This window comes from Pan troglodytes, chromosome 16, assembly GCF_028858775.2.
Source record: "Pan troglodytes isolate AG18354 chromosome 16, NHGRI_mPanTro3-v2.0_pri, whole genome shotgun sequence".
In the NCBI taxonomy this organism is placed as follows: Eukaryota; Metazoa; Chordata; class Mammalia; order Primates; family Hominidae; genus Pan; species Pan troglodytes.
In genome coordinates this window covers 20,931,124-21,219,481 of record NC_072414.2, presented here as the reverse complement: position 1 = coordinate 21,219,481, position 288,358 = coordinate 20,931,124, and positions in this window count along the sequence as shown.

Sequence of the window (288,358 nt, the reverse complement as noted above, 5' to 3'; positions counted from 1 at the left end):
CATTCCATTCCATTCCATTCCATTCCATTCGCGTTGATTCCATTCCATTCCATTCCATTCTATTCCATTCCATTCCATTCCATTCCATTCAGGTTCATTCCATTCCATTCCATTCCATTCCATTCCATTCCATTCGGGTTGATTCCATTCCATTCCATTCCATTCTATTCCATTCCATTCCATTCCATTCCATTCGGGTTGATTCCATTCCATTCCATTCCATTCTATTCCACTCCATTCGGTTTGATTCCATTCCATTCCATTCCATTCCATTCCATTCAATTCTTTCCATTCGGGTTGATTCCATTCCATTCCATTCCATTCCATTCCACTCCAGTCCATTCGGGTTGATTATATGCCATTCCATTCCATTCCATGCCGTTCCATTCCATTCCATTCGGGTTGACTCCATTCCGTTCCATTTCATTGCATTTCATTCCATTCCATTCCATTCCATTCGTGTTGATTCCATTCCATTCCATTCTATTCCATTCCATTCCATTCCATTCGGGTTGATTCCATTCTGTTATATTCCATTCCATTCCATTCCAATCGTGTTGATTCCATTCCATTGCATTCCACTGCTTTCCATTCCATTCCATTCCATTCGGGTTGATTCCATTTCATTATATTCCATTTCATTCCATTCCATTCCATTCCAATCCATTCCATTCCATTCCATTCCATTCCATTCGGATTGAATCCATTCCATTCCATTCCATGCCATTCCATTTCATTCCATTCGTGTTGATTCCATTCCATTCCATGCCATTCCAGTACATTCCATTCGGGTTGAATCCATTTCATTTCATTCCATTCCATTACATTCCATTCCATTCTGGTTGATTCCATTTCGTTCCATTTCATTCCATTCCATTACATTCCATTCAATTACATTCCATTCCATTCAGGTTGATTCCATTCCTTTCCATTCCATTCCATTCCCTTCCATTCCATTCCATTTGGGTTGATTCTAGTCCGTTCCATTCCATTCCATTGCATTCCATTCCATTCCATTCCATTCCGGTTGATTCCATTCCATTCCATTCCATTCCATTCCATTCCATTCCATTCGGGTTGACTCCATTCCATTCGCGTTGATTCCATTCCATTCCATTCCATTCAATTCCATTCCATTCTGGTTGATTCCATTTCGTTCCATTTCATTCCATTCAGTTCCATTCCATTCAATTGCATTCCATTCCATTCGGGTTGATTCCATTCCATTCTATTCCATTCCATTCCATTCGGGTTGATTCCATTTCGTTCCATTTCATTCCATTCCATTCCATTCCATTCAATTGCATTCCATCCCATTCGGGTTGATTCCATTCCATTCCCTTCCATTCCATTCCCTTATATTCCATTCCATTCGGGTTGATTCCAGTCCGTTCCATTCCATTCCATTCTATTCGGGTTCATTCCATTCCATTCCATTCCATTCCATTCCATTCCATTCCATTCCATTCCATTCGGGTTGAATCCATTCCATTCCATTCCATTCCATTCCATTCCATTCCATTCCATTCGGGTTGATTCCATTCCATTCCATTCCATTCCATTCCATTCCACTCCATTCGGGTTGATTCCATTCCATTCCATTCCACTCCACTAGATTCGTGTTGAATCTATTCCATTCCATTCCATTCCATTCCATTCCATTCTGGTTGATTCCAATGCATTCCATTCCATTCCATTCCATTCCATTCCATTCCATTCCATTCCATTCCATTCGGGCTGATTCCACTCCATTCCATTCCATTCCATTCCATTCCATTCCATTCCATTGGGGTTGTTTCCATTCCATTGCATTCCGTTCCATTCCATTCCATTCCATTCCATTCGGGTTGATTCCATTCCATTCCATTCCACTCCACTCCATTCGGGTTGATTCCGTTGCATTCCATTCCATTCCATGCCGTTCCATTCCATTCCTTTCGGGTTGATTCCATTCCGTTCCATTTCTTTGCATTTCATTCCATTCCATTCCATTCCATTCCACTCCATTCCATTCCATTCCATTTCATTCGGGTTGATTTCATTCCATTCCATTCCATTCCATTTCATTCGGGTTGATTTCATTCCATTCCATTCCATTCCATTCCATTCGTGTTGATTCCATTCCATTCCATTCTATTCCATTCAATTACATTCCGTTCGGGTTGATTCCATTCTATTATATTCCGTTCCATTCCATTCCATTCCAATCGTGTTGATTCCATTCCATTCCATTCCATTGCTTTCCATTCCATTCCATTCCATTCGGGTTGATTCCATTTCATTATATTCCATTTCATTCCATTCCATTCCATTCCAATCCACTCCATTCTATTCCATTCCATTCCATTCCATTCCATTCCATTCCATTCCATTCGGATTGACTCCATTCCATTCCATTCCATTCCATGCCATTCCATTTCATTCCTTTCGTGTTGATTCCATTCCATTCCATTCCATTCCATGCCATTCCAGTCCATTCCATTCGGGTTGAATCCATTTCATTTCATTCCATTCCATTACATTCCATTCCATTCTGGTTGATTCCATTTCGTTCCATTTCATTCCATTCCATTCCATTCCATTCAATTACATGCAATTCCATTCAGGTTGATTCCATTCCATTCCATTCCATTCCCTTCCATTCCATTCCATTTGGGTTGATTCCAGTCCGTTCCATTCCATTCCATTCCATTCCATTCCATTCCATTCCGGTTGATTCCATTCCATTCCATTCCATTCCATTCCATTGCATTCGGGTTGATTCCATTCGATTCGGGTTGATTCCATTCCATTCCATTCCATTCAATTCCATTCCAATCTGGTTGATTCCATTTCGTTCAATTTCATTCCATTCAATTCCATTCCATTCAATTACATTCCATTCCTTTCGGGTTGATTCCATTCCATTCTATTCCATTCCATTCCATTCGGGTTGATTCCATTTCGTTCCATTTCATTCCATTCCATTCCATTCCATTCAATTACATTGCATCCCATTCGGGTTGATTCCATTCAACTCCCTTACATTCCATTCCCTTATATTCCATTCCATTCGGATTGATTCCAGTCCGTTCCATTCCATTCCATTCCATTCCATTCAGGTTCATTCCATTCCATTTCATTCCATTCCATTCGGGTTCATTCCATTCCATTCTATTCCATTCCATTCCATTCCATTCCATTCGGGTTGATTCCATTCCATTCCATTCCATTCCATTCCATTCCATTCCATTCCATTCCATTCAATTCCACTCCATTCGGGTTGATTCCATTCCATTCCATTCCATTCCATTCCATTCCATTCGGGTTGATTCCATTCCATTCCATTCCATTCCATTCCATTCCATTCCACTCCACTCCATTCGGGTTGATTATATGCCATTCCATTCCATTCCATGCCGTTCCATTCCATTCCATTCGGGTTGACTCCATTCCGTTCCATTTCATTGCATTTCATTCCATGCCATTCCATTCCATTCGAGTAGATTCCATTCCACTCAATTCTGTTCCATTCCATTCCCTTCCATTCCATTCCTTTCGGGTTGATTCCATTCCATTCCATTCCATTCCATTCCATTCCATTTCATTCGGGTTGATTTCATTCCATTCCATTCCATTCCATTCCATTCGTGTTGATTCCATTCCATTCCATTCTATTCCATTCCATTCCATTCCATTCGGGTTGATTCCATTCTATTATATTCCATTCCATTCCATTCCATTCCAATCGTGTTGATTCCATTCCATTCCATTCCATTGCTTTCCATTCCATTCCATTCCATTCGGGTTGATTCCATTTCATTATATTCCATTTCATTCCATTCCATTCCATTCCAATCCATTCCATTCTATTCCATTCCATTCCATTCCATTCCATTCCATTCGGGTTGACTCCATTCCATTCCATTCCATTCCATGCCATTCCATTTCATTCCATTCGTGTTGATTCCATTCCATTCAATTCCATTCCATGCCATTCCCGTCCATTCCATTCGGGTTGAATCCATTTCATTTCATTCCATTACATTACATTACATTCCTTTCTGGTTGATTCCATTTCGTTCCATTTCATTCCATTCCATTCCATTCCATTCAAGTACATTCCAATCCATTCAGGTTGATTCCATTCCAATCCATTCCATTCCATTCCATTCCATTCCCTTCAATTCCATTCCCTTATATTCCATTCCATTCGGGTTGATTCCAGTCCGTTCCATTCCATTCCATTCCATTCCATTCCTTTCCATTCCATTCAGGTTCACTCCATTCCATTCCATTCCATTCCATTCCATTCCATTCCATTCCATTCCATTCCATTCCATTCCATTCCATTCCATTCCATTCCATTCGGGTTGATTCCATTCCATTCCATTCCATTCTATTCCATTCCATTCCATTCCATTCCATTCGAGTTGATTCCATTCCATTCCATTCCATTCCATTCCATTCCACTCCATTCGGTTTGATTCCATTCCATTCCATTCCATTCCATTCCATTCCATTCCATTCAATTCTTTCCATTCGGGTTGATTCCATTCCATTCCATTCCATTCCATTCCATTCCATTCGGATTGACTCCATTCCATTCCATTCCATGCCATTCCATTTCATTCCATTCGTGTTGATTCCATTCCATTCCATGCCATTCCAGTCCATTCCATTCGGGTTGAATCCATTTCATTTCATTCCATTCCATTCCATTCCATTCCATTCTGGTTGATTCCATTTCGTTCCATTTCATTCCATTCCATTACATTCCATTCAATTACATTCCATTCCATTCAGGTTGATTCCATTCCTTTCCATTCCATTCCATTCCCTTCCATTCCATTCCATTTGGGTTGATTCTAGTCCGTTCCATTCCATTCCATTCCATTCCATTCCATTCCGGTTGATTCCATTCCATTCCATTCCATTCCATTCCATTCCATTCGGGTTGACTCCATTCCATTCGCGTTGATTCCATTCCATTCCATTCCATTCAATTCCATTCCATTCTGGTTGATTCCATTTCGTTCCATTTCATTCCATTCAGTTCCATTCCATTCAATTGCATTCCATTCCATTCGGGTTGATTCCATTCCATTCTATTCCATTCCATTCCATTCGGGTTGATTCCATTTCGTTCCATTTCATTCCATTCCATTCCATTCCATTCAATTGCATTCCATCCCATTCGGGTTGATTCCATTCCATTCCCTTCCATTCCATTCACTTATATTCCATTCCATTCGGGTTGATTCCAGTCCGTTCCATTCCATTCCATTCCATTCAGGTTCATTCCATTCCATTCCATTCCATTCCATTCCATTCGGGTTGAATCCTTTCCATTCCATTCCATTCCATTCCATTCCATTCCATTCGGGTTGATTCCATTCCATTCCATTCCATTCCATTCCATTCCACTCCATTCGGGTTGATTCCATTCCATTCCATTCCACTCCACTAGATTCGTGTTGAATCTATTCCATTGCATTCCATTCCATTCCATTCCATTCTGGTTGATTCCAATGCATTCCATTCCATTCCATTCGGGTTGATTCCACTCCATTCCATTCCATTCCATTCCATTCGGGTTGTTTCCATTCCATTGCATTCCGTTCCGTTCCATTACATTCCATTCCATTCGGGTTGATTCCGTTCCATTCTATTCCACTCCACTCCATTCGGGTTGATTCCGTTGCATTCCATTCCATTCCATGCCGTTCCATTCCATTCCTTTCGGGTTGATTCCATTCCGTTCCATTTCATTTCATTTCATTCCATTCCATTCCATTCCATTCCACTCCATTCCATTCCATTCCATTTCATTCGGGTTGATTTCATTCCATTCCATTCCATTCCATTTCATTCGGGTTGATTTCATTCCATTCCATTCCATTCCATTCCATTCGTGTTGATTCCATTCCATTCCATTCTATTCCATTCAATTACATTCCGTTCGGGTTGATTCCATTCTATTATATTCCGTTCCATTCCATTCCATTCCAATCATGTTGATTCCATTCCATTCCATTCCATTGCTTTCCATTCCATTCCATTCCATTCGGGTTGATTCCATTTCATTATATTCCATTTCATTCCATTCCATTCCATTCCATTCCAATCCACTCCATTCTATTCCATTCCATTCCATTCCATTCCATTCCATTCGGATTGACTCCATTCCATTCCATTCCATTCCATGCCATTCCATTTCATTCCTTTCGTGTTGATTCCATTCCATTCCATTCCATTCCATGCCATTCCAGTCCATTCCATTCGGGTTGAATCCATTTCATTTCATTCCATTCCATTACATTCCATTCCATTCTGGTTGATTCCATTTCGTTCCATTTCATTCCATTCCATTCCATTCCATTCAATTACATGCAATTCCATTCAGGTTGATTCCATTCCATTCCATTCCATTACATTCCCTTCCATTCCATTCCATTTGGGTTGATTCCAGTCCGTTCCATTCCATTCCATTCCATTCCATTCCATTCCATTCCGGTTGATTCCATTCCATTCCATTCCATTCCATTCCATTCCATTCAGGTTGATTCCATTCGATTCGGGTTGATTCCATTCCATTCCATTCCATTCAATTCCATTCCAATCTGGTTGATTCCATTTCGTTCAATTTCATTCCATTCAATTCCATTCCATTCAATTACATTCCATTCCTTTCGGGTTGATTCCATTCCATTCTATTCCATCCCATTCCATTCGGGTTGATTCCATTTCGTTCCATTTCATTCCATTCCATTCCATTCCATTCAATTACATTGCATTCCATTCGGGTTGATTCCATTCCATTCCCTTACATTCCATTCCCTTATATTCCATTCCATTCGGGTTGATTCCAGTCCGTTCCATTCCATTCCATTCCATTCCATTCAGGTTCATTCCATTCCATTCCACTCCATTCCATTCGCGTTGATTCCATTCCATTCCATTCCATTCTATTCCATTCCATTCCATTCCATTCCATTCAGGTTCATTCCATTCCATTCCATTCCATTCCATTCCATTCCATTCCATTCCATTCCATTCGGGTTGATTCCATTCCATTCCATTCCATTCTATTCCATTCCATTCCATTCCATTCCATTCGGGTTGATTCCATTCCATTCCATTCCATTCCATTCCACTCCATTCGGTTTGAGTCCATTCCATTCCATTCCATTCCATTCAATTCTTTCCATTCGGGTTGATTCCATTCCATTCCATTCCATTCCATTCCACTCCAGTCCATTCGGGTTGATTATATGCCATTCCATTCCATTCCATGCCGTTCCATTCCATTCCATTCGGGTTGACTCCATTCCGTTCCATTTCATTGCATTTCATTCCATTCCATTCCATTCCATTCGTGTTGATTCCATTCTATTATATTCCATTCCACTCCATTCCAATCGTGTTGATTCCATTCCATTGCATTCCACTGCTTTCCATTCCATTCGGGTTGATTCCATTTCATTATATTCCATTTCATTCCATTCCATTCCATTCCAATCCATTCCATTCCATTCCATTCCATTCCATTCCATTCCATTCCATTCGGATTGACTCCATTCCGTTCCATTCCATGCCATTCCATTTCATTCCATTCGTGTTGATTCCATTCCATTCCATGCCATTCCAGTACATTCCATTCGGGTTGAATCCATTTCATTTCATTCCATTCCATTACATTACATTCCATTCTGGTTGATTCCATTTCGTTCCATTTCATTCCATTCCATTACATTCCATTCAATTACATTCCATTCCATTCAGGTTGATTCCATTCCTTTCCATTCCATTCCATTCCCTTCCATTCCATTCCATTTGGGTTGATTCTAGTCCGTTCCATTCCATTCCATTCCATTCCATTCCATTCCATTCCATTCCGGTTGATTCCATTCCATTCCATTCCATTCCATTCCATTCCATTCCATTCCATTCGGGTTGACTCCATTCCATTCGCGTTGATTCCATTCCATTCCATTCCATTCAATTCCATTCCATTCTGGTTGATTCCATTTCGTTCCATTTCATTCCATTCAGTTCCATTCCATTCAATTGCATTCCATTCCATTCGGGTTGATTCCATTCCATTCTATTCCATTCCATTCCATTCGGGTTGATTCCATTTCGTTCCATTTCATTCCATTCCATTCCATTCCATTCAATTGCATTCCATCCCATTCGGGTTGATTCCATTCCATCGCCTTCCATTCCATTCCCTTATATTCCATTCCATTCGGGTTGATTCCAGTCCGTTCCATTCCATTCCATTCCATTCGGGTTCATTCCATTCCATTCCATTCCATTCCATTCCATTCCATTCCATTCGGGTTGAATCCATTCCATTCCATTCCATTCCATTCCATTCCATTCCATTCCATTCGGGTTGATTCCATTCCATTCCATTCCATTCAATTCCATTCCACTCCATTCGGGTTGATTCCATTCCATTCCATTCCACTACACTAGATTCGTGTTGAATCTATTCCATTCCATTCCATTCCATTCCATTCCATTCTGGTTGATTCCAATGCATTCCATTCCATTCCATTCCATTCCATTCCATTCGGGCTGATTCCACTCCATTCCATTCCATTCCATTCCATTCCATTCCATTCCATTCGGGTTGTTTCCATTCCATTACATTCCGTTCCGTTCCATTCCATTCCATTCCATTCGGGTTGATTCCATTCCATTCCATTCCACTCCACTCCATTCGGGTTGATTCCGTTGCATTCCATTCCATTCCATGCCGTTCCATTCCATTCCTTTCGGGTTGATTCCATTCCGTTCCATTTCATTGCATTTCATTCCATTCCATTCCATTCCCTTCCACTCCATTCCATTCCATTCCATTTCATTCGGGTTGATTTCATTCCATTCCATTCCATTCCATTTCATTCGGGTTGATTTCATTCCATTCCATTCCATTCCATTCCATTCGTGTTGATTCCATTCCATTCCATTCTATTCCATTCAATTACATTCCGTTCGGGTTGATTCCATTCTATTATATTCCGTTCCATTCCATTCCATTCCAATCGTGTTGATTCCATTCCATTCCATTCCATTGCTTTCCATTCCATTCCATTCCATTCGGGTTGATTCCATTTCATTACATTCCATTTCATTCCATTCCATTCCATTCCAATCCACTCCATTCTATTCCATTCCATTCCATTCCATTCCATTCCATTCCATTCCATTCGGATTGACTCCGTTCCATTCCATTCCATTCCATGCCATTCCATTTCATTCCTTTCGTGTTGATTCCATTCCATTCCATTCCATTCCATGTCATTCCAGTCCATTCCATTCGTGTTGAATCCATTTCATTTCATTCCATTCCATTACATTCCATTCCATTCTGGTTGGTTCCATTTCGTTCCATTTCATTCCATTCCATTCCATTCCATTCAATTACATGCAATTCCATTCAGGTTGATTCCATTCCATTCCATTCCATTATATTCCCTTCCATTCCATTCCATTTGGGTTGATTCCAGTCCGTTCCATTCCATTCCATTCCATTCCATTCCATTCCATTCCATTCCATTCCGGTTGATTCCATTCCAGTCCATTCCATTCCATTCCATTGCATTCGGGTTGATTCCATTCGATTCGGGTTGATTCCATTCCATTCCATTCCATTCCATTCCATTCCAATCTGGTTGATTCCATTTCGTTCAATTTCATTCCATTCAATTCCAATCCATTCAATTACATTCCATTCCTTTCGGGTTGATTCCATTCCATTCTATTCCATTCCATTCCATTCGGGTTGATTCCATTTCGTTCCATTTCATTCCATTCCATTCCATTCCATTCAATTACATTGCATCCCATTCGGGTTGATTCCATTCAATTCCCTTACATTCCATTCCCTTATATTCCATTCCATTCGGATTGATTCCACTCCGTTCCATTCCATTCCATTCCATTCCATTCAGGTTCATTCCATTCCATTTCATTCCATTCCATTCGGGTTCATTCCATTCCATTCCATTCCATTCCATTCCATTCCATTCCATTCGGGTTGATTCCATTCCATTCCATTCCATTCCATTCCATTCCATTCAATTCCACTCCATTCGGGTTGATTCCATTCCATTCCATTCCATTCCATTCCATTCCATTCCATTCCATTCGGGTTGATTCCATTCCATTCCATTCCATTCCATTCCACTCCACTCCATTCGGGTTGATTATATGCCATTCCATTCCATTCCATGCCGTTCCATTCCATTCCATTCGGGTTGACTCCATTCCGTTCCATTTCATTGCATTTCATTCCATGCCATTCCATTCCATTCGAGTAGATTCCATTCCACTCAATTCTGTTCCATTCCATTCCCTTCCATTCCATTCCTTTCGGGTTGATTCCATTCCATTCCATTCCATTCCATTCCATTCCATTCCATTTCATTCGGGTTGATTTCATTCCATTCCATTCCATTCCATTCCATTCGTGTTGATTCCATTCCATTCCATTCTATTCCATTCCATTCCATTCCATTCCATTCCAATCGTGTTGATTCCATTCCATTCCATTCCGATGCTTTCCATTCCATTCCATTCCATTCGGGTTGATTCCATTTCATTATATTCCATTTCATTCCATTCCATTCCATTCCAATCCATTCCATTCTATTCCATTCCATTCCATTCCATTCCATTCCATTCGGGTTGACTCCATTCCATTCCATTCCATTCCATGCCATTCCATTTCATTCCATTCGTGTTGATTCCATTCCATTCAATTCCATTCCATGCCATTCCCGTCCATTCCATTCGGGTTGAATCCATTTCATTTCATTCCATTACATTACATTACATTCCTTTCTGGTTGATTCCATTTCGTTCCATTTCATTCCATTCCATTCCATTCCATTCAAGTACATTCCAATCCATTCAGGTTGATTCCATTCCAATCCATTCCATTCCATTCCATTCCATTCCCTTCCATTCCGTTCCATTTGGGTTGATTCCAGTCCGTTCTATTCCATTCCATTCCATTCCATTCCATTCCGGGTGATTCCATTCCATTCCATCCCATTCCATTCGATTCGGGTTGATTCCATTCCATTCGGGTTGATTCCATTCCATTCCATTCCATTCAATTCCATTCCATTCTGGTTGATTCCATTTCGTTCCATTTCATTCCATTCAATTACATTCCATTCAATAACATTCCATTCCTTTAGGGTTGATTCCATTCCATTGTATTCCATTCCATTCCATTCGGGTTGATTCCATTTCGTTCCATTTCATTCCATTCCATTCCATTCCATTCAATTACATTCCATCCCATTCGTGTTGATTCCATTCCATTCCCTTCCATTCCATTCCCTTAAATTCCATTCCATTCGGGTTGATTCCAGTCCGTTCCATTCCATTCCATTCCATTCCATTCCATTCCATTCCATTCAGGTTGATTCCATTCCATTCCATTCCATTCTATTCCATTCCGTTCCATTCCATTCCATTCGGGTTGATTCCATTCCATTCCATTCCATTCCATTCCATTCCATTCCACTCCATTCGGTTTGATTCCATTCCATTCCATTCCATTCCATTCCATTCCATTCCATTCAATTCTTTCCATTCGGGTTGATTCCATTCCATTCCATTCCATTCCATTCCACTCCAGTCCATTCGGGTTGATTATATGCCATTCCATTCCATTCCATGCCGTTCCATTCCATTCCATTCGGGTTGACTCCATTCCGTTCCATTTCATTGCATTTCATTCCATTCCATTCCATTCCATTCGTGTTGATTCCATTCCATTCCATTCTATTCCATTCCATTCCATTCCATTCGGGTTGATTCCATTCTATTATATTCCATTCCATTCCATTCCATTCCAATCGTGTTGATTCCATTCCATTCCATTCCATTGCTTTCCATTCCATTCCATTCCATTCGGGTTGATTCCATTTCATTATATTCCATTTCATTCCATTCCATTCAATTCCAATCCATTCCATTCTATTCCATTCCATTCCATTCCATTCCATTCCATTCCATTCCATTCCATTCGGATTGACTCCATTCCATTCCATTCCATGCCATTCCATTTCATTCCATTCGTGTTGATTCCATTCCATTCCATGCCATTCCAGTCCATTCGATTTGGGTTGAATCCATTTCATTTCATTCCATTCCATTACATTCCATTCCATTCTGGTTGATTCCATATCGTTCCATTTCATTCCATTCCATTGCATTCCATTCAATTACATTCCATTCCATTCAGGTTGATTCCATTCCTTTCCATTCCATTCCATTCCCTTCCATTCCATTCCATTTGGGTTGATTGTTATCCGTTCCATTCCATTCCATTCCATTCCATTCCATTCCATTCCATTCCATTCCGGTTGACTCCATTCCATTCGGGTTGATTCCATTCCATTCCATTCCATTCAATTCCATTCCATTCTGGTTGATTCCATTTCGTTCCATTTCATTCCATTCAATTCCATTCCATTCAATTGCATTCCATTCCATTCGGGTTGATTCCATTCCATTCCATTCCATTCCATTCCATTCGGGTTGATTCCATTTCATTCCATTCCATTCCATTCCATTCCATTCCATTCAATTACATTCTATCCCATTCGGGTTGATTCCATTCCATTCCCTTCCATTCCATTCCCTTATATTCCATTCCATTCGGGTTGATTCCAGTCCGTTCCATTCCATTCCATTCCATTCGGGTTGATTCCATTCCATTCCATTCCATTCCATTCCATTCCATTCCATTCCATTCCAATGCATTCCATTCGGGTTGAATCCATGCCATTCCATTCCATTCCATTCCATTCCATTCCATTCCATTCCATTCGGGTTGATTCCATTCCATTCCATTCCATTCCATTCCATTCGGGTTGATTCCATTCCATTCCATTCCACTCCATTAGATTCGTGTTGAATCTATTCCATTCCATTCCATTCCATGCCATTCCATTCTGGTTGATTCCAATGCATTCCATTCCATTCCATTCCATTCCATTCCATTCCATTCCATTCCATTCCGTTCCATTCCATTCGGGTTGATTCCATTCCATTCCATTCCATTCCATTCCATTCCATTCCATTCGGGTTGATTCCATTCCATTGCATTCCGTTCCGTTCCATTCCATTCCATTCCATTCGCGTTGATTCCATTCCATTCCATTCCACTCCACTCCATTCGGGTTGATTCCGTTGCATTCCATTCCATTCCATGCCGTTCCATTCCATTCCATTCGGGTTGATTCCATTCCGTTCCATTTCATTGCATTTCATTCCATTCCATTCCATTCCATTCCAGTTGATTCCATTCCATTCAATTCTATTCCATTCCATTCCCTTCCATTCCATTCCTTTTGGGTTGATTCCATTCCATTCCATTCCATTCCACTCCATTCCATTCCATTCCATTTCATTCGGGTTGATTTCATTCCATTCCATTCCATTCCATTTCATTCGGGTTGATTCCATTCCATTCCATTCCATTCCATTCCATTCCATTCCATTCCATTCGTGTTGATTCCATTCCCTTCCATTCTATTCCATTCAATTACATTCCATTCGGGTTGATTCCATTCTATTATATTCCGTTCCATTCCATTCCATTCCAATCGTGTTGATTCCATTCCATTCCATTCCATTGCTTTCCATTCCATTCCATTCCAATCGGGTTGATTCCATTTCATTATATTCCATTCTATTCCATTCCATTCCATTCCAATCCACTCCATTCTATTCCATTCCATTCCATTCCATTCCATTCCATTCCATTCCTTTCGGATTGACTCCATTCCATTCCATTCCATTCCATGCCATTCCATTTCATTCCTTTCGTGTTGATTCCATTCCATTCCATTCCATTCCATGCCATTCCAGTCCATTCCATTCGGGTTGAATCCATTTCATTTCATTCCATTCCATTCCATTCCATTCCATTCTGGTTGATTCCATTTCGTTCCATTTCATTCCATTCCATTCCATTCCATTCAATTAAATTCAATTCCATTCAGGTTGATTCCATTCCATTCCATTCCATTACATTCCCTTGCATTCGATTCCATTTGGGATGATTCCAGTCCGTTCCATTCCATTCCATTCCATTCCATTCCATTCCATTCCGGTTGATTCCATTCCATTCCATTCCATTCCATTCCATTCCATTCCATTCGGGTTGATTCCATTCGATTCGGGTTGATTCCATTCCATTCCATTCCATTCAATTCCATTCCAATCTGGTTGATTCCATTTCGTTCAATTTCATTCCATTCAATTCCATTCCATTCAATTACATTCCATTCCTTTCAGGTTGATTCCATTCCATTCTATTCCATTCCATTCCATTCTGGTTGATTCCATTTCGTTCCATTTCATTCCATTCCATTCCATTCCATTCAATTACATTGCATCCCATTCGGGTTGATTCCATTCCATTCCCTTACATTCCATTCCCTTATATTCCATTCCATTCGGGTTGATTCCAGTCCGTTCCATTCCATTACATTCCATTCCATTCAGCTTCATTCCATTCCATTCCATTCCATTCCATTCCATTTCATTCCATTCCATTCGTGTGGATTCCATTCCATTCCATTCCATTCCATTCCATTCCATTATATTCGTGTTGATTCCATTCCATTCCATTCCTTTCCATTCGGGTTGATTCCATTCCGTTCCATCACATTCCATTCCATTCGTGTTGATTCCATTCCATTCCATTCCCTTCCTTTACATTCCAGTTGATTCCATTATATTCCATTCCATTCCATTCCATTCGGGTTGATTGCATTTCTTTCCATTCCATTCAAATCCATTCCATTAGATTCGTCGTGATTCCATTCCATTCAATTCCATTCCATTCCATTCCATTCCATTCCATTCCATTCGTGTTGATTCCATTCCATTCCTTTCCATTCCATTGCATTCCATTCCATTCCATTCGGGTTGATTCCATTCCATTCCATTCCATTCCATTCGCTTCCATTCCATTCGGGTTGATTCCTTTCCTTTCCATTCCATTCCATTCGTTTTCATTCCATTCCATTCCATTCCATTCCAATCCGGTTGATTCCATTCCATTCCATTCCATTCCATTCCATTCCATTCGGGTTGACTCCATTCCATTCGCGTTGATTCCATTCCATTCCATTCCATTCAATTCCATTCCATTCTGGTTGATTCCATTTCGTTCCATTTCATTCCATTCAGTTCCATTCCATTCAATTGCATTCCATTCCATTCGGGTTGATTCCATTCCATTCTATTCCATTCCATTCCATTCGGGTTGATTCCATTTCGTTCCATTTCATTCCATTCCATTCCATTCCATTCAATTGCATTCCATCCCATTCGGGTTGATTCCATTCCATTCCCTTCCATTCCATTCCCTTATATTCCATTCCATTCGGGTTGATTCCAGTCCGTTCCATTCCATTCCATTCCATTCGGGTTCATTCCATTCCATTCCATTCCATTCCATTCGGGTTGAATCCTTTCCATTCCATTCCATTCCATTCCATTCCATTCCATTCCATTCGGGTTGAATCCATTCCATTCCATTCCATTCCATTCCATTCCACTCCATTCGGGTTGATTCCATTCCATTCCATTCCATTCGGGTTGATTCCATTCGATTCGGGTTGATTCCATTCCATTCCATTCAATTCAATTCCATTCCAATCTGGTTGATTCCATTTCGTTCAATTTCATTCCATTCAATTCCATTCCATTCAATTACATTCCATTCCTTTCGGGTTGATTCCATTCCATTCTATTCCATTCCATTCCATTCGGGTTGATTCCATTTCGTTCCATTTCATTCCATTCCATTCCATTCCATTCAATTACATTGCATCCCTTTCGGGTTGATTCCATTCCATTCCCTTACATTCCACTCCCTTATATTCCATTCCATTCGGGTTCATTCCAGTCCGTTCCATTCCATTCCATTCCATTCCATTCAGGTTCATTCCATTCCATTCCATTCCATTCCATTCGCGTTGATTCCATTCCATTCCATTCCATTCTATTCCATTCCATTCCATTCCATTCCATTCAGGTTCATTCCATTCCATTCCATTCCATTCCATTCCATTCCATTCCATTCCATTCCATTCGGGTTGATTCCATTCCATTCCATTCCATTCTATTCCATTCCATTCCATTCCATTCCATTCGGGTTGATTCCATTCCATTCCATTCCATTCCATTCCACTCCATTCGGTTTGATTCCATTCCATTCCATTCCATTCCATTCCATTCAATTCTTTCCATTCGGGTTGATTCCATTCCATTCCATTCCATTCCATTCCACTCCAGTCCATTCGGGTTGATTATATGCCATTCCATTCCATTCCAAGCCGTTCCATTCCATTCCATTCGGGTTGACTCCATTCCGTTCCATTTCATTGCATTTCATTCCATTCCATTCCATTCCATTCGTGTTGATTCCATTCCATTCCATTCTATTCCATTCCATTCCATTCCATTCGGGTTGATTCCATTCTATTATATTCCATTCCATTCCATTCCAATCGTGTTGATTCCATTCCATTGCATTCCACTGCTTTCCATTCCATTCCATTCCATTCGGGTTGATTCCATTTCATTATATTCCATTTCATTCCATTCCATTCCATTCCAATCCATTCCATTCCATTCCATTCCATTCCATTCCATTCCATTCCATTCGGATTGACTCCATTCCATTCCATTCCATGCCATTCCATTTCATTCCATTCGTGTTGATTCCATTCCATTCCATGCCATTCCAGTACATTCCATTCGGGTTGAATCCATTTCATTTCATTCCATTCCATTACATTCCATTCCATTCTGGTTGATTCCATTTCGTTCCATTTCATTCCATTCCATTACATTCCATTCAATTACATTCCATTCCATTCAGGTTGATTCCATTCCTTTCCATTCCATTCCATTCCCTTCCATTCCATTCCATTTGGGTTGATTCTAGTCCGTTCCATTCCATTCCATTCCATTCCATTCCATTCCATTCCATTCCGGTTGATTCCATTCCATTCCATTCCATTCCATTCCATTCCATTCCATTCGGGTTGACTCCATTCCATTCGCGTTGATTCCATTCCATTCCATTCCATTCAATTCCATTCCATTCTGGTTGATTCCATTTCGTTCCATTTCATTCCATTAAGTTCCATTCCATTCAATTGCATTCCATTCCATTCGGGTTGATTCCATTCCGTTCTATTCCATTCCATTCCATTCGGGTTGATTCCATTTCGTTCCATTTCATTCCATTCCATTCCATTCCATTCAATTGCATTCCATCCCATTCGGGTTGATTCCATTCCATTCCCTTCCATTCCATTCCCTTATATTCCATTCCATTCGGGTTGATTCCAGTCCGTTCCATTCCATTCCATTCCATTCGGGTTCATTCCATTCCATTCCATTCCATTCCATTCCATTCCATTCCATTCCATTCGGGTTGAATCCATTCCATTCCATTCCATTCCATTCCATTCCATTCCATTCCATTCGGGTTGATTCCATTCCATTCCATTCCATTCCATTCCATTCCATTCCACTCCATTCGGGTTGATTCCATTCCATTCCATTCCACTCCACTAGATTCGTGTTGAATCTATTCCATTCCATTCCATTCCATTCCATACCATTCTGGTTGATTCCAATGCATTCCATTCCATTCCATTCCATTCCATTCCATTCCATTCGGGCTGATTCCACTCCATTCCATTCCATTCCATTCCAATCCATTCCATTCGGGTTGTTTCCATTCCATTGCATTCCGTTCCGTTCCATTCCATTCCATTCCATTCGGGTTGATTCCGTTGCATTCCATTCCATTCCATGCCGTTCCTTTCCATTCCTTTCGGGTTGATTCCATTCCGTTCCATTTCATTGCATTTCATTCCATTCCATTCCATTCCATTCCACTCCATTCCATTCCATTCCATTTCATTCGGGTTGATTTCATTCCATTCCATTCCATTCCATTTCATTCGGGTTGATTTCATTCCATTCCATTCCATTCCATTCCATTCCATTCGTGTTGATTCCATTCCATTCCATTCTATTCCATTCAATTACACTCCGTTCGGGTTGATTCCATTCTATTATATTCCGTTCCATTCCATTCCATTCCAATCGTGTTGATTCCATTCCATTCCATTCCATTGCTTTCCATTCCATTCCATTCCATTCGGGTTGATTCCATTTCATTATATTCCATTTCATTCCATTCCATTCCATTCCAATCCACTCCATTCTATTCCATTCCATTCCATTCCATTCCATTCCATTCCATTCCATTCCATTCGGATTGATTCCATTCCATTCCATTCCATTCCATTCCATTCCATTCAATTCCACTCCATTCGGGTTGATTCCATTCCATTCCATTCCATTCCATTCCATTCCATTCCATTCGGCTTGATTCCATTCCATTCCATTCCATTCCATTCCATTCCATTCCACTCCACTCCATTCGGGTTGATTATATGCCATTCCATTCCATTCCATGCCGTTCCATTCCATTCCATTCGGGTTGACTCCATTCCGTTCCATTTCATTGCATTTCATTCCATGCCATTCCATTCCATTCGAGTAGATTCCATTCCACTCAATTCTGTTCCATTCCATTCCCTTCCATTCCATTCCTTTCGGGTTGATTCCATTCCATTCCATTCCATTCCATTCCATTCCATTTCATTCGGGTTGATTTCATTCCATTCCATTCCATTCCATTCCATTCGTGTTGATTCCATTCCATTCCATTCTATTCCATTCCATTCCATTCCATTCCATTCGGGTTGATTCCATTCTATTATATTCCATTCCATTCCATTCCATTCCAATCGTGTTGATTCCATTCCATTCCATTCCATTGCTTTCCATTCCATTCCATTCCATTCGGGTTGATTCCATTTCATTATATTCCATTTCATTCCATTCCATTCCATTCCAATCCATTCCATTCTATTCCATTCCATTCCATTCAATTCCATTCCATTCGGGTTGACTCCATTCCATTCCATTCCATTCCATGCCATTCCATTTCATTCCATTCGTGTTGATTCCATTCCATTCAATTCCATTCCATGCCATTCCCGTCCATTCCATTCGGGTTGAATCCATTTCATTTCATTCCATTACATTACATTACATTCCTTTCTGGTTGATTCCATTTCGTTCCATTTCATTCCATTCCATTCCATTCCATTCAAGTACATTCCAATCCATTCAGGTTGATTCCATTCCAATCCATTCCATTCCATTCCATTCCATTCCCTTCCATTCCGTTCCATTTGGGTTGATTCCAGTCCGTTCTATTCCATTCCATTCCATTCCATTCCGGGTGATTCCATTCCATTCCATCCCATTCCATTCGATTCGGGTTGATTCCATTCCATTCGGGTTGATTCCATTCCATTCCATTCCATTCAATTCCATTCCATTCTGGTTGATTCCATTTCGTTCCATTTCATTCCATTCAATTACATTCCATTCAATAACATTCCATTCCTTTAGGGTTGATTCCATTCCATTGTATTCCATTCCATTCCATTCGGGTTGATTCCATTTCGTTCCATTTCATTCCATTCCATTCCATTCCATTCAATTACATTCCATCCCATTCGTGTTGATTCCATTCCATTCCCTTCCATTCCATTCCCTTAAATTCCATTCCATTCGGGTTGATTCCAGTCCGTTCCATTCCATTCCATTCCATTCCATTCCATTCCATTCAGGTTCATTCCATTCCATTCCATTCCATTCCATTCCATTCCATTCCATTCCATTCGGGTTGATTCCATTCCATTCCATTCCATTCTATTCCATTCCGTTCCATTCCATTCCATTCGGGTTGATTCCATTCCATTCCATTCCATTCCATTCCATTCCATTCCACTCCATTCGGTTTGATTCCATTCCATTCCATTCCATTCCATTCCATTCCATTCCATTCAATTCTTTCCATTCGGGTTGATTCCATTCCATTCCATTCCATTCCATTCCACTCCAGTCCATTCGGGTTGATTATATGCCATTCCATTCCATTCCATGCCGTTCCATTCCATTCCATTCGGGTTGACTCCATTCCGTTCCATTTCATAGCATTTCATTCCATTCCATTGCATTCCATTCGTGTTGATTCCATTCCATTCCATTCTATTCCATTCCATTCCATTCCATTCGGGTTGATTCCATTCTATTATATTCCATTCCATTCCATTCCATTCCAATCGTGTTGATTCCATTCCATTCCTTTCCATTGCTTTCCATTCCATTCCATTCCATTCGGGTTGATTCCATTTCATTATATTCCATTTCATTCCATTCCATTCAATTCCAATCCATTCCATTCTATTCCATTCCATTCCATTCTATTCCATTCCATTCGATTCCATTCCATTCCATTCCATTCCATTCCATTCCATTCGGATTGACTCCATTCCATTCCATTCCATGCCATTCCATTTCATTCCATTCGTGTTGATTCCATTCCATTCCATGCCATTCCAGTCCATTTCATTTGGGTTGAATCCATTTCATTTCATTCCATTCCATTACATTCCATTCCATTCTGGTTGATTCCATTTCGTTCCATTTCATTCCATTCCATTGCATTCCATTCAATTACATTCCATTCCATTCAGGTTGATTCCATTCCTTTGCATTCCATTCCGTTCCCTTCCATTCCATTCCAGTTGTGTTGATTGTTATCCATACCATTCCATTCCATTCCATTCCATTCCATTCCATTCCATTCCGGTTGACTCCATTCCATTCGGGTTGATTCCATTCCATTCCATTCCATTCAATTCCATTCCATTCTGGTTGATTCCATTTCGTTCCATTTCATTCCATTCAATTCCATTCCATTCAATTGCATTCCATTCCATTCGGGTTGATTCCATTCCATTCCATTCCATTCCATTCCATTCGGGTTGATTCCATTTCATTCCATTCCATTCCATTCCATTCCATTCCATTCAATTACATTCCATCCCATTCGGGTTGATTCCATTCCATTCCCTTCCATTCCATTCCCTTATATTCCATTCCATTCGGGTTGATTCCAGTCCGTTCCATTCCATTCCATTCCATTCGGGTTCATTCCATTCCATTCCATTCCATTCCATTCCATTCCATTCCATTGCATTCCATTCGGGTTGAATCCATTCCATTCCATTCCATTCCATTCCATTCCATTCCATTCGGGTTGATTCCATTCCATTCCATTCCATTCCATTCCATTCGGGTTGATTCCATTCCATACCATTCCACTCCATTAGATTCGTGTTGAATCTATTCCATTCCATTCCATTCCATGCCATTCCATTCTGGTTGATTCCAATGCATTCCATTCCATTCCATTCCATTCCATTCCATTCCATTCCGTTCCATTCCATTCGGATTGACTCCATTCCATTCCATTCCATGCCATTCCATTTCATTCCATTCGTGTTGATTCCATTCCATTCCATGCCATTCCAGTCCATTCCATGTGGGTTGAATCCATTTCATTTCATTCCATTCCATTACATTCCATTCCATTCTGGTTGATTCCATTTCGTTCCATTTCATTCCATTCCATTGCATTCCATTCAATTACATTCCATTCCATTCAGGTTGATTCCATTCCTTTCCATTCCATTCCATTCCCTTCCATTCCATTCCATTTGGGTTGATTGTTATCCGTTCCATTCCATTCCATTCCATTCCATTCCATTCCATTCCATTCCATTCCATTCCATTCCGGTTGACTCCATTCCATTCGGGTTGATTCCATTCCATTCCATTCCATTCAATTCCATTCCATTCTGGTTGATTCCATTTCGTTCCATTTCATTCCATTCAATTCCATTCCATTCAATTGCATTCCATTCCATTCCATTCCATTCCATTCCATTCGGGTTGATTCCATTTCATTCCATTCCATTCCATTCCATTCCATTCCATTCAATTACATTCTATCCCATTCGGGATTGATTCCATTCCATTCCCTTCCATTCCATTCCCTTATATTCCATTCCATTCGGGTTGATTCCAGTCCGTTCCATTCCATTCCATTCCATTCGGGTTGATTCCATTCCATTCCATTCCATTTCTTTCCATTCCATTCCATTCCATTGCATTCCATTCGGGTTGAATCCATTCCATTCCATTCCATTCCATTCCATTCCATTCCATTCCATTCCATTCCATTCCATTCCATTCGGGTTGATTCCATTCCATTCCATTCCATTCCATTCCATTCGGGTTGATTCCATTCCATTCCATTCCACTCCATTAGATTCGTGTTGAATCTATTCCATTCCATTCCATTCCATGCCATTCCATTCTGGTTGATTCCAATGCATTCCATTCCATTCCATTCCATTCCATTCCATTCCATTCCGTTCCATTCCATTCGGGTTGATTCCATTCCATTCCATTCCATTCCATTCCATTCCATTCCATTCCATTCCATTCGGGTTGATTCCATTCCATTGCATTCCGTTCCGTTCCATTCCATTCCATTCCGTTCGCGTTGATTCCATTCCATTCCATTCCACTCCACTCCATTCGGGTTGATTCCGTTGCATTCCATTCCATTCCATGCCGTTCCATTCCATTCCATTCGGGTTGATTCCATTCCGTTCCATTTCATTGCATTTCATTCCATTCCATTCCATTCCATTCCAGTTGATTCCATTCCATTCAATTCTATTCCATTCCATTCCCTTCCATTCCATTCCTTTTGGGTTGATTCCATTCCATTCCATTCCATTCCACTCCATTCCATTCCATTCCATTTCATTCGGGTTGATTTCATTCCATTCCATTCCATTCCATTTCATTCGGGTTGATTCCATTCCATTCCATTCCATTCCATTCCATTCCATTCCATTCGTGTTGATTCCATTCCCTTCCATTCTATTCCATTCAATTACATTCCATTCGGGTTGATTCCATTCTATTATATTCCGTTCCATTCCATTCCATTCCAATCGTGTTGATTCCATTCCATTCCATTCCATTGCTTTCCATTCCATTCCATTCCAATCGGGTTGATTCCATTTCATTATATTCCATTTCATTCCATTCCATTCCATTCCAATCCACTCCATTCTATTCCATTCCATTCCATTCCATTCCATTCCATTCCATTCCTTTCGGATTGACTCCATTCCATTCCATTCCATTCCATGCCATTCCATTTCATTCCTTTCGTGTTGATTCCATTCCATTCCATTCCATTCCATGCCATTCCAGTCCATTCCATTCGGGTTGAATCCATTTCATTTCATTCCATTCCATTCCATTCCATTCCATTCCATTCTGGTTGATTCCATTTCGTTCCATTTCATTCCATTCCATTCCATTCAATTAAATTCAATTCCATTCAGGTTGATTCCATTCCATTCCATTCCATTACATTCCCTTGCATTCGATTCCATTTGGGGTGATTCCAGTCCGTTCCATTCCATTCCATTCCATTCCATTCCATTCCATTCCGGTTGATTCCATTCCATTCCATTCCATTCCATTCCATTCCATTCCATTCGGGTTGATTCCATTCGATTCGGGTTGATTCCATGCCATTCCATTCCATTCAATTCCATTCCAATCTGGTTGATTCCATTTCGTTCAATTTCATTCCATTCAATTCCATTCCATTCAATTACATTCCATTCCTTTCAGGTTGATTCCATTCCATTCTATTCCATTCCATTCCATTCTGGTTGATTCCATTTCGTTCCATTTCATTCCATTCCATTCCATTCCATTCAATTACATTGCATCCCATTCGGGTTGATTCCATTCCATTCCCTTACATTCCATTCCCTTATATTCCATTCCATTCGGGTTGATTCCAGTCCGTTCCATTCCATTACATTCCATTCCATTCAGCTTCATTCCATTCCATTCCATTCCATTCCATTCCATTCCATTCCATTCCATTCCATTCGGGTTGATTCCATTCCATTCCATTCTATTCCATTCCATTCCATTCGGGTTGATTCCATTCCATTCCATTCCATTCCATTCCATTCAATTCCACTCCATTCGGGTTGATTCCATTCCATTCCATTCCATTCCATTCCATTCCATTCCATTCCATCCTGGTTGATTCCATTCCATTCCATTCCATTCCATTCCATTCCATTCCACTCCACACCATTCGGGTTGATTATATGCCATTCCATTCCATTCCATGCCGTTCCATTCCATTCCATTCTGGTTGACTCCATTCCGTTCCATTTCATTGCATTTCATTCCATGCCATTCCATTCCATTCGAGTAGATTCCATTCCACTCAATTCTATTCCATTCCATTCCCTTCCATTCCATTCCTTTCGGGTTGATTCCATTCCATTCCATTCCATTCCATTTCATTCGGGTTGATTTCATTCCATTCCATTCCATTACATTCCATTCGTTTTGATTCCATTCCATTCCATTCTATTCCATTCCATTCCATTCCATTCGGGTTGATTCCTTTCTGTTATATTCCATTCCATTCCATTCCATTCCAATCGTGTTGATTCCATTCCAGTCCATTCCATTGCTTTCCATTCCATTCCATTCCATTCGGGTTGATTCCATTTCATTATATTCCATTTCATTCCATTCCATTCCATTCCAATCCATTCCATTCTATTCCATTCCATTGCATTCCATTCGGGTTGACTCCATTCCATTCCATTCCATTCGATGCCATTCCATTTCATTCCATTCGTGTTGATTCCATTCCTTTCAATTCCATTCCATGCCATTCCCGTCCATTCCATTCGGGTTGAATACATTTCATTTCATTCCATTACATTACATTCCATTCCTTTCTGGTTGATTCCATTTCGTTCCATTTCATTCCATTCCATTCCATTCCATTCAATTACATTCCAATCCATTCAGGTTGATTCCATTCCAATCCATTCCATTCCATTCCATTCCATTCTCTTCCATTCCATTCCATTTGGGTTGATTCCAGTCCGTTCCATTCCATTCCATTCCATTCCATTCCATTCTGGTTGATTCCATTCCATTCCATCCCATTCCATTCGATTCGGGTTCATTCCATTCCATTCGGGTTGATTCCATTCCATTCCATTCCATTCAATTCCATTCCATTCTGGTTGATTCCATTTCGTTCAATTTCATTCCATTCAATTCCATTCCATTCAATTACATTCCAATCCATTCGGGTTGATTCCATTCCATTCTATTCCATTCCATTCCATTCGGGTTGATTCCATTTCGTTCCATTTCATTCCATTCCATTCCATTCCATTCAATTACATTCCATCCCATTCTGGTTGATTCCATTCCATTCCCTTCCATTCCATTCCCTTATATTCCATTCCATTCGGGTTGATTCCAGTCCGTTCCATTCCATTCCATTCCATTTCATTCCATTCCGGTTGATTCCATTCCATTCCATTCCATTCCATTCCATTCCATTCCATTCCATTCGGGTTGTTTCCATTCCATTCGGGTTGATTCCATTCCATTCCTTTCCATTCCATTCCATTCAATTCCATTCCATTCTTTTTGATTCCATTTCGTTACATTTCATTATATTCCATTCCATTACATTCGGGTTGATTCCATTTCGTTCCATTTCATTCCATTCCATTCCATTCCATTCAATTACATTCCATCCTTTTCGGGTTGATTCCAGTCCGTTCCACTCCATTCCATTCCATTCCATGCCATTCGGGTTCATTCCATTCCGTTCCATTCCATTCCATTCCATTCCATTACATTCCATTACATTCCATGCCATTCGGGTTCATTCCATTCCGTTCCATTCCATTCCATTCCATTCCATTCCATTCCATTCCATTCCATTCGGGTTGATTCCATTCCATTCCATTCCATTCCTTTCCATTCCATTCCATTCCATTCGGGTTGATTCCATTCCATTCCATTCCATTCCATTCCATTCCTCTCCATTCGGGTTGATTCCATTCCATTCCATTCCATTCCATTCCATTAGATTCGTGTTGAATCTATTCCATTCCATTCCATTCCATTCCATTCCATTCCATTCCATTCGGGTTGATTCCATTCTATTCCATTCCATTCCATTCCGGTTGATTCCATCCCATTCCATTCCGTTCCATTCCATTCCATTCCATTCGTGCTGATTCCATTCCATTCCATTCCATTCCATTTCTTTCCATTAGACACGTGTTGATTCCATTCCATTCCATTCCATTCAATTCGTGCTTATTCCATTCCATTCCGTTCGATTCCATTCCATTCCATTCCATTCCATTCCATTCCCTCAGGGTTGATTCCATTGCATTCCATTCCATTCCATTCCATTCCATTCGGGTTGATTAGATTCTATTCCATTCCATTCCATTCCGGTTGATTCCATTCCATTCCATTCCGTACCATTCCATTCCATTCGTGTTGATTCCATTCCATTCCATTCCATTCCATTTCTTTCCATTAGACACGTGTTGATTCCATTCCATTCAATTCCATTCAATGCCATTCCATTCCATTCCATTCCATTCCATTCCATTCCATTCCTTTCCGTTCAGGTTGATTCCATTCCGTTCCATCCCATTCCATTCCATTCGGGTTGATTCCATTCCATTCCATTCCATTTCATTCCAGTTGATTCCATTCCATTCCATTGCTTTCCATTCGGGTTGATTCCATTCTATTCCATTCCATTCCATTCCATTGCATTCCATTAGTTTCGTGTTGAATCTATTCCATTCAATTCAATTCCATTCCCTTCCATTTCATTCGGGTTGATTCCATTCCATTCGGGTTGATTCCATTCCATTCCATTCCATTCCATTCCATTCCATTCATTTCCATTGGATTCGGGTTGATTCCATTCCATTCCTTTCCACACCACTCCATTCGGGTTGATTCCATTCCATTCCATTCCATTCCATGCCGTTCCATTCCATTCCACTCGGGTTGATTCCATTCCATTCCATTCCATTCCGTTCTATTGCATTCCATTCCATTCAGGTTGATTCCATTCCATTCCATTCCATTCCGTTTGATTCCATTCCATTCCATTCCATTCCATTGCATTCCGTTCCAATCGAGTTGACTCCAGTCCATTCCATTAAATTGCATTCCATTCCATTCCATTAGATTCGTGTTGATTCCGTTCCATTCCAATCCATTCCATTCCATGCCATTCCAGTCCACTCCATTCCGGTTGATTCCATTCCATTCCATTCCATTCAATTCGTGCTGATTCCATTCCATTCCATTCGATTCCATTCCATTCCATTCCATTCCATTCATTTAGGGTTGATACCATTGCATTCCATTCCATTCCATTCCATTCCATTCCTTTCGGGTTGATTACATTCCTTTCCAATCCATTTAATTCCATTCCATTCGAGTTGATTCCATTCCATTCCATTCCATTCCACTGCATTCCATTCCATTCCATTCGGGTTGATTCCATTCTATTCCATTCCCTTTCATTCCGGTTGATTCCATCCCATGCCATTCCTTTCCATTCCATTCCATTCCATTCCATTTCATTCCATTCGTGTTGATTCCATTCCATTCCATTCCATTCCATTTCTTTCCATTAGACACGTGTTGATTCCATTCCATTCAATTCCATTCCATTCCATTCCGTTCCTTTCCGTTCAGGTTGATTCCATTCCGTTCCATCCCATTCCATTCCATTCGGGATGATTCCATTCCATTCCATTCCATTCCATTCCATATCATTCGGGTTGATTTCATTCCATTCCACTCCATTCCATTCCATTCCATTGCATTCCATTCCATTCCATTTCTTTCGTGTTGATTCCATTCCATTCCATTCCATTCCCTTCCATTCCATTCCATTCGGGTTGATTCCATTCTATTCCATTCCATTCCATTCCATTCCATTCCATTCCATTCCATTCCATTCCATTCGTGTTGATTCCATTCCATTCCATTGCTTTCCATTCCATTCCATTCCATTCGGGTTGATTCCATTCCATTATATTCCATTTCATTCCATTCCATTCCATTCCATTCCAATCCATTCCATTCTATTCCATTCCATTCCATTCCATTCCATTCGTGCTGATTCCATTCCATTCCATTCCATTCGATTCCATTCCATTCGATTCCATTCCATTCCCTTAGGGTTGATTCCATTGCATTCCATTCCATTCCATTCCATTCCTTTCCATTCCATTCCTTTCGGTATGATTACATTCCTTTCCATTCCATTTAATTCCATTCCATTCGAGTTGATTCCATTACATTCCATTCCATTCCACTCCATTCCATTTCTTTCCATTCGGGTTGATTCCATTCCATTACATTCCGTTCCATTCCATTCCATTCCATTCCATTCCATTCGTGTTGATTCCATTCCATTCGTGTTGATTTCATTCCATTCCATTCCATTCCATTTCTTTCCATTAGACACGTGTTGATTCCATTCCATTCCATTCCATTCCATTCCATTCCATTCCATTCCATTCCATGCCATTCCTTTCCGTTCAGGTTGATGCCATTCCGTTCCATCCCATTCCATTCCATTCGGGTTGATTCCATTCCATTCCATTCCCTTCCATTCCATTCCATTCCATTCCATTTCATTCCAGTTGATTCCATTCCATTCCATTCCATTCCATTCCATTCCATTCCATTCGAGTTGATTCCATTCTATTTCATTCCATTCCATTCCATTCCATTCCATTCCATTCCATTCCACTCCATTAGATTCGTGTTGAATCTATTCCATTGCATTCCATTCCATTCCATTCCATTCCATTCCGTTCCATTCGGGTTGATTCCATTCCTTTCAATTCTATTCCATTCCATTTCATTCCGTTCCATTCGGGTTGATTCCATACCATTCCATTCCATGCCATACCATTCCATTCCATTCCATTCCATTCTGGTTGATTCCGTTGCATTCCATTCCATTCCATTCCATTCCATTCCATTCCATTCGGGTTGATTCCATTCCATTCCATTCCGTTCCGTTCCATTCCATTCCATTCCATTCGGGTTGATTCCATTCTATTCCATTCCACTCCACTCCATTCGGGTTGATTACATTCCATTCCATTCCATTCCATGCCGTTCCATTCCATTCCATTCGGGTTGACTCCATTCCGTTCCATTTCATTGCATTTCATTCCACTCCATTCCATTCCATTTGAGTTGATTCCATTCCATTCAATTCTATTCCATTCCATTCCCTTCCATTCCATTCCTTTCGGGTTGATTCCATTCCATTCCATTCCATTCCATTCCATTTCATTCGGGTTGATTTCATTCCATTCCATTCCATTCCACTTCATTCCATTCCATTCCATTCCATTCCATTCGGGATGATTCCATTCCATTCCATTCCATTCCATTCTATTTCATTCCAGTTGATTCCATTCCATTCCATTCGGGTTGATTCCATTCTATTCCATTCCATTCCATTCCATTAGATTCGTGTTGAATCTATTCCATTGCATTCCATTCCATTCCATTCCATTCCATTCCATTCGCGTTGATTCCATTCCATTCCATTCCATGCCATTCCATTCCATTCCATTCCATTCCATTCTGGTTGATTCCATTGCATTCGATTCCATTCCATTCCATTCCATTCCATTCCATTCGGGTTGATTCCATTCCATTCCATTCCATTCCATTCCATTCCATTCCAGTCGGGTTGACTCCATTCCATTCCATTCCGTTCCGTTCCATTCCGTTCCATTCCATTCGGGTTGATTCCATTCCATTCCATTCCACTCCACTCCATTCGGGTTGATTCCATTCCATTCCATTCCATTCCATTCCATGCCGTTCCATTCCATTCCATTCGGGTTGAATCCATTCCGTTCCGTTTCATTGCATTTCATTCCATTCCATTCCATTCCATTCGAGTTGATTCCATTCCATTCAATTCTACTCCATTCCATTCCCTTCCATTCCATTCCTTTCGGGTTGATTCCATTCCATTCCATTCCATTCCATTCCATTCCTTTCGGGTTGATTCCATTCCATTCCATTCCATTCCATTCCCTTCCATTCCATTCCATTCGGGTTGATTCCATTCTATTCCATTCCATTCCATTCCATTCCATTCCATTCCATTCGTGTTGATTCCATTCCATTCCATTGCTTTCCATTCCATTCCATTCCATTCGGGTTGATTCCATTCCATTATATTCCATTTCATTCCATTCCATTCCATTCCAATCCATTCCATTCTATTCCATTCCATTCCATTCCATTCGGGTTGATTCCATTCCATTCCATTCCATTCCGTTCCGTTCCATTCCATTCCATTCCACTTCATTCCATTCCATTGCATTCCATTCGGGATGATTCCATTCCATTCCATTCCATTCCATTCCATTCTATTTCATTCTAGTTGATTCCATTCCATTCCATTCGGGTTGATTCCATTCTATTCCATTCCATTCCATTCCATTAGATTCGTGTTGAATCTATTCCATTGCATTCCATTCCATTCCATTCCATTCCATTCCATTCCGTTCCATTCGCGTTGATTCCATTCCATTCCATTCCATGCCATGCCATTCCATTCCATTCCATTCCATTCTGGTTGATTCCATTCCATTCCATTCCATTCCATTCCATTCCATTCGTGTTGATTCCATTCCATTCCATTCTATTCCATTCCATTCCATTCCATTCGGGTTGATTCCATTCTATTCCATTCCATTCCATTCCATTCCATTCCAATCGTGTTGATTCCATTCCATTCCATTCCATTGCTTTCCGTTCCATTCCATTCCATTCGGGTTGATTCCATTCCATTATATTCCATTCCATTCCATTCCATTCCATTCCAATCCATTCCATTCTATGCCAATTCTTTCCATTCCATTCCATTCCATTCCATTCGGATTGACTCCATTGAATTTCATGCCGTTCCATTTCATTCCATTCGTGTTGATTCCATTCCATTCCATTCCATTCCATGCCATTCCACTCCATTCCATTAGGGTTGAATCCATTTCATTCCATTCCATTCCATTCCAATCGGGTTGATTCCATTTCGTTCCATTTCATTCCATTCAATTACATTCCCTTCCATTTAGGTTGATTCCATTCCATTCCATTCCATTCCATTCCATTCCTTTCGGGTTGATTCCATTCCATTCGAGTTGATTCCATTGCATTCCATTCCATTCCATGCCATTCCATTCCATTCAATTCCATTCCATTCTGGTTGATTCCATTTCGTTCCATTTCATTCCATTCCATTCCATTCCATTCCATTCGGGTTGATTCCATTCCATTTTATTCCATTCTATTTCATTCGGGTTGATTCCATTTCGTTCCATTCCATTCCATTCCATTCAATTACATTCCATCCCATTCGGGTTGATTCCATTTCATTCCCTTCCATTCCATTCCCTTCCATTCCATTCCATTCGGGTTGATTATAGTCCGTTCCACTCCATTCCATTCCATTCGGTTTCATTCCATTCCATTCCATTCCATTCCATTCCATTCCATTCCATTCCATTCGGGTTGATTCCATTCCATTCCATTCCATTCCATTGCATTCGTGTTGATTCCATTCCATTCCATTCCATTCCATTCCGTTCGGGTTGATTCCATTCCTATCCATTCCATTCTGTTTGATTCCATTCCATTCCATTCCATTCCATTCCATGCCATTTGGGTTGATTCCATTCCATTCCATTCCATTCCATTAGATTCGTGTTGAATCTATTCTATTCCATTCCATTCCATTCCATTCCATTCGGTTCCATTCGGGTTGATTCCATTCCATTCCATTCCATGCCATTCCATTCCATTCCATTCCATTCCATTCCATTCCATTCGGGTTGATTCCATTCCATTCCATTCCATTCCATTCCATTCCATTCCATTCGGGTTGATTCCATTCCATTCCATTCCGTTCTGCTCCATTCCATTCCATTCCATTCGGGTTGATTCCATTCCATTCCATTCCACTCCACTCCATTCGGGTTGATTACATTCCATTCCATTCCATTCCATGCCATTACATTCCATTCCATTCGGGTTGATTCCATTCCGTTCCATTTCATTGCATTTCATTCCATTCCATTCCATTCCATTCCATTCGAGTTGATTCCATTGCATTCATTTCTATTCCATTCCATTAGCTTCCATTCCATTCCTTTCGGGTTGATTCCATTCCATTCCATTCCATTCCCTTCCGTTCCATTCCATTCCATTGCATTTCATTCGGGTTGACTTCATTCCATTCCATTCCATTCCATTCCATTCCATTCCATTCCATTCCATTTCATTCGTGTTGATTCCATTCCATTCCATTCTATTACATTCCATTCCATTCCATTCGGGTTGATTCCATTCTTTTCAATTCCATTCCATTGCATTCCACTCCAATCGTGTTGATTCCATTCCATTCCATTCCATTGCTTTCCATTCCATTCCATTCGGGCTGATTTCATTCCATTATATTCCATTTCATTCCATTCCATTCCATTCCAATCCATTCCATTCTATTCCATTCCATTCCATTCCATTCCATTCCAGTCCATTCGGATTGACTCCATTCCATTCCATTCCATTCCATGCCATTCCATTTCATTCCATTCGTGTTGATTCCATTCCATTCCATTCCATTCCATGCCATTCCACTCCATTCCATTCGGGTTGAATCCATTTCATTCCATTCCATTCCATTCCATTCCAATCGGGTTGATTCCATTTCGTTCCATTTCATTCCATTCCATTCCCTTCCATTCCATTCCATTCGGGTTGATTCCAGTCCGTTCCATTCCATTCAATTCCATTCCATTCCATTCCATTCGTGTTGATTCCATTCCATTCCATTCCATTCCATTCGGGTTGATTCCATTCCATTCGGGTTGATTCCATTCCATTCTATTCCATTCAATTCCATTCCATTCGGGTTGATTCCATTTCGTTCCATTTCATTCCATTCCATTCCATTCCATGCAATTACATTCCATTCCTTTCGGGTTGATTCCATTCCGTTGTATTCCATTCCATTCCATTCGGGTTGATTCCATTTCGTTCCATTTCATTCCATTCCATTCCATTCCATTCAATTACATTCCATTCCATTCGGGTTGATTCCATTCCAATCCCTTCCATTCCATTCCCTTCCATTCCATTCCATTCGTGTTGATTCCCGTCCGTTCCATTCCATTCCATTCCATTCCATTCCATTCGGGTTCATTCCATTCCATTCCATTTCTTTCCATTCCATTCCATTCGGGTTGATTCCATTCCATTCCATTCCTTTGCGTTCCATTCCATTCAATTCCATTCGGATTGATTCCATTCCATTCCATTCCATTTCATTCCACTCCACTCCATTCGGGTTAATTACATTCCATTCCATTCCATTCCATGTCATTCCATTCAATTCCATTCGTGTTGATTAAATTCTGTTCCATTTCATTGCATTTCATTCCATTCCATTCCATTCCATTCGAGTTGATTCCATTCCATTCCATTCTATTCCATGCCCTTCCCCTCCATTCCATTCCATTCGTGTTGATTCCATTCCATTTCATTCCATTCCATTCCATTTCATTCCATTTCATTCGGGTTGATTCCAATCCATTCAATTTTATTCCATTCCATTCCATTCCTTTCGTGTTGATTCCATTTCATTCCATTCCATTCCATGCCATTCCATTCCATTCCATTCGGGTTGTTTCCATTCCATTCCATTCCATTGCATTCCATTCCATTCCATTCGGGTTGATTCCATTCCGTTCAATTCCATTCCATTCTCTTCCATTCCATTCCATTCGGGTTGATTCCATCCCATTCCAATCCATTCCATTCCATTCAATTCCATTCGGATTGATTCCGTTCCATTGCATTCCATTTCATTCTATTCGGGTTGATTCCATTCAATTCCATTCCATACCATTCCATTCCATTCCATTCCATTCCTGATGATTCACTTCCATTCCACTCCATTCATGTTGGTTGCATTCCATTGCATTCCATTCCTTTCCCTTCCATTCCATTGCATTCCATTCCATTCCATTCCATTCGGGTTGATTCAATTCCATTCCATTCCATTCCGTTCCATCACTTTCCATTCCATTCGGGTTGATTCCATTCCATTCCATTCCATTCCATTACTTTCCATTCCATTCCGGTTGATTCCATTCCATTCCATTCCATTCATGTGGATTCCATTCCATTCCATTCCATTTCATTCCATTCCATTCGTGTGGATTCCATTCCATTCCATTCCATTCCATTCCATTATATTCGTGTTGATTCCATTCCATTCCATTCCTTTCCATTCGGGTTGATTCCATTCCGTTCCATCACATTCCATTCCATTCGTGTTGATTCCATTCCATTCCATTCCATTCCCTTCCTTTACATTCCAGTTGATTCCATTATATTCCATTCCATTCCATTCCATTCGGGTTGATTGCATTTCTTTCCATTCCATTCAAATCCATTCCATTAGATTCGTCGTGATTCCATTCCATTCAATTCCATTCCATTCCATTCCATTCCATTCCATTCGTGTTGATTCCATTCCATTCCTTTCCATTCCATTGCATTCCATTCCATTCCATTCGGGTTGATTCCATTCCATTCCATTCCATTCCATTCCATTCGCTTCCATTCCATTCGGGTTGATTCCTTTCCTTTCCATTCCATTCCATTCGTTTTCATTCCATTCCATTCCATTCCATTCCAATCTGGTTGATTCCATTCCATTCCATTCCATTCCATTCCATTCCATTCGGGTTGACTCCATTCCATTCGCGTTGATTCCATTCCATTCCATTCCATTCAATTCCATTCCATTCTGGTTGATTCCATTTCGTTCCATTTCATTCCATTCAGTTCCATTCCATTCAATTGCATTCCATTCCATTCGGGTTGATTCCATTCCATTCTATTCCATTCCATTCCATTCGGGTTGATTCCATTTCGTTCCATTTCATTCCATTCCATTCCATTCCATTCAATTGCATTCCATCCCATTCGGGTTGATTCCATTCCATTCCCTTCCATTCCATTCCCTTATATTCCATTCCATTCGGGTTGATTCCAGTCCGTTCCATTCCATTCCATTCCATTCGGGTTCATTCCATTCCATTCCATTCCATTCCATTCCATTCGGGTTGAATCCTTTCCATTCCATTCCATTCCATTCCATTCCATTCCATTCCATTCGGGTTGAATCCATTCCATTCCATTTCATTCCATTCCATTCCACTCCATTCGGGTTGATTCCATTCCATTCCATTCCATTCGGGTTGATTCCATTCGATTCGGGTTGATTCCATTCCATTCCATTCAATTCAATTCCATTCCAATCTGGTTGATTCCATTTCGTTCAATTTCATTCCATTCAATTCCATTCCATTCAATTACATTCCATTCCTTTCGGGTTGATTCCATTCCATTCTATTCCATTCCATTCCATTCGGGTTGATTCCATTTCGTTCCATTTCATTCCATTCCATTCCATTCCATTCAATTACATTGCATCCCATTCGGGTTGATTCCATTCCATTCCCTTACATTCCACTCCCTTATATTCCATTCCATTCGGGTTGATTCCAGTCCGTTCCATTCCATTCCATTCCATTCCATTCAGGTTCATTCCATTCCATTCCATTCCATTCCATTCGCGTTGATTCCATTCCATTCCATTCCATTCTATTCCATTCCATTCCATTCCATTCCATTCAGGTTCATTCCATTCCATTCCATTCCATTCCATTCCATTCCATTCCATTCCATTCGGGTTGATTCCATTCCATTCCATTCCATTCTATTCCATTCCATTCCATTCCATTCCATTCGGGTTGATTCCATTCCATTCCGTTCCATTCCATTCCATTCCATTCGTGCTGATTCCATTCCATTCCATTCCATTCCATTTCTTTCCATTAGACACGTGTTGATTCCATTCCATTCCATTCCATTCAATTCGTGCTTATTCCATTCCATTCCGTTCGATTCCATTCCATTCCATTCCATTCCATTCCATTCCCTCAGGGTTGATTCCATTGCATTCCATTCCATTCCATTCCATTCCATTCGGGTTGATTAGATTCTATTCCATTCCATTCCATTCCGGTTGATTCCATTCCATTCCATTCCGTACCATTCCATTCCATTCGTGTTGATTCCATTCCATTCCATTCCATTCCATTTCTTTCCATTAGACACGTGTTGATTCCATTCCATTCAATTCCATTCAATGCCATTCCATTCCATTCCATTCCATTCCATTCCATTCCATTCCTTTCCGTTCAGGTTGATTCCATTCCGTTCCATCCCATTCCATTCCATTCGGGTTGATTCCATTCCATTCCATTCCATTTCATTCCAGTTGATTCCATTCCATTCCATTGCTTTCCATTCGGGTTGATTCCATTCTATTCCATTCCATTCCATTCCATTGCATTCCATTAGTTTCGTGTTGAATCTATTCCATTCAATTCAATTCCATTCCCTTCCATTTCATTCGGGTTGATTCCATTCCATTCGGGTTGATTCCATTCCATTCCATTCCATTCCATTCCATTCCATTCATTTCCATTGGATTCGGGTTGATTCCATTCCATTCCTTTCCACACCACTCCATTCGGGTTGATTCCATTCCATTCCATTCCATTCCATGCCGTTCCATTCCATTCCACTCGGGTTGATTCCATTCCATTCCATTCCATTCCGTTCTATTGCATTCCATTCCATTCAGGTTGATTCCATTCCATTCCATTCCATTCCGTTTGATTCCATTCCATTCCATTCCATTCCATTGCATTCCGTTCCAATCGAGTTGACTCCAGTCCATTCCATTAAATTGCATTCCATTCCATTCCATTAGATTCGTGTTGATTCCGTTCCATTCCAATCCATTCCATTCCATGCCATTCCAGTCCACTCCATTCCGGTTGATTCCATTCCATTCCATTCCATTCAATTCGTGCTGATTCCATTCCATTCCATTCGATTCCATTCCATTCCATTCCATTCCATTCATTTAGGGTTGATACCATTGCATTCCATTCCATTCCATTCCATTCCATTCCTTTCGGGTTGATTACATTCCTTTCCAATCCATTTAATTCCATTCCATTCGAGTTGATTCCATTCCATTCCATTCCATTCCACTGCATTCCATTCCATTCCATTCGGGTTGATTCCATTCTATTCCATTCCCTTTCATTCCGGTTGATTCCATCCCATGCCATTCCTTTCCATTCCATTCCATTCCATTCCATTTCATTCCATTCGTGTTGATTCCATTCCATTCCATTCCATTCCATTTCTTTCCATTAGACACGTGTTGATTCCATTCCATTCAATTCCATTCCATTCCATTCCGTTCCTTTCCGTTCAGGTTGATTCCATTCCGTTCCATCCCATTCCATTCCATTCGGGATGATTCCATTCCATTCCATTCCATTCCATTCCATATCATTCGGGTTGATTTCATTCCATTCCACTCCATTCCATTCCATTCCATTGCATTCCATTCCATTCCATTTCTTTCGTGTTGATTCCATTCCATTCCATTCCATTCCCTTCCATTCCATTCCATTCGGGTTGATTCCATTCTATTCCATTCCATTCCATTCCATTCCATTCCATTCCATTCCATTCCATTCCATTCGTGTTGATTCCATTCCATTCCATTGCTTTCCATTCCATTCCATTCCATTCGGGTTGATTCCATTCCATTATATTCCATTTCATTCCATTCCATTCCATTCCATTCCAATCCATTCCATTCTATTCCATTCCATTCCATTCCATTCCATTCGTGCTGATTCCATTCCATTCCATTCCATTCGATTCCATTCCATTCGATTCCATTCCATTCCCTTAGGGTTGATTCCATTGCATTCCATTCCATTCCATTCCATTCCTTTCCATTCCATTCCTTTCGGTATGATTACATTCCTTTCCATTCCATTTAATTCCATTCCATTCGAGTTGATTCCATTACATTCCATTCCATTCCACTCCATTCCATTTCTTTCCATTCGGGTTGATTCCATTCCATTACATTCCGTTCCATTCCATTCCATTCCATTCCATTCCATTCGTGTTGATTCCATTCCATTCGTGTTGATTTCATTCCATTCCATTCCATTCCATTTCTTTCCATTAGACACGTGTTGATTCCATTCCATTCCATTCCATTCCATTCCATTCCATTCCATTCCATTCCATGCCATTCCTTTCCGTTCAGGTTGATGCCATTCCGTTCCATCCCATTCCATTCCATTCGGGTTGATTCCATTCCATTCCATTCCCTTCCATTCCATTCCATTCCATTCCATTTCATTCCAGTTGATTCCATTCCATTCCATTCCATTCCATTCCATTCCATTCCATTCGAGTTGATTCCATTCTATTTCATTCCATTCCATTCCATTCCATTCCATTCCATTCCATTCCACTCCATTAGATTCGTGTTGAATCTATTCCATTGCATTCCATTCCATTCCATTCCATTCCATTCCGTTCCATTCGGGTTGATTCCATTCCTTTCAATTCTATTCCATTCCATTTCATTCCGTTCCATTCGGGTTGATTCCATACCATTCCATTCCATGCCATACCATTCCATTCCATTCCATTCCATTCTGGTTGATTCCGTTGCATTCCATTCCATTCCATTCCATTCCATTCCATTCCATTCGGGTTGATTCCATTCCATTCCATTCCGTTCCGTTCCATTCCATTCCATTCCATTCGGGTTGATTCCATTCTATTCCATTCCACTCCACTCCATTCGGGTTGATTACATTCCATTCCATTCCATTCCATGCCGTTCCATTCCATTCCATTCGGGTTGACTCCATTCCGTTCCATTTCATTGCATTTCATTCCACTCCATTCCATTCCATTTGAGTTGATTCCATTCCATTCAATTCTATTCCATTCCATTCCCTTCCATTCCATTCCTTTCGGGTTGATTCCATTCCATTCCATTCCATTCCATTCCATTTCATTCGGGTTGATTTCATTCCATTCCATTCCATTCCACTTCATTCCATTCCATTCCATTCCATTCCATTCGGGATGATTCCATTCCATTCCATTCCATTCCATTCTATTTCATTCCAGTTGATTCCATTCCATTCCATTCGGGTTGATTCCATTCTATTCCATTCCATTCCATTCCATTAGATTCGTGTTGAATCTATTCCATTGCATTCCATTCCATTCCATTCCATTCCATTCCATTCGCGTTGATTCCATTCCATTCCATTCCATGCCATTCCATTCCATTCCATTCCATTCCATTCTGGTTGATTCCATTGCATTCGATTCCATTCCATTCCATTCCATTCCATTCCATTCGGGTTGATTCCATTCCATTCCATTCCATTCCATTCCATTCCATTCCAGTCGGGTTGACTCCATTCCATTCCATTCCGTTCCGTTCCATTCCGTTCCATTCCATTCGGGTTGATTCCATTCCATTCCATTCCACTCCACTCCATTCGGGTTGATTCCATTCCATTCCATTCCATTCCATTCCATGCCGTTCCATTCCATTCCATTCGGGTTGAATCCATTCCGTTCCGTTTCATTGCATTTCATTCCATTCCATTCCATTCCATTCGAGTTGATTCCATTCCATTCAATTCTACTCCATTCCATTCCCTTCCATTCCATTCCTTTCGGGTTGATTCCATTCCATTCCATTCCATTCCATTCCATTCCTTTCGGGTTGATTCCATTCCATTCCATTCCATTCCATTCCCTTCCATTCCATTCCATTCGGGTTGATTCCATTCTATTCCATTCCATTCCATTCCATTCCATTCCATTCCATTCGTGTTGATTCCATTCCATTCCATTGCTTTCCATTCCATTCCATTCCATTCGGGTTGATTCCATTCCATTATATTCCATTTCATTCCATTCCATTCCATTCCAATCCATTCCATTCTATTCCATTCCATTCCATTCCATTCGGGTTGATTCCATTCCATTCCATTCCATTCCGTTCCGTTCCATTCCATTCCATTCCACTTCATTCCATTCCATTGCATTCCATTCGGGATGATTCCATTCCATTCCATTCCATTCCATTCCATTCTATTTCATTCTAGTTGATTCCATTCCATTCCATTCGGGTTGATTCCATTCTATTCCATTCCATTCCATTCCATTAGATTCGTGTTGAATCTATTCCATTGCATTCCATTCCATTCCATTCCATTCCATTCCATTCCGTTCCATTCGCGTTGATTCCATTCCATTCCATTCCATGCCATGCCATTCCATTCCATTCCATTCCATTCTGGTTGATTCCATTCCATTCCATTCCATTCCATTCCATTCCATTCGTGTTGATTCCATTCCATTCCATTCTATTCCATTCCATTCCATTCCATTCGGGTTGATTCCATTCTATTCCATTCCATTCCATTCCATTCCATTCCAATCGTGTTGATTCCATTCCATTCCATTCCATTGCTTTCCGTTCCATTCCATTCCATTCGGGTTGATTCCATTCCATTATATTCCATTCCATTCCATTCCATTCCATTCCAATCCATTCCATTCTATGCCAATTCTTTCCATTCCATTCCATTCCATTCCATTCGGATTGACTCCATTGAATTTCATGCCGTTCCATTTCATTCCATTCGTGTTGATTCCATTCCATTCCATTCCATTCCATGCCATTCCACTCCATTCCATTAGGGTTGAATCCATTTCATTCCATTCCATTCCATTCCAATCGGGTTGATTCCATTTCGTTCCATTTCATTCCATTCAATTACATTCCCTTCCATTTAGGTTGATTCCATTCCATTCCATTCCATTCCATTCCATTCCTTTCGGGTTGATTCCATTCCATTCGAGTTGATTCCATTGCATTCCATTCCATTCCATGCCATTCCATTCCATTCAATTCCATTCCATTCTGGTTGATTCCATTTCGTTCCATTTCATTCCATTCCATTCCATTCCATTCCATTCGGGTTGATTCCATTCCATTTTATTCCATTCTATTTCATTCGGGTTGATTCCATTTCGTTCCATTCCATTCCATTCCATTCAATTACATTCCATCCCATTCGGGTTGATTCCATTTCATTCCCTTCCATTCCATTCCCTTCCATTCCATTCCATTCGGGTTGATTATAGTCCGTTCCACTCCATTCCATTCCATTCGGTTTCATTCCATTCCATTCCATTCCATTCCATTCCATTCCATTCCATTCCATTCGGGTTGATTCCATTCCATTCCATTCCATTCCATTGCATTCGTGTTGATTCCATTCCATTCCATTCCATTCCATTCCGTTCGGGTTGATTCCATTCCTATCCATTCCATTCTGTTTGATTCCATTCCATTCCATTCCATTCCATTCCATGCCATTTGGGTTGATTCCATTCCATTCCATTCCATTCCATTAGATTCGTGTTGAATCTATTCTATTCCATTCCATTCCATTCCATTCCATTCGGTTCCATTCGGGTTGATTCCATTCCATTCCATTCCATGCCATTCCATTCCATTCCATTCCATTCCATTCCATTCCATTCGGGTTGATTCCATTCCATTCCATTCCATTCCATTCCATTCCATTCCATTCGGGTTGATTCCATTCCATTCCATTCCGTTCTGCTCCATTCCATTCCATTCCATTCGGGTTGATTCCATTCCATTCCATTCCACTCCACTCCATTCGGGTTGATTACATTCCATTCCATTCCATTCCATGCCATTACATTCCATTCCATTCGGGTTGATTCCATTCCGTTCCATTTCATTGCATTTCATTCCATTCCATTCCATTCCATTCCATTCGAGTTGATTCCATTGCATTCATTTCTATTCCATTCCATTAGCTTCCATTCCATTCCTTTCGGGTTGATTCCATTCCATTCCATTCCATTCCCTTCCGTTCCATTCCATTCCATTGCATTTCATTCGGGTTGACTTCATTCCATTCCATTCCATTCCATTCCATTCCATTCCATTCCATTCCATTTCATTCGTGTTGATTCCATTCCATTCCATTCTATTACATTCCATTCCATTCCATTCGGGTTGATTCCATTCTTTTCAATTCCATTCCATTGCATTCCACTCCAATCGTGTTGATTCCATTCCATTCCATTCCATTGCTTTCCATTCCATTCCATTCGGGCTGATTTCATTCCATTATATTCCATTTCATTCCATTCCATTCCATTCCAATCCATTCCATTCTATTCCATTCCATTCCATTCCATTCCATTCCAGTCCATTCGGATTGACTCCATTCCATTCCATTCCATTCCATGCCATTCCATTTCATTCCATTCGTGTTGATTCCATTCCATTCCATTCCATTCCATGCCATTCCACTCCATTCCATTCGGGTTGAATCCATTTCATTCCATTCCATTCCATTCCATTCCAATCGGGTTGATTCCATTTCGTTCCATTTCATTCCATTCCATTCCCTTCCATTCCATTCCATTCGGGTTGATTCCAGTCCGTTCCATTCCATTCAATTCCATTCCATTCCATTCCATTCGTGTTGATTCCATTCCATTCCATTCCATTCCATTCGGGTTGATTCCATTCCATTCGGGTTGATTCCATTCCATTCTATTCCATTCAATTCCATTCCATTCGGGTTGATTCCATTTCGTTCCATTTCATTCCATTCCATTCCATTCCATGCAATTACATTCCATTCCTTTCGGGTTGATTCCATTCCGTTGTATTCCATTCCATTCCATTCGGGTTGATTCCATTTCGTTCCATTTCATTCCATTCCATTCCATTCCATTCAATTACATTCCATTCCATTCGGGTTGATTCCATTCCAATCCCTTCCATTCCATTCCCTTCCATTCCATTCCATTCGTGTTGATTCCCGTCCGTTCCATTCCATTCCATTCCATTCCATTCCATTCGGGTTCATTCCATTCCATTCCATTTCTTTCCATTCCATTCCATTCGGGTTGATTCCATTCCATTCCATTCCTTTGCGTTCCATTCCATTCAATTCCATTCGGATTGATTCCATTCCATTCCATTCCATTTCATTCCACTCCACTCCATTCGGGTTAATTACATTCCATTCCATTCCATTCCATGTCATTCCATTCAATTCCATTCGTGTTGATTAAATTCTGTTCCATTTCATTGCATTTCATTCCATTCCATTCCATTCCATTCGAGTTGATTCCATTCCATTCCATTCTATTCCATGCCCTTCCCCTCCATTCCATTCCATTCGTGTTGATTCCATTCCATTTCATTCCATTCCATTCCATTTCATTCCATTTCATTCGGGTTGATTCCAATCCATTCAATTTTATTCCATTCCATTCCATTCCTTTCGTGTTGATTCCATTTCATTCCATTCCATTCCATGCCATTCCATTCCATTCCATTCGGGTTGTTTCCATTCCATTCCATTCCATTGCATTCCATTCCATTCCATTCGGGTTGATTCCATTCCGTTCAATTCCATTCCATTCTCTTCCATTCCATTCCATTCGGGTTGATTCCATCCCATTCCAATCCATTCCATTCCATTCAATTCCATTCGGATTGATTCCGTTCCATTGCATTCCATTTCATTCTATTCGGGTTGATTCCATTCAATTCCATTCCATACCATTCCATTCCATTCCATTCCATTCCTGATGATTCACTTCCATTCCACTCCATTCATGTTGGTTGCATTCCATTGCATTCCATTCCTTTCCCTTCCATTCCATTGCATTCCATTCCATTCCATTCCATTCGGGTTGATTCAATTCCATTCCATTCCATTCCGTTCCATCACTTTCCATTCCATTCGGGTTGATTCCATTCCATTCCATTCCATTCCATTACTTTCCATTCCATTCCGGTTGATTCCATTCCATTCCATTCCATTCATGTGGATTCCATTCCATTCCATTCCATTTCATTCCATTCCATTCGTGTGGATTCCATTCCATTCCATTCCATTCCATTCCATTATATTCGTGTTGATTCCATTCCATTCCATTCCTTTCCATTCGGGTTGATTCCATTCCGTTCCATCACATTCCATTCCATTCGTGTTGATTCCATTCCATTCCATTCCATTCCCTTCCTTTACATTCCAGTTGATTCCATTATATTCCATTCCATTCCATTCCATTCGGGTTGATTGCATTTCTTTCCATTCCATTCAAATCCATTCCATTAGATTCGTCGTGATTCCATTCCATTCAATTCCATTCCATTCCATTCCATTCCATTCCATTCGTGTTGATTCCATTCCATTCCTTTCCATTCCATTGCATTCCATTCCATTCCATTCGGGTTGATTCCATTCCATTCCATTCCATTCCATTCCATTCGCTTCCATTCCATTCGGGTTGATTCCTTTCCTTTCCATTCCATTCCATTCGTTTTCATTCCATTCCATTCCATTCCATTCCAATCTGGTTGATTCCATTCCATTCCATTCCATTCCATTCCATTCCATTCGGGTTGACTCCATTCCATTCGCGTTGATTCCATTCCATTCCATTCCATTCAATTCCATTCCATTCTGGTTGATTCCATTTCGTTCCATTTCATTCCATTCAGTTCCATTCCATTCAATTGCATTCCATTCCATTCGGGTTGATTCCATTCCATTCTATTCCATTCCATTCCATTCGGGTTGATTCCATTTCGTTCCATTTCATTCCATTCCATTCCATTCCATTCAATTGCATTCCATCCCATTCGGGTTGATTCCATTCCATTCCCTTCCATTCCATTCCCTTATATTCCATTCCATTCGGGTTGATTCCAGTCCGTTCCATTCCATTCCATTCCATTCGGGTTCATTCCATTCCATTCCATTCCATTCCATTCCATTCGGGTTGAATCCTTTCCATTCCATTCCATTCCATTCCATTCCATTCCATTCCATTCGGGTTGAATCCATTCCATTCCATTTCATTCCATTCCATTCCACTCCATTCGGGTTGATTCCATTCCATTCCATTCCATTCGGGTTGATTCCATTCGATTCGGGTTGATTCCATTCCATTCCATTCAATTCAATTCCATTCCAATCTGGTTGATTCCATTTCGTTCAATTTCATTCCATTCAATTCCATTCCATTCAATTACATTCCATTCCTTTCGGGTTGATTCCATTCCATTCTATTCCATTCCATTCCATTCGGGTTGATTCCATTTCGTTCCATTTCATTCCATTCCATTCCATTCCATTCAATTACATTGCATCCCATTCGGGTTGATTCCATTCCATTCCCTTACATTCCACTCCCTTATATTCCATTCCATTCGGGTTGATTCCAGTCCGTTCCATTCCATTCCATTCCATTCCATTCAGGTTCATTCCATTCCATTCCATTCCATTCCATTCGCGTTGATTCCATTCCATTCCATTCCATTCTATTCCATTCCATTCCATTCCATTCCATTCAGGTTCATTCCATTCCATTCCATTCCATTCCATTCCATTCCATTCCATTCCATTCGGGTTGATTCCATTCCATTCCATTCCATTCTATTCCATTCCATTCCATTCCATTCCATTCGGGTTGATTCCATTCCATTCCATTCCATTCCATTCCACTCCATTCGGTTTGATTCCATTCCATTCCATTCCATTCCATTCCATTCCATTCAATTCTTTCCATTCGGGTTGATTCCATTCCATTCCATTCCATTCCATTCCACTCCAGTCCATTCGGGTTGATTATATGCCATTCCATTCCATTCCATGCCGTTCCATTCCATTCCATTCGGGTTGACTCCATTCCGTTCCATTTCATTGCATTTCATTCCATTCCATTCCATTCCATTCGTGTTGATTCCATTCCATTCCATTCTATTCCATTCCATTCCATTCCATTCGGGTTGATTCCATTCTATTATATTCCATTCCATTCCATTCCAATCGTGTTGATTCCATTCCATTGCATTCCACTGCTTTCCATTCCATTCCATTCCATTCGGGTTGATTCCATTTCATTATATTCCATTTCATTCCATTCCATTCCATTCCAATCCATTCCATTGCATTCCATTCCATTCCATTCCATTCCATTCGGATTGACTCCATTCCATTCCATTCCATGCCATTCCATTTCATTCCATTCGTGTTGATTCCATTCCATTCCATGCCATTCCAGTACATTCCATTCGGGTTGAATCCATTTCATTTCATTCCATTCCATTACATTCCATTCCATTCTGGTTGATTCCATTTCGTTCCATTTCATTCCATTCCATTACATTCCATTCAATTACATTCCATTCCATTCAGGTTGATTCCATTCCTTTCCATTCCATTCCATTCCCTTCCATTCCATTCCATTTGGGTTGATTCTAGTCCGTTCCATTCCATTCCATTCCATTCCATTCCATTCCATTCCATTCCGGTTGATTCCATTCCATTCCATTCCATTCCATTCCATTCCATTCCATTCGGGTTGACTCCATTCCATTCGCGTTGATTCCATTCCATTCCATTCCATTCAATTCCATTCCATTCTGGTTGATTCCATTTCGTTCCATTTCATTCCATTAAGTTCCATTCCATTCAATTGCATTCCATTCCATTCGGGTTGATTCCATTCCGTTCTATTCCATTCCATTCCATTCGGGTTGATTCCATTTCGTTCCATTTCATTCCATTCCATTCCATTCCATTCAATTGCATTCCATCCCATTCGGGTTGATTCCATTCCATTCCCTTCCATTCCATTCCCTTATATTCCATTCCATTCGGGTTGATTCCAGTCCGTTCCATTCCATTCCATTCCATTCGGGTTCATTCCATTCCATTCCATTCCATTCCATTCCATTCCATTCCATTCCATTCCATTCCATTCGGGTTGAATCCATTCCATTCCATTCCATTCCATTCCATTCCATTCCATTCCATTCGGGTTGATTCCATTCCATTCCATTCCATTCCATTCCATTCCATTCCATTCCATTCCACTCCATTCGGGTTGATTCCATTCCATTCCATTCCACTCCACTAGATTCGTGTTGAATCTATTCCATTCCATTCCATTCCATTCCATTCCATTCTGGTTGATTCCAATGCATTCCATTCCATTCCATTCCATTCCATTCCATTCCATTCCATTCGGGCTGATTCCACTCCATTCCATTCCATTCCATTCCATTCCATTCCATTCGGGTTGTTTCCATTCCATTGCATTCCGTTCCGTTCCATTCCATTCCATTCCATTCGGGTTGATTCCGTTGCATTCCATTCCATTCCATGCCGTTCCATTCCATTCCTTTCGGGTTGATTCCATTCCGTTCCATTTCATTGCATTTCATTCCATTCCATTCCATTCCATTCCACTCCATTCCATTCCATTCCATTTCATTCGGGTTGATTTCATTCCATTCCATTCCATTCCATTTCATTCGGGTTGATTTCATTCCATTCCATTCCATTCCATTCCATTCCATTCGTGTTGATTCCATTGCATTCCATTCTATTCCATTCAATTACATTCCGTTCGGGTTGATTCCATTCTATTATATTCCGTTCCATTCCATTCCATTCCAATCGTGTTGATTCCATTCCATTCCATTCCATTGCTTTCCATTCCATTCCATTCCATTCGGGTTGATTCCATTTCATTATATTCCATTTCATTCCATTCCATTCCATTCCAATCCACTCCATTCTATTCCATTCCATTCCATTCCATTCCATTCCATTCCATTCCATTCCATTCGGATTGATTCCATTCCATTCCATTCCATTCCATTCCATTGCATTCAATGCCACTCCATTCGGGTTGATTCCATTCCATTCCATTCCATTCCATTCCATTCCATTCCATTCCATTCGGCTTGATTCCATTCCATTCCATTCCATTCCATTCCATTCCATTCCACTCCACTCCATTCGGGTTGATTATATGCCATTCCATTCCATTCCATGCCGTTCCATTCCATTCCATTCGGGTTGACTCCATTCCGTTCCATTTCATTGCATTTCATTCCATGCCATTCCATTCCATTCGAGTAGATTCCATTCCACTCAATTCTGTTCCATTCCATTCCCTTCCATTCCATTCCTTTCGGGTTGATTCCATTCCATTCCATTCCATTCCATTCCATTCCATTTCATTCGGGTTGATTTCATTCCATTCCATTCCATTCCATTCCATTCGTGTTGATTCCATTCCATTCCATTCTATTCCATTCCATTCCATTCCATTCCATTCGGGTTGATTCCATTCTATTATATTCCATTCCATTCCATTCCATTCCAATCGTGTTGATTCCATTCCATTCCATTCCATTGCTTTCCATTCCATTCCATTCCATTCGGGTTGATTCCATTTCATTATATTCCATTTCATTCCATTCCATTCCATTCCAATCCATTCCATTCTATTCCATTCCATTCCATTCAATTCCATTCCATTCGGGTTGACTCCATTGCATTCCATTCCATTCCATGCCATTCCATTTCATTCCATTCGTGTTGATTCCATTCCATTCAATTCCATTCCATGCCATTCCCGTCCATTCCATTCGGGTTGAATCCATTTCATTTCATTCCATTACATTACATTACATTCCTTTCTGGTTGATTCCATTTCGTTCCATTTCATTCCATTCCATTCCATTCCATTCAAGTACATTCCAATCCATTCAGGTTGATTCCATTCCAATCCATTCCATTCCATTCCATTCCATTCCCTTCCATTCCGTTCCATTTGGGTTGATTCCAGTCCGTTCTATTCCATTCCATTCCATTCCATTCCGGGTGATTCCATTCCATTCCATCCCATTCCATTCGATTCGGGTTGATTCCATTCCATTCGGGTTGATTCCATTCCATTCCATTCCATTCAATTCCATTCCATTCTGGTTGATTCCATTTCGTTCCATTTCATTCCATTCAATTACATTCCATTCAATAACATTCCATTCCTTTAGGGTTGATTCCATTCCATTGTATTCCATTCCATTCCATTCGGGTTGATTCCATTTCGTTCCATTTCATTCCATTCCATTCCATTCCATTCAATTACATTCCATCCCATTCGTGTTGATTCCATTCCATTCCCTTCCATTCCATTCCCTTAAATTCCATTCCATTCGGGTTGATTCCAGTCCGTTCCATTCCATTCCATTCCATTCCATTCCATTCCATTCAGGTTCATTCCTTTCCATTCCATTCCATTCCATTCCATTCCATTCCATTCCATTCGGGTTGATTCCATTCCATTCCATTCCATTCTATTCCATTCAGTTCCATTCCATTCCATTCGGGTTGATTCCATTCCATTCCATTCCATTCCATTCCATTCCATTCCATTCCACTCCATTCGGTTTGATTCCATTCCATTCCATTCCATTCCATTCCATTCCATTCAATTCTTTCCATTCGGGTTGATTCCATTCCATTCCATTCCATTCCATTCCACTCCAGTCCATTCGGGTTGATTATATGCCATTCCATTCCATTCCATGCCGTTCCATTCCATTCCATTCGGGTTGACTCCATTCCGTTCCATTTCATTGCATTTCATTCCATTCCATTCCATTCCATTCGTGTTGATTCCATTCCATTCCATTCTATTCCATTCCATTCCATTCCATTCGGGTTGATTCCATTCTATTATATTCCATTCCATTCCATTCCATTCCAATCGTGTTGATTCCATTCCATTCCATTCCATTGCTTTCCATTCCATTCCATTCCATTCGGGTTGATTCCATTTCATTATATTCCATTTCATTCCATTCCATTCAATTCCAATCCATTCCATTCTATTCCATTCCATTCCATTCTATTCCATTCCATTCGATTCCATTCCATTCCATTCCATTCCATTCCATTCCATTCGGATTGACTCCATTCCATTCCATTCCATGCCATTCCATTTCATTCCATTCGTGTTGATTCCATTCCATTCCATGCCATTCCAGTCCATTTCATTTGGGTTGAATCCATTTCATTTCATTCCATTCCATTACATTCCATTCCATTCTGGTTGATTCCATTTCGTTCCATTTCATTCCATTCCATTGCATTCCATTCAATTACATTCCATTCCATTCAGGTTGATTCCATTCCTTTGCATTCCATTCCGTTCCCTTCCATTCCATTCCAGTTGGGTTGATTGTTATCCATTCCATTCCATTCCATTCCATTCCATTCCATTCCATTCCGGTTGACTCCATTCCATTCGGGTTGATTCCATTCCATTCCATTCCATTCAATTCCATTCCATTCTGGTTGATTCCATTTCGTTCCATTTCATTCCATTCAATTCCATTCCATTCAATTGCATTCCATTCCATTCGGGTTGATTCCATTCCATTCCATTCCATTCCATTCCATTCGGGTTGATTCCATTTCATTCCATTCCATTCCATTCCATTCCATTCCATTCCATTCAATTACATTCCATCCCATTCGGGTTGATTCCATTCCATTCCCTTCCATTCCATTCCCTTATATTCCATTCCATTCGGGTTGATTCCAGTCCGTTCCATTCCATTCCATTCCATTCGGGTTCATTCCATTCCATTCCATTCCATTCCATTCCATTCCATTCCATTCCATTGCATTCCATTCGGGTTGAATCCATTCCATTCCATACCATTCCATTCCATTCCATTCCATTCGGGTTGATTCCATTCCATTCCATTCCATTCCATTCCATTCGGGTTGATTCCATTCCATACCATTCCACTCCATTAGATTCGTGTTGAATCTATTCCATTCCATTCCATTCCATTCCATTCCATTCCATTCCGTTCCATTCCATTCGGGTTGATTCCATTCCATTGCATTCCATTCCATTCCATTCCATTCCATTCGGGTTGATTCCATTCCATTGCATTCCGTTCCGTTCCATTCCATTCCATTCCATTCGGGTTGATTCCATTCCATTCCATTCCACTCCACTCCATTCGGGTTGATTCCGTTGCATTCCATTCCATTCCATGCCGTTCCATTCCATTCCATTCGGGTTGATTCCATTCCGTTCCATTTCATTGCATTTCATTCCATTCCATTCCATTCCATTCCAGTTGATTCCATTCCATTCAATTCTATTCCATTCCATTCCCTTCCATTCCATTCCTTTTGGGTTGATTCCATTCCATTCCATTCCATTCCACTCCATTCCATTCCATTCCATTTCATTCGGGTTGATTTCATTCCATTCCATTCCATTCCATTTCATTCGGGTTGTTTCCATTCCATTCCATTCCATTCCATTCCATTCCATTCCATTCCATTCGTGTTGATTCCATTCCCTTCCATTCTATTCCATTCAATTACATTCCATTCGGGTTGATTCCATTCTATTATATTCCGTTCCATTCCATTCCATTCCAATCGTGTTGATTCCATTCCATTCCATTCCATTGCTTTCCATTCCATTCCATTCCATTCGGGTTGATTCCATTTCATTATATTCCATTTCATTCCATTCCATTCCATTCCAATGCACTCCATTCTATTCCATTCCATTCCATTCCATTCCATTCCATTCCTTTCGGATTGACTCCATTCCATTCCATTCCATTCCATGCCATTCCATTTCATTCCTTTCGTGTTGATTCCATTCCATTCCATTCCATTCCATGCCATTCCAGTCCATTCCATTCGGGTTGAATCCATTTCATTTCATTCCATTCCATTCCATTCCATTCCATTCTGGTTGATTCCATTTCGTTCCATTTCATTCCATTCCATTCCATTCCATTCAATTAAATTCAATTCCATTCAGGTTGATTCCATTCCATTCCATTCCATTACATTCCCTTGCATTCGATTCCATTTGGGGTGATTCCAGTCCGTTCCATTCCATTCCATTCCATTCCATTCCATTCCATTCCATTCCGGTTGATTCCATTCCATTCCATTCCATTCCATTCCATTCCATTCCATTAGGGTTGATTCCATTCGATTCGGGTTGATTCCATTCCATTCCATTCCATTCAATTCCATTCCAATCTGGTTGATTCCATTTCGTTCAATTTCATTCCATTCAATTCCATTCCATTCAATTACATTCCATTCCTTTCAGGTTGATTCCATTCCATTCTATTCCATTCCATTCCATTCGGGTTGATTCCATTTCGTTCCATTCCGTTCCATTCCATTCCATTCCATTCAATTACATTGCATCCCATTCGGGTTGATTCCATTCCATTCCCTTACATTCCATTCCCTTATATTCCATTCCATTCGGGTTGATTCCAGTCCGTTCCATTCCATTACATTCCATTCCATTCAGCTTCATTCCATTCCATTCCATTCCATTCCATTCCATTCCATTCCATTCCATTCCATTCCATTCCATTCCATTCGGGTTGATTCCATTCCATTCCATTCTATTCCATTCCATTCCATTCGGGTTGATTCCATTCCATTCCATTCCATTCCATTCAATTCCACTCCATTCGGGTTGATTCCATTCCATTCCATTCCATTCCATTCCATTCCATTCCATTCCATCCGGGTTGATTCCATTCCATTCCATTCCATTCCATTCCATTCCATTCCACTCCACACCATTCGGGTTGATTATATGCCATTCCATTCCATTCCATGCCGTTCCATTCCATTCCATTCTGGTTGACTCCATTCCGTTCCATTTCATTGCATTTCATTCCATGCCATTCCATTCCATTCGAGTAGATTCCATTCCACTCAATTCTATTCCATTCCATTCCCTTCCATTCCATTCCTTTCGGGTTGATTCCATTCCATTCCATTCCATTCCATTTCATTCGGGTTGATATCATTCCATTCCATTCAATTACATTCCATTCGTTTTGATTCCATTCCATTCCATTCTATTCCATTCCATTCCATTCCATTCGGGTTGATTCCTTTCTGTTATATTCCATTCCATTCCATTCCATTCCAATCGTGTTGATTCCATTCCAGTCCATTCCATTGCTTTCCATTCCATTCCATTCCATTCGGGTTGATTCCATTTCATTATATTCCATTTCATTCCATTCCATTCCATTCCAATCCATTCCATTCTATTCCATTCCATTGCATTCCATTCGGGTTGACTCCATTCCATTCCATTCCATTCCATGCCATTCCATTTCATTCCATTCGTGTTGATTCCATTCTTTTCAATTCCATTCCATGCCATTCCCGTCCATTCCATTCGGGTTGAATACATTTCATTTCATTCCATTACATTACATTCCATTCCTTTCTGGTTGATTCCATTTCGTTCCATTTCATTCCATTCCATTCCATTCCATTCAATTACATTCCAATCCATTCAGGTTGATTCCATTCCAATCCATTCCATTCCATTCCATTCCATTCTCTTCCATTCCATTCCATTTGGGTTGATTCCGGTCCGTTCCATTCCATTCCATTCCATTCCATTCCATTCTGGTTGATTCCATTCCATTCCATCCCATTCCATTCGATTCGGGTTCATTCCATTCCATTCGGGTTGATTCCATTCCATTCCATTCCATTCAATTCCATTCCATTCTGGTTGATTCCATTTCGTTCAATTTCATTCCATTCAATTCCATTCCATTCAATTACATTCCAATCCATTCGGGTTGATTCCATTCCATTCTATTCCATTCCATTCCATTCGGGTTGATTCCATTTCGTTCCATTTCATTCCATTCCATTCCATTCCATTCAATTACATTCCATCCCATTCTGGTTGATTCCATTCCATTCCCTTCCATTCCATTCCCTTATATTCCATTCCATTCGGGTTGATTCCAGTCCGTTCGATTCCATTCCATTCCATTTCATTCCATTCCGGTTGATTCCATTCCATTCCATTCCATTCCATTCCATTCCATTCCATTCCATTCCATTCGGGTTGTTTCCTTTCCATTCGGGTTGATTCCATTCCATTCCTTTCCATTCCATTCCATTCCAATCCATTCCATTCTATTCCATTCCATTGCATTCCATTCGGGTTGACACCATTCCATTCCATTCCATTCGATGCCATTCCATTTCATTCCATTCGTGTTGATTCCATTCCTTTCAATTCCTTTCCAGGCCATTCCCGTCCATTCCATTCGGGTTGAATACATTTCATTTCATTCCATTACATTACATTCCATTCCTTTCTGGTTGATTCCATTTCGTTCCATTTCATTCCATTCCATTCCATTCCATTCAATTACATTCCAATCCATTCAGGTTGATTCCATTCCAATCCATTCCATTCCATTCCATTCCATTCTCTTCCATTCCATTCCATTTGGGTTGATTCCAGTCCGTTCCATTCCATTCCATTCCATTCCATTCCATTCTGGTTGATTCCATTCCATTCCATCCCATTCCATTCGATTCGGGTTCATTCCATTCCATTCGGGTTGATTCCATTCCATTCCATTCCATTCAATTCCATTCCATTCTGGTTGATTCCATTTCGTTCAATTTCATTCCATTCAATTCCATTCCATTCAATTACATTGCAATCCATTCGGGTTGATTCCATTCCATTCTATTCCATTCCATTCCATTCGGGTTGATTCCATTTCGTTCCATTTCATTCCATTCCATTCCATTCCATTCAATTACATTCCATCCCATTCTGGTTGATTCCATTCCATTCCCTTCCATTCCATTCCCTTATATTCCATTCCATTCGGGTTGATTCCAGTCCGTTCCATTCCATTCCATTCCATTCCGGTTGATTCCATTCCATTCCATTCCATTCCATTCCATTCCATTCCATTCGGGTTGTTTCCATTCCATTCGGGTTGATTCCATTCCATTCCTTTCCATTCCATTCCATTCAATTCCATTCCATTCTTTTTGATTCCATTTCGTTACATTTCATTATATTCCATTCCATTACATTCGGGTTGATTCCATTTCGTTCCATTTCATTCCATTCCATTCCATTCCATTCAATTACATTCCATCCTTTTCGGGTTGATTCCAGTCCGTTCCACTCCATTCCATTCCATTCCATGCCATTCGGGTTCATTCCATTCCGTTCCATTCCATTCCATTCCATTCCATTACATTCCATTACATTCCATGCCATTCGGGTTCATTCCATTCCGTTCCATTCCATTCCATTCCATTCCATTCCATTCCATTCGGGTTGATTCCATTCCATTCCATTCCATTCCTTTCCATTCCATTCCATTCCATTCGGGTTGATTCCATTCCATTCCATTCCATTCCATTCCATTCCTCTCCATTCGGGTTGATTCCATTCCATTCCATTCCATTCCATTCCATTAGATTCGTGTTGAATCTATTCCATTCCATTCCATTCCATTCCATTCCATTCCATTCCATTCGGGTTGATTCCATTCTATTCCATTCCATTCCATTCCGGTTGATTCCATCCCATTCCATTCCGTTCCATTCCATTCCATTCCATTCGTGCTGATTCCATTCCATTCCATTCCATTCCATTTCTTTCCATTAGACACGTGTTGATTCCATTCCATTCCATTCCATTCAATTCGTGCTTATTCCATTCCATTCCGTTCGATTCCATTCAATTCCATTCCATTCCATTCCATTCCCTCAGGGTTGATTCCATTGCATTCCATTCCATTCCATTCCATTCCATTCGGGTTGATTAGATTCTATTCCATTCCATTCCATTCCGGTTGATTCCATTCCATTCCATTCCGTACCATTCCATTCCATTCCATTCCATTCGTGTTGATTCCATTCCATTCCATTCCATTCCATTTCTTTCCATTAGACACGTGTTGATTCCATTCCATTCAATTCCATTCAATGCCATTCCATTCCATTCCATTCCATTCCATTCCATTCCATTCCATTCCATTCCTTTCCGTTCAGGTTGATTCCATTCCGTTCCATCCCATTCCATTCCATTCGGGTTGATTCCATTCCATTCCATTCCATTTCATTCCAGTTGATTCCATTCCATTCCATTGCTTTCCATTCGGGTTGATTCCATTCTATTCCATTCCATTCCATTCCATTGCATTCCATTAGTTTCGTGTTGAATCTATTCCATTCAATTCAATTCCATTCCCTTCCATTTCATTCGGGTTGATTCCATTCCATTCGGGTTGATTCCATTCCATTCCATTCCATTCCATTCCATTCCATTCATTTCCATTGGATTCGGGTTGATTCCATTCCATTCCTTTCCACACCACTCCATTCGGGTTGATTCCATTCCATTCCATTCCATTCCATGCCGTTCCATTCCATTCCACTCGGGTTGATTCCATTCCATTCCATTCCATTCCGTTCTATTGCATTCCATTCCATTCAGGTTGATTCCATTCCATTCCATTCCATTCCGTTTGATTCCATTCCATTCCATTCCATTCCATTGCATTCCGTTCCAATCGAGTTGACTCCAGTCCATTCCATTAAATTGCATTCCATTCCATTCCATTAGATTCGTGTTGATTCCGTTCCATTCCAATCCATTCCATTCCATGCCATTCCAGTCCACTCCATTCCGGTTGATTCCATTCCATTCCATTCCATTCAATTCGTGCTGATTCCATTCCATTCCATTCGATTCCATTCCATTCCATTCCATTCCATTCATTTAGGGTTGATACCATTGCATTCCATTCCATTCCATTCCATTCCATTCCTTTCGGGTTGATTACATTCCTTTCCAATCCATTTAATTCCATTCCATTCGAGTTGATTCCATTCCATTCCATTCCATTCCACTGCATTCCATTCCATTCCATTCGGGTTGATTCCATTCTATTCCATTCCCTTTCATTCCGGTTGATTCCATCCCATTCCATTCCTTTCCATTCCATTCCATTCCATTCCATTTCATTCCATTCGTGTTGATTCCATTCCATTCCATTCCATTCCATTTCTTTCCATTAGACACGTGTTGATTCCATTCCATTCAATTCCATTCCATTCCATTCCGTTCCTTTCCGTTCAGGTTGATTCCATTCCGTTCCATCCCATTCCATTCCATTCGGGATGATTCCATTCCATTCCATTCCATTCCATTCCATATCATTCGGGTTGATTTCATTCCATTCCACTCCATTCCATTCCATTCCATTGCATTCCATTCCATTCCATTTCTTTCGTGTTGATTCCATTCCATTCCATTCCATTCCCTTCCATTCCATTCCATTCGGGTTGATTCCATTCTATTCCATTCCATTCCATTCCATTCCATTCCATTCCATTCCATTCCATTCGTGTTGATTCCATTCCATTCCATTGCTTTCCATTCCATTCCATTCCATTCGGGTTGATTCCATTCCATTATATTCCATTTCATTCCATTCCATTCCATTCCAATCCATTCCATTCTATTCCATTCCATTCCATTCCATTCCATTCGTGCTGATTCCATTCCATTCCATTCCATTCGATTACATTCCATTCGATTCCATTCCATTCCCTTAGGGTTGATTCCATTGCATTCCATTCCATTCCATTCCTTTCCATTCCATTCCTTTCGGTATGATTACATTCCTTTCCATTCCATTTAATTCCATTCCATTCGAGTTGATTCCATTACATTCCATTCCATTCCACTCCATTCCATTTCTTTCCATTCGGGTTGATTCCATTCCATTACATTCCGTTCCATTCCATTCCATTCCATTCCATTCCATTCGTGTTGATTCCATTCCATTCGTGTTGATTTCATTCCATTCCATTCCATTCCATTTCTTTCCATTAGACACGTGTTGATTCCATTCCATTCCATTCCATTCCATTCCATGCCATTCCTTTCCGTTCAGGTTGATGCCATTCCGTTCCATCCCATTCCATTCCATTCGGGTTGATTCCATTCCATTCCATTCCCTTCCATTCCATTCCATTCCATTCCATTTCATTCCAGTTGATTCCATTCCATTCCATTCCATTCCATTCCATTCCATTCCATTCCATTCGAGTTGATTCCATTCTATTTCATTCCATTCCATTCCATTCCATTCCATTCCATTCCATTCCATTCCATTAGATTCGTGTTGAATCTATTCCATTGCATTCCATTCCATTCCATTCCATTCCATTCCGTTCCATTCGGGTTGATTCCATTCCTTTCAATTCTATTCCATTCCATTTCATTCCGTTCCATTCGGGTTGATTCCATACCATTCCATTCCATGCCATACCATTCCATTCCATTCCATTCCATTCTGGTTGATTCCGTTGCATTCCATTCCATTCCATTCCATTCCATTCCATTCCATTCGGGTTGATTCCATTCCATTCCATTCCGTTCCGTTCCATTCCATTCCATTCCATTCGGGTTGATTCCATTCTATTCCATTCCACTCCACTCCATTCGGGTTGATTACATTCCATTCCATTCCATTCCATGCCGTTCCATTCCATTCCATTCGGGTTGACTCCATTCCGTTCCATTTCATTGCATTTCATTCCACTCCATTCCATTCCATTTGAGTTGATTCCATTCCATTCAATTCTATTCCATTCCATTCCCTTCCATTCCATTCCTTTCGGGTTGATTCCATTCCATTCCATTCCATTCCATTCCATTTCATTCGGGTTGATTTCATTCCATTCCATTCCATTCCACTTCATTCCATTCCATTCCATTCCATTCCATTCGGGATGATTCCATTCCATTCCATTCCATTCCATTCTATTTCATTCCAGTTGATTCCATTCCATTCCATTCGGGTTGATTCCATTCTATTCCATTCCATTCCATTCCATTAGATTCGTGTTGAATCTATTCCATTGCATTCCATTCCATTCCATTCCATTCCATTCCATTCCATTCGCGTTGATTCCATTCCATTCCATTCCATGCCATGCCATTCCATTCCATTCCATTCCATTCTGGTTGATTCCATTGCATTCCATTCCATTCCATTCCATTCCATTCCATTCCATTCCATTCGGGTTGATTCCATTCCATTCCATTCCATTCCATTCCATTCCATTCCAGTCGGGTTGACTCCATTCCATTCCATTCCGTTCCGTTCCATTCCGTTCCATTCCATTCGGGTTGATTCCATTCCATTCCATTCCACTCCACTCCATTCGGGTTGATTCCATTCCATTCCATTCCATTCCATGCCGTTCCATTCCATTCCATTCGGGTTGATTCCATTCCGTTCCGTTTCATTGCATTTCATTCCATTCCATTCCATTCCATTCGAGTTGATTCCATTCCATTCAATTCTACTCCATTCCATTCCCTTCCATTCCATTCCTTTCGGGTTGATTCCATTCCATTCCATTCCATTCCATTCCATTCCTTTCGGGTTGGTTCCATTCCATTCCATTCCATTCCATTCCCTTCCATTCCATTCCATTCGGGTTGATTCCATTCTATTCCATTCCATTCCATTCCATTCCATTCCATTCCATTCGTGTTGATTCCATTCCATTCCATTGCTTTCCATTCCATTCCATTCCATTCGGGTTGATTCCATTCCATTATATTCCATTTCATTCCATTCCATTCCATTCCAATCCATTCCATTCTATTCCATTCCATTCCATTCCATTCGGGTTGATTCCATTCCATTCCATTCCATTCCGTTCCGTTCCATTCCATTCCATTCCACTTCATTCCATTCCATTGCATTCCATTCGGGATGATTCCATTCCATTCCATTCCATTCCATTCCATTCTATTTCATTCTAGTTGATTCCATTCCATTCCATTCGGGTTGATTCCATTCTATTCCATTCCATTCCATTCCATTAGATTCGTGTTGAATCTATTCCATTGCATTCCATTCCATTCCATTCCATTCCATTCCATTCCATTCCGTTCCATTCGCGTTGATTCCATTCCATTCCATTCCATGCCATGCCATTCCATTCCATTCCATTCCATTCTGGTTGATTCCATTCCATTCCATTCCATTCCATTCCATTCCATTCCATTCCATTCCATTCGTGTTGATTCCATTCCATTCCATTCTATTCCATTCCATTCCATTCCATTCGGGTTGATTCCATTCTATTCCATTCCATTCCATTCCATTCCATTCCAATCGTGTTGATTCCATTCCATTCCATTCCATTGCTTTCCGTTCCATTCCATTCCATTCGGGTTGATTCCATTCCATTATATTCCATTCCATTCCATTCCATTCCATTCCATTCCAATCCATTCCATTCTATGCCATTCCATTCCATTCCATTCCATTCCATTCCATTCGGATCGACTCCATTGAATTTCATGCCGTTCCATTTCATTCCATTCGTGTTGATTCCATTCCATTCCATTCCATTCCATGCCATTCCACTCCATTCCATTAGGGTTGAATCCATTTCATTCCATTCCATTCCATTCCATTCGGGTTGATTCCATTTCGTTCCATTTCATTCCATTCAATTACATTCCCTTCCATTTAGGTTGATTCCATTCCATTCCATTCCATTCCATTCCATTCCTTTCGGGTTGATTCCATTCCATTCGAGTTGATTCCATTGCATTCCATTCCATTCCATGCCATTCCATTCCATTCAATTCCATTCCATTCTGGTTGATTCCATTTCGTTCCATTTCATTCCATTCCATTCCATTCCATTCCATTCGGGTTGATTCCATTCCATTTTATTCCATTCTATTTCATTCGGGTTGATTCCATTTCGTTCCATTCCATTCCATTCCATTCAATTACATTCCATCCCATTCGGGTTGATTCCATTTCATTCCCTTCCATTCCATTCCCTTCCATTCCATTCCATTCGGGTTGATTATAGTCCGTTCCACTCCATTCCATTCCATTCGGTTTCATTCCATTCCATTCCATTCCATTCCATTCCATTCCATTCCATTCGGGTTGATTCCATTCCATTCCATTCCATTCCATTGCATTCGTGTTGATTCCATTCCATTCCATTCCATTCCATTCCGTTCGGGTTGATTCCATTCCTATCCATTCCATTCTGTTTGATTCCATTCCATTCCATTCCATTCCATTCCATTCCATTCCATGCCATTTGGGTTGATTCCATTCCATTACATTCCATTCCATTAGATTCGTGTTGAATCTATTCTATTCCATTCCATTCCATTCCATTCCATTCTGTTCCATTCGGGTTGATTCCATTCCATTCCATTCCATGCCATTCCATTCCATTCCATTCCATTCCATTCCATTCCATTCGGGTTGATTCCATTCCATTCCATTCCATTCCATTCCATTCCATTCGGGTTGATTCCATTCCATTCCATTCCGTTCTGCTCCATTCCATTCCATTCCATTCGGGTTGATTCCATTCCATTACATTCCACTCCACTCCATTCGGGTTGATTACATTCCATTCCATTCCATTCCATGCCATTACATTCCATTCCATTCGGGTTGATTCCATTCCGTTCCATTTCATTGCATTTCATTCCATTCCATTCCATTCCATTCCATTCCATTCGAGTTGATTCCATTGCATTCAATTCTATTCCATTCCATTAGCTTCCATTCCATTCCTTTCGGGTTGATTCCATTCCATTCCATTCCATTCCCTTCCGTTCCATTCCATTCCATTGCATTTCATTCGGGTTGACTTCATTCCATTCCATTCCATTCCATTCCATTCCATTCCATTCCATTCCATTTCATTCGTGTTGATTCCATTCCATTCCATTCTATTACATTCCATTCCATTCCATTCGGGTTGATTCCATTCTTTTCAATTCCATTCCATTGCATTCCACTCCAATCGTGTTGATTCCATTCCATTCCATTCCATTGCTTTCCATTCCATTCCATTCGGGCTGATTTCATTCCATTATATTCCATTTCATTCCATTCCATTCCATTCCAATCCATTCCATTCTATTCCATTCCATTCCAATCCATTCCATTCCAGTCCATTCGGATTGACTCCATTCCATTCCATTCCATTCCATGCCATTCCATTTCATTCCATTCGTGTTGATTCCATTCCATTCCATTCCATTCCATGCCATTCCACTCCATTCCATTCGGGTTGAATCCATTTCATTCCATTCCATTCCATTCCATTCCAATCGGGTTGATTCCATTTCGTTCCATTTCATTCCATTCCATTCCCTTCCATTCCATTCCATTCGGGTTGATTCCAGTCCGTTCCATTCCATTCAATTCCATTCCATTCCATTCCATTCGTGTTGATTCCATTCCATTCCATTCCATTCCATTCGGGTTGATTCCATTCCATTCGGGTTGATTCCATTCCATTCTATTCCATTCAATTCCATTCCATTCGGGTTGATTCCATTTCGTTCCATTTCATTCCATTCCATTCCATTCCATGCAATTACATTCCATTCCTTTCGGGTTGATTCCATTCCGTTGTATTCCATTCCATTCCATTCGGGTTGATTCCATTTCGTTCCATTTCATTCCATTCCATTCCATTCCATTCAATTACATTCCATTCCATTCGGGTTGATTCCATTCCAATCCCTTCCATTCCATTCCCTTCCATTCCATTCCATTCGTGTTGATTCCCGTCCGTTCCATTCCATTCCATTCCATTCCATTCCATTCGGGTTCATTCCATTCCATTCCATTTCTTTCCATTCCATTCCATTCGGGTTGATTCCATTCCATTCCATTCCTTTGCGTTCCATTCCATTCAATTCCATTCGGATTGATTCCATTCCATTCCATTCCATTTCATTCCACTCCACTCCATTCGGGTTAATTACATTCCATTCCATTCCATTCCATGTCATTCCATTCAATTCCATTCGTGTTGATTAAATTCTGTTCCATTTCATTGCATTTCATTCCATTCCATTCCATTCCATTCGAGTTGATTCCATTCCATTCCATTCTATTCCATGCCCTTCCCCTCCATTCCATTCCATTCGTGTTGATTCCATTCCATTTCATTCCATTCCATTCCATTTCATTCCATTTCATTCGGGTTGATTCCAATCCATTCAATTTTATTCCATTCCATTCCATTCCTTTCGTGTTGATTCCATTTCATTCCATTCCATTCCATGCCATTCCATTCCATTCCATTCGGGTTGTTTCCATTCCATTCCATTCCATTGCATTCCATTCCATTCCATTCGGGTTGATTCCATTCCGTTCAATTCCATTCCATTCTCTTCCATTCCATTCCATTCGGGTTGATTCCATCCCATTCCAATCCATTCCATTCCATTCAATTCCATTCGGATTGATTCCGTTCCATTGCATTCCATTTCATTCTATTCGGGTTGATTCCATTCAATTCCATTCCATACCATTCCATTCCATTCCATTCCATTCCTGATGATTCACTTCCATTCCACTCCATTCATGTTGGTTGCATTCCATTGCATTCCATTCCTTTCCCTTCCATTCCATTGCATTCCATTCCATTCCATTCCATTCGGGTTGATTCAATTCCATTCCATTCCATTCCGTTCCATCACTTTCCATTCCATTCGGGTTGATTCCATTCCATTCCATTCCATTCCATTACTTTCCATTCCATTCCGGTTGATTCCATTCCATTCCATTCCATTCATGTGGATTCCATTCCATTCCATTCCATTTCATTCCATTCCATTCGTGTGGATTCCATTCCATTCCATTCCATTCCATTCCATTATATTCGTGTTGATTCCATTCCATTCCATTCCTTTCCATTCGGGTTGATTCCATTCCGTTCCATCACATTCCATTCCATTCGTGTTGATTCCATTCCATTCCATTCCATTCCCTTCCTTTACATTCCAGTTGATTCCATTATATTCCATTCCATTCCATTCCATTCGGGTTGATTGCATTTCTTTCCATTCCATTCAAATCCATTCCATTAGATTCGTCGTGATTCCATTCCATTCAATTCCATTCCATTCCATTCCATTCCATTCCATTCGTGTTGATTCCATTCCATTCCTTTCCATTCCATTGCATTCCATTCCATTCCATTCGGGTTGATTCCATTCCATTCCATTCCATTCCATTCCATTCGCTTCCATTCCATTCGGGTTGATTCCTTTCCTTTCCATTCCATTCCATTCGTTTTCATTCCATTCCATTCCATTCCATTCCAATCCGGTTGATTCCATTCCATTCCATTCCATTCCATTCCATTCCATTCCATTCGGGTTGACTCCATTCCATTCGCGTTGATTCCATTCCATTCCATTCCATTCAATTCCATTCCATTCTGGTTGATTCCATTTCGTTCCATTTCATTCCATTCAGTTCCATTCCATTCAATTGCATTCCATTCCATTCGGGTTGATTCCATTCCATTCTATTCCATTCCATTCCACTCGGGTTGATTCCATTTCGTTCCATTTCATTCCATTCCATTCCATTCCATTCAATTGCATTCCATCCCATTCGGGTTGATTCCATTCCATTCCCTTCCATTCCATTCCCTTATATTCCATTCCATTCGGGTTGATTCCAGTCCGTTCCATTCCATTCCATACCATTCGGGTTCATTCCATTCCATTCCATTCCATTCCATTCGGGTTGAATCCTTTCCATTCCATTCCATTCCATTCCATTCCATTCGGGTTGAATCCATTCCATTCCATTCCATTCCATTCCATTCCACTCCATTCGGGTTGATTCCATTCCATTCCATTCCATTCGGGTTGATTCCATTCGATTCGGGTTGATTCCATTCCATTCCATTCAATTCAATTCCATTCCAATCTGGTTGATTCCATTTCGTTCAATTTCATTCCATTCAATTCCATTCCATTCAATTACATTCCATTCCTTTCGGGTTGATTCCATTCCATTCTATTCCATTCCATTCCATTCGGGTTGATTCCATTTCGTTCCATTTCATTCCATTCCATTCCATTCCATTCAATTACATTGCATCCCATTCGGGTTGATTCCATTCCATTCCCTTACATTCCACTCCCTTATATTCCATTCCATTCGGGTTGATTCCAGTCCGTTCCATTCCATTCCATTCCATTCCATTCAGGTTCATTCCATTCCATTCCATTCCATTCCATTCGCGTTGATTCCATTCCATTCCATTCCATTCTATTCCATTCCATTCCATTCCATTCCATTCAGGTTCATTCCATTCCATTCCATTCCATTCCATTCCATTCCATTCCATTCCATTCGGGTTGATTCCATTCCATTCCATTCCATTCTATTCCATTCCATTCCATTCCATTCCATTCGGGTTGATTCCATTCCATTCCATTCCATTCCATTCCACTCCATTCGGTTTGATTCCATTCCATTCCATTCCATTCCATTCCATTCCATTCAATTCTTTCCATTCGGGTTGATTCCATTCCATTCCATTCCATTCCATTCCACTCCAGTCCATTCGGGTTGATTATATGCCATTCCATTCCATTCCATGCCGTTCCATTCCATTCCATTCGGGTTGACTCCATTCCGTTCCATTTCATTGCATTTCATTCCATTCCATTCCATTCCATTCGTGTTGATTCCATTCCATTCCATTCTATTCCATTCCATTCCATTCCATTCGGGTTGATTCCATTCTATTATATTCCATTCCATTCCATTCCAATCGTGTTGATTCCATTCCATTGCATTCCACTGCTTTCCATTCCATTCCATTCCATTCGGGTTGATTCCATTTCATTATATTCCATTTCATTCCATTCCATTCCATTCCAATCCATTCCATTGCATTCCATTCCATTCCATTCCATTCCATTCGGATTGACTCCATTCCATTCCATTCCATTCCATGCCATTCCATTTCATTCCATTCGTGTTGATTCCATTCCATTCCATGCCATTCCAGTACATTCCATTCGGGTTGAATCCATTTCATTTCATTCCATTCCATTACATTCCATTCCATTCTGGTTGATTCCATTTCGTTCCATTTCATTCCATTCCATTACATTCCATTCAATTACATTCCATTCCATTCAGGTTGATTCCATTCCTTTGCATTCCATTCCGTTCCCTTCCATTCCATTCCAGTTGTGTTGATTGTTATCCATTCCATTCCATTCCATTCCATTCCATTCCATTCCATTCCATTCCGGTTGACTCCATTCCATTCGGGTTGATTCCATTCCATTCCATTCCATTCAATTCCATTCCATTCTGGTTGATTCCATTTCGTTCCATTTCATTCCATTCAATTCCATTCCATTCAACTGCATTCCATTCCATTCGGGTTGATTCCATTCCATTCCATTCCATTCCATTCCATTCGGGTTGATTCCATTTCATTCCATTCCATTCCATTCCATTCAATTACATTCCATCCCATTCGGGTTGATTCCATTCCATTCCCTTCCATTCCATTCCCTTATATTCCATTCCATTCGGGTTGATTCCAGTCCGTTCCATTCCATTCCATTCCATTCGGGTTCATTCCATTCCATTCCATTCCATTCCATTCCATTCCATTCCATTGCATTCCATTCGGGTTGAATCCATTCCATTCCATTCCATTCCATTCCATTCCATTCCATTCGGGTTGATTCCATTCCATTCCATTCCATTCCATTCCATTCGGGTTGATTCCATTCCATACCATTCCACTCCATTAGATTCGTGTTGAATCTATTCCATTCCATTCCATTCCATGCCATTCCATTCTGGTTGATTCCAATGCATTCCATTCCATTCCATTCCATTCCATTCCATTCCATTCCATTCCGTTCCATTCCATTCGGGTTGATTCCATTCCATTGCATTCCATTCCATTCCATTCCATTCCATTCGGGTTGATTCCATTCCATTGCATTCCGTTCCGTTCCATTCCATTCCATTCCATTCGGGTTGATTCCATTCCATTCCATTCCACTCCACTCCATTCGGGTTGATTCCGTTGCATTCCATTCCATTCCATGCCGTTCCATTCCATTCCATTCGGGTTGATTCCATTCCGTTCCATTTCATTGCATTTCATTCCATTCCATTCCATTCCACTCCAGTTGATTCCATTCCATTCAATTCTATTCCATTCCATTCCCTTCCATTCCATTCCTTTTGGGTTGATTCCATTCCATTCCATTCCATTCCACTCCATTCCATTCCATTCCATTTCATTCGGGTTGATTTCATTCCATTCCATTCCATTCCATTTCATTCGGGTTGTTTCCATTCCATTCCATTCCATTCCATTCCATTCCATTCCATTCGTGTTGATTCCATTCCCTTCCATTCTATTCCATTCAATTACATTCCATTCGGGTTGATTCCATTCTATTATATTCCGTTCCATTCCATTCCATTCCAATCGTGTTGATTCCATTCCATTCCATTCCATTGCTTTCCATTCCATTCCATTCCATTCGGGTTGATTCCATTTCATTATATTCCATTTCATTCCATTCCATTCCATTCCAATCCACTCCATTCTATTCCATTCCATTCCATTCCATTCCATTCCATTCCTTTCGGATTGACTCCATTCCATTCCATTCCATTCCATGCCATTCCATTTCATTCCTTTCGTGTTGATTCCATTCCATTCCATTCCATTCCATGCCATTCCAGTCCATTCCATTCGGGTTGAATCCATTTCATTTCATTCCATTCCATTCCATTCCATTCCATTCTGGTTGATTCCATTTCGTTCCATTTCATTCCATTCCATTCCATTCCATTCAATTAAATTCAATTCCATTCAGGTTGATTCCATTCCATTCCATTACATTACATTCCCTTGCATTCGATTCCATTTGGGGTGATTCCAGTCCGTTCCATTCCATTCCATTCCATTCCATTCCATTCCATTCCATTCCATTCCGGTTGATTCCATTCCATTCCATTCCATTCCATTCCATTCCATTCGGGTTGATTCCATTCGATTCGGGTTGATTCCATTCCATTCCATTCCATTCAATTCCATTCCAATCTGGTTGATTCCATTTCGTTCAATTTCATTCCATTCAATTCCATTCCATTCAATTACATTCCATTCCTTTCAGGTTGATTCCATTCCATTCTATTCCATTCCATTCCATTCGGGTTGATTCCATTTCGTTCCATTCCGTTCCATTCCATTCCATTCCATTCAATTACATTGCATCCCATTCGGGTTGATTCCATTCCATTCCCTTACATTCCATTCCCTTATATTCCATTCCATTCGGGTTGATTCCAGTCCGTTCCATTCCATTACATTCCATTCCATTCAGCTTCATTCCATTCCATTCCATTCCATTCCATTCCATTCCATTCCATTCCATTCCATTCCATTCGGGTTGATTCCATTCCATTCCATTCTATTCCATTCCATTCCATTCGGGTTGATTCCATTCCATTCCATTCCATTCCATTCAATTCCACTCCATTCGGGTTGATTCCATTCTATTCCATTCCATTCCATTCCATTCCATTCCATTCCATCCGGGTTGATTCCATTCCATTCCATTCCATTCCATTCCATTCCATTCCACTCCACACCATTCGGGTTGATTATATGCCATTCCATTCCATTCCATGCCGTTCCATTCCATTCCATTCTGGTTGACTCCATTCCGTTCCATTTCATTGCATTTCATTCCATGCCATTCCATTCCATTCGAGTAGATTCCATTCCACTCAATTCTATTCCATTCCATTCCCTTCCATTCCATTCCTTTCGGGTTGATTCCATTCCATTCCATTCCATTCCATTTCATTCGGGTTGATATCATTCCATTCCATTCCATTACATTCCATTCGTTTTGATTCCATTCCATTCCATTCTATTCCATTCCATTCCATTCCATTCGGGTTGATTCCTTTCTGTTATATTCCATTCCATTCCATTCCATTCCAATCGTGTTGATTCCATTCCAGTCCATTCCATTGCTTTCCATTCCATTCCATTCCATTCGGGTTGATTCCATTTCATTATATTCCATTTCATTCCATTCCATTCCATTCCAATCCATTCCATTCTATTCCATTCCATTGCATTCCATTCGGGTTGACTCCATTCCATTCCATTCCATTCCATGCCATTCCATTTCATTCCATTCGTGTTGATTCCATTCTTTTCAATTCCATTCCATGCCATTCCCGTCCATTCCATTCGGGTTGAATACATTTCATTTCATTCCATTACATTACATTCCATTCCTTTCTGGTTGATTCCATTTCGTTCCATTTCATTCCATTCCATTCCATTCCATTCAATTACATTCCAATCCATTCAGGTTGATTCCATTCCAATCCATTCCATTCCATTCCATTCCATTCTCTTCCATTCCATTCCATTTGGGTTGATTCCGGTCCGTTCCATTCCATTCCATTCCATTCCATTCCATTCTGGTTGATTCCATTCCATTCCATCCCATTCCATTCGATTCGGGTTCATTCCATTCCATTCGGGTTGATTCCATTCCATTCCATTCCATTCAATTCCATTCCATTCTGGTTGATTCCATTTCGTTCAATTTCATTCCATTCAATTCCATTCCATTCAATTACATTCCAATCCATTCGGGTTGATTCCATTCCATTCTATTCCATTCCATTCCATTCGGGTTGATTCCATTTCGTTCCATTTCATTCCATTCCATTCCATTCCATTCAATTACATTCCATCCCATTCTGGTTGATTCCATTCCATTCCCTTCCATTCCATTCCCTTATATTCCATTCCATTCGGGTTGATTCCAGTCCGTTCCATTCCATTCCATTCCATTTCATTCCATTCCGGTTGATTCCATTCCATTCCATTCCATTCCATTCCATTCCATTCGGGTTGTTTCCATTCCATTCGGGTTGATTCCATTCCATTCCTTTCCATTCCATTCCATTCAATTCCATTCCATTCTTTTTGATTCCATATCGTTACATTTCATTATATTCCATTCCATTACATTCGGGTTGATTCCATTTCGTTCCATTTCATTCCATTCCATTCCATTCCATTCAATTACATTCCATCCTTTTCGGGTTGATTCCAGTCCGTTCCACTCCATTCCATTCCATTCCATGCCATTCTGGTTCATTCCATTCCGTTCCATTCCATTCCATTCCATTCCATTACATTCCATGCCATTCGGGTTCATTCCATTCCGTTCCATTCCATTCCATTCCATTCCATTCCATTCCATTCCATTCGGGTTGATTCCATTCCATTCCATGCCATTCCATTCCATTCCATTCCATTCTATTCGGGTTGATTCCATTCCATTCCATTCCATTCCATTCCATTCCTCTCCATTCGGGTTGATTCCATTCCATTCCATTCCATTCCATTCCATTAGATTCGTGTTGAATCTATTCCATTCCATTCCATTCCATTCCATTCCATTCGGGTTGATTCCATTCTATTCCATTCCATTCCATTCCGGTTGATTCCATCCCATTCCATTCCGTTCCATTCCATTCCATTCCATTCGTGCTGATTCCATTCCATTCCATTCCATTCCATTTCTTTCCATTAGACACGTGTTGATTCCATTCCATTCCATTCCATTCAATTCGTGCTTATTCCATTCCATTCCGTTCGATTCCATTCCATTCCATTCCATTCCATTCCATTCCATTCCATTCCCTTAGGGTTGATTCCATTGCATTCCATTCCATTCCATTCCATTCCATTCCATTCCCTTCCATTCCATTCCTTTCGGGTTGATTACATTCCTTTCCATTCCATTTAATTCCATTCCATTCGAGTTGATTCCATTCCATTCCATTCCATTCCACTCCATTCCATTCCATTCCATTCGGGTTGATTAGATTCTATTCCATTCCATTCCATTCCGGTTGATTCCATTCCATTCCATTCCGTACCATTCCATTCCATTCCATTCCATTCGTGTTGATTCCATTCCATTCCATTCCATTCCATTTCTTTCCATTAGACACGTGTTGATTCCATTCCATTCAATTCCATTCAATGCCATTCCATTCCATTCCATTCCATTCCATTCCTTTCCGTTCAGGTTGATTCCATTCCGTTCCATCCCATTCCATTCCATTCGGGTTGATTCCATTCCATTCCATTCCATTCCATTCCATTTCATTCCAGTTGATTCCATTCCATTCCATTGCTTTCCATTCGGGTTGATTCCATTCTATTCCTTTCCATTCCATTCCATTGCATTCCATTAGTTTCGTGTTGAATCTATTCCATTCAATTCAATTCCATTCCATTCCATTTCATTCGGGTTGATTCCATTCCATTCGGGTTGATTCCATTCCATTCCATTCCATTCCATTCCATTCCATTCATTTCCATTGCATTCGGGTTGATTCCATTCCATTCCTTTCCACACCACTCCATTCGGGTTGATTCCATTCCATTCCATTCCATTCCATGCCGTTCCATTCCATTCCACTCGGGTTGATTCCATTCCATTCCATTCCATTCCGTTCCATTGCATTCCATTCCATTCAGGTTGATTCCATTCCATTCCATTCCATTCCGTTTGATTCCATTCCATTCCATTCCATTCCATTGCATTCCGTTACAATCGAGTTGACTCCAGTCCATTCCATTAAATTGCATTCCATTCCATTCCATTAGATTCGTGTTGATTCCGTTCCATTCCAATCCATTCCATTCCATGCCATTCCAGTCCACTCCATTCCGGTTGATTCCATTCCATTCCATTCCATTCAATTCGTGCTGATTCCATTCCATTCCATTCGATTCCATTCCATTCCATTCCATTCCATTCATTTAGGGTTGATACCATTGCATTCCATTCCATTCCATTCCATTCCATTCCTTTCGGGTTGATTAGATTCCTTTCCAAACCATTTAATTCCATTCCATTCGAGTTGATTCCATTCCATTCCATTCCATTCCACTGCATTCCATTCCATTCCATTCGGGTTGATTCCATTCTATTCCATTCCATTTCATTCCGGTTGATTCCATCCCATTCCATTCCGTTCCATTCCATTCCATTCCATTCCATTTCATTCCATTCGTGTTGATTCCATTCCATTCCATTCCATTCCATTTCTTTCCATTAGACACGTGTTGATTCCATTCCATTCAATTCCATTCCATTCCATTCCATTCCTTTCCGTTCAGGATGATTCCATTCCGTTCCATCCCATTCCATTCCATTCGGGATGATTCCATTCCATTCCATTCCATTCCATTCCATATCATTCGGGTTGATTTCATTCCATTCCACTCCATTCCATTCCATTCCATTGCATTCCATTCCATTCCATTTCTTTCGTGTTGATTCCATTCCATTCCATTCCATTCCATTCGGGATGATTCCATTCCATTCCATTCCATTCCATTCGGGATGATTCCATTCCATTCCATTCCATTCCATTCTATTTCATTCCAGTTGATTCCATTCCATTCCATTCGGGTTGATTCCATTCTATTCCATTCCATTCCATTCCATTAGATTCGTGTTGAATCTATTCCATTGCATTCCATTCCATTCCATTCCATTCGCGTTGATTCCATTCCATTCCATTCCATGCCATGCCATTCCATTCCATTCCATTCCATTCTGGTTGATTCCATTGCATTCCATTCCATTCCATTCCATTCCATTCCATTCCATTCGGGTTGATTCCATTCCATTCCATTCCATTCCATTCCATTCCATTCCATTCCAGTCGGGTTGACTCCATTCCATTCCATTCCGTTCCGTTCCATTCCATTCCATTCCATTCCATTCGGGTTGATTCCATTCCATTCCATTCCACTCCACTCCATTCGGGTTGATTCCATTCCATTCCATTCCATTCCATGCCGTTCCATTCCATTCCATTCGGGTTGATTCCATTCCGTTCCGTTTCATTGCATTTCATTCCATTCCATTCCATTCCATTCGAGTTGATTCCATTCCATTCAATTCTACTCCATTCCATTCCCTTCCATTCCATTCCTTTCGGGTTGATTCCATTCCATTCCATTCCATTCCATTCCATTCCTTTCGGGTTGATTCCATTCCATTCCATTCCATTCCATTCCCTTCCATTCCATTCCATTCGGGTTGATTCCATTCTATTCCATTCCATTCCATTCCATTCCATTCCATTCGTGTTGATTCCATTCCATTCCATTGCTTTCCATTCCATTCCATTCCATTCGGGTTGATTCCATTCCATTATATTCCATTTCATTCCATTCCATTCCATTCCAATCCATTCCATTCTATTCCATTCCATTCCATTCCATTCGGGTTGATTCCATTCCATTCCATTCCATTCCGTTCCATTCCATTCCATTCCATTCCACTTCATTCCATTCCATTCCATTCCATTCGGGATGATTCCATTCCATTCCATTCCATTCCATTCCATTCTATTTCATTCTAGTTGATTCCATTCCATTCCATTCGGGTTGATTCCATTCTATTCCATTCCATTCCATTCCATTAGATTCGTGTTGAATCTATTCCATTGCATTCCATTCCATTCCATTCCATTCCATTCCGTTCCATTCGCGTTGATTCCATTCCATTCCATTCCATGCCATGCCATTCCATTCCATTCCATTCCATTCTGGTTGATTCCATTCCATTCCATTCCATTCCATTCCATTCCATTCGTGTTGATTCCATTCCATTCCATTCTATTCCATTCCATTCCATTCCATTCGGGTTGATTCCATTCTATTCCATTCCATTCCATTCCATTCCATTCCAATCGTGTTGATTCCATTCCATTCCATTCCATTGCTTTCCGTTCCATTCCATTCCATTCGGGTTGATTCCATTCCATTATATTCCATTCCATTCCATTCCATTCCATTCCAATCCATTCCATTCTATGCCATTCCATTCCATTCCATTCCATTCCATTCCATTCCATTCGGATTGACTCCATTCCATTTCATGCCGTTCCATTTCATTCCATTCGTGTTGATTCCATTCCATTCCATTCCATTCCATGCCATTCCACTCCATTCCATTAGGGTTGAATCCATTTCATTCCATTCCATTCCATTCCATTCGGGTTGATTCCATTTCGTTCCATTTCATTCCATTCAATTACATTCCCTTCCATTTAGGTTGATTCCATTCCATTCCATTCCATTCCATTCCATTCGGGTTGATTCCATTCCATTCGGGTTGATTCCATTGCATTCCATTCCATTCCATGCCATTCCATTCCATTCAATTCCATTCCATTCTGGTTGATTCCATTTCGTTCCATTTCATTCCATTCCATTCCATTCCATTCCATTCGGGTTGATTCCATTCCATTTTATTCCATTCTATTTCATTCGGGTTGATTCCATTTCGTTCCATTCCATTCCATTCCATTCAATTACATTCCATCCCATTCGGGTTGATTCCATTTCATTCCCTTCCATTCCATTCCCTTCCATTCCATTCCATTCGGGTTGATTCCAGTCCGTTCCACTCCATTCCATTCCATTCGGTTCCATTCCATTCCATTCCATTCCATTCCATTCCATTCCATTCGGGTTGATTCCATTCCATTCCATTCCATTCCATTGCATTCGTGTTGATTCCATTCCATTCCATTCCATTCCATTCCGTTCGGGTTGATTCCATTCCTATCCATTCCATTCTGTTTGATTCCATTCCATTCCATTCCATTCCATTCCATTCCATGCCATTCGGGTTGATTCCATTCCATTCCATTCCATTAGATTCGTGTTGAATCTATTCTATTCCATTCCATTCCATTCCATTCCATTCGGTTCCATTCGGGTTGATTCCATTCCATTCCATTCCATGCCATTCCATTCCATTCCATTCCATTCCATTCCATTCGGGTTGATTCCATTCCATTCCATTCCATTCCATTCCATTCCATTCCATTCGGGTTGATTCCATTCCATTCCATTCCGTTCTGCTCCATTCCATTCCATTCCATTCGGGTTGATTCCATTCCATTCCATTCCACTCCACTCCATTCGGGTTGATTACATTCCATTCCATTCCATTCCATGCCATTACATTCCATTCCATTCGGGTTGATTCCATTCCGTTCCATTTCATTGCATTTCATTCCATTCCATTCCATTCCATTCCATTCGAGTTGATTCCATTGCATTCAATTCTATTCCATTCCATTACCTTCCATTCCATTCCTTTCGGGTTGATTCCATTCCCTTCCATTCCATTCCCTTCCGTTCCGTTCCATTCCATTGCATTTCATTCGGGTTGATTTCATTCCATTCCATTCCATTCCATTCAATTCCATTCCATTCCATTCCATTTCATTCGTGTTGATTCCATTCCATTCCATTCTATTACATTCCATTCCATTCCATTCGGGTTGATTCCATTCTTTTCAATTCCATTCCATTGCATTCCACTCCAATCGTGTTGATTCCATTCCATTCCATTCCATTGCTTTCCATTCCATTCCATTCGGGCTGATTTCATTCCATTATATTCCATTTCATTCCATTCCATTCCATTCCAATCCATTCCATTCTATGCCATTCCATTCCATTCCATTCCATTCCAGTCCATTCGGATTGACTCCATTCCATTCCATTCCATTCCATGCCATTCCATTTCATTCCATTCGTGTTGATTCCATTCCATTCCATTCCATTCCATGCCATTCCACTCCATTCCATTCGGGTTGAATCCATTTCATTCCATTCCATTCCATTCCATTCCAATCGGGTTGATTCCATTTCGTTCCATTTCATTCCATTCCATTCCCTTCCATTCCATTCCATTCGGGTTGATTCCAGTCCGTTCCATTCCATTCAATTCCATTCCATTCCATTCCATTCGTGTTGATTCCATTCCATTCCATTCCATTCCATTCGGGTTGATTCCATTCCATTCGGGTTGATTCCATTCCATTCTATTCCATTCAATTCCATTCCATTCTGGTTGATTCCATTTCGTTCCATTTCATTCCATTCCATTCCATTCCATGCAATTACATTCCATTCCTTTCGGGTTGATTCCATTCCGTTGTATTCCATTCCATTCCATTCGGGTTGATTCCATTTCGTTCCATTTCATTCCATTCCATTCCATTCCATTCAATTACATTCCATTCCATTCGGGTTGATTCCATTCCAATCCCTTCCATTCCATTCCCTTCCATTCCATTCCATTCGTGTTGATTCCCGTCCGTTCCATTCCATTCCATTCCATTCCATTCCATTCGGGTTCATTCCATTCCATTCCATTTCTTTCCATTCCATTCCATTCGGGTTGATTCCATTCCATTCCATTCCTTTGCGTTCCATTCCATTCAATTCCATTCGCATTGATTCCATTCCATTCCATTCCATTTCATTCCACTCCACTCCATTCGGGTTAATTACATTCCATTCCATTCCATTCCATGTCATTCCATTCCATTCCATTCGTGTTGATTAAATTCCGTTCCATTTCATTGCATTTCATTACATTCCATTCCATTCCATTCGAGTTGATTCCATTCCATTCCATTCTATTCCATGCCCTTCCCCTCCATTCCATTCCATTCGTGTTGATTCCATTCCATTTCATTCCATTCCATTCCATTTCATTCCATTCCATTCGTGTTGATTTCATTCCATTCCATTCCATTCCATTTCTTTCCATTAGACACGTGTTGATTCCATTCCATTCCATTCCATTCCATTCCATTCCATTCCATTCCATGCCATTCCTTTCCGTTCAGGTTGATGCCATTCCGTTCCATCCCATTCCATTCCATTCGGGTTGATTCCATTCCATTCCATTCCATTCCATTCCATTCCATTCCATTCCATTCCATTTCATTCCAACTGATTCCATTCCATTCCATTCCATTCCATTCCATTCCATTCCATTCGGGTTGATTCCATTCTATTTCATTCCATTCCATTCCATTCCATTCCATTCCATTCCATTCCATTCCATTCCATTAGATTCGTGTTGAATCTATTCCATTGCATTCCATTCCATTCCATTCCATTCCATTCCGTTCCATTCGGGTTGATTCCATTCCTTTCAATTCTATTCCATTCCATTTCATTCCGTTCCATTCGGGTTGATTCCATACCATTCCATTCCATGCCATACCATTCCATTCCATTCCATTCCATTCTGGTTGATTCCGTTGCATTCCATTCCATTCCATTCCATTCCATTCCATTCCATTCCATTCCATTCGGGTTGATTCCATTCCATTCCATTCCGTTCCGTTCCATTCCATTCCATTCCATTCTGGTTGATTCCATTCTATTCCATTCCACTCCACTCCATTCGGGTTGATTACATTCCATTCCATTCCATTCCAGGCCGTTCCATTCCATTCCATTCGGGTTGACTCCATTCCGTTCCATTTCATTGCATTTCATTCCATTCCATTCCATTCCATTTGAGTTGATTCCATTCCATTCAATTCTATTCCATTCCATTCCCTTCCATTCCATTCCTTTCGGGTTGATTCCATTCCATTCCATTCCATTCCATTTCATTCGGGTTGATTTCATTCCATTCCATTCCATTCCACTTCATTCCATTCCATTCCATTCCATTCCATTCGGGATGATTCCATTCCATTCCATTCCATTCCATTCTATTTCATTCCAGTTGATTCCATTCCATTCCATTCGGGTTGATTCCATTCTATTCCATTCCATTCCATTCCATTAGATTCGTGTTGAATCTATTCCATTGCATTCCATTCCATTCCATTCCATTCGCGTTGATTCCATTCCATTCCATTCCATGCCATGCCATTCCATTCCATTCCATTCCATTCTGGTTGATTCCATTGCATTCCATTCCATTCCATTCCATTCCATTCCATTCCATTCCATTCGGGTTGATTCCATTTCATTCCATTCCATTCCATTCCATTCCATTCCAGTCGGGTTGACTCCATTCCATTCCATTCCGTTCCGTTCCATTCCGTTCCATTCCATTCGGGTTGATTCCATTCCATTCCATTCCACTCCACTCCATTCGGGTTGATTCCATTCCATTCCATTCCATTCCATGCCGTTCCATTCCATTCCATTCGGGTTGATTCCATTCCGTTCCGTTTCATTGCATTTCATTCCATTCCATTCCATTCCATTCGAGTTGATTCCATTCCATTCAATTCTACTCCATTCCATTCCCTTCCATTCCATTCCTTTCGGGTTGATTCCATTCCATTCCATTCCATTCCATTCCATTCCTTTCGGGTTGATTCCATTCCATTCCATTCCATTCCATTCCCTTCCATTCAATTCCATTCGGGTTGATTCCATTCTATTCCATTCCATTCCATTCCATTCCATTCCATTCCATTCCATTCCATTCGTGTTGATTCCATTCCATTCCATTGCTTTCCATTCCATTCCATTCCATTTGGGTTGATTCCATTCCATTATATTCCATTTCATTCCATTCCATTCCATTCCAATCCATTCCATTCTATTCCATTCCATTCCATTCCATTCGGGTTGATTCCATTCCATTCCATTCCATTCCGTTCCATTCCATTCCATTCCATTCCACTTCATTCCATTCCATTCCATTCCATTCGGGATGATTCCATTCCATTCCATTCCATTCCATTCCATTCTATTTCATTCTAGTTGATTCCATTCCATTCCATTCGGGTTGATTCCATTCTATTCCATTCCATTCCATTCCATTAGATTCGTGTTGAATCTATTCCATTGCATTCCATTCCATTCCATTCCATTCCATTCCATTCCGTTCCATTCGCGTTGATTCCATTCCATTCCATTCCATGCCATGCCATTCCATTCCATTCCATTCCATTCTGGTTGTTTCCATTCCATTCCATTCCATTCCATTCCATTCCATTCCATTCCATTCGTGATGATTCCATTCCATTCCATTCTATTCCATTCCATTCCATTCCATTCGGGTTGATTCCATTCTATTCCATTCCATTCCATTCCATTCCATTCCAATCGTGTTGATTCCATTCCATTCCATTCCATTGCTTTCCGTTCCATTCCATTCCATTCGGGTTGATTCCATTCCATTATATTCCATTCCATTCCATTCCATTCCATTCCAATCCATTCCATTCTATGCCATTCCATTCCATTCCATTCCATTCCATTCCATTCGGATTGACTCCATTCCATTTCATGCCGTTCCATTTCATTCCATTCGTGTTGATTACATTCCATTCCATTCCATTCCATGCCATTCCACTCCATTCCATTAGGGTTGAATCCATTTCATTCCATTCCATTCCATTCCATTCGGGTTGATTCCATTTCGTTCCATTTCATTCCATTCAATTACATTCCCTTCCATTTAGGTTGATTCCATTCCATTCCATTCCATTCCATTCCATTCCATTCCATTCGGGTTGATTCCATTCCATTCGGGTTGATTCCATTGCATTCCATTCCATTCCATGCCATTCCATTCCATTCAATTCCATTCCATTCTGGTTGATTCCATTTCGTTCCATTTCATTCCATTCCATTCCATTCCATTCCATTCGGGTTGATTCCATTCCATTTTATTCCATTCTATTTCATTCGGGTTGATTCCATTTCGTTCCATTCCATTCCATTCCATTCAATTACATTCCATCCCATTCGGGTTGATTCCATTTCATTCCCTTCCATTCCATTCCCTTCCATTCCATTCCATTCGGGTTGATTCCAGTCCGTTCCACTCCATTCCATTCCATTCGGTTTCATTCCATTCCATTCCATTCCATTCCATTCCATTCCATTCCACTCGGGTTGATTCCATTCCATTCCATTCCATTCCATTGCATTCGTGTTGATTCCATTCGATTCCATTCCATTCCATTCCATTCCGTTCGGGTTGATTCCATTCCTATCCATTCCATTCTGTTTGATTCCATTCCATTCCATTCCATTCCATTCCATTCCATGCCATTCGGGTTGATTCCATTCCATTCCATTCCATTCCATTAGATTCGTGTTGAATCTATTCTATTCCATTCCATTCCATTCCATTCGGTTCCATTCGGGTTGATTCCATTCCATTCCATTCCATGCCATTCCATTCCATTCCATTCCATTCCATTCCATTCCATTCCATTCGGGTTGATTCCATTCCATTCCATTCCATTCCATTCCATTCCATTCCATTCCATTCGGGTTGATTCCATTCCATTCCATTCCGTTCTGCTCCATTCCATTCCATTCCATTCGGGTTGATTCCATTCCATTCCATTCCACTCCACTCCATTCGGGTTGATTACATTCCATTCCATTCCATTCCATGCCATTACATTCCATTCCATTCGGGTTGATTCCATTCCGTTCCATTTCATTGCATTTCATTCCATTCCATTCCATTCCATTCCATTCGAGTTGATTCCATTGCATTCAATTCTATTCCATTCCATTACCTTCCATTCCATTCCTTTCGGGTTGATTCCATTCCATTCCATTCCATTCCCTTCCGTTCCGTTCCATTCCATTGCATTTCATTCGGGTTGATTTCATTCCATTCCATTCCATTTCATTCCATTTCATTCGTGTTGATTCCATTCAATTCCATTCTATTACATTCCATTCCATTCCATTCGGGTTGATTCCATTCTTTTCAATTCCATTCCATTGCATTCCACTCCAATCGTGTTGATTCCATTCCATTCCATTCCATTGCTTTCCATTCCATTCCATTCGGGCTGATTTCATTCCATTATATTCCATTTCATTCCATTCCATTCCATTCCAATCCATTCCATTCTATTCCATTCCATTCCATTCCATTCCATTCCAGTCCATTCGGATTGACTCCATTCCATTCCATTCCATTCCATGCCATTCCATTTCATTCCATTCGTGTTGATTCCATTCCATTCCATTCCATTCCATGCCATTCCACTCCATTCCATTCGGGTTGAATCCATTTCATTCCATTCCATTCCATTCCATTCCAATCGGGTTGATTCCATTTCGTTCCATTTCATTCCATTCCATTCCCTTCCATTCCATTCCATTCGGGTTGTTTCCAGTCCGTTCCATTCCATTCAATTCCTTTCCATTCCATTCCATTCGTGTTGATTCCATTCCATTCCATTCCATTCCATTCGGGTTGATTCCATTCCATTCGGGTTGATTCCATTCCATTCTATTCCATTCAATTCCATTCCATTCTGGTTGATTCCATTTCGTTCCATTTCATTCCATTCCATTCCATTCCATGCAATTACATTCCATTCCTTTCGGGTTGATTCCATTCCGTTGTATTCCATTCCATTCCATTCGGGTTGATTCCATTTCGTTCCATTTCATTCCATTCCATTCCATTCCATTCAATTACATTCCATTCCATTCGGGTTGATTCCATTCCAATCCCTTCCATTCCATTCCCTTCCATTCCATTCCATTCGTGTTGATTCCCGTCCGTTCCATTCCATTCCATTCCATTCCATTCCATTCCATTCGGGTTCATTCCATTCCATTCCATTTCTTTCCATTCCATTCCATTCGGGTTGATTCCATTCCATTCCATTCCTTTGCGTTCCATTCCATTCAATTCCATTCGCATTGATTCCATTCCATTCCATTCCATTTCATTCCACTCCACTCCATTCGGGTTAATTACATTCCATTCCATTCCATTCCATGTCATTCCATTCCATTCCATTCGTGTTGATTAAATTCCGTTCCATTTCATTGCATTTCATTCCATTCCATTCCATTCCATTCGAGTTGATTCCATTCCATTCCATTCTATTCCATGCCCTTCCCCTCCATTCCATTCCATTCGTGTTGATTCCATTCCATTTCATTCCATTCCATTCCATTTCATTCCATTTCATTCGGGTTGATTCCATTCCATTCAATTTTATTCCATTCCATTCCATTCCTTTCGTGTTGATTCCATTTCATTCCATTCCATTCCATGCCATTCCATTCCATTCCATTCGGGTTGTTTCCATTCCATTCCATTCCATTCCATTCCATTCCATTCCATTCCATTCGGGTTGATTCCATTCCGTTCAATTCCATTCCATTCTCTTCCATTCCATTCCATTCGGGTTGATTCCATCCCATTCCAATCCATTCCATTCCATTCAATTCCATTCGGATTGATTCCGTTCCATTGCATTCCATTTCATTCTATTCGGGTTGATTCCATTCAATTCCATTCCATACCATTCCATTCCATTCCATTCCATTCCTGATGATTCAGTTCCATTCCACTCCATTCATGTTGGTTGCATTCCATTGCATTCAATTCCATTCCCTTCCAGTCCATTGCATTCCATTCCATTCCATTCCATTCGGGTTGATTCAATTCCATTCCATTCCATTCCGTTCCATCACTTTCCATTCCATTCTGGTTGATTCCATTCCATTCCATTCCATTCCATTACTTTCCATTCCATTCCGGTTGATTCCATTTCATTCCATTCCATTCATGTGGATTCCATTCCATTCCATTCCATTTCATTCCATTCCATTCGTGTGGATTCCATTCCATTCCATTACATTCCATTCCATTATATTCGTGTTGATTCCATTCCATTCCATTCCTTTCCATTCGGGTTGATTCCATTCCGTTCCATCACATTCCATTCCATTCGTGTTGTTTCCATTCCATTCCATTCCATTCCCTTCCATTACATTCCAGTTGATTCCATTATATTCCATTCCATTCCATTCCATTCGGGTTGATTGCATTTCTTTCCATTCCATTCAAATCCATTCCATTAGATTCGTGGTGATTCCATTCCATTCAATTCCATTCCATTCCATTCCATTCGTGTTGATTCCATTCCATTCCTTTCCATTCCATTGCATTCCATTCCATTCCATTCGGGTTGATTCAATTCCATTCCATTCCATTCCATTCCATTACATTCCATTCGGGTTGATTCCTTTCCTTTCCATTCCATTCCATTCGTTTTGATTCCATTCCATTCCATTCCATTCCGTTCCATTCCATTCCATTCCATTCGGGTTGACTACATTCCATTCCATTCCATTCCGGTTGATTCCATTCCATTCCATTGCATTCCGTTCCAATAGAGTTCACTCCAGTCCATTCCATTAAATTCCATTCCATTCCATTCCATTAGAGTCGTGTTGATTCCGTTCCATTCCAATCCATTCCATTCCATTCCCTTCCACTCCACTCCATTCCGGTTGATTCCATTTCATTCCATTACATTCAATTTGTGCAGATTCCATTCCATTCCATTCGTTTCCATTCCATTCCATTCCATTCCATTCCATTCCATTCGGGTTGATTCCATACCATTCCATTCCATTCCATTCCATTCCATTCCATTCCATTCCATGTCATTCCCTTCCATTCCATTCCTTTCGGGTTGATTACATTCTTTTCCATTCCATTTAATTCCATTCCATTAGAGTTGATTTCATTCCAATCCATTCCATTCCACTCCATTCCATTCCATTCCATTCGGGTTGATTCCATTCTAATCCATTCTATTCCATTCCGGTTGATTCCATTCCATTCCATTTCATTCCACCCCATTCCATTCCATTCCATTCTTGTTGATTCCATTCCATTCCATTTCTTTCCATTAGACTCGTGTTGTTTCCATTCCATTCCATTCCATTCCTTTCCATTCGGGTTGATTCCTTTGCGTTCGTTCCCATTCCATTCCATTCGGGTTGATTCCATTCCATTCCATTCCATTCCATTGCATTCAGGTTGATTCCATTGAATTCCATTCCATTCCATTCCATACTACTCCATTCGGGAGGATTCTATTCCGTTCCATTCCATTCCATTCCATTCCAATAAATTCCATTCCATTCCATTCCATACCATTCCATTCCATTCCATTCGGATTGACTCCATTCCATTCCATTCCATTCCATGCCATTGCATTCCATTCCATTCCATGTCATTCCCTTCCATTCCATTCCTTTCGGGTTGATTACATTCCTTTCCATTCCATTTAATTCCATTCCATTAGAGTTGATTCCATTCCAATCCATTCCATTCCACTCCATTCCATTCCATTCCATTCGGGTTGATTCCATTCCATTCCATTCCACTCCACTCCATTCGGGTTGATTCCATTCCATTCCATGCCGTTCCATTCCATTCCATTCGGGTTGATTCCATTCCGTTCCGTTTCATTGCATTTCATTCCATTCCATTCCATTCCATTCGAGTTGATTCCATTCCATTCAATTCTACTCCATTCCATTCCCTTCCATTCCATTCCTTTCGGGTTGATTCCATTCCATTCCATTCCATTCCATTCCTTTCGGGTTGATTCCATTCCATTCCATTCCATTCCATTCCATTCCCTTCCATTCCATTCCATTCGGGTTGATTCCATTCTATTCCATTCCATTCCATTCCATTCCATTCCATTCGTGTTGATTCCATTCCATTCCACTGCTTTCCATTCCATTCCATTCCATTCGGGTTGATTCCATTCCATTATATTCCATTTCATTCCATTCCATTCCATTCGAATCCATTCCATTCTATTCCATTCCATACCATTCCATTCGGGTTGATTCCATTCCATTCCATTCCATTCCGTTCCATTCCATTCCATTCCATTCCACTTCATTCCATTCCATTCCATTCCATTCGGGCTGATTCCATTCCATTCCATTCCATTCCATTCTATTTCATTCTAGTTGATTCCATTCCCTTCCATTCGGGTTGATTCCATTCTATTCCATTCCATTCCATTCCATTAGATTCGTGTTGAATCTATTCCTTTGCATTCCATTCCATTCCATTCCATTCCATTCCATTCCGTTCCATTCGCGTTGATTCCATTCCATTCCATTCCATGCCATGCCATTCCATTCCATTCCATTCCATTCTGGTTGATTCCATTCCATTCCATTCCATTCCATTCCATTCCATTCCATTCGTGTTGATTCCATTCCATTCCATTCTATTCCATTCCATTCCATTCCATTCGGGTTGATTCCATTCTATTCCATTCCATTCCATTCCATTCCATTCCAATCGTGTTGATTCCATTCCATTCCATTCCATTGCTTTCCGTTCCATTCCATTCCATTCGGGTTGATTCCATTCCATTATATTCCATTTCATTCCATTCCATTCCATTCCAATCCATTCCATTCTATGCCATTCCATTCCATTCCATTCCATTCCATTCCATTCGGATTGACTCCATTCCATTTCATGCCGTTCCATTTCATTCCATTCGTGTTGATTCCATTCCATTCCATTCCATTCCATGCCATTCCACTCCATTCCATTAGGGTTGAATCCATTCCATTCCATTCCATTCCATTCCATTCGGGTTGATTCCATTTCGTTCCATTTCATTCCATTCAATTACATTCCCTTCCATTTAGGTTGATTCCATTCCATTCCATTCCATTCCATTCCATTCCATTCGGGTTGATTCCATTCCATTCGGGTTGATTCCATTGCATTCCATTCCATTCCATGCCATTCCATTCCATTCAATTCCATTCCATTCTGGTGGATTCCATTTCGTTCCATTTCATTCCATTCCATTCCATTCCATTCCATTCGAGTTGATTCCATTCCATTTTATTCCATTCTATTTCATTCGGGTTGATTCCATTTCGTTCCATTCCATTCCATTCCATTCAATTACATTCCATCCCATTCGGGTTGATTCCATTTCATTCCCTTCCATACCATTCCCTTCCATTCCATTCCATTCGGGTTGATTCCAGTCCGTTCCACTCCATTCCATTCCATTCGGTTTCATTCCATTCCATTCCATTCCATTCCATTCCATTCCATTCGGGTTGATTCCATTCCATTCCATTCCATTCCATTGCATTCGTGTTGATTCCATTCCATTCCATTCCATTCCATTCCGTTCGGGTTGATTCCATTCCTATCCATTCCATTCTGTTTGATTCCATTCCATTCCATTCCATTCCATTCCATTCCATGCCATTCGGGTTCATTCCATTCCATTCCATTCCATTCCATTCCATTAGATTCGTGTTGAATCTATTCTATTCCATTCCATTCCATTCCATTCCATTCGGTTCCATTCGGGTTGATTCCATTCCATTCCATTCCATGCCATTCCATTCCATTCCGTTCCATTCCATTCCATTCCATTCCATTCGGGTTGATTCCATTCCATTCCATTCCATTCCATTCCATTCCATTCCATTCCATTCCATTCCATTCGGGTTGATTCCATTCCATTCCATTCCGTTCTGCTCCATTCCATTCCATTCCATTCGGGTTGATTCCATTCCATTCCATTCCACTCCACTCCATTCGGGTTGATTACATTCCATTCCATTCCATTCCATGCCATTACATTCCATTCCATTCGGGTTGATTCCATTCCGTTCCATTTCATTGCATTTCATTCCATTCCATTCCATTCCATTCCATTCGAGTTGATTCCATTGCATTCAATTCTATTCCATTCCATTCCCTTCCATTCCATTCCTTTCGGGTTGATTCCATTCCATTCCATTCCGTTCCATTCCATTCCATTGCATTTCATTCGGGTTGATTTCATTCCATTCCATTCCATGCCATTCCATTCCATTCCATTCCATTCCATTTCATTCGTGTTGATTCCATTCCATTCCATTCTATTCCATTCCATTCCATTCCATTCGGGTTGATTCCATTCTTTTCAATTCCATTCCATTGCATTCCACTCCAATCGTGTTGATTCCATTCCATTCCATTCCATTGCTTTCCATTCCATTCCATTCGGGCTGATTTCATTCCATTATATTCCATTTCATTCCATTCCATTCCATTCCAATCCATTCCATTCTATTCCATTCCATTCCATTCCATTCCATTCCATTCCATTCGGATTGACTCCATTCCATTCCATTCCATTCCATGCCATTCCATTTCATTCCATTCGTGTTGATTCCATTCCATTCCATTCCATTCCATGCCATTCCACTCCATTCCATTCGGGTTGAATCCATTTCATTCCATTCCATTCCATTCCATTCCAATCGGGTTGATTCCATTTCGTTCCATTTCATTCCATTCCATTCCCTTCCATTCCATTCCATTCGGGTTGATTCCAGCCCGTTCCATTCCATTCAATTCCATTCCATTCCATTCCATTCGTGTTGATTCCATTCCATTCCATTCCACTCCATTCCGGTTGATTCCATTCCATTCGGGTTGATTCCATTCCATTCTATTCCATTCAATTCCATTCCATTCTGGTTGACTCGATTTCGTTCCATTTCATTCCATTCCATTCCATTCCATGCAATTACATTCCATTCCTTTCGGGTTGATTCCATTCCGTTGTATTCCATTCCATTCCATTCGGGTTGATTCCATTTCGTTCCATTTCATTCCATTCCATTCCATTCCATTCAATTACATTCCATTCCATTCGGGTTGATTCCATTCCAATCCCTTCCATTCCATTCCCTTCCATTCCATTCCATTCGTGTTGATTCCCGTCCGTTCCATTCCATTCCATTCCATTCCATTCCATTCGGGTTCATTCCATTCCATTCCATTTCTTTCCATTCCATTCCATTCGGGTTGATTCCATTCCATTCCATTCCTTTGCGTTCCATTCCATTCAATTCCATTCGGATTGATTCCATTCCATTCCATTCCATTTCATTCCACTCCACTCCATTCGGGTTAATTACATTCCATTCCATTCCATTCCATGTCATTCCATTCCATTCCATTCGTGTTGATTAAATTCCGTTCCATTTCATTGCATTTCATTCCATTCCATTCCATTCCATTCGAGTTGATTCCATTCCATTCCATTCTATTCCATGCCCTTCCCCTCCATTCCATTCCATTCGTGTTGATTCCATTCCATTTCATTCCATTCCATTCCATTTCATTCCATTTCATTCGGGTTGATTCCATTCCATTCAATTTTATTCCATTCCATTCCATTCCTTTCGTGTTGATTCCATTTCATTCCATTCCATTCCATGCCATTCCATTCCATTCCATTCGGGTTGTTTCCATTCCATTCCATTCCATTCCATTCCATTCCATTCCATTCCATTCCATTCGGGTTGATTCCATTCCGTTCAATTCCATTCCATTCTCTTCCATTCCATTCCATTCGGGTTGATTCCATCCCATTCCAATCCATTCCATTCCATTCAATTCCATTCGGATTGATTCCGTTCCATTGCATTCCATTTCATTCTATTCGGGTTGATTCCATTCAATTCCATTCCATACCATTCCATTCCATTCCATTCCATTCCTGATGATTCAATTCCATTCCACTCCATTCATGTTGGTTGCATTCCATTGCATTCCATTCCATTCCCTTCCATTCCATTGCATTCCATTCCATTCCATTCCATTCGGGTTGATTCAATTCCATTCCATTCCATTCCGTTCCATCACTTTCCATTCCATTCTGGTTGATTCCATTCCATTCCATTCCATTCCATTACTTTCCATTCCATTCCGGTTGATTCCATTCCATTCCATTCCATTCATGAGGATTCCATTCCATTCCATTCCATTTCATTCCATTCCATTCGTGTGGATTCCATTCCATTCCATTCCATTCCATTCCATTCCATTATATTCGTGTTGATTCCATTCCACTCCTTTCCATTGGGGTTGATTCCATTCCGTTCCATCACATTCCATTCCATTCGTGTTGATTCCATTCCATTCCATTCCATTCCCCTCCATTACATTCCAGTTGATTCCATTATATTCCATTCCATTCCATTCCATTCGGATTGATTGCATTTCTTTCCATTCCATTCAAATCCATTCCATTAGATTCGTGGTGATTCCATTCCATTCAATTCCATTCCATTCCATTCCATTCGTGTTGATTCCATTCCATTCCTTTCCATTCCATTGCATTCCATTCCATTCCATTCGGGTTGATTCAATTCCATTCCATTCCATTCCATTCCATTACATTCCATTCGGGTTGATTCCTTTCCTTTCCATTCCATTCCATTCGTTTTGATTCCATTCCATTCCATTCCATTCCGTTCCATTCCATTCCATTCCATTCGGGTTGACTACATTCCATTCCATTCCATTCCGGTTGATTCCATTCCATTCCATTGCATTCCGTTCCAATAGAGTTCACTCCAGTCCATTCCATTAAATTCCATTCCATTCCATTCCATTAGATTCGTGTTGATTCCGTTCCATTCCAATCCATTCCATTCCATTCCCTTCCACTCCACTCCATTCCGGTTGATTCCATTTCATTCCATTCCATTCAATTTGTGCGGATTCCATTCCATTCCATTCGATTCCATTCCATTCCATTCCATTCCATTCCATTCCATTCGGGTTGATTCCATACCATACCATTCCATTCCATTCCATTCCATTCCATTCCATGTCATTCCCTTCCATTCCATTCCTTTCGGGTTGATTACATTCTTTTCCATTCCATTTAATTCCATTCCATTAGAGTTGATTCCATTCCAATCCATTCCATTCCACTCCATTCCATTCCATTCCATTCGGGTTGATTCCGTTCTAATCCATTCCATTCCATTCCGGTTGATTCCATTCCATTCCATTTCATTCCACTCCATTCCATTCCATTCCATTCTTGTTGATTCCATTCCATTCCATTTCTTTCCATTAGACTCGTGTTGTTTCCATTCCATTCCATTCCATTCCATTCCTTTCCATTCGGGTTGATTCCATTGCGTTCGATCCCATTCCATTCCATTCGGGTTGATTCCATTCCATTCCATTCCATTCCATTGCATTCAGGTTGATTCCATTGAATTCCATTCCATTCCATTCCATACTACTCCATTCGGGAGGATTCTATTCCGTTCCATTCCATTCCATTCCATTCCAATACATTCCATTCCATTCCATTCCATACCATTCCATTCCATTCCATTCCATTCGGATTGACTCCATTCCATTCCATTCCATTCCATGCCATTGCATTCCATTCCATTCCATGTCATTCCCTTCCATTCCATATCTTTCGGGTTGATTACATTCCTTTCCATTCCATTTAATTCCATTCCATTAGAGTTGATTCCATTCCAATCCATTCCATTCCACTCCATTCCATTCCATTCCATTCGGGTTGATTCCATTCCATTCCATTCCACTCCACTCCATTCGGGTTGATTCCATTCCATTCCATTCCATTCCATGCCGTTCCATTCCATTCCATTCGGGTTGATTCCATTCCGTTCCGTTTCATTGCATTTCATTCCATTCCATTCCATTCCATTCCATTCGAGTTGATTCCATTCCATTCAATTCTACTCCATTCCATTCCCTTCCATTCCATTACTTTCGGGTTGATTCCATTCCATTCCATTCCATTCCATTCCATTCCATTCCTTTCGCGTTGATTCCATTCCATTCCATTCCATTCCATTCCATTCCCTTCCATTCCATTCCATTCGGGTTGATTCCATTCTATTCCATTCCATTCCATTCCATTCCATTCCATTCCATTCGTGTTGATTCCATTCCATTCCATTGCTTTCCATTCCATTCCATTCCATTCGGGTTGATTCCATTCCATTATATTCCATTTCATTCCATTCCATTCCATTACAATCCATTCCATTCTATTCCATTCCATTCCATTCCATTCGGGTTGATTCCATTCCATTCCATTCCATTCCGTTCCATTCCATTCCATTCCATTCCACTTCATTCCATTCCATTCCATTCCATTCCATTCCATTCGGGTTGATTCCATTCCATTCCATTCCATTCCATTCCATTCCATTCTATTTCATTCTAGTTGATTCCATTCCATTCCATTCGGGTTGATTCCATTCTATTCCATTCCATTCCATTCCATTAGATTCGTGTTGAATCTATTCCATTGCATTCCATTCCATTCCATTCCATTCCATTCCATTCCGTTCCATTCGCGTTGATTCCATTCCATTCCATTCCATGCCATGCCATTCCATTCCATTCCATTCCATTCTGGTTGATTCCATTGCATTCCATTGCATTCCATTCCATTCCATTCCATTCCATTCCATTCCATTCGTGTTGATTCCATTCCATTCCATTCTATTCCATTCCATTCCATTCCATTCGGGTTGATTCCATTCTATTCCTTTCCATTGCATTCCATTCCATTCCATTCCAATCGTGTTGATTCCATTCCATTCCATTCCATTGCTTTCCGTTCCATTCCATTCCATTCGGGTTGATTCCATTCCATTATATTCCATTTCATTCCATTCCATTCCATTCCAATCCATTCCATTCTATGCCATTCCATTCCATTCCATTCCATTCCATTCGGATTGACTCCATTCCATTCCATGCCGTTCCATTTCATTCCATTCGTGTTGATTCCATTCCATTCCATTCCATTCCATGCCATTCCACTCCATTCCATTAGGGTTGAATCCATTTCATTCCATTCCATTCCATTCCATTCCATTCGGGTTGATTCCATTTCGTTCCATTTCATTCCATTCCATTCCATTCCATTCAATTACATTCCCTTCCATTTAGGTTGATTCCATTCCATTCCATTCCCTTCCATTCCATTCCATTCGCGTTGATTTCCGTCCGTTCCATTCCATTCCTTTCCATTCCATTCCATTCCGGTTGATTCCATTCCATTCCATTCTATTCCATTCCATACCATTCCATTCCATTCCATTCCATTCGGGTTGATTCCATTCCATTCGGGTTGATTCCATTCCATTCCATTCCATTCCATGCCATTCCATTCCATTCAATTCCATTCCATTCTGGTTGATTCCATTTCGTTCCATTTCATTCCATTCCATTCCATTCCATTCCATTCGGGTTGATTCCATTCCATTTTATTCCATTCTATTTCATTCGGGTTGATTCCATTTCGTTCCATTCCATTGCATTCCATTCAATTACATTCCATCCCATTCGGGTTGATTCCATTTCATTCCCTTCCATTCCATTCCCTTCCTTTCCATTCCATTCGGGTTGATTCCAGTCCGTTCCACTCCATTCCATTCCAGTCGATTTCATTCCATTCCATTCCATACCATTGCATTCCATTCCATTCCATTTGGGTTGATTCCATTCCATTCCATTCCATTCCATTGCATTCGTGTTGATTCCGTTCCATTCCATTCCATTCCATTCCATTCCGTTCGGGTTGATTCCATTCCTATCCATTCCATTCTGTTTGATTCCATTCCATTCCATTCCATTCCATTCCATTACACGCCATTCGGGTTGATTCCATTCCATTCCTTTCCATTCCATTAGATTCGTGTTGAATCTATTCTATTCCATTCCATTCCATTCCATTCCATTCGGTTCCATTAGGGTTGATTCCATTCCATTCCATTCCATGCCATTCCATTCCATTCCATTCCATTCCATTCCATTCCATTCCATTCCATTCGGGTTGATTCCATTCCATTCCATTCCATTCCATTCCATTCCATTCCATTCGGGTTGATTCCATTCCATTCCATTCCGTTCTGCTCCATTCCATTCCATTCCATTCGGGTTGATTCCATTCCATTCCATTCCACTCCACTCCATTCGGGTTGATTCCATTCCATTCCATTCCATTCCATGCCATTACATTCCATTCCATTCGGGTTGAATCCATTCCATTCCATTTCATTGCATTTCATTCCATTCCATTCCATTCCATTCCATTCGAGTTGATTCCATTCCATTCAATGCTATTGCATTCCACTCCCTTCCATTCCATTCCTTTCGGCTTGATACCATTCCATTCCATTCCATTCCATTCCGTTCCATTCCATTCCATTGCATTTCATTCGGGTTGATTTCATTCCATTCCATTCCATTCCATTCCATTCCATTCCATTCCATTCCATTCCATTTCATTCGTGTTGATTCCATTCCATTCCATTCCATTCCATTCCATTCCATTCCATTCCATTCGGGTTGATTCCATTCTATTTCATTCCATTGCATTCCATTCCATTCCATTCCATTCCATTAGATTCGTGTTGAATCTATTCCATTGCATTCCATTCCATTCCATTCCATTCCATTCCATTCCGTTCCATTCGGGTTGATTCCATTCCTTTCAATTCTATTCCATTCCATTTCATTCCGTTCCATTCGGGTTGATTCCATACCATTCCATTCCATGCCATACCATTCCATTCCATTCCATTTGGGTTGATTCCATTCTATTCCATTCCACTCCACTCCATTCGGGTTGATTACATTCCATTCCATTCCATTCCATGCCGTTCCATTCCATTCCATTCGGGTTGACTCCATTGCGTTCCATTTCATTGCATTTCATTCCATTCCATTCCATTCCATTTGAGTTGATTCCATTCCATTCAATTCTATTCCATTCCATTCCCTTCCATTCCATTCCTTTCGGGTTGATTCCATTCCATTCCATTCCATTCCATTCTATTTCATTCGGGTTGATTTCATTCCATTCCATTCCGTTCCACTTCATTCCATTCCATTCCATTCCATTCCATTCCATTCGGGATGATTCCATTCCATTCCATTCTATTTCATTCCAGTTGATTCCATTCCATTCCATTCGGGTTGATTCCATTCTATTCCATTCCATTCCATTCCATTAGATTCGTGTTGAATCTATTCCATTGCATTCCATTCCATTCCATTCCATTCCGTTCCATTCCATTCGCGTTGATTCCATTCCATTCCATTCCATGCCATGCCATTCCATTCCATTCTGGTTGATTCCATTGCATTCCATTCCATTCCATTCCATTCCATTCCATTCCATTCCATTCCATTCCATTCGGGTTGATTCCATTCCATTCCATTCCATTCCATTCCAGTCGGGTTGACTCCATTCCATTCCATTCCGTTCCGTTCCATTCCGTTCCATTCCATTCGGGTTGATTCCATTCCATTCCATTCCACTCCACTCCATTCGGGTTGATTCCATGCCGTTCCATTCCATTCCATGCCGTTCCATTCCATTCCATACGGGTTGATTCCATTCAGTTCCGTTTCATTGCATTTCATTCCATTCCATTCCATTCCATTCGAGTTGATTCCATTCCATTCAATTCTACTCCATTCCATTCCCTTCCATTCCATTCCTTTCGGGTTGATTCCATTCCATTCCATTCCATTCCATTCCATTCCTTTCGGGTTGATTCCATTCCATTCCATTCCATTCCATTCCCTTCCATTCCATTCCATTCGGGTTGATTCCATTCTATTCCATTCCATTCCATTCCATTCCATTCCATTCCATTCCATTCGTGTTGATTCCATTCCATTCCATTGCTTTCCATTCCATTCCATTCCATTCGGGTTGATTCCATTCCATTATATTCCATTTCATTCCATTCCATTCCATTCCAATCCATTCCATTCTATTCCATTCCATTCCATTCCATTCGGGTTGATTCCATCCCATTCCATTCCATTCCGTTCCATTCCATTCCATTCCATTCCACTTCATTCCATTCCATTCCATTCCATTCCATTCGGGATGATTCCATTCCATTCCATTCCATTCCATTCCATTCCATTCCATTCTAGTTGATTCCATTCCATTCCATTCGGGTTGATTCCATTCTATTCCACTCCATTCCATTCCATTAGATTCGTGTTGAATCTATTCCATTGCATTCCATTCCATTCCATTCCATTCCATTCCGTTCCATTCGCGTTGATTCCATTCCATTCCATTCCATGCCATGCCATTCCATTCCATTCCATTCCATTCTGGTTGACTCCATTGCATTCCATTCCATTCCATTCCATTCCATTCCATTCCATTCCATTCGTGTTGATTCCATTCCATTCCATTCTATTCCATTCCATTCCATTCCATTCGGGTTGATTCCATTCTATTCCATTCCATTGCATTCCATTCCATTCCAATCGTGTTGATTCCATTCCATTCCATTCCATTGCTTTCCATTCCATTCCATTCGGGTTGATTCCATTCCATTATATTCCATTTCATTCCATTCCATTCCATTCCAATCCATTCCATTCTATGCCATTCCATTGCATTCCATTCCATTCCATTCCATTCAATTCAGATTGACTCCATTCTATTCCATGCCGTTCCATTTCATTCCATTCGTGTTGATTCCATTCCATTCCATTCCATTCCATGCCATTACATTCCATTCCATTCGGGTTGAATCCATTCCATTCCATTTCATTGCATTTCATTCCATTCCATTCCATTCCATTCCATTCGAGTTGATTCCATTCCATTCAATGCTATTGCATTCCACTCCCTTCCATTCCATTCCTTTCGGCTTGATACCATTCCATTCCATTCCATTCCATTCCGTTCCATTCCATTCCATTGCATTTCATTCGGGTTGATTTCATTCCATTCCATTCCATTCCATTCCATTCCATTCCATTCCATTCCATTTCATTCGTGTTGATTCCATTCCATTCCATTCCATTCCATTCCATTCCATTCCATTCCATTCCATTCGGGTTGATTCCATTCTATTTCATTCCATTCCATTCCATTCCATTCCATTCCATTCCATTAGATTCGTGTTGAATCTATTCCATTGCATTCCATTCCATTCCATTCCATTCCATTCCATTCCGTTCCATTCGGGTTGATTCCATTCCTTTCAATTCTATTCCATTCCATTTCATTCCGTTCCATTCGGGTTGATTCCATACCATTCCATTCCATGCCATACCATTCCATTCCATTCCATTTGCGTTGATTCCATTCTATTCCATTCCACTCCACTCCATTCGGGTTGATTACATTCCATTCCATTCCATTCCATGCCGTTCCATTCCATTCCATTCGGGTTGACTCCATTGCGTTCCATTTCATTGCATTTCATTCCATTCCATTCCATTCCATTTGAGTTGATTCCATTCCATTCAATTCTATTCCATTCCATTCCCTTCCATTCCATTCCTTTCGGGTTGATTCCATTCCATTCCATTCCATTCCATTCTATTTCATTCGGGTTGATTTCATTCCATTCCATTCCGTTCCACTTCATTCCATTCCATTCCATTCCATTCCATTCGGGATGATTCCATTCCATTCCATTCTATTTCATTCCAGTTGATTCCATTCCATTCCATTCGGGTTGATTCCATTCTATTCCATTCCATTCCATTCCATTAGATTCGTGTTGAATCTATTCCATTGCATTCCATTCCATTCCATTCCATTCCGTTCCATTCCATTCGCGTTGATTCCATTCCATTCCATTCCATGCCATGCCATTCCATTCCATTCTGGTTGATTCCATTGCATTCCATTCCATTCCATTCCATTCCATTCCATTCCATTCCATTCCATTCGGGTTGATTCCATTCCATTCCATTCCATTCCATTCCAGTCGGGTTGACTCCATTCCATTCCATTCCGTTCCGTTCCATTCCGTTCCATTCCATTCGGGTTGATTCCATTCCATTCCATTCCACTCCACTCCATTCGGGTTGATTCCATGCCGTTCCATTCCATTCCATGCCGTTCCATTCCATTCCATACGGGTTGATTCCATTCAGTTCCGTTTCATTGCATTTCATTCCATTCCATTCCATTCCATTCGAGTTGATTCCATTCCATTCAATTCTACTCCATTCCATTCCCTTCCATTCCATTCCTTTCGGGTTGATTCCATTCCATTCCATTCCATTCCATTCCATTCCTTTCGGGTTGATTCCATTCCATTCCATTCCATTCCATTCCCTTCCATTCCATTCCATTCGGGTTGATTCCATTCTATTCCATTCCATTCCATTCCATTCCATTCCATTCCATTCCATTCGTGTTGATTCCATTCCATTCCATTGCTTTCCATTCCATTCCATTCCATTCCATTCTAGTTGATTCCATTCCATTCCATTCGGGTTGATTCCATTCTATTCCACTCCATTCCATTCCATTAGATTCGTGTTGAATCTATTCCATTGCATTCCATTCCATTCCATTCCATTCCATTCCGTTCCATTCGCGTTGATTCCATTCCATTCCATTCCATGCCATGCCATTCCATTCCATTCCATTCCATTCTGGTTGACTCCATTGCATTCCATTCCATTCCATTCCATTCCATTCCATTCCATTCCATTCCATTCGTGTTGATTCCATTCCATTCCATTCTATTCCATTCCATTCCATTCCATTCGGGTTGATTCCATTCTATTCCATTCCATTCCATTCCATTCCATTCCAATCGTGTTGATTCCATTCCATTCCATTCCATTGCTTTCCATTCCATTCCATTCGGGTTGATTCCATTCCATTATATTCCATTTCATTCCATTCCATTCCATTCCAATCCATTCCATTCTATGCCATTCCATTGCATTCCATTCCATTCCATTCCATTCAATTCAGATTGACTCCATTCTATTCCATGCCGTTCCATTTCATTCCATTCGTGTTGATTCCATTCCATTCCATTCCATTCCATGCCATTCCACTCCATTCCATTAGGGTTGAATCCATTTCATTCCATTCCATTCCATTCCATTCCATTCCGGTTGATTCCATTTCGTTCCATTTCATTCCATTCCATTCCATTCCATTCAAGTACATTCCCTTCCATTTAGGTTGATTCCATTCCATTCCATTCCATTCCATTCCCTTCCATTCCATTCCACTCGGGTTGATTCCCGTCCGTTCCATTCCATTCCTTTCCATTCCATTCCATTCCGGTTGATTCCATTCCATTCCATTCCATTCCATTCCATTCCATTCCATTCCATTCGGGTTGATTCCATTCCATTCGGGTTGATTCCATTCCATTCCATTCCATGCCATTCCATTCCATTCAATTCCATTCCATTCTGGTTGATTCCATTTCGTTCCATTTCATTCCATTCCATTCCATTCCATTCCATTCGGGTTGATTCCATTCCATTTTATTCCATTCTATTTCATTCGGATTGATTCCATTTCGTTCCATTCCATTCCATTCCATTCCATTCCATTCCATTCAATTACATTCCAACCCATTCGGGTTTATTCCATTTCATTCCCTTCCATTCCATTCCCTTCCATTCCATTCCATTCGGGTTGATTCCAGTCCGTTCCACTCCATTCCATTCCATTCCATTCCATTCCATTCCATTTCATTCGGGTTGATTTCATTCCATTCCAGTCCATTCCATTCCATTGCATTACATTCCATTCCATTTCGTTCGTGTTGATTCCATTCCATTCCATTCTATTCCCTTCCATTCCATTCCATTCGGGTTGATTCCATTCTATTCCATTCCATTCCATCCCATTCCATTCCATTCCATTCCAATCGTGTTGATTCCATTCCATTCCATTCCATTGCTTTCCATTCCATTCCATTCCATTCGGGTTGATTCCATTCCATTATATTCCATTTCGTTCCATTCCATTCCATTCCAATCCATTCCATTCTATTCCATTCCATTCCATTCCATTCGGGTTGATTCCATTCCATTCCATTCCATTCCGTTCCATTCCATTCCATTCCATTCCGGTTGATTCCATTCCATTCCATTCCAATCCATTGCATTCCGATCCAATCGAGTTGACTCCAGTTCATTCCATTAAATTCCATTCCATTCCATTCCATCATATTAGATTCGTGTTGATTCCATTCCATTACAATCCATTCCATTCCATGCCATTAAAGTCCACTCCATTCCGGTTGATTCCATTCCATTCCATTCCATTTAATTCTTGCTGATTCCATTCCGTTCCATTCGATTCCATTCCATTCCATTGCATTCCATTCCCTTAGGATTGATACCATTGCATTCCATTCCCTTAGGGTTGATTCCATTGCATTCCATTCCATTCCATTCCATTTCATTCCATTCCATTCCTTTCGGGTTGATTACATTCCTTTCCATTCCATTTAATTCCATTCCATTCGAGTTGATTCCATTCCATTCCATTCCATTCCACTCCATTCCATTCCATTCCATTCGGGTTGATTCCATTCCATTATATTCCGTTCCATTCCATTCAATTCCATTCCATTCCATTCCATTCGTGTTGATCGCATTCCATTCCATTCCATTTCTTTCCATTAGACACGTGTTGATTCCATTCCATTCAATTCCTTTCCATTCCATTCCATTCCATTCCATTCCATTCCATTCCATTTGAGTTGATTCCATTCCATTCCATTCCATTCCATTTCATTACATTCCTTTCCGTTCAGGTTGATTCCATTCCGTTCCATTCCATTCCATTCCATTCGGGTTGATTCCATTCCATTCCATTCCATTCCATTCCATTCCATTTCATTCCAGTTGATTCCATTCCATTCCATTCCATTCCATTCGGGTTGATTCCATTCTATTCCTTTCCATTCCATTCCATTCCATTTCATTGCATTCCATTATATTCATGTTGAATCTATTCCATTCCATTCCATTCCATTCCATTCCATTCCATTCGGGTTGATTCCATTCCATTCGGGTTGATTCCATTCCATTCCATTCCATTCCATTGCATTCCATTCCATTCAATTCCACTGCATTGTGGTTGATTCCATTTCATTCCATTTCATTCCTTTCCATTCAATTACATTCCATTCCATTCGGGTTGATTCCATTCCATTCTATTCCATTCCATTCCATTCGGGTTGATTCCATTTCGTTCCATTCCATTCCATTCCAATCCATTCCATTCCATTCAATTACATTCCATCCCATTCGGGTTGATTCCATTCCATTCCCTTCCATTCCTTTCCCTTCCATTCCATTCAATTCGGGTTGATTCCAGTACGTTCCATTCCATTCCATTCCATTCCATTCCATTCCATTCCATTCCATTCCATTCGGGTTCATTCCATTCCATTCCATTCCATTCCATTCCATTCGGGTTGATTCCATTCCATTCCATTCCATTCCATTCCATTCCATTCCATTCGGGGTGATTCCATTCCATTCCATTCCATTCCATACCATTCCATTCCATTCCATTCCGTTCGGGTTGATTCCATTCCTATCCATTCCATTCTGGTTGATTCCATTCCATTCCATTCCATTCCACTCCATTCCATTCCATTCCACTCCATTCGGGTTGATTCCATTCCATTCCATTCCATTAGATTCGTGTTGAATCTATTCCATTCCATTCCATTCCATTCCATTCCATTCGGTTCCATTCGGGTTGATTCCATTCCATTCCATTCCATGCCATGCCATTCCATTCCATTCCATTCCATTCCATTCCATTCGAGTTGATTCCATTCCATTCCATTCCATTCCATTCCTTTCCATTCCATTCCATTCGGGTTGATTCCATTCCATTCCATTCCACACCACTACATTCGGGTTGATTCCATTCCATTCCATTCCATTCCATGCCGTTCCATTCCATTCCATTCGGGTTGATTCCATTCCATTCCAATCCATTCCGTTCCATTCCATTCCATTCCATACAGGTTGAATCCATTCCATTCCATTCCATTCCGGTTGATTCCATTCCATTCCATTCCATTCCATTGCATTCCGTTCCAATCGAGTTGACTCCAGTCCATTCCATTAAATTGCATTCCATTCCATTCCATTATATTAGATTCGTGTTGATTGCGTTCCATTCCAATCCATTCCATTCCATGCCATTCCAGTCCACTGCATTCCGGTTGATTCCATTCCATTCCATTCCATTCAATTCGTGCTGATTCCATTCCATTCCATTCGATTCCATTCCATTCCATTCCCTTAGGGTTGATTCCATTGCATTCCATTCCATTCCATTCCATTCCATTCCTTTCGGGTTGATTACATTCCTTTCCTTTCCATTTAATTCCATTCCATTCGAGTTGATTCCATTCCATTCAATTCCATTCCACTCCATTCCATTCCATTCCATTCGGGTTGATTCCATTCTATTCCTTTCCATTGCATTCCGGTTGATTCCATCCCATACCATTCCGTTCCATTCCATTCCATTCCATTCCATTCCATTTGTTTTGATTCCATTCCATTCCATTCCATTCCATTTCTTTCCATTAGACACGTGTTGATTCCATTCCATTCTATTCCATTCCATTCCATTCCATTCCTTTCCGTTCAGGTTGATTCCATTCCGTTCCATCCCATTCCATTCCATTCGGGATGATTCCATTCCATTCCATTCCATTCCATTCTATTTCATTCCAGTTGATTCCATTCCATTCCATTCGGGTTGATTCCATTCTATTCCATTCCATTCAATTCCATTAGATTCGTGTTGAATCTTTTCCATTGCATTCCATTCCATTCCATTCCATTCCATTCCATTCCGATCCATTCGGGTTGATTCCATTCCTTTCCATTCCATGCCATTCCATTCCATTCCATTCCATTCCATTCCATTCTGGTTGATTCCATTGCATTCTATTCCATTCCATTCCATTCCATTCCATTCGGGTTGATTCCATTCCATTCCATTCCATTCCATTCCATTCCATTCGGGTTGACTCCATTCCATTCCATTCCGTTCCGTTCCATTCCATTCCATTCCATTCGGGTTGATTCCATTCCATTCCATTCCATTCCATGCCGTTCCATTCCATTCCATTCGGGTTGATTCGATTCCGATCCATATCATTGCATTTCATTCCATTCCATTCCATTCCATTCGAGTTGATTCCATTCCATTGAATTCTACTCCATTCCATTCCCTTCCATTCCATTCCTTTGTGGTTGATTCCATTCCATTCCATTCCATTCCATTGCATTCCATTCCATTCGTTTCGGGTTGATTCCATTCCATTCCATTCCATTCCATTCCATTCCATTCCATTCGGGTTGATTTCATTCCATTCCACTCCATTCCATTCCATTCCATTGCATTCCATTCCATTCCATTTCTTTCGTGTTGATTCCATTCCATTCCATTCCATTCCCTTCCATTCCATTCCATTCGTGTTGATTCCATTCTATTCCATTCCATTCCATTCCATTCCATTCCATTCCATTCCATTCGTGTTGATTCCATTCCACTCCATTGCTTTCCATTCCATTCCATTCCATTCGGGTTGATTCCATTCCATTATATTCCATTTCATTCCATTCCATTCCATTCCAATCCATTCCATTCTATTCCATTCCATTCCATTCCATTCGGGTTGATTCCATTCCATTCCATTCCATTCCGTTCCATTCCATTCCATTCCATTCCGGGTGATTCCATTCCATTCCATTCCATTCCATTGCATTCCGTTCCAATCGAGTTGACTCCAGTCCATTCCATTAAATTCCATTCCATTCCATTCCATCATATTAGATTCGTGGTGATTGCGTTCCATTCCAATCCATTCCATTCCATGCCATTCCAGTCCTCTCCATTCCGGTTGATTCCATTCCATTCCATTCCATTCCATTCGTGCTGATTCCATTCCATTCCATTCGATTCCATTCCATTCGATTCCATTCCATTCCCTTAGGGTTGATTCCATTGCATTCCATTCCATTCCATTCCTTTCCGTTCAGGTTGATGCCATTCCGTTCCATCCCATTCCATTCCATTCAGGTTGATTCCATTCCATTCCATTCCATTCCATTCCATTCCATTTCATTCCAGTTGATTCCATTCCATTCCATTCCATTCCATTCCATTCCATTCCATTCGGGTTGATTCCATTCTATTTCATTCCATTCCATTCCATTCCATTCCATTAGATTCGTGTTGAATCTATTCCATTCCATTCCATTCCATTCCATTCCATTCCATTACATTCCATTCCGTTCCATTCGGGTTGATTCCATTCCTTTCAATTCTATTCCATTCCATTTCATTCCGTTCCATTCGGGTTGATTCCATACCATTCCATTCCATGCCATACCATTCCATTCCATTCCATTCCATTCTGGTTGATTCCGTTGCATTCCATTCCATTCCATTCCATTCCATTCGGGTTGATTCCATTCCATTCCATTCCGTTCCGTTCCATTCCATTCCATTCCATTCGGGTTGATTCCATTCTATTCCATTCCACTCCACTCCATTCGGGTTGATTACATTCCACTCCATTCCATTCCATGCCGTTCCATTCCATTCCATTCGGGTTGACTCCATTCCGTTCCATTTCATTGCATTTCATTCCATTCCATTCCATTCCACTTGAATTGATTCCATTCCATTCAATTCTATTCCATTCCATTCCCTTCCATTCCATTCCTTTCGGGTTGATTCCATTCCATTCCATTCCATTCCATTCTATTTCATTCGGGTTGATTTCATTCCATTCCATTCCGTTCCACTTCATTCCATTCCATTCCATTCCATTCCATTCGGGATGATTCCATTCCATTCCATTCCATTCCATTCTATTTCATTCCAGTTGATTCCATTCCATTCCATTCGGGTTGATTCCATTCTATTCCATTCCATTCCATTCCATTAGATTCGTGTTGAATCTATTCCATTGCATTCCATTCCATTCCATTCCATTCCGTTCCATTCCATTCGCGTTGATTCCATTCCATTCCATTCCATGCCATGCCATTCCATTCCATTCCATTCCATTCTGGTTGATTCCATTGCATTCCCTTCCATTCCATTCCATTCCATTCCATTCCATTCCATTCCATTCGGGTTGATTCCATTCCATTCCATTCCATTCCAGTCGGGTTGACTCCATTCCATTCCATTCCGTTCCGTTCCATTCCGTTCCATTCCATTCGGGTTGATTCCATTCCATTCCATTCCACTCCACTCCATTCGGGTTGATTCCATTCCATTCCATTCAATTCAATTCCATTCCAATCTGGTTGATTCCATTTCGTTCAATTTCATTCCATTCAATTCCATTCCATTCAATTACATTCCATTCCTTTCGGGTTGATTCCATTCCATTCTATTCCATTCCATTCCATTCGGGTTGATTCCATTTCGTTCCATTTCATTCCATTCCATTCCATTCCATTCAATTACATTGCATCCCATTCGGGTTGATTCCATTCCATTCCCTTACATTCCACTCCCTTATATTCCATTCCATTCGGGTTGATTCCAGTCCGTTCCATTCCATTCCATTCCATTCCATTCAGGTTCATTCCATTCCATTCCATTCCATTCGCGTTGATTCCATTCCATTCCATTCCATTCTATTCCATTCCATTCCATTCCATTCCATTCAGGTCCATTCCATTCCATTCCATTCCATTCCATTCCATTCCATTCCATTCGGGTTGATTCCATTCCATTCCATTCCATTCTATTCCATTCCATTCCATTCCATTCCATTCGGGTTGATTCCATTCCATTCCATTCCATTCCATTCCACTCCATTCGGTTTGATTCCATTCCATTCCATTCCATTCCATTCCATTCAATTCTTTCCATTCGGGTTGATTCCATTCCATTCCATTCCATTCCATTCCACTCCAGTCCATTCGGGTTGATTATATGCCATTCCATTCCATTCCATGCCGTTCCATTCCATTCCATTCGGGTTGACTCCATTCCGTTCCATTTCATTGCATTTCATTCCATTCCATTCCATTCCATTCGGGTTGATTCCATTCTATTATATTCCATTCCATTCCATTCCAATCGTGTTGATTCCATTCCATTGCATTCCACTGCTTTCCATTCCATTCCATTCCATTCGGGTTGATTCCATTTCATTATATTCCATTTCATTCCATTCCATTCCATTCCAATCCATTCCATTCCATTCCATTCCATTCCATTCCATTCCATTCCATTCGGATTGACTCCATTCCATTCCATTCCATGCCATTCCATTTCATTCCATTCGTGTTGATTCCATTCCATTCCATGCCATTCCAGTACATTCCATTCGGGTTGAATCCATTTCATTTCATTCCATTCCATTACATTCCATTCCATTCTGGTTGATTCCATTTCGTTCCATTTCATTCCATTCCATTACATTCCATTCAATTACATTCCATTCCATTCAGGTTGATTCCATTCCTTTCCATTCCATTCCATTCCCTTCCATTCCATTCCATTTGGGTTGATTCTAGTCCGTTCCATTCCATTCCATTCCATTCCATTCCATTCCATTCCATTCCGGTTGATTCCATTCCATTCCATTCCATTCCATTCCATTCCATTCCATTCCATTCCATTCGGGTTGACTCCATTCCATTCGCGTTGATTCCATTCCATTCCATTCCATTCAATTCCATTCCATTCTGGTTGATTCCATTTCGTTCCATTTCATTCCATTAAGTTCCATTCCATTCAATTGCATTCCATTCCATTCGGGTTGTTTCCATTCCGTTCTATTCCATTCCATTCCATTCGGGTTGATTCCATTTCGTTCCATTTCATTCCATTCCATTCCATTCCATTCAATTGCATTCCATCCCATTCGGGTTGATTCCATTCCATTCCCTTCCATTCCATTCCCTTATATTCCATTCCATTCGGGTTGATTCCAGTCCGTTCCATTCCATTCCATTCCATTCGGGTTCATTCCATTCCATTCCATTCCATTCCATTCCATTCCATTCCATTCCATTCCATTCGGGTTGAATCCATGCCATTCCATTCCATTCCATTCCATTCCATTCCATTCCATTCCATTCGGGTTGATTCCATTCCATTCCATTCCATTCCATTCCATTCCATTCCACTCCATTCGGGTTGATTCCATTCCATTCCATTCCACTCCACTAGATTCGTGTTGAATCTATTCCATTCCATTCCATTCCATTCCATTCCATTCTGGTTGATTCCAATGCATTCCATTCCATTCCATTCCATTCCTTTCCATTCCATTCCATTCGGGCTGATTCCACTCCATTCCATTCCATTCCATTCCATTCCATTCCATTCGGGTTGTTTCCATTCCATTGCATTCCGTTCCGTTCCATTCCATTCCATTCCATTCGGGTTGATTCCATTCCATTCCATTCCACTCCACTCCATTCGGGTTGATTCCGTTGCATTCCATTCCATTCCATGCCGTTCCATTCCATTCCTTTCGGGTTGATTCCATTCCGTTCCATTTCATTGCATTTCATTCCATTCCATTCCATTCCATTCCACTCCATTCCATTCCATTCCATTTCATTCGGGTTGATTTCATTCCATTCCATTCCATTCCATTTCATTCGGGTTGATTCCATTCCATTCCATTCCATTCCATTCCATTCCATTCGTGTTGATTCCATTCCATTCCATTCTATTCCATTCAATTACATTCCGTTCGGGTTGATTCCATTCTATTATATTCCGTTCCATTCCATTCCATTCCAATCGTGTTGATTCCATTCCATTCCATTCCATTGCTTTCCATTCCATTCCATTCCATTCGGGTTGATTCCATTTCATTATATTCCATTTCATTCCATTCCATTCCATTCCAATCCACTCCATTCTATTCCATTCCATTCCATTCCATTCCATTCCATTCCATTCCATTCCATTCGGATTGATTCCATTCCATTCCATTCCATTCCATTCCATTCCATTCCATTCAATTCCACTCCATTCGGGTTGATTCCATTCCATTCCATTCCATTCCATTCCATTCGGGTTGATTCCATTCCATTCCATTCCATTCCATTCCATTCCATTCCACTCCACTCCATTCGGGTTGATTATATGCCATTCCATTCCATTCCATGCCGTTCCATTCCATTCCATTCGTGTTGACTCCATTCCGTTCCATTTCATTGCATTTCATTCCATGCCATTCCATTCCATTCGAGTAGATTCCATTCCACTCAATTCTGTTCCATTCCATTCCCTTCCATTCCATTCCTTTCGGGTTGATTCCATTCCATTCCATTCCATTCCATTCCATTTCATTCGGGTTGATTTCATTCCATTCCATTCCATTCCATTCCATTCGTGTTGATTCCATTCCATTCCATTCTATTCCATTCCATTCCATTCCATTCGGGTTGATTCCATTCTATTATATTCCATTCCATTCCATTCCATTCCAATCGTGTTGATTCCATTCCATTCCATTCCATTGCTTTCCATTCCATTCCATTCCATTCGGGTTGATTCCATTTCATTATATTCCATTTCATTCCATTCCATTCCATTCCAATCCATTCCATTCTATTCCATTCCATTCCATTCAATTCCATTCCATTCGGGTTGACTCCATTCCATTCCATTCCATTCCATGCCATTCCATTTCATTCCATTCGTGTTGATTCCATTCCATTCAATTCCATTCCATGCCATTCCCGTCCATTCCATTCGGGTTGAATCCATTTCATTTCATTCCATTACATTACATTACATTCCTTTCTGGTTGATTCCATTTCGTTCCATTTCATTCCATTCCATTCCATTCCATTCAAGTACATTCCAATCCATTCAGGTTGATTCCATTCCAATCCATTCCATTCCATTCCATTCCATTCCCTTCCATTCCGTTCCATTTGGGTTGATTCCGGTCCGTTCTATTCCATTCCATTCCATTCCATTCCATTCCGGGTGATTCCATTCCATTCCATCCCATTCCATTCGATTCGGGTTGATTCCATTCCATTCGGGTTGATTCCATTCCATTCCATTCCATTCAATTCCATTCCATTCTGGTTGATTCCATTTCGTTCCATTTCATTCCATTCATTTACATTCCATTCAATAACATTCCATTCCTTTAGGGTTGATTCCATTCCATTGTATTCCATTCCATTCCATTCGGGTTGATTCCATTTCGTTCCATTTCATTCCATTCCATTCCATTCCATTCAATCACATTCCATCCCATTCGTGTTGATTCCATTCGATTCCCTTCCATTCCATTCCCTTAAATTCCATTCCATTCGGGTTGATTCCAGTCCGTTCCATTCCATTCCATTCCATTCCATTCCATTCCATTCAGGTTCATTCCATTCCATTCCATTCCATTCCATTCCATTTCATTCGGGTTGATTCCATTCCATTCCATTCCATTCTATTCCATTCCGTTCCATTCCATTCCATTCGGGTTGATTCCATTCCATTCCATTCCATTCCATTCCATTCCATTCCATTCCACTCCATTCGGTTTGATTCCATTCCATTCCATTCCATTCCATTCCATTCCATTCAATTCTTTCCATTCGGGTTGATTCCATTCCATTCCATTCCATTCCATTCCACTCCAGTCCATTCGGGTTGATTATATGCCATTCCATTCCATTCCATGCCGTTCCATTCCATTCCATTCGGGTTGACTCCATTCCGTTCCATTTCATTGCATTTCATTCCATTCCATTCCATTCCATTCGTGTTGATTCCATTCCATTCCATTCTATTCCATTCCATTCCATTCCATTCGGGTTGATTCCATTCTATTATATTCCATTCCATTCCATTCCATTCCAATCGTGTTGATTCCATTCCATTCCATTCCATTGCTTTCCATTCCATTCCATTCCATTCGGGTTGATTCCATTTCATTATATTCCATTTCATTCCATTCCATTCAATTCCAATCCATTCCATTCTATTCCATTCCATTCCATTCTATTCCATTCCATTCCATTCCATTCCATTCCATTCCATTCCATTCGGATTGACTCCATTCCATTCCATTCCATACCATTCCATTTCATTCCATTCGTGTTGATTCCATTCCATTCCATGCCATTCCAGTCCATTTCATTTGGGTTGAATCCATTTCATTTCATTCCATTCCATTACATTCCATTCCATTCTGGTTGATTCCATTTCGTTCCATTTCATTCCATTCCATTGCATTCCATTCAATTACATTCCATTCCATTCAGGTTGATTCCATTCCTTTCCATTCCATTCCATTCCCTTCCATTCCATTCCATTTGGGTTGATTGTTATCCATTCCATTCCATTCCATTCCATTCCATTCCATTCCATTCCATTCCGGTTGACTCCATTCCATTCGGGTTGATTCCATTCCATTCCATTCCATTCAATTCCATTCCATTCTGGTTGATTCCATTTCGTTCCATTTCATTCCATTCAATTCCATTCCATTCAATTGCATTCCATTCCATTCGGGTTGATTCCATTCCATTCCATTCCATTCCATTCCATTCGGGTTGATTCCATTTCATTCCATTCCATTCCATTCCATTCCATTCAATTACATTCCATCCCATTCGGGTTGATTCCATTCCATTCCCTTCCATTCCATTCCCTTATATTCCATTCCATTCGGGTTGATTCCAGTCCGTTCCATTCCATTCCATTCCATTCGGGTTCATTCCATTCCATTCCATTCCATTCCATTCCATTCCATTGCATTCGGGTTGAATCCATTCCATTCCATTCCATTCCATTCCATTCCATTCCATTCCATTCCATTCGGGTTGATTCCATTCCATTCCATTCCATTCCATTCCATTCGGGTTGATTCCATTCCATACCATTCCACTCCATTAGATTCGTGTTGAATCTATTCCATTCCATTCCATTCCATGCCATTCCATTCTGGTTGATTCCAATGCATTCCATTCCATTCCATTCCATTCCATTCCATTCCATTCCATTCCATTCCGTTCCATTCCATTCGGGTTGATTCCATTCCATTGCATTCCATTCCATTCCATTCCATTCCATTCCATTCCATTCCATTCGGGTTGATTCCATTCCATTGCATTCCGTTCCGTTCCATTCCATTCCATTCCATTCGGGTTGATTCCATTCCATTCCATTCCACTCCACTCCATTCGGGTTGATTCCGTTGCATTCCATTTCATTCCATGCCGTTCCATTCCATTCCATTCGGGTTGATTCCATTCCGTTCCATTTCATTGCATTTCATTCCATTCCATTCCATTCCATTCCAGTTGATTCCATTCCATTCAATTCTATTCCATTCCATTCCCTTCCATTCCATTCCTTTTGGGTTGATTCCATTCCATTCCATTCCATACCACTCCATTCCATTCCATTCCATTTCATTCGGGTTGATTTCATTCCATTCCATTCCATTCCATTTCATTCGGGTTGATTCCATTCCATTCCATTCCATTCCATTCCATTCCATTCCATTCGTGTTGATTCCATTCCCTTCCATTCTATTCCATTCAATTACATTCCATTCGGGTTGATTCCATTCTATTATATTCCGTTCCATTCCATTCCATTCCAATCGTGTTGATTCCATTCCATTCCATTCCATTGCTTTCCATTCCATTCCATTCCATTCGGGTTGATTCCATTTCATTATATTCCATTTCATTCCATTCCATTCCATTCCAATCCACTCCATTCTATTCCATTCCATTCCATTCCATTCCATTCCATTCCTTTCGGATTGACTCCATTCCATTCCATTCCATTCCATGCCATTCCATTTCATTCCTTTCGTGTTGATTCCATTCCATTCCATTCCATTCCATGCCATTCCAGTCCATTCCATTCGGGTTGAATCCATTTCATTTCATTCCATTCCATTCCATTCCATTCCATTCCATTCTGGTTGATTCCATTTCGTTCCATTTCATTCCATTCCATTCCATTCCATTCAATTAAATTCAATTCCATTCAGGTTGATTCCATTCCATTCCATTCCATTACATTCCCTTGCATTCGATTCCATTTGGGGTGATTCCAGTCCGTTCCATTCCATTCCATTCCATTCCATTCCGGATGATTCCATTCCATTCCATTCCATTCCATTCCATTCCATTCGGGTTGATTCCATTCGATTCGGGTTGATTCCATTCCATTCCATTCCATTCAATTCCATTCCAATCTGGTTGATTCCATTTCGTTCAATTTCATTCCATTCAATTCCATTCCATTCAATTACATTCCATTCCTTTCAGGTTGATTCCATTCCATTCTATTCCATTCCATTCCATTCGGGTTGATTCCATTTCGTTCCATTCCGTTCCATTCCATTCCATTCCATTCAATTACATTGCATCCCATTCGGGTTGATTCCATTCCATTCCCTTACATTCCATTCCCTTATATTCCATTCCATTCGGGTTGATTCCAGTCCGTTCCATTCCATTACATTCCATTCCATTCAGCTTCATTCCATTAAATTCCATTCCATTCCATTCCATTCCATTCCATTCCATTCGGGTTGATTCCATTCCATTCCATTCTATTCCATTCCATTCCATTCGGGTTGATTCCATTCCATTCCATTCCATTCCATTCCATTCCATTCAATTCCACTCCATTCGGGTTGATTCCATTCCATTCCATTCCATTCCATTCCATTCCATTCCATCCGGGTTGATTCCATTCCATTCCATTCCATTCCATTCCATTCCATTCCACTCCACACCATTCGGGTTGATTATATGCCATTCCATTCCATTCCATGCCGTTCCATTCCATTCCATTCTGGTTGACTCCATTCCGTTCCATTTCATTGCATTTCATTCCATGCCATTCCATTCCATTCGAGTAGATTCCATTCCACTCAATTCTATTCCATTCCATTCCCTTCCATTCCATTCCTTTCGGGTTGATTCCATTCCATTCCATTCCATTCCATTTCATTCGGGTTGATATCATTCCATTCCATTCCATTACATTCCATTCGTTTTGATTCCATTCCATTCCATTCTATTTCATTCCATTCCATTCCATTCGGGTTGATTCCTTTCTGTTATATTCCATTCCATTCCATTCCATTCCAATCGTGTTGATTCCATTCCAGTCCATTCCATTGCTTTCCATTCCATTCCATTCCATTCGGGTTGATTCCATTTCATTATATTCCATTTCATTCCATTCCATTCCATTCCAATCCATTCCATTCTATTCCATTCCATTGCATTCCATTCGGGTTGACTCCATTCCATTCCATTCCATTCCATGCCATTCCATTTCATTCCATTCGTGTTGATTCCATTCTTTTCAATTCCATTCCATGCCATTCCCGTCCATTCCATTCGGGTTGAATACATTTCATTTCATTCCATTACATTACATTACATTCCTTTCTGGTTGATTCCATTTCGTTCCATTTCATTCCATTCCATTCCATTCCATTCAATTACATTCCAATCCATTCAGGTTGATTCCATTCCAATCCATTCCATTCCATTCCATTCCATTCTCTTCCATTCCATTCCATTTGGGTTGATTCCGGTCCGTTCCATTCCATTCCATTCCATTCCATTCCATTCTGGTTGATTCCATTCCATTCCATCCCATTCCATTCGATTCGGGTTCATTCCATTCCATTCGGGTTGATTCCATTCCATTCCATTCCATTCAATTCCATTCCATTCTGGTTGATTCCATTTCGTTCAATTTCATTCCATTCAATTCCATTCCATTCAATTACATTCCAATCCATTCGGGTTGATTCCATTCCATTCTATTCCATTCCATTCCATTCGGGTTGATTCCATTTCGTTCCATTTCATTCCATTCCATTCCATTCCATTCAATTACATTCCATCCCATTCTGGTTGATTCCATTCCATTCCCTTCCATTCCATTCCCTTATATTCCATTCCATTCGGGTTGATTCCAGTACGTTCCATTCCATTCCATTCCATTTCATTCCATTCCGGTTGATTCCATTCCATTCCATTCCATTCCATTCCATTCCATTCGGGTTGTTTCCATTCCATTCGGGTTGATTCCATTCCATTCCTTTCCATTACATTCCATTCAATTCCATTCCATTCTTTTTGATTCCATATCGTTACATTTCATTATATTCCATTCCATTACATTCGGGTTGATTCCATTTCGTTCCATTTCATTCCATTCCATTCCATTCCATTCAATTACATTCCATCCTTTTCGGGTTGATTCCAGTCCGTTCCACTCCATTCCATTCCATTCCATGCCATTCTGGTTCATTCCATTCCGTTCCATTCCATTCCATTCCATTCCATTCCATTCCATTCCATTCCATTCCATTACATTCCATGCCATTCGGGTTCATTCCATTCCGTTCCATGCCATTCCATTCCATTCCATTCCATTCCATTCGGGTTGATTCCATTCCATTCCATTCCATTCCATTCCATTCCATTCCACTCTATTCGGGTTGATTCCATTCCATTCCATTCCATTCCATTCCATTCCTCTCCATTCGGGTTGATTCCATTCCATTCCATTCCATTCCATTCCATTAGATTCGTGTTGAATCTATTCCATTCCATTCCATTCCATTCCATTCCATTCCATTCGGGTTGATTCCATTCTATTCCATTCCATTCCATTCCGGTTGATTCCATCCCATTCCATTCCGTTCCATTCCATTCCATTCCATTCGTGCTGATTCCATTCCATTCCATTCCATTCCATTTCTTTCCATTAGACACGTGTTGATTCCATTCCATTCCATTCCATTCAATTCTTGCTTATTCCATTCCATTCCGTTCGATTCCATTCCATTCCATTCCATTCCATTCCATTCCCTTAGGGTTGATTCCATTGCATTCCATTCCATTCCATTCCATTCCATTCCATTCCCTTCCATTCCATTCCTTTCGGGTTGATTACATTCCTTTCCATTCCATTTAATTCCATTCCATTCGAGTTGATTCCATTCCATTCCATTCCATTCCACTCCATTCCATTCCATTCCATTCGGGTTGATTAGATTCTATTCCATTCCATTCCATTCCGGTTGATTCCATTCCATTCCATTCCGTACCATTCCATTCCATTCCATTCCATTCGTGTTGATTCCATTCCATTCCATTCCATTCCATTTCTTTCCATTAGACACGTGTTGATTCCATTCCATTCAATTCCATTCAATGCCATTCCATTCCATTCCATTCCATTCCATTCCATTCCTTTCCGTTCAGGTTGATTCCATTCCGTTCCATCCCATTCCATTCCATTCGGGTTGATTCCATTCCATTCCATTCCATTCCATTCCATTTCATTCCAGTTGACTCCATTCCATTCCATTGCTTTCCATTCGGGTTGATTCCATTCTATTCCTTTCCATTCCATTCCATTGCATTCCATTAGTTTCGTGTTGAATCTATTCCATTCAATTCAATTCCATTCCATTCCATTTCATTCGGGTTGATTCCATTCCATTCGGGTTGATTCCATTCCATTCCATTCCATTCCATTCCATTCCATTCCATTCATTTCCATTGCATTCGGGTTGATTCCATTCCATTCCTTTCCACACCACTCCATTCGGGTTGATTCCATTCCATTCCATTCCATTCCATGCCGTTCCATTCCATTCCACTCGGGTTGATTCCATTCCATTCCATTCCATTCCGTTCCATTGCATTCCATTCCATTCAGGTTGATTCCATTCCATTCCATTCCATTCCGTTTGATTCCATTCCATTCCATTCCATTCCATTCCATTGCATTCCGTTCCAATCGAGTTGACTCCAGTCCATTCCATTAAATTGCATTCCATTCCATTCCATTAGATTCGTGTTGATTCCGTTCCATTCCAATCCATTCCATTCCATGCCATTCCAGTCCACTCCATTCCGGTTGATTCCATTCCATTCCATTCCATTCAATTCGTGCTGATTCCATTCCATTCCATTCGATTCCATTCCATTCCATTCCATTCCATTCATTTAGGGTTGATACCATTGCATTCCATTCCATTCCATTCCATTCCATTCCTTTCGGGTTGATTACATTCCTTTCCAATCCATTTAATTCCATTCCATTCGAGTTGATTCCATTCCATTCCATTCCATTCCACTGCATTCCATTCCATTCCATTCGGGTTGATTCCATACTATTCCATTCCATTTCATTCCGGTTGATTCCATCCCATTCCATTCCGTTCCATTCCATTCCATTCCATTCCATTTCATTCCATTCGTGTTGATTCCATTCCATTCCATTCCATTCCATTTCTTTCCATTAGACACGTGTTGATTCCATTCCATTCAATTCCATTCCATTCCATTCCATTCCTTTCCGTTCAGGATGATTCCATTCCGTTCCATCCCATTCCATTCCATTCGGGATGATTCCATTCCATTCCATTCCATTCCATTCCATTCCATTCCATTCCATATCATTCGGGTTGATTTCATTCCATTCCACTCCATTCCATTCCATTCCATTGCATTCCATTCCATTCCATTTCTTTCGTGTTGATTCCATTCCATTCCATTCCATTCCCTTCCATTCCATTCCATTAGGGTTGATTCCATTCTATTCCATTCCATTCCATTCCATTCCATTCCATTCCATTCGTGTTGATTCCATTCCATTCCATTGCTTTCCATTCCATTCCATTCCATTCGGGTTGATTCCATTCCATTATATTCCATTTCATTCCATTCCATTCCATTCCAATCCATTCCATTCTATTCCATTCCATTCCATTCCATTCGGGTTGATTCCATTCCATTCCATTCCATTCCGTTCCATTCCATTCCATTCCATTCCGGGTGATTCCATTCCATTCCATTCCATTCCATTGCATTCCGTTCCAATCGAGTTGACTCCAGTCCATTCCATTAAATTCCATTCCATTCCATTCCATCATGTTAGATTCGTGGTGATTCCGTTCCATTCCAATCCATTCCATTCCATGCCATTCCAGTCCTCTCCATTCCGGTTGATTCCATTCCATTCCATTCCATTCCATTCGTGCTGATTCCATTCCATTCCATTCCATTCCATTCCATTCCATTCGATTCCATTCCATTCCCTTAGGGTTGATTCCATTGCATTCCATTCCATTCCATTGCATTCCCTTCCATTCCATTCCTTTCGGTGTGATTACATTCCTTTCCATTCCATTTAATTCCATTCCATTCGAGTTGATTCCATTACATTCCATTCCATTCCACTCCATTCCATTTCTTTCCATTCGGGTTGATTCCATTCCATTACATTCCGTTCCATTCTATTCCATTCCATTCCATTCCATTCCATTCCATTCGTGTTGATTCCATTCCATTCGTGTTGATTTCATTCCATTCCATTCCATTCCATTTCTTTCCATTAGACACGTGTTGATTCCATTCCATTCCATTCCATTCCATTCCATTCCATTCCATTCCTTTCCGTTCAGGTTGATGCCATTCCGTTCCATCCCATTCCATTCCATTCGGGTTGATTCCATTCCATTCCATTCCATTCCATTCCATTCCATTCCATTCCATTCCATGTCATTCCAGTTGATTCCATTCCATTCCATTCCATTCCATTCCATTCCATTCCATTCCATTCCATTCCATTCGGGTTGATTCCATTCTATTTCATTCCATTCCATTTCATTCCATTCCATTCCATTCCATTCCATTCCATTCCATTCCATTCCATTAGATTCGTGTTGAATCTATTCCATTGCATTCCATTCCATTCCATTCCATTCCATTCCGTTCCATTCGGGTTGATTCCATTCCTTTCAATTCTATTCCATTCCATTTCATTCCGCTCCATTCGGGTTGATTCCATACCATTCCATTCCATGCCATACCATTCCATTCCATTCCATTCCATTCTGGTTGATTCCGTTGCATTCCATTCCATTCCATTCCATTCCATTCCATTCCATTCCATTCGGGTTGATTCCATTCCATTCCATTCCGTTCCGTTCCATTCCATTCCATTCCATTCTGGTTGATTCCATTCTATTCCATTCCACTCCACTCCATTCGGGTTGATTACATTCCATTCCATTCCATTCCAGGCCGTTCCATTCCATTCCATTCGGGTTGACTCCATTCCGTTCCATTTCATTGCATTTCATTCCATTCCATTCCATTCCATTTGAGTTGATTCCATTCCATTCAATTCTATTCCATTCCATTCCCTTCCATTCCATTCCTTTCGGGTTGATTCCATTCCATTCCATTCCATTCCATTTCATTCAGGTTGATTTCATTCCATTCCATTCCATTCCACTTCATTCCATGCCATTCCATTCCATTCCATTCGGGATGATTCCATTCCATTCCATTCCATTCCATTCTATTTCATTCCAGTTGATTCCATTCCATTCCATTCGGGTTGATTCCATTCTATTCCATTCCATTCCATTCCATTAGATTCGTGTTGAATCTATTCCATTGCATTCCATTCCATTCCATTCCATTCGCGTTGATTCCATTCCATTCCATTCCATGCCATGCCATTCCATTCCATTCCATTCCATTCTGGTTGATTCCGTTGCATTCCATTCCATTCCATTCCATTCCATTCCATTCCATTCCATTCCTTTCGGGTTGATTCCATTCCATTCCATTCCATTCCATTCCATTCCATTCCAGTCGGGTTGACTCCATTCCATTCCATTCCGTTCCGTTCCATTCCGTTCCATTCCATTCCACTTCATTCCATTCCATTCCATTCCATTCGGGATGATTCCATTCCATTCCATTCCATTCCATTCCATTCTATTTCATTCTAGTTGATTCCATTCCATTCCATTCGGGTTGATTACATTCTATTCCATTCCATTCCATTCCATTAGATTCGTGTTGAATCTATTCCATTGCATTCCATTCCATTCCATTCCATTCCATTCCATTCCGTTCCATTCGCGTTGATTCCATTCCATTCCATTCCATGCCATGCCATTCCATTCCATTCCATTCCATTCTGGTTGATTCCATTCCATTCCATTCCATTCCATTCCATTCCATTCCATTCCATTCCATTCGTGTTGATTCCATTCCATTCCATTCTATTCCATTCCATTCCATTCCATTCGGGTTGATTCCATTCTATTCCATTCCATTCCATTCCATTCCATTCCAATCGTGTTGATTCCATTCCATTCCATTCCATTGCTTTCCGTTCCATTCCATTCCATTCGGGTTGATTCCATTCCATTATATTCCATTCCATTCCATTCCATTCCTTTCCAATCCATTCCATTCTATGCCATTCCATTCCATTCCATTCCATTCGGATTGACTCCATTCCATTTCATGCCGTTCCATTTCATTCCATTCGTGTTGATTCCATTCCATTCCATTCCATTCCATGCCATTCCACTCCATTCCATTAGGGTTGAATCCATTTCATTCCATTCCATTCCATTCCATTCGGGTTGATTCCATTTCGTTCCATTTCATTCCATTCAATTACATTCCCTTCCATTTAGGTTGATTCCATTCCATTCCATTCCATTCCATTCCATTCCATTCGGGTTGATTCCATTCCATTCGGGTTGATTCCATTGCATTCCATTCCATTCCATGCCATTCCATTCCATTCAATTCCATTCCATTCTGGTTGATTCCATTTCGTTCCATTTCATTCCATTCCATTCCATTCCATTCCATTCGGGTTGATTCCATTCCATTTTATTCCATTCTATTTCATTCGGGTTGATTCCATTTCGTTCCATTCCATTCCATTCCATTCAATTACATTCCATCCCATTCGGGTTGATTCCATTTCATTCCCTTCCATTCCATTCCCTTCCATTCCATTCCATTCGGGTTGATTCCAGTCCGTTCCACTCCATTCCATTCCATTCGGTTTCATTCCATTCCATTCCATTCCATTCCATTCCATTCCATTCCATTCGGGTTGATTCCATTCCATTCCATTCCATTCCATTGCATTCGTGTTGATTCCATTCCATTCCATTCCATTCCATTCCGTTCGGGTTGATTCCATTCCTATCCATTCCATTCTGTTTGATTCCATTCCATTCCATTCCATTCCATTCCATTCCATGCCATTCGGGTTGATTCCATTCCATTCCATTCCATTCCATTAGATTCGTGTTGAATCTATTCTATTCCATTCCATTCCATTCCATTCCATTCCATTCGGTTCCATTCGGGTTGATTCCATTCCATTCCATTCCATGCCATTCCATTCCATTCCATTCCATTCCATTCCATTCCATTCCATTCGGGGTGATTCCATTCCATTCCATTCCATTCCATTCCAATCTGGTTGATTCCATTTCGTTCAATTTCATTCCATTCAATTCCATTCCATTCAATTACATTCCATTCCTTTCAGGTTGATTCCATTCCATTCTATTCCATTCCATTCCATTCGGGTTGATTCCATTTCGTTCCATTCCGTTCCATTCCATTCCATTCCATTCAATTACATTGCATCCCATTCGGGTTGATTCCATTCCATTCCCTTACATTCCATTCCCTTATATTCCATTCCATTCGGGTTGATTCCAGTCCGTTCCATTCCATTACATTCCATTCCATTCAGCTTCATTCCATTAAATTCCATTCCATTCCATTCCATTCCATTCCATTCCATTCGGGTTGATTCCATTCCATTCCATTCTATTCCATTCCATTCCATTCGGGTTGATTCCATTCCATTCCATTCCATTCCATTCCATTCCATTCAATTCCACTCCATTCGGGTTGATTCCATTCCATTCCATTCCATTCCATTCCATTCCATTCCATCCGGGTTGATTCCATTCCATTCCATTCCATTCCATTCCATTCCATTCCACTCCACACCATTCGGGTTGATTATATGCCATTCCATTCCATTCCATGCCGTTCCATTCCATTCCATTCTGGTTGACTCCATTCCGTTCCATTTCATTGCATTTCATTCCATGCCATTCCATTCCATTCGAGTAGATTCCATTCCACTCAATTCTATTCCATTCCATTCCCTTCCATTCCATTCCTTTCGGGTTGATTCCATTCCATTCCATTCCATTCCATTTCATTCGGGTTGATATCATTCCATTCCATTCCATTACATTCCATTCGTTTTGATTCCATTCCATTCCATTCTATTTCATTCCATTCCATTCCATTCGGGTTGATTCCTTTCTGTTATATTCCATTCCATTCCATTCCATTCCAATCGTGTTGATTCCATTCCAGTCCATTCCATTGCTTTCCATTCCATTCCATTCCATTCGGGTTGATTCCATTTCATTATATTCCATTTCATTCCATTCCATTCCATTCCAATCCATTCCATTCTATTCCATTCCATTGCATTCCATTCGGGTTGACTCCATTCCATTCCATTCCATTCCATGCCATTCCATTTCATTCCATTCGTGTTGATTCCATTCTTTTCAATTCCATTCCATGCCATTCCCGTCCATTCCATTCGGGTTGAATACATTTCATTTCATTCCATTACATTACATTACATTCCTTTCTGGTTGATTCCATTTCGTTCCATTTCATTCCATTCCATTCCATTCCATTCAATTACATTCCAATCCATTCAGGTTGATTCCATTCCAATCCATTCCATTCCATTCCATTCCATTCTCTTCCATTCCATTCCATTTGGGTTGATTCCGGTCCGTTCCATTCCATTCCATTCCATTCCATTCCATTCTGGTTGATTCCATTCCATTCCATCCCATTCCATTCGATTCGGGTTCATTCCATTCCATTCGGGTTGATTCCATTCCATTCCATTCCATTCAATTCCATTCCATTCTGGTTGATTCCATTTCGTTCAATTTCATTCCATTCAATTCCATTCCATTCAATTACATTCCAATCCATTCGGGTTGATTCCATTCCATTCTATTCCATTCCATTCCATTCGGGTTGATTCCATTTCGTTCCATTTCATTCCATTCCATTCCATTCCATTCAATTACATTCCATCCCATTCTGGTTGATTCCATTCCATTCCCTTCCATTCCATTCCCTTATATTCCATTCCATTCGGGTTGATTCCAGTACGTTCCATTCCATTCCATTCCATTTCATTCCATTCCGGTTGATTCCATTCCATTCCATTCCATTCCATTCCATTCCATTCGGGTTGTTTCCATTCCATTCGGGTTGATTCCATTCCATTCCTTTCCATTACATTCCATTCAATTCCATTCCATTCTTTTTGATTCCATATCGTTACATTTCATTATATTCCATTCCATTACATTCGGGTTGATTCCATTTCGTTCCATTTCATTCCATTCCATTCCATTCCATTCAATTACATTCCATCCTTTTCGGGTTGATTCCAGTCCGTTCCACTCCATTCCATTCCATTCCATGCCATTCTGGTTCATTCCATTCCGTTCCATTCCATTCCATTCCATTCCATTCCATTCCATTCCATTCCATTACATTCCATGCCATTCGGGTTCATTCCATTCCGTTCCATGCCATTCCATTCCATTCCATTCCATTCCATTCGGGTTGATTCCATTCCATTCCATTCCATTCCATTCCATTCCATTCCACTCTATTCGGGTTGATTCCATTCCATTCCATTCCATTCCATTCCATTCCTCTCCATTCGGGTTGATTCCATTCCATTCCATTCCATTCCATTCCATTAGATTCGTGTTGAATCTATTCCATTCCATTCCATTCCATTCCATTCCATTCCATTCGGGTTGATTCCATTCTATTCCATTCCATTCCATTCCGGTTGATTCCATCCCATTCCATTCCGTTCCATTCCATTCCATTCCATTCGTGCTGATTCCATTCCATTCCATTCCATTCCATTTCTTTCCATTAGACACGTGTTGATTCCATTCCATTCCATTCCATTCAATTCTTGCTTATTCCATTCCATTCCGTTCGATTCCATTCCATTCCATTCCATTCCATTCCATTCCCTTAGGGTTGATTCCATTGCATTCCATTCCATTCCATTCCATTCCATTCCATTCCCTTCCATTCCATTCCTTTCGGGTTGATTACATTCCTTTCCATTCCATTTAATTCCATTCCATTCGAGTTGATTCCATTCCATTCCATTCCATTCCACTCCATTCCATTCCATTCCATTCGGGTTGATTAGATTCTATTCCATTCCATTCCATTCCGGTTGATTCCATTCCATTCCATTCCGTACCATTCCATTCCATTCCATTCCATTCGTGTTGATTCCATTCCATTCCATTCCATTCCATTTCTTTCCATTAGACACGTGTTGATTCCATTCCATTCAATTCCATTCAATGCCATTCCATTCCATTCCATTCCATTCCATTCCATTCCTTTCCGTTCAGGTTGATTCCATTCCGTTCCATCCCATTCCATTCCATTCGGGTTGATTCCATTCCATTCCATTCCATTCCATTCCATTTCATTCCAGTTGACTCCATTCCATTCCATTGCTTTCCATTCGGGTTGATTCCATTCTATTCCTTTCCATTCCATTCCATTGCATTCCATTAGTTTCGTGTTGAATCTATTCCATTCAATTCAATTCCATTCCATTCCATTTCATTCGGGTTGATTCCATTCCATTCGGGTTGATTCCATTCCATTCCATTCCATTCCATTCCATTCCATTCCATTCATTTCCATTGCATTCGGGTTGATTCCATTCCATTCCTTTCCACACCACTCCATTCGGGTTGATTCCATTCCATTCCATTCCATTCCATGCCGTTCCATTCCATTCCACTCGGGTTGATTCCATTCCATTCCATTCCATTCCGTTCCATTGCATTCCATTCCATTCAGGTTGATTCCATTCCATTCCATTCCATTCCGTTTGATTCCATTCCATTCCATTCCATTCCATTGCATTCCGTTCCAATCGAGTTGACTCCAGTCCATTCCATTAAATTGCATTCCATTCCATTCCATTAGATTCGTGTTGATTCCGTTCCATTCCAATCCATTCCATTCCATGCCATTCCAGTCCACTCCATTCCGGTTGATTCCATTCCATTCCATTCCATTCAATTCGTGCTGATTCCATTCCATTCCATTCGATTCCATTCCATTCCATTCCATTCCATTCATTTAGGGTTGATACCATTGCATTCCATTCCATTCCATTCCATTCCATTCCTTTCGGGTTGATTACATTCCTTTCCAATCCATTTAATTCCATTCCATTCGAGTTGATTCCATTCCATTCCATTCCATTCCACTGCATTCCATTCCATTCCATTCGGGTTGATTCCATACTATTCCATTCCATTTCATTCCGGTTGATTCCATCCCATTCCATTCCGTTCCATTCCATTCCATTCCATTCCATTTCATTCCATTCGTGTTGATTCCATTCCATTCCATTCCATTCCATTTCTTTCCATTAGACACGTGTTGATTCCATTCCATTCAATTCCATTCCATTCCATTCCATTCCTTTCCGTTCAGGATGATTCCATTCCGTTCCATCCCATTCCATTCCATTCGGGATGATTCCATTCCATTCCATTCCATTCCATTCCATTCCATTCCATTCCATATCATTCGGGTTGATTTCATTCCATTCCACTCCATTCCATTCCATTCCATTGCATTCCATTCCATTCCATTTCTTTCGTGTTGATTCCATTCCATTCCATTCCATTCCCTTCCATTCCATTCCATTAGGGTTGATTCCATTCTATTCCATTCCATTCCATTCCATTCCATTCCATTCCATTCGTGTTGATTCCATTCCATTCCATTGCTTTCCATTCCATTCCATTCCATTCGGGTTGATTCCATTCCATTATATTCCATTTCATTCCATTCCATTCCATTCCAATCCATTCCATTCTATTCCATTCCATTCCATTCCATTCGGGTTGATTCCATTCCATTCCATTCCATTCCGTTCCATTCCATTCCATTCCATTCCGGGTGATTCCATTCCATTCCATTCCATTCCATTGCATTCCGTTCCAATCGAGTTGACTCCAGTCCATTCCATTAAATTCCATTCCATTCCATTCCATCATGTTAGATTCGTGGTGATTCCGTTCCATTCCAATCCATTCCATTCCATGCCATTCCAGTCCTCTCCATTCCGGTTGATTCCATTCCATTCCATTCCATTCCATTCGTGCTGATTCCATTCCATTCCATTCCATTCCATTCCATTCCATTCGATTCCATTCCATTCCCTTAGGGTTGATTCCATTGCATTCCATTCCATTCCATTGCATTCCCTTCCATTCCATTCCTTTCGGTGTGATTACATTCCTTTCCATTCCATTTAATTCCATTCCATTCGAGTTGATTCCATTACATTCCATTCCATTCCACTCCATTCCATTTCTTTCCATTCGGGTTGATTCCATTCCATTACATTCCGTTCCATTCTATTCCATTCCATTCCATTCCATTCCATTCCATTCGTGTTGATTCCATTCCATTCGTGTTGATTTCATTCCATTCCATTCCATTCCATTTCTTTCCATTAGACACGTGTTGATTCCATTCCATTCCATTCCATTCCATTCCATTCCATTCCATTCCATTCCTTTCCGTTCAGGTTGATGCCATTCCGTTCCATCCCATTCCATTCCATTCGGGTTGATTCCATTCCATTCCATTCCATTCCATTCCATTCCATTCCATTCCATTCCATGTCATTCCAGTTGATTCCATTCCATTCCATTCCATTCCATTCCATTCCATTCCATTCCATTCCATTCCATTCGGGTTGATTCCATTCTATTTCATTCCATTCCATTTCATTCCATTCCATTCCATTCCATTCCATTCCATTCCATTCCATTCCATTAGATTCGTGTTGAATCTATTCCATTGCATTCCATTCCATTCCATTCCATTCCATTCCGTTCCATTCGGGTTGATTCCATTCCTTTCAATTCTATTCCATTCCATTTCATTCCGCTCCATTCGGGTTGATTCCATACCATTCCATTCCATGCCATACCATTCCATTCCATTCCATTCCATTCTGGTTGATTCCGTTGCATTCCATTCCATTCCATTCCATTCCATTCCATTCCATTCCATTCGGGTTGATTCCATTCCATTCCATTCCGTTCCGTTCCATTCCATTCCATTCCATTCTGGTTGATTCCATTCTATTCCATTCCACTCCACTCCATTCGGGTTGATTACATTCCATTCCATTCCATTCCAGGCCGTTCCATTCCATTCCATTCGGGTTGACTCCATTCCGTTCCATTTCATTGCATTTCATTCCATTCCATTCCATTCCATTTGAGTTGATTCCATTCCATTCAATTCTATTCCATTCCATTCCCTTCCATTCCATTCCTTTCGGGTTGATTCCATTCCATTCCATTCCATTCCATTTCATTCAGGTTGATTTCATTCCATTCCATTCCATTCCACTTCATTCCATGCCATTCCATTCCATTCCATTCGGGATGATTCCATTCCATTCCATTCCATTCCATTCTATTTCATTCCAGTTGATTCCATTCCATTCCATTCCATTCGGGTTGATTCCATTCTATTCCATTCCATTCCATTCCATTAGATTCGTGTTGAATCTATTCCATTGCATTCCATTCCATTCCATTCCATTCGCGTTGATTCCATTCCATTCCATTCCATGCCATGCCATTCCATTCCATTCCATTCCATTCTGGTTGATTCCGTTGCATTCCATTCCATTCCATTCCATTCCATTCCATTCCATTCCATTCCTTTCGGGTTGATTCCATTCCATTCCATTCCATTCCATTCCATTCCATTCCAGTCGGGTTGACTCCATTCCATTCCATTCCGTTCCGTTCCATTCCGTTCCATTCCATTCCACTTCATTCCATTCCATTCCATTCCATTCGGGATGATTCCATTCCATTCCATTCCATTCCATTCCATTCTATTTCATTCTAGTTGATTCCATTCCATTCCATTCGGGTTGATTACATTCTATTCCATTCCATTCCATTCCATTAGATTCGTGTTGAATCTATTCCATTGCATTCCATTCCATTCCATTCCATTCCATTCCATTCCGTTCCATTCGCGTTGATTCCATTCCATTCCATTCCATGCCATGCCATTCCATTCCATTCCATTCCATTCTGGTTGATTCCATTCCATTCCATTCCATTCCATTCCATTCCATTCCATTCCATTCCATTCGTGTTGATTCCATTCCATTCCATTCTATTCCATTCCATTCCATTCCATTCGGGTTGATTCCATTCTATTCCATTCCATTCCATTCCATTCCATTCCAATCGTGTTGATTCCATTCCATTCCATTCCATTGCTTTCCGTTCCATTCCATTCCATTCGGGTTGATTCCATTCCATTATATTCCATTCCATTCCATTCCATTCCTTTCCAATCCATTCCATTCTATGCCATTCCATTCCATTCCATTCCATTCGGATTGACTCCATTCCATTTCATGCCGTTCCATTTCATTCCATTCGTGTTGATTCCATTCCATTCCATTCCATTCCATGCCATTCCACTCCATTCCATTAGGGTTGAATCCATTTCATTCCATTCCATTCCATTCCATTCGGGTTGATTCCATTTCGTTCCATTTCATTCCATTCAATTACATTCCCTTCCATTTAGGTTGATTCCATTCCATTCCATTCCATTCCATTCCATTCCATTCGGGTTGATTCCATTCCATTCGGGTTGATTCCATTGCATTCCATTCCATTCCATGCCATTCCATTCCATTCAATTCCATTCCATTCTGGTTGATTCCATTTCGTTCCATTTCATTCCATTCCATTCCATTCCATTCCATTCGGGTTGATTCCATTCCATTTTATTCCATTCTATTTCATTCGGGTTGATTCCATTTCGTTCCATTCCATTCCATTCCATTCAATTACATTCCATCCCATTCGGGTTGATTCCATTTCATTCCCTTCCATTCCATTCCCTTCCATTCCATTCCATTCGGGTTGATTCCAGTCCGTTCCACTCCATTCCATTCCATTCGGTTTCATTCCATTCCATTCCATTCCATTCCATTCCATTCCATTCCATTCGGGTTGATTCCATTCCATTCCATTCCATTCCATTGCATTCGTGTTGATTCCATTCCATTCCATTCCATTCCATTCCGTTCGGGTTGATTCCATTCCTATCCATTCCATTCTGTTTGATTCCATTCCATTCCATTCCATTCCATTCCATTCCATGCCATTCGGGTTGATTCCATTCCATTCCATTCCATTCCATTAGATTCGTGTTGAATCTATTCTATTCCATTCCATTCCATTCCATTCCATTCCATTCGGTTCCATTCGGGTTGATTCCATTCCATTCCATTCCATGCCATTCCATTCCATTCCATTCCATTCCATTCCATTCCATTCCATTCGGGGTGATTCCATTCCATTCCATTCCATTCCATTCCATTCTGGTTGATTCCATTCCATTCCATTCCGTTCTGCTCCATTCCATTCCATTCCATTCGGATTGATTCCATTCCATTCCATTCCACTCCACTCCATTCGGGTTGATTACATTCCATTCCATTCCATTCCATGCCATTACATTCCATTCCATTCGGGTTGATTCCATTCCGTTCCATTTCATTGCATTTCATTCCATTCCATTCCATTCCATTCCATTCGAGTTGATTCCATTGCATTCAATTCTATTCCATTCCATTACCTTCCATTCCATTCCTTTCGGGTTGATTCCATTCCATTCCATTCCATTCCCTTCCGTTCCGTTCCATTCCATTGCATTTCATTCGGGTTGATTTCATTCCATTCCATTCCATTCCATTCCATTCCATTCCATTCCATTCCATTTCATTCGTGTTGATTCCATTCCATTCCATTCTATTACATTCCATTCCATTCCATTCGGGTTGATTCCATTCTTTTCAATTCCATTCCATTTCATTCCACTCCAATCGTGTTGATTCCATTCCATTCCATTCCATTGCTTTCCATTCCATTCCATTCGGGCTGATTTCATTCCATTATATTCCATTTCATTCCATTCCATTCCATTCCAATCCATTCCATTCTATTCCATTCCATTCCATTCCATTCCATTCCGGTCCATTCGGATTGACTCCATTCCATTCCATTCCATTCCATGCCATTCCATTTCATTCCATTCGTGTTGATTCCATTCCATTCCATTCCATTCCATGCCATTCCACTCCATTCCATTCGGGTTGAATCCATTTCATTCCATTCCATTCCATTCCATTCCAATCGGGTTGATTCCATTTCGTTCCATTTCATTCCATTCCATTCCCTTCCATTCCATTCCATTCGGGTTGATTCCAGTCCGTTCCATTCCATTCAATTCCATTCCATTCCATTCCATTCGTGTTGATTCCATTCCATTCCATTCCATTCCATTCGGGTTGATTCCATTCCATTCGGGTTGATTCCATTCCATTCTATTCCATTCAATTCCATTCCATTCTGGTTGATTCCATTTCGTTCCATTTCATTCCATTCCATTCCATTCCATGCAATTACATTCCATTCCTTTCGGGTTGATTCCATTCCGTTGTATTCCATTCCATTCCATTCGGGTTGATTCCATTTCGTTCCATTTCATTCCATTCCATTCCATTCCATTCAATTACATTCCATTCCATTCGGGTTGATTCCATTCCAATCCCTTCCATTCCATTCCCTTCCATTCCATTCCATTCGTGTTGATTCCCGTCCGTTCCATTCCATTCCATTCCATTCCATTCCATTCCATTCGGGTTCATTCCATTCCATTCCATTTCTTTCCATTCCATTCCATTCGGGTTGATTCCATTCCATTCCATTCCTTTGCGTTCCATTCCATTCAATTCCATTCGGATTGATTCCATTCCATTCCATTCCATTTCATTCCACTCCACTCCATTCGGGTTAATTACATTCCATTCCATTCCATTCCATGTCATTCCATTCCATTCCATTCGTGTTGATTAAATTCCGTTCCATTTCATTGCATTTCATTCCATTCCATTCCATTCCATTCGAGTTGATTCCATTCCATTCCATTCTATTCCATGCCCTTCCCCTCCATTCCATTCCATTCGTGTTGATTCCATTCCATTTCATTCCATTCCATTCCATTTCATTCCATTCCATTCGTGTTGATTTCATTCCATTCCATTCCATTCCATTTCTTTCCATTAGACACGTGTTGATTCCATTCCATTCCATTCCATTCCATTCCATGCCAGTCCTTTCCGTTCAGGTTGATGCCATTCCGTTCCATCCCATTCCATTCCATTCGGGTTGATTCCATTCCATTCCATTCCATTCCATTCCATTCCATTCCATTTCATTCCAGTTGACTCCATTCCATTCCATTCCATTCCATTCCATTCCATTCCATTCGGGTTGATTCCATTCTATTTCATTCCATTCCATTCCATTCCATTCCATTCCATTCCATTCCATTCCATTAGATTCGTGTTGAATCTATTCCATTGCATTCCATTCCATTCCATTCCATTCCATTCCGTTCCATTCGGGTTGATTCCATTCCTTTCAATTCTATTCCATTCCATTTCATTCCGTTCCATTCGGGTTGATTCCATACCATTCCATTCCATGCTATACCATTCCATTCCATTCCATTCCATTCTGGTTGATTCCGTTGCATTCCATTCCATTCCATTCCATTCCATTCCATTCCATTCGGGTTGATTCCATTCCATTCCATTCCGTTCCGTTCCATTCCATTCCATTCCATTCTGGTTGATTCCATTCTATTCCATTCCACTCCACTCCATTCGGGTTGATTACATTCCATTCCATTCCATTCCAGGCCGTTCCATTCCATTCCATTCGGGTTGACTCCATTCCGTTCCATTTCATTGCATTTCATTCCATTCCATTCCATTCCATTTGAGTTGATTCCATTCCATTCAATTCTATTCCATTCCATTCCCTTCCATTCCATTCCTTTCGGGTTGATTCCATTCCATTCCATTCCATTCCATTTCATTCGGGTTGATTTCATTCCATTCCATTCCATTCCACTTCATTCCATTCCATTCCATTCCATTCCATTCGGGATGATTCCATTCCATTCCATTCCATTCCATTCTATTTCATTCCAGTTGATTCCATTCCATTCCATTCGGGTTGATTCCATTCTATTCCATTCCATTCCATTCCATTAGATTCGTGTTAAATCTATTCCATTGCATTCCATTCCATTCCATTCCATTCGCGTTGATTCCATTCCATTCCATTCCATGCCATGCCATTCCATTCCATTCCATTCCATTCTGGTTGATTCCATTGCATTCCATTCCATTCCATTCCATTCCATTCCATTCCATTCCATTCCATTCGGGTTGATTCCATTCCATTCCATTCCATTCCATTCCATTCCATTCCATTCCATTCGGGTTGATTCCATTCCATTCCATTCCATTCCATTCCATTCCATTCCAGTCGGGTTGACTCCATTCCATTCCATTCCGTTCCGTTCCATTCCGTTCCATTCCATTCGGGTTGATTCCATTCCATTCCATTCCACTCCACTCCATTCGGGTTGATTCCATTCCATTCCATTCCATTCCATGCCGTTCCATTCCATTCCATTCGGGTTGATTCCATTCCGTTCCGTTTCATTGCATTTCATTCCATTCCATTCCATTCCATTCGAGTTGATTCCATTCCATTCAATTCTACTCCATTCCATTCCCTTCCATTCCATTCCTTTCGGGTTGATTCCATTCCATTCCATTCCATTCCATTCCTTTCGGGTTGATTCCATTCCATTCCATTCCATTCCATTCCCTTCCATTCCATTCCATTCGGGTTGATTCCATTCTATTCCATTCCATTCCATTCCATTCCATTCCATTCCATTCCATTCCATTCCATTCGTGTTGATTCCATTCCATTCCATTGCTTTCCATTCCATTCCATTCCATTCGGGTTGATTCCATTCCATTATATTCCATTTCATTCCATTCCATTCCATTCCAATCCATTCCATTCTATTCCATTCCATTCCATTCCATTCGGGTTGATTCCATTCCATTCCATTCCATTCCGTTCCATTCCATTCCATTCCATTCCACTTCATTCCATTCCATTCCATTCCATTCGGGATGATTCCATTCCATTCCATGCCATTCCATTCCATTCTATTTCATTCTAGTTGATTCCATTCCATTCCATTCGGGTTGATTCCATTCTATTCCATTCCATTCCATTCCATTAGATTCGTGTTGAATCTATTCCATTGCATTCCATTCCATTCCATTCCATTCCATTCCGTTCCATTCGCGTTGATTCCATTCCATTCCATTCCATGCCATGCCATTCCATTCCATTCCATTCCATTCTGGTTGATTCCATTCCATTCCATTCCATTCCATTCCATTCCATTCCATTCCATTCGTGTTGATTCCATTCCATTCCATTCTATTCCATTCCATTCCATTCCATTCGGGTTGATTCCATTCTATTCCATTCCATTCCATTCCATTCCAATCGTGCTGATTCCATTCCATTCCATTCCATTGCTTTCCGTTCCATTCCATTCCATTCGGGTTGATTCCATTCCATTATATTCCATTCCATTCCATTCCATTCCATTCCATTCCAATCCATTCCATTCTATGCCATTCCATTCCATTCCATTCCATTCCATTCCATTCGGATTGACTCCATTCCATTTCATGCCGTTCCATTTCATTCTATTCGTGTTGATTCCATTCCATTCCATTCCATTCGGGTTGATTCCATTTCGTTCCATTTCATTCCTTTCAATTACATTCCCTTCCATTTAGGTTGATTCCATTCCATTCTATTCCATTCCATTCGGGTTGATTCCATTCCATTCGGGTTGATTCCATTGCATTCCATTCCATTCCATGCCATTCCATTCCATTCAATTCCATTCCATTCTGGTTGATTCCATTTCGTTCCATTTCATTCCATTCCATTCCATTCCATTCCATTCGGGTTGATTCCATTCCATTTTATTCCATTCTATTTCATTCGGGTTGATTCCATTTCGTTCCATTCCATTCCATTCCATTCAATTACATTCCATCCCATTCGGGTTGATTCCATTTCATTCCCTTCCATTCCATTCCCTTCCATTCCATTCCATTCGGGTTGATTCCAGTCCGTTCCACTCCATTCCATTCCATTCGGTTTCATTCCATTCCATTCCATTCCATTCCATTCCATTCCATTCCATTCCATTCGGGTTGATTCCATTCCATTCCATTCCATTCCATTGCATTCGTGTTGATTCCATTCCATTCCATTCCATTCCATTCCATTCCGTTCGGGTTGATTCCATTCCTATCCATTCCATTCTGTTTGATTCCATTCCATTCCATTCCATTCCATTCCATTCCATTCCATGCCATTCGGGTTGATTCCATTCCATTCCATTCCATTCCATTAGATTCGTGTTGAATCTATTCTATTCCATTCCATTCCATTCCATTCCATTTGGTTCCATTCGGGTTGATTCCATTCCATTCCATTCCATGCCATTCCATTCCATTCCATTCCATTCCATTCCATTCCATTCCATTCCATTCGGGTTGATTCCATTCCATTCCATTCCATTCCATTCCATTCCATTCGGGTTGATTCCATTCCATTCCATTCCGTTCTGCTCCATTCCATTCCATTCCATTCGGGTTGATTCCATTCCATTCCATTCCACTCCACTCCATTCGGGTTGATTACATTCCATTCCATTCCATTCCATGCCATTACATTCCATTCCATTCGGGTTGATTCCATTCCGTTCCATTTCATTGCATTTCATTCCATTCCATTCCATTCCATTCCATTCGTGTTGATTCCATTGCATTCAATTCTATTCCATTCCATTACCTTCCATTCCATTCCTTTCGGGTTGATTCCATTCCATTCCATTCCATTCCCTTCCGTTCCGTTCCATTCCATTGCATTTCATTCGGGTTGATTTCATTCCATTCCATTCCATTCCATTCCATTCCATTCCATTCCATTCCATTTCATTCGTGTTGATTCCATTCCATTCCATTCTATTACATTCCATTCCATTCCATTCGGGTTGATTCCATTCTTTTCAATTCCATTCCATTGCATTCCACTCCAATCGTGTTGATTCCATTCCATTCCATTCCATTGCTTTCCATTCCATTCCATTCGGGCTGATTTCATTCCATTATATTCCATTTCATTCCATTCCATTCCATTCCAATCCATTCCATTCTATTCCATTCCATTCCATTCCATTCCATTCCAGTCCATTCGGATTGACTCCATTCCATTCCATTCCATTCCATGCCATTCCATTTCATTCCATTCGTGTTGATTCCATTCCATTCCATTCCATTCCATGCCATTCCACTCCATTCCATTCGGGTTGAATCCATTTCATTCCATTCCATTCCATTCCATTCCAATCGGGTTGATTCCATTTCGTTCCATTTCATTCCATTCCATTCCCTTCCATTCCATTCCATTCGGGTTGATTCCAGTCCGTTCCATTCCATTCAATTCCATTCCATTCCATTCCATTCGTGTTGATTCCATTCCATTCCATTCCATTCCATTCGGGTTGATTCCATTCCATTCGGGTTGATTCCATTCCATTCTATTCCATTCAATTCCATTCCATTCTGGTTGACTCCATTTCGTTCCATTTCATTCCATTCCATTCCATTCCATGCAATTACATTCCATTCCTTTCGGGTTGATTCCATTCCGTTGTATTCCATTCCATTCCATTCGGGTTGATTCCATTTCGTTCCATTTCATTCCATTCCATTCCATTCCATTCAATTACATTCCATTCCATTCGGGTTGATTCCATTCCAATCCCTTCCATTCCATTCCCTTCCATTCCATTCCATTCGTGTTGATTCCCGTCCGTTCCATTCCATTCCATTCCATTCCATTCCATTCGGGTTCATTCCATTCCATTCCATTTCTTTCCATTCCATTCCATTCGGGTTGATTCCATTCCATTCCATTCCTTTGCGTTCCATTCCATTCAATTCCATTCGGATTGATTCCATTCCATTCCATTCCATTTCATTCCACTCCACTCCATTCGGGTTAATTACATTCCATTCCATTCCATTCCATGTCATTCCATTCCATTCCATTCGTGTTGATTAAATTCCGTTCCATTTCATTGCATTTCATTCCATTCCATTCCATTCCATTCGAGTTGATTCCATTCCATTCCATTCTATTCCATGCCCTTCCCCTCCATTCCATTCCATTCGTGTTGATTCCATTCCATTTCATTCCATTCCATTCCATTTCATTCCATTTCATTCGGGTTGATTCCATTCCATTCAATTTTATTCCATTCCATTCCATTCCTTTCGTGTTGATTCCATTTCATTCCATTCCATTCCATGCCATTCCATTCCATTCCATTCGGGTTGTTTCCATTCCATTCCATTCCATTCCATTCCATTCCATTCCATTCGGGTTGATTCCATTCCGTTCAATTCCATTCCATTCTATTCCATTCCATTCCATTCGGGTTGATTCCATCCCATTCCAATCCATTCCATTCCATTCAATTCCATTCGGATTGATTCCGTTCCATTGCATTCCATTTCATTCTATTCGGGTTGATTCCATTCAATTCCATTCCATACCATTCCATTCCATTCCATTCCATTCCTGATGATTCAGTTCCATTCCACTCCATTCATGTTGGTTGCATTCCATTGCATTCCATTCCATTCCCTTCCAGTCCATTGCATTCCATTCCATTCCATTCCATTCGGGTTGATTCAATTCCATTCCATTCCATTCCGTTCCATCACTTTCCATTCCATTCTGGTTGATTCCATTCCATTCCATTCCATTCCATTACTTTCCATTCCATTCCGGTTGATTCCATTTCATTCCATTCCATTCATGTGGATTCCATTCCATTCCATTCCATTTCATTCCATTCCATTCGTGTGGATTCCATTCCATTCCATTACATTCCATTCCATTATATTCGTGTTGATTCCATTCCATTCCATTCCTTTCCATTCGGGTTGATTCCATTCCGTTCCATCACATTCCATTCCATTCGTGTTGTTTCCATTCCATTCCATTCCTTTCCCTTCCATTACATTCCAGTTGATTCCATTATATTCCATTCCATTCCATTCCATTCGGGTTGATTGCATTTCTTTCCATTCCATTCAAATCCATTCCATTAGATTCGTGGTGATTCCATTCCATTCAATTCCATTCCATTCCATTCCATTCGTGTTGATTCCATTCCATTCCTTTCCATTCCATTGCATTCCATTCCATTCCATTCGGGTTGATTCAATTCCATTCCATTCCATTCCATTCAATTACATTCCATTCGGGTTGATTCCTTTCCTTTCCATTCCATTCCATTCGTTTTGATTCCATTCCATTCCATTCCATTCCGTTCCATTCCATTCCATTCCATTCGGGTTGACTACATTCCATTCCATTCCATTCCGGTTGATTCCATTCCATTCCATTGCATTCCGTTCCAATAGAGTTCACTCCAGTCCATTCCATTAAATTCCATTCCATTCCATTCCATTAGAGTCGTGTTGATTCCGTTCCATTCCAATCCATTCCATTCCATTCCCTTCCACTCCACTCCATTCCGGTTGATTCCATTTCATTCCATTACATTCAATTTGTGCGGATTCCATTCCATTCCATTCGATTCCATTCCATTCCATTCCATTCCATTCCATTCGGGTTGATTCCATACCATTCCATTCCATTCCATTCCATTCCATTCCATTCCATTCCATGTCATTCCCTTCCATTCCATTCCTTTCGGGTTGATTACATTCTTTTCCATTCCATTTAATTCCATTCCATTAGAGTTGATTCCATTCCAATCCATTCCATTCCACTCCATTCCATTCCATTCCATTCGGGTTGATTCCATTCTAATCCATTCTATTCCATTCCGGTTGATTCCATTCCATTCCATTTCATTCCACCCCATTCCATTCCATTCCATTCTTGTTGATTCCATTCCATTCCATTTCTTTCCATTAGACTCGTGTTGTTTCCATTCCATTCCATTCCATTCCTTTCCATTCGGGTTGATTCCTTTGCGTTCGTTCCCATTCCATTCCATTCGGGTGGATTCCATTCCATTCCATTCCATTCCATTGCATTCAGGTTGATTCCATTGAATTCCATTCCATTCCATTCCATACTACTCCATTCGGGAGGATTCTATTCCGTTCCATTCCATTCCATTCCATTCCAATAAATTCCATTCCATTCCATTCCATACCATTCCATTCCATTCCATTCGGATTGACTCCATTCCATTCCATTCCATTCCATGCCATTGCATTCCATTCCATTCCATGTCATTCCCTTCCATTCCATTCCTTTCGGGTTGATTACATTCCTTTCCATTCCATTTAATTCCATTCCATTAGAGTTGATTCCATTCCAATCCATTCCATTCCACTCCATTCCATTCCATTCCATTCGGGTTGATTCCATTCCATTCCATTCCACTCCACTCCATTCGGGTTGATTCCATTCCATTCCATGCCATTCCATTCCATTCCATTCGGGTTGATTCCATTCCGTTCCGTTTCATTGCATTTCATTCCATTCCATTCCATTCCATTCGAGTTGATTCCATTCCATTCAATTCTACTCCATTCCATTCCCTTCCATTCCATTCCTTTCGGGTTGATTCCATTCCATTCCATTCCATTCCATTCCTTTCGGGTTGATTCCATTCCATTCCATTCCATTCCCTTCCATTCCTTTCCATTCGGGTTGATTCCATTCTATTCCATTCCATTCCATTCCATTCCATTCCATTCGTGTTGATTCCATTCCATTCCACTGCTTTCCATTCCATTCCATTCCATTCGGGTTGATTCCATTCCATTATATTCCATTTCATTCCATTCCATTCCATTCCAATCCATTCCATTCTATTCCATTCCATACCATTCCATTCGGGTTGATTCCATTCCATTCCATTCCATTCCGTTCCATTCCATTCCATTCCATTCCACTTCATTCCATTCCATTCCATTCCATTCGGGATGATTCCATTCCATTCCATTCCATTCCATTCTATTTCATTCTAGTTGATTCCATTCCCTTCCATTCGGGTTGATTCCATTCTATTCCATTCTATTCCATTCCATTAGATTCGTGTTGAATCTATTCCATTGCATTCCATTCCATTCCATTCCATTCCGTTCCATTCGCGTTGATTCCATTCCATTCCATTCCATGCCATGCCATTCCATTCCATTCCATTCCATTCTGGTTGATTCCATTCCATTCCATTCCATTCCATTCCATTCCATTCCATTCCATTCGTGTTGATTCCATTCCATTCCATTCTATTCCATTCCATTCCATTCCATTCGGGTTGATTCCATTCTATTCCATTCCATTCCATTCCATTCCATTCCAATCGTGTTGATTCCATTCCATTCCATTCCATTGCTTTCCGTTCCATTCCATTCCATTCTGGTTGATTCCATTCCATTATATTCCATTTCATTCCATTCCATTCCATTCCAATCCATTCCATTCTATGCCATTCCATTCCATTCCATTCCATTCCATTCCATTCCATTCGGATTGACTCCATTCCATTTCATGCCGTTCCATTTCATTCCATTCGTGTTGATTCCATTCCATTCCATTCCATTCCATGCCATTCCACTCCATTCCATTAGGGTTGAATCCATTTCATTCCATTCCATTCCATTCCATTCCATTCGGGTTGATTCCATTTCGTTCCATTTCATTCCATTCAATTACATTCCCTTCCATTTAGGTTGATTCCATTCCATTCCATTCCATTCCATTCCATTCGGGTTGATTCCATTCCATTCGGGTTGATTCCATTGCATTCCATTCCATTCCATGCCATTCCATTCCATTCAATTCCATTCCATTCTGGTGGATTCCATTTCGTTCCATTTCATTCCATTCCATTCCATTCCATTCCATTCGGGTTGATTCCATTCCATTTTATTCCATTCTATTTCATTCGGGTTGATTCCATTTCGTTCCATTCCATTCCATTCCATTCAATTACATTCCATCCCATTCGGGTTGATTCCATTTCATTCCCTTCCATACCATTCCCTTCCATTCCATTCCATTCGGGTTGATTCCAGTCCGTTCCACTCCATTCCATTCCATTCGGTTTCATTCCATTCCATTCCATTCCATTCCATTCCATTCCATTCCATTCCATTCGGGTTGATTCCATTCCATTCCATTCCATTCCATTGCATTCGTGTTGATTCCATTCCATTCCATTCCATTCCATTCCGTTCGGGTTGATTCCATTCCTATCCATTCCATTCTGTTTGATTCCATTCCATTCCATTCCATTCCATTCCATTCCATGCCATTCGGGTTGATTCCATTCCATTCCATTCCATTCCATTAGATTCGTGTTGAATCTATTCTATTCCATTCCATTCCATTCCATTCCATTCGGTTCCATTCGGGTTGATTCCATTCCATTCCATTCCATGCCATTCCATTCCATTCCATTCCATTCCATTCCATTCCATTCCATTCCATTCGGGTTGATTCCATTCCATTCCATTCCATTCCATTCCATTCCATTCCATTCGGGTTGATTCCATTCCATTCCATTCCGTTCTGCTCCATTCCATTCCATTCCATTCGGGTTGATTCCATTCCATTCCATTCCACTCCACTCCATTCGGGTTGATTACATTCCATTCCATTCCATTCCATGCCATTACATTCCATTCCATTCGGGTTGATTCCATTCCGTTCCATTTCATTGCATTTCATTCCATTCCATTCCATTCCATTCCATTCCATTCGAGTTGATTCCATTGCATTCAATTCTATTCCATTCCATTCCCTTCCATTCCATTCCTTTCGGGTTGATTCCATTCCATTCCATTCCGTTCCATTCCATTCCATTGCATTTCATTCGGGTTGATTTCATTCCATTCCATTCCATTCCATTGCATTCCATTCCATTCCATTCCATTCCATTCCATTTCATTCGTGTTGATTCCATTCCATTCCATTCTATTCCATTCCATTCCATTCCATTCGGGTTGATTCCATTCTTTTCAATTCCATTCCATTGCATTCCACTCCAATCGTGTTGATTCCATTCCATTCCATTCCATTGCTTTCCATTCCATTCCATTCGGGCTGATTTCATTCCATTATATTCCATTTCATTCCATTCCATTCCATTCCAATCCATTCCATTCTATTCCATTCCATTCCATTCCATTCCATTCCATTCCATTCCAGTCCATTCGGATTGACTCCATTCCATTCCATTCCATTCCATGCCATTCCATTTCATTCCATTCGTGTTGATTCCATTCCATTCCATTCCATTCCATGCCATTCCACTCCATTCCATTCGGGTTGAATCCATTTCATTCCATTCCATTCCATTCCATTCCAATCGGGTTGATTCCATTTCGTTCCATTTCATTCCATTCCATTCCCTTCCATTCCATTCCATTCGGGTTGATTCCAGTCCGTTCCATTCCATTCAATTCCATTCCATTCCATTCCATTCGTGTTGATTCCATTCCATTCCATTCCATTCCATTCGGGTTGATTCCATTCCATTCGGGTTGATTCCATTCCATTCTATTCCATTCAATTCCATTCCATTCTGGTTGACTCGATTTCGTTCCATTTCATTCCATTCCATTCCATTCCATGCAATTACATTCCATTCCTTTCGGGTTGATTCCATTCCGTTGTATTCCATTCCATTCCATTCGGGTTGATTCCATTTCGTTCCATTTCATTCCATTCCATTCCATTCCATTCAATTACATTCCATTCCATTCGGGTTGATACCATTCCAATCCCTTCCATTCCATTCCCTTCCATTCCATTCCATTCGTGTTGATTCCCGTCCGTTCCATTCCATTCCATTCCATTCCATTCCATTCGGGTTCATTCCATTCCATTCCAATTCTTTCCATTCCATTCCATTCGGGTTGATTCCATTCCATTCCATTCCTTTGCGTTCCATTCCATTCAATTCCATTCGGATTGATTCCATTCCATTCCATTCCATTTCATTCCACTCCACTCCATTCGGGTTAATTACATTCCATTCCATTCCATTCCATGTCATTCCATTCCATTCCATTCGTGTTGATTAAATTCCGTTCCATTTCATTGCATTTCATTCCATTCCATTCCATTCGAGTTGATTCCATTCCATTCCATTCTATTCCATGCCCTTCCCCTCCATTCCATTCCATTCGTGTTGATTCCATTCCATTTCATTCCATTCCATTCCATTTCATTCCATTTCATTCGGGTTGATTCCATTCCATTCAATTTTATTCCATTCCATTCCATTCCTTTCGTTTTGATTCCATTTCATTCCATTCCATTCCATGCCATTCCATTCCATTCCTTTCGGGTTGTTTCCATTCCATTCCATTCCATTCCATTCCATTCCATTCCATTCCATTCGGGTTGATTCCATTCCGTTCAATTCCATTCCATTCTCTTCCATTCCATTCCATTCGGGTTGATTCCATCCCATTCCAATCCATTCCATTCCATTCAATTCCATTCGGATTGATTCCGTTCCATTGCATTCCATTTCATTCTATTCGGGTTGATTCCATTCAATTCCATTCCATACCATTCCATTCCATTCCATTCCATTCCTGATGATTCAATTCCATTCCACTCCATTCATGTTGGTTGCATTCCATTGCATTCCATTCCATTCCCTTCCATTCCATTGCATTCCATTCCATTCCATTCCATTCGGGTTGATTCAATTCCATTCCATTCCATTCCGTTCCATCACTTTCCATTCCATTCGGGTTGATTCCATTCCATTCCATTCCATTCCATTACTTTCCATTCCATTCCGGTTGATTCCATTCCATTCCATTCCATTCATGAGGATTCCATTCCATTCCATTCCATTTCATTCCATTCCATTCGTGTGGATTCCATTCCACTCCATTCCATTCCATTCCATTCCATTATATTCGTGTTGATTCCATTCCATTCCTTTCCATTGGGGTTGATTCCATTCCGTTCCATCACATTCCATTCCATTCGTGTTGATTCCATTCCATTCCATTCCATTCCCCTCCATTACATTCCAGTTGATTCCATTATATTCCATTCCATTCCATTCCATTCGGATTGATTGCATTTCTTTCCATTCCATTCAAATCCATTCCATTAGATTCGTGGTGATTCCATTCCATTCCATTCCATTCCATTCCATTCCATTCGTGTTGATTCCATTCCATTCCTTTCCATTCCATTGCATTCCATTCCATTCCATTCGGGTTGATTCAATTCCATTCCATTCCATTCCATTCCATTACATTCCATTCGGGTTGATTCCTTTCCTTTCCATTCCATTCCATTCGTTTTGATTCCATTCCATTCCATTCCATTCCGTTCCATTCCATTCCATTCCATTCGGGTTGACTACATTCCATTCCATTCCATTCCGGTTGATTCCATTCCATTCCATTGCATTCCGTTCCAATAGAGTTCACTCCAGTCCATTCCATTAAATTCCATTCCATTCCATTCCATTAGATTCGTGTTGATTCCGTTCCATTCCAATCCATTCCATTCCATTCCCTTCCACTCCACTCCATTCCGGTTGATTCCATTTCATTCCATTCCATTCAATTTGTGCGGATTCCATTCCATTCCATTCGATTCCATTCCATTCCATTCCATTCCATTCCATTCGGGTTGATTCCATACCATACCATTCCATTCCATTCCATTCCATTCCATTCCATGTCATTCCCTTCCATTCCATTCCTTTCGGGTTGATTACATTCTTTTCCATTCCATTTAATTCCATTCTATTAGAGTTGATTCCATTCCAATCCATTCCATTCCACTCCATTCCATTCCATTCCATTCGGGTTGATTCCGTTCTAATCCATTCCATTCCATTCCGGTTGATTCCATTCCATTCCATTTCATTCCACTCCATTCCATTCCATTCCATTCTTGTTGATTCCATTCCATTCCATTTCTTTCCATTAGACTCGTGTTGTTTCCATTCCATTCCATTCCATTCCATTCCTTTCCATTCGGGTTGATTCCATTGCGTTCGATCCCATTCCATTCCATTCGGGTTGATTCCATTCCATTCCATTCCATTCCATTGCATTCAGGTTGATTCCATTGAATTCCATTCCATTCCATTCCATACTACTCCATTCGGGAGGATTCTATTCCGTTCCATTCCATTCCATTCCATTCCAATACATTCCATTCCATTCCATTCCATACCATTCCATTCCATTCCATTCCATTCGGATTGACTCCATTCCATTCCATTCCATTCCATGCCATTGCATTCCATTCCATTCCATGTCATTCCCTTCCATTCCATATCTTTCGGGTTGATTACATTCCTTTCCATTCCATTTAATTCCATTCCATTAGAGTTGATTCCATTCCAATCCATTCCATTCCACTCCATTCCATTCCATTCCATTCGGGTTGATTCCATTCCATTCCATTCCACTCCACTCCATTCGGGTTGATTCCATTCCATTCCATTCCATTCCATGCCGTTCCATTCCATTCCATTCGGGTTGATTCCATTCCGTTCCGTTTCATTGCATTTCATTCCATTCCATTCCATTCCATTCCATTCGAGTTGATTCCATTCCATTCAATTCTACTCCATTCCATTCCCTTCCATTCCATTAATTTCGGGTTGATTCCATTCCATTCCATTCCATTCCATTCCATTCCTTTCGCGTTGATTCCATTCCATTCCATTCCATTCCATTCCATTCCCTTCCATTCCATTCCATTCGGGTTGATTCCATTCTATTCCATTCCATTCCATTCCATTCCATTCCATTCCATTCGTGTTGATTCCATTCCATTCCATTGCTTTCCATTCCATTCCATTCCATTCGGGTTGATTCCATTCCATTATATTCCATTTCATTCCATTCCATTCCATTCCAATCCATTCCATTCTATTCCATTCCATTCCATTCCATTCGGGTTGATTCCATTCCATTCCATTCCATTCCGTTCCATTCCATTCCATTCCATTCCACTTCATTCCATTCCATTCCATTCCATTCCATTCCATTCGGGTTGATTCCATTCCATTCCATTCCATTCCATTCCATTCCATTCCATTCTATTTCATTCTAGTTGATTCCATTCCATTCCATTCGGGTTGATTCCATTCTATTCCATTCCATTCCATTCCATTAGATTCGTGTTGAATCTATTCCATTGCATTCCATTCCATTCCATTCCATTCCATTCCATTCCGTTCCATTCGCGTTGATTCCATTCCATTCCATTCCATGCCATGCCATTCCATTCCATTCCATTCCATTCTGGTTGATTCCATTGCATTCCATTGCATTCCATTCCATTCCATTCCATTCCATTCCATTCGTGTTGATTCCATTCCATTCCATTCTATTCCATTCCATTCCATTCCATTCGGGTTGATTCCATTCTATTCCTTTCCATTGCATTCCATTCCATTCCATTCCAATCGTGTTGATTCCATTCCATTCCATTCCATTGCTTTCCGTTCCATTCCATTCCATTCGGGTTGATTCCATTCCATTATATTCCATTTCATTCCATTCCATTCCATTCCAATCCATTCCATTCTATGCCATTCCATTCCATTCCATTCCATTCCATTCCATTCGGATTGACTCCATTCCATTCCATGCCGTTCCATTTCATTCCATTCGTGTTGATTCCATTCCATTCCATTCCATTCCATGCCATTCCACTCCATTCCATTAGGGTTGAATCCATTTCATTCCATTCCATTCCATTCCATTCCATTCGGGTTGATTCCATTTCGTTCCATTTCATTCCATTCCATTCCATTCCATTCAATTACATTCCCTTCCATTTAGGTTGATTCCATTCCATTCCATTCCCTTCCATTCCATTCCATTCGCGTTGATTTCCGTCCGTTCCATTCCATTCCTTTCCATTCCATTCCATTCCGGTTGATTCCATTCCATTCCATTCTATTCCATTCCATACCATTCCATTCCATTCCATTCCATTCGGGTTGATTCCATTCCATTCGGGTTGATTCCATTCCATTCCATTCCATTCCATGCCATTCCATTCCATTCAATTCCATTCCATTCTGGTTGATTCCATTTCGTTCCATTTCATTCCATTCCATTCCATTCCATTCGGGTTGATTCCATTCCATTTTATTCCATTCTATTTCATTCGGGTTGATTCCATTTCGTTCCATTCCATTGCATTCCATTCAATTACATTCCATCCCATTCGGGTTGATTCCATTTCATTCCCTTCCATTCCATTCCCTTCCTTTCCATTCCATTCGGGTTAATTCCAGTCCGTTCCACTCCATTCCATTCCAGTCGATTTCATTCCATTCCATTCCATACCATTCCATTCCATTCCATTCCATTTGGGTTGATTCCATTCCATTCCATTCCATTCCATTGCATTCGTGTTGATTCCGTTCCATTCCATTCCATTCCATTCCATTCCGTTCGGGTTGATTCCATTCCTATCCATTCCATTCTGTTTGATTCCATTCCATTCCATTCCATTCCATTCCATTCCATTACACGCCATTCGGGTTGATTCCATTCCATTCCTTTCCATTCCATTAGATTCGTGTTGAATCTATTCTATTCCATTCCATTCCATTCCATTCCATTCGGTTCCATTAGGGTTGATTCCATTCCATTCCATTCCATGCCATTCCATTCCATTCCATTCCATTCCATTCCATTCCATTCCATTCGGGTTGATTCCATTCCATTCCATTCGGGTTGATTCCATTCCATTCCATTCCGTTCTGCTCCATTCCATTCCATTCCATTCGGGTTGATTCCATTCCATTCCATTCCACTCCACTCCATTCGGGTTGATTCCATTCCATTCCATTCCATTCCATGCCATTAAATTCCATTCCATTCGGGTTGAATCCATTCCATTCCATTTCATTGCATTTCATTCCATTCCATTCCATTCCATTCCATTCGAGTTGATTCCATTCCATTCAATGCTATTGCATTCCACTCCCTTCCATTCCATTCCTTTCGGCTTGATACCATTCCATTCCATTCCATTCCATTCCGTTCCATTCCATTCCATTGCATTTCATTCGGGTTGATTTCATTCCATTCCATTCCATTCCATTCCATTCCATTCCATTCCATTCCATTTCATTCGTGTTGATTCCATTCCATTCCATTCCATTCCATTCCATTCCATTCCATTCGGGTTGATTCCATTCTATTTCATTCCATTCCATTCCATTCCATTCCATTCCATTCCATTAGATTCGTGTTGAATCTATTCCATTGCATTCCATTCCATTCCATTCCATTCCATTCCATTCCGTTCCATTCGGGTTGATTCCATTCCTTTCAATTCTATTCCATTCCATTTCATTCCGTTCCATTCGGGTTGATTCCATACCATTCCATTCCATGCCATACCATTCCATTCCATTCCATTTGGGTTGATTCCATTCTATTCCATTCCACTCCACTCCATTCGGGTTGATTACATTCCATTCCATTCCATTCCATGCCGTTCCATTCCATTCCATTCGGGTTGACTCCATTGCGTTCCATTTCATTGCATTTCATTCCATTCCATTCCATTCCATTTGAGTTGATTCCATTCCATTCAATTCTATTCCATTCCATTCCCTTCCATTCCATTCCTTTCGGGTTGATTCCATTCCATTCCATTCCATTCCATTCTATTTCATTCGGGTTGATTTCATTCCATTCCATTCCGTTCCACTTCATTCCATTCCATTCCATTCCATTCCATTCGGGATGATTCCATTCCATTCCATTCTATTTCATTCCAGTTGATTCCATTCCATTCCATTCGGGTTGATTCCATTCTATTCCATTCCATTCCATTCCATTAGATTCGTGTTGAATCTATTCCATTGCATTCCATTCCATTCCATTCCATTCCGTTCCATTCCATTCGCGTTGATTCCATTCCATTCCATTCCATGCCATGCCATTCCATTCCATTCTGGTTGATTCCATTGCATTCCATTCCATTCCATTCCATTCCATTCCATTCCATTCCATTCGGGTTGATTCCATTCCATTCCATTCCATTCCATTCCAGTCGGGTTGACTCCATTCCATTCCATTCCGTTCCGTTCCATTCCGTTCCACTCCATTCGGGTTGATTCCATTCCATTCCATTCCACTCCACTCCATTCGGGTTGATTCCATGCCGTTCCATTCCATTCCATGCCGTTCCATTCCATTCCATACGGGTTGATTCCATTCAGTTCCGTTTCATTGCATTTCATTCCATTCCATTCCATTCCATTCGAGTTGATTCCATTCCATTCAATTCTACTCCATTCCATTCCCTTCCATTCCATTCCTTTCGGGTTGATTCCATTCCATTCCATTCCATTCCATTCCATTCCTTTCGGGTTGATTCCATTCCATTCCATTCCATTCCATTCCCTTCCATTCCATTCCATTCGGGTTGATTCCATTCTATTCGATTCCATTCCATTCCATTCCATTCCATTCCATTCCATTCGTGTTGATTCCATTCCATTCCATTGCTTTCCATTCCATTCCATTCCATTCGGGTTGATTCCATTCCATTATATTCCATTTCATTCCATTCCATTCCATTCCAATCCATTCCATTCTATTCCATTCCATTCCATTCCATTCGGGTTGATTCCATCCCATTCCATTCCATTCCGTTCCATTCCATTCCATTCCATTCCACTTCATTCCATTCCATTCCATTCCATTCCATTCCATTCCATTCGGGATGATTCCATTCCATTCCATTCCATTCCATTCCATTCCATTCCATTCCATTCTAGTTGATTCCATTCCATTCCATTCGGGTTGATTCCATTCTATTCCACTCCATTCCATTCCATTAGATTCGTGTTGAATCTATTCCATTGCATTCCATTCCATTCCATTCCATTCCATTCCGTTCCATTCGCGTTGATTCCATTCCATTCCATTCCATGCCATGCCATTCCATTCCATTCCATTCCATTCTGGTTGACTCCATTGCATTCCATTCCATTCCATTCCATTCCATTCCATTCCATTCCATTCGTGTTGATTCCATTCCATTCCATTCTATTCCATTCCATTCCATTCCATTCGGGTTGATTCCATTCTATTCCATTCCATTCCATTCCATTCCATTCCAATCGTGTTGATTCCATTCCATTCCATTCCATTGCTTTCCATTCCATTCCATTCGGGTTGATTCCATTCCATTATATTCCATTTCATTCCATTCCATTCCATTCCAATCCATTCCATTCTATGCCATTCCATTGCATTCCATTCCATTCCATTCCATTCAATTCAGATTGACTCCATTCTATTCCATGCCGTTCCATTTCATTCCATTCGTGTTGATTCCATTCCATTCCATTCCATTCCATGCCATTCCACTCCATTCCATTAGGGTTGAATCCATTTCATTCCATTCCATTCCATTCCATTCCATTCCGGTTGATTCCATTTCGTTCCATTTCATTCCATTCCATTCCACTCCATTCAAGTACATTCCCTTCCATTTAGGTTGATTCCATTCCATTCCATTCCATTCCATTCCCTTCCATTCCATTCCACTCGGGTTGATTCCTGTCCGTTCCATTCCATTCCTTTCCATTCCATTCCATTCCGGTTGATTCCATTCCATTCCATTCCATTCCATTCCATTCCATTCCATTCCATTCGGGTTGATTCCATTCCATTCGGGTTGATTCCATTCCATTCCATTCCATGCCATTCCATTCCATTCAATTCCATTCCATTCTGGTTGATTCCATTTCGTTCCATTTCATTCCATTCCATTCCATTCCATTCCATTCGGGTTGATTCCATTCCATTTTATTCCATTCTATTTCATTCGGATTGATTCCATTTCGTTCCATTCCATTCCATTCCATTCCATTCCATTCCATTCAATTACATTCCATCCCATTCGGGTTTATTCCATTTCATTCCCTTCCATTCCATTCCCTTCCATTCCATTCCATTCGGGTTGATTCCAGTCCATTCCACTCCATTCCATTCCATTCCATTCCATTCCATTCCATTTCATTCGGGTTGATTTCATTCCATTCCATTCCATTCCATTCCATTGCATTACATTCCATTCCATTTCGTTCGTGTTGATTCCATTCCATTCCATTCTATTCCCTTCCATTCCATTCCATTCGGGTTGATTCCATTCTATTCCATTCCATTCCATCCCATTCCATTCCATTCCATTCCAATCGTGTTGATTCCATTCCATTCCATTCCATTGCTTTCCATTCCATTCCATTCCATTCGGGTTGATTCCATTCCATTATATTCCATTTCGTTCCATTCCATTCCATTCCAATCCATTCCATTCTATTCCATTCCATTCCATTCCATTCGGGTTGATTCCATTCCATTCCATTCCATTCCGTTCCATTCCATTCCATTCCATTCCGGTTGATTCCATTCCATTCCATTCCAATCCATTGCATTCCGATCCAATCGAGTTGACTCCAGTTCATTCCATTAAATTCCATTCCATTCCATTCCATCATATTAGATTCGTGTTGATTCCATTCCATTCCAATCCATTCCATTCCATGCCATTAAAGTCCACTCCATTCCGGTTGATTCCATTCCATTCCATTCCATTTAATTCTTGCTCATTCCATTCCGTTCCATTCGATTCCATTCCATTCCATTGCATTCCATTCCCTTAGGATTGATACCATTGCATTCCATTCCCTTAGGGTTGATTCCATTGCATTCCATTCCATTCCATTCCATTTCATTCCATTCCATTCCTTTCGGGTTGATTACATTCCTTTCCATTCCATTTAATTCCATTCCATTCGAGTTGATTCCATTCCATTCCATTCCATTCCACTCCATTCCATTCCATTCCATTCGGGTTGATTCCATTCCATTATATTCCGTTCCATTCCATTCAATTCCATTCCATTCCATTCCATTCGTGTTGATCGCATTCCATTCCATTCCATTTCTTTCCATTAGACACGTGTTGATTCCATTCCATTCAATTCCATTCCATTCCATTCCATTCCATTCCATTCCATTTGAGTTGATTCCATTCCATTCCATTCCATTCCATTTCATTACATTCCTTTCCGTTCAGGTTGATTCCATTCCGTTCCATTCCATTCCATTCCATTCGGGTTGATTCCATTCCATTCCATTCCATTCCATTCCATTCCATTCCATTTCATTCCAGTTGATTCCATTCCATTCCATTCCATTCCATTCGGGTTGATTCCATTCTATTCCTTTCCATTCCATTCCATTCCATTTCATTGCATTCCATTATATTCATGTTGAATCTATTCCATTCCATTCCATTCCATTCCATTCCATTCCATTCGGGTTGATTCCATTCCATTCGGGTTGATTCCATTCCATTCCATTCCATTCCATTGCATTCCATTCCATTCAATTCCACTGCATTGTGGTTGATTCCATTTCATTCCATTTCATTCCTTTCCATTCAATTACATTCCATTCCATTCGGGTTGATTCCATTCCATTCTATTCCATTCCATTCCATTCGGGTTGATTCCATTTCGTTCCATTCCATTCCATTCCAATCCATTCCATTCCATTCAATTACATTCCATCCCATTCGGGTTGATTCCATTCCATTCCCTTCCATTCCTTTCCCTTCCATTCCATTCAATTCGGGTTGATTCCAGTACGTTCCATTCCATTCCATTCCATTCCATTCCATTCCATTCCATTCGGGTTCATTCCATTCCATTCCATTCCATTCCATTCCATTCGGGTTGATTCCATTCCATTCCATTCCATTCCATTCCATTCCATTCCATTCCATTCCATTCCATTCCATTCGGGGTGATTCCATTCCATTCCATTCCATTCCATACCATTCCATTCCATTCCATTCCGTTCGGGTTGATTCCATTCCTATCCATTCCATTCTGGTTGATTCCATTCCATTCCATTCCATTCCACTCCATTCCATTCCATTCCACTCCATTCGGGTTGATTCCATTCCATTCCATTCCATTAGATTCGTGTTGAATCTATTCCATTCCATTCCATTCCATTCCATTCCATTCCATTCGGTTCCATTCGGGTTGATTCCATTCCATGCCATGCCATTCCATTCCATTCCATTCCATTCCATTCCATTCGAGTTGATTCCATTCCATTCCATTCCATTCCATTCCTTTCCATTCCATTCCATTCGGGTTGATTCCATTCCATTCCATTCCACACCACTACATTCGGGTTGATTCCATTCCATTCCATTCCATTCCATGCCGTTCCATTCCATTCCATTCGGGTTGATTCCATTCCATTCCAATCCATTCCGTTCCATTCCATTCCATTCCATACAGGTTGAATCCATTCCATTCCATTCCATTCCGGTTGATTCCATTCCATTCCATTCCATTCCATTGCATTCCGTTCCAATCGAGTTGACTCCAGTCCATTCCATTAAATTGCATTCCATTCCATTCCATTATATTAGATTCGTGTTGATTGCGTTCCATTCCAATCCATTCCATTCCATGCCATTCCAGTCCACTGCATTCCGGTTGATTCCATTCCATTCCATTCCATTCAATTCGTGCTGATTCCATTCCATTCCATTCGATTCCATTCCATTCCATTCCCTTAGGGTTGATTCCATTGCATTCCATTCCATTCCATTCCATTCCATTCCTTTCGGGTTGATTACATTCCTTTCCTTTCCATTTAATTCCATTCCATTCGAGTTGATTCCATTCCATTCAATTCCATTCCACTCCATTCCATTCCATTCCATTCGGGTTGATTCCATTCTATTCCATTCCATTGCATTCCGGTTGATTCCATCCCATACCATTCCGTTCCATTCCATTCCATTCCATTCCATTCCATTTGTTTTGATTCCATTCCATTCCATTCCATTCCATTTCTTTCCATTAGACACGTGTTGATTCCATTCCATTCTATTCCATTCCATTCCATTCCATTCCTTTCCGTTCAGGTTGATTCCATTCCGTTCCATCCCATTCCATTCCATTCGGGATGATTCCATTCCATTCCATTCCATTCCATTCTATTTCATTCCTGTTGATTCCATTCCATTCCATTCGGGTTGATTCCATTCTATTCCATTCCATTCAATTCCATTAGATTTGTGTTGAATCTTTTCCATTGCATTCCATTCCATTCCATTCCATTCCATTCCATTCCGATCCATTCGGGTTGATTCCATTCCTTTCCATTCCATGCCATTCCATTCCATTCCATTCCATTCTGGTTGATTCCATTGCATTCTATTCCATTCCATTCCATTCCATTCCATTCCATTCGGGTTGATTCCATTCCATTCCATTCCATTCCATTCCATTCCATTCGGGTTGACTCCATTCCATTCCATTCCGTTCCGTTCCATTCCATTCCATTCGGGTTGATTCCATTCCATTCCATTCCATTCCATGCCGTTCCATTCCATTCCATTCGGGTTGATTCGATTCCGATCCATTTCATTGCATTTCATTCCATTCCATTCCATTCCATTCGAGTTGATTCCATTCCATTGAATTCTACTCCATTCCATTCCCTTCCATTCCATTCCTTTCGGGTTGATTCCATTCCATTCCATTCCATTCCATTGCATTCCATTCCATTCCTTTCGGGTTGATTCCATTCCATTCCATTCCATTCCATTCGGGTTGATTTCATTCCATTCCACTCCATTCCATTCCATTCCATTGCATTCCATTCCATTCCATTTCTTTCGTGTTGATTCCATTCCATTCCATTCCATTCCCTTCCATTCCATTCCATTCGGGTTGATTCCATTCTATTCCATTCCATTCCATTCCATTCCATTCCATTCGTGTTGATTCCATTCCACTCCATTGCTTTCCATTCCATTCCATTCCATTCGGGTTGATTCCATTCCATTTTATTCCATTTCATTCCATTCCATTCCATTCCAATCCATTCCATTCTATTCCATTCCATTCCATTAGATTCTGGTTGATTCCATTCCATTCCATTCCATTCCGTTCCATTCCATTCCATTCCATTCTGGGTGATTCCATTCCATTCCATTCCCTTCCATTCCATTCCTTTCGGGATGATTACATTCCTTTCCATTCCATTTAATTTCATTCCATTCGAGTTGATTCCATTACATTCCATTCCATTCCACTCCATTCCATTTCTTTCCATTCGGGTTGATTCCATTCCATTACATTCCGTTCCATTCTATTCCATTCCATTCCATTCCATTCCATTCCATTCGTGTTGATTCCATTCCATTCGTGTTGATTCCATTCCATTCCATTCCATTCCATTTCTTTCCATTAGACACGTGTTGATTCCATTCCATTCCATTCCATTCCATTCCATTCCATTCCATTCCTTTCCGTTCAGGTTGATGCCATTCCGTTCCATCCCATTCCATTCCATTCGGGTTGATTCCATTCCATTCCATTCCATTCCATTCCATTCCATTCCATTTCATTCCAGTTGATTCCATTCCATTCCATTCCATTCCATTCCATTAGATTCGTGTTGAATCTATTCCATTCCATTCCATTCCATTCCATTCCATTCCATTCCATTCCATTCCGTTCCATTCGGGTTGATTCCATTCCTTTCAATTCTATTCCATTCCATTTCATTCCGTTCCATTCGGGTTGATTCCATACCATTCCATTCCATGCCATACCATTCCATTCCATTCCATTCCATTCTGGTTGATTCCGTTGCATTCCATTCCATTCCATTCCATTCCATTCGGGTTGATTCCATTCCATTCCATTCCGTTCCGTTCCATTCCATTCCATTCCATTCGGGTTGATTCCATTCTATTCCATTCCACTCCACTCCATTCGGGTTGATTACATTCCACTCCATTCCATTCCATGCCGTTCCATTCCATTCCATTCGGGTTGACTCCATTCCGTTCCATTTCATTGCATTTCATTCCATTCCATTCCATTCCACTTGAATTGATTCCATTCCATTCAATTCTATTCCATTCCATTCCCTTCCATTCCATTCCTTTCGGGTTGATTCCATTCCATTCCATTCCATTCCATTCTATTTCATTCGGGTTGATTTCATTCCATTCCATTCCGTTCCACTTCATTCCATTCCATTCCATTCCATTCCATTCGGGATGATTCCATTCCATTCCATTCCATTCCATTCTATTTCATTCCAGTTGATTCCATTCCATTCCATTCGGGTTGATTCCATTCTATTCCATTCCATGCCATTCCATTAGATTCGTGTTGAATCTATTCCATTGCATTCCATTCCATTCCATTCCATTCCGTTCCATTCCATTCGCGTTGATTCCATTCCATTCCATTCCATGCCATGCCATTCCATTCCATTGCATTCCATTCTGGTTGATTCCATTGCATTCCATTCCATTCCATTCCATTCCATTCCATTCCATTCCATTCGGGTTGATTCCATTCCATTCCATTCCATTCCATTCCAGTCGGGTTGACTCCATTCCATTCCATTACGTTCCGTTCCATTCCGTTCCATTCCATTCGGGTTGATTCCATTCCATTCCATTCCACTCCACTCCATTCGGGTTGATTCCATTCCATTCCATTCCATTCCATGCCGTTCCATTCCATTCCATTCGGGTTGATTCCATTCCGTTCCGTTTCATTGCATTTCATTCCATTCCATTCCATTCCATTCGAGTTGATTCCATTCCATTCAATTCTACTCCATTCCATTCCCTTCCATTCCATTCCTTTCGGGTTGATTCCATTCCATTCCATTCCATTCCATTCCATTCCTTTCGGGTTGATTCCATTCCATTCCATTCCATTCCATTCCCTTCCATTCCATTCCATTCGGGTTGATTCCATTCTATTCCATTCCATTCCATTCCATTCCATTCCATTCCATTCGTGTTGATTCCATTCCATTCCATTGCTTTCCATTCCATTCCATTCCATTCGGGTTGATTCCATTCCTTTATATTCCATTTCATTCCATTCCATTCCATTCCAATCCATTCCATTCTATTCCATTCCATTCCATTCCATTCGGGTTGATTCCATCCCATTCCATTCCATTCCGTTCCATTCCATTCCATTCCATTCCAATTCATTCCATTCCATTCCATTCCATTCCATTCGGGATGATTCCATTCCATTCCATTCCATTCCATTCCATTCCATTCCATTCCATTCTAGTTGATTCCATTCCATTCCATTCGGGTTGATTCCATTCTATTCCACTCCATTCCATTCCATTAGATTCGTGTTGAATCTATTCCATTGCATTCCATTCCATTCCATTCCATTCCATTCCATTCCGTTCCATTCGCGTTGATTCCATTCCATTCCATTCCATGCCATGCCATTCCATTCCATTCCATTCCATTTTGGTTGACTCCATTGCATTCCATTCCATTCCATTCCATTCCATTCCATTCCATTCCATTCCATTCGTGTTGATTCCATTCCATTCCATTCTATTCCATTCCATTCCATTCCATTCGGGTTGATTCCATTCTATTCCATTCCATTCCATTCCATTCCATTCCAATCGTGCTGATTCCATTCCATTCCATTCCATTGCTTTCCATTCCATTCCATTCCATTCGGGTTGATTCCATTCCATTATATTCCATTTCATTCCATTCCATTCCATTCCAATCCATTCCATTCTATGCCATTCCATTCCATTCCATTCCATTCCATTCAGATTGACTCCATTCCATTCCATGCCGTTCCATTTCATTCCATTCGTGTTGATTCCATTCCATTCCATTCCATGCCATTCCACTCCATTCCATTAGGGTTGAATCCATTTCATTCCATTCCATTCCATTCCATTCCATTCCATTCGGGTTGATTCCATTTCGTTCCATTTCATTCCATTCCATTCCATTCCATTCAAGTACATTCCCTTCCATTTAGGTTGATTCCATTCCATTCCATTCCATTCCATTCCCTTCCATTCCATTCCACTCGGGTTGATTCCCGTCCGTTCCATTCCATTCCTTTCCATTCCATTCCATTCCGGTTGATTCCATTCCATTCCATTCCATTCCATTCCATTCCATTCCATTCCATTCGGGTTGATTCCATTCCATTCGGGTTGATTCCATTCCATTCCATTCCATGCCATTCCATTCCATTCAATTCCATTCCATTCTGGTTGATTCCATTTCGTTCCATTTCATTCCATTCCATTCCATTCCATTCCATTCGGGTTGATTCCATTCCATTTTATTCCATTCTATTTCATTCGGGTTGATTCCATTTCGTTCCATTCCATTCCATTCCATTCTATTCCATTCCATTCCATTGAATTACATTCCATCCCATTCGGGTTGATTCCATTTCATTCCCTTCCATTCCATTCCCTTCCATTCCATTCCATTCGGGTTGATTCCAGTCCGTTCCACTCCATTCCATTCCATTCCATTCCATTCCATTCCATTTCATTCGGGTTGATTTCATTCCATTCCATTCCATTCCATTCCATTACATTGTATTACATTCCATTCCATTTCGTTCGTGTTGATTCCATTCCATTCCATTCTATTCCCTTCCATTCCATTCCATTCGGGTTGATTCCATTCTATTCCATTCCATTCCATCCCATTCCATTCCATTCCATTCCAATCGTGTTGATTCCATTCCATTCCATTCCATTGCTTTCCATTCCATTCCATTCCATTCGGGTTGATTCCATTCCATTATATTCCATTTCGTTCCATTCCATTCCATTCCAATCCATTCCATTCTATTCCATTCCATTCCATTCCATTCGGGTTGATTCCATTCCATTCCATTCCATTCCGTTCCATTCCATTCCATTCCATTCCGGTTGATTCCATTCCATTCCATTCCATTCCATTGCATTCCGTTCCAATCGAGTTGACTCCAGTTCATTCCATTAAATTCCATTCCATTCCATTCCATCATATTAGATTCGTGTTGATTCCATTCCATTCCAATCCATTCCATTCCATGCCATTCCAGTCCACTCCATTCCGGTTGATTCCATTCCATTCCATTCCATTTAATTCTTGCTGATTCCATTCCGTTCCATTCGATTCCATTCCATTCCATTGCATTCCATTCCCTTAGGGTTGATACCATTGCATTCCATTCCCTTAGGGTTGATTCCATTGCATTCCCTTCCATTCCATTCCATTTCATTCCATTCCATTCCTTTCGGGTTGATTACATTCCTTTCCATTCCATTTAATTCCATTCCATTCGAGTTGATTCCATTCCATTCCATTCCATTCCACTCCATTCCATTCCATTCCATTCGGGTTGATTCCATTCCATTACATTCCGTTCCATTCCATTCAATTCCATTCCATTCCATTCCATTCGTGTTGATTCCATTCCATTCCATTCCATTTCTTTCCATTAGACACGTGTTGATTCCATTCCATTCAATTCCATTCCATTCCATTCCATTCCATTCCATTCCATTCCATTCCATTCGAGTTGATTCCATTCCATTCCATTCCATTTCATTACTTTCCTTTCCGTTCAGGTTGATTCCATTCCGTTCCATTCCATTCCATTCCATTCGGGTTGATTCCATTCCATTCCATTCCATTCCATTCCATTCCATTCCATTTCATTCCAGTTGATTCCATTCCATTCCATTCCATTCCATTCGGGTTGATTCCATTCTATTCCTTTCCATTCCATTCCATTCCATTTCATTGTATTCCATTAGATTCATGTTGAATCCATTCCATTCCATTCCATTCCATTCCATTGCATTCCATTCCATTCCATTCAATTCCACTGCATTGTGGTTGATTCCATTTCATTCCATTTCATTCCTTTCCATTCAATTACATTTCATTCCATTCGGGTTGATTCCATTCCATTCTATTCCATTCCATTCCATTCTGGTTGATTCCGTTTCCTTCCATTCCATTCCATTCCAATCCATTCCATTCCATTCAATTACATTCCATCCCATTCGGGTTGATTCCATTCCATTCCCTTCCATTCCTTTCCCTTCCATTCCATTCAATTCGGGTTGATTCCAGTCCGTTCCATTCCATTCCATTCCATTCCATTCCATTCCATTCCATTCCATTCCATTCGGGGTGATTCCATTCCATTCCATTCCATTCCATACCATTCCATTCCATTCCATTCCGTTCGGGTTGATTCCATTCCTATCCATTCCATTCTGGTTGATTCCATTCCATTCCATTCCATTCCACTCCATTCCATTCCATTTTACTCCATTCGGGTTGATTCCATTCCATTCCATTCCATTAGATTCGTGTTGAATCTATTCCATTCCATTCCATTCCATTCCATTCGGTTCCATTCGGGTTGATTCCATACCATTCCATTCCATGCCATGCCATTCCATTCCATTCCATTCCATTCCATTCCATTCGAGTTGATTCCATTCCATTCCATTCCATTCCATTCCTTTCCATTCCATTCCATTCGGGTTGATTCCATTCCATTCCATTCCACACCACTACATTCGGGTTGATTCCATTCCATTCCATTCCATTCCATGCCGTTCCATTCCATTCCATTCGGGTTGATTCCATTCCATTCCAATCCATTCCGTTCCATTCCATTCCATTCCATACAGGTTGAATCCATTCCATTCCATTCCATTCCGGTTGATTCCATTCCATTCCATTCCATTCCATTGCATTCCGTTCCAATCGAGTTGACTCCAGTCCATTCCATTAAATTGCATTCCATTCCATTCCATTATATTAGATTCGTGTTGATTCCGTTCCATGCCAATCCATTCCATTCCATGCCATTCCAGTCCACTGCATTCCGGTTGATTCCATTCCATTCCATTCCATTCAATTCGTGCTGATTCCATTCCATTCCATTCGATTCCATTCCATTCCATTCCCTTAGGGTTGATTCCATTGCATTCCATTCCATTCCATTCCATTCCATTCCATTCCTTTCGGGTTGATTACATTCCTTTCCTTTCCATTTAATTCCATTCCATTCGAGTTGATTCCATTCCATTCAATTCCATTCCACTCCATTCAATTCCATTCCACTCCATTCCATTCCATTCCATTCGGGTTGATTCCATTCTATTCCATTCCATTCCATTCCGGTTGATTCCATCCCATACCATTCCGTTCCATTCCATTCCATTCCATTCCATTTGTTTTGATTCCATTCCATTCCATTCCATTCCATTTCTTTCCATTAGACACGTGTTGATTCCATTCCATTCTATTCCATTCCATTCCATTCCATTCCTTTCCGTTCAGGTTGATTCCATTCCGTTCCATCCCATTCCATTCCATTCGGGATGATTCCATTCCATTCCATTCCATTCCATTCCATTCTATTTCATTCCAGTTGATTCCATTCCATTCCATTCGGGTTGATTCCATTCTATTCCATTCCATTCAATTCCATTAGATTCGTGTTGAATCTTTTCCATTGCATTCCATTCCATTCCATTCCATTCCATTCCATTCCGATCCATTCGGGTTGATTCCATTCCTTTCCATTCCATGCCATTCCATTCCATTCCATTCCATTCCATTCTGGTTGATTCCATTGCATTCTATTCCATTCCATTCCATTCCATTCCATTCGGGTTGATTCCATTCCATTCCATTCCATTCCATTCCATTCCATTCGGGTTGACTCCATTCCATTCCATTCCGTTCCGTTCCATTCCATTCCATTCCATTCGGGTTGATTCCATTCCATTCCATTCCATTCCATGCCGTTCCATTCCATTCCATTCGGGTTGATTCGATTCCGATCCATATCATTGCATTTCATTCCATTCCATTCCATTCCATTCGAGTTGATTCCATTCCATTGAATTCTACTCCATTCCATTCCCTTCCATTCCATTCCTTTGTGGTTGATTCCATTCCATTCCATTCCATTCCATTGCATTCCATTCCATTCGTTTCGGGTTGATTCCATTCCATTCCATTCCATTCCATTCCATTCCATTCCATTCGGGTTGATTTCATTCCATTCCACTCCATTCCATTCCATTCCATTGCATTCCATTCCATTCCATTTCTTTCGTGTTGATTCCATTCCATTCCATTCCATTCCCTTCCATTCCATTCCATTCGGGTTGATTCCATTCTATTCCATTCCATTCCATTCCATTCCATTCCATTCCATTCCATTCCATTCGTGTTGATTCCATTCCACTCCATTGCTTTCCATTCCATTCCATTCCATTCGGGTTGATTCCATTCCATTATATTCCATTTCATTCCATTCCATTCCATTCCAATCCATTCCATTCTATTCCATTCCATTCCATTCCATTCGGGTTGATTCCATTCCATTCCATTCCATTCCGTTCCATTCCATTCCATTCCATTCCGGGTGATTCCATTCCATTCCATTCCATTCCATTGCATTCCGTTCCAATCGAGTTGACTCCAGTCCATTCCATTAAATTCCATTCCATTCCATTCCATCATATTAGATTCGTGGTGATTGCGTTCCATTCCAATCCATTCCATTCCATGCCATTCCAGTCCTCTCCATTCCGGTTGATTCCATTCCATTCCATTCCATTCCATTCGTGCTGATTCCATTCCATTCCATTCGATTCCATTCCATTCGATTCCATTCCATTCCCTTAGGGTTGATTCCATTGCATTCCATTCCATTCCATTCCTTTCCGTTCAGGTTGATGCCATTCCGTTCCATCCCATTCCATTCCATTCGGGTTGATTCCATTCCATTCCATTCCATTCCATTCCATTCCATTTCATTCCAGTTGATTCCATTCCATTCCATTCCATTCCATTCCATTCCATTCCATTCGGGTTGATTCCATTCTATTTCATTCCATTCCATTCCATTCCATTCCATTAGATTCGTGTTGAATCTATTCCATTCCATTCCATTCCATTCCATTCCATTCCATTACATTCCATTCCGTTCCATTCGGGTTGATTCCATTCCTTTCAATTCTATTCCATTCCATTTCATTCCGTTCCATTCGGGTTGATTCCATACCATTCCATTCCATGCCATACCATTCCATTCCATTCCATTCCATTCTGGTTGATTCCGTTGCATTCCATTCCATTCCATTCCATTCCATTCGGGTTGATTCCATTCCATTCCATTCCGTTCCGTTCCATTCCATTCCATTCCATTCGGGTTGATTCCATTCTATTCCATTCCACTCCACTCCATTCGGGTTGATTACATTCCACTCCATTCCATTCCATGCCGTTCCATTCCATTCCATTCGGGTTGACTCCATTCCGTTCCATTTCATTGCATTTCATTCCATTCCATTCCATTCCACTTGAATTGATTCCATTCCATTCAATTCTATTCCATTCCATTCCCTTCCATTCCATTCCTTTCGGGTTGATTCCATTCCATTCCATTCCATTCCATTCTATTTCATTCGGGTTGATTTCATTCCATTCCATTCCGTTCCACTTCATTCCATTCCATTCCATTCCATTCCATTCGGGATGATTCCATTCCATTCCATTCCATTCCATTCTATTTCATTCCAGTTGATTCCATTCCATTCCATTCGGGTTGATTCCATTCTATTCCATTCCATTCCATTCCATTAGATTCGTGTTGAATCTATTCCATTGCATTCCATTCCATTCCATTCCATTCCGTTCCATTCCATTCGCGTTGATTCCATTCCATTCCATTCCATGCCATGCCATTCCATTCCATTCCATTCCATTCTGGTTGATTCCATTGCATTCCATTCCATTCCATTCCATTCCATTCCATTCCATTCCATTCGGGTTGATTCCATTCCATTCCATTCCATTCCATTCCAGTCGGGTTGACTCCATTCCATTCCATTCCGTTCCGTTCCATTCCGTTCCATTCCATTCGGGTTGATTCCATTCCATTCCATTCCACTCCACTCCATTCGGGTTGATTCCATTCCATTCCATTCAATTCAATTCCATTCCAATCTGGTTGATTCCATTTCGTTCAATTTCATTCCATTCAATTCCATTCCATTCAATTACATTCCATTCCTTTCGGGTTGATTCCATTCCATTCTATTCCATTCCATTCCATTCGGGTTGATTCCATTTCGTTCCATTTCATTCCATTCCATTCCATTCCATTCAATTACATTGCATCCCATTCGGGTTGATTCCATTCCATTCCCTTACATTCCACTCCCTTATATTCCATTCCATTCGGGTTGATTCCAGTCCGTTCCATTCCATTCCATTCCATTCCATTCAGGTTCATTCCATTCCATTCCATTCCATTCCATTCGCGTTGATTCCATTCCATTCCATTCCATTCTATTCCATTCCATTCCATTCCATTCCATTCAGGTTCATTCCATTCCATTCCATTCCATTCCATTCCATTCCATTCCATTCGGGTTGATTCCATTCCATTCCATTCCATTCTATTCCATTCCATTCCATTCCATTCCATTCGGGTTGATTCCATTCCATTCCATTCCATTCCATTCCACTCCATTCGGTTTGATTCCATTCCATTCCATTCCATTCCATTCAATTCTTTCCATTCGGGTTGATTCCATTCCATTCCATTCCATTCCATTCCACTCCAGTCCATTCGGGTTGATTATATGCCATTCCATTCCATTCCATGCCGTTCCATTCCATTCCATTCGGGTTGACTCCATTCCGTTCCATTTCATTGCATTTCATTCCATTCCATTCCATTCCATTCGTGTTGATTCCATTCCATTCCATTCTATTCCATTCCATTCCATTCCATTCGGGTTGATTCCATTCTATTATATTCCATTCCATTCCATTCCAATCGTGTTGATTCCATTCCATTGCATTCCACTGCTTTCCATTCCATTCCATTCCATTCGGGTTGATTCCATTTCATTATATTCCATTTCATTCCATTCCATTCCATTCCAATCCATTCCATTCCATTCCATTCCATTCCATTCCATTCCATTCCATTCGGATTGACTCCATTCCATTCCATTCCATGCCATTCCATTTCATTCCATTCGTGTTGATTCCATTCCATTCCATGCCATTCCAGTACATTCCATTCGGGTTGAATCCATTTCATTTCATTCCATTCCATTACATTCCATTCCATTCTGGTTGATTCCATTTCGTTCCATTTCATTCCATTCCATTACATTCCATTCAATTACATTCCATTCCATTCAGGTTGATTCCATTCCTTTCCATTCCATTCCATTCCCTTCCATTCCATTCCATTTGGGTTGATTCTAGCCCGTTCCATTCCATTCCATTCCATTCCATTCCATTCCATTCCATTCCGGTTGATTCCATTCCATTCCATTCCATTCCATTCCATTCCATTCCATTCCATTCCATTCGGGTTGACTCCATTCCATTCGCGTTGATTCCATTCCATTCCATTCCATTCAATTCCATTCCATTCTGGTTGATTCCATTTCGTTCCATTTCATTCCATTAAGTTCCATTCCATTCAATTGCATTCCATTCCATTCGGGTTGTTTCCATTCCGTTCTATTCCATTCCATTCCATTCGGGTTGATTCCATTTCGTTCCATTTCATTCCATTCCATTCCATTCCATTCAATTGCATTCCATCCCATTCGGGTTGATTCCATTCCATTCCCTTCCATTCCATTCCCTTATATTCCATTCCATTCGGGTTGATTCCAGTCCGTTCCATTCCATTCCATTCCATTCGGGTTCATTCCATTCCATTCCATTCCATTCCATTCCATTCCATTCCATTCGGGTTGAATCCATGCCATTCCATTCCATTCCATTCCATTCCATTCCATTCCATTCCATTCCATTCCATTCCATTCGGGTTGATTCCATTCCATTCCATTCCATTCCATTCCATTCCATTCCACTCCATTCGGGTTGATTCCATTCCATTCCATTCCACTCCACTAGATTCGTGTTGAATCTATTCCATTCCATTCCATTCCATTCCATTCCATTCTGGTTGATTCCAGTGCATTCCATTCCATTCCATTCCATTCCATTCCATTCCATTCCATTCGGGCTGATTCCACTCCATTCCATTCCATTCCATTCCATTCCATTCCATTCGGGTTGTTTCCATTCCATTGCATTCCGTTCCGTTCCATTCCATTCCATTCCATTCGGGTTGATTCCATTCCATTATATTCCATTTCATTCCATTCCATTCCATTCCAATCCATTCCATTCTATTCCATTCCATTCCATTCCATTCGGGTTGATTCCATTCCATTCCATTCCATTCCGTTCCATTCCATTCCATTCCATTCCGGGTGATTCCATTCCATTCCATTCCATTCCATTGCATTCCGTTCCAATCGAGTTGACTCCAGTCCATTCCATTAAATTCCATTCCATTCCATTCCATCATATTAGATTCGTGGTGATTGCGTTCCATTCCAATCCATTCCATTCCATGCCATTCCATTCCTCTCCATTCCGGTTGATTCCATTCCATTCCATTCCATTCCATTCGTGCTGATTCCATTCCATTCCATTCGATTCCATTCCATTCGATTCCATTCCATTCCCTTAGGGTTGATTCCATTGCATTCCATTCCATTCCATTCCTTTCCGTTCAGGTTGATGCCATTCCGTTCCATCCCATTCCATTCCATTCGGGTTGATTCCATTCCATTCCATTCCATTCCATTCCATTCCATTTCATTCCAGTTGATTCCATTCCATTCCATTCCATTCCATTCCATTCCATTCGGGTTGATTCCATTCTATTTCATTCCATTCCATTCCATTCCATTCCATTCCATTAGATTCGTGTTGAATCTATTCCATTCCATTCCATTCCATTCCATTACATTCCATTCCGTTCCATTCGGGTTGATTCCATTCCTTTCAATTCTATTCCATTCCATTTCATTCCGTTCCATTCGGGTTGATTCCATACCATTCCATTCCATGCCATACCATTCCATTCCATTCCATTCCATTCTGGTTGATTCCGTTGCATTCCATTCCATTCCATTCCATTCCATTCGGGTTGATTCCATTCCATTCCATTCCGTTCCGTTCCATTCCATTCCATTCCATTCGGGTTGATTCCATTCTATTCCATTCCACTCCACTCCATTCGGGTTGATTACATTCCACTCCATTCCATTCCATGCCGTTCCATTCCATTCCATTCGGGTTGACTCCATTCCGTTCCATTTCATTGCATTTCATTCCATTCCATTCCATTCCACTTGAATTGATTCCATTCCATTCAATTCTATTCCATTCCATTCCCTTCCATTCCATTCCTTTCGGGTTGATTCCATTCCATTCCATTCCATTCCATTCTATTTCATTCGGGTTGATTTCATTCCATTCCATTCCGTTCCACTTCATTCCATTCCATTCCATTCGGGATGATTCCATTCCATTCCATTCCATTCCATTCTATTTCATTCCAGTTGATTCCATTCCATTCCATTCGGGTTGATTCCATTCTATTCCATTCCATTCCATTCCATTAGATTCGTGTTGAATCTATTCCATTGCATTCCATTCCATTCCATTCCATTCCGTTCCATTCCATTCGCGTTGATTCCATTCCATTCCATTCCATGCCATGCCATTCCATTCCATTCCATTCCATTATGGTTGATTCCATTGCATTCCATTCCATTCCATTCCATTCCATTCCATTCCATTCCATTCCATTCGGGTTGATTCCATTCCATTCCATTCCATTCCATTCCAGTCGGGTTGACTCCATTCCATTCCATTCCGTTCCGTTCCATTCCGTTCCATTCCATTCGGGTTGATTCCATTCCATTCCATTCCACTCCACTCCATTCGGGTTGATTCCATTCCATTCCATTCAATTCAATTCCATTCCAATCTGGTTGATTCCATTTCGTTCAATTTCATTCCATTCAATTCCATTCCATTCAATTACATTCCATTCCTTTCGGGTTGATTCCATTCCATTCTATTCCATTCCATTCCATTCGGGTTGATTCCATTTCGTTCCATTTCATTCCATTCCATTCCATTCCATTCAATTACATTGCATCCCATTCGGGTTGATTCCATTCCATTCCCTTACATTCCACTCCGTTATATTCCATTCCATTCGGGTTGATTCCAGTCCGTTCCATTCCATTCCATTCCATTCCATTCAGGTTCATTCCATTCCATTCCATTCCATTCCATTCGCGTTGATTCCATTCCATTCCATTCCATTCTATTCCATTCCATTCCATTCCATTCCATTCAGGTTCATTCCATTCCATTCCATTCCATTCCATTCAGGTTCATTCCATTCCATTCCATTCCATTCCATTCCATTCCATTCGGGTTGATTCCATTCCATTCCATTCCATTCTATTCCATTCCATTCCATTCCATTCGGGTTGATTCCATTCCATTCCATTCCATTCCACTCCATTCGGTTTGATTCCATTCCATTCCATTCCATTCCATTCCATTCAATTCTTTCCATTCGGGTTGATTCCATTCCATTCCATTCCATTCCATTCCACTCCAGTCCATTCGGGTTGATTATATGCCATTCCATTCCATTCCATGCCGTTCCATTCCATTCCATTCGGGTTGACTCCATTCCGTTCCATTTCATTGCATTTCATTCCATTCCATTCCATTCCATTCGTGTTGATTCCATTCCATTCCATTCTATTCCATTCCATTCCATTCCATTCGGGTTGATTCCATTCTATTATATTCCATTCCATTCCATTCCAATCGTGTTGATTCCATTCCATTGCATTCCACTGCTTTCCATTCCATTCCATTCCATTCGGGTTGATTCCATTTCATTATATTCCATTTCATTCCATTCCATTCCATTCCAATCCATTCCATTCCATTCCATTCCATTCCATTCCATTCCATTCCATTCGGATTGACTCCATTCCATTCCATTCCATGCCATTCCATTTCATTCCATTCGTGTTGATTCCATTCCATTCCATGCCATTCCAGTACATTCCATTCGGGTTGAATCCATTTCATTTCATTCCATTCCATTACATTCCATTCCATTCTGGTTGATTCCATTTCGTTCCATTTCATTCCATTCCATTACATTCCATTCAATTACATTCCATTCCATTCAGGTTGATTCCATTCCTTTCCATTCCATTCCATTCCCTTCCATTCCATTCCATTTGGGTTGATTCTAGTCCGTTCCATTCCATTCCATTCCATTCCATTCCATTCCATTCCATTCCGGTTGATTCCATTCCATTCCATTCCATTCCATTCCATTCCATTCCATTCCATTCCATTCGGGTTGACTCCATTCCATTCGCGTTGATTCCATTCCATTCCATTCCATTCAATTCCATTCCATTCTGGTTGATTCCATTTCGTTCCATTTCATTCCATTAAGTTCCATTCCATTCAATTGCATTCCATTCCATTCGGGTTGTTTCCATTCCGTTCTATTCCATTCCATTCCATTCGGGTTGATTCCATTTCGTTCCATTTCATTCCATTCCATTCCATTCCATTCAATTGCATTCCATCCCATTCGGGTTGATTCCATTCCATTCCCTTCCATTCCATTCCCTTATATTCCATTCCATTCGGGTTGATTCCAGTCCGTTCCATTCCATTCCATTCCATTCGGGTTCATTCCATTCCATTCCATTCCATTCCATTCCATTCCATTCCATTCCATTCGGGTTGAATCCATGCCATTCCATTCCATTCCATTCCATTCCATTCCATTCCATTCGGGTTGATTCCATTCCATTCCATTCCATTCCATTCCATTCCATTCCACTCCATTCGGGTTGATTCCATTCCATTCCATTCCACTCCACTAGATTCGTGTTGAATCTATTCCATTCCATTCCATTCCATTCCATTCCATTCTGGTTGATTCCAATGCATTCCATTCCATTCCATTCCATTCCATTCCATTCCATTCCATTCGGGCTGATTCCACTCTATTCCATTCCATTCCATTCCATTCCATTCCATTCGGGTTGTTTCCATTCCATTGCATTCCGTTCCGTTCCATTCCATTCCATTCCATTCGGGTTGATTCCATTCCATTCCATTCCACTCCACTCCATTCGGGTTGATTCCGTTGCATTCCATTCCATTCCATGCCGTTCCATTCCATTCCTTTCGGGTTGATTCCATTCCGTTCCATTTCATTGCACTTCATTCCATTCCATTCCATTCCATTCCACTCCATTCCATTCCATTCCATTTCATTCGGGTTGATTTCATTCCATTCCATTCCATTCAATTTCATTCGGGTTGATTCCATTCCATTCCATTCCATTCCATTCGTGTTGATTCCATTCCATTCCATTCTATTCCATTCAATTACATTCCGTTCGGGTTGATTCCATTCTATTATATTCCGTTCCATTCCATTCCATTCCAATCGTGTTGATTCCATTCCATTCCATTCCATTGCTTTCCATTCCATTCCATTCCATTCGGGTTGATTCCATTTCATTATATTCCATTTCATTCCATTCCATTCCATTCCAATCCACTCCATTCTATTCCATTCCATTCCATTCCATTCCATTCCATTCCATTCCATTCCATTCGGATTGATTCCATTCCATTCCATTCCATTCCATTCCATTCCATTCCATTCCATTCAATTCCACTCCATTCGGGTTGATTCCATTCCATTCCATTCCATTCCATTCCATTCCATTCGGGTTGATTCCATTCCATTCCATTCCATTCCATTCCATTCCATTCCACTCCACTCCATTCGGGTTGATTATATGCCATTCCATTCCATTCCATGCCGTTCCATTCCATTCCATTCGTGTTGACTCCATTCCGTTCCATTTCATTGCATTTCATTCCATGCCATTCCATTCCATTCGAGTAGATTCCATTCCACTCAATTCTGTTCCATTCCATTCCCTTCCATTCCATTCCTTTCGGGTTGATTCCATTCCATTCCATTCCATTCCATTCCATTCCATTTCATTCGGGTTGATTTCATTCCATTCCATTCCATTCCATTCCATTCGTGTTGATTCCATTCCATTCCATTCTATTCCATTCCATTCCATTCCATTCGGGTTGATTCCATTCTATTATATTCCATTCCATTCCATTCCATTCCAATCGTGTTGATTCCATTCCATTCCATTCCATTGCTTTCCATTCCATTCCATTCCATTCGGGTTGATTCCATTTCATTATATTCCATTTCATTCCATTCCATTCCATTCCAATCCATTCCATTCTATTCCATTCCATTCCATTCAATTCCATTCCATTCGGGTTGACTCCATTCCATTCCATTCCATTCCATGCCATTCCATTTCATTCCATTCGTGTTGATTCCATTCCATTCAATTCCATTCCATGCCATTCCCGTCCATTCCATTCGGGTTGAATCCATTTCATTTCATTCCATTACATTACATTACATTCCTTTCTGGTTGATTCCATTTCGTTCCATTCCATTCCATTCCATTCCATTCCATTCAAGTACATTCCAATCCATTCAGGTTGATTCCATTCCAATCCATTCCATTCCATTCCATTCCCTTCCATTCCGTTCCATTTGGGTTGATTCCAGTCCGTTCTATTCCATTCCATTCCATTCCATTCCATTCCGGGTGATTCCATTCCATTCCATCCCATTCCATTCGATTCGGGTTGATTCCATTCCATTTGGGTTGATTCCATTCCATTCCATTCCATTCAATTCCATTCCATTCTGGTTGATTCCATTTCGTTCCATTTCATTCCATTCATTTACATTCCATTCAATAACATTCCATTCCTTTAGGGTTGATTCCATTCCATTGTATTCCATTCCATTCCATTCGGGTTGATTCCATTTCGTTCCATTTCATTCCATTCCATTCCATTCCCTTAAATTCCATTCCATTCGGGTTGATTCCAGTCCGTTCCATTCCATTCCATTCCATTCCATTCCATTCCATTCAGGTTCATTCCATTCCATTCCATTCCATTCCATTCCATTTCATTCGGGTTGATTCCATTCCATTCCATTCCATTCTATTCCATTCCGTTCCATTCCATTCCATTCGGGTTGATTCCATTCCATTCCATTCCATTCCATTCCATTCCATTCCATTCCACTCCATTCGGTTTGATTCCATTCCATTCCATTCCATTCCATTCCATTCCATTCCATTCAATTCTTTCCATTCGGGTTGATTCCATTCCATTCCATTCCATTCCATTCCACTCCAGTCCATTCGGGTTGATTATATGCCATTCCATTCCATTCCATGCCGTTCCATTCCATTCCATTCGGGTTGACTCCATTCCATTCCATTTCATTGCATTTCATTCCATTCCATTCCATTCCATTCGTGTTGATTCCATTCCATTCCATTCTATTCCATTCCATTCCATTCCATTCGGGTTGATTCCATTCTATTATATTCCATTCCATTCCATTCCATTCCAATCGTGTTGATTCCATTCCATTCCATTCCATTGCTTTCCATTCCATTCCATTCCATTCGGGTTGATTCCATTTCATTATATTCCATTTCATTCCATTCCATTCAATTCCAATCCATTCCATTCTATTCCATTCCATTCCATTCTATTCCATTCCATTCCATTCCATTCCATTCCATTCCATTCCATTCGGATTGACTCCATTCCATTCCATTCCATGCCATTCCATTTCATTCCATTCGTGTTGATTCCATTCCATTCCATGCCATTCCAGTCCATTTCATTTGGGTTGAATCCATTTCATTTCATTCCATTCCATTACATTCCATTCCATTCTGGTTGATTCCATTTCGTTCCATTTCATTCCATTCCATTGCATTCCATTCAATTACATTCCATTCCATTCAGGTTGATTCCATTCCTTTCCATTCCATTCCATTCCCTTCCATTTCATTCCATTTGGGTTGATTGTTATCCATTCCATTCCATTCCATTCCATTCCATTCCATTCCATTCCATTACATTCCGGTTGACTCCATTCCATTCGGGTTGATTCCATTCCATTCCATTCCATTCAATTCCATTCCATTCTGGTTGATTCCATTTCGTTCCATTTCATTCCATTCAATTCCATTCCATTCAATTGCATTCCATTCCATTCGGGTTGATTCCATTCCATTCCATTCCATTCCATTCCATTCGGGTTGATTCCATTTCATTCCATTCCATTCCATTCCATTCCATTCAATTACATTCCATCCCATTCGGGTTGATTCCATTCCATTCCCTTCCATTCCATTCCCTTATATTCCATTCCATTCGGGTTGATTCCAGTCCGTTCCATTCCATTCCATTCCATTCGGGTTCATTCCATTCCATTCCATTCCATTCCATTCCATTCCATTGCATTCGGGTTGAATCCATTCCATTCCATTCCATTCCATTCCATTCCATTCCATTCCATTCCATTCCATTCGGGTTGATTCCATTCCATTCCATTCCATTCCATTCCATTCGGGTTGATTCCATTCCATACCATTCCACTCCATTAGATTCGTGTTGAATCTATTCCATTCCATTCCATTCCATGCCATTCCATTCTGGTTGATTCCAATGCATTCCATTCCATTCCATTCCATTCCATTCCATTCCATTCCATTCCATTCCGTTCCATTCCATTCGGGTTGATTCCATTCCATTGCATTCCATTCCATTCCATTCCATTCCATTCCATTCCATTCGGGTTGATTCCATTCCATTGCATTCCGTTCCGTTCCATTCCATTCCATTCCATTCGGGTTGATTCCATTCCATTCCATTCCACTCCACTCCATTCGGGTTGATTCCGTTGCATTCCATTCCATTCCATGCCGTTCCATTCCATTCCATTCGGGTTGATTCCATTCCGTTCCATTTCATTGCATTTCATTCCATTCCATTCCATTCCATTCCAGTTGATTCCATTCCATTCAATTCTATTCCATTCCATTCCCTTCCATTCCATTCCTTTTGGGTTGATTCCATTCCATTCCATTCCATTCCACTCCATTCCATTCCATTCCATTTCATTCGGGTTGATTTCATTCCATTCCATTCCATTCCATTTCATTCGGGTTGATTCCATTCCATTCCATTCCATTCCATTCCATTCCATTCCATTCGTGTTGATTCCATTCCCTTCCATTCTATTCCATTCAATTACATTCCATTCGGGTTGATTCCATTCTATTATATTCCGTTCCATTCCATTCCATTCCAATCGTGTTGATTCCATTCCATTCCATTCCATTGCTTTCCATTCCATTCCATTCCATTCGGGTTGATTCCATTTCATTATATTCCATTTCATTCCATTCCATTCCATTCCAATCCACTCCATTCTATTCCATTCCATTCCATTCCATTCCATTCCATTCCTTTCGGATTGACTCCATTCCATTCCATTCCATTCCATGCCATTCCATTTCATTCCTTTCGTGTTGATTCCATTCCATTCCATTCCATTCCATGCCATTCCAGTCCATTCCATTCGGGTTGAATCCATTTCATTTCATTCCATTCCATTCCATTCCATTCCATTCTGGTTGATTCCATTTCGTTCCATTTCATTCCATTCCATTCCATTCCATTCAATTAAATTCAATTCCATTCAGGTTGATTCCATTCCATTCCATTCCATTACATTCCCTTGCATTCGATTCCATTTGGGGTGATTCCAGTCCGTTCCATTCCATTCCATTCCATTCCATTCCATTCCATTCCGGTTGATTCCATTCCATTCCATTCCATTCCATTCCATTCCATTCGGGTTGATTCCATTCGATTCGGGTTGATTCCATTCCATTCCATTCCATTCAATTCCATTCCAATCTGGTTGATTCCATTTCGTTCAATTTCATTCCATTCAATTCCATTCCATTCAATTACATTCCATTCCTTTCAGGTTGATTCCATTCCATTCTATTCCATTCCATTCCATTCGGGTTGATTCCATTTCGTTCCATTCCGTTCCATTCCATTCCATTCCATTCAATTACATTGCATCCCATTCGGGTTGATTCCATTCCATTCCCTTACATTCCATTCCCTTATATTCCATTCCATTCGGGTTGATTCCAGTCCGTTCCATTCCATTACATTCCATTCCATTCAGCTTCATTCCATTCCATTCCATTCCATTCCATTCCATTCCATTCCATTCGGGTTGATTCCATTCCATTCCATTCTATTCCATTCCATTCCATTCGGGTTGATTCCATTCCATTCCATTCCATTCCATTCCATTCCATTCAATTCCACTCCATTCGGGTTGATTCCATTCCATTCCATTCCATTCCATTCCATTCCATTCCATTCCATCCGGGTTGATTCCATTCCATTCCATTCCATTCCATTCCATTCCATTCCACTCCACACCATTCGGGTTGATTATATGCCATTCCATTCCATTCCATGCCGTTCCATTCCATTCCATTCTGGTTGACTCCATTCCGTTCCATTTCATTGCATTTCATTCCATGCCATTCCATTCCATTCGAGTAGATTCCATTCCACTCAATTCTATTCCATTCCATTCCCTTCCATTCCATTCCTTTCGGGTAGATTCCATTCCATTCCATTCCATTCCATTTCATTCGGGTTGATATCATTCCATTCCATTCCATTACATTCCATTCGTTTTGATTCCATTCCATTAAATTCTATTTCATTCCATTCCATTCCATTCGGGTTGATTCCTTTCTGTTATATTCCATTCCATTCCATTCCATTCCAATCGTGTTGATTCAATTCCAGTCCATTCCATTGCTTTCCATTCCATTCCATTCCATTCGGGTTGATTCCATTTCATTATATTCCATTTCATTCCATTCCATTCCATTCCAATCCATTCCATTCTATTCCATTCCATTGCATTCCATTCGGGTTGACTCCATTCCATTCCATTCCATTCCATGCCATTCCATTTCATTCCATTCGTGTTGATTCCATTCTTTTCAATTCCATTCCATGCCATTCCCGTCCATTCCATTCGGGTTGAATACATTTCATTTCATTCCATTACATTACATTACATTCCTTTCTGGTTGATTCCATTTCGTTCCATTTCATTCCATTCCATTCCATTCCATTCAATTACATTCCAATCCATTCAGGTTGATTCCATTCCAATCCATTCCATTCCATTCCATTCCATTCTCTTCCATTCCATTCCATTTGGGTTGATTCCGGTCCGTTCCATTCCATTCCATTCCATTCCATTCCATTCTGGTTGATTCCATTCCATTCCATTCCATTCCATTCGATTCGGGTTCATTCCATTCCATTCGGGTTGATTCCATTCCATTCCATTCCATTCAATTCCATTCCATTCTGGTTGATTCCATTTCGTTCAATTTCATTCCATTCAATTCCATTCCATTCAATTACATTCCAATCCATTCGGGTTGATTCCATTCCATTCTATTCCATTCCATTCCATTCGGGTTGATTCCATTTCGTTCCATTTCATTCCATTCCATTCCATTCCATTCAATTACATTCCATCCCATTCTGGTTGATTCCATTCCATTCCCTTCCATTCCATTCCCTTATATTCCATTCCATTCGGGTTGATTCCAGTACGTTCCATTCCATTCCATTCCATTTCATTCCATTCCGGTTGATTCCATTCCATTCCATTCCATTCCATTCCATTCCATTCCATTCGGGTTGTTTCCATTCCATTCGGGTTGATTCCATTCCATTCCTTTCCATTACATTCCATTCAATTCCATTCCATTCTTTTTGATTCCATATCGTTACATTTCATTATATTCCATTCCATTACATTCGGGTTGATTCCATTTCGTTCCATTTCTTTCCATTCCATTCCATTCCATTCAATTACATTCCATCCTTTTCGGGTTGATTCCAGTCCGTTCCACTCCATTCCATTCCATTCCATGCCATTCTGGTTCATTCCATTCCGTTCCATTCCATTCCATTCCATTCCATTACATTCCATTACATTCCATTACATTCCATGCCATTCGGGTTCATTCCATTCCGTTCCATGCCATTCCATTCCATTCCATTCCATTCCATTCGGGTTGATTCCATTCCATTCCATTCCATTCCATTCCATTCCATTCCATTCTATTCGGGTTGATTCCATTCCATTCCATTCCATTCCATTCCATTCCTCTCCATTCGGGTTGATTCCATTCCATTCCATTCCATTCCATTCCATTAGATTCGTGTTGAATCTATTCCATTCCATTCCATTCCATTCCATTCCATTCGGGTTGATTCCATTCTATTCCATTCCATTCCATTCCGGTTGATTCCATCCCATTCCATTCCGTTCCATTCCATTCCATTCCATTCGTGCTGATTCCATTCCATTCCATTCCATTCCATTTCTTTCCATTAGACACGTGTTGATTCCATTCCATTCCATTCCATTCAATTCGTGCTTATTCCATTCCATTCCGTTCGATTCCATTCCATTCCATTCCATTCCATTCCATTCCCTTAGGGTTGATTCCATTGCATTCCATTCCATTCCATTCCATTCCATTCCATTCCATTCCCTTCCATTCCATTCCTTTCGGGTTGATTACATTCCTTTCCATTCCATTTAATTCCATTCCATTCGAGTTGATTCCATTCCATTCCATTCCATTCCACTCCATTCCATTCCATTCCATTCGGGTTGATTAGATTCTATTCCATTCCATTCCATTCCGGTTGATTCCATTCCATTCCATTCCGTACCATTCCATTCCATTCCATTCCATTCGTGTTGATTCCATTCCATTCCATTCCATTCCATTTCTTTCCATTAGACACGTGTTGATTCCATTCCATTCAATTCCATTCAATGCCATTCCATTCCATTCCATTCCATTCCATTCCATTCCTTTCCGTTCAGGTTGATTCCATTCCGTTCCATCCCATTCCATTCCATTCGGGTTGATTCCATTCCATTCCATTCCATTCCATTCCATTTCATTCCAGTTGATTCCATTCCATTCCATTGCTTTCCATTCGGGTTGATTCCATTCTATTCCTTTCCATTCCATTCCATTGCATTCCATTAGTTTCGTGTTGAATCTATTCCATTCAATTCAATTCCATTCCATTCCATTTCATTCGGGTTGATTCCATTCCATTCGGGTTGATTCCATTCCATTCCATTCCATTCCATTCCATTCCATTCCATTCATTTCCATTGCATTCGGGTTGATTCCATTCCATTCCTTTCCACACCACTCCATTCGGGTTGATTCCATTCCATTCCATTCCATTCCATGCCGTTCCATTCCATTCCACTCGGGTTGATTCCATTCCATTCCATTCCATTCCGTTCCATTGCATTCCATTCCATTCAGGTTGATTCCATTCCATTCCATTCCATTCCGTTTGATTCCATTCCATTCCATTCCATTCCATTGCATTCCGTTCCAATCGAGTTGACTCCAGTCCATTCCATTAAATTGCATTCCATTCCATTCCATTAGATTCGTGTTGATTCCGTTCCATTCCAATCCATTCCATTCCATGCCATTCCAGTCCACTCCATTCCGGTTGATTCCATTCCATTCCATTCCATTCAATTCGTGCTGATTCCATTCCATTCCATTCGATTCCATTCCATTCCATTCCATTCCATTCATTTAGGGTTGATACCATTGCATTCCATTCCATTCCATTCCATTCCATTCCTTTCGGGTTGATTACATTCCTTTCCAATTCATTTAATTCCATTCCATTCGAGTTGATTCCATTCCATTCCATTCCATTCCACTGCATTCCATTCCATTCCATTCGGGTTGATTCCATACTATTCCATTCCATTTCATTCCGGTTGATTCCATCCCATTCCATTCCGTTCCATTCCATTCCATTCCATTCCATTTCATTCCATTCGTGTTGATTCCATTCCATTCCATTCCATTCCATTTCTTTCCATTAGACACGTGTTGATTCCATTCCATTCAATTCCATTCCATTCCATTCCATTCCTTTCCGTTCAGGATGATTCCATTCCGTTCCATCCCATTCCATTCCATTCGGGATGATTCCATTCCATTCCTTTCCATTCCATTCCATATCATTCGGGTTGATTTCATTCCATTCCACTCCATTCCATTCCATTCCATTGCATTCCATTCCATTCCATTTCTTTCGTGTTGATTCCATTCCATTCCATTCCATTCCCTTCCATTCCATTCCATTAGGGTTGATTCCATTCTATTCCATTCCATTCCATTCCATTCCATTCCATTCCATTCGTGTTGATTCCATTCCATTCCATTGCTTTCCATTCCATTCCATTCCATTCGGGTTGATTCCATTCCATTATATTCCATTTCATTCCATTCCATTCCATTCCAATCCATTCCATTCTATTCCATTCCATTCCATTCCATTCGGGTTGATTCCATTCCATTCCATTCCATTCCGTTCCATTCCATTCCATTCCATTCCGGGTGATTCCATTCCATTCCATTCCATTCCATTGCATTCCGTTCCAATCGAGTTGACTCCAGTCCATTCCATTAAATTCCATTCCATTCCATTCCATCATGTTAGATTCGTGGTGATTCCGTTCCATTCCAATCCATTCCATTCCATGCCATTCCAGTCCTCTCCATTCCGGTTGATTCCATTCCATTCCATTCCATTCCATTCGTGCTGATTCCATTCCATTCCATTCCATTCGATTCCATTCCATTCGATTCCATTCCATTCCCTTAGGGTTGATTCCATTGCATTCCATTCCATTCCATTCCATTCCCTTCGATTCCATTCCTTTCGGTGTGATTACATTCCTTTCCATTCCATTTAATTCCATTCCATTCGAGTTGATTCCATTACATTCCATTCCATTCCACTCCATTCCATTTCTTTCCATTCGGGTTGATTCCATTCCATTACATTCCGTTCGATTCTATTCCATTCCATTCCATTCCATTCCATTCCATTCGTGTTGATTCCATTCCATTCGTGTTGATTTCATTCCATTCCATTCCATTCCATTTCTTTCCATTAGACACGTGTTGATTCCATTCCATTCCATTCCATTCCATTCCATTTCGTGCCATTCCTTTCCGTTCAGGTTGATGCCATTCCTTTCCATCCCATTCCATTCCATTCGGGTTGATTCCATTCCATTCCATTCCATTCCATTCCATTCCATTCCATTCCATTCCATGTCATTCCAGTTGATTCCATTCCATTCCATTCCATTCCATTCCATTCCATTCCATTCGGGTTGATTCCATTCTATTTCATTCCATTCCATTCCATTCCATTCCACTCCATTCCATTCCATTCCATTCCATTCCATTAGATTCGTGTTGAATCTATTCCATTGCATTCCATTCCATTCCATTCCATTCCATTCCGTTCCATTCGGGTTGATTCCATTCCTTTCAATTCTATTCCATTCCATTTCATTCCGCTCCATTCGGGTTGATTCCATACCATTCCATTCCATGCCATACCATTCCATTCCATTCCATTCCATTCTGGTTGATTCCGTTGCATTCCATTCCATTCCATTCCATTCCATTCCATTCCATTCCATTCGGGTTGATTCCATTCCATTCCATTCCGTTCCGTTCCATTCCATTCCATTCCATTCTGGTTGATTCCATTCTATTCCATTCCACTCCACTCCATTCGGGTTGATTACATTCCATTCCATTCCATTCCAGGCCGTTCCATTCCATTCCATTCGGGTTGACTCCATTCCGTTCCATTTCATTGCATTTCATTCCATTCCATTCCATTCCATTTGAGTTGATTCCATTCCATTCAATTCTATTCCATTCCATTCCCTTCCATTCCATTCCTTTCGGGTTGATTCCATTCCATTCCATTCCATTCCATTTCATTCAGGTTGATTTCATTCCATTCCATTCCATTCCACTTCATTCCATGCCATTCCATTCCATTCCATTCGGGATGATTCCATTCCATTCCATTCCATTCCATTCTATTAAATTCCAGTTGATTCCATTCCATTCCATTCGGGTTGATTCCATTCTATTCCATTCCATTCCATTCCATTAGATTCGTGTTGAATCTATTCCATTGCATTCCATTCCATTCCATTCCATTCGCGTTGATTCCATTCCATTCCATTCCATGCCATGCCATTCCATTCCATTCCATTCCATTCTGGTTGATTCCGTTGCATTCCATTCCATTCCATTCCATTCCATTCCATTCGATTCCTTTCGGGTTGATTCCATTCCATTCCATTCCATTCCATTCCATTCCATTCCAGTCGGGTTGACTCCATTCCATTCCATTCCGTTCCGTTCCATTCCGTTCCATTCCATTCGGGTTGATTCCATTCCATTCCATTCCACTCCACTCCATTCGGGTTGATTCCATTCCATTCCATTCCATTCCATGCCGTTCCATTCCATTCCATTCGGGTTGATTCCATTCCGTTCCGTTTCATTGCATTTCATTCCATTCCATTCCATTCCATTCGAGTTGATTCCATTCCATTCAATTCTACGCCATTCCATTCCCTTCCATTCCATTCCTTTCGTGTTGATTCCATTCCATTCCATTCCATTCCATTCCATTCCATTCCTTTCGGGTTGATTCCATTCCATTCCATTCCATTCCATTCCCTTCCATTCCATTCCATTCGGGTTGATTCCATTCTATTCCATTCCATTCCATTCCATTCCATTCCATTCCATTCCATTCGTGTTGATTCCATTCCATTCCATTGCTTTCCATTCCATTCCATTCCATTCGGGTTGATTCCATTCCATTATATTCCATTTCATTCCATTCTATTCCATTCCAATCCATTCCATTCTATTCCATTCCATTCCATTCCATTCGGGTTGATTCCATTCCATTCCATTCCATTCCGTTCCATTCCATTCCATTCCATTCCACTTCATTCCATTCCATTCCATTCCATTCGGGATGATTCCATTCCATTCCATTCCATTCCATTCCATTCCATTCTATTTCATTCTAGTTGATTCCATTCCATTCCATTCGGGTTGATTCCATTCTATTCCATTCCATTCCATTCCATTAGATTCGTGTTGAATCTATTCCATTGCATTCCATTCCATTCCATTCCATTCCATTCCATTCCGTTCCATTCGCGTTGATTCCATTCCATTCCATTCCATGCCATGCCATTCCATTCCATTCCATTCCATTCTGGTTGATTCCATTCCATTCCATTCCATTCCATTCCATTCCATTCCATTCCATTCGTGTTGATTCCATTCCATTCCATTCTATTCCATTCCATTCCATTCCATTCGGGTTGATTCCATTCTATTCCATTCCATTCCATTAAATTCCATTCCAATCGTGTTGATTCCATTCCATTCCATTCCTTTCCATTCCATTCCATTTCGGTTGATTCCATTCCATTCGGGTTGATTCCATTCCATTATATTCCATTCCATTCCATTCCATTCCTTTCCAATCCATTCCATTCTATGCCATTCCATTCCATTCCATTCCATTCCATTCCATTCGGATTGACTCCATTCCATTTCATGCCGTTCCATTTCATTCCATTCGTGTTGATTCCATTCCATTCCATTCCATTCCATGCCATTCCACTCCATTCCATTAGGGTTGAAACCATTTCATTCCATTCCATTCCATTCCATTCGGGTTGATTCCATTTCGTTCCATTTCATTCCATTCAATTACATTCCCTTCCATTTAGGTTGATTCCATTCCATTCCATTCCATTCCATTCCATTCCATTCGGGTTGATTCCATTCCATTCGGGTTGATTCCATTGCATTCCATTCCATTCCATGCCATTCCATTCCATTCAATTCCATTCCATTCTGGTTGATTCCATTGCGTTCCATTTCATTCCATTCCATTCCATTCCATTCCATTCGGGTTGATTCCATTCCATTTTATTCCATTCTATTTCATTCGGGTTGATTCCATTTCGTTCCATTCCATTCCATTCCATTCAATTACATTCCATCCCATTCGGGTTGATTCCATTTCATTCCCTTCCATTCCATTCCCTTCCATTCCATTCCATTCGGGTTGATTCCAGTCCGTTCCACTCCATTCCATTCCATTCGGTTTCATTCCATTCCATTCCATTCCATTCCATTCGGGTTGATTCAATTCCATTCCATTCCATTCCATTGCATTCGTGTTGATTCCATTCCATTCCATTCCATTCCATTCCGTTCGGGTTGATTCCATTCCTATCCATTCCATTCTGTTTGATTCCATTCCATTCCATTCCATTCCATTCCATTCCATGCCATTCGGGTTGATTCCATTCCATTCCATTCCATTCCATTAGATTCGTGTTGAATCTATTCTATTCCATTCCATTCCATTCCATTCCATTCCATTCGGTTCCATTCGGGTTGATTCCATTCCATTCCATTCCATGCCATTCCATTCCATTCCATTCCATTCCATTCCATTCCATTCGGGTTGATTCCATTCCATTCCATTCCATTCCATTCCATTCCATTCCATTCCATTCGGGTTGATTCCATTCCATTCCATTCCGTTCTGCTCCATTCCATTCCATTCCATTCGGGTTGATTCCATTCCATTCCATTCCACTCCACTCCATTCGGGTTGATTACATTCCATTCCATTCCATTCCATGCCATTACATTCCATTCCATTCGGGTTGATTCCATTCCGTTCCATTTCATTGCATTTCATTCCATTCCATTCCATTCCATTCCATTCGAGTTGATTCCATTGCATTCAATTCTATTCCATTCCATTACCTTCCATTCCATTCCTTTCGGGTTGATTCCATTCCATTCCATTCCATTCCCTTCCGTTCCGTTCCATTCCATTGCATTTCATTCGGGTTGATTTCATTCCATTCCATTCCATTCCATTCCATTCCATTCCATTCCATTCCATTTCATTCGTGTTGATTCCATTCCATTCCATTCTATTACATTCCATTCCATTCCATTCGGGTTGATTCCATTCTTTTCAATTCCATTCCATTTCATTCCACTCCAATCGTGTTGATTCCATTCCATTCCATTCCATTGCTTTCCATTCCATTCCATTCGGGCTGATTTCATTCCATTATATTCCATTTCATTCCATTCCATTCCATTCCAATCCATTCCATTCTATTCCATTCCATTCCATTCCATTCCATTCCGGTCCATTCGGATTGACTCCATTCCATTCCATTCCATTCCATGCCATTCCATTTCATTCCATTCGTGTTGATTCCATTCCATTCCATTCCATTCCATGCCATTCCACTCCATTCCATTCGGGTTGAATCCATTTCATTCCATTCCATTCCATTCCATTCCAATCGGGTTGATTCCATTTCGTTCCATTTCATTCCATTCCATTCCCTTCCATTCCATTCCATTCGGGTTGATTCCAGTCCGTTCCATTCCATTCAATTCCATTCCATTCCATTCCATTCGTGTTGATTCCATTCCATTCCATTCCATTCCATTCGGGTTGATTCCATTCCATTCGGGTTGATTCCATTCCATTCTATTCCATTCAATTCCATTCCATTCTGGTTGATTCCATTTCGTTCCATTTCATTCCATTCCATTCCATTCCATGCAATTACATTCCATTCCTTTCGGGTTGATTCCATTCCGTTGTATTCCATTCCATTCCATTCGGGTTGATTCCATTTCGTTCCATTTCATTCCATTCCATTCCATTCCATTCAATTACATTCCATTCCATTCGGGTTGATTCCATTCCAATCCCTTCCATTCCATTCCCTTCCATTCCATTCCATTCGTGTTGATTCCCGTCCGTTCCATTCCATTCCATTCCATTCCATTCCATTCGGGTTCATTCCATTCCATTCCATTTCTTTCCATTCCATTCCATTCGGGTTGATTACATTCCATTCCATTCCTTTGCGTTCCATTCCATTCAATTCCATTCGGATTGATTCCATTCCATTCCATTCCATTTCATTCCACTCCACTCCATTCGGGTTAATTACATTCCATTCCATTCCATTCCATGTCATTCCATTCCATTCCATTCGTGTTGATTAAATTCCGTTCCATTTCATTGCATTTCATTCCATTCCATTCCATTCCATTCGAGTTGATTCCATTCCATTCCATTCTATTCCATGCCCTTCCCCTCCATTCCATTCCATTCGTGTTGATTCCATTCCATTTCATTCCATTCCATTCCATTTCATTCCATTCCATTCGTGTTGATTTCATTCCATTCCATTCCATTCCATTTCTTTCCATTAGACACGTGTTGATTCCATTCCATTCCATTCCATTCCATTCCATTCCATTCCATTCCATGCCATTCCTTTCCGTTCAGGTTGATGCCATTCCGTTCCATCCCATTCCATTCCATTCGGGTTGATTCCATTCCATTCCATTCCATTCCATTCCATTCCATTCCATTTCATTCCAGTTGACTCCATTCCATTCCATTCCATTCCATTCCATTCCATTCCATTCGGGTTGATTCCATTCTATTTCATTCCATTCCATTCCATTCCATTCCATTCCATTCCATTCCATTCCATTAGATTCGTGTTGAATCTATTCCATTGCATTCCATTCCATTCCATTCCATTCCATTCCGTTCCATTCGGGTTGATTCCATTCCTTTCAATTCTATTCCATTCCATTTCATTCCGTTCCATTAGGGTTGATTCCATACCATTCCATTCCATGCTATACCATTCCATTCCATTCCATTCCATTCTGGTTGATTCCGTTGCATTCCATTCCATTCCATTCCATTCCATTCCATTCCATTCCATTCGGGTTGATTCCATTCCATTCCATTCCGTTCCGTTCCATTCCATTCCATTCCATTCTGGTTGATTCCATTCTATTCCATTCCACTCCACTCCATTCGGGTTGATTACATTCCATTCCATTCCATTCCAGGCCGTTCCATTCCATTCCATTCGGGTTGACTCCATTCCGTTCCATTTCATTGCATTTCATTCCATTCCATTCCATTCCATTTGAGTTGATTCCATTCCATTCAATTCTATTCCATTCCATTCCCTTCCATTCCATTCCTTTCGGGTTGATTCCATTCCATTCCATTCCATTCCATTTCATTCGGGTTGATTTCATTCCATTCCATTCCATTCCACTTCATTCCATTCCATTCCATTCCATTCCATTCGGGATGATTCCATTCCATTCCATTCCATTCCATTCCATTCTATTTCATTCCAGTTGATTCCATTCCATTCCATTCGGGTTGATTCCATTCTATTCCATTCCATTCCATTCCATTAGATTCGTGTTAAATCTATTCCATTGCATTCCATTCCATTCCATTCCATTCGCGTTGATTCCATTCCATTCCATTCCATGCCATGCCATTCCATTCCATTCCATTCCATTCTGGTTGATTCCATTGCATTCCATTCCATTCCATTCCATTCCATTCCATTCCATTCCATTCCATTCCATTCCATTCGGGTTGATTCCATTCCATTCCATTCCATTCCATTCCATTCCATTCCAGTCGGGTTGACTCCATTCCATTCCATTCCGTTCCGTTCCATTCCGTTCCATTCCATTCGGGTTGATTCCATTCCATTCCATTCCACTCCACTCCATTCGGGTTGATTCCATTCCATTCCATTCCATTCCATGCCGTTCCATTCCATTCCATTCGGGTTGATTCCATTCCGTTCCGTTTCATTGCATTTCATTCCATTCCATTCCATTCCATTCGAGTTGATTCCATTCCATTCAATTCTACTCCATTCCATTCCCTTCCATTCCATTCCTTTCGGGTTGATTCCATTCCATTCCATTCCATTCCATTCCATTCCTTTCGGGTTGATTCCATTCCATTCCATTCCATTCCATTCCCTTCCATTCCATTCCATTCGGGTTGATTCCATTCTATTCCATTCCATTCCATTCCATTCCTTTCCATTCCATTCCATTCCATTCGTGTTGATTCCATTCCATTCCATTGCTTTCCATTCCATTCCATTCCATTCGGGTTGATTCCATTCCATTATATTCCATTTCATTCCATTCCATTCCATTCCAATCCATTCCATTCTATTCCATTCCATTCCATTCCATTCGGGTTGATTCCATTCCATTCCATTCCATTCCGTTCCATTCCATTCCATTCCATTCCACTTCATTCCATTCCATTCCATTCCATTCGGGATGATTCCATTCCATTCCATGCCATTCCATTCCATTCTATTTCATTCTAGTTGATTCCATTCCATTCCATTCGGGTTGATTCCATTCTATTCCATTCCATTCCATTCCATTAGATTCGTGTTGAATCTATTCCATTGCATTCCATTCCATTCCATTCCATTCCATTCCATTCCGTTCCATTCGCGTTGATTCCATTCCATTCCATTCCATGCCATGCCATTCCATTCCATTCCATTCCATTCTGGTTGATTCCATTCCATTCCATTCCATTCCATTCCATTCCATTCCATTCCATTCCATTCGTGTTGATTCCATTCCATTCCATTCTATTCCATTCCATTCCATTCCATTCGGGTTGATTCCATTCTATTCCATTCCATTCCATTCCATTCCATTCCAATCGTGTTGATTCCATTCCATTCCATTCCATTGCTTTCCGTTCCATTCCATTCCATTCGGGTTGATTCCATTCCATTATATTCCATTCCATTCCATTCCATTCCATTCCAATCCATTCCATTCTATGCCATTCCATTCCATTCCATTCCATTCCATTCCATTCGGGTTGATTCCATTCCGTTCCGTTTCATTGCATTTCATTCCATTCCATTCCATTCCATTCGAGTTGATTCCATTCCATTCAATTCTACTCCATTCCATTCCCTTCCATTCCATTCCTTTCGGGTTGATTCCATTCCATTCCATTCCATTCCATTCCATTCCTTTCGGGTTGATTCCATTCCATTCCATTCCATTCCATTCCCTTCCATTCCATTCCATTCGGGTTGATTCCATTCTATTCCATTCCATTCCATTCCATTCCTTTCCATTCCATTCCATTCCATTCGTGTTGATTCCATTCCATTCCATTGCTTTCCATTCCATTCCATTCCATTCGGGTTGATTCCATTCCATTATATTCCATTTCATTCCATTCCATTCCATTCCAATCCATTCCATTCTATTCCATTCCATTCCATTCCATTCGGGTTGATTCCATTCCATTCCATTCCATTCCGTTCCATTCCATTCCATTCCATTCCACTTCATTCCATTCCATTCCATTCCATTCGGGATGATTCCATTCCATTCCATGCCATTCCATTCCATTCTATTTCATTCTAGTTGATTCCATTCCATTCCATTCGGGTTGATTCCATTCTATTCCATTCCATTCCATTCCATTAGATTCGTGTTGAATCTATTCCATTGCATTCCATTCCATTCCATTCCATTCCATTCCATTCCGTTCCATTCGCGTTGATTCCATTCCATTCCATTCCATGCCATGCCATTCCATTCCATTCCATTCCATTCTGGTTGATTCCATTCCATTCCATTCCATTCCATTCCATTCCATTCCATTCCATTCCATTCGTGTTGATTCCATTCCATTCCATTCTATTCCATTCCATTCCATTCCATTCGGGTTGATTCCATTCTATTCCATTCCATTCCATTCCATTCCATTCCAATCGTGTTGATTCCATTCCATTCCATTCCATTGCTTTCCGTTCCATTCCATTCCATTCGGGTTGATTCCATTCCATTATATTCCATTCCATTCCATTCCATTCCATTCCAATCCATTCCATTCTATGCCATTCCATTCCATTCCATTCCATTCCATTCCATTCGGATTGACTCCATTCCATTTCATGCCGTTCCATTTCATTCTATTCGTGTTGATTCCATTCCATTCCATTCCATTCGGGTTGATTCCATTTCGTTCCATTTCATTCCATTCAATTACATTCCCTTCCATTTAGGTTGATTCCATTCCATTCTATTCCATTCCATTCGGGTTGATTCCATTCCATTCGGGTTGATTCCATTGCATTCCATTCCATTCCATGCCATTCCATTCCATTCAATTCCATTCCATTCTGGTTGATTCCATTTCGTTCCATTTCATTCCATTCCATTCCATTCCATTCCATTCGGGTTGATTCCATTCCATTTTATTCCATTCTATTTCATTCGGGTTGATTCCATTTCGTTCCATTCCATTCCATTCCATTCAATTACATTCCATCCCATTCGGGTTGATTCCATTTCATTCCCTTCCATTCCATTCCCTTCCATTCCATTCCATTCGGGTTGATTCCAGTCCGTTCCACTCCATTCCATTCCATTCGGTTTCATTCCATTCCATTCCATTCCATTCCATTCCATTCCATTCCATTCGGGTTGATTCCATTCCATTCCATTCCACTCCATTGCATTCGTGTTGATTCCATTCCATTCCATTCCATTCCATTCCATTCCATTCCGTTCGGGTTGATTCCATTCCTATCCATTCCATTCTGTTTGATTCCATTCCATTCCATTCCATTCCATTCCATTCCATTCCATTCCATGCCATTCGGGTTGATTCCATTCCATTCCATTCCATTAGATTCGTGTTGAATCTATTCTATTCCATTCCATTCCATTCCATTCCATTCGGTTCCATTCGGGTTGATTCCATTCCATTCCATTCCATGCCATTCCATTCCATTCCATTCCATTCCATTCCATTCCATTCCATTCCATTCGGGTTGATTCCATTCCATTCCATTCCATTCCATTCCATTCCATTCGGGTTGATTCCATTCCATTCCATTCCGTTCTGCTCCATTCCATTCCATTCCATTCGGGTTGATTCCATTCCATTCCATTCCACTCCACTCCATTCGGGTTGATTACATTCCATTCCATTCCATTCCATGCCATTACATTCCATTCCATTCGGGTTGATTCCATTCCGTTCCATTTCATTGCATTTCATTCCATTCCATTCCATTCCATTCCATTCGTGTTGATTCCATTGCATTCAATTCTATTCCATTCCATTACCTTCCATTCCATTCCTTTCGGGTTGATTCCATTCCATTCCATTCCATTCCCTTCCGTTCCGTTCCATTCCATTGCATTTCATTCAGGTTGATTTCATTCCATTCCATTCCATTCCATTCCATTCCATTCCATTCCATTTCATTCGTGTTGATTCCATTCCATTCCATTCTATTACATTCCATTCCATTCCATTCGGGTTGATTCCATTCTTTTCAATTCCATTCCATTGCATTCCACTCCAATCGTGTTGATTCCATTCCATTCCATTCCAATGCTTTCCATTCCATTCCATTCCATTGCTTTCCATTCCATTCCATTCGGGCTGATTTCATTCCATTATATTCCATTTCATTCCATTCCATTCCATTCCAATCCATTCCATTCTATTCCATTCCATTCCATTCCATTCCATTCCAGTCCATTCGGATTGACTCCATTCCATTCCATTCCATTCCATGCCATTCCATTTCATTCCATTCGTGTTGATTCCATTCCATTCCATTCCATTCCATGCCATTCCACTCCATTCCATTCGGGTTGAATCCATTTCATTCCATTCCATTCCATTCCATTCCAATCGGGTTGATTCCATTTCGTTCCATTTCATTCCATTCCATTCCCTTCCATTCCATTCCATTCGGGTTGATTCCAGTCCGTTCCATTCCATTCAATTCCATTCCATTCCATTCCATTCGTGTTGATTCCATTCCATTCCATTCCATTCCATTCGGGTTGATTCCATTCCATTCGGGTTGATTCCATTCCATTCTATTCCATTCAATTCCATTCCATTCTGGTTGACTCCATTTCGTTCCATTTCATTCCATTCCATTCCATTCCATGCAATTACATTCCATTCCTTTCGGGTTGATTCCATTCCGTTGTATTCCATTCCATTCCATTCGGGTTGATTCCATTTCGTTCCATTTCATTCCATTCCATTCCATTCCATTCAATTACATTCCATTCCATTCGGGTTGATTCCATTCCAATCCCTTCCATTCCATTCCATTCCATTCCATTCCATTCGTGTTGATTCCCGTCCGTTCCATTCCATTCCATTCCATTCCATTCCATTCCATTCGGGTTCATTCCATTCCATTCCATTTCTTTCCATTCCATTCCATTCGGGTTGATTCCATTCCATTCCATTCCTTTGCGTTCCATTCCATTCAATTCCATTCGGATTGATTCCATTCCATTCCATTCCATTTCATTCCACTCCACTCCATTCGGGTTAATTACATTCCATTCCATTCCACTCCATGTCATTCCATTCCATTCCATTCGTGTTGATTAAATTCCGTTCCATTTCATTGCATTTCATTCCATTCCATTCCATTCCATTCGAGTTGATTCCATTCCATTCCATTCTATTCCATGCCCTTCCCCTCCATTCCATTCCATTCGTGTTGATTCCATTCCATTTCATTCCATTCCATTCCATTTCATTCCATTTCATTCGGGTTGATTCCATTCCATTCAATTTTATTCCATTCCATTCCATTCCTTTCGTGTTGATTCCATTTCATTCCATTCCATTCCATGCCATTCCATTCCATTCCATTCGGGTTGTTTCCATTCCATTCCATTCCATTCCATTCCATTCCATTCCATTCGGGTTGATTCCATTCCGTTCAATTCCATTCCATTCTCTTCCATTCCATTCCATTCGGGTTGATTCCATCCCATTCCAATCCATTCCATTCCATTCAATTCCATTCGGATTGATTCCGTTCCATTGCATTCCATTTCATTCTATTCGGGTTGATTCCATTCAATTCCATTCCATACCATTCCATTCCATTCCATTCCATTCCTGATGATTCAGTTCCATTCCACTCCATTCATGTTGGTTGCATTCCATTGCATTCCATTCCATTCCCTTCCAGTCCATTGCATTCCATTCCATTCCATTCCATTCGGGTTGATTCAATTCCATTCCATTCCATTCCGTTCCATCACTTTCCATTCCATTCTGGTTGATTCCATTCCATTCCATTCCATTCCATTACTTTCCATTCCATTCCGGTTGATTCCATTTCATTCCATTCCATTCATGTGGATTCCATTCCATTCCATTCCATTTCATTCCATTCCATTCGTGTGGATTCCATTCCATTCCATTACATTCCATTCCATTATATTCGTGTTGATTCCATTCCATTCCATTCCTTTCCATTCGGGTTGATTCCATTCCGTTCCATCACATTCCATTCCATTCGTGTTGTTTCCATTCCATTCCATTCCATTCCCTTCCATTACATTCCAGTTGATTCCATTATATTCCATTCCATTCCATTCCATTCGGGTTGATTGCATTTCTTTCCATTCCATTCAAATCCATTCCATTAGATTCGTGGTGATTCCATTCCATTCAATTCCATTCCATTCCATTCCATTCGTGTTGATTCCATTCCATTCCTTTCCATTGCATTGCATTCCATTCCATTCCATTCGGGTTGATTCAATTCCATTCCATTCCATTCCATTCCATTACATTCCATTCGGGTTGATTCCTTTCCTTTCCATTCCATTCCATTCGTTTTGATTCCATTCCATTCCATTCCATTCCGTTCCATTCCATTCCATTCCATTCGGGTTGACTACATTCCATTCCATTCCATTCCGGTTGATTCCATTCCATTCCATTGCATTCCGTTCCAATAGAGTTCACTCCAGTCCATTCCATTAAATTCCATTCCATTCCATTCCATTAGAGTCGTGTTGATTCCGTTCCATTCCAATCCATTCCATTCCATTCCCTTCCACTCCACTCCATTCCGGTTGATTCCATTTCATTCCATTACATTCAATTTGTGCGGATTCCATTCCATTCCATTCGATTCCATTCCATTCCATTCCATTCCATTCCATTCGGGTTGATTCCATACCATTCCATTCCATTCCATTCCATTCCATTCCATTCCATTCCATGTCATTCCCTTCCATTCCATTCCTTTCGGGTTGATTACATTCTTTTCCATTCCATTTAATTCCATTCCATTAGAGTTGATTCCATTCCAATCCATTCCATTCCACTCCATTCCATTCCATTCCATTCGGGTTGATTCCATTCTAATCCATTCTATTCCATTCCGGTTGATTCCATTCCATTCCATTTCATTCCACCCCATTCCATTCCATTCCATTCTTGTTGATTCCATTCCATTCCATTTCTTTCCATTAGACTCGTGTTGTTTCCATTCCATTCCATTCCATTCCTTTCCATTCGGGTTGATTCCTTTGCGTTCGTTCCCATTCCATTCCATTCGGGTGGATTCCATTCCATTCCATTCCATTCCATTGCATTCAGGTTGATTCCATTGAATTCCATTCCATTCCATTCCATACTACTCCATTCGGGAGGATTCTATTCCGTTCCATTCCATTCCATTCCATTCCAATAAATTCCATTCCATTCCATTCCATACCATTCCATTCCATTCCATTCGGATTGACTCCATTCCATTCCATTCCATTCCATGCCATTGCATTCCATTCCATTCCATGTCATTCCCTTCCATTCCATTCCTTTCGGGTTGATTACATTCCTTTCCATTCCATTTAATTCCATTCCATTAGAGTTGATTCCATTCCAATCCATTCCATTCCACTCCATTCCATTCCATTCCATTCGGGTTGACTCCATTCCATTCCATTCCACTCCACTCCATTCGGGTTGATTCCATTCCATTCCATGCCGTTCCATTCCATTCCATTCGGGTTGATTCCATTCCGTTCCGTTTCATTGCATTTCATTCCATTCCATTCCATTCCATTCGAGTTGATTCCATTCCATTCAATTCTACTCCATTCCATTCCCTTCCATTCCATTCCTTTCGGGTTGATTCCATTCCATTCCATTCCATTCCATTCCTTTCGGGTTGATTCCATTCCATTCCATTCCATTCCATTCCCTTCCATTCCTTTCCATTCGGGTTGATTCCATTCTATTCCATTCCATTCCATTCCATTCCATTCCATTCGTGTTGATTCCATTCCATTCCACTGCTTTCCATTCCATTCCATTCCATTCGGGTTGATTCCATTCCATTATATTCCATTTCATTCCATTCCATTCCATTCCAATCCATTCCATTCTATTCCATTCCATACCATTCCATTCGGGTTGATTCCATTCCATTCCATTCCATTCCGTTCCATTCCATTCCATTCCATTCCACTTCATTCCATTCCATTCCATTCCATTCGGGATGATTCCATTCCATTCCATTCCATTCCATTCTATTTCATTCTAGTTGATTCCATTCCCTTCCATTCGGGTTGATTCCATTCTATTCCATTCTATTCCATTCCATTAGATTCGTGTTGAATCTATTCCATTGCATTCCATTCCATTCCATTCCATTCCGTTCCATTCGCGTTGATTCCATTCCATTCCATTCCATGCCATGCCATTCCATTCCATTCCATTCCATTCTGGTTGATTCCATTCCATTCCATTCCATTCCATTCCATTCCATTCCATTCGTGTTGATTCCATTCCATTCCATTCTATTCCATTCCATTCCATTCCATTCGGGTTGATTCCATTCTATTCCATTCCATTCCATTCCATTCCATTCCAATCGTGTTGATTCCATTCCATTCCATTCCATTGCTTTCCGTTCCATTCCATTCCATTCGGGTTGATTCCATTCCATTATATTCCATTTCATTCCATTCCATTCCATTCCAATCCATTCCATTCTATGCCATTCCATTCCATTCCATTCCATTCCATTCCATTCGGATTGACTCCATTCCATTTCATGCCGTTCCATTTCATTCCATTCGTGTTGATTCCATTCCATTCCATTCCATTCCATGCCATTCCACTCCATTCCATTAGGGTTGAATCCATTTCATTCCATTCCATTCCATTCCATTCCATTCGGGTTGATTCCATTTCGTTCCATTTCATTCCATTCAATTACATTCCCTTCCATTTAGGTTGATTCCATTCCATTCCATTCCATTCCATTCCATTCCATTCCATTCGGGTTGATTCCATTCCATTCGGGTTGATTCCATTGCATTCCATTCCATTCCATGCCATTCCATTCCATTCAATTCCATTCCATTCTGGTGGATTCCATTTCGTTCCATTTCATTCCATTCCATTCCATTCCATTCCACTCGGGTTGATTCCATTCCATTTTATTCCATTCTATTTCATTCGGGTTGATTCCATTTCGTTCCATTCCATTCCATTCCATTCAATTACATTCCATCCCATTCGGGTTGATTCCATTTCATTCCCTTCCATACCATTCCCTTCCATTCCATTCCATTCGGGTTGATTCCAGTCCGTTCCACTCCATTCCATTCCATTCGGTTTCATTCCATTCCATTCCATTCCATTCCATTCCATTCCATTCCATTCGGGTTGATTCCATTCCATTCCATTCCATTCCATTGCATTCGTGTTGATTCCATTCCATTCCATTCCATTCCATTCCGTTCGGGTTGATTCCATTCCTATCCATTCCATTCTGTTTGATTCCATTCCATTCCATTCCATTCCATTCCATTCCATGCCATTCGGGTTGATTCCATTCCATTCCATTCCATTCCATTAGATTCGTGTTGAATCTATTCTATTCCATTCCATTCCATTCCATTCCATTCGGTTCCATTCGGGTTGATTCCATTCCATTCCATTCCATGCCATTCCATTCCATTCCATTCCATTCCATTCCATTCCATTCCATTCCATTCGGGTTGATTCCATTCCATTCCATTCCATTCCATTCCATTCCATTCCATTCGGGTTGATTCCATTCCATTCCATTCCGTTCTGCTCCATTCCATTCCATTCCATTCGGGTTGATTCCATTCCATTCCATTCCACTCCACTCCATTCGGGTTGATTACATTCCATTCCATTCCATTCCATGCCATTACATTCCATTCCATTCGGGTTGATTCCATTCCGTTCCATTTCATTGCATTTCATTCCATTCCATTCCATTCCATTCCATTCCATTCGAGTTGATTCCATTGCATTCAATTCTATTCCATTCCATTCCCTTCCATTCCATTCCTTTCGGGTTGATTCCATTCCATTCCATTCCGTTCCATTCCATTCCATTGCATTTCATTCGGGTTGATTTCATTCCATTCCATTCCATTCCATTCCATTCCATTCCATTCCATTCCATTCCATTCCATTTCATTCGTGTTGATTCCATTCCATTCCATTCTATTCCATTCCATTCCATTCCATTCGGGTTGATTCCATTCTTTTCAATTCCATTCCATTGCATTCCACTCCAATCGTGTTGATTCCATTCCATTCCATTCCATTGCTTTCCATTCCATTCCATTCGGGCTGATTTCATTCCATTATATTCCATTTCATTCCATTCCATTCCATTCCAATCCATTCCATTCTATTCCATTCCATTCCATTCCATTCCATTCCATTCCATTCCAGTCCATTCGGATTGACTCCATTCCATTCCATTCCATTCCATGCCATTCCATTTCATTCCATTCGTGTTGATTCCATTCCATTCCATTCCATTCCATGCCATTCCACTCCATTCCATTCGGGTTGAATCCATTTCATTCCATTCCATTCCATTCCATTCCAATCGGGTTGATTCCATTTCGTTCCATTTCATTCCATTCCATTCCCTTCCATTCCATTCCATTCGGGTTGATTCCAGTCCGTTCCATTCCATTCAATTCCATTCCATTCCATTCCATTCGTGTTGATTCCATTCCATTCCATTCCATTCCATTCGGGTTGATTCCATTCCATTCGGGTTGATTCCATTCCATTCTATTCCATTCAATTCCATTCCATTCTGGTTGACTCGATTTCGTTCCATTTCATTCCATTCCATTCCATTCCATGCAATTACATTCCATTCCTTTCGGGTTGATTCCATTCCGTTGTATTCCATTCCATTCCATTCGGGTTGATTCCATTTCGTTCCATTTCATTCCATTCCATTCCATTCCATTCAATTACATTCCATTCCATTCGGGTTGATACCATTCCAATCCCTTCCATTCCATTCCCTTCCATTCCATTCCATTCGCGTTGATTCCCGTCCGTTCCATTCCATTCCATTCCATTCCATTCCATTCGGGTTCATTCCATTCCATTCCAATTCTTTCCATTCCATTCCATTCGGGTTGATTCCATTCCATTCCATTCCTTTGCGTTCCATTCCATTCAATTCCATTCGGATTGATTCCATTCCATTCCATTCCATTTCATTCCACTCCACTCCATTCGGGTTAATTACATTCCATTCCATTCCATTCCATGTCATTCCATTCCATTCCATTCGTGTTGATTAAATTCCGTTCCATTTCATTGCATTTCATTCCATTCCATTCCATTCCATTCGAGTTGATTCCATTCCATTCCATTCTATTCCATGCCCTTCCCCTCCATTCCATTCCATTCGTGTTGATTCCATTCCATTTCATTCCATTCCATTCCATTTCATTCCATTTCATTCGGGTTGATTCCATTCCATTCAATTTTATTCCATTCGATTCCATTCCTTTCGTGTTGATTCCATTTCATTCCATTCCATTCCATGCCATTCCATTCCATTCCTTTCGGGTTGTTTCCATTCCATTCCATTCCATTCCATTCCATTCCATTCCATTCCATTCGGGTTGATTCCATTCCGTTCAATTCCATTCCATTCTCTTCCATTCCATTCCATTCGGGTTGATTCCATCCCATTCCAATCCATTCCATTCCATTCAATTCCATTCGGATTGATTCCGTTCCATTGCATTCCATTTCATTCTATTCGGGTTGATTCCATTCAATTCCATTCCATACCATTCCATTCCATTCCATTCCATTCCTGATGATTCAATTCCATTCCACTCCATTCATGTTGGTTGCATTCCATTGCATTCCATTCCATTCCCTTCCATTCCATTGCATTCCATTCCATTCCATTCCATTCGGGTTGATTCAATTCCATTCCATTCCATTCCGTTCCATCACTTTCCATTCCATTCGGGTTGATTCCATTCCATTCCATTCCATTCCATTACTTTCCATTCCATTCCGGTTGATTCCATTCCATTCCATTCCATTCATGAGGATTCCATTCCATTCCATTCCATTTCATTCCATTCCATTCGTGTGGATTCCATTCCATTCCATTCCATTCCATTCCATTCCATTATATTCGTGTTGATTCCATTCCATTCCTTTCCATTGGGGTTGATTCCATTCCGTTCCATCACATTCCATTCCATTCGTGTTGATTCCATTCCATTCCATTCCATTCCCCTCCATTACATTCCAGTTGATTCCATTATATTCCATTCCATTCCATTCCATTCGGATTGATTGCATTTCTTTCCATTCCATTCAAATCCATTCCATTAGATTCGTGGTGATTCCATTCCATTCCATTCCATTCCACTCCATTCCATTCGTGTTGATTCCATTCCATTCCTTTCCATTCCATTGCATTCCATTCCATTCCATTCGGGTTGATTCCATTCCATTCCATTCCATTCCATTCCATTACATTCCATTCGGGTTGATTCCTTTCCTTTCCATTCCATTCCTTTCGTTTTGATTCCATTCCATTCCATTCCATTCCGTTCCATTCCATTCCATTCCATTCGGGTTGACTACATTCCATTCCATTCCATTCCGGTTGATTCCATTCCATTCCATTGCATTCCGTTCCAATAGAGTTCACTCCAGTCCATTCCATTAAATTCCATTCCATTCCATTCCATTAGATTCGTGTTGATTCCGTTCCATTCCAATCCATTCCATTCCATTCCCTTCCACTCCACTCCATTCCGGTTGATTCCATTTCATTCCATTCCATTCAATTTGTGCGGATTCCATTCCATTCCATTCGATTCCATTCCATTCCATTCCATTCCATTCCATTCGGGTTGATTCCATACCATACCATTCCATTCCATTCCATTCCATTCCATTCCATGTCATTCCCTTCCATTCCATTCCTTTCGGGTTGATTACATTCTTTTCCATTCCATTTAATTCCATTCCATTAGAGTTGATTCCATTCCAATCCATTCCATTCCACTCCATTCCATTCCATTCCATTCGGGTTGATTCCGTTCTAATCCATTCCATTCCATTCCGGTTGATTCCATTCCATTCCATTTCATTCCACTCCATTCCATTCCATTCCATTCTTGTTGATTCCATTCCATTCCATTTCTTTCCATTAGACTCGTGTTGTTTCCATTCCATTCCATTCCATTCCATTCCTTTCCATTCGGGTTGATTCCATTGCGTTCGATCCCATTCCATTCCATTCGGGTTGATTCCATTCCATTCCATTCCATTCCATTGCATTCAGGTTGATTCCATTGAATTCCATTCCATTCCATTCCATACTACTCCATTCGGGAGGATTCTATTCCGTTCCATTCCATTCCATTCCATTCCAATACATTCCATTCCATTCCATTCCATTCCATACCATTCCATTCCATTCCATTCCATTCGGATTGACTCCATTCCATTCCATTCCATTCCATGCCATTGCATTCCATTCCATTCCATGTCATTCCCTTCCATTCCATATCTTTCGGGTTGATTACATTCCTTTCCATTCCATTTAATTCCATTCCATTAGAGTTGATTCCATTCCAATCCATTCCATTCCACTCCATTCCATTCCATTCCATTCGGGTTGATTCCATTCCATTCCATTCCACTCCACTCCATTCGGGTTGATTCCATTCCATTCCATTCCATTCCATGCCGTTCCATTCCATTCCATTCGGGTTGATTCCATTCCGTTCCGTTTCATTGCATTTCATTCCATTCCATTCCATTCCATTCGAGTTGATTCCATTCCATTCAATTCTACTCCATTCCATTCCCTTCCATTCCATTACTTTCGGGTTGATTCCATTCCATTCCATTCCATTCCATTCCATTCCTTTCGCGTTGATTCCATTCCATTCCATTCCATTCCATTCCATTCCCTTCCATTCCATTCCATTCGGGTTGATTCCATTCTATTCCATTCCATTCCATTCCATTCCATTCCATTCCATTCCATTCGTGTTGATTCCATTCCATTCCATTGCTTTCCATTCCATTCCATTCCATTCGGGTTGATTCCATTCCATTATATTCCATTTCATTCCATTCCATTCCATTCCAATCCATTCCATTCTATTCCATTCCATTCCATTCCATTCGGGTTGATTCCATTCCATTCCATTCCATTCCGTTCCATTCCATTCCATTCCATTCCACTTCATTCCATTCCATTCCATTCCATTCCATTCCATTCGGGTTGATTCCATTCCATTCCATTCCATTCCATTCCATTCTATTTCATTCTAGTTGATTCCATTCCATTCCATTCGGGTTGATTCCATTCTATTCCATTCCATTCCATTCCATTAGATTCGTGTTGAATCTATTCCATTGCATTCCATTCCATTCCATTCCATTCCATTCCATTCCGTTCCATTCGCGTTGATTCCATTCCATTCCATTCCATGCCATGCCATTCCATTCCATTCCATTCCATTCTGGTTGATTCCATTGCATTCCATTGCATTCCATTCCATTCCATTCCATTCCATTCCATTCGTGTTGATTCCATTCCATTCCATTCTATTCCATTCCATTCCATTCCATTCGGGTTGATTCCATTCTATTCCATTCCATTGCATTCCATTCCATTCCATTCCAATCGTGTTGATTCCATTCCATTCCATTCCATTGCTTTCCGTTCCATTCCATTCCATTCGGGTTGATTCCATTCCATTATATTCCATTTCATTCCATTCCATTCCATTCCAATCCATTCCATTCTATGCCATTCCATTCCATTCCATTCCATTCCATTCCATTCGGATTGACTCCATTCCATTCCATTCTATTCCATGCCCTTCCCCTCCATTCCATTCCATTCGTGTTGATTCCATTCCATTTCATTCCATTCCATTCCATTTCATTCCATTTCATTCGGGTTGATTCCATTCCATTCAATTTTATTCCATTCCATTCCATTCCTTTCGTGTTGATTCCATTTCATTCCATTCCATTCCATGCCATTCCATTCCATTCCATTCGGGTTTTTTCCATTCCATTCCATTCCATTCCATTCCATTCCATTCCATTCCATTCGGGTTGATTCCATTCCGTTCAATTCCATTCCATTCTCTTCCATTCCATTCCATTCGGGTTGATTCCATCCCATTCCAATCCATTCCATTCCATTCAATTCCATTCGGATTGATTCCGTTCCATTGCATTCCATTTCATTCTATTCGGGTTGATTCCATTCAATTCCATTCCATACCATTCCATTCCATTCCATTCCATTCCTGATGATTCAATTCCATTCCACTCCATTCATGTTGGTTGCATTCCATTGCATTCCATTCCATTCCCTTCCATTCCATTGCATTCCATTCCATTCCATTCCATTCGGGTTGATTCAATTCCATTCCATTCCATTCCGTTCCATCACTTTCCATTCCATTCGGGTTGATTCCATTCCATTCCATTCCATTCCATTACTTTCCATTCCATTCCGGTTGATTCCATTCCATTCCATTCCATTCATGAGGATTCCATTCCATTCCATTCCATTTCATTCCATTCCATTCGTGTGGATTCCATTCCATTCCATTCCATTCCATTCCATTCCATTATATTCGTGTTGATTCCATTCCATTCCTTTCCATTGGGGTTGATTCCATTCCGTTCCATCACATTCCATTCCATTCGTGTTGATTCCATTCCATTCCATTCCATTCCCCTCCATTACATTCCAGTTGATTCCATTATATTCCATTCCATTCCATTCCATTCGGATTGATTGCATTTCTTTCCATTCCATTCAAATCCATTCCATTAGATTCGTGGTGATTCCATTCCATTCCATTCCATTCCATTCCATTCCATTCGTGTTGATTCCATTCCATTCCTTTCCATTCCATTGCATTCCATTCCATTCCATTCGGGTTGATTCAATTCCATTCCATTCCATTCCATTCCATTACATTCCATTCGGGTTGATTCCTTTCCTTTCCATTCCATTCCATTCGTTTTGATTCCATTCCATTCCATTCCATTCCGTTCCATTCCATTCCATTCCATTCGGGTTGACTACATTCCATTCCATTCCATTCCGGTTGATTCCATTCCATTCCATTGCATTCCGTTCCAATAGAGTTCACTCCAGTCCATTCCATTAAATTCCATTCCATTCCATTCCATTAGATTCGTGTTGATTCCGTTCCATTCCAATCCATTCCATTCCATTCCCTTCCACTCCACTCCATTCCGGTTGATTCCATTTCATTCCATTCCATTCAATTTGTGCGGATTCCATTCCATTCCATTCGATTCCATTCCATTCCATTCCATTCCATTCCATTCCATTCGGGTTGATTCCATACCATACCATTCCATTCCATTCCATTCCATTCCATTCCATGTCATTCCCTTCCATTCCATTCCTTTCGGGTTGATTACATTCTTTTCCATTCCATTTAATTCCATTCCATTAGAGTTGATTCCATTCCAATCCATTCCATTCCACTCCATTCCATTCCATTCCATTCGGGTTGATTCCGTTCTAATCCATTCCATTCCATTCCGGTTGATTCCATTCCATTCCATTTCATTCCACTCCATTCCATTCCATTCCATTCTTGTTGATTCCATTCCATTCCATTTCTTTCCATTAGACTCGTGTTGTTTCCATTCCATTCCATTCCATTCCATTCCTTTCCATTCGGGTTGATTCCATTGCGTTCGATCCCATTCCATTCCATTCGGGTTGATTCCATTCCATTCCATTCCATTCCATTGCATTCAGGTTGATTCCATTGAATTCCATTCCATTCCATTCCATACTACTCCATTCGGGAGGATTCTATTCCGTTCCATTCCATTCCATTCCATTCCAATACATTCCATTCCATTCCATTCCATACCATTCCATTCCATTCCATTCCATTCGGATTGACTCCATTCCATTCCATTCCATTCCATGCCATTGCATTCCATTCCATTCCATGTCATTCCCTTCCATTCCATATCTTTCGGGTTGATTACATTCCTTTCCATTCCATTTAATTCCATTCCATTAGAGTTGATTCCATTCCAATCCATTCCATTCCACTCCATTCCATTCCATTCCATTCGGGTTGATTCCATTCCATTCCATTCCACTCCACTCCATTCGGGTTGATTCCATTCCATTCCATTCCATTCCATGCCGTTCCATTCCATTCCATTCGGGTTGATTCCATTCCGTTCCGTTTCATTGCATTTCATTCCATTCCATTCCATTCCATTCGAGTTGATTCCATTCCATTCAATTCTACTCCATTCCATTCCCTTCCATTCCATTACTTTCGGGTTGATTCCATTCCATTCCATTCCATTCCATTCCATTCCATTCCTTTCGCGTTGATTCCATTCCATTCCATTCCATTCCATTCCATTCCATTCCATTCCATTCCATTCGTGTTGATTCCATTCCATTCCATTGCTTTCCATTCCATTCCATTCCATTCGGGTTGATTCCATTCCATTATATTCCATTTCATTCCATTCCATTCCATTCCAATCCATTCCATTCTATTCCATTCCATTCCATTCCATTCGGGTTGATTCCATTCCATTCCATTCCATTCCGTTCCATTCCATTCCATTCCATTCCACTTCATTCCATTCCATTCCATTCCATTCTTGTTGATTCCATTCCATTCCATTTCTTTCCATTAGACTCGTGTTGTTTCCATTCCATTCCATTCCATTCCATTCCTTTCCATTCGGGTTGATTCCATTGCGTTCGATCCCATTCCATTCCATTCGGGTTGATTCCATTCCATTCCATTCCATTCCATTGCATTCAGGTTGATTCCATTGAATTCCATTCCATTCCATTCCATACTACTCCATTCGGGAGGATTCTATTCCGTTCCATTCCATTCCATTCCATTCCAATACATTCCATTCCATTCCATTCCATACCATTCCATTCCATTCCATTCCATTCGGATTGACTCCATTCCATTCCATTCCATTCCATGCCATTGCATTCCATTCCATTCCATGTCATTCCCTTCCATTCCATATCTTTCGGGTTGATTACATTCCTTTCCATTCCATTTAATTCCATTCCATTAGAGTTGATTCCATTCCAATCCATTCCATTCCACTCCATTCCATTCCATTCCATTCGGGTTGATTCCATTCCATTCCATTCCACTCCACTCCATTCGGGTTGATTCCATTCCATTCCATTCCATTCCATGCCGTTCCATTCCATTCCATTCGGGTTGATTCCATTCCGTTCCGTTTCATTGCATTTCATTCCATTCCATTCCATTCCATTCGAGTTGATTCCATTCCATTCAATTCTACTCCATTCCATTCCCTTCCATTCCATTACTTTCGGGTTGATTCCATTCCATTCCATTCCATTCCATTCCATTCCTTTCGCGTTGATTCCATTCCATTCCATTCCATTCCATTCCATTCCCTTCCATTCCATTCCATTCGGGTTGATTCCATTCTATTCCATTCCATTCCATTCCATTCCATTCCATTCCATTCGTGTTGATTCCATTCCATTCCATTGCTTTCCATTCCATTCCATTCCATTCGGGTTGATTCCATTCCATTATATTCCATTTCATTCCATTCCATTCCATTCCAATCCATTCCATTCTATTCCATTCCATTCCAGTCCATTCGGGTTGATTCCATTCCATTCCATTCCATTCCGTTCCATTCCATTCCATTCCATTCCACTTCATTCCATTCCATTCCATTCCATTCCATTCCATTCGGGTTGATTCCATTCCATTCCATTCCATTCCATTCCATTCCATTCTATTTCATTCTAGTTGATTCCATTCCATTCCATTCGGGTTGATTCCATTCTATTCCATTCCATTCCATTCCATTAGATTCGTGTTGAATCTATTCCATTGCATTCCATTCCATTCCATTCCATTCCATTCCATTCCGTTCCATTCGCGTTGATTCCATTCCATTCCATTCCATGCCATGCCATTCCATTCCATTCCATTCCATTCTGGTTGATTCCATTGCATTCCATTGCATTCCATTCCATTCCATTCCATTCCATTCCATTCGTGTTGATTCCATTCCATTCCATTCTATTCCATTCCATTCCATTCCATTCGGGTTGATTCCATTCTATTCCATTCCATTGCATTCCATTCCATTCCATTCCAATCGTGTTGATTCCATTCCATTCCATTCCATTGCTTTCCGTTCCATTCCATTCCATTCGGGTTGATTCCATTCCATTATATTCCATTTCATTCCATTCCATTCCATTCCAATCCATTCCATTCTATGCCATTCCATTCCATTCCATTCCATTCCATTCCATTCGGATTGACTCCATTCCATTCCATTCTATTCCATGCCCTTCCCCTCCATTCCATTCCATTCGTGTTGATTCCATTCCATTTCATTCCATTCCATTCCATTTCATTCCATTTCATTCGGGTTGATTCCATTCCATTCAATTTTATTCCATTCCATTCCATTCCTTTCGTGTTGATTCCATTTCATTCCATTCCATTCCATGCCATTCCATTCCATTCCATTCGGGTTGTTTCCATTCCATTCCATTCCATTCCATTCCATTCCATTCCATTCCATTCGGGTTGATTCCATTCCGTTCAATTCCATTCCATTCTCTTCCATTCCATTCCATTCGGGTTGATTCCATCCCATTCCAATCCATTCCATTCCATTCAATTCCATTCGGATTGATTCCGTTCCATTGCATTCCATTTCATTCTATTCGGGTTGATTCCATTCAATTCCATTCCATACCATTCCATTCCATTCCATTCCATTCCTGATGATTCAATTCCATTCCACTCCATTCATGTTGGTTGCATTCCATTGCATTCCATTCCATTCCCTTCCATTCCATTGCATTCCATTCCATTCCATTCCATTCGGGTTGATTCAATTCCATTCCATTCGATTCCGTTCCATCACTTTCCATTCCATTCGGGTTGATTCCATTCCATTCCATTCCATTCCATTACTTTCCATTCCATTCCGGTTGATTCCATTCCATTCCATTCCATTCATGAGGATTCCATTCCATTCCATTCCATTTCATTCCATTCCATTCGTGTGGATTCCATTCCATTCCATTCCATTCCATTCCATTCCATTATATTCGTGTTGATTCCATTCCATTCCTTTCCATTGGGGTTGATTCCATTCCGTTCCATCACATTCCATTCCATTCGTGTTGATTCCATTCCATTCCATTCCATTCCCCTCCATTACATTCCAGTTGATTCCATTATATTCCATTCCATTCCATTCCATTCGGATTGATTGCATTTCTTTCCATTCCATTCAAATCCATTCCATTAGATTCGTGGTGATTCCATTCCATTCCATTCCATTCCATTCCATTCCATTCGTGTTGATTCCATTCCATTCCTTTCCATTCCATTGCATTCCATTCCATTCCATTCGGGTTGATTCCATTCCATTCCATTCCATTCCATTCCATTACATTCCATTCGGGTTGATTCCTTTCCTTTCCATTCCATTCCATTCGTTTTGATTCCATTCCATTCCATTCCATTCCGTTCCATTCCATTCCATTCCATTCGGGTTGACTACATTCCATTCCATTCCATTCCGGTTGATTCCATTCCATTCCATTGCATTCCGTTCCAATAGAGTTCACTCCAGTCCATTCCATTAAATTCCATTCCATTCCATTCCATTAGATTCGTGTTGATTCCGTTCCATTCCAATCCATTCCATTCCATTCCCTTCCACTCCACTCCATTCCGGTTGATTCCATTTCATTCCATTCCATTCAATTTGTGCGGATTCCATTCCATTCCATTCGATTCCATTCCATTCCATTCCATTCCATTCCATTCGGGTTGATTCCATACCATACCATTCCATTCCATTCCATTCCATGTCATTCCCTTCCATTCCATTCCTTTCGGGTTGATTACATTCTTTTCCATTCCATTTAATTCCATTCCATTAGAGTTGATTCCATTCCAATCCATTCCATTCCACTCCATTCCATTCCATTCCATTCGGGTTGATTCCGTTCTAATCCATTCCATTCCATTCCGGTTGATTCCATTCCATTCCATTTCATTCCACTCCATTCCATTCCATTCCATTCTTGTTGATTCCATTCCATTCCATTTCTTTCCATTAGACTCGTGTTGTTTCCATTCCATTCCATTCCATTCCATTCCTTTCCATTCGGGTTGATTCCATTGCGTTCGATCCCATTCCATTCCATTCGGGTTGATTCCATTCCATTCCATTCCATTCCATTGCATTCAGGTTGATTCCATTGAATTCCATTCCATTCCATTCCATACTACTCCATTCGGGAGGATTCTATTCCGTTCCATTCCATTCCATTCCATTCCAATACATTCCATTCCATTCCATTCCATACCATTCCATTCCATTCCATTCCATTCGGATTGACTCCATTCCATTCCATTCCATTCCATGCCATTGCATTCCATTCCATTCCATGTCATTCCCTTCCATTCCATATCTTTCGGGTTGATTACATTCCTTTCCATTCCATTTAATTCCATTCCATTAGAGTTGATTCCATTCCAATCCATTCCATTCCACTCCATTCCATTCCATTCCATTCGGGTTGATTCCATTCCATTCCATTCCACTCCACTCCATTCGGGTTGATTCCATTCCATTCCATTCCATTCCATGCCGTTCCATTCCATTCCATTCGGGTTGATTCCATTCCGTTCCGTTTCATTGCATTCCATTCCATTCCATTCCATTCCATTCGAGTTGATTCCATTCCATTCAATTCTACTCCATTCCATTCCCTTCCATTCCATTACTTTCGGGTTGATTCCATTCCATTCCATTCCATTCCATTCCATTCCTTTCGCGTTGATTCCATTCCATTCCATTCCATTCCATTCCATTCCATTCCATTCGTGTTGATTCCATTCCATTCCATTGCTTTCCATTCCATTCCATTCCATTCGGGTTGATTCCATTCCATTATATTCCATTTCATTCCATTCCATTCCATTCCAATCCATTCCATTCTATTCCATTCCATTCCATTCCATTCGGGTTGATTCCATTCCATTCCATTCCATTCCGTTCCATTCCATTCCATTCCATTCCACTTCATTCCATTCCATTCCATTCCATTCTTGTTGATTCCATTCCATTCCATTTCTTTCCATTAGACTCGTGTTGTTTCCATTCCATTCCATTCCATTCCATTCCTTTCCATTCGGGTTGATTCCATTGCGTTCGATCCCATTCCATTCCATTCGGGTTGATTCCATTCCATTCCATTCCATTCCATTGCATTCAGGTTGATTCCATTGAATTCCATTCCATTCCATTCCATACTACTCCATTCGGGAGGATTCTATTCCGTTCCATTCCATTCCATTCCATTCCAATACATTCCATTCCATTCCATTCCATACCATTCCATTCCATTCCATTCCATTCGGATTGACTCCATTCCATTCCATTCCATTCCATGCCATTGCATTCCATTCCATTCCATGTCATTCCCTTCCATTCCATATCTTTCGGGTTGATTACATTCCTTTCCATTCCATTTAATTCCATTCCATTAGAGTTGATTCCATTCCAATCCATTCCATTCCACTCCATTCCATTCCATTCCATTCGGGTTGATTCCATTCCATTCCATTCCACTCCACTCCATTCGGGTTGATTCCATTCCATTCCATTCCATTCCATGCCGTTCCATTCCATTCCATTCGGGTTGATTCCATTCCGTTCCGTTTCATTGCATTTCATTCCATTCCATTCCATTCCATTCGAGTTGATTCCATTCCATTCAATTCTACTCCATTCCATTCCCTTCCATTCCATTACTTTCGGGTTGATTCCATTCCATTCCATTCCATTCCATTCCATTCCTTTCGCGTTGATTCCATTCCATTCCATTCCATTCCATTCCATTCCCTTCCATTCCATTCCATTCGGGTTGATTCCATTCTATTCCATTCCATTCCATTCCATTCCATTCCATTCCATTCGTGTTGATTCCATTCCATTCCATTGCTTTCCATTCCATTCCATTCCATTCGGGTTGATTCCATTCCATTATATTCCATTTCATTCCATTCCATTCCATTCCAATCCATTCCATTCTATTCCATTCCATTCCATTCCATTCGGGTTGATTCCATTCCATTCCATTCCATTCCGTTCCATTCCATTCCATTCCATTCCACTTCATTCCATTCCATTCCATTCCATTCCATTCCATTCGGGTTGATTCCATTCCATTCCATTCCATTCCATTCCATTCCATTCTATTTCATTCTAGTTGATTCCATTCCATTCCATTCGGGTTGATTCCATTCTATTCCATTCCATTCCATTCCATTAGATTCGTGTTGAATCTATTCCATTGCATTCCATTCCATTCCATTCCATTCCATTCCATTCCGTTCCATTCGCGTTGATTCCATTCCATTCCATTCCATGCCATGCCATTCCATTCCATTCCATTCCATTCTGGTTGATTCCATTGCATTCCATTGCATTCCATTCCATTCCATTCCATTCCATTCCATTCGTGTTGATTCCATTCCATTCCATTCTATTCCATTCCATTCCATTCCATTCCATTCGGGTTGATTCCATTCTATTCCATTCCATTGCATTCCATTCCATTCCATTCCAATCGTGTTGATTCCATTCCATTCCATTCCATTGCTTTCCGTTCCATTCCATTCCATTCGGGTTGATTCCATTCCATTAAATTCCATTTCATTCCATTCCATTCCATTCCAATCCATTCCATTCTATGCCATTCCATTCCATTCCATTCCATTCCATTCCATTCGGATTGACTCCATTCCATTCCATGCCGTTCCATTTCATTCCATTCGTGTTGATTCCATTCCATTCCATTCCATTCCATGCCATTCCACTCCATTCCATAAGGGTTGAATCCATTTCATTCCATTCCATTCCATTCCATTCCATTCGGGTTGATTCCATTTCGTTCCATTTCATTCCATTCCATTCCATTCCATTCAATTACATTCCCTTCCATTTAGGTTGATTCCATTCCATTCCATTCCCTTCCATTCCATTCCATTCGCGTTGATTTCCGTCCGTTCCATTCCATTCCTTTCCATTCCATTCCATTCCGGTTGATTCCATTCCATTCCATTCTATTCCATTCCATACCATTCCATTCCATTCCATTCCATTCGGGTTGATTCCATTCCATTCGGGTTGATTCCATTCCATTCCATTCCATTCCATGCCATTCCATTCCATTCAATTCCATTCCATTCTGGTTGATTCCATTTCGTTCCATTTCATTCCATTCCATTCCATTCCATTCGGGTTGATTCCATTCCATTTTATTCCATTCTATTTCATTCGGGTTGATTCCATTTCGTTCCATTCCATTGCATTCCATTCAATTACATTCCATCCCATTCGGGTTGATTCCATTTCATTCCCTTCCATTCCATTCCCTTCCTTTCCATTCCATTCGTGTTGATTCCAGTCCGTTCCACTCCATTCCATTCCATTCGATTTCATTCCATTCCATTCCATACCATTCCATTCCATTCCATTCCATTTGGGTTGATTCCATTCCATTCCATTCCATTGCATTCGTGTTGATTCCGTTCCATTCCATTCCATTCCATTTCATTCCGTTCGGGTTGATTCCATTCCTATCCATTCCATTCTGTTTGATTCCATTCCATTCCATTCCATTCCATTCCATTACACGCCATTCGGGTTGATTCCATTCCATTCCTTTCCATTCCATTAGATTCGTGTTGAATCTATTCTATTCCATTCCATTCCATTCCATTCCATTCGGTTCCATTAGGGTTGATTCCATTCCATTCCATTCCATGCCATTCCATTCCATTCCATTCCATTCCATTCCATTCCATTCCATTCGGGTTGATTCCATTCCATTCCATTCCATTCCATTCCATTCCATTCGGGTTGATTCCATTCCATTCCATTCCGTTCTGCTCCATTCCATTCCATTCCATTCGGGTTGATTCCATTCCATTCCATTCCACTCCACTCCATTCGGGTTGATTCCATTCCATTCCATTCCATTCCATGCCATTACATTCCATTCCATTCGGGTTGAATCCATTCCATTCCATTTCATTGCATTTCATTCCATTCCATTCCATTCCATTCCATTCGAGTTGATTCCATTCCATTCAATGCTATTGCATTCCACTCCCTTCCATTCCATTCCTTTCGGCTTGATACCATTCCATTCCATTCCATTCCATTCCGTTCCATTCCATTCCATTGCATTTCATTCGGGTTGATTTCATTCCATTCCATTCCATTCCATTCCATTCCATTCCATTCCATTCCATTCCATTTCATTCGTGTTGATTCCATTCCATTCCATTCCATTCCATTCCATTCCATTCCATTCCATTCGGGTTGATTCCATTCTATTTCATTCCATTCCATTCCATTCCATTCCATTCCATTAGATTCGTGTTGAATCTATTCCATTGCATTCCATTCCATTCCATTCCATTCCGTTCCATTCGGGTTGATTCCATTCCTTTCAATTCTATTCCATTCCATTTCATTCCGTTCCATTCGGGTTGATTCCATACCATTCCATTCCATGATATACCATTCCATTCCATTCCATTTGGGTTGATTCCATTCTATTCCATTCCACTCCACTCCATTCGGGTTGATTACATTCCATTCCATTCCATTCCATGCCGTTCCATTCCATTCCATTCGGGTTGACTCCATTCCGTTCCATTTCATTGCATTTCATTCCATTCCATTCCATTCCATTTGAGTTGATTCCATTCCATTCAATTCTATTCCATTCCATTCCCTTCCATTCCATTCCTTTCGGGTTGATTCCATTCCATTCCATTCCATTCCATTCTATTTCATTCGGGTTGATTTCATTCCATTCCATTCCGTTCCACTTCATTCCATTCCATTCCATTCCATTCCATTCGGGATGATTCCATTCCATTCCATTCCATTCCATTCTATTTCATTCCAGTTGATTCCATTCCATTCCATTCGGGTTGATTCCATTCTATTCCATTCCATTCCATTCCATTAGATTCGTGTTGAATCTATTCCATTGCATTCCATTCCATTCCATTCCATTCCGTTCCATTCCATTCGCGTTGATTCCATTCCATTCCATTCCATGCCATGCCATTCCATTCCATTCCATTCCATTCTGGTTGATTCCATTGCATTCCATTCCATTCCATTCCATTCCATTCCATTCCATTCCATTCGGGTTGATTCCATTCCATTCCATTCTATTCCATTCCAGTCGGGTTGACTCCATTCCATTCCATTCCGTTCCGTTCCATTCCGTTCCATTCCATTCGGGTTGATTCCATTCCATTCCATTCCACTCCACTCCATTCGGGTTGATTCCATGCCGTTCCATTCCATTCCATGCCGTTCCATTCCATTCCATACGGGTTGATTCCATTCCGTTCCGTTTCATTGCATTTCATTCCATTCCATTCCATTCCATTCGAGTTGATTCCATTCCATTCAATTCTACTCCATTCCATTCCCTTCCATTCCATTCCTTTCGGGTTGATTCCATTCCATTCCATTCCATTCCATTCCATTCCTTTCGGGTTGATTCCATTCCATTCCATTCCATTCCATTCCCTTCCATTCCTTTCCATTCGGGTTGATTCCATTCCATTCCATTCCATTCCATTCCATTCCATTCCATTCCATTCGTGTTGATTCCATTCCATTCCATTGCTTTCCATTCCATTCCATTCCATTCGGGTTGATTCCATTCCATTATATTCCATTTCATTCCATTCCATTCCATTCCAATCCATTCCATTCTATTCCATTCCATTCCATTCCATTCGGGTTGATTCCATCCCATTCCATTCCATTCCGTTCCATTCCATTCCATTCCATTCCACTTCATTCCATTCCATTCCATTCCATTCCATTCGGGATGATTCCATTCCATTCCATTCCATTCCATTCCATTCCATTCCATTCCATTCTAGTTGATTCCATTCCATTCCATTCGGGTTGATTCCATTCTATTCCACTCCATTCCATTCCATTAGATTCGTGTTGAATCTATTCCATTGCATTCCATTCCATTCCATTCCATTCCGTTCCATTCGCGTTGATTCCATTCCATTCCATTCCATGCCATGCCATTCCATTCCATTCCATTCCATTCTGGTTGACTCCATTGCATTCCATTCCATTCCATTCCATTCCATTCCATTCCATTCGTGTTGATTCCATTCCATTCCATTCTATTCCATTCCATTCCATTCCATTCGGGTTGATTCCATTCTATTCCATTCCATTCCATTCCATTCCATTCCAATCGTGTTGATTCCATTCCATTCCATTCCATTGCTTTCCATTCCATTCCATTCGGGTTGATTCCATTCCATTATATTCCATTTCATTCCATTCCATTCCATTCCAATCCATTCCATTCTATGCCATTCCATTGCATTCCATTCCATTCCATTCCATTCCATTCAGATTGACTCCATTCCATTCCATGCCGTTCCATTTCATTCCATTCGTGTTGATTCCATTCCATTCCATTCCATTCCATGCCATTCCACTCCATTCCATTAGGGTTGAATCCATTTCATTCCATTCCATTCCATTCCATTCCATTCCGGTTGATTCCATTTCGTTCCATTTCATTCCATTCCATTCCATTCCATTCAAGTACATTCCCTTCCATTTAGGTTGATTCCATTCCATTCCATTCCATTCCATTCCCTTCCATTCCATTCCACTCGGGTTGATTCCCGTCCGTTCCATTCCATTCCTTTCCATTCCATTCCATTCCGGTTGATTCCATTCCATTCCATTCCATTCCATTCCATTCCATTCCTTTCGGGTTGATTCCATTCCATTCGGGTTGATTCCATTCCATTCCATTCCATGCCATTCCATTCCATTCAATTCCATTCCATTCTGGTTGATTCCATTTCGTTCCATTTCATTCCATTCCATTCCATTCCATTCCATTCGGGTTGATTCCATTCCATTTTATTCCATTCTATTTCATTCGGGTTGATTCCATTTCGTTCCATTCCATTCCATTCCATTCCATTCCATTCCATTCCATTCAATTACATTCCATCCCATTCGGGTTTATTCCATTTCATTCCCTTCCATTCCATTCCCTTCCATTCCATTCCATTCGGGTTGATTCCAGTCCGTTCCATTCCATTAGATTCGTGTTGAATCTATTCCATTCCATTCCATTCCATTCCATTCCATTCCATTCGGTTCCATTCGGGTTGATTCCATTCCATTCCATTCCATGCCATGCCATTCCATTCCATTCCATTCCATTCCATTCCATTCGAGTTGATTCCATTCCATTCCATTCCATTCCATTCCTTTCCATTCCATTCCATTCGGGTTGATTCCATTCCATTCCTTTCCATTCCATTCCATTCGGGTTGATTCCATTCCATTCCATTCCACACCACTACATTCGGGTTGATTCCATTCCATTCCATTCCATTCCATGCCGTTCCATTCCATTCCATTCGGGTTGATTCCATTCCATTCCAATCCATTCCGTTCCATTCCATTCCATTCCATACAGGTTGAATCCATTCCATTCCATTCCATTCCGGTTGATTCCATTCCATTCCATTCCATTCCATTGCATTGCGTTCCAATCGAGTTGACTCCAGTCCATTCCATTAAATTGCATTCCATTCCATTCCATTATATTAGATTCGTGTTGATTGCGTTCCATTCCAATCCATTCCATTCCATGCCATTCCAGTCCACTGCATTCCGGTTGATTCCATTCCATTGCATTCCATTCAATTCGTGCTGATTCCATTCCATTCCATTCGATTCCATTCCATTCCATTCCCTTAGGGTTGATTCCATTGCATTCCATTCCATTCCATTCCATTCCATTCCATTCCTTTCGGGTTGATTACATTCCTTTCCTTTCCATTTAATTCCATTCCATTCGAGTTGATTCCATTCCATTCAATTCCATTCCACTCCATTCCATTCCATTCCATTCGGGTTGATTCCATTCTATTCCATTCCATTGCATTCCGGTTGATTCCATCCCATACCATTCCGTTCCATTCCATTCCATTCCATTCCATTCCATTTGTTTTGATTCCATTCCATTCCATTCCATTCCATTTCTTTCCATTAGACACGTGTTGATTCCATTCCATTCTATTCCATTCCATTCCATTCCATTCCTTTCCGTTCAGGATGATTCCATTCCGTTCCATCCCATTCCATTCCATTCGGGATGATTCCATTCCATTCCATTCCATTCCATTCTATTTCATTCCTGTTGATTCCATTCCATTCCATTCGGGTTGATTCCATTCTATTCCATTCCATTCAATTCCATTAGATTTGTGTTGAATCTTTTCCATTGCATTCCATTCCATTCCATTCCATTCCATTCCATTCCATTCCGATCCATTCGGGTTGATTCCATTCCTTTCCATTCCATGCCATTCCATTCCATTCCATTCCATTCTGGTTGATTCCATTGCATTCTATTCCATTCCATTCCATTCCATTCCATTCGGGTTGATTCCATTCCATTCCATTCCATTCCATTCCATTCCATTCCATTCGGGTTGACTCCATTCCATTCCATTCCGTTCCGTTCCATTCCATTCCATTCGGGTTGATTCCATTCCATTCCATTCCATTCCATGCCGTTCCATTCCATTCCATTCGGGTTGATTCGATTCCGATCCATTTCATTGCATTTCATTCCATTCCATTCCATTCCATTCGAGTTGATTCCATTCCATTGAATTCTACTCCATTCCATTCCCTTCCATTCCATTCCTTTCGGGTTGATTCCATTCCATTCCATTCCATTCCATTGCATTCCATTCCATTCCTTTCGGGTTGATTCCATTCCATTCCATTCCATTCCATTCGGGTTGATTTCATTCCATTCCACTCCATTCCATTCCATTCCATTGCATTCCATTCCATTCCATTTCTTTCGTGTTGATTCCATTCCATTCCATTCCATTCCCTTCCATTCCATTCCATTCGGGTTGATTCCACTCTATTCCATTCCATTCCATTCCATTCCATTCCATTCCATTCCATTCCATTCGTGTTGATTCCATTCCACTCCATTGCTTTCCATTCCATTCCATTCCATTCGGGTTGATTCCATTCCATTATATTCCATTTCATTCCATTCCATTCCATTCCAATCCATTCCATTCTATTCCATTCCATTCCATTAGATTCTGGTTGATTCCATTCCATTCCATTCCATTCCGTTCCATTCCATTCCATTCCATTCTGGGTGATTCCATTCCATTCCATTCCATTCCATTGCATTCCGTTCCAATCGAGTTGACTCCAGTCCATTCCATTAAATTCCATTCCATTCCATTCCATCATATTAGATTCGTGGTGATTCCGTTCCATTCCAATCCATTCCATTCCATGCCATTCCAGTCCTCTCCATTCCGGTTGATTCCATTCCATTCCATTCCATTCCATTCGTGCTGATTCCATTCCATTCCATTCGATTCCATTCCATTCGATTCCATTCCATTCCCTTAGGGTTGATTCCATTGCATTCCATTCCATTCCATTCCATTCCCTTCCATTGCATTCCTTTCGGGATGATTACATTCCTTTCCATTCCATTTAATTTCATTCCATTCGAGTTGATTCCATTACATTCCATTCCATTCCACTCCATTCCATTTCTTTCCATTCGGGTTGATTCCATTCCATTACATTCCGTTCCATTCTATTCCATTCCATTCCATTCCATTCCATTCCATTCGTGTTGATTCCATTCCATTCGTGTTGATTCCATTCCATTCCATTCCATTCCATTTCTTTCCATTAGACACGTGTTGATTCCATTCCATTCCATTCCATTCCATTCCAATCCATTCCATTCCTTTCCGTTCAGGTTGATGCCATTCCGTTCCATCCCATTCCATTCCATTCGGGTTGGTTCCATTCCATTCCATTCCATTCCATTCCATTCCATTTCATTCCAGTTGATTCCATTCCATTCCATTCCATTCCATTCCATTCGGGTTGATTCCATTCTATTTCATTCCATTCCATTCCATTCCATTAGATTCGTGTTGAATCTATTCCATTCCATTCCATTCCATTCCATTCCATTCCATTACATTACATTCCGTTCCATTCGGGTTGATTCCATTCCTTTCAATTCTATTCCATTCCATTTCATTCCGTTCCATTCGGGTTGATTCCATACCTTTCCATTCCATGCCATACCATTCCATTCCATTCCATTCCATTCTGGTTGATTCCGTTGCATTCCATTCCATTCCATTCCATTCCATTCGGGTTGATTCCATTCCATTCCATTCCGTTCCGTTCCATTCCATTCCATTCCATTCGGGTTGATTCCATTCTATTCCATTCCACTCCACTCCATTCGGGTTGATTACATTCCATTCCATTCCATTCCATTCCATGCCGTTCCATTCCATTCCATTCGGGTTGACTCCATTCCGTTCCATTTCATTGCATTTCATTCCATTCCATTCCATTCCATTTGAATTGATTCCATTCCATTCAATTCTATTCCATTCCATTCCCTTCCATTCCATTCCTTTCGGGTTGATTCCATTCCATTCCATTCCATTCCATTCTATTTCATTCGGGTTGATTTCATTCCATTCCATTCCGTTCCACTTCATTCCATTCCATTCCATTCCATTCCATTCGGGATGATTCCATTCCATTCCATTCCATTCCATTCTATTTCATTCCAGTTGATTCCATTCCATTCCATTCGGGTTGATTCCATTCTATTCCATTCCATTCCATTCCATTAGATTCGTGTTCAATCTATTCCATTGCATTCCATTCCATTCCATTCCATTCCGTTCCATTCCATTCGCGTTGATTCCATTCCATTCCATTCCATGCCATGCCATTCCATTCCATTCCATTCCATTCTGGTTGATTCCATTGCATTCCATTCCATTCCATTCCATTCCATTCCATTCCATTCCATTCGGGTTGATTCCATTCCATTCCATTCCATTCCATTCCAGTCGGGTTGACTCCATTCCATTCCATTCCGTTCCGTTCCATTCCGTTCCATTCCATTCGGGTTGATTCCATTCCATTCCATTCCACTCCACTCCATTCGGGTTGATTCCATTCCATTCCATTCCATTCCATGCCGTTCCATTCCATTCCATTCGGGTTCATTCCATTCCGTTCCGTTTCATTGCATTTCATTTCATTCCATTCCATTCCATTCGAGTTGATTCCATTCCATTCAATTCTACTCCATTCCATTCCCTTCCATTCCATTCCTTTCGGGTTGATTCCATTCCATTCCATTCCATTCCATTCCATTCCTTTCGGGTTGATTCCATTCCATTCCATTCCATTCCATTCCCTTCCATTCCATTCCATTCGGGTTGATTCCATTCTATTCCATTCCATTCCATTCCATTCCATTCCATTCCATTCGTGTTGATTCCATTCCATTCCATTGCTTTCCATTCCATTCCATTCCATTCGGGTTGATTCCATTCCATTATATTCCATTTCATTCCATTCCATTCCATTCCAATCCATTCCATTCTATTCCATTCCATTCCATTCCATTCCATTCCATTCCATTCCATTCGTGTTGATTCCATTCCATTCCATTCTATTCCATTCCATTCCATTCCATTCGGGTTGATTCCATTCTATTCCATTCCATTCCATTCCATTCCATTCCAATCGTGTTGATTCCATTCCATTCCATTCCATTGCTTTCCATTCCATTCCATTCCATTCGGGTTGATTCCATTCCATTATATTCCATTTCATTACATTCCATTCCATTCCAATCCATTCCATTCTATGCCATTCCATTCCATTCCATTCCATTCCATTCCATTCAGATTGACTCCATTCCATTCCATGCCGTTCCATTTCATTCCATTCGTGTTGATTCCATTCCATTCCATTCCATGCCATTCCACTCCATTCCATTAGGGTTGAATCCATTTCATTCCATTCCATTCCATTCCATTCCATTCGGGTTGATTCCATTTCGTTCCATTTCATTCCATTCCATTCCATTCCATTCAAGTACATTCCCTTCCATTTAGGTTGATTCCATTCCATTCCATTCCATTCCATTCCCTTCCATTCCATTCCACTCGGGTTGATTCCCGTCCGTTCCATTCCATTCCTTTCCATTCCATTCCATTCCGGTTGATTCCATTCCATTCCATTCCATTCCATTCCATTCCATTCCATTCCATTCGGGTTGATTCCATTCCATTCGGGTTGATTCCATTCCATTCCATTCCATGCCATTCCATTCCATTCAATTCCATTCCATTCTGGTTGATTCCATTTCGTTCCATTTCATTCCATTCCATTCCATTCCATTCCATTCGGGTTGATTCCATTCCATTTTATTCCATTCTATTTCATTCGGGTTGATTCCATTTCGTTCCATTCCATTCCATTCCATTCTATTCCATTCCATTCCATTGAATTACATTCCATCCCATTCGGGTTGATTCCATTTCATTCCCTTCCATTCCATTCCCTTCCATTCCATTCCATTCGGGTTGATTCCAGTCCGTTCCACTCCATTCCATTCCATTCCATTCCATTCCATTTCATTCGGGTTGATTTCATTCCATTCCATTCCATTCCATTCCATTCCATTGTATTACTTTCCATTCCATTTCGTTCGTGTTGATTCCATTCCATTCCATTCTATTCCCTTCCATTCCATTCCATTCGGGTTGATTCCATTCTATTCCATTCCATTCCATCCCATTCCATTCCATTCCATTCCAATCGTGTTGATTCCATTCCATTCCATTCCATTGCTTTCCATTCCATTACATTCCATTCGGGTTGATTCCATTCCATTATATTCCATTTCGTTCCATTCCATTCCATTCCAATCCATTCCATTCTATTCCATTCCATTCCATTCCATTCGGGTTGATTCCATTCCATTCCATTCCATTCCGTTCCATTCCATTCCATTCCATTCCGGTTGATTCCATTCCATTCCATTCCATTCCATTGCATTCCGTTCCAATCGAGTTGACTCCAGTTCATTCCATTAAATTCCATTCCATTCCATTCCATCATATTAGATTCGTGTTGATTCCATTCCATTCCAATCCATTCCATTCCATGCCATTCCAGTCCACTCCATTCCGGTTGATTCCATTCCATTCCATTCCATTTAATTCTTGCTGATTCCATTCCGTTCCATTCGATTCCATTCCATTCCATTGCATTCCATTCCCTTAGGGTTGATACCATTGCATTCCATTCCCTTAGGGTTGATTCCATTGCATTCCCTTCCATTCCATTCCATTTCATTCCATTCCATTCCTTTCGGGTTGATTACATTCCTTTCCATTCCATTTAATTCCATTCCATTCGAGTTGATTCCATTCCATTCCATTCCATTCCACTCCATTCCATTCCATTCCATTCGGGTTGATTCCATTCCATTACATTCCGTTCCATTCCATTCAATTCCATTCCATTCCATTCCATTCGTGTTGATTCCATTCCATTCCATTCCATTTCTTTCCATTAGACACGTGTTGATTCCATTCCATTCAATTCCATTCCATTCCATTCCATTCCATTCCATTCCATTCCATTCCATTCCATTCCATTTGAGTTGATTCCATTCCATTCAATTCTATTCCATTCCATTCCCTTCCATTCCATTCCTTTCGGGTTGATTCCATTCCATTCCATTCCATTCCATTCTATTTCATTCGGGTTGATTTCATTCCATTCCATTCCGTTCCACTTCATTCCATTCCATTCCATTCCATTCCATTCGGGATGATTCCATTCCATTCCATTCCATTCCATTCTATTTCATTCCAGTTGATTCCATTCCATTCCATTCGGGTTGATTCCATTCTATTCCATTCCATTCCATTCCATTAGATTCGTGTTGAATCTATTCCTTTGCATTCCATTCCATTCCATTCCATTCCATTCCGTTCCATTCCATTCGCGTTGATTCCATTCCATTCCATTCCATGCCATGCCATTCCATTCCATTCCATTCCATTCTGGTTGATTCCATTGCATTCCATTCCATTCCATTCCATTCCATTCCATTCCATTCCATTCGGGTTGATTCCATTCCATTCCATTCCATTCCATTCCAGTCGGGTTGACTCCATTCCATTCCATTCCGTTCCGTTCCATTCCGTTCCATTCCATTCGGGTTGATTCCATTCCATTCCATTCCACTCCACTCCATTCGGGTTGATTCCATTCCATTCCATTCCATTCCATGCCGTTCCATTCCATTCCATTCGGGTTCATTCCATTCCGTTCCGTTTCATTGCATTTCATTCCATTCCATTCCATTCCATTCGAGTTGATTCCATTCCATTCAATTCTACTCCATTCCATTCCCTTCCATTCCATTCCTTTCGGGTTGATTCCATTCCATTCCATTCCATTCCATTCCATTCCATTCCTTTCGGGTTGATTCCATTCCATTCCATTCCATTCCCTTCCATTCCATTCCATTCGGGTTGATTCCATTCTATTCCATTCCATTCCATTCCATTCCATTCCATTCCATTCCATTCGTGTTGATTCCATTCCATTCCATTGCTTTCCATTCCATTCCATTCCATTCGGGTTGATTCCATTCCATTATATTCCATTTCATTCCATTCCATTCCATTCCAATCCATTCCATTCTATTCCATTCCATTCCATTCCATTCGGGTTGATTCCATCCCATTCCATTCCATTCCGTTCCATTCCATTCCATTCCATTCCACTTCATTCCATTCCATTCCATTCCATTCCATTCGGGATGATTCCATTCCATTCCATTCCATTCCATTCCATTCCATTCCATTCCATTCTAGTTGATTCCATTCCATTCCATTCGGGTTGATTCCATTCTATTCCACTCCATTCCATTCCATTAGATTCGTGTTGAATCTATTCCATTGCATTCCATTCCATTCCATTCCATTCCGTTCCATTCGCGTTGATTCCATTCCATTCCATTCCATGCCATGCCATTCCATTCCAATCCATTCCATTCTGGTTGACTCCATTGCATTCCATTCCATTCCATTCCATTCCATTCCATTCCATTCCATTCGTGTTGATTCCATTCCATTCCATTCTATTCCATTCCATTCCATTCCATTCGGGTTGATTCCATTCTATTCCATTCCATTCCATTCCAATCGTGTTGATTCCATTCCATTCCATTCCATTGCTTTCCATTCCATTCCATTCCATTCGGGTTGATTCCATTCCATTATATTCCATTTCATTCCATTCCATTCCATTCCAATCCATTCCATTCTATGCCATTCCATTCCATTCCATTCCATTCCATTCCATTCAGATTGACTCCATTCCATTCCATGCCGTTCCATTTCATTCCATTCGTGTTGATTCCATTCCATTCCATTCCATTCCATGCCATTCCACTCCATTCCATTAGGGTTGAATCCATTTCATTCCATTCCATTCCATTCCATTCCATTCGGGTTGATTCCATTTCGTTCCACTTCATTCCATTCCATTCCATTCCATTCAATTACATTCCCTTCCATTTAGGTTGATTCCATTCCATTCCATTCCATTCCCTTCCATTCCATTCCACTCGGGTTGATTCCCGTCCGTTCCATTCCATTCCTTTCCATTCCATTCCATTTCGGTTGATTCCATTCCATTCCATTCCATTCCATTCCATTCCATTCCATTCGGGTTGATTCCATTCCATTCGGGTTGATTCCATTCCATTCCATTCCATGCCATTCCATTCCATTCAATTCCATTCCATTCTGGTTGATTCCATTTCGTTCCATTTCATTCCATTCCATTCCATTCCATTCCATTCGGGTTGATTCCATTCCATTTTATTCCATTCTATTTCATTCGGGTTGATTCCATTTCGTTCCATTCCATTCCATTCCATTCCATTCCATTCCATTCCATTCAATTACATTCCATCCCATTCGGGTTGATTCCATTTCATTCCCTTCCATTCCATTCCCTTCCATTCCATTCCATTCGGGTTGATTCCAGTCCGTTCCACTCCATTCCATTCCATTCCATTCCATTCCATTTCATTCGGGTTGATTTCATTCCATTCCATTCCATTCCATTCCATTGCATTACATTCCATTCCATTTCGTTCGTGTTGATTCCATTCCATTCCATTCTATTCCCTTCCATTCCATTCCATTCGGGTTGATTCCATTCTATTCCATTCCATTCCATCCCATTCCATTCCATTCCATTCCAATCGTGTTGATTCCATTCCATTCCATTCCATTGCTTTCCATTCCATTCCATTCCATTCGGGTTGATTCCATTCCATTATATTCCATTTCATTCCATTCCATTCCATTCCAATCCATTCCATTCTATTCCATTCCATTCCATTCCATTCGGGTTGATTCCATTCCATTCCATTCCATTCCGTTCCATTCCATTCCATTCCATTCCGGTTGATTCCATTCCATTCCATTCCATTCCATTGCATTCCGTTCCAATCGAGTTGACTCCAGTTCATTCCATTAAATTCCATTCCATTCCATTCCATCATATTAGATTCGTGTTGATTCCATTCCATTCCAATCCATTCCATTCCATGCCATTCCAGTCCACTCCATTCCGGTTGATTCCATTCCATTCCATTCCACACAATTCTTGCTGATTCCATTCCGTTCCATTCGATTCCATTCCATTCCATTGCATTCCATTCCCTTAGGGTTGATACCATTGCATTCCATTCCCTTAAGGTTGATTCCATTGCATTCCATTCCATTCCATTCCATTTCATTCCATTCCATTCCTTTCGGGTTGATTACATTCCTTTCCATTCCATTTAATTCCATTCCATTCGAGTTGATTCCAATCCATTCCATTCCATTCGATTCCATTCCATTCCATTCCATTCCACTCCATTCCATTCCATTCCATTCGGGTTGATTCCATTCCATTACATTCCGTTCCATTCCATTCCATTCCATTCCATTCCATTCCATTCCATTCCATTCCATTCGTGTTGATTCCATTCCATTCCATTCTATTTCTTTCCATTAGACACGTGTTGATTCCATTCCATTCCATTCCATTCCATTCCATTCCATTCCATTCCATTCGAGTTGATTCCATTCCATTCCATTCCATTCCATTTCATTACATTCCTTTCCGTTCAGGTTGATTCCATTGCGTTCCATTCCATTCCATTCCATTCGGGTTGATTCCATTCCATTCCATTCCATTCCATTTCATTCCAGTTGATTCCATTCCATTCCATTCCATTCCATTCGGGTTGATTCCATTCTATTCCTTTCCATTCCATTCCATTCCGTTTCATTGCATTCCATTAGATTCATGTTGAATCTATTCCATTCCATTCCATTCCATTCCATTCCATTCGGGTTGATTCCATTCCATTCGGGTTGATTCCATTCCATTCCATTCCATTCCATTGCATTCCATTCCATTCAATTCCACTGCATTGTGGTTGATTCCATTTCATTCCATTTCATTCCTTTCCATTCAATTACATTCCATTCCATTCGGGTTGATTCCATTCCATTCTATTCCATTCCATTCCATTCGGGTTGATTCCATTTCGTTCCATTCCATTCCATTCCAATCCATTCCATTCCATTCAATTACATTCCATCCCATTCGGGTTGATTCCATTCCATTCCCTTCCATTCCTTTCCCTTCCATTGCATTCAATTCGGGTTGATTCCAGTCCGTTCCATTCCATTCCATTCCATTCCATTCCATTCGGGTTCATTCCATTCCATTGCATTCCATTCCATTCCATTCCATTTGGGTTGATTCCATTCCATTCCATTCCATTCGGGGTGATTCCATTCCATTCCATTCCATTCCATACCATTCCATTCCATTCCATTCCGTTCGGGTTGATTCCATTCCTATCCATTCCATTCTGGTTGATTCCATTCCATTCCATTCCATTCCACTCCATTCCATTCCATTTTACTCCATTAGGGTTGATTCCATTCCATTCCATTCCATTAGATTCGTGTTGAATCTATTCCATTCCATTCCATTCCATTCCATTCCATTCGGTTCCATTCGGGTTGATTCCATTCCATTCCATTCCATGCCATGCCATTCCATTCCATTCCATTCCATTCCATTCCATTCCTTTCGAGTTGATTCCATTCCATTCCATTCCATTCCATTCCATTCCTTTCCATTCCATTCCATTCGGGTTGATTCCATTCCATTCCATTCCACACCACTACATTCAGGTTGATTCCATTCCATTCCATTCCATTCCATGCCGTTCCATTCCATTCCATTCGGGTTGATTCCATTCCATTCCAATCCATTCCGTTCCATTCCATTCCATTCCATACAGGTTGAATCCATTCCATTCCATTCCATTCCGGTTGATTCCATTCCATTCCTTTCCATTCCATTGCATTCCGTTCCAATCGAGTTGACTCCAGTCCATTCCATTAAATTGCATTCCATTCCATTCCATTATATTAGATTCGTGTTGATTCCGTTCCATTCCAATCCATTCCATTCCATGCCATTCCAGTCCTCTCCATTCCGGTTGATTCCATTCCATTCCATTCCATTCCATTCGTGCTGATTCCATTCCATTCCATTCCATTCGATTCCATTCCATTCGATTCCATTCCATTCCCTTAGGGTTGATTCCATTGCATTCCATTCCATTCCATTCCATTCCCTTCCATTCCATTCCTTTCGGTATGATTACATTCCTTTCCATTCCATTTAATTCCATTCCATTCGATTTGATTCCATTACATTCCATTCCATTCCACTCCATTCCATTTCTTTCCATTCGGGTTGATTCCATTCCATTACATTCCGTTCCATTCTATTCCATTCCATTCCATTCCATTCCATTCCATTCGTGTTGATTCCATTCCATTCGTGTTGATTTCATTCCATTCCATTCCATTCCATTTCTTTCCATTAGACACGTGTTGATTCCATTCCATTCCATTCCATTCCATTCCATTCCTTTCCGTTCAGGTTGATGCCATTCCGTTCCATCCCATTCCATTCCATTCGGGTTGATTCCATTCCATTCCATTCCATTCCATTCCATTCCATTTCATTCCAGTTGATTCCATTCCATTCCATTCCATTCCATTCCATTCCATTCCATTCCATTCCATTCGGGTTGATTCCATTCTATTTCATTCCATTCCATTCCATTCCATTCCATTCCATTCCATTCCATTCCATTCCATTAGATTCGTGTTGAATCTATTCCATTGCATTCCATTCCATTCCATTCCATTCCATTTCATTCCGTTCCATTCGGGTTGATTCCATTCCTTTCAATTCTATTCCATTCCATTTCATTCCGTTCCATTCGGCTTGATTCCATACCATTCCATTCCATGCCATACCATTCCATTCCATTCCATTCCATTCTGGTTGATTCCGTTGCATTCCATTCCATTCCATTCCATTCCATTCCATTCTATTCCTTTCGGGTTGATTCCATTCCATTCCATTCCGTTCCGTTCCATTCCATTCCATTCCATTCTGGTTGATTCCATTCTATTCCATTCCACTCCACTCCATTCGGGTTGATTACATTCCATTCCATTCCATTCCAGGCCGTTCCATTCCATTCCATTCGGGTTGACTCCATTCCTTTCCATTTCATTGCATTTCATTGCATTCCATTCCATTCCATTTGAGTTGATTCCATTCCATTCAATTCTATTCCATTCCATTCCCTTCCATTCCATTCCTTTCGGGTTGATTCCATTCCATTCCATTCCATTCCATTCCATTCCATTTCATTCGGGTTGATTTCATTCCATTCCATTCCATTCCACTTCATTCCATTCCATTCCATTCCATTCCATTCCATTCCATTCGGGATGATTCCATTCCATTCCATTCCATTCCATTCTATTTCATTCCAGTTGATTCCATTCCATTCCATTCGGGTTGATTCCATTCTATTCCATTCCATTCCATTCCATTAGATTCGTGTTGAATCTATTCCATTGCATTCCATTCCATTCCATTCCATTCCGTTCCATTCGCGTTGATTCCATTCCATTCCATTCCATGCCATGCCATTCCATTCCATTCCATTCCATACTGGTTGATTCCATTCCATTCCATTCCATTCCATTCCATTCCATTCCATTCCATTCCATTCGGGTTGATTCCATTCCATTCCATTCCATTCCATTCCAGTCGGGTTGACTCCATTCCATTCCATTCCGTTCCGTTCCATTCCGTTCCATTCCATTCGGGTTGATTCCATTCCATTCCATTCCACTCCACTCCATTCGGTTTGATTCCATTCCATTCCATTCCATTCCATGCCGTTCCATTCCATTCCATTCGGGTTGATTCCATTCCTTTCCGTTTCATTGCATTTCATTCCATTCCATTCCATTCCATTCGAGTTGATTCCATTCCATTCCATTCTACTCCATTCCATTCCCTTCCATTCCATTCGTTTCGGGTTGATTCCATTCCATTCCATTCCATTCCATTCCATTCCATTCCATTCCTTTCGGGTTGATTCCATTCCATTCCATTCCATTCCATTCCCTTCCATTCCATTCCATTCGGGTTGATTCCATTCTATTCCATTCCATTCCATTCCATTCCATTCCATTCCATTCGTGTTGATTCCATTCCATTCCATTGCTTTCCATTCCATTCCATTCCATTCGGGTTGATTCCATTCCATTATATTCCATTTCATTCCATTCCATTCCATTCCAATCCATTCCATTCTATTCCATTCCATTCCATTCCATTCGGGTTGATTCCATCCAATTCCATTCCATTCCGTTCCATTCCATTCCATTCCATTCCACTTCATTCCATTCCATTCCATTCCATTCCATTCGGGATGATTCCATTCCATTCCATTCCATTCCATTCCATTCCATTCCATTCCATTCTAGTTGATTCCATTCCATTCCATTCGGGTTGATTCCATTCTATTCCACTCCATTCCATTCCATTAGATTCGTGTTGAATCTATTCCATTGCATTCCATTCCATTCCATTCCATTCCATTCCGTTGCATTCGCGTTGATTCCATTCCATTCCATTCCATGCCATGCCATTCCATTCCATTCCATTCCATTCTGGTTGACTCCATTGCATTCCATTCCATTCCATTCCATTCCATTCCATTCCATTCCATTCGTGTTGATTCCATTCCATTCCATTCTATTCCATTCCATTCCATTCCATTCGGGTTGATTCCATTCTATTCCATTCCATTCCATTAAATTCCATTCCAATCGTGTTGATTCCATTCCATTCCATTCCTTTCCATTCCATTCCATTTCGGTTGATTCCATTCCATTCCATTCCATTCCATTCCATTCCATTCCATTCCATTCCATTCCATTCCATTCCATTCGGGTTGATTCCATTCCATTCGGGTTGATTCCATTCCATTCCATTCCATGCCATTCCATTCCATTCAATTCCATTCCATTCTGGTTGATTCCATTTCGTTCCATTTCATTCCATTCCATTCCATTCCATTCCATTCGGGTTGATTCCATTCCATTTTATTCCATTCTATTTCATTCGGGTTGATTCCATTTCGTTCCATTCCATTCCATTCCATTCCATTCCATTCCATTCCATTCAATTACATTCCATCCCATTCGGGTTGATTCCATTTCATTCCCTTCCATTCCATTCCCTTCCATTCCATTCCATTCGGGTTGATTCCAGTCCGTTCCACTCCATTCCATTCCATTCCATTCCATTCCATTTCATTCAGGTTGATTTCATTCCATTCCATTCCATTCCATTCCATTCCATTCCATTGTATTACATTCCATTCCATTTCGTTCGTGTTGATTCCATTCCATTCCATTCTATTCCCTTCCATTCCATTCCATTCGGGTTGATTCCATTCTATTCCATTCCATTCCATCCCATTCCATTCCATTCCATTCCAATCGTGTTGATTCCATTCCATTCCATTCCATTGCTTTCCATTCCATTCCATTCCATTCGGGTTGATTCCATTCCATTATATTCCATTTCATTCCATTCCATTCCATTCCAATCCATTCCATTCTATGCCATTCCATTCCATTCCATTCCATTCCATTCCATTCCATTCAGATTGACTCCATTCCATTCCATGCCGTTCCATTTCATTCCATTCGTGTTGATTCCATTCCATTCCATTCCATTCCATGCCATTCCACTCCATTCCATTAGGGTTGAATCCATTTCATTCCATTCCATTCCATTCCATTCCATTCGGGTTGATTCCATTTCGTTCCATTTCATTCCATTCCATTCCATTCCATTCAAGTACATTCCCTTCCATTTAGGTTGATTCCATTCCATTCCATTCCATTCCATTCCCTTCCATTCCATTCCACTCGGGTTGATTCCCGTCCGTTCCACTCCATTCCTTTCCATTCCATTCCATTCCGGTTGATTCCATTCCATTCCATTCCATTCCATTCCATTCCATTCCATTCCATTCGGGTTGATTCCATTCCATTCGGGTTGATTCCATTCCATTCCATTCCATGCCATTCCATTCCATTCAATTCCATTCCATTCTGGTTGATTCCATTTCGTTCCATTTCATTCCATTCCATTCCATTCCATTCCATTCGGGTTGATTCCATTCCATTTTATTCCATTCTATTTCATTCGGGTTGATTCCATTTCGTTCCATTCCATTCCATTCCATTCCATTCCATTACATTCCATTCCATTCAATTACATTCCATCCCATTCGGGTTGATTCCATTTCATTCCCTTCCATTCCATTCCCTTCCATTCCATTCCATTCGGGTTGATTCCAGTCCGTTCCACTCCATTCCATTCCATTCCATTCCATTCCATTTCATTCGGGTTGATTTCATTCCATTCCATTCCATTCCATTCCATTCCATTGCATTACATTCCATTCCATTTCGTTCGTGTTGATTCCATTCCATTCCATTCTATTCCCTTCCATTCCATTCCATTAGGGTTGATTCCATTCTATTCCATTCCATTCCATCCCATTCCATTCCATTCCAATCGTGTTGATTCCATTCCATTCCATTCCATTGCTTTCCATTCCATTCCATTCCATTCGGGTTGATTCCATTCCATTTTATTCCATTTCATTCCATTCCATTCCATTCCAATCCATTCCATTCTATTCCATTCCATTCCATTCCATTCGGGTTGATTCCATTCCATTCCATTCCATTCCGTTCCATTCCATTCCATTCCATTCCGGTTGGTTCCATTCCATTCCATTCCATTCCATTGCATTCCGTTCCAATCGAGTTGACTCCAGTTCATTCCATTAAATTCCATTCAATTCCATTTCATCATATTAGATTCGTGTTGATTCCATTCCATTCCAATCCATTCCATTCCATGCCATTCCAGTCCACTCCATTCCGGTTGATTCCATTCCATTCCATTCCATTTAATTCTTGCTGATTCCATTCCGTTCCATTCGATTCCATTCCATTCCATTGCATTCCATTCCCTTAGGGTTGATACCATTGCATTCCATTCCCTTAGGGTTGATTCCATTGCATTCCATTCCATTCCATTCCATTTCATTCCATTCCATTCCTTTCGGGTTGATTACATTCCTTTCCATTCCATTTAATTCCATTCCATTCGAGTTGATTCCATTCCATTCCATTCCATTCCACTCCATTCCATTCCATTCCATTCGGGTTGATTCCATTCCATTACATTCCGTTCCATTCCATTCAATTCCATTCCATTCCATTCCATTCGTGTTGATTCCATTCCATTCCATTCCATTTCTTTCCATTAGACACGTGTTGATTCCATTCCATTCAATTCCATTCCATTCCATTCCATTCCATTCCATTCGAGTTGATTCCATTCCATTCCATTCCATTCCATTTCATTACATTCCTTTCCGTTCAGGTTGATTCCATTCCGTTCCATTCCATTCCATTCCATTCGGGTTGATTCCATTCCATTCCATTCCATTCCATTCCATTTCATTCCAGTTGATTCCATTCCATTCCATTCCATTCCATTCGGGTTGATTCCATTCTATTCCTTTCCATTCCATTCCATTCCATTTCATTGCATTCCATTAGATTCATGTTGAATCTATTCCATTCCATTCCATTCCATTCCATTCCATTCCATTCGGGTTGATTCCATTCCATTCGGGTTGATTCCATTCCATTCCATTCCATTCCATTGCATTCCATTCCATTCAATTCCACTGCATTGTGGTTGATTCCATTTCATTCCATTTCATTCCTTTCCATTCAATTACATTCAATTCCATTCGGGTTGATTCCATTCCATTCTATTCCATTCCATTCCATTCGGGTTGATTCCATTTCGTTCCATTCCATTCCATTCCAATCCATTCCATTCCATTCAATTACATTCCAACCCATTCGGGTTGATTCCATTCCATTCCCTTCCATTCCTTTCCCTTCCATTCTATTCAATTCGGGTTGATTCCAGTCCGTTCCATTCCATTCCATTCCATTCCATTCCATTCCATTCCATTCCATTCTGGTTCATTCCATTCCATTCCATTCCATTCCATTCCATTCCATTCCATTCGGGGTAATTCCATTCCATTCCATTCCATTCCATACCATTCCATTCCATTCCATTCCGTTCGGGTTGATTCCATTCCTATCCATTCCATTCTGGTTGATTCCATTCCATTCCATTCCATTCCACTCCATTCCATTCCATTCCACTCCATTCGGGTTGATTCCATTCCATTCCATTCCATTAGATTCGTGTTGAATCTATTCCATTCCATTCCATTCCATTCCATTCCATTCCATTCGGTTCCATTCGGGTTGATTCCATTCCATTCCATTCCATGCCATGCCATTCCATTCCATTCCATTCCATTCCATTCCATTCGAGTTGATTCCATTCCATTCCATTCCATTCCTTTCCATTCCATTCCATTCGGGTTGATTCCTTTCCATTCCATTCCACACCACTACATTCGGGTTGATTCCATTCCATTCCATTCCATTCCATTCCATGCCGTTCCATTCCATTCCATTCGGGTTGATTCCATTCCATTCCAATCCATTCCGTTCCATTCCATTCCATTCCATACAGGTTGAATCCATTCCATTCCATTCCATTCCGGTTGATTCCATTCCATTCCATTCCATTCCATTGCATTCCGTTCCAATCGAGTTGACTCCAGTCCATTCCATTAAATTGCATTCCATTCCATTCCATTATATTAGATTCGTGTTGATTCCGTTCCATTCCAATCCATTCCATTCCATGCCATTCCAGTCCACTGCATTCCGGTTGATTCCATTCCAGTCCATTCCATTCAATTCGTGCTGATTCCATTCCATTCCATTCGATTCCATTCCATTCCATTCCCTTAGGGTTGATTCCATTGCATTCCATTCCATTCCATTCCATTCCATTCCATTCCTTTCGGGTTGATTACATTCCTTTCCTTTCCATTTAATTCCATTCCATTCGAGTTGATTCCATTCCATTCAATTCCATTCCACTCCATTCAATTCCATTCCACTCCATTCCATTCCATTCCATTCGGGTTGATTCCATTCTATTCCATTCCATTCCATTCCGGTTGATTCCATCCCATACCATTCCGTTCCATTCCATTCCATTCCATTCCATTCCATTCCATTTGTTTTGATTCCATTCCATTCCATTCCATTCCATTTCTTTCCATTAGACACGTGTTGATTCCATTCCATTCTATTCCATTCCATTCCATTCCTTTCCGTTCAGGTTGATTCCATTCCGTTCCATCCCATTCCATTCCATTCGGGATGATTCCATTCCATTCCATTCCATTCCATTCTATTTCATTCCAGTTGATTCCATTCCATTCCATTCGGGTTGATTCCATTCTATTCCATTCCATTCAATTCCATTAGATTCGCGTTGAATCTTTTCCATTGCATTCCATTCCATTCCATTCCATTCCATTCCATTCCGATCCATTCGGGTTGATTCCATTCCTTTCCATTCCATGCCATTCCATTCCATTCCATTCTGGTTGATTCCATTGCATTCTATTCCATTCCATTCCATTCCATTCCATTCGGGTTGATTCCATTCCATTCCATTCCATTCCATTCCATTCCATTCGGGTTGACTCCATTCCATTCCATTCCGTTCCGTTCCATTCCATTCCATTCCATTCGGGTTGATTCCATTCCATTCCATTCCATTCCATGCCGTTCCATTCCATTCCATTCGGGTTGATTCGATTCCGATCCATATCATTGCATTTCATTCCATTCCATTCCATTCCATTCGAGTTGATTCCATTCCATTGAATTCTACTCCATTCCATTCCCTTCCATTCCATTCCTTTGTGGTTGATTCCATTCCATTCCATTCCATTGCATTCCATTCCATTCGTTTCGGGTTGATTCCATTCCATTCCATTCCATTCCATTCGCGTTGATTTCATTCCATTCCACTCCATTCCATTCCATTCCATTGCATTCCATTCCATTCCATTTCTTTCGTGTTGATTCCATTCCATTCCATTCCATTCCCTTCCATTCCATTCCATTCGGGTTGATTCCATTCTATTCCATTCCATTCCATTCCATTCCATTCCATTCCATTCCATTCCATTCGTGTTGATTCCATTCCACTCCATTGCTTTCCATTCCATTCCATTCCATTCGGGTTGATTCCATTCCATTATATTCCATTTCATTCCATTCCATTCCATTCCAATCCATTCCATTCTATTCCATTCCATTCCATTCCATTCGGGTTGATTCCATTCCATTCCATTCCATTCCGTTCCATTCCATTCCATTCCATTCCGGGTGATTCCATTCCATTCCATTCCATTCCATTGCATTCCGTTCCAATCGAGTTGACTCCAGTCCATTCCATTAAATTCCATTCCATTCCATTCCATCATATTAGATTCGTGGTGATTGCGTTCCATTCCAATCCATTCCATTCCATGCCATTCCAGTCCTCTCCATTCCGGTTGATTCCATTCCATTCCATTCCATTCCATTCGTGCTGATTCCATTCCATTCCATTCGATTCCATTCCATTCGATTCCATTCCATTCCCTTAGGGTTGATTCCATTGCATTCCATTCCATTCCATTCCTTTCCGTTCAGGTTGATGCCATTCCGTTCCATCCCATTCCATTCCATTCGGGTTGATTCCATTCCATTCCATTCCATTCCATTCCATTCCATTTCATTCCAGTTGATTCCATTCCATTCCATTCCATTCCATTCCATTCCATTCCATTCGGGTTGATTCCATTCTATTTCATTCCATTCCATTCCATTCCATTCCATTAGATTCGTGTTGAATCTATTCCATTCCATTCCATTCCATTCCATTCCATTCCATTCCATTCCATTCCATTACATTCCATTCCGTTCCATTCGGGTTGATTCCATTCCTTTCAATTCTATTCCATTCCATTTCATTCCGTTCCATTCGGGTTGATTCCATACCATTCCATTCCATGCCATACCATTCCATTCCATTCCATTCCATTCTGGTTGATTCCGTTGCATTCCATTCCATTCCATTCCATTCCATTCGGGTTGATTCCATTCCATTCCATTCCGTTCCGTTCCATTCCATTCCATTCCATTCGGGTTGATTCCATTCTATTCCATTCCACTCCACTCCATTCGGGTTGATTACATTCCACTCCATTCCATTCCATGCCGTTCCATTCCATTCCATTCGGGTTGACTCCATTCCGTTCCATTTCATTGCATTTCATTCCATTCCATTCCATTCCATTTGAATTGATTCCATTCCATTCAATTCTATTCCATTCCATTCCCTTCCATTCCATTCCTTTCGGGTTGATTCCATTCCATTCCATTCCATTCCATTCCATTCTATTTCATTCGGGTTGATTTCATTCCATTCCATTCCGTTCCCCTTCATTCCATTCCATTCCATTCCATTCCATTCGGGATGATTCCATTCCATTCCATTCCATTCCATTCTATTTCATTCCAGTTGATTCCATTCCATTCCATTCGGGTTGATTCCATTCTATTCCATTCCATTCCATTCCATTAGATTCGTGTTGAATCTATTCCATTGCATTCCATTCCATTCCATTCCATTCCGTTCCATTCCATTCGCGTTGATTCCATTCCATTCCATTCCATGCCATGCCATTCCATTCCATTCCATTCCATTCTGGTTGATTCCATTGCATTCCATTCCATTCCATTCCATTCCATTCCATTCCATTCCATTCCATTCGGGTTGATTCCATTCCATTCCATTCCATTCCATTCCAGTCGGGTTGACTCCATTCCATTCCATTCTGTTCCGTTCCATTCCGTTCCATTCCATTCGGGTTGATTCCATTCCATTCCATTCCACTCCACTCCATTCGGGTTGATTCCATTCCATTCCATTCCATTCCATGCCGTTCCATTCCATTCCATTCGGGTTGATTCCATTCCGTTCCGTTTCATTGCATTTCATTCCATTCCATTCCATTCCATTCGAGTTGATTCCATTCCATTCAATTCTACTCCATTCCATTCCCTTCCATTCCATTCCTTTCGGGTTGATTCCATTGCATTCCATTCCATTCCATTCCATTCCTTTCGGGTTGATTCCATTCCATTCCATTCCATTCCATTCCCTTCCATTCCATTCCATTCGGGTTGATTCAATTCTATTCCATTCCATTCCATTCCATTCCATTCCATTCCATTCCATTCGTGTTGATTCCATTCCATTCCATTGCTTTCCATTCCATTCCATTCCATTCGGGTTGATTCCATTCCATTATATTCCATTTCATTCCATTCCATTCCATTCCAATCCATTCCATTCTATTGCATTCCATTCCATTCCATTCGGGTTGATTCCATCCCATTCCATTCCATTCCGTTCCATTCCATTCCATTCCATTCCACTTCATTCCATTCCATTCCATTCCATTCCATTCGGGATGATTCCATTCCATTCCATTCCATTCCATTCCATTCCATTCCATTCCATTCTAGTTGATTCCATTCCATTCCATTCGGGTTGATTCCATTCTATTCCACTCCATTCCATTCCATTAGATTCGTGTTGAATCTATTCCATTGCGTTCCATTCCATTCCATTCCATTCCATTCCATTCCGTTCCAATCGCGTTGATTCCATTCCATTCCATTCCATGCCATGACATTCCATTCCATTCCATTCCATTCTGGTTGAATCCATTGCATTCCATTCCATTCCATTCCATTCCATTCCATTCGTGTTGATTCCATTCCATTCCATTCTATTCCATTCCATTCCATTCCATTCGGGTTGATTCCATTCTATTCCATTCCATTCCATTCCAATCGTGTTGATTCCATTCCATTCCATTCCATTGCTTTCCATTCCATTCCATTCCATTCGGGTTGATTCCATTCCATTATATTCCATTTCATTCCATTCCATTCCATTCCAATCCATTCCATTCTATGCCATTCCATTCCATTCCATTCCATTCCATTCAGATTGACTCCATTCCATTCCATGCCGTTCCATTTCATTCCATTCGTGTTGATTCCATTCCATTCCATTCCATTCCATGCCATTCCACTCCATTCCATTAGGGTTGAATCCATTTCATTCCATTCCATTCCATTCCATTCCATTCGGGTTGATTCCATTTCGTTCCACTTCATTCCATTCCATTCCATTCCATTCAATTACATTCCCTTCCATTTAGGTTGATTCCATTCCATTCCATTCCATTCCATTCCCTTCCATTCCATTCCACTCGGGTTGATTCCCGTCCGTTCCATTCCATTCCTTTCCATTCCATTCCATTCCGGTTGATTCCATTCCATTCCATTCCATTCCATTCCATTCCATTCCATTCGGGTTGATTCCATTCCATTCCATTCCATGCCATTCCATTCCATTCAATTCCATTCCATTCTGGTTGATTCCATTTCGTTCCATTTCATTCCATTCCATTCCATTCCATTCCATTCCATTCGGGTTGATTCCATTCCATTTTATTCCATTCTATTTCATTCGGGTTGATTCCATTTCGTTCCATTCCATTCCATTCCATTCCATTCCATTCCATTCCATTCCATTCAATTACATTCCATCCCATTCGGGTTGATTCCATTTCATTCCCTTCCATTCCATTCCCTTCCATTCCATTCCATTTGGGTTGATTCCAGTCCGTTCCACTCCATTCCATTCCATTCCATTCCATTCCATTTCATTCGGGTTGATTTCATTCCATTCCATTCCATTGCATTACATTCCATTCCATTTCGTTCATGTTGATTCCATTCCATTCCATTCTATTCCCTTCCATTCCATTCCATTCGGGTTGATTCCATTCTATTCCATTCCATTCCATCCCATTCCATTCCATTCCATTCCAATCGTGTTGATTCCATTCCATTCCATTCCATTGCTTTCCATTCCATTCCATTCCATTCGGGTTGATTCCATTCCATTATATTCCATTTCATTCCATTCCATTCCATTCCAATCCATTCCATTCTATTCCATTCCATTCCTTTCCATTCGGGTTGATTCCATTCCATTCCATTCCTTTCCGTTCCATTCCATTCCATTCCATTCCGGTTGATTCCATTCCATTCCATTCCATTCCATTGCATTCCGTTCCAATCGAGTTGACTCCAGTTCATTCCATTAAATTCCATTCAATTCCATTTCATCATATTAGATTCGTGTTGATTCCATTCCATTCCAATCCATTCCATTCCATGCCATTCCAGTCCACTCCATTCCGGTTGATTCCATTCCATTCCTTTCCATTTAATTCTTGCTGATTCCATTCCGTTCCATTCGATTCCATTCCATTCCATTGCATTCCATTCCCTTAGGGTTGATACCATTGCATTCCATTCCCTTAGGGTTGATTCCATTGCATTCCATTCCATTCCATTCCATTTCATTCCATTCCATTCCTTTCGGGTTGATTACATTCCTTTCCATTCCATTTAATTCCATTCCATTCGAGTTGATTCCATTCCATTCCATTCCATTCCACTCCATTCCATTCCATTCCATTCGGGTTGATTCCATTCCATTACATTCCGTTCCATTCCATTCAATTCCATTCCATTCCATTCCATTCGTGTTGATTCCATTCCATTCCATTCCATTTCTTTCCATTAGACACGTGTTGATTCCATTCCATTCAATTCCATTCCATTCCATTCCATTCCATTCCATTCCATTCCATTCCATTCGAGTTGATTCCATTCCATTCCATTCCATTCCATTTCATTACATTCCTTTCCGTTCAGGTTGATTCCATTCCGTTCCATTCCATTCCATTCCATTCGGGTTGATTCCATTCCATTCCATTCCATTCCATTCCATTCCATTTCATTCCAGTTGATTCCATTCCATTCCATTCCATTCCATTCGGGTTGATTCCATTCTATTCCTTTCCATTCCATTCCATTCCATTTCATTGCATTCCATTAGATTCATGTTGAATCTATTCCATTCCATTCCATTCCATTCCATTCCATTCCATTCCATTCGGGTTGATTCCATTCCATTCGGGTTGATTCCATTCCATTCCATTCCATTCCATTCCATTGCATTCCATTCCATTCCATTCCATTCCACTGCATTGTGGTTGATTCCATTTCTTTCCATTTCATTCCTTTCCATTCAATTACATTTCATTCCATTCGGGTTGATTCCATTCCATTCTATTCCATTCCATTCCATTCGGGTTGATTCCATTTCGTTCCATTCCATTCCATTCCAATCCATTCCATTCCATTCAATTACATTCCATCCCATTCGGGTTGATTCCATTCCATTCCCTTCCATTCCTTTCCCTTCCATTGCATTCAATTCGGGTTGATTCCAGTCCGTTCCATTCCATTCCATTCCATTCCATTCCATTCCATTCCATTCGGGCTGATTCCATTCCATTCCATTCCATTCCATACCATTCCATTCCATTCCATTCCGTTCGGGTTGATTCCATTCCTATCCATTCCATTCTGGTTGATTCCATTCCATTCCATTCCATTCCACTCCATTCCATTCCATTCCACTCCATTCGGGTTGATTCCATTCCATTCCATTCCATTAGATTCGTGTTGAATCTATTCCATTCCATTCCATTCCATTCCATTCCATTCCATTCGGTTCCATTCGGGTTGATTCCATTCCATTCCATGCCATGCCATGCCATGCCATTCCATTCCATTCCATTCCATTCCATTCCATTCGAGTTGATTCCATTCCATTCCATTCCATTCCATTCCTTTCCATTCCATTCCATTCGGGTTGATTCCATTCCATTCCATTCCACACCACTACATTCGGGTTGATTCCATTCCATTCCATTCCATTCCATGCCGTTCCATTCCATTCCATTCGGGTTGATTCCATTCCATTCCAATCCATTCCGTTCCATTCCATTCCATTCCATACAGGTTGAATCCATTCCATTCCATTCCATTCCGGTTGATTCCATTCCATTCCATTCCATTCCATTGCATTCCGTTCCAATCGAGTTGACTCCAGTCCATTCCATTAAATTGCATTCCATTCCATTCCATTATATTAGATTCGTGTTGATTCCGTTCCATTCCAATCCATTCCATTCCATGCCATTCCAGTCCACTGCATTCCGGTTGATTCCATTCCATTCCATTCCATTCAATTCGTGCTGATTCCATTGCATTCCATTCGATTACATTCCATTCCATTCCCTTAGGGTTGATTCCATTGCATTCCATTCCATTCCATTCCATTCCATTCCATTCCATTCCTTTCTGGTTGATTACATTCCTTTCCTTTCCATTTAATTCCATTCCATTCGAGTTGATTCCATTCCATTCAATTCCATTCCACTCCATTCCATTCCATTCCATTCGGGTTGATTCCATTCTATTCCATTCCATTCCATTCCGGTTGATTCCATCCCATACCATTCCGTTCCATTCCATTACATTCAATTCCATTCCATTTGTTTTGATTCCATTCCATTCCATTCCATTCCATTTCTTTCCATTAGACACGTGTTGATTCCATTCCATTCTATTCCATTCCATTCCATTCCATTCCTTTCCGTTCAGGTTGATTCCATTCCGTGCCATCCCATTCCATTCCATTCGGGATGATTCCATTCCATTCCATTCCATTCCATTCTATTTCATTCCAGTTGATTCCATTCCATTCCATTCGGGTTGATTCCATTCTATTCCATTCCATTCAATTCCATTAGATTCGTGTTGAATCTTTTCCATTGCATTCCATTCCATTCCATTCCATTCCATTCCATTCCGATCCATTCGGGTTGATTCCATTCCTTTCCATTCCATGCCATTCCATTCCATTCCATTCCATTCCATTCTGGTTGATTCCATTGCATTCTATTCCATTCCATTCCATTCCATTCCATTCGGGTTGATTCCATTCCATTCCATTCCATTCCATTCCATTCCATTCCATTCCATTCGGGTTGACTCCATTCCATTCCATTCCCTTCCGTCTCCATTCCATTCCATTCCATTCGGGTTGATTCCATTCCATTCCATTCCATTCCATGACGTTCCATTACATTCCATTCGGGTTGATTCGATTCCGATCCATTTCATTGCATTTCATTCCATTCCATTCCATTCCATTCGAGTTGATTCCATTCCATTGAATTCTACTCCATTCCATTCCCTTCCATTCCATTCCTTTCGGGTTGATTCCATTCCATTCCATTCCATTCCATTGCATTCCATTCCATTCGTTTCGGGTTGATTCCATTCCATTCCATTCCATTCCATTCCATTCCATTCCATTCCATTCGGGTTGATTTCATTCCATTCCACTCCATTCCATTCCATTCCATTGCATTCCATTCCATTCCATTTCTTTCGTGTTGATTCCATTCCATTCCATTCCATTCCCTTCCATTCCATTCCATTCGGGTTGATTCCATTCTATTCCATTCCATTCCATTCCATTCCATTCCATTCCATTCGTGTTGATTCCATTCCACTCCATTGCTTTCCATTCCATTCCATTCCATTCGGGTTGATTCCATTCCATTATATTCCATTTCATTCCATTCCATTCCATTCCAATCCATTCCATTCTATTCCATTCCATTCCATTCCATTCGGGTTGATTCCATTCCATTCCATTCCATTCCGTTCCATTCCATTCCATTCCATTCCGGGTGATTCCATTCCATTCCATTCCATTCCATTGCATTCCGTTCCAATCGAGTTGACTCCAGTCCATTCCATTAAATTCCATTCCATTCCATTCCATCATATTAGATTCGTGGTGATTCCGTTCCATTCCAATCCATTCCATTCCATGCCATTCCAGTCCTCTCCATTCCGGTTGATTCCATTCCATTCCATTCCATTCCATTCGTGCTGATTCCATTCCATTCCATTCGATTCCATTCCATTCGATTCCATTCCATTCCCTTAGGGTTGATTCCATTGCATTCCATTCCATTCCATTCCATTCCCTTCCATTCCATTCCTTTCGGGATGATTACATTCCTTTCCATTCCATTTAATTCCATTCCATTCGAGTTGATTCCATTACATTCCATTCCATTCCACTCCATTCCATTTCTTTCCATTCGGGTTGATTCCATTCCATTACATTCCGTTCCATTCTATTCCATTCCATTCCATTCCATTCCATTCGTGTTGATTCCATTCCATTCGTGTTGATTCCATTCCATTCCATTCCATTCCATTTCTTTCCATTAGACACGTGTTGATTCCATTCCATTCCATTCCATTCCATTCCATTCCTTTCCGTTCAGGTTGATGCCATTCAGTTCCATCCCATTCCATTCCATTCGGGTTGATTCCATTCCATTCCATTCCATTCCATTCCATTCCATTCCATTCCATTTCATTCCAGTTGATTCCATTCCATTCCATTCCATTCCATTCCATTCCATTCGGGTTGATTCCATTCTATTTCATTCCATTCCATTCCATTCCATTCCATTCCATTCCATTCCATTCCATTAGATTCGTGTTGAATCTATTCCATTCCATTCCATTCCATTCCATTCCATTCCATTCCATTCCATTCCGTTCCATTCGGGTTGATTCCATTCCTTTCAATTCTATTCCATTCCATTTCATTCCGTTCCATTCGGGTTGATTCCATTCCATTCCATTCCGTTCCATTCCATTCCATTCCATTCCATTCGGGTTGATTCCATTCTATTCCATTCCACTCCACTCCATTCGGGTTGATTACATTCCATTCCATTCCATTCCATGCCGTTCCATTCCATTCCATTCGGGTTGACTCCATTCCGTTCCATTTCATTGCATTTCATTCCATTCCATTCCATTCCATTTGAGTTGATTCCATTCCATTCAATTCTATTCCATTCCATTCCCTTCCATTCCATTCCTTTCGGGTTGATTCCATTCCATTCCATTCCATTCCATTCTATTTCATTCGGGTTGATTTCATTCCATTCCATTCCGTTCCACTTCATTCCATTCCATTCCATTCCATTCCATTCGGGATGATTCCATTCCATTCCATTCCATTCCATTCTATTTCATTCCAGTTGATTCCATTCCATTCCATTCGGGTTGATTCCATTCTATTCCATTCCATTCCATTCCATTAGATTCGTGTTGAATCTATTCCTTTGCATTCCATTCCATTCCATTCCATTCCATTCCGTTCCATTCCATTCGCGTTGATTCCATTCCATTCCATTCCATGCCATGCCATTCCATTCCATTCCATTCCGGTTGATTCCATTGCATTCCATTCCATTCCATTCCATTCCATTCCATTCCATTCCATTCCATTCCATTCGGGTTGATTCCATTCCATTCCATTCCATTCCATTCCAGTCGGGTTGACTCCATTCCATTCCATTCCGTTCCGTTCCATTCCGTTCCATTCCATTCGGGTTGATTCCATTCCATTCCATTCCACTCCACTCCATTCGGGTTGATTCCATTCCATTCCATTCCATTCCATGCCGTTCCATTCCATTCCATTCGGGTTCATTCCATTCCGTTCCGTTTCATTGCATTTCATTCCATTCCATTCCATTCCATTCGAGTTGATTCCATTCCATTCAATTCTACTCCATTCCATTCCCTTCCATTCCATTCCTTTCGGGTTGATTCCATTCCATTCCATTCCATTCCATTCCATTCCATTCCTTTCGGGTTGATTCCATTCCATTCCATTCCATTCCCTTCCATTCCATTCCATTCGGGTTGATTCCATTCTATTCCATTCCATTCCATTCCATTCCATTCCATTCCATTCCATTCGTGTTGATTCCATTCCATTCCATTGCTTTCCATTCCATTCCATTCCATTCGGGTTGATTCCATTCCATTATATTCCATTTCATTCCATTCCATTCCATTCCAATCCATTCCATTCTATTCCATTCCATTCCATTCCATTCGGGTTGATTCCATCCCATTCCATTCCATTCCGTTCCATTCCATTCCATTCCATTCCACTTCATTCCATTCCATTCCATTCCATTCCATTCGGGATGATTCCATTCCATTCCATTCCATTCCATTCCATTCCATTCCATTCCATTCTAGTTGATTCCATTCCATTCCATTCGGGTTGATTCCATTCTATTCCACTCCATTCCATTCCATTAGATTCGTGTTGAATCTATTCCATTGCATTCCATTCCATTCCATTCCATTCCATTCCATTCCGTTCCATTCGCGTTGATTCCATTCCATTCCATTCCATGCCATGCCATTCCATTCCAATCCATTCCATTCTGGTTGACTCCATTGCATTCCATTCCATTCCATTCCATTCCATTCCATTCCATTCCATTCCATTCGTGTTGATTCCATTCCATTCCATTCTATTCCATTCCATTCCATTCCATTCGGGTTGATTCCATTCTATTCCATTCCATTCCATTCCAATCGTGTTGATTCCATTCCATTCCATTCCATTGCTTTCCATTCCATTCCATTCCATTCGGGTTGATTCCATTCCATTATATTCCATTTCATTCCATTCCATTCCATTCCAATCCATTCCATTCTATGCCATTCCATTCCATTCCATTCCATTCAGATTGACTCCATTCCATTCCATGCCGTTCCATTTCATTCCATTCGTGTTGATTCCATTCCATTCCATTCCATTCCATGCCATTCCACTCCATTCCATTAGGGTTGAATCCATTTCATTCCATTCCATTCCATTCCATTCCATTCGGGTTGATTCCATTTCGTTCCACTTCATTCCATTCCATTCCATTCCATTCAATTACATTCCCTTCCATTTAGGTTGATTCCATTCCATTCCATTCCATTCCCTTCCATTCCATTCCACTCGGGTTGATTCCCGTCCGTTCCATTCCATTCCTTTCCATTCCATTCCATTTCGGTTGATTCCATTCCATTCCATTCCATTCCATTCCATTCCATTCCATTCGGGTTGATTCCATTCCATTCGGGTTGATTCCATTCCATTCCATTCCATGCCATTCCATTCCATTCAATTCCATTCCATTCTGGTTGATTCCATTTCGTTCCATTTCATTCCATTCCATTCCATTCCATTCCATTCGGGTTGATTCCATTCCATTTTATTCCATTCTATTTCATTCGGGTTGATTCCATTTCGTTCCATTCCATTCCATTCCATTCCATTCCATTCCATTCAATTACATTCCATCCCATTCGGGTTGATTCCATTTCATTCCCTTCCATTCCATTCCCTTCCATTCCATTCCATTCGGGTTGCTTCCAGTCCGTTCCACTCCATTCCATTCCATTCCATTCCATTCCATTTCATTCGGGTTGATTTCATTCCATTCCATTCCATTCCATTCCATTCCATTGCATTACATTCCATTCCATTTCGTTCGTGTTGATTCCATTCCATTCCATTCTATTCCCTTCCATTCCATTCCATTCGGGTTGATTCCATTCTATTCCATTCCATTCCATCCCATTCCATTCCATTCCATTCCAATCGTGTTGATTCCATTCCATTCCATTCCATTGCTTTCCATTCCATTCCATTCCATTCGGGTTGATTCCATTCCATTATATTCCATTTCATTCCATTCCATTCCATTCCAATCCATTCCATTCTATTCCATTCCATTCCATTCCATTCGGGTTGATTCCATTCCATTCCATTCCATTCCGTTCCATTCCATTCCATTCCATTCCGGTTGATTCCATTCCATTCCATTCCATTCCATTGCATTCCGTTCCAATCGAGTTGACTCCAGTTCATTCCATTAAATTCCATTCCATTCCATTCCATCATATTAGATTCGTGTTGATTCCATTCCATTCCAATCCATTCCATTCCATGCCATTCCAGTCCACTCCATTCCGGTTGATTCCATTCCATTCCATTCCATTCAATTCTTGCTGATTCCATTCCGTTCCATTCGATTCCATTCCATTCCATTGCATTCCATTCCCTTAGGGTTGATACCATTGCATTCCATTCCCTTAAGGTTGATTCCATTGCATTCCATTCCATTCCATTCCATTTCATTCCATTCCATTCCTTTCGGGTTGATTACATTCCTTTCCATTCCATTTAATTCCATTCCATTCGAGTTGATTCCAATCCATTCCATTCCATTCGATTCCATTCCATTCCATTCCATTCCACTCCATTCCATTCCATTCCATTCGGGTTGATTCCATTCCATTACATTCCGTTCCATTCCATTCCATTCCATTCCATTCCATTCCATTCCATTCCATTCGTGTTGATTCCATTCCATTCCATTCTATTTCTTTCCATTAGACACGTGTTGATTCCATTCCATTCAATTCCATTCCATTCCATTCCATTCCATTCGAGTTGATTCCATTCCATTCCATTCCATTCCATTTCATTACATTCCTTTCCGTTCAGGTTGATTCCATTGCGTTCCATTCCATTCCATTCCATTCGGGTTGATTCCATTCCATTCCATTCCATTCCATTTCATTCCAGTTGATTCCATTCCATTCCATTCCATTCCATTCGGGTTGATTCCATTCTATTCCTTTCCATTCCATTCCATTCCGTTTCATTGCATTCCATTAGATTCATGTTGAATCTATTCCATTCCATTCCATTCCATTCCATTCCATTCGGGTTGATTCCATTCCATTCGGGTTGATTCCATTCCATTCCATTCCATTCCATTGCATTCCATTCCATTCAATTCCACTGCATTGTGGTTGATTCCATTTCATTCCATTTCATTCCTTTCCATTCAATTACATTCCATTCCATTCGGGTTGATTCCATTCCATTCTATTCCATTCCATTCCATTCGGGTTGATTCCATTTCGTTCCATTCCATTCCATTCCAATCCATTCCATTCCATTCAATTACATTCCATCCCATTCGGGTTGATTCCATTCCATTCCCTTCCATTCCTTTCCCTTCCATTGCATTCAATTCGGGTTTATTCCAGTCCGTTCCATTCCATTCCATTCCATTCCATTCCATTCGGGTTCATTCCATTCCATTGCATTCCATTCCATTCCATTCCATTTGGGTTGATTCCATTCCATTCCATTCCATTCGGGGTGATTCCATTCCATTCCATTCCATTCCATACCATTCCATTCCATTCCATTCCGTTCGGGTTGATTCCATTCCTATCCATTCCATTCTGGTTGATTCCATTCCATTCCATTCCATTCCACTCCATTCCATTCCATTTTACTCCATTAGGGTTGATTCCATTCCATTCCATTCCATTAGATTCGTGTTGAATCTATTCCATTCCATTCCATTCCATTCCATTCCATTCGGTTCCATTCGGGTTGATTCCATTCCATTCCATTCCATGCCATGCCATTCCATTCCATTCCATTCCATTCCATTCCATTCCATTCCTTTCGAGTTGATTCCATTCCATTCCATTCCATTCCATTCCTTTCCATTCCATTCCATTCGGGTTGATTCCATTCCATTCCATTCCACACCACTACATTCAGGTTGATTCCATTCCATTCCATTCCATTCCATGCCGTTCCATTCCATTCCATTCGGGTTGATTCCATTCCATTCCAATCCATTCCGTTCCATTCCATTCCATTCCATACAGGTTGAATCCATTCCATTCCATTCCATTCCGGTTGATTCCATTCCATTCCATTCCATTCCATTGCATTCCGTTCCAATCGAGTTGACTCCAGTCCATTCCATTAAATTGCATTCCATTCCATTCCATTATATTAGATTCGTGTTGATTCCGTTCCATTCCAATCCATTCCATTCCATGCCATTCCAGTCCTCTCCATTCCGGTTGATTCCATTCCATTCCATTCCATTCCATTCGTGCTGATTCGATTCCATTCCATTCCATTCGATTCCATTCCATTCGATTCCATTCCATTCCCTTAGGGTTGATTCCATTGCATTCCATTCCATTCCATTCCATTCCCTTCCATTCCATTCCTTTCGGGATGATTACATTCCTTTCCATTCCATTTAATTCCATTCCATTCGATTTGATTCCATTACATTCCATTCCATTCCACTCCATTCCATTTCTTTCCATTCGGGTTGATTCCATTCCATTACATTCCGTTCCATTCTATTCCATTCCATTCCATTCCATTCCATTCCATTCGTGTTGATTCCATTCCATTCGTGTTGATTTCATTCCATTCCATTCCATTCCATTTCTTTCCATTAGACACGTGTTGATTCCATTCCATTCCATTCCATTCCATTCCATTCCATTCCTTTCCGTTCAGGTTGATGCCATTCCGTTCCATCCCATTCCATTCCATTCGGGTTGATTCCATTCCATTCCATTCCATTCCATTCCATTCCATTTCATTCCAGTTGATTCCATTCCATTCCATTCCATTCCATTCCATTCCATTCCATTCCATTCGGGTTGATTCCATTCTATTTCATTCCATTCCATTCCATTCCATTCCATTCCATTCCATTCCATTAGATTCGTGTTGAATCTATTCCATTGCATTCCATTCCATTCCATTCCATTCCATTCCATTCCGTTCTATTCGGGTTGATTCCATTCCTTTCAATTCTATTCCATTCCATTTCATTCCATTCCATTCGGCTTGATTCCATACCATTCCATTCCATGCCATACCATTCCATTCCATTCCATTCCATTCTGGTTGATTCCGTTGCATTCCATTCCATTCCATTCCATTCCATTCTATTCCTTTCGGGTTGATTCCATTCCATTCCATTCCGTTCCGTTCCATTCCATTCCATTCCATTCTGGTTGATTCCATTCTATTCCATTCCACTCCACTCCATTCGGGTTGATTACATTCCATTCCATTCCATTCCAGGCCGTTCCATTCCATTCCATTCGGGTTGACTCCATTCCTTTCCATTTCATTGCATTTCATTGCATTCCATTCCATTCCATTTGAGTTGATTCCATTCCATTCAATTCTATTCCATTCCATTCGCTTCCATTCCATTCCTTTCGGGTTGATTCCATTCCATTCCATTCCATTCCATTCCATTCCATTCCATTCCATTTCATTCGGGTTGATTTCATTCCATTCCATTCCATTCCACTTCATTCCATTCCATTCCATTCCATTCCATTCGGGATGATTCCATTCCATTCCATTCCATTCCATTCTATTTCATTCCAGTTGATTCCATTCCATTCCATTCGGGTTGATTCCATTCTATTCCATTCCATTCCATTCCATTAGATTCGTGTTGAATCTATTCCATTGCATTCCATTCCATTCCATTCCATTCCGTTCCATTCGCGTTGATTCCATTCCATTCCATTCCATGCCATGCCATTCCAATCCATTCCATTCCATTCTGGTTGATTCCATTCCATTCCATTCCATTCCATTCCATTCCATTCCATTCCATTCCATTCGGGTTGATTCCATTCCATTCCATTCCATTCCATTCCAGTCGGGTTGACTCCATTCCATTCCATTCCGTTCCGTTCCATTCCGTTCCATTCCATTCGGGTTGATTCCATTCCATTCCATTCCACTCCACTCCATTCGGGTTGATTCCATTCCATTCCATTCCATTCCATGCCGTTCCATTCCATTCCATTCGGGTTGATTCCATTCCTTTCCGTTTCATTGCATTTCATTCCATTCCATTCCATTCCATTCGAGTTGATTCCATTCCATTCAATTCTACTCCATTCCATTCCCTTCCATTCCATTCGTTTCGGGTTGATTCCATTCCATTCCATTCCATTCCATTCCATTCCTTTCGGGTTGATTCCTTTCCATTCCATTCCATTCCATTCCCTTCCATTCCATTCCATTCGGGTTGATTCCATTCTATTCCATTCCATTCCATTCCATTCCATTCGTGTTGATTCCATTCCATTCCATTGCTTTCCATTCCATTCCATTCCATTCGGGTTGATTCCATTCCATTATATTCCATTTCATTCCATTCCATTCCATTCCAATCCATTCCATTCTATTCCATTCCATTCCATTCCATTCGGGTTGATTCCATCCAATTCCATTCCATTCCGTTCCATTACATTCCATTCCATTCCACTTCATTCCATTCCATTCCATTCCATTCCATTCGGGATGATTCCATTCCATTCCATTCCATTCCATTCCATTAGATTCGTGTTGAATCTATTCCATTGCATTCCATTCCATTCCATTCCATTCCATTCCGTTGCATTCGCGTTGATTCCATTCCATTCCATTCCATGCCATGCCATTCCATTCCATTCCATTCCATTCTGGTTGACTCCATTGCATTCCATTCCATTCCATTCCATTCCATTCCATTCTATTCCATTCCATTCGTGTTGATTCCATTCCATTCCATTCTATTCCATTCCATTCCATTCCATTCGGGTTGATTCCATTCTATTCCATTCCATTCCATTAAATTCCATTCCAATCGTGTTGATTCCATTCCATTCCATTCCTTTCCATTCCATTCCATTTCGGTTGATTCCATTCCATTCCATTCCATTCCATTCCATTCCATTCCATTCCATTCGGGTTGATTCCATTCCATTCGGGTTGATTCCATTCCATTCCATTCCATGCCATTCCATTCCATTCAATTCCATTCCATTCTGGTTGATTCCATTTCGTTCCATTTCATTCCATTCCATTCCATTCCATTCCATTCGGGTTGATTCCATTCCATTTTATTCCATTCTATTTCATTCGGGTTGATTCCATTTCGTTCCATTCCATTCCATTCCATTCCATTCCATTCCATTCCATTCCATTCAATTACATTCCATCCCATTCGGGTTGATTCCATTTCATTCCCTTCCATTCCATTCCCTTCCATTCCATTCCATTCGGGTTGATTCCAGTCCGTTCCACTCCATTCCATTCCATTCCATTCCATTCCATTTCATTCAGGTTGATTTCATTCCATTCCATTCCATTCCATTCCATTCCATTCCATTGTATTACATTCCATTCCATTTCGTTCGTGTTGATTCCATTCCATTCCATTCTATTCCCTTCCATTCCATTCCATTCGGGTTGATTCCATTCTATTCCATTCCATTCCATCCCATTCCATTCCATTCCATTCCAATCGTGTTGATTCCATTCCATTCCATTCCATTGCTTTCCATTCCATTCCATTCCATTCGGGTTGATTCCATTCCATTATATTCCATTTCATTCCATTCCATTCCATTCCAATCCATTCCATTCTATGCCATTCCATTCCATTCCATTCCATTCCATTCCATTCCATTCAGATTGACTCCATTCCATTCCATGCCGTTCCATTTCATTCCATTCGTGTTGATTCCATTCCATTCCATTCCATTCCATGCCATTCCACTCCATTCCATTAGGATTGAATCCATTTCATTCCATTCCATTCCATTCCATTCGGGTTGATTCCATTTCGTTCCATTTCATTCCATTCCATTCCATTCCATTCAAGTACATTCCCTTCCATTTAGGTTGATTCCATTCCATTCCATTCCATTCCATTCCCTTCCATTCCATTCCACTCGGGTTGATTCCCGTCCGTTCCACTCCATTCCTTTCCATTCCATTCCATTCCGGTTGATTCCATTCCATTCCATTCCATTCCATTCCATTCCATTCCATTCGGGTTGATTCCATTCCATTCGGGTTGATTCCATTCCATTCCATTCCATGCCATTCCATTCCATTCAATTCCATTCCATTCTGGTTGATTCCATTTCGTTCCATTTCATTCCATTCCATTCCATTCCATTCCATTCGGGTTGATTCCATTCCATTTTATTCCATTCTATTTCATTCGGGTTGATTCCATTTCGTTCCATTCCATTCCATTCCATTCCATTCCATTCCATTCCATTCAATTACATTCCATCCCATTCGGGTTGATTCCATTTCATTCCCTTCCATTCCATTCCCTTCCATTCCATTCCATTCGGGTTGATTCCAGTCCGTTCCACTCCATTCCATTCCATTCCATTCCATTCCATTTCATTCGGGTTGATTTCATTCCATTCCATTCCATTCCATTCCATTCCATTGCATTACATTCCATTCCATTTCGTTCGTGTTGATTCCGTTCCATTCCATTCTATTCCCTTCCATTCCATTCCATTCGGGTTGATTCCATTCTATTCCATTCCATTCCATCCCATTCCATTCCATTCCATTCCAATCGTGTTGATTCCATTCCATTCCATTCCATTGCTTTCCATTCCATTCCATTCCATTCGGGTTGATTCCATTCCATTTTATTCCATTTCATTCCATTCCATTCCATTCCAATCCATTCCATTCTATTCCATTCCATTCCATTCCATTCGGGTTGATTCCATTCCATTCCATTCCATTCCGTTCCATTCCATTCCATTCCATTCCGGTTGATTCCATTCCATTCCATTCCATTCCATTGCATTCCGTTCCAATCGAGTTGACTCCAGTTCATTCCATTAAATTCCATTCAATTCCATTTCATCATATTAGATTCGTGTTGATTCCATTCCATTCCAATCCATTCCATTCCATGCCATTCCAGTCCACTCCATTCCGGTTGATTCCATTCCATTCCATTCCATTTAATTCTTGCTGATTCCATTCCGTTCCATTCGATTCCATTCCATTCCATTGCATTCCATTCCCTTAGGGTTGATACCATTGCATTCCATTCCCTTAGGGTTGATTCCATTGCATTCCATTCCATTCCATTCCATTTCATTCCATTCCATTCCTTTCGGGTTGATTACATTCCTTTCCATTCCATTTAATTCCATTCCATTCGAGTTGATTCCATTCCATTCCATTCCATTCCACTCCATTCCATTCCATTCCATTCGGGTTGATTCCATTCCATTACATTCCGTTCCATTCCATTCCATTCCATTCCATTCCATTCCATTCGTGTTGATTCCATTCCATTCCATTCCATTTCTTTCCATTAGACACGTGTTGATTCCATTCCATTCAATTCCATTCCATTCCATTCCATTCCATTCCATTCGAGTTGATTCCATTCCATTCCATTCCATTCCATTTCATTACATTCCTTTCCGTTCAGGTTGATTCCATTCCGTTCCATTCCATTCCATTCCATTCGGGTTGATTCCATTCCATTCCATTCCATTCCATTCCATTTCATTCCAGTTGATTCCATTCCATTCCATTCCATTCCATTCGGGTTGATTCCATTCTATTCCTTTCCATTCCATTCCATTTCATTGCATTCCATTAGATTCATGTTGAATCTATTCCATTCCATTCCATTCCATTCCATTCCATTCCATTCGGGTTGATTCCATTCCATTCGGGTTGATTCCATTCCATTCCATTCCATTCCATTGCATTCCATTCCATTCAATTCCACTGCATTGTGGTTGATTCCATTTCATTCCATTTCATTCCTTTCCATTCAATTACATTCAATTCCATTCGGGTTGATTCCATTCCATTCTATTCCATTCCATTCCATTCGGGTTGATTCCATTTCGTTCCATTCCATTCCATTCCAATCCATTCCATTCCATTCAATTACATTCCAACCCATTCGGGTTGATTCCATTCCATTCCCTTCCATTCCTTTCCCTTCCATTCTATTCAATTCGGGTTGATTCCAGTCCGTTCCATTCCATTCCATTCCATTCCATTCCATTCCATTCCATTCCATTCTGGTTCATTCCATTCCATTCCATTCCATTCCATTCCATTCCATTCCATTCGGGGTAATTCCATTCCATTCCATTCCATTCCATACCATTCCATTCCATTCCATTCCGTTCGGGTTGATTCCATTCCTATCCATTCCATTCTGGTTGATTCCATTCCATTCCATTCCATTCCACTCCATTCCATTCCATTCCACTCCATTCGGGTTGATTCCATTCCATTCCATTCCATTAGATTCGTGTTGAATCTATTCCATTCCATTCCATTCCATTCCATTCCATTCCATTCCATTCGGTTCCATTCGGGTTGATTCCATTCCATTCCATTCCATGCCATGCCATTCCATTCCATTCCATTCCATTCCATTCCATTCGAGTTGATTCCATTCCATTCCATTCCATTCCTTTCCATTCCATTCCATTCGGGTTGATTCCTTTCCATTCCATTCCACACCACTACATTCGGGTTGATTCCATTCCATTCCATTCCATTCCATTCCATGCCGTTCCATTCCATTCCATTCGGGTTGATTCCATTCCATTCCAATCCATTCCGTTCCATTCCATTCCATTCCATACATGTTGAATCCATTCCATTCCATTCCATTCCGGTTGATTCCATTCCATTCCATTCCATTCCATTGCATTCCGTTCCAATCGAGTTGACTCCAGTCCATTCCATTAAATTGCATTCCATTCCATTCCATTATATTAGATTCGTGTTGATTCCGTTCCATTCCAATCCATTCCATTCCATGCCATTCCAGTCCACTGCATTCCGGTTGATTCCATTCCATTCCATTCCATTCAATTCGTGCTGATTCCATTCCATTCCATTCGATTCCATTCCATTCCATTCCCTTAGGTTTGATTCCATTGCATTCCATTCCATTCCATTCCATTCCATTCCATTCCATTCCTTTCGGGTTGATTACATTCCTTTCCTTTCCATTTAATTCCATTCCATTCGAGTTGATTCCATTCCATTCAATTCCATTCCACTCCATTCCATTCCATTCCATTCGGGTTGATTCCATTCTATTCCATTCCATTCCATTCCGGTTGATTCCATCCCATACCATTCCGTTCCATTCCATTCCATTCCATTCCATTCCATTCCATTTGTTTTGATTCCATTCCATTCCATTCCATTCCATTTCTTTCCATTAGAAACGTGTTGATTCCATTCCATTCTATTCCATTCCATTCCATTCCATTCCTTTCCGTTCAGGTTGATTCCATTCCGTTCCATCCCATTCCATTCCATTCAGGATGATTCCATTCCATTCCATTCCATTCCATTCTATTTCATTCCAGTTGATTCCATTCCATTCCATTCGGGTTGATTCCATTCTATTCCATTCCATTCAATTCCATTAGATTCGTGTTGAATCTTTTCCATTGCATTCCATTCCATTCCATTCCATTCCATTCAATTCCGATCCATTCGGGTTGATTCCATTCCTTTCCATTCCATGCCATTCCATTCCATTCCATTCCATTCCATTCTGGTTGATTCCATTGCATTCTATTCCATTCCATTCCATTCCATTCCATTCGGGTTGATTCCATTCCATTCCATTCCATTCCATTCCATTCCATTCGGGTTGACTCCATTCCATTCCATTCCGTTCCGTTCCATTCCATTCCATTCCATTCGGGTTGATTCCATTCCATTCCATTCCATTCCATGCCGTTCCATTCCATTCCATTCGGGTTGATTCGATTCCGATCCATTTCATTGCATTTCATTCCATTCCATTCCATTCCATTCGAGTTGATTCCATTCCATTGAATTCTACTCCATTCCATTCCCTTCCATTCCATTCCTTTCGGGTTGATTCCATTCCATTCCATTCCATTCCGTTGCATTCCATTCCATTCGTTTCGGGTTGATTCCATTACAATCCATTCCATTCCATTCCATTCCATTCGGTTTGATTTCATTCCATTCCACTCCATTCCATTCCATTCCATTGCATTCCATTCCATTCCATTTCTTTCGTGTTGATTCCATTCCATTCCATTCCATTCCCTTCCATTCCATTCCATTCGGGTTGATTCCATTCTATTCCATTCCATTCCATTCCATTCCATTCCATTCCATTCCATTCGTGTTGATTCCATTCCACTCCATTGCTTTCCATTCCATTCCATTCCATTCGGGTTGATTCCATTCCATTATATTCCATTTCATTCCATTCCATTCCATTCCAATCCATTCCATTCTATTCCATTCCATTCCATTCCATTCGGGTTGATTCCATTCCATTCCATTCCATTCCGTTCCATTCCATTCCATTCCATTCCGGGTGATTCCATTCCATTCCATTCCATTCCATTGCATTCCGTTCCAATCGAGTTGACTCCAGTCCATTCCATTAAATTCCATTCCATTCCATTCCATCATATTAGATTCGTGGTGATTCCGTTCCATTCCAATCCATTCCATTCCATGCCATTCCAGTCCTCTCCATTCCGGTTGATTCCATTCCATTCCATTCCATTCCATTCGTGCTGATTCCATTCCATTCCATTCGATTCCATTCCATTCGATTCCATTCCATTCCCTTAGGGTTGATTCCATTGCATTCCATTCCATTCCATTCCATTCCCTTCCATTCCATTCCTTTCGGGATGATTACATTCCTTTCCATTCCATTTAATTCCATTCCATTCGAGTTGATTCCATTACATTCCATTCCATTCCACTCCATTCCATTTCTTTCCATTCGGGTTGATTCCATTCCATTACATTCCGTTCCATTCTATTCCATTCCATTCCATTCCATTCCATTCGTGTTGATTCCATTCCATTCGTGTTGATTCCATTCCATTCCATTCCATTCCATTCCATTTCTTTCCATTAGACACGTGTTGATTCCATTCCATTCCATTCCATTCCATTCCTTTCCGTTCAGGTTGATGCCATTCCGTTCCATCCCATTCCATTCCATTCGGGTTGATTCCATTCCATTAAACTCCATTCCATTCCATTCCATTCCATTTCATTCCAGTTGATTCCATTCCATTCCATTCCATTCCATTCCATTCCATTCCATTCGGGTTGATTCCATTCTATTTCATTCCATTCCATTCCATTCCATTCCATTCCATTCCATTCCATTCCATTAGATTCGTGTTGAATCTATTCCATTCCATTCCATTCCATTCCATTCCATTCCATTCCATTCCATTCCGTTCCATTCGGGTTGATTCCATTCCTTTCAATTCTATTCCATTCCATTTCATTCCGTTCCATTCGGGTTGATTCCATACCATTCCATTCCATGCCATACCATTCCATTCCATTCCATTCCATTCTGGTTGATTCCGTTGCATTCCATTCCATTCCATTCCATTCCATTCGGGTTGATTCCATTCCATTCCATTCCGTTCCGTTCCATTCCATTCCATTCCATTCGGGTTGATTCCATTCTATTCCATTCCACTCCACTCCATTCGGGTTGATTACATTCCATTCCATTCCATTCCATGCCGTTCCATTCCATTCCATTCGGGTTGAATCCATTCCGTTCCATTTCTTTGCATTTCATTCCATTCCATTCCATTCCATTTGAGTTGATTCCATTCCATTCAATTCTATTCCATTCCATTCCCTTCCATTCCATTCCTTTCGGGTTGATTCCATTCCATTCCATTCCATTCCATTCTATTTCATTCCAGTTGATTCCATTCCATTCCATTCGGGTTGATTCCATTCTATTCCATTCCATTCCATTCCATTAGATTCGTGTTGAATCTATTCCTTTTCATTCCATTCCATTCCATTCCATTCCGTTCCATTCCATTCGCGTTGATTCCATTCCATTCCATTCCATGCCATGCCATTCCATTCCATTCCATTCCATTCTGGTTGATTCCATTGCATTCCATTCCATTCCATTCCATTCCATTCCATTCCATTCCATTCCATTCCATTCGGGTTGATTCCATTCCATTCCATTCCATTCCATTCCAGTCGGGTTGACTCCATTCCATTCCATTCCGTTCCGTTCCATTCCGTTCCATTCCATTCGGGTTGATTCCATTCCATTCCATTCCACTCCACTCCATTCGGGTTGATTCCATTCCATTCCATTCCATTCCATGCCGTTCCATTCCATTCCATTCGGGTTCATTCCATTCCGTTCCGTTTCATTGCATTTCATTCCATTCCATTCCATTCCATTCGAGTTGATTCCATTCCATTCAATTCTACTCCATTCCATTCCCTTCCAGTCCATTCCTTTCGGGTTGATTCCATTCCATTCCATTCCATTCCATTCCATTCCTTTCGGGTTGATTCCATTCCATTCCATTCCATTCCCTTCCATTCCATTGCATTCGGGTTGATTCCATTCTATTCCATTCCATTCCATTCCATTCCATTCCATTCCATTCGTGTTGATTCCATTCCATTCCATTGCTTTCCATTCCATTCCATTCCATTCGGGTTGATTCCATTCCATTATATTCCATTTCATTCCATTCCATTCCATTCCAATCCATTCCATTCTATTCCATTCCATTCCATTCCATTCGGGTTGATTCCATCCCATTCCATTCCATTCCGTTCCATTCCATTCCATTCCATTCCACTTCATTCCATTCCATTCCATTCCATTCCATTCGGGATGATTCCATTCCATTCCATTCCATTCCATTCCATTCCATTCTAGTTGATTCCATTCCATTCCATTCGGGTTGATTCCATTCTATTCCACTCCATTCCATTCCATTAGATTCGTGTTGAATCTATTCCATTGCATTCCATTCCATTCCATTCCATTCCATTCCATTCCGTTCCATTCGCGTTGATTCCATTCCATTCCATTCCATGCCATGCCATTCCATTCCATTCCATTCCATTCTGGTTGACTCCATTGCATTCCATTCCATTCCATTCCATTCCATTCCATTCCATTCGTGTTGATTCCATTCCATTCCATTCTATTCCATTCCATTCCATTCCATTCGGGTTGATTCCATTCTATTCCATTCCATTCCATTCCAATCGTGTTGATTCCATTCCATTCCATTCCATTGCTTTCCATTCCATTCCATTCCATTCGGGTTGATTCCATTCCATTATATTCCATTTCATTCCATTCCATTCCATTCCAATCCATTCCATTCTATGCCATTCCATTCCATTCCATTCCATTCCATTCCATTCCATTCAGATTGACTCCATTCCATTCCATGCCGTTCCATTTCATTCCATTCGTGTTGATTCCATTCCATTCCATTCCATTCCATGCCATTCCACTCCATTCCATTAGGGTTGAATCCATTTCATTCCATTCCATTCCATTCCATTCCATTCGGGTTGATTCCATTTCGTTCCACTTCATTCCATTCCATTCCATTCCATTCAATTACATTCCCTTCCATTTAGGTTGATTCCATTCCATTCCATTCCATTCCATTCCCTTCCATTCCATTCCACTCGGGTTGATTCCCGTCCGTTCCATTCCATTCCTTTCCATTCCATTCCATTTCGGTTGATTCCATTCCATTCCATTCGGGTTGATTCCATTCCATTCGGGTTGATTCCATTCCATTCCATTCCATGCCATTCCATTCCATTCAATTCCATTCCATTCTGGTTGATTCCATTTCGTTCCATTTCATTCCATTCCATTCCATTCCATTCCATTCGGGTTGATTCCATTCCATTTTATTCCATTCTATTTCATTCGGGTTGATTCCATTTCGTTCCATTCCATTCCATTCCATTCCATTCCATTCCATTCCATTCAATTACATTCCATCCCATTCGGGTTGATTCCATTTCATTCCCTTCCATTCCATTCCCTTCCATTCCATTCCATTCGGGTTGATTCCAGTCCGTTCCACTCCATTCCATTCCATTCCATTCCATTCCATTTCATTCGGGTTGATTTCATTCCATTCCATTCCATTCCATTCCATTCCATTGCATTACATTCCATTCCATTTCGTTCGTGTTGATTCCATTCCATTCCATTCTATTCCCTTCCATTCCATTCCATTCGGGTTGATTCCATTCTATTCCATTCCATTCCATCCCATTCCATTCCATTCCATTCCAATCGTGTTGATTCCATTCCATTCCATTCCATTGCTTTCCATTCCATTCCATTCCATTCGGGTTGATTCCATTCCATTATATTCCATTTCATTCCATTCCATTCCATTCCAATCCATTCCATTCTATTCCATTCCATTCCATTCCATTCGGGTTGATTCCATTCCATTCCATTCCATTCCGTTCCATTCCATTCCATTCCATTCCGGTTGATTCCATTCCATTCCATTCCATTCCATTGCATTCCGTTCCAATCGAGTTGACTCCAGTTCATTCCATTAAATTCCATTCCATTCCATTCCATCATATTAGATTCGTGTTGATTCCATTCCATTCCAATCCATTCCATTCCATGCCATTCCAGTCCACTCCATTCCGGTTGATTCCATTCCATTCCATTCCATTCAATTCTTGCTGATTCCATTCCGTTCCATTCGATTCCATTCCATTCCATTGCATTCCATTCCCTTAGGGTTGATACCATTGCATTCCATTCCCTTAGGGTTGATTCCATTGCATTCCATTCCATTCCATTCCATTTCATTCCATTCCATTCCTTTCGGGTTGATTACATTCCTTTCCATTCCATTTAATTCCATTCCATTCGAGTTGATTCCATTCCATTCCATTCCATTCCACTCCATTCCATTCCATTGCATTCCATTCGGGTTGATTCCATTCCATTACATTCCGTTCCATTCCATTCCATTCCATTCCATTCCATTCCATTCCATTCGTGTTGATTCCATTCCATTCCATTCCATTTCTTTCCATTAGACACGTGTTGATTCCATTCCATTCAATTCAATTCCATTCCATTCCATTCCATTCCATTCCATTCGAGTTGATTCCATTCCATTCCATTCCATTCCATTTCATTACATTCCTTTCCGTTCAGGTTGATTCCATTCCGTTCCATTCCATTCCATTCCATTCGGGTTGATTCCATTCCATTCCATTCCATTCCATTTCATTCCAGTTGATTCCATTCCATTCCATTCCATTCCATTCGGGTTGATTCCATTCTATTCCTTTCCATTCCATTCCATTCCATTTCATTGTATTCCATTAGATTCATGTTGAATCTATTCCATTCCATTCCATTCCATTCCATTCCATTCCATTCCATTCCATTCGGGTTGATTCCATTCCATTCGGGTTGATTCCATTCCATTCCATTCCATTCCATTGCATTCCATTCCATTCAATTCCACTGCATTGTGGTTGATTCCATTTCATTCCATTTCATTCCTTTCCATTCAATTACATTCCATTCCATTCGGGTTGATTCCATTCCATTCTATTCCATTCCATTCCATTCGGGTTGATTCCATTTCGTTCCATTCCATTCCATTCCAATCCATTCCATTCCATTCAATTACATTCCATCCCATTCGGGTTGATTCCATTCCATTCCCTTCCATTCCTTTCCCTTCCATTCCATTCAATTCGGGTTGATTCCAGTCCGTTCCATTCCATTCCATTCCATTCCATTCCATTCGGGTTCATTCCATTCCATTGCATTCCATTCCATTCCATTCCATTCGGGTTGATTCCATTCCATTCCATTCCATTCCATTCGGGGTGATACCATTCCATTCCATTCCATTCCATACCATTCCATTCCATTCCATTCCGTTCGGGTTGATTCCATTCCTATCCATTCCATTCTGGTTGATTCCATTCCATTCCATTCCATTCCACTCCATTCCATTCCATTTTACTCCATTCGGGTTGATTCCATTCCATTCCATTCCATTAGATTCGTGTTGAATCTATTCCATTCCATTCCATTCCATTCCATTCCATTCGGTTCCATTCGGGTTGATTCCATTCCATTCCATTCCATGCCATGCCATTCCATTCCATTCCATTCCATTCCATTCCATTCCATTCCATTCCATTCCATTCCTTTCGAGTTGATTCCATTCCATTCCATTCCATTCCATTCCTTTCCATTCCATTCCATTCGGGTTGATTCCATTCCATTCCATTCCACACCACTACATTCGGGTTGATTCCATTCCATTCCATTCCATTCCATGCCGTTCCATTCCATTCCATTCGGGTTGATTCCATTCCATTCCAATCCATTCCGTTCCATTCCATTCCATTCCATACAGGTTGAATCCATTCCATTCCATTCCATTCCGGTTGATTCCATTCCATTCCATTCCATTCCATTGCATTCCGTTCCAATCGAGTTGACTCCAGTCCATTCCATTAAATTGCATTCCATTCCATTCCATTATATTAGATTCGTGTTGATTCCGTTCCATTCCAATCCATTCCATTCCATGCCATTCCAGTCCTCTCCATTCCGGTTGATTCCATTCCATTCCATTCCATTCCATTCGTGCTGATTCCATTCCATTCCATTCCATTCGATTCCATTCAATTCGATTCCATTCCATTCCCTTAGGGTTGATTCCATTGCATTCCATTCCATTCCATTCCATTCCATTCCCTTCCATTCCATTCCTTTCAGTATGATTACATTACTTTCCATTCCATTTAATTCCATTCCATTCGATTTGATTCCATTACATTCCATTCCATTCCACTCCATTCCATTTCTTTCCATTCGGGTTGATTCCATTCCATTACATTCCGTTCCATTCTATTCCATTCCATTCCATTCCATTCGTGTTGATTCCATTCCATTCGTGTTGATTTCATTCCATTCCATTCCATTTCTTTCCATTAGACACGTGTTGATTCCATTCCATTCCATTCCATTCCATTCCATTCCATTCCATTCCGTTCCGTTCCATTCCGTTCCATTCCATTCGGGTTGATTCCATTCCATTCCATTCCACTCCACTCCATTCGGGTTGATTCCATTGCATTCCATTCCATTCCATGCCGTTCCATTCCATTCCATTCGGGTTGATTCCATTCCGTTCCGTTTCATTGCATTTCATTCCATTCCATTCCATTCCATTCGAGTTGATTCCATTCCATTCAATTCTACTCCATTCCATTCCCTTCCATTCCATTCCTTTCGGGTTGATTCCATTCCATTCCATTCCATTCCATTCCATTCCATTCCTTTCGGGTTGATTCCATTCCATTCCATTCCATTCCATTCCCTTCCATTCCATTCCATTCGGGTTGATTCCATTCTATTCCATTCCATTCCATTCCATTCCATTCCATTCCATTCCATTCCATTCCATTCCATTCCATTCCATTCGTGTTGATTCCATTCCATTCCATTGCTTTCCATTCCATTCCATTCCATTCGGGTTGATTCCATTCCATTATATTCCATTTCATTCCATTCCATTCCATTCCAATCCATTCCATTCTATTCCATTCCATTCCATTCGGGTTGATTCCATCCCATTCCATTCCATTCCGTTCCATTCCATTCCATTCCATTCCACTTCATTCCATTCCATTCCATTCCATTCCATTCGGGATGATTCCATTCCATTCCATTCCATTCCATTCCATTCCATTCTAGTTGATTCCATTCCATTCCATTCGGGTTGATTCCATTCTATTCCACTCCATTCCATTCCATTAGATTCGTGTTGAATCTATTCCATTGCATTCCATTCCATTCCATTCCATTCCATTCCATTCCGTTCCATTCGCGTTGATTCCATTCCATTCCATTCCATGCCATGCCATTCCATTCCATTCCATTCCATTCCATTCTGGTTGACTCCATTGCATTCCATTCCATTCCATTCCATTCCATTCCATTCCATTCCATTCGTGTTGATTCCATTCCATTCCATTCTATTCCATTCCATTCCATTCCATTCGGGTTGATTCCATTCTATTCCATTCCATTCCATTCCATTCCATTCCATTCCAATCGTGTTGATTCCATTCCATTCCATTCCATTCCTTTCCATTCCATTCCATTTCGGTTGATTCCATACCATTCCATTCCATTCCATTCCATTCCATTCCATTCGGGTTGATTCCATTCCATTCGGGTTGATTCCATTCCATTCCATTCCATGCCATTCCATTCCATTCAATTCCATTCCATTCTGGTTGATTCCATTTCGTTCCATTTCATTCCATTCCATTCCATTCCATTCCATTCGTGTTGATTCCATTCCATTTTATTCCATTCTATTTCATTCGGGTTGATTCCATTTCGTTCCATTCCATTCCATTCCATTCCATTCCATTCCATTCCATTCAATTACATTCCATCCCATTCGGGTTGATTCCATTTCATTCCCTTCCATTCCATTCCCTTCCATTCCATTCCATTCGGGTTGATTCCAGTCCGTTCCATTCCATTCCATTCCATTCCATTCAGGTTCATTCCATTCCATTCCATTCCATTCCATTCCATTTCATTCGGGTTGATTATATTCCATTCCATTCCATTCCATTCCATTCCATTGCATTACATTCCATTCCATTTCGTTCGTGTTGATTCCATTCCATTCCATTCTATTCCCTTCCATTCCATTCCATTCGGGTTGATTCCATTCTATTCCATTCCATTCCATCCCATTCCATTCCATTCCATTCCAATCGTGTTGATTCCATTCCATTCCATTCCATTGCTTTCCATTCCATTCCATTCCATTCGGGTTGATTCCATTCCATTATATTCCATTTCATTCCATTCCATTCCATTCCAATCCATTCCATTCTATTTCATTCCATTCCATTCCATTCGGGTTGATTCCATTCCATTCCATTCCATTCCGTTCCATTCCATTCCATTCCATTCCGGTTGATTCCATTCCATTCCATTCCATTCCATTGCATTCCGTTCCAATCGAGTTGACTCCAGTTCATTCCATTAAATTCCATTCCATTCCATTCCATCATATTAGATTCGTGTTGATTCCATTCCATTCCAATCCATTCCATTCCATGCCATTCCAGTCCACTCCATTCCGGTTGATTCCATTCCATTCCATTCCATTCAATTCTTGCTGATTCCATTCCGTTCCATTCGATTCCATTCCATTCCATTGCATTCCATTCCCTTAGGGTTGATACCATTGCATTCCATTCCCTTAGGGTTGATTCCATTGCATTCCATTCCATTCCATTCCATTTCATTCCATTCCATTCCTTTCGGGTTGATTACATTCCTTTCCATTCCATTTAATTCCATTCCATTCGAGTTGATTCCATTCCATTCCATTCCATTCCACTCCATTCCATTCCATTCCATTCGGGTTGATTCCATTCCATTCCATTCCGTTCCATTCCATTCAATTCCATTCCATTCCATTCCATTCGTGTTGATTCCATTCCATTCCATTCCATTTCTTTCCATTAGACACGTGTTGATTCCATTCCATTCAATTCCATTCCATTCCATTCCATTCCATTCCATTCGAGTTGATTCCATTCCATTCCATTCCATTCCATTTCATTACATTCCTTTCCGTTCAGGTTGATTCCATTCCGTTCCATTCCATTCCATTCCATTCGGGTTGATTCCATTCCATTCCATTCCATTCCATTCCATTTCATTCCAGTTGATTCCATTCCATTCCATTCCATTCCATTCGGGTTGATTCCATTCTATTCCTTTCCATTCCATTCCATTCCATTTCATTGCATTCCATTAGATTCATGTTGAATCTATTCCATTCCATTCCATTCCATTCCATTCCATTCCATTCCATTCGGGTTGATTCCATTCCATTCGGGTTGATTCCATTCCATTCCATTCCATTACATTGCATTCCATTCCATTCAATTCCACTGCATTGTGGTTGATTCCATTTCATTCCATTTCATTCCTTTCCATTCAATTACATTCAATTCCATTCGGGTTGATTCCATTCCATTCTATTCCATTCCATTCCATTCGGGTTGATTCCATTTCGTTCCATTCCATTCCATTCCAATCCATTCCATTCCATTCAATTACATTCCATCCCATTCGGGTTGATTCCATTCCATTCCCTTCCATTCTTTTCCCTTCCATTCCATTCAATTCGGGTTGATTCCAGTCCGTTCCATTCCATTCCATTCCATTCCATTCCATTCCATTCCATTCCATTCGGGTTCATTCCATTCCATTCCATTCCATTCCATTCCATTCGGGGTAATTCCATTCCATTCCATTCCATTCCATACCATTCCATTCCATTCCATTCCGTTCGGGTTGATTCCATTCCTATCCATTCCATTCTGGTTGATTCCATTCCATTCCATTCCATTCCACTCCATTCCATTCCATTCCACTCCATTCGGGTTGATTCCATTCCATTCCATTCCATTAGATTCGTGTTGAATCTATTCCATTCCATTCCATTCCATTCCATTCCATTCCATTCGGTTCCATTCGGGTTGATTCCATTCCATTCCATTCCATGCCATGCCATTCCATTCCATTCCATTCCATTCCATTCGAGTTGATTCCATTCCATTCCATTCCATTCCATTCCTTTCCATTCCATTCCATTCGGGTTGATTCCTTTCCATTCCATTCCACACCACTACATTCGGGTTGATTCCATTCCATTCCATTCCATTCCATGCCGTTCCATTCCATTCCATTCGGGTTGATTCCATTCCATTCCAATCCATTCCGTTCCATTCCATTCCATTCCATACAGGTTGAATCCATTCCATTCCATTCCATTCCGGTTGATTCCATTCCATTCCATTCCATTCCATTGCATTCCGTTCCAATCGAGTTGACTCCAGTCCATTCCATTAAATTGCATTCCATTCCATTCCATTATATTAGATTCGTGTTGATTCCGTTCCATTCCAATCCATTCCATTCCATGCCATTCCAGTCCACTGCATTCCGGTTGATTCCATTCCATTCCATTCCATTCAATTCGTGCTGATTCCATTCCATTCCATTCGATTCCATTCCATTCCATTCCCTTAGGGTTGATTCCATTGCATTCCATTCCATTCCATTCCATTCCATTCCATTCCTTTCGGGTTGATTACATTCCTTTCCTTTCCATTTAATTCCATTCCATTCGAGTTGATTCCATTCCATTCAATTCCATTCCACTCCATTCCATTCCATTCCATTCGGGTTGATTCCATTCTATTCCATTCCATTCCATTCCGGTTGATTCCATCCCATACCATTCCGTTCCATTCCATTCCATTCCATTCCATTCCATTCCATTTGTTTTGATTCCATTCCATTCCATTCCATTCCATTTCTTTCCATTAGAAACGTGTTGATTCCATTCCATTCTATTCCATTCCATTCCATTCCATTCCTTTCCGTTCAGGTTGATTCCATTCCGTTCCATCCCATTCCATTCCATTCAGGATGATTCCATTCCATTCCATTCCATTCCATTCTATTTCATTCCAGTTGATTCCATTCCATTCCATTCGGGTTGATTCCATTCTATTCCATTCCATTCAATTCCATTAGATTCGTGTTGAATCTTTTCCATTGCATTCCATTCCATTCCATTCCATTCCATTCCATTCCGATCCATTCGGGTTGATTCCATTCCTTTCCATTCCATGCCATTCCATTCCATTCCATTCCATTCCATTCTGGTTGATTCCATTGCATTCTATTCCATTCCATTCCATTCCATTCCATTCGGGTTGATTCCATTCCATTCCATTCCATTCCATTCCATTCCATTCCATTCGGGTTGACTCCATTCCATTCCATTCCGTTCCGTTCCATTCCATTCCATTCCATTCGGGTTGATTCCATTCCATTCCATTCCATTCCATGCCGTTCCATTCCATTCCATTCGGGTTGATTCGATTCCGATCCATTTCATTGCATTTCATTCCATTCCATTCCATTCCATTCGAGTTGATTCCATTCCATTGAATTCTACTCCATTCCATTCCCTTCCATTCCATTCCTTTCGGGTTGATTCCATTCCATTCCATTCCATTCCGTTGCATTCCATTCCATTCGTTTCGGGTTGATTCCATTACAATCCATTCCATTCCATTCCATTCCATTCGGTTTGATTTCATTCCATTCCACTCCATTCCATTCCATTCCATTGCATTCCATTCCATTCCATTTCTTTCGTGTTGATTCCATTCCATTCCATTCCATTCCCTTCCATTCCATTCCATTCGGGTTGATTCCATTCTATTCCATTCCATTCCATTCCATTCCATTCCATTCCATTCCATTCCATTCCATTCGTGTTGATTCCATTCCACTCCATTGCTTTCCATTCCATTCCATTCCATTCGGGTTGATTCCATTCCATTATATTCCATTTCATTCCATTCCATTCCATTCCAATCCATTCCATTCTATTCCATTCCATTCCATTCCATTCGGGTTGATTCCATTCCATTCCATTCCATTCCGTTCCATTCCATTCCATTCCATTCCGGGTGATTCCATTCCATTCCATTCCATTCCATTGCATTCCGTTCCAATCGAGTTGACTCCAGTCCATTCCATTAAATTCCATTCCATTCCATTCCATCATATTAGATTCGTGGTGATTCCGTTCCATTCCAATCCATTCCATTCCATGCCATTCCAGTCCTCTCCATTCCGGTTGATTCCATTCCATTCCATTCCATTCCATTCGTGCTGATTCCATTCCATTCCATTCGATTCCATTCCATTCGATTCCATTCCATTCCCTTAGGGTTGATTCCATTGCATTCCATTCCATTCCATTCCATTCCCTTCCATTCCATTCCTTTCGGGATGATTACATTCCTTTCCATTCCATTTAATTCCATTCCATTCGAGTTGATTCCATTACATTCCATTCCATTCCACTCCATTCCATTTCTTTCCATTCGGGTTGATTCCATTCCATTACATTCCGTTCCATTCTATTCCATTCCATTCCATTCCATTCCATTCGTGTTGATTCCATTCCATTCGTGTTGATTCCATTCCATTCCATTCCATTCCATTCCATTTCTTTCCATTAGACACGTGTTGATTCCATTCCATTCCATTCCATTCCATTCCATTCCATTCCTTTCCGTTCAGGTTGATGCCATTCCGTTCCATCCCATTCCATTCCATTCGGGTTGATTCCATTCCATTAAATTCCATTCCATTCCATTCCATTCCATTTCATTCCAGTTGATTCCATTCCATTCCATTCCATTCCATTCCATTCCATTCCATTCGGGTTGATTCCATTCTATTTCATTCCATTCCATTCCATTCCATTCCATTCCATTCCATTCCATTAGATTCGTGTTGAATCTATTCCATTCCATTCCATTCCATTCCATTCCATTCCATTCCATTCCATTCCGCTCCATTCGGGTTGATTCCATTCCTTTCAATTCTATTCCATTCCATTTCATTCCGTTCCATTCGGGTTGATTCCATACCATTCCATTCCATGCCATACCATTCCATTCCATTCCATTCCATTCTGGTTGATTCCGTTGCATTCCATTCCATTCCATTCCATTCCATTCGGGTTGATTCCATTCCATTCCATTCCGTTCCGTTCCATTCCATTCCATTCCATTCGGGTTGATTCCATTCTATTCCATTCCACTGCACTCCATTCGGGTTGATTACATTCCATTCCATTCCATTCCATGCCGTTCCATTCCATTCCATTCGGGTTGAATCCATTCCGTTCCATTTCATTGCATTTCATTCCATTCCATTCCATTCCATTTGAGTTGATTCCATTCCATTCAATTCTATTCCATTCCATTCCCTTCCATTCCATTCCTTTCGGGTTGATTCCATTCCATTCCATTCCATTCCATTCTATTTCATTCGGGTTGATTTCATTCCATTCCATTCCGTTCCACTTCATTCCATTCCATTCCATTCCATTCCATTCGGGATGATTCCATTCCATTCCATTCCATTCCATTCTATTTCATTCCAGTTGATTCCATTCCATTCCATTCGGGTTGATTCCATTCTATTCCATTCCATTCCATTCCATTAGATTCGTGTTGAATCTATTCCTTTGCATTCCATTCCATTCCATTCCATTCCGTTCCATTCCATTCGCGTTGATTCCATTCCATTCCATTCCATGCCATGCCATTCCATTCCATTCCATTCCATTCTGGTTGATTCCATTGCATTCCATTCCATTCCATTCCATTCCATTCCATTCCATTCCATTCGGGTTGATTCCATTCCATTCCATTCCATTCCATTCCAGTCGGGTTGACTCCATTCCATTCCATTCCGTTCCGTTCCATTCCGTTCCATTCCATTCGGGTTGATTCCATTCCATTCCATTCCACTCCACTCCATTCGGGTTGATTCCATTCCATTCCATTCCATTCCATTCCATGCCATTCCATTCCATTCCATTCGGGTTCATTCCATTCCGTTCCGTTTCATTGCATTTCATTCCATTCCATTCCATTCCATTCGAGTTGATTCCATTCCATTCAATTCTACTCCATTCCATTCCCTTCCATTCCATTCCTTTCGGGTTGATTCCATTCCATTCCATTCCATTCCATTCCATTCCTTTCGGGTTGATTCCATTCCATTCCATTCCATTCCATTCCCTTCCATTCCATTCCATTCGGGTTGATTCCATTCTATTCCATTCCATTCCATTCCATTCCATTCCATTCCATTCCATTCGTGTTGATTCCATTCCATTCCATTGCTTTCCATTCCATTCCATTCCATTCGGGTTGATTCCATTCCATTATATTCCATTTCATTCCATTCCATTCCATTCCAATCCATTCCATTCTATTCCATTCCATTCCATTCCATTCGGGTTGATTCCATCCCATTCCATTCCATTCCGTTCCATTCCATTCCATTCCATTCCACTTCATTCCATTCCATTCCATTCCATTCCATTCGGGATGATTCCATTCCATTCCATTCCATTCCATTCCATTCCATTCCATTCTAGTTGATTCCATTCCATTCCATTCGGGTTGATTCCATTCTATTCCACTCCATTCCATTCCATTAGATTCGTGTTGAATCTATTCCATTGCATTCCATTCCATTCCATTCCATTCCATTCCATTCCATTCCGTTCCATTCGCGTTGATTCCATTCCATTCCATTCCATGCCATGCCATTCCATTCCATTCCATTCCATTCTGGTTGACTCCATTGCATTCCATTCCATTCCATTCCATTCCATTCCATTCCATTCGTGTTGATTCCATTCCATTCCATTCTATTCCATTCCATTCCATTCCATTCGGGTTGATTCCATTCTATTCCATTCCATTCCATTCCAATCGTGTTGATTCCATTCCATTCCATTCCATTGCTTTCCATTCCATTCCATTCCATTCGGGTTGATTCCATTCCATTATATTCCATTTCATTCCATTCCATTCCATTCCAATCCATTCCATTCTATGCCATTCCATTCCATTCCATTCCATTCCATTCCATTCCATTCAGATTGACTCCATTCCATTCCATGCCATTCCATTTCATTCCATTCGTGTTGATTCCATTCCATTCCATTCCATTCCATGCCATTCCACTCCATTCCATTAGGGTTGAATCCATTTCATTCCATTCCATTCCATTCCATTCCATTCGGGTTGATTCCATTTCGTTCCACTTCATTCCATTCAATTCCATTCCATTCAATTACATTCCCTTCCATTTAGGTTGATTCCATTCCATTCCATTCCATTCCATTCCCTTCCATTCCATTCCACTCGGGTTGATTCCCGTCCGTTCCATTCCATTCCTTTCCATTCCATTCCATTTCGGTTGATTCCATTCCATTCCATTCCATTCCATTCCATTCGGGTTGATTCCATTCCATTCGGGTTGATTCCATTCCATTCCATTCCATGCCATTCCATTCCATTCAATTCCATTCCATTCTGGTTGATTCCATTTTGTTCCATTTCATTCCATTCCATTCCATTCCATTCCATTCGGGTTGATTCCATTCCATTTTATTCCATTCTATTTCATTCGGGTTGATTCCATTTCGTTCCATTCCATTCCATTCCATTCCATTCCATTCCATTCCATTCCATTCAATTACATTCCATCCCATTCGGGTTGATTCCATTTCATTCCCTTCCATTCCATTCCCTTCCATTCCATTCCATTCGGGTTGATTCCAGTCCGTTCCACTCCATTCCATTCCATTCCATTCCATTCCATTTCATTCGGGTTGATTTCATTCCAATCCATTCCATTCCATTCCATTCCATTGCATTACATTCCATTCCATTTCGTTCGTGTTGATTCCATTCCATTCCATTCTATTCCCTTCCATTCCATTCCATTCGGGTTGATTCCATTCTATTCCATTCCATTCCATCCCATTCCATTCCATTCCATTCCAATCATGTTGATTCCATTCCATTCCATTCCATTGCTTTCCATTCCATTCCATTCCATTCGGGTTGATTCCATTCCATTATATTCCATTTCATTCCATTCCATTCCATTCCAATCCATTCCATTCTATTCCATTCCATTCCATTCCATTCGGGTTGATTCCATTCCATTCCATTCCATTCCGTTCCATTCCATTCCATTCCATTCCTGTTGATTCCATTCCATTCCATTCCATTCCATTGCATTCCGTTCCAATCGAGTTGACTCCAGTTCATTCCATTAAATTCCATTCCATTCCATTCCATCATATTAGATTCGTGTTGATTCCATTCCATTCCAATCCATTCCATTCCATGCCATTCCAGTCCACTCCATTCCGGTTGATTCCATTCCATTCCATTCCATTCAATTCTTGCTGATTCCATTCCGTTCCATTCGATTCCATTCCATTCCATTGCATTCCATTCCCTTAGGGTTGATACCATTGCATTCCATTCCCTTAGGGTTGATTCCATTGCATTCCATTCCATTCCATTCCATTTCATTCCATTCCATTCCTTTCGGGTTGATTACATTCCTTTCCATTCCATTTAATTCCATTCCATTCGAGTTGATTCCATTCCATTCCATTCCATTCCACTCCATTCCATTCCATTGCATTCCATTCGGGTTGATTCCATTCCATTACATTCCGTTCCATTCCATTCCATTCCATTCCATTCCATTCCATTCCATTCGTGTTGATTCCATTCCATTCCATTCCATTTCTTTCCATTAGACACGTGTTGATTCCATTCCATTCCATTCAATTCCATTCCATTCCATTCCATTCCATTCCATTCGAGTTGATTCCATTCCATTCCATTCCATTCCATTTCATTACATTCCTTTCCGTTCAGGTTGATTCCATTCCGTTCCATTCCATTCCATTCCATTCGGGTTGATTCCATTCCATTCCATTCCATTCCATTTCATTCCAGTTGATTCCATTCCATTCCATTCCATTCCATTCGGGTTGATTCCATTCTATTCCTTTCCATTCCATTCCATTCCATTTCATTGCATTCCATTAGATTCATGTTGAATCTATTCCATTCCATTCCATTCCATTCCATTCCATTCCATTCCATTCGGGTTGATTCCATTCCATTCGGGTTGATTCTATTCCATTCCATTCCATTCCATTGCATTCCATTCCATTCAATTCCACTGCATTGTGGTTGATTCCATTTCATTCCATTTCATTCCTTTCCATTCAATTACATTCCATTCCATTCGGGTTGATTCCATTCCATTCTATTCCATTCCATTCCATTCGGGTTGATTCCATTTCGTTCCATTCCATTCCATTCCAATCCATTCCATTCCATTCAATTACATTCCATCCCATTCGGGTTGATTCCATTCCATTCCCTTCCATTCCTTTCCCTTCCATTCCATTCAATTCGGGTTGATTCCAGTCCGTTCCATTCCATTCCATTCCATTCCATTCCATTCGGTTTCATTCCATTCCATTGCATTCCATTCCATTCCATTCCATTCGGGTTGATTCCATTCCATTCCATTCCATTCCATTCGGGGTGATTCCATTCCATTCCATTCCATTCCATACCATTCCATTCCATTCCATTCCGTTCGGGTTGATTCCATTCCTATCCATTCCATTCTGGTTGATTCCATTCCATTCCATTCCATTCCACTCCATTCCATTCCATTTTACTCCATTCGGGTTGATTCCATTCCATTCCATTCCATTAGATTCGTGTTGAATCTATTCCATTCCATTCCATTCCATTCCATTCCATTCGGTTCCATTCGGGTTGATTCCATTCCATTCCATTCCATGCCATGCCATTCCATTCCATTCCATTCCATTCCATTCCATTCCTTTCGAGTTGATTCCATTCCATTCCATTCCATTCCATTCCTTTCCATTCCATTCCATTCGGGTTGATTCCATTCCATTCCATTCCACACCACTACATTCGGGTTGATTCCATTCCATTCCATTCCATTCCATGACGTTCCATTCCATTCCATTCGGGTTGATTCCATTCCATTCCAATCCATTCCATTCCATTCCATTCCATTCCATACAGGTTGAATCCATTCCATTCCATTCCATTCCGGTTGATTCCATTCCATTCCATTGCATTCCGTTCCAATCGAGTTGACTCCAGTCCATTCCATTAAATTGCATTCCATTCCATTCCATTATATTAGATTCGTGTTGATTCCGTTCCATTCCAATCCATTCCATTCCATGCCATTCCAGTCCTCTCCATTCCGGTTGATTCCATTCCATTCCATTCCATTCCATTCGTGCTGATTCCATTCCATTCCATTCCATTCGATTCCATTCAATTCGATTCCATTCCATTCCCTTAGGGTTGATTCCATTGCATTCCATTCCATTCCATTCCATTCCCTTCCATTCCATTCCTTTCAGTATGATTACATTACTTTCCATTCCATTTAATTCCATTCCATTCGATTTGATTCCATTACATTCCATTCCATTCCACTCCATTCCATTTCTTTCCATTCGGGTTGATTCCATTCCATTACATTCCGTTCCATTCTATTCCATTCCATTCCATTCCATTCCATTCCATTCGTGTTGATTCCATTCCATTCGTGTTGATTTCATTCCATTCCATTCCATTTCTTTCCATTAGACACGTGTTGATTCCATTCCATTCCATTCCATTCCATTCCATTCCATTCCTTTCCGTTCAGGTTGATGCCATTCCGTTCCATCCCATTCCATTCCATTCGGGTTGATTCCATTCCATTCCATTCCATTCCATTCCATTCCATTTCATTCCAGTTGATTCCATTCCATTCCATTCCATTCCATTCCATTCCATTCCATTCCATTCGGGTTGATTCCATTCTATTTCATTCCATTCCATTCCATTCCATTCCATTCCATTCCATTCCATTAGATTCGTGTTGAATCTATTCCATTGCATTCCATTCCATTCCATTCCATTCCATTCCGTTCCATTCGGGTTGATTCCATTCCTTTCAATTCTATTCCATTCCATTTCATTCCGTTCCATTCGGGTTGATTCCATACCATTCCATTCCATGCCATACCATTCCATTCCATTCCATTCCATTCTGGTTGATTCTGTTGCATTCCATTCCATTCCATTCCATTCCATTCCATTCCTTTCGGGTTGATTCCATTCCATTCCATTCCATTCTATTCCATTCCATTCCATTCCATTCTGGTTGATTCCATTCTATTCCATTCCACTCCACTCCATTCGGGTTGATTCCATTCCATTCCATTCCATTCCAGGCCGTTCCATTCCATTCCATTCGGGTTGACTCCATTCCGTTCCATTTCATTGCATTTCATTGCATTCCATTCCATTCCATTTGAGTTGATTCCATTCCATTCAATTCTATTCCATTCCATTCCCTTACATTTCATTCCTTTCGGGTTGATTCCATTCCATTCCATTCCATTCCATTCCATTTCATTCGGGTTGATTTCATTCCATTCCATTCCATTCCACTTCATTCCATTCCATTCCATTCCATTCCATTCGGGATGATTCCATTCCATTCCATTCCATTCCATTCTATTTCATTCCAGTTGATTCCATTCCATTCCATTCGGGTTGATTCCATTCTATTCCATTCCATTCCATTCCATTAGATTCGTGTTGAATCTATTCCATTGCATTCCATTCCATTCCATTCCATTCCGTTCCATTCGCGTTGATTCCATTCCATTCCATTCCATGCCATGCCATTCCATTCCATTCCATTCCATTCTGGTTGATTCCATTGCATTCCATTCCATTCCATTCCATTCCATTCCATTCGGGTTGATTCCATTCCATTCCATTCCATTCCATTCCAGTCGGGTTGACTCCATTCCATTCCATTCCGTTCCGTTCCATTCCGTTCCATTCCATTCGGGTTGATTCCATTCCATTCCATTCCACTCCACTCCATTCGGGTTGATTCCATTCCATTCCATTCCATTCCATGCCGTTCCATTCCATTCCATTCGGGTTGATTCCATTCAGTTCCGTTTCATTGCATTTCATTCCATTCCATTCCATTCCATTCGAGTTGATTCCATTCCATTCAATTCTACTCCATTCCATTCCCTTCCATTCCATTCCTTTCGGGTTGATTCCATTCCATTCCATTCCATTCCATTCCATTCCATTCCTTTCGGGTTGATTCCATTCCATTCCATTCCATTCCATTCCCTTCCATTCCATTCCATTCGGGATGATTCCATTCTATTCCATTCCATTCCATTCCATTCCATTCCATTCCATTCCATTCCATTCGTGTTGATTCCATTCCATTCCATTGCTTTCCATTCCATTCCATTCCATTCGGGTTGATTCCATTCCATTATATTCCATTTCATTCCATTCCATTCCATTCCAATCCATTCCATTCTATTCCATTCCATTCCATTCCATTCGGGTTGATTCCATCCCATTCCATTCCATTCCGTTCCATTCCATTCCATTCCATTCCACTTCATTCCATTCCATTCCATTCCATTCCATTCGGGATGATTCCATTCCATTCCATTCCATTCCATTCCATTCCATTCCATTCCATTCCATTCTAGTTGATTCCATTCCATTCCATTCGGGTTGATTCCATTCTATTCCACTCCATTCCATTCCATTAGATTCGTGTTGAATCTATTCCATTGCATTCCATTCCATTCCATTCCATTCCATTCCATTCCGTTCCATTCGCGTTGATTCCATTCCATTCCATTCCATGCCATGCCATTCCATTCCATTCCATTCCATTCTGGTTGACTCCATTGCATTCCATTCCATTCCATTCCATTCCATTCCATTCCATTCCATTCCATTCGTGTTGATTCCATTCAATTCCATTCTATTCCATTCCATTCCATTCCATTCGGGTTGATTCCATTCTATTCCATTCCATTCCATTCCATTCCATTCCATTCCAATCGTGTTGATTCCATTCCATTCCATTCCATTCCTTTCCATTCCATTCCATTTCGGTTGATTCCATACCATTCCATTCCATTCCATTCCATTCCATTCCATTCCATTCGGGTTGATTCCATTCCATTCGGGTTGATTCCATTCCATTCCATTCCATGCCATTCCATTCCATTCAATTCCATTCCATTCTGGTTGATTCCATTTCGTTCCATTTCATTCCATTCCATTCCATTCCATTCCATTCGTGTTGATTCCATTCCATTTTATTCCATTCTATTTCATTCGGGTTGATTCCATTTCGTTCCATTCCATTCCATTCCATTCCATTCCATTCCATTCCATTCAATTACATTCCATCCCATTCGGGTTGATTCCATTTCATTCCCTTCCATTCCATTCCCTTCCATTCCATTCCATTCGGGTTGATTCCAGTCCGTTCCACTCCATTCCATTCCATTCCATTCCATTCCATTTCATTCGGGTTGATTATATTCCATTCCATTCCATTCCATTCCATTCCATTGCATTACATTCCATTCCATTTCGTTCGTGTTGATTCCATTCCATTCCATTCTATTCCCTTCCATTCCATTCCATTCGGGTTGATTCCATTCTATTCCATTCCATTCCATCCCATTCCATTCCATTCCATTCCAATCGTGTTGATTCCATTCCATTCCATTCCATTGCTTTCCATTCCATTCCATTCCATTCGGGTTGATTCCATTCCATTATATTCCATTTCATTCCATTCCATTCCATTCCAATCCATTCCATTCTATTCCATTCCATTCCATTCCATTCGGGTTGATTCCATTCCATTCCATTCCATTCCGTTCCATTCCATTCCATTCCATTCCGGTTGATTCCATTCCATTCCATTCCATTCCATTGCATTCCGTTCCAATCGAGTTGACTCCAGTTCATTCCATTAAATTCCATTCCATTCCATTCCATCATATTAGATTCGTGTTGATTCCATTCCATTCCAATCCATTCCATTCCATGCCATTCCAGTCCACTCCATTCCGGTTGATTCCATTCCATTCCATTCCATTCAATTCTTGCTGATTCCATTCCGTTCCATTCGATTCCATTCCATTCCATTGCATTCCATTCCCTTAGGGTTGATACCATTGCATTCCATTCCCTTAGGGTTGATTCCATTGCATTCCATTCCATTCCATTCCATTCCATTTCATTCCATTCCATTCCTTTCGGGTTGATTACATTCCTTTCCGTTCCATTTAATTCCATTCCATTCGAGTTGATTCCATTCCATTCCATTCCATTCCATTCCACTCCATTCCATTCCATTCCATTCCATTCGGGTTGAATCCATTCCATTACATTCCGTTCCATTCCATTCCATTCCATTCCATTCCATTCCATTCCATTCGTGTTGATTCCATTCCATTCCATTCCATTTCTTTCCATTAGACACGTGTTGATTCCATTCCATTCAATTCCATTCCATTCCATTACATTCCATTCCATTCCATTCGAGTTGATTCCATTCCATTCCATTCCATTCCATTTCATTACATTCCTTTCCGTTCAGGTTGATTCCATTCCGTTCCATTCCATTCCATTCCATTCGGGTTGATTCCATTCCATTCCATTCCATTCCATTTCATTCCAGTTGATTCCATTCCATTCCATTCCATTCCATTCGGGTTGATTCCATTCTATTCCTTTCCATTCCATTCCATTCCATTTCATTGCATTCCATTAGATTCATGTTGAATCTATTCCATTCCATTCCATTCCATTCCATTCCATTCCATTCGGGTTGATTCCATTCCATTCGGGTTGATTCCATTCCATTCCATTCCATTCCATTCCATTGCATTCCATTCCATGCAATTCCCCTGCATTGTGGTTGATTCCATTTCATTCCATTTCATTCCTTTCCATTCAATTACATTCCATTCCATTCGGGTTGATTCCATTCCATTCTATTCCATTCCATTCCATTCGGGTTGATTCCATTTCGTTCCATTCCATTCCATTCCAATCCATTCCATTCCATTCAATTACATTCCATCCCATTCGGGTTGATTCCATTCCATTCCCTTCCATTCCTTTCCCTTCCATTGCATTCAATTCGGGTTGATTCCAGTCCGTTCCATTCCATTCCATTCCATTCCATTCCATTCGGTTTCATTCCATTCCATTGCATTCCAATCCATTCCATTCCATTCGGGTTGATTCCATTCCATTCCATTCCATTCCATTCGGGGTGACTCCATTCCATTCCATTCCATTCCATACCATTCCATTCCATTCCATTCCGTTCGGGTTGATTCCATTCCATTCCAATCCATTCCGTTCCATTCCATTCCATTCCATACAGGTTGAATCCATTCCATTCCATTCCATTCGGTTGATTCCGTTCCATTCCATTCCATTCCATTGCATTCCGTTCCAATCGAGTTGACTCCAGTCCATTCCATTAAATTGCATTCCATTCCATTCCATTATATTAGATTCGTGTTGATTCCGTTCCATTCCAATCCATTCCATTCCATGCCATTCCAGTCCTCTCCATTCCGGTTGATTCCATTCCATTCCATTCCATTCCATTCGTGCTGATTCCATTCCATTCCATTCCATTCGATTCCATTCCATTCGATTCCATTCCATTCCCTTAGGGTTGATTCCATTGCATTCCATTCCATTCCATTCCATTCCCTTCCATTCCATTCCTTTCGGTATGATTACATTCCTTTCCATTCCATTTAATTCCATTCCATTCGATTTGATTCCATTACATTCCATTCCATTCCACTCCATTCCATTTCTTTCCATTCGGGTTGATTCCATTCCATTACATTCCGTTCCATTCTATTCCATTCCATTCCATTCCATTCCATTCCATTCCATTCCATTCCATTCGTGTTGATTCCATTCCATTAGTGTTGATTTCATTCCATTCCATTCCATTCCATTTCTTTCCATTAGACACGTGTTGATTCCATTCCATTCCATTCCATTCCATTCCATTCCATTCCTTTCCGTTCAGGTTGATGCCATTCCGTTCCATCCCATTCCATTCCATTCGGGTTGATTCCATTCCATTCCATTCCATTCCATTCCATTCCATTCCATTTCATTCCAGTTGATTCCATTCCATTCCATTCCATTCCATTCCATTCCATTCCATTCGGGTTGATTCCATTCTATTTCATTCCATTCCATTCCATTCCATTCCATTCCATTCCATTAGATTCGTGTTGAATCTATTCCATTGCATTCCATTCCATTCCATTCCATTCCATTCCGTTCCATTCGGGATGATTCCATTCCTTTCAATTCTATTCCATTCCATTTCATTCCGTTCCATTCGGGTTGATTCCATACCATTCCATTCCATGCCATACCATTCCATTCCATTCCATTCCATTCTGGTTGATTCCGTTGCATTCCATTCCATTCCATTCCATTCCATTCCATTCTATTCCTTTCGGGTTGATTCCATTCCATTCCATTCCGTTCCGTTCCATTCCATTCCATTCCATTCTGGTTGATTCCATTCTATTCCATTCCACTCCACTCCATTCGGGTTGATTACATTCCATTCCATTCCATTCCAGGCCTTTCCATTCCATTCCATTCGGGTTGACTCCATTCCGTTCCATTTCATTGCATTTCATTGCATTCCATTCCATTCCATTTGAGTTGATTCCATTCCATTCAATTCTATTCCATTCCATTCCCTTCCATTCCATTCCTTTCGGGTTGATTCCATTCCATTCCATTCCATTCCATTTCATTCGGGTTGATTTCATTCCATTCCATTCCATTCCACTTCATTCCATTCCATTCCATTCCATTCCATTCGGGATGATTCCATTCCATTCCATTCCATTCCATTCTATTTCATTCCAGTTGATTCCATTCCATTCCATTCGGGTTGATTCCATTCTATTCCATTCCATTCCATTCCATTAGATTCGTGTTGAATCTATTCCATTGCATTCCATTCCATTCCATTCCATTCCGTTCCATTCGCGTTGATTCCATTCCATTCCATTCCATGCCATGCCATTCCATTCCATTCCATTCCATTCTGGTTGATTCCATTGCATTCCATTCCATTCCATTCCATTCCATTCCATTCCATTCCATTCCATTCGGGTTGATTCCATTCCATTCCATTCCATTCCATTCCAGTCGGGTTGACTCCATTCCATTCCATTCCGTTCCGTTCCATTCCGTTCCATTCCATTCGGGTTGATTCCATTCCATTCCATTCCACTCCACTCCATTCGGGTTGATTCCATTCCATTCCATTCCATTCCATGCCGTTCCATTCCATTCCATTCGGGTTGATTCCATTCCGTTCCGTTTCATTGCATTTCATTCCATTCCATTCCATTCCATTCGAGTTGATTCCATTCCATTCAATTCTACTCCATTCCATTCCCTTCCATTCCATTCCTTTCGGGTTGATTCCATTCCATTCCATTCCATTCCATTCCATTCCTTTCGGGTTGATTCCATTCCATTCCATTCCATTCCATTCCCTTCCATTCCATTCCATTCGGGTTGATTCCATTCTATTCCATTCCATTCCATTCCATTCCATTCCATTCCATTCGTGTTGATTCCATTCCATTCCATTGCTTTCCATTCCATTCCATTCCATTCGGGTTGATTCCATTCCATTATATTCCATTTCATTCCATTCCATTCCATTCCAATCCATTCCATTCTATTCCATTCCATTCCATTCCATTCGGGTTGATTCCATCCCATTCCATTCCATTCCGTTCCATTCCATTCCATTCCATTCCACTTCATTCCATTCCATTCCATTCCATTCCATTCGGGATGATTCCATTCCATTCCATTCCATTCCATTCCATTCCATTCCATTCTAGTTGATTCCATTCCATTCCATTCGGGTTGATTCCATTCTATTCCACTCCATTCCATTCCATTAGATTCGTGTTGAATCTATTCCATTGCATTCCACTCCATTCCATTCCATTCCATTCCATTCCGTTCCATTCGCGTTGATTCCATTACATTCCATTCCATGCCATGCCATTCCATTCCATTCCATTCCATTCTGGTTGACTCCATTGCATTCCATTCCATTCCATTCCATTCCATTCCATTCCATTCCATTCGTGTTGATTCCATTCCATTCCATTCTATTCCATTCCATTCCATTCCATTCGGGTTGATTCCATTCTATTCCATTCCATTCCATTAAATTCCATTCCAATCGTGTTGATTCCATTCCATTCCATTCCTTTCCATTCCATTCCATTTCGGTTGATTCCATTCCATTCGGGTTGATTCCATTCCATTCCATTCCATGCCATTCCATTCCATTCAATTCCATTCCATTCTGGTTGATTCCATTTCGTTCCATTTCATTCCATTCCATTCCATTCCATTCGGGTTGATTCCATTCCATTTTATTCCATTCTATTTCATTCGGGTTGATTCCATTTCGTTCCATTCCATTCCATTCCATTCCATTCCATTCCATTCCATTCCATCCCATTCGGGTTGATTCCATTTCATTCCCTTCCATTCCATTCCCTTCCATTCCATTCCATTCGGGTTGATTCCAGTCCGTTCCACTCCATTCCATTCCATTCCATTCCATTCCATTTCATTCAGGTTGATTTCATTCCATTCCATTCCATTCCATTCCATTCCATTCCATTGTATTACATTCCATTCCATTTCGTTCGTGTTGATTCCATTCCATTCCATTCTATTCCCTTCCATTCCATTCCATTCGGGTTGATTCCATTCTATTCCATTCCATTCCATCCCATTCCATTCCATTCCATTCCAATCGTGTTGATTCCATTCCATTCCATTCCATTGCTTTCCATTCCATTCCATTCCATTCGGGTTGATTCCATTCCATTATATTCCATTTCATTCCATTCCATTCCATTCCAATCCATTCCATTCTATGCCATTCCATTCCATTCCATTCCATTCCATTCCATTCCATTCAGATTGACTCCATTCCATTCCATGCCGTTCCATTTCATTCCATTCGTGTTGATTCCATTCCATTCCATTCCATTCCATGCCATTCCACTCCATTCCATTAGGGTTGAATCCATTTCATTCCATTCCATTCCATTCCATTCCATTCGGGTTGATTCCATTTCGTTCCATTTCATTCCATTCCATTCCATTCCATTCAAGTACATTCCCTTCCATTTAGGTTGATTCCATTTCATTCCATTCCATTCCATTCCATTCCATTCCATTCCATTCCATTCGGGTTGATTCCATTCCATTTTATTCCATTCTATTTCATTCGGGTTGATTCCATTTCGTTCCATTCCATTCCATTCCATTCCATTCCATTCCATTCCATTCCATTCAATTACATTCCATCCCATTCGGGTTGATTCCATTTCATTCCCTTCCATTCCATTCCCTTCCATTCCATTCCATTCGGGTTGATTCCAGTCCGTTCCACTCCATTCCATTCCATTCCATTCCATTCCATTTCATTCGGGTTGATTTCATTCCATTCCATTCCATTCCATTCCATTCCATTGCATTACATTCCATTCCATTTCGTTCGTGTTGATTCCATTCCATTCCATTCTATTCCCTTCCATTCCATTCCCTTCGGGTTGATTCCATTCTATTCCATTCCATTCCATCCCATTCCATTCCATTCCATTCCAATCGTGTTGATTCCATTCCATTCCATTCCATTGCTTTCCATTCCATTCCATTACATTCGGGTTGATTCCATTCCATTATATTCCATTTCATTCCATTCCATTCCATTCCAATCCATTCCATTCTATTCCATTCCATTCCATTCCATTCGGGTTGATTCCATTCCATTCCGTTCCATTCCATTCCATTCCATTCCGGTTGATTCCATTCCATTCCATTCCATTCCATTGCATTCCGTTCCAATCGAGTTGACTCCAGTTCATTCCATTAAATTCCATTCAATTCCATTTCATCATATTAGATTCGTGTTGATTCCATTCCATTCCAATCCATTCCATTCCATGCCATTCCAGTCCACTCCATTCCGGTTGATTCCATTCCATTCCATTCCATTTAATTCTTGCTGATTCCATTCCGTTCCATTCGATTCCATTCCATTCCATTGCATTCCATTCCCTTAGGGTTGATACCATTGCATTCCATTCCCTTAGGGTTGATTCCATTGCATTCCATTCCATTCCATTCCATTTCATTCCATTCCATTCCTTTCGGGTTGATTACATTCCTTTCCATTCCATTTAATTCCATTCCATTCGAGTTGATTCCATTCCATTCCATTCCATTCCACTCCATTCCATTCCATTCCATTCGGGTTGATTCCATTCCATTACATTCCGTTCCATTCCATTCAATTCCATTCCATTCCATTCCATTCGTGTTGATTCCATTCCATTCCATTCCATTTCTTTCCATTAGACACGTGTTGATTCCATTCCATTCAATTCCATTCCATTCCATTCCATTCGAGTTGATTCCATTCCATTCCATTCCATTCCATTTCATTACATTCCTTTCCGTTCAGGTTGATTCCATTCCGTTCCATTCCATTCCATTCCATTCGGGTTGATTCCATTCCATTCCATTCCATTCCATTCCATTCCATTTCATTCCAGTTGATTCCATTCCATTCCATTCCATTCCATTCGGGTTGATTCCATTCTATTCCTTTCCATTCCATTCCATTCCATTTCATTGCATTCCATTAGATTCATGTTGAATCTATTCCATTCCATTCCATTCCATTCCATTCCATTCCATTCGGGTTGATTCCATTCCATTCGGGTTGATTCCATTCCATTCCATTCCATTCCATTGCATTCCATTCCATTCAATTCCACTGCATTGTGGTTGATTCCATTTCATTCCATTTCATTCCTTTCCATTCAATTACATTCCATTCCATTCGGGTTGATTCCATTCCATTCTATTCCATTCCATTCCATTCGGGTTGATTCCATTTCGTTCCATTCCATTCCATTCCAATCCATTCCATTCCATTCAATTACATTCCATCCCATTCGGGTTGATTCCATTCCATTCCCTTCCATTCATTTCCCTTCCATTCCATTCAATTCGGGTTGATTCCAGTCCGTTCCATTCCATTCCATTCCATTCCATTCCATTCCATTCCATTCCATTCCATTCGGGTTCATTCCATTCCATTCCATTCCATTCCATTCCATTCCATTCCATTCCATTCGGGGTGATTCCATTCCATTCCATTCCATTCCATACCATTCCATTCCATTCCATTCCGTTCGGGTTGATTCCATTCCTATCCATTCCATTCTGGTTGATTCCATTCCATTCCATTGCATTCCACTCCATTCCATTCCATTCCACTCCATTCGGGTTGATTCCATTCCATTCCATTCCATTCCATTAGATTCGTGTTGAATCTATTCCATTCCATTCCATTCCATTCCATTCCATTCCATTCCATTCCATTCGGTTCCATTCGGGTTGATTCCATTCCATTCCATTCCATGCCATGCCATTCCATTCCATTCCATTCCATTCCATTCCATTCCATTCGAGTTGATTCCATTCCATTCCATTCCATTCCTTTCCATTCCATTCCATTCGGGTTGATTCCATTCCATTCCATTCCACACCACTACATTCGGGTTGATTCCATTCCATTCCATTCCATTCCATGCCGTTCCATTCCATTCCATTCGGGTTGATTCCATTCCATTCCAATCCATTCCGTTCCATTCCATTCAATTCCATACAGGTTGAATCCATTCCATTCCATTCCATTCCGGTTGCTTCCATTCCATTCCATTCCATTCCATTGCATTCCGTTCCAATCGAGTTGACTCCAGTCCATTCCATTAAATTGCATTCCATTCCATTCCATTATATTAGATTCGTGTTGATTCCGTTCCATTCCAATCCATTCCATTCCATGCCATTCCAGTCCACTGCATTCCGGTTGATTCCATTCCATTCCATTCCATTCAATTCGTGCTGATTCCATTCCATTCCATTCGATTCCATTCCATTCCATTCCCTTAGGGTTGATTCCATTGCATTCCATTCCATTCCATTCCATTCCTTTCGGGTTGATTACATTCCTTTCCTTTCCATTTAATTCCATTCCATTCGAGTTGATTCCATTCCATTCAATTCCATTCCACTCCATTCCATTCCATTCCATTCGGGTTGATTCCATTCTATTCCATTCCATTCCATTCCGGTTGATTCCATCCCATACCATTCCGTTCCATTCCATTCCATTCCATTCCATTCCATTTGTTTTGATTCCATTCCATTCCATTCCATTCCATTTCTTTCCATTAGAAACGTGTTGATTCCATTCCATTCTATTCCATTCCATTCCATTCCATTCCTTTCCGTTCAGGTTGATTCCATTCCGTTCCATCCCATTCCATTCCATTCAGGATGATTCCATTCCATTCCATTCCATTCCATTCTATTTCATTCCAGTTGATTCCATTCCATTCCATTCGGGTTGATTCCATTCTATTCCATTCCATTCAATTCCATTAGATTCGTGTTGAATCTTTTCCATTGCATTCCATTCCATTCCATTCCATTCCATTCCATTCCATTCCGATCCATTCGGGTTGATTCCATTCCTTTCCATTCCATGCCATTCCATTCCATTCCATTCCATTCCATTCTGGATGATTCCATTGCATTCTATTCCATTCCATTCCATTCCATTCCATTCGGGTTGATTCCATTCCATTCCATTCCATTCCATTCCATTCCATTCCATTCGGGTTGACTCCATTCCATTCCATTCCGTTCCGTTCCATTCCATTCCATTCCATTCGGGTTGATTCCATTCCATTCCATTCCATTCCATGCCGTTCCATTCCATTCCATTCGGGTTGATTCGATTCTGATCCATTTCATTGCATTTCATTCCATTCCATTCCATTCCATTCGAGTTGATTCCATTCCATTGAATTCTACTCCATTCCATTCCCTTCCATTCCATTCCTTTCGGGTTGATTCCATTCCATTCCATTGCATTCCATTCCATTCGTTTCGGGTTGATTCCATTCCAATCCATTGCATTCCATTCCATTCCATTCGGGTTGATTTCATTCCATTCCACTCCATTCCATTCCATTGCATTCCATTCCATTCCATTTCTTTCGTGTTGATTCCATTCCATTCCATTCCATTCCCTTCCATTCCATTCCATTCGGGTTGATTCCATTCTATTCCATTCCATTCCATTCCATTCCATTCCATTCCATTCCATTCGTGTTGATTCCATTCCACTCCATTGCTTTCCATTCCATTCCATTCCATTCGGGTTGATTCCATTCCATTATATTCCATTTCATTCCATTCCATTCCATTCCAATCCATTCCATTCTATTCCATTCCATTCCATTCCATTCGGGTTGATTCCATTCCATTCCATTCCATTCCGTTCCATTCCATTCCATTCCATTCCGGGTGATTCCATTCCATTCCATTCCATTCCATTGCATTCCGTTCCAATCGAGTTGACTCCAGTCCATTCCATTAAATTCCATTCCATTCCATTCCATCATATTAGATTCGTGGTGATTCCGTTCCATTCCAATCCATTCCATTCCATGCCATTCCAGTCCTCTCCATTCCGGTTGATTCCATTCCATTCCATTCCATTCCATTCGTGCTGATTCCATTCCATTCCATTCGATTCCATTCCATTCGATTCCATTCCATTCCCTTAGGGTTGATTCCATTGCATTCCATTCCATTCCCTTCCATTCCATTCCTTTCGGGATGATTACATTCCTTTACATTCCATTTAATTCCATTCCATTCGAGTTGATTCCATTACATTCCATTCCATTCCACTCCATTCCATTTCTTTCCATTCGGGTTGATTCCATTCCATTACATTCCGTTCCATTCTATTCCATTCCATTCCATTCCATTCCATTCGTGTTGATTCCATTCCATTCGTGTTGATTCCATTCCATTCCATTCCATTCCATTCCATTCCATTCCATTCCATTCCGTTCCATTCGGGTTGATTCCATTCCTTTCAATTCTATTCCATTCCATTTCATTCCGTTCCATTCGGGTTGATTCCATACCATTCCATTCCATGCCATACCATTCCATTCCATTCCATTCCATTCTGGTTGATTCCGTTGCATTCCATTCCATTCCATTCCATTCCATTCGGGTTGATTCCATTCCATTCCATTCCGTTCCGTTCCATTCCATTCCATTCCATTCGGGTTGATTCCATTCTATTCCATTCCACTCCACTCCATTCGGGTTGATTACATTCCATTCCATTCCATTCCATGCCGTTCCATTCCATTCCATTCGGGTTGAATCCATTCCGTTCCATTTCATTGCATTTCATTCCATTCCATTCCATTCCATTTGAGTTGATTCCATTCCATTCAATTCTATTCCATTCCATTCCCTTCCATTCCATTCCTTTCGGGTTGATTCCATTCCATTCCATTCCATTCCATTCTATTTCATTCGGGTTGATTTCATTCCATTCCATTCCGTTCCACTTCATTCCATTCCATTCCATTCCATTCCATTCGGGATGATTCCATTCCATTCCATTCCATTCCATTCTATTTCATTCCAGTTGATTCCATTCCATTCCATTCGGGTTGATTCCATTCTATTCCATTCCATTCCATTCCAATAGATTCGTGTTGAATCTATTCCTTTGCATTCCATTCCATTCCATTCCATTCCGTTCCAATCCATTCGCGTTGATTCCATTCCATTCCATTCCATGCCATGCCATTCCATTCCATTCCATTCCATTCTGGTTGATTCCATTGCATTCCATTCCATTCCATTCCATTCCATTCCATTCCATTCCATTCGGGTTGATTCCATTCCATTCCATTCCATTCCATTCCAGTCGGGTTGACTCCATTCCATTCCATTCCGTTCCGTTCCATTCCGTTCCATTCCATTCGGGTTGATTCCATTCCATTCCATTCCACTCCACTCCATTCGGGTTGATTCCATTCCATTCCATTCCATTCCATGCCGTTCCATTCCATTCCATTCGGGTTCATTCCATTCCGTTCCGTTTCATTGCATTTCATTCCATTCCATTCTATTCCATTCGAGTTGATTCCGTTCCATTCAATTCTACTCCATTCCATTCCCTTCCATTCCATTCCTTTCGGGTTGATTCCATTCCATTCCATTCCATTCCATTCCATTCCTTTCGGGTTGATTCCATTCCATTCCATTCCATTCCATTCCCTTCCATTCCATTCCATTCGGGTTGATTCCATTCTATTCCATTCCATTCCATTCCATTCCATTCCATTCGTGTTGATTCCATTCCATTCCATTGCTTTCCATTCCATTCCATTCCATTCGGGTTGATTCCATTCCATTATATTCCATTTCATTCCATTCCATTCCATTCCAATCCATTCCATTCTATTCCATTCCATTCCATTCCATTCGGGTTGATTCCATCCCATTCCATTCCATTCCGTTCCATTCCATTCCATTCCATTCCACTTCATTCCATTCCATTCCATTCCATTCCATTCGGGATGATTCCATTCCATTCCATTCCATTCCATTCCATTCCATTCCATTCTAGTTGATTCCATTCCATTCCATTCGGGTTGATTCCATTCTATTCCACTCCATTCCATTCCATTAGATTCGTGTTGAATCTATTCCATTGCATTCCATTCCATTCCATTCCATTCCATTCCATTCCATTCCATTCCGTTCCATTCGCGTTGATTCCATTCCATTCCATTCCATGCCATGCCATTCCATTCCATTCCATTCCATTCTGGTTGACTCCATTGCATTCCATTCCATTCCATTCCATTCCAGTCCATTCCATTCGTGTTGATTCCATTCCATTCCATTCTATTCCATTCCATTCCATTCGGGTTGATTCCATTCTATTCCATTCCATTCCATTCCAATCGTGTTGATTCCATTCCATTCCATTCCATTGCTTTCCATTCCATTCCATTCCATTCGGGTTGATTCCATTCCATTATATTCCATTTCATTCCATTCCATTCCATTCCAATCCATTCCATTCTATGCCATTCCATTCCATTCCATTCCATTCCATTCCATTCCATTCAGATTGACTCCATTCCATTCCATGCCGTTCCATTTCATTCCATTCGTGTTGATTCCATTCCATTCCATTCCATTCCATGCCATTCCACTCCATTCCATTAGGGTTGAATCCATTTCATTCCATTCCATTCCATTCCATTCCATTCGGGTTGATTCCATTTCGTTCCACTTCATTCCATTCCATTCCATTCCATTCAATTACATTCCCTTCCATTTAGGTTGATTCCATTCCATTCCATTCCATTCCATTCCCTTCCATTCCATTCCACTCGGGTTGATTCCCGTCCGTTCCATTCCATTCCTTTCCATTCCATTCCATTTCGGTTGATTCCATTCCATTCCATTCCATTCCATTCCATTCGGGTTGATTCCATTCCATTCGGGTTGATTCCATTCCATTCCATTCCATGCCATTCCATTCCATTCAATTCCATTCCATTCTGGTTGATTCCATTTCGTTCCATTCCATTCCATTCCATTCCATTCCATTCCATTCCATTCGGGTTGATTCCATTCCATTTTATTCCATTCTATTTCATTCGGGTTGATTCCATTTCGTTCCATTCCATTCCATTCCATTCCATTCCATTCCATTCCATTCAATTACATTCCATCCCATTCGGGTTGATTCCATTTCATTCCCTTCCATTCCATTCCCTTCCATTCCATTCCATTCGGGTTGATTCCAGTCCGTTCCACTCCATTCCATTCCATTCCATTCCATTCCATTTCATTCGGGTTGATTTCATTCCATTCCATTCCATTCCATTCCATTCCATTGCATTACATTCCATTCCATTTCGTTCGTGTTGATTCCATTCCATTCCATTCTATTCCCTTCCATTCCATTCCATTCGGGTTGATTCCATTCTATTCCATTCCATTCCATCCCATTCCATTCCATTCCATTCCAATCGTGTTGATTCCATTCCATTCCATTCCATTGCTTTCCATTCCATTCCATTCCATTCGGGTTGATTCCATTCCATTATATTCCATTTCATTCCATTCCATTCCATTCCAATCCATTCCATTCTATTCCATTCCATTCCATTCCATTCGGGTTGATTCCATTCCATTCCATTCCATTCCGTTCCATTCCATTCCATTCCATTCCGGTTGATTCCATTCCATTCCATTCCATTCCATTGCATTCCGTTCCAATCGAGTTGACTCCAGTTCATTCCATTAAATTCCATTCCATTCCATTCCATCATATTAGATTCGTGTTGATTCCATTCCATTCCAATCCATTCCATTCCATGCCATTCCAGTCCACTCCATTCCGGTTGATTCCATTCCATTCCATTCCATTCAATTCTTGCTGATTCCATTCCGTTCCATTCGATTCCATTCCATTCCATTGCATTCCATTCCCTTAGGGTTGATACCATTGCATTCCATTCCCTTAGGGTTGATTCCATTGCATTCCATTCCATTCCATTCCATTTCATTCCATTCCATTCCTTTCGGGTTGATTACATTCCTTTCCATTCCATTTAATTCCATTCCATTCGAGTTGATTCCATTCCATTCCATTCCATTCCACTCCATTCCATTCCATTCCATTCGGGTTGATTCCATTCCATTACATTCCGTTCCATTCCATTCAATTCCATTCCATTCCATTCCATTCGTGTTGATTCCATTCCATTCCATTGCATTCAATTCGTGCTGATTCCATTCCATTCCATTCGATTCCATTACATTCCATTCCCTTAGGGTTGATTCCATTGCATTCCATTCCATTCCATTCCATTCCATTCCATTCCTTTCGGGTTGATTACATTCCTTTCCTTTCCATTTAATTCCATTCCATTCGTGTTGATTCCATTCCATTCAATTCCATTCCACTCCATTCCATTCCATTCCATTCGGGTTGATTCCATTCTATTCCATTCCATTCCATTCCGGTTGATTCCATACCATACAATTCCGTTCCATTCCATTCCATTCCGTTCCATTCCATTCCATTCCATTCCATTCCATTTGTTTTGATTCCATTCCATTCCATTCCATTCCATTTCTTTCCATTAGAAACGTGTTGATTCCATTCCATTCTATTCCATTCCATTCCATTCCATTCCTTTCCGTTCAGGTTGATTCCATTCCGTTCCATCCCATTCCATTCCATTCGGGATGATTCCATTCCATTCCATTCCATTCCATTCTATTTCATTCCAGTTGATTCCATTCCATTCCATTCGGGTTGATTCCATTCTATTCCATTCCATTCAATTCCATTAGATTCGTGTTGAATCTTTTCCATTGCATTCCATTCCATTCCATTCCATTCCGATCCATTCGGGTTGATTCCATTCCTTTCCATTCCATGCCATTCCATTCCATTCCATTCCATTCCATTCTGGTTGATTCCATTGCATTCTATTCCATTCCATTCCATTCCATTCCATTCGGGTTGATTCCATTCTATTTCATTCCATTCCATTCCATTCAATTCCATTCCATTCCATTAGATTCGTGTTGAATCTATTCCATTCCATTCCATTCCATTCCATTCCATTCCATTCCATTCCGTTCCATTCGGGTTGATTCCATTCCTTTCAATTCTATTCCATTCCATTTCATTCCGTTCCATTCGGATTGATTCCATACCATTCCATTCCATGCCATACCATTCCATTCCATTCCATTCCATTCTGGTTGATTCCGTTGCATTCCATTCCATTCCATTCCATTCCATTCGGGTTGATGCCATTCCATTCCATTCCGTTCCGTTCCATTCCATTCCATTCCATTCGGGTTGATTCCATTCTATTCCATTCCACTCCACTCCATTCGGGTTGATTCCATTCCATTCCATTCCATGCCGTTCCATTCCATTCCATTCGGGTTGACTCCATTCC